General features: G+C 40.0%; 5 protein-coding genes, 1 long non-coding RNA gene and 1 other non-coding gene across 14 annotated transcripts; 3 read left to right on the top strand and 4 right to left on the bottom strand.

Annotated features, from left to right (window-relative positions):
* Positions 1-26,156: 26,156 nt before the first annotated feature.
* LOC134473803 (uncharacterized) lies at positions 26,157-29,630 on the bottom strand. Its single transcript, XR_010044231.1, has 2 exons — positions 29,335-29,630; positions 26,157-26,471 (listed from the first exon to the last, which is right to left on the bottom strand). It is a non-coding gene; the product is annotated as an uncharacterized LOC134473803 (long non-coding RNA).
* A 7,329-nt stretch (positions 29,631-36,959) lies between these two features.
* Positions 36,960-71,703, bottom strand: Lgi1 (leucine rich glioma inactivated 1). Of its 4 annotated transcripts, none has more exons than XM_003462409.5 (8): positions 71,128-71,701; positions 70,655-70,726; positions 57,689-57,760; positions 57,521-57,592; positions 46,406-46,477; positions 43,524-43,693; positions 43,072-43,236; positions 36,960-40,213 (listed from the first exon to the last, which is right to left on the bottom strand). In XM_003462409.5, exons 1-8 carry the CDS (start codon positions 71,316-71,318, stop codon positions 39,378-39,380), a joined length of 1,650 nt encoding a protein of 549 aa, XP_003462457.2. In that variant the 5' UTR covers positions 71,319-71,701; the 3' UTR covers positions 36,960-39,377. The 4 variants fall into 4 exon arrangements, with proteins under 4 accessions (XP_003462457.2, XP_005000240.1, XP_012999344.1 ...); XM_005000183.4 differs by having other exon boundaries at positions 36,960-39,432; XM_013143890.3 differs by lacking the exon at positions 70,655-70,726 and having other exon boundaries at positions 71,128-71,703.
* A 55,370-nt stretch (positions 71,704-127,073) lies between these two features.
* On the top strand, positions 127,074-172,411 carry LOC100726242 (protein FRA10AC1). Of its 3 annotated transcripts, none has more exons than XM_063239379.1 (14): positions 127,075-127,277; positions 129,179-129,255; positions 131,535-131,630; positions 131,763-131,808; positions 134,896-134,972; positions 135,994-136,077; positions 136,929-137,013; positions 138,947-138,992; positions 141,224-141,337; positions 143,013-143,055; positions 147,786-147,901; positions 162,588-162,626; positions 167,638-167,716; positions 172,256-172,411. In XM_063239379.1, the coding sequence occupies exons 2-14, from the start codon at positions 129,179-129,181 to the stop codon at positions 172,296-172,298; spliced, it is 945 nt and encodes a 314-aa protein (XP_063095449.1). In that variant the 5' UTR covers positions 127,075-127,277; the 3' UTR covers positions 172,299-172,411. The 3 variants fall into 3 exon arrangements, with proteins under 3 accessions (XP_063095450.1, XP_063095449.1, XP_063095448.1); XM_063239378.1 differs by having other exon boundaries at positions 127,075-127,297; XM_063239380.1 differs by lacking the exon at positions 141,224-141,337 and having other exon boundaries at positions 127,074-127,297.
* On the bottom strand, positions 168,384-226,729 carry Pde6c (phosphodiesterase 6C). 2 transcript variants are annotated; one of them, XM_063239376.1, is made up of 22 exons: positions 226,059-226,729; positions 220,065-220,217; positions 219,872-219,961; positions 218,685-218,825; positions 211,147-211,221; positions 209,506-209,570; positions 209,336-209,402; positions 207,629-207,676; positions 203,258-203,407; positions 202,547-202,690; positions 201,135-201,203; positions 196,906-197,052; positions 196,571-196,678; positions 196,103-196,212; positions 190,124-190,211; positions 181,798-181,898; positions 179,919-180,026; positions 179,766-179,833; positions 178,629-178,699; positions 178,444-178,527; positions 177,618-177,774; positions 168,384-175,650 (listed from the first exon to the last, which is right to left on the bottom strand). In XM_063239376.1, the coding sequence occupies exons 1-22, from the start codon at positions 226,536-226,538 to the stop codon at positions 175,586-175,588; spliced, it is 2,589 nt and encodes an 862-aa protein (XP_063095446.1). In that variant the 5' UTR covers positions 226,539-226,729; the 3' UTR covers positions 168,384-175,585. The 2 variants fall into 2 exon arrangements, with proteins under 2 accessions (XP_063095446.1, XP_063095447.1); XM_063239377.1 differs by lacking the exon at positions 226,059-226,729 and adding an exon at positions 225,162-225,983.
* A 12,201-nt stretch (positions 226,730-238,930) lies between these two features.
* Positions 238,931-246,043, top strand: Rbp4 (retinol binding protein 4). The gene is made up of 6 exons (XM_063239375.1): positions 238,931-239,064; positions 239,163-239,290; positions 239,389-239,525; positions 239,666-239,772; positions 244,169-244,381; positions 245,756-246,043. Exons 2-6 carry the CDS (start codon positions 239,180-239,182, stop codon positions 245,791-245,793), a joined length of 606 nt encoding a protein of 201 aa, XP_063095445.1. The 5' UTR covers positions 238,931-239,064; positions 239,163-239,179; the 3' UTR covers positions 245,794-246,043.
* Ffar4 (free fatty acid receptor 4) lies at positions 244,783-272,564 on the bottom strand. Of its 2 annotated transcripts, none has more exons than XM_013143868.3 (3): positions 271,848-272,564; positions 260,940-261,068; positions 244,783-249,536 (listed from the first exon to the last, which is right to left on the bottom strand). In XM_013143868.3, exons 1-3 carry the CDS (start codon positions 272,449-272,451, stop codon positions 249,169-249,171), a joined length of 1,101 nt encoding a protein of 366 aa, XP_012999322.1. In that variant the 5' UTR covers positions 272,452-272,564; the 3' UTR covers positions 244,783-249,168. The 2 variants fall into 2 exon arrangements, with proteins under 2 accessions (XP_012999322.1, XP_003462454.2); XM_003462406.5 differs by having other exon boundaries at positions 271,879-272,560.
* Positions 272,565-279,669: 7,105 nt separating this feature from the next.
* On the top strand, positions 279,670-279,771 carry LOC111754574 (small nucleolar RNA U13). The gene has a single exon (XR_002789247.1). It is a non-coding gene; the product is annotated as a small nucleolar RNA U13 (small nucleolar RNA).
* Positions 279,772-288,358: the final 8,587 nt, after the last annotated feature.

The raw sequence follows: 288,358 nt of genomic DNA, 5'->3' as shown, positions 1-288,358 counted from the left end.
TAGAGTGTGACCAGGACAGTTTACCTAATACTGTCTCAAGATTACCCTGTCTCAGCTTCTCCACTTATTTATGTAGCCAATAAATACTGACAGAATCCATTTAAATACCTGCTCTTATTCCCCTCACAGCAGGATTCTGAAGACTTCTTGTTGCGCAGCTTGAGTAAAGATAGAAAAACTGTTCTCATCACTTTATATGTTTAGGTTTCTCCACTTGTCCATGCTTGCAGCTCCTCATTTTCTGCTCCTTGAGACAGGCACAGCAGTCACTCTTTCTCCACTACATTAATAATTTCTTAAAAAGCTACTGGTTCCCATAGCAACCTCAAATGTTAACAGCTCATCTACACCAGAGGGATCTCAGAAAGTGTTTCTCACAAAATCACCAGGTCTCCTAAGGAAAACAAAAAGCTGCTGAAAACATTTAAAAGCTGAACACCTTGGGAGAGCACACACACACACACACACACACACACACACGTCACGCTGGTGCAATGCATTTTCTGCATTCTAGAACCTTATTATTGTGTAGGAATAAGGCAGAAATCCCTGAGAGATGTGGGCACAACACCACTCTACAGGGTGTGAAACTTGAGAAAAGGAGTGGGCCTCAACAACAGTGACAACAGTAAATATATATACATATTCTTCTTTCTTTCTTTCTTTCTTTCTTTCTTTCTTTCTTTCTTTCTTTCTCTCTCTTTCTCTTTCTTTCTCTCTCTCTCTCTCTCTCTCTCTCTCTCTTTCTTTCTTTCTTTGCAATAAAGGTTTGCGGGCCAGTTTGGTAACCAGGCTAAGTTTCTTTATCTTTGTTAGGGGCTGGAGCAGTGCTTAAGATTGAACGATTCTATCTCTGACTTTCTATCAAAGGATCATAAACTTAGTGAGAAATGATATTCAAGAGAGCAAAGGCTAGAATGGAAAGTAAAGGGATAAGAAGGAGACAAAGTAGGAAGGGACCTTTAACGAGAGCATGGGAAAGCTTTCTAGGGGTGCAGTGGCTGTCAACTAGAAGAAAGAAGTGGAAATACTTTTATCAGGTCTGGCTGGGGGAGGAGTTTGGGGGGTGGCCAAAATGACATATTAACAGTTGGTTTGAAGAAGCATCTGCCCGTGTAAAATAGAAGACAGAAAGATTTACTGGGGGCTGGGGCTGGAGGTTTGGCTGGTTGTGGAATCTCGGGATTGGAGAGGGCTCGGCGGGTGCAAAAAGGGAGCGGGAGGTTTATCTCTGGAATGAGAAGAGAACATAGAAGTTACTCTTGGAGAGAGAAGTTGTTTCTCTGGGTCTGGTTGGGCGGATGTGACGTTATAGATAGATGAGCCACAGGCTAGCAGAACCTGTCAGGACCACCATCAACGTCTACCTTCAGACTGCTTGCCGCAGCCACAAAAACAGCTTGAGGGCTCCAGTTTCTGCCCTCCATCCACTGCCACCCACACACTGAGGCTCGCCGCATGGGCTGTTCCTGGGCAGGGAAGCCCACTTCATCATGAGGCCCAGCTTTGGCCCGAGGCTTGTGCACCTCCTGGCGAGGCTGCATTCTCAGACTCTCCCCTGCACCCTCCCTCCCTCCCTCTTACTTTCCTTCTCTGGAGCCAGGCCTGCATCTTAGTCTGAAACCTTTCTAGCGTTCTTCTCCCTCTTTTGGTGCTTTTCTTGTGTGTGTTTCCTTTTAGCGTCCGCTTCTAATGGACCAATTAAAGGAGATGGAGTTTGAAATGGACCCAAAGCAGGGAAGAGTCAAGATGCATCTGGAATATGTTTACCAAAGTCATCATGCTGTTCAAAGGAGTGAAGTCAGTCTAATTAATGTTCAGAGACTTGAGCAGGCAACTTTGAAGTACATGTGCTCATGATTAAACTTAAAAACTGCTTCACTTTAAGTTCAATGATTTTTTTCTGTCAATCTGATGTATATACTATCAGAGATATTTATGGAGAAGAAAAGCAGAATGCCAATTATCTTAAAAACAGTTTGAGTATGTAATTCTTTTCATTGATCTCTGCATAATAGTACAGATTATATAATCTATAATTAGATGATGAAGCTGTGTTTTCTTCCAAAAAGTAACCCACCACGTCTTTATTCCAGCTCTTTGCTGGCCTCTCATTGTCACTAATCACCTCATCTCTTGGCATCTTTTACCAAGGCCACTTCAGCAGTTCCCGGCTGGTCTTTTAGCTTCCTTCCTACAAGCTTGTGGGGCAGGGGAGTTTATTTTTCTCAAATGTGGATCCAACTATATCAATCCTATTCTTAACACTTCTCCACAGCATGGTCCTACCTTTCAGGACAAAACGAAATTCTTTAATTTGGCTTATGAGACCATCCACAAGGCAGAAGACCCACCAGGAATCCCTCCTTTTGCTCCCCAGCTAGATAAAAGGGCTTCTTGGACTCTTCTACACACTTTCTTGACCTATCCTGAGTAAGTCCAGAGACAGCACCATGCCCCAGGGAGGACTGTGGGTGCCACTTTTGATACATGAAGTACATTAGAATCATAGAAGTAGAAACCTAACCTTCTTTCTGAATGAGCTGTTCCAATTTGCCAAATACTCTAGCAACCCTTCTTGTTGGCATATTCAGATCTTTTTCCTGGAAAATTTCCTTATATATTTTAAAATCAACTTTCTGAAATCCTATTTATAACTACAAAATGAACCAATTTTAAGAATACAGTTAAATGAATTTTCACACATATATGCACTCAAATTACCATCACCACATTCAAGATATGGATTTTATCAACTAAAAAATCTGTCGCCATTTTCCCTATCCAAACAGTCCCTGTAAATGTCTGGATGGCCCACATTAGATTTATCTTTTGTAGAATTTCATACAAACGGGATTATATAGTACATGTTTGTGCTTTGGCTGTTTGGCTCAGAATAACATTGTGAAGTTCACCCTTCCTGTAATTACAGGCAAGTTGTTCCCTGGGGTTCACTGCTCAGCAGATTCCTCCATCGGCTTATGCATTCACTCTTGACAGACGTTGGACTGCTTCTAGTTGTTGTTTTACTCTCAGGAGTAAACTGCTATAAGCAGATGTATACAAGCCTTTAGGTGGACGTGTTTCCATTTTTCTTGGATAAAATACATGCTTTAAGTGCTGTTCTTGTAGTCAGGGTTTACAAGGTAAACAATTTAATACAGGACACATAATTTACAGAAGTATTTTAGAATAGTCACCCAAAGATCAAATGCAAAAAGAGTTCAGGAAATCTGTCCACACACTAGAGACCCAAAGAATCAAGCTGTGGGCTTGGATTCCATGGTAATATCCTGCACAAGCCCAGCTGAAGACCTAGAGCCCGTGACAATGCCCATATGAGTCCAACTGGAGGCCCAGAGCCCACAACAATATCATGTAAGTCTGTTTAACAGATCTGCAGTGAGAAGGCCCAAAGATCAGTGGTGGAAGCTAGAAAGTCTGCGTCAGTGAGGTGAAAGATGTGTGCCAGGGAGCTGAGATTTCTGCACTGGAGCCAGAAAGTGACTCTCAGAGTAAGGACCAGTGCTCCCCCAAAAAGAACTGCAGCCATTCCTAGTGACAGTGAGGTCCTGAGCTCCTTGGATGACGATAACAGCCAAGTTTGTATCAGGAAAACTAGTGCAATAAGGTTCTCCAGGAGATTTGACAGTACATCATCTTTCCCTCTAGTGTTTCTTTTTTTTTTAAATACTGTTGGCAACAGTCCTAAAGTGGGCCTTCCACACTCACCAGTATGCTGATTCAGTTCAGCGGGGTGTTACAAACTGACTACCAGTTGTCAATCCACCACAGCTGCCTAGTATAGTAAGTATGCGTTCAACTTTCTAAGACATATTTTTTCAGTGTAAATTTCCTTACAGCAAGGATGCAATCCTTGCCAACTGTTAGTAACATGAATTTTACAAATTTTAAGTAAGGTATTACATTTTTTTATTTTATTTTCCATCTTTTTTTTGGTACTGGAGATTGAACTCACGACCTCACACTTGCCAGGCAGGCGCTTACACCACTGAACTACTTACCCCCGGCCCTACTTTCCATCTTCTTAATGGCTAACAATGTTAAGCATCTTTTCATGTACCTGTTGGGTATTTATATTCTTTTCTTGCAAAGTGCTGTGACATGTCAATTTTTAACATTGCGTAGTTTTACTTCTTAATTATTGAGTTATAAAAGTTCTCTCTATATTGTGCTAGATACAGATCATTAACCCTATGCACATGCTGTGCATATATGCTTCTATTAGGTAGCTTGACTATTCCTTTTCAATGGTGTATTTGAAAAAATGGCTTATAATTTTGAAATCCAACTTGCCTACATACATATGTGTTTGATAGGGCCTCAATATGTAGCCCAGGTGGCTCAAACTCGTAGCAATCTTCCTTCTTCAGCCTTCTGAGTCCTGGGATTATAGGTGTGTGCCACCATGCCTGCTCAGTTTGCTAATTCTTAATAAGTGCTTTTATTTTGTGCTTTTCGTGCCCAGTTCAAGAAACCTTTGCTTATCTCAGGCTCATAAATACTCATTGTGATGGTTTCCTACATGTTTTGTATCTTTAACAGTTTAGGTATATAACCTCTTTTAAATAAAAGTCATATGTTACATAAAATAAGACTTGGGGTCCATTCTTTTCATATGGACACTTAGTTGTTCCAGTATCTTATTGAAAGAAAAAACTTCAATTTCCTTGATAACATAAAAAATGACAAAGCATAAGTGGATCTACTCTACCTTGTTTCATTTATTGATCTTTATCTTTCTTTACACTCACATCAATCTTTTGTGGTTACTGTTGATTTCATAGTGGCTTTTTTTTTCGTACCAGGGATTGAACTCACGACCTCATGCTTGCCAGGCAGGTGCTTATGCCCCTGAGTTAAATCCCCAACCCTTTCATAGTAACTCTTAAATCAAATGGTGCAAATGTTCCTCTTTCTTTCTATCTATCTTTCTTTCCTTTTTTTGTACTGAGAACTGAACTCAGGGCCTTGCTCTTGCCAGGCAGGTACTTATGCCTCTGAACTATGTTTCCACCCTTCTTACTTTCTTTCAGTACCAGAGATAGAACTTAAGGCCTTGCACGTGTGAGGCAAGTGAGTCAATGCTGGGCCGTGTCCCTAGGTCTTTCATAATTTTCAAGTTTTGAGATTTAGATTCAAACTCATCATTCTCCTGCCTCAGCCTCCTCAGTAGCTGGAATAGTAAACATGTGCCACCACACTCAGCCTTTAATATCAGTCTTTTCTTCAGGTTCTTTGTATTTCAGTGCACTTTTTAGGAACAGCTTATCAATATCTATATAGTTAGTTATTGGGCTTTTGATTTGAATGAGTTAAATTTACAGTTTAATCTAGGCTGAATTGATATTTTAACAATTTTGAAGCTTCCAGGACTTAAAGAGAGTGTATCACTCCATTTTGGTTAATAAGTTTAAATTAGTTTCATTATTTTATGTCTTCTTTAAGGATTCTGGTGATTGGTATCTTGAATTTTCTTTGGTTATCTTTCATGTAGCCATTTTTTCTTAGAAACCTTTATGTCTTTAGTTCATTTTTATTCCCTGATTTCTTTTTGTTTGTTTGTTTGTACATACCAGGGACTGACCTTGCACTTGCCAGGCAGTCGCTTATGCCGCTGAGCTATATCCCCAGCCTTAGTGTCCAGACTTCGAGTCTATTTTCCACTGGGTGTTTGTCATACAGTCTTCATTCCTAAATTGATTTTATCCCTCACCCCCAGTTCAACCAGCCAGTCAGTCAATTAATTTCTTTATCTTTTGCTTTGTTTATTTCAATTCTTAGTTTTCAAATTTCTGTTTCAAGGTAATTTTCCATATTTCTAAAGCTTTATTTGAAAATATCAATTCCAACTCCAGGCAGCAAGCGGCGCCCAGAATCTAGTCCCAGGCCCTGATTGCATGTGAGAGTTGAAATCCAGCATACAGGAAAAATTTGGAACTTTGCTCCCTGGTGGTAAGATCATGACTTGTGTCTGAAATCACCCTAAAACAAGGAGGTACCGGCAGGCCTAACCGGGATGCCCCCAGCCACCTCCAAACAGTAAGCAGGGCCTAGAATCCAGGCCTGGGCCCTGACCGCTCATGAGTTGAATTCCAGTGCATGGGGAAGCCTTAGAACTTCACTCCCCGGCAGTAAGACTATGCCCTGCGTCTGAAATCACCACCTCTGGAGTCCCCGCGGGCTCAACTGGTCCACACCAAGAGATCTCCAAGTGACAAGCATTTGCCAGCAGTCTGCCCTGAGAGCCAAAAGTGGGCCGGGTGATTCCCAGTGCACAGAGGAAGCTTTGAAGCATCACTCAAAACCTGGAAATAGGTGTGACTCCAGCCAGCACTGAGGAACAGCATGCTGCCTGGGACCTTGGCCCGCACCCAGTGGATGCCCAGACCCAGGACATCTGCTGGCCCCTCAGGGACACTCCCACCTCTTGGACCTAATACTGCTGTTGATTTTCAACTCCCACCCTTTCTCCCAGAACTTGGAATACAGTGGATTAACTGTGCTAGCTTGAAGGGAGATTCAGTATCTGCCTCACCCAAACAGAAGATTTCAGCAAGACTACAGTAAATGTGGTGAGTATGCCCCTAAAAGTACGGTGGGTAAACAGGGCCAGTAGTAAAACTCCTTCCAACTAACTGCAAGATCTTGGTGAGTCTGGCAAGAGTGCGGGTGACTCCTTCCTACACACAGAAAACACCAGGCAGGGTGAGGAGTGTGCCAGTAAGGACTCCCCTAACTTGGAGAAAATCAAAAGGGCTTATGAGACACACAGGCACACAATGGGGACACAGTAGTTTCTCAGCAGACACAAACACTATAGACAGGGCGATTTGGTGACCTGGAATAACCTGAAGATAAAGTAATAGCAGGAACTAAAAGTTGATCTACATCAATACTACTAGGCTCATCATCCCCAGAATATAGGACTCACCCAAAAGGCCCTGCAGTGGGAAGTCAGGTGATTGGCCCACCTCTTCATTGAGGGACCCAGCGATTGGACAAACATCAACCTTACATTAGGACCCCAAGATACACACTACCAACAGTTGACACTAGTGGGACTGAAGGACGGAATATTAACTTGAAAGGGGAAAATGGCAAAATGAAAAAGCAAAATGCAACGTCAAACGTCCAGTCCACCAGAAGCAAGTACAGGAGACACTGAGATAGAGGACTGCAAAAGTAGCACACCGGAAATCTCTGAAAAAGTAGTGAGTGAAATAAAAAAACAACTCCACGAGGCTGTAGAGGAAACCAAATTAGAAGTACTCCCCCATGTAAAGAGAGAAATAACAACCTTAGTAAAGGAGTTGCTGAGCACAACTAAAGGAGAAATAGAGAAAAAAAGTACACAAGCATTGGAAACTGATTGAAACCTTGAATGAACAATATAGAAAAACACGTAGAATTCATGAAACACAAAGAGAAGTCCAAGAAACAAAAAATTCATTCAAAGCTGGCAAAACCGTTTAAATGAAGCTGAGGATAGGATTTTGGCCTTGAGGACAGGATTGCAATTAACAATCATGAAAGGCTGGAAAATTTAAAAATAACAAAGCAGCAGGAAATGACAATCCAGCAGCTTCAAGATGATGCCAAGAGCAACAATATAAGATTAATAGGTATCAGTGAAGATGCAGGAGTCCATGCAAATGACATAACTAAAATATTTACAGAAGCAATAGCAGAAAATTTCCCAAACATGGAGTAAAAATCTGATATACAGTTAAGTGAAGCATATAGAGTGCCAAACAGTCACAACCAACATAAATCTACACCCAGATGTATTATAATTAAGATCTCAGATGTACAGCCAAAAAAAGGAATACTAAAAGCTGTTAGAGAAAAGACACAACTCACCTATCAAGGAAAGCCTATTAGAATCATGGAAAACTTTTCAGCACAAAACTTCATGTTAAGATGAGCTTGGAGCGAAGTATTTCAAACCCTAAAAGAAAACAACTTTCAACACAGACTGATGTACCCACAAAACTTTCATTCAAATTTAATGGAGAAACAAGACACTTCCATGACAATGAACAACCGAAGAAATTTATGTCCAACAAACCAACCCTAGAAAGAGTATTGAAAGACATACTAGATAGAGATAAAAATGACCACAATCTCCAGAACAACAACAGAAAGAAACCACCAGGTAGGACAAGCAATTAAACAAGGGGGAAAAGCAGAAAACAAACAACTGGAACATAACATGGTAAAGTCAAGCCAGTACATATCATTGATATGTATAAAGGTAAATAGCCTCAATTCACCTATCAGAAGAAATGGGTTGACAGAATGGATCAAGAAACATTGATCCCACAATATGCTGTATACAAGAAACACATCTGACCCAAAAGGAAACTCATAGATTAAAAGTCAAAGGATGGAAAACAGTAGTCCATGCAATAGGACCCCCCAAAAAAGCAGGGGTAACTATTCTATCTGCAGACAATGTGAACTTCAAAGTTAAAATGATTAAAAGAGATAAAGGTCACTACATACTCATTAGTGGAAAAATTCAAGAGGAAGAACTAACAATTATACATATATATGCACCAAATACAGGAGCACCCAACTATATAAGACACATACAATGGACATGAAAAACCAAATATACAAGAACACAATTATAACAGGGGACCTGAACAGCTCATTGTCACAAAGAGACTGATAACTAGACAAAAACCCAGTAAAAAAAAAATAATAGAACTGAATTATAGGTATGAGCAAATTGGATTTAGTAGACGTTTACAGAGTATTCCACCCAACTACATCAGAATACACATTCTTCTCAGCTGTGCATGGGACACTCTCCAAAATAGACCATACGTTATCCCATAAAACATTCTTAAGTGGGGCTGGGGATTTAGCTCAGCGGCATAAGCACCTGCCTTTCAAGCAGGTGGTCATGAGTTCAATCCCTGGTACCGATTTAAAAAAAAAATTCTTAAGTGAATGCATATTTCATGCATAAATGTGACCATAGCACACTGAAATTAGAAATTAATGGCAAAAGAAATTGCAAAACCTGCATAAATACATGGAAATTAAATAACAACCTTTTGAACAAACAGTGGGCTACAGATGAAATTAAAGAAGTATTGCTTTATAGCAATACCTAAAATTCAATGAAAATGCAAAAACAACATACTGCAATCTGTGGGATGTAATGAAAGTGGTTTTAGGAGGAAAATATATAGCAATAAAGTGTCATATCAAGAAAACAGAATGAGCACAAATAAATAACCTAATGCTTCATCTCAAGCTTCTAGAAAAAGAAGAGCAAGTTAATTGCAAAGCTTGTAGAAGAGAGGAAATTGTAAAGATTAGAGTAGAAATCAATGCAATTGAAACTAAAAAAATACAAAGAATTAATGAATCAAAAAGCTGGCTTTTTGGGAGAATCAACAAAATTGACAAACCGCTAGCTAATCTTATAAAGAAAAAAACCCAAATTCATGCAATAAGGACTCAAAAGGGGGAAATTACTGGAGACCCAATGGAAAGAAAAGATCATAAATACCTACTTTGAAATCTCTACTCACATAGAGTGGAAAACACAAAGGAAACAGATTTCTAGAAACATATGAACTAACAAAGCTCAACCAAGAAGATACAGCAATTTGGAATAATCCAATACCAGCTATTGAAATTTAGAATGTAATTAAAAACTTACCAACAAAAAAAAAAAAGCCCAGGCCCTGATGGATTCACAGCTGAGTTCTACAAGAAATTTAGAGATGATTTGATGCCAATACTCCTTAAACTCTTGAGTTGAAAAGGAAGCAATCCTCCCTAAATCATTCCTGGAGGGAAGTATTACTTTGATACCAAACCCAGAGAAAGACCCAACCAAAAAGGAGAACTATAGGCTATTCTCACTAACGAACATTGATGCAAAGATTCTTGATAAAATACTGGCAAATAGAATGCAGCAAATCATCAAGAAGATTATACATCATGACCAAATAGGGTTCATTCCAGGAATGCAGGGATGGTTTAACACATGCAAATCAATAAATGTAATATACCACATCAACAGAGCCAAGAACAAAAACCACATGATCATCTTAATAGATGCAGAAAAAGCTTTTGATAAAGTCCAACACTTGTTCATGACAAAAACCCTTCAAAAACTCAGAATACACAGTATCTACCTCAATTTCATAAAGGCCATTTATGACAAACCAACAGCAAACATTATACTAAATGGGCAAAAACTGAAAGCTTTCACTCTAAAATCAAGGACAAGAATATCCACTATCACCACTGCTTTTCAATATAGTTCTGAAAATATTAGCCAGAGCAAACAGACAAGAGAGAGATATAAAAGGAATAAAAATAAGAAAAAAGGAGTTAAATTATCACTATTTGCAGATGATCTGATACTCTATATAGAAGACCCAAAAAACTCCATTAAACGACTACTAGAGGTAATAAACCAATTCAGCATTGTAGCTGGATACAAAGTCAATTCTCAAAAATCAATAGCATTCCAGTACACAAACACTGAGAGAGAAATTATGGAAATATCACCTTTCACAATAATGCTATTGTGCTATAATGCTAGAAACATATGAACTAACAAAGCTCAACCAAGAAGATACAGCAATTTGGAATAATCCAATACCAGCTATTGAAATTTAGAATGTAATTAAAAACTTACCAACAACAACAACAAAAAAAAGCCCAGGCCCTGATGGATTCACAGCTGAGTTCTAAAAAGATGAGATACTTAGGAATGAACCTATCCAAGAATGTGGAAGACCTATATGCTGAAAAAGACCTATGCTAAAAAAGGAGATTGAAGAGGATATTAGAAAATGGAAAGACATTCCTTGCTCTTGGCTAGGAAGAACCAACATTGTGAAAATGGCCATACTCCCAAATCTGTTATACAGATTTAATGCAATCCCAATCTACATACCATTAACATACCTTACAGATCTAGAGAAAACACTCCTAAAATTTATTTGGAAACAGAAGAAACCTAGAATAGCAAAGGTGATTCTGGGCAACAAAGGAACGGTAGGAGGCATCTCAATTCCTGACTTGAAACCATACTACAAAGCTACAGTGATAAAATCAGCATGGTACTGGCAAAGAGACAGACCTGAGGATCAATGGAACAGATTAGAAGATGTGAGAATAGCCTGTTTAATAAATGGTGTTGGAAAAATTGGCTCTCTACATGCCAAAGACAGAAACTATACCCATGCCTATTGCCATGTGCTAAAGTCTAAATGAATCAAAGATCTAAATACTAAAAAAGAAACACTAAATCTGCTGGAAGATAAGGTATGTAGAAATCTTGGAGACATAGGGGTAGGCAAAGAATTCACAAACAAAATGCAAACTGCATGGGAAACACTTCCAAGAATCAACAACTGGGACCTCATATTATTAAATGTTTTTGCACTTCAAAAAAATCACCAACAGAGTGAAAAGAAAACCCACAGAATGCAAAAGAATTTTAATCAGCAACCTCTCAGAAAAAAGACTTATGTCCAAAACATATAAAGAATTAAAAAATATCAGGCCCCCCCAAATTCAAAGACCTTCTCCCAAAATGGGCATCTGTGATGAACACACATTTCTCAGATGAAGATATACAAATGGCAAATAAACACATGAAGAAATGTTCACCATCACTCCTCATTTGAGAAATGTAAATTAAAACAGCATTGAGATTTCATCTCACTCCAGAAAGGATGGTTGCCATCAAGAAATCAACTGATAACAAGTTTGGGCAAGGCTGCTGGGGGAAAAAGGAACCCTGCTCCACTGTTGGTGGGAGTGTAGACTGGTACAGTCACTATAGAAATTAGTATGAAGATCCCTCTGAAGACTAGCACTGAAAGTTTCATTCAATCCAGCTATTCCCCTCCTGGGTATTTTCCCAGAAAAACCAAAAAGGTCATGTCACAGTGATTTATGTGCATACATGTTCATAGCAGCACAATTTGTAATAGCTAAATCTTGGAAATAACCAAGATGCACATCAACTGCCAAGTGGATGAAAAGATGTGGTATTTTAAGACAATGGAGTACTGCTCAGCTATAAAAAAGGATGACCTTGAGGCTTTTATAGGTAAATGGAGACGATCTTCATAAGTGAAATAAGTAAGAATCATATTTATATATATCGCATTGTCTGTCTGGTGTAAAAAGTAATAAAAACTGTAGGAGTAATAAGATCCAAAATGTGTAATACCTCTTGTAAATATAGAAAAGGAAAGAAAGTGCTAAAGGATATAACAGCATGTATGTTTAAGTAAGATAGATAACCATATTACTAAGTTTTTATTGGATTGTTGAACAGAACTGTCTGCAGTCTCACTGTTTGAATGTTCACTGTATGCTTTACTTTTGTAACCTGAACAACTATTTCTAAGAGGACAACATGTAATGAACAACTAGTGATTTCTTACTGTTTTTTTTTAAATTATGTATTTTCTTTTTTTAAAATTTTATTTAAGGAAAAAAACACAAAAAGGATACAAGTTATACAGAATTTCAAAAAAATAAACAGCAGGAAATCACTAGTTAATAGATTACATATTGTCATCTTGTTCAAGTTACAAAATTAAAGCATATAAAGTAGACATTCAAACAGTGAAACTGCAAACAGTTCTCTTCAATGATCCAACAAAAACTAAGTAATATGGTTATCTATCTATCACTTAAATATACATGCACTTATATCCTTTAGAGCACTTTTTCCCCTCTCTTTTTTACAATGACAATTACACATTTTGGGTTTTATGACTCCCACAGTTCTTATTACTTTTTTTTGAAGAGAATAAAACCAAATGTGATATAACAAAACAGAGTGAATCAAATCAAAAGGATGGACATAGTACATAATGTAAAAACAGAATGCAAGGTGATCAACAATGGTTACCATAATGCCTCTAGCTATCTTAAGAAGAATTGCCTATATCATCAGTTATAATAAAATTGAACAAAACAGTAAAGAACAGAACTAATAAAACCAAAACATTGGAGACATTACAAGTCTTCTAAAGAAGATAATAGTCAACCAGAATGGGCATCATAGTGAATCTTATTGTCTTCACAGTTGTTACCTATACTCTCAAACTTGGTACTATTAATCAAAACAGAATATAGTAAAATCAGTCAAAACAAAATGGTGAGAGCAATACAGGATTTTAAATCAAGTTAATAGGAAATCAAAATGGGTTACTATAATATATCCTGCTATTTTTTATTTATTTTTCCCTTAATTAAAAAGATAAAAATAAAAAATAAATAATAAAAAAGATTGATATAAAAGAGGGCATAACAACAAAACAGCACAGGTCAGAACATAACCATTTAAGCAAAATGTTTCACCACAATATATCCCAACATAAAAGTAGTTACCATAGTGTCTCTTTCCTTGGAATCTTTGAGTATAACTTTGTATACTGTAGCATCAAACATATCAAGACAATGTAAAACCATTCAAGAGAATGACAGTATTACAAGGTATTTAGAACCAACTAACAGAACATGAACAATGGTTTCTGTATTATCTCCTTGTCTATAAAAGTTTTTGTTTATATTATCACATATAATAAAATCCAATAAGATACAACATGTTAAGACAGATAGAGACAGAAGAACAAAAGCTTGATGGGACTTCAAAACAAGATGATATTGAATCAGCACTATCTATTACGATGTCTTGTTTTCTCCAAAATAGCTGTTCATACCGTCCAACTTTCTCTGCCTCATTTCTGTTGAGCTCTTTTTCTGTCATTAGTTGTCAGTTTGTCTTCTTCATTTCACTTTCTGCTCCATTCATTGTGGCCTCTGTGCCACTGTTTCTGGAATCTTGGTTTTTTTCTCTCTTAGAATGTCCTGCAGTATTCTCTGTAGAGTTGAATTGGTGGTTGCAAATTCCTCTAGTTCCTCTTTATCCTGGAAGCACCTTCTTTCTCCATTAATTTCTAGGGACAGTTGTGCAGGATATATCAATCTTGGCTGGAGGTTATTGTCTTTCAAAGCTTGAATTATTTCCCCCCATGCTCTTCATGATTTGATGGTTTGTGCCAAGAAGTCTGCTGTAATTCTGATGGGTGTTCCCTTGTAAGTGTTTCTTGTCTCTGACAGCTTTTAATATTCTGTTCTTATATTGGATTTCTGGAATTTTGATGATTATATGCCTGGTGTAGTTCTATTTGGGTTGTAGGTGGCTGGAGTCCTGTGTGCCTCACAGATCTGAGTATCTTTACCTTTTCCCATATTAGGGAAGTTCTCCTTGATTATTTCTGAGAATAGCCTTTGCAGTTCATTTGTTTGTATCCCTGCTTCTTCCTTTACATTCTTAATTCTTAAGTTTTAGATCTTCTTATCATTGTCTAGCCTTTTTATTGTTACTGCTTGTTTCCTGTTATTTTTAAGAAGTTTTTCCTTTCATGCTCACACATTAAAAATCTGTCCTCCAGTTCAGATAATCTATCCTTAGTTTCTTTCAAGCTGTTATGCCAGCTTTCAATAGAGTTTTTAGTTTCCTGGTAATCTTTTTGAACCTGCTTCACGTATTCTATGTTTTCTCTATTTTCTCCATCAAACAATTCTTCCCTTTTTTTCTGTTCTTCCATTCCACCATCTGTTTTTTCTTGGGAGTTGCTTAGCATTTCTTTAACTATTCTACTTATATCTTGCTTGACTTGGTTAAATAATTCACTTTTAAACTTGTCTATGAGGTCCTGGAGATATTGCTTTATGTCTATTGGTGCCGAGACTGATACTGCATGTTTTCTGTCCTCATTCTCCTTTGCATTTACCTTTCCTGGATCAGTGTTCTCAGGTTTGGTGGCTGAGGACCCTTTCTTGTTGCTCCCTCTTCCCATACTTTTTATTCGTTCCATACAAGCATATATAGGAGGCTCAGTTTCTTTCTTTGTCAGTTACAGTTTGTTTGAATCACACCAGCTAGGTGTTCCCACCCACTGCAGTGTACTAGAGAGACACAGACCTGGGCAGCCTATGCTGGGCCCACCCCTCCAGGTCAGTCAACCTGCTGAAGGCTTCACCGCATTAGGGTACACTGCCAGGTGCAGCGACCTCATTTGGGCTACCCTACTGGGTCTTGGTCTGCGGCATCACCCAGGTCAAGCATTCCTCACCAATCCCACTTGAGAGGGGAATATGTGGTGGAAGTCACTGCAGCGTCCTGTTCTGGCTAGTCTGCTTGGTCCCAGAATGTCCTCTATTGGAGCCTCCTTATCTATGGAAGGGTCCCTATTCTTCTCACTTACTGCAGGTTGATGCAGGGCTCCCCACCAGCTCTGCTCTCAGTTCAGTTTGCTGATTCCTGCTTTCAGAGCTTTTGTGCCTCTATCCCTGCTGTGCCGATTCAGATGAAGCAGCGGTGGCAGGAAATTCGAGCTGCAGTTTCCAGAGGCGCGGGTTCCAGCTTTGGCACTGAGACTTCAGCTGTTCCTGTCATAGCACCAGGATTGCATTTCCAGTTGGTTTCTCTCAGCTTAGTTCGTTCCTGGATCAGCAGGGTATATCTCCCCTTGCTTAGGATTCCCCACACTGCACCATTCCTGGAATCTAAGGTGGCTATCTCAGAGAGCCTCCATGGCTGCTGTTATCTATCCACCATGTTCTCCCCAAAATTATGTATTTTTCTACCCTTTTTCTGTTTTTTTCTTTAAATAAAAAAAAGACATATCAAGTCATTTTGGAACTTTTGGATTGTGGTTACCTTCTGGGAAGAATGTAGCAGCTGAAATGCTTTGATCCTCTCCATTCCAGTCTTCTCTCTGTCTCTCTCCCGCTCCTGACTGCCTCTTCCTTAAAGAAGCTTTGTATGAATTGAGGACGCTTCACAGCATTGCAGTGCATTCCATGGGTTTAGGGTAATTTGCCACTCCTAGTTCCAGATCACCGTCTTCTGTTGGTGTAGTGAAGGACAGTCTCTTAAGGAATTGTTTTTTTCTTCAAAAGCGAAGTGTGGGTGATAAATTTTTTGATGTTCTGTTTATTAATTACTTGGTATAGTTTCATAATATTCTGTTCTGGTCTTATTAATGTTATCTTGTTTTAGTTACTTGAAGATTTTAAACAGATTCATCTTAAAGTTGTTTTCAGATTCTTCTGTCACCTCAGGATACTGATCTTTCATTTGTGACCACTTTCATTGTGCTGTACTTTTTTTTAAACTCTGGTTTTTAAAATTTTTATGAATGTATGTATTTATTTATTTATTTATTTTATTGTACCGGGGATAGAACTCATCACCTTGTGCTTGCCAGTCAGGCACTTATGCTGCTGAGCTAAGTCTCTGGCAAGGTTTTTGTTTTTGTTTGTGTTTTGTACTGGCGATTGAACTCACAACTTTGTGTTTGCCAAGCAAGTGCTTGTGCTTGTTGACCTAAACTCCTGGCCCTTTTATTTTTTAAAACTCTTTCTTTAGAGTTTATATTGTATGGGACCTCTGCCCCCATACTCCTTATTCTTCCCTAGCCTGGGAGTTTCTTGGTTCTTGGTTGTAGCTTCTTAGCCTTGGTCTTATTGGTTAACTAGACTCAAGCTTACTTTCGTATCCCAACTCAGAGCTCCTCATTTCCAGATTGACAGGTCTCCAAAATCTACATGGTACAGGCCCATTTGCAGACTCTCTTGGTACCCTAGAGTTGATATAAAGATTACTGTAGTGGCCAGGGGTTTAGCTCAGCAGCATAAAGTGCCTGCATGGTAAGCACGAGGTTGTGAGCTCAATCCCTGGTACAATTAAAAAAAAATTACTGTAAGTCAAATATATCTATGAGTCAAGAAGCAAAGAGAAACCTCCTTAGAGTATTACTTCTCTGGCAAAAACAACAATTTTGTGGAAAAGAGACTGTCATAAATCTCCTATCCTGAGCAGTCACAGCTATGAAGAAGAGTCAAAGACCACCGGTGTTATGTTTGCATCTGGATGTCCCCCCAAAGCCTCATACTGCCATGGGGTCAGGCTTGTAGAGTTTGTGACTGATTCATGATCCAATGCTGGGACTGTGGATATGAGTACTACACCCACCCTAGGGTTGGTAGTCTACATACAGTTCAAGGCATGCAAAGCGTCTTCTCTTCATGCTCCTCTCTTTTTGCTCTTATTGATTTGCCTTCTACCACCATGAACTGTAACTCTCTGCCATTCTACCCTGATTACAGACTGAAACCTCTACAAACTGTGAGCTAAATAAATTTCTCTCTCTTTAATTTTGGGCATTGGATGTTTTGTGTCAGCAATAAGAGAAAAGTAACCAAGACAAGTTGCATCAGCACAATATGTACCAGATTATCGTACACTTTCTTATTTCCACTTTGTTCTCTGTCTGCCTGTTCTCCACACAGGATCTTCTTCTTGCTCTTCCTTCCTCTCGCTGTGTTCTATCCACCCCATTTGAGAGAGCACAGCCCTGAGTCCTCCTAAGAAAGCACACTGTAAGCTTAAGTAAACTTTTCTTTTGCTAATCTGACTTCTGTCATTTGAAACTCATAGACTCCCAGCTTCTGAATCTAAAAGGGTGAAGGAAAAGTTTCTTCTTTCCCAGAATAAGGATAGGACTCAGCTCTGGCTACTGGTTCTGAGCAGGAAATATATTTCTGCCACAATTCTAGATGTGTATATGCAGTGGTAAGGGCCATTTTTTTTTTTTTTTTTTTGTCTTTTTCCTTTTTATCGGTACCGGGGATTGAACTCACAACTGCCTGCTTGCAAGGCAGGCGCTTATGCCGCTGAGCTAAATCCCCAGGCCCAAGGGCCATTGTTTTGAGAGGAAAGTTTTAATTGCCAGAAGTACATTTCAGCCTACCCCCGGGGACCTACAGCCTTGTCTGCCTGGTTCTCATCCCACCATTTGTCCCTGTTGTTTTTATGCTTTGTTTATTAAGTCTTTTTTGAGCATCTGAAAATTTACATTTATCTTATATCTTGAGAGAAGCATAGAAATATGCTTAATACCTTATCTCCCATTCCTATGGATTTAGATCATAGGAAAAAGGATTATGGACGTATTTAATCTGAGACTTTTATCCTGAGGTCTTCAGCCCTTTTAAAAAGTAAGAATGACAATATTTATCTGAACTCAAATCATATTCTTTGATTCAGTAATTCTACTTTTGGAAATCTTACTTGAGAAAGAAATCCAAAACATGGGGAAAAAAGGCTTCATGATCAAAATGTTCACAGAAGTATTATTTTTGATTACAGAGGTCAGAATATATTATAAATATTTCCTAACAGTAGAAAAATATTGAATATAAAAATATATCCACTCAATTTAATATTATACAATTACAAAAAATAATAATTTACAAAGAATATATAATATTAAAAAGACTTGTTATAATGCAAGAAAGAAAATTGTTCAACTTTTTTTGGTTTGCTTGATTTTTGCAATGCTGGGGTTTGAATCTAGGGCCTTGTGCGTGCTAAACAAGTACTCTAACATTGAGCCGCATTCTAAGCTATTGGAGCTTTTTTAAAAATCAGTGTATTTTTTACAGTTTAACATATTTTAATAGCAAACTTACAGGAACAGCACAGAAAGACAGAGAACATTAAAAATTTACTAGCATGTAAGACAACTCAGAAAAGCACAGGGACTGAATGAGAGACTGAATGGAATTCACTGTATGATAAAAATGCTACAAACACCATTTAGTTGGTGTCAACAAGAAATTTACTTGTTTTCTAAAAATCCAAATGCTGACCTTGTCCTGAAAAATTTAACGGATTTTATTTATAATTGTTATAAAGTTGAAGTGCTGAAACTTATTTGCTGAAACTTGTTGACTTGCATTAATACTTTACATCCCCTCATGAATATTAAAAAATTACACACTAATGAAGATAGAAAAACTGCCAATAGCTGTCCCCTTTCCACTCACAGTTGTGTACTTAGGTACCTTTTAACCCCACTGAGGAAAAAAAAAATATCCAACATTTAGAACTACCAATAACAGGAAGAAGAGAAAAAAAATTTTGAGCATGAAATGTCTCCCACCATAGTGGACTCTTAAGCACGTTCTCCACGAAAGCGGCGTGCTAGCTGGGTGTCTTTTGGCATAATTGTTACATTTGGCATGAACAGTACACAGGTTGGTGTCTTCAAACGGGCCAACCAGGTAGGCCTCACTTACCTCCTGCAAAGCACAATAGCTGCTCTCTGGAAGTGCAGATCTGTTTTGATGTCCTGGTCAGTTTCATGAACGAGACACTGGAAAGGGAGTTTGCAAATCAGAAGTTCAGTAGATTACTGATAATGCCTGATTTCATAGAGGGCCACGGTTCCACACTTGTAACCATGAGGTTGCTCCATCTCTCCAGTAGGGGGCGCACTCTTCCGGCAGCTTTTGTAGCCAGTTCTTTCCAGGGAGCTTTACCACAGGTGAAGGTGCACACAGACCTTCTGGTAAGAGACATGGTACAAGCTGGGCGTGGTGGCTCATGCTTGTAATCCCAGCACTCAGGAGGCTGAGGCAAGATGACCGTTGCGAGTTCGAGACCATTCTGGGCTACAAAGTGAGCTCAAGGACAGCCTGAACTGCATGGTGACACCTTGTCTCAAAAAAAAAAAAAAAAAAAAAAAAAAAAAATCGTGGTACAAGACCTCCTTTACCTCCTTACCTCCGTCTCTGGCGAGTTAGAAGCAGTGCTGGCGTTAGAGCGGGGTGAACACAACTGAAAGATGGCTGACACGCTACAGTGAACTTTAAAATAAAAACATAGAAAGGAGAATAGAAATCGCACAATGTTAAAAATTTGGCTTAGTGACTTTTCTACTTTTTGAAAAGTAAATGTTTTACATTTTCAAAATTTTATGCAAGGGCCAGGGATTCAGCTCAACGGCTTAAGCGCCTGCCTAGCAAGCACAAGATCATGAGTTCAATCCCCAGCACACACACACACACACACACACACACACACACACCCCAAAGATAGTTACAAAATTTTATGCATGAGTCACTTATAACAAGAGATCTGAGTAAAGATGTTGACTAAAACTGAATGGTAGGAGAAGGAAATGACAAAGTTGGTATACTTTCATTGATCATAGAGAATGGGCAGGGATCCAGTCAAGGAACTGATTCTAAAGCATGGATGTCAGAGGCTGCAAATGCCAGAGGAAGTTTCTGGAACAGAGGGCTATTGGTTAGATAGGTTTTCAGTGTCCAGGCATATGTGGCCTCACTTGGGAGGTTCAGAGGAAGGCGGCAAGGTTAAAGGAGACGAGGGGACAGTGACCCAACCTGCAGGCAAATGTGTGGGCACCTAGACCAGGCAGAGCAGTACCATCAGGGATGAGGCCAGTCAAGACTGCTCCCCTGGCGTCCTTGGCAGACAGAGCCAGCATCTAGGGAGGGCTTGCTGAGTCTGTGCGAGCATGCCTGGAACCTGGAAAACACAGGTAGAGAAGAAGGACACAGCTCTTGTCCTTAGGAAACTTAGAATCCAAGGCAGAGGTCTCAAGGTTTTTGAGTAGGGTGAGGGTTTGTTCTGATTTAATTTTTTGAAAACATTGTAGGGTGTGGAGAGGAGGAGGAGGAGGAGGAGGAGGAGGAGGAGGAGGAGAAGAGAGAGAGAGAGAGAGAGAGAGAGAGAGAGAAAGAGAGGAATGGAATGGAATGGAATGGAATGTGGGTGGATAAACCGTTTGTGGCTTGGCCTATCCTTCCTCCCATCCTCTTTGTCCCTTCCTCCTTTCTTTTTTAAATATATGAGGGTTTGACAGTGCAAGAAGAAATTTAATGTGGGCCATCTTATGAGAGTTAGGCTGGAACAAACACACCCCAAAAAGAGTATTCACTGTTTATCTAACAATCAAATTTAACGGGTCGCCTTGCATTTCATTTGCTTAATCTGGGCAAGCCTTACCACTTCAGTGTCAGTAAGGAAATTGCCTCTTGCTAACTGGAGACAGCTACCACCAGGGGGCAGCCAGGCGCCATGGACACTGAGATGAGGACAGCCTCAGAGAATCTGCGCATCCCTGGTCACCCTCCTCCTACAACCCAGGGGACTCTTCCAGCCACAACTTCTCACTCCTAATTTTGTTTTATTAAAGTAGCTCAGCTCTAGAGAAACATGTAAAATCCTTTTTAAACGTAAAAAGCATCCATAATAGAACAAGCAGACTGCCTTCCTAATTAATTGCAGTTATAAATCAAGGCCTCTTCCTTTAAAGACCTAAGTTTAGCTTCAGCTACTCACAGCTCCTGTCCCTCACCCCTGGCCTCGTGCCCTGGCCTTCGCTGTTTGTTCCCACACCTGTATCTGCACAGTTCTTTGCTCTTCACTCTCCACCCCCACATGCTTCAGATCTGCACTATGGTTACAGGGGACCTGTTTCTGTGGTACTCTGTTCCACAGCGTGCTTCCGAGGTAATTTCCCCAGTGAATTCCAACTCCTTTCAGTTATCTCTGTCCTTATTCTTCTTCAATGGAGAAAAGGTGTGTGTGTGTGTGTGTGAGAGAGAGAGAGAGAGAGAGAGAGAGAGAAAGAGAGAGAATCTCCTAGCAACTCAGATATCAGACTTTCTCCAGTTAATTTTCTTCTTTCTGTTTTTGTACTTTATGAGGAAAAGCTGCTTCTGACCCTATCCTTTTCCGTGGTATAAACCTAACCTGTTTGCAACATTTATTAACACCTCTTGGATTTATGTCTGTAATAACAAGAAGTAATTGTTTTCTTTTTTAAGTACTTTAACTTCTAGAAGTTAGAAGAGTTCCTTTGGGACTGAAAAATGACCTGAACTAAAACCGGTTCCTGTCACTTGGGGGAGACAGTGATATAGAAAACACCAACCAAGCAAGTGTGGCACAGACATCCAGAGTAGTGTGGTGAAATGTTAAAGTAAAAGCCTACAGGATAAAGACCTCTCAGAGAGAGGAAGAGAGAATACCTTTAGTAATTTTTAAGCATCGAAGATGATTCTGCAAAACTTCTGGGCAATAGTGAAGACGTGAAGGTCAGAAAGCAGCAGTGTTTTGATGTTTACATTTCAGTTTGGTTTCTGATAACTTGAGAGTCTATAAGTTAGATAATTTTTCTTTTTTCTCTTGAGGTCTTGAGATAACCCATTCAGTTTTGCAGATGTTCATTCAAAGAAAGCATCAGAATTATTAGATCTTTCGATAACTGTTGAAATGATGACTCATAAGATCTTCATAAGACTTGCATCAAATGAACACAGTTCAGCAAGTTTTTAATATCATAAAAAGGCTGTAATTCTCTTCCTCCTCCTCCTTTTCGGTATCAGGAATCAAACTCAGGACCTTGCACTTGCCACACAGGCGCTTAAGCTGCTGAGTTATATCCCAGACAAAAAACACTTGTTAAAATATTCATGTCCTCCTTTGTCTTCGCTCTTTCAAACACATACTGACATTGTCCTCTAGCCTAATTTGTGCCTAACTTTACGTTAGTCTTGTCCCTCTTTCCCTGTTCTGCTCCATGGGAGACCCCAAACGGACTCTGCTGGGAGGATTAGGGAGAGGAAAACGTTGAGTGGGAAGAATCAGAAGTTTCTCTAACTCCTAGGGCCTCTGGAAGGGCTGGGACATGATTTGCCTGATTAGACTTCTGTTTTGGTAGCAAAGCTAATTATAGTTTCCTTGAAGCATCTGAGCACATCTCTCCAGGTCATTTGGGCCAATTATCCCCACTAGTGATAATGTTATAGTGCTAAGACAGTACATGTGAGGTTAAGAGTCTTGCTGTGTTTGTGGGTGGTAAATTCAATCACATTCAGTTTCTGCCGTTAACAAAGAAAGGGAGCAGCTTATGCTGTAATGAAGCTGGCTCTCTCACGATGAACCCGAGGTTCACTGTCGCCTGAGTCACATATGTACCCTTCCTGATAAGAGGATGGAAGGTGGAAGGCCTATAGGGAAGATGAAAGCAAACAGTAAAATTATATGTCATTGTACAAAAGAGAGGAAAAGAAAGTGCTCTAAAGGATGTAACTGCATGTATATCTAAGTGTGTAAGATAGAAACCATATTACTGAGTTTTGTTGGATCATTGAACAGAACTGTTTGCTGTCTCACTATTTGAATGTCCACTTTATAAGCTTTAATTTTGTAACTTGAACAACGATTTCTAAGATGACAGTAGGTAATCTATTAACTAGTGATTTCCTACTGTTTATTTTTTCTGAAATTCTGTATAACTTGTACCCTTTTTCTTTTTCTCCTTAAAAATTTTTTTAAAAAGTTAAAAAAATTTAGAACAACTTAAATTAACAGCTACACTAAAAAATAAAATAAAATAAAATTATATCCTTATTGTGGAGAGAATGGTGGTTAGTGATCCATGTAATGCCATGACAAATCAGGTATGGCACAGGAGAAAGGCCAGGTAGTTGTTTTAGACTGAATTGGATTAATTATGTTTTCAGTAAGTTGTGATGAGTCTGTTCCAGTCTTCAGTTTTTTATGATCTAAATTATCATTCTAATGCTTCCTCTGAGCATGACTAGGCTTTGAAAGACTAATCCAATCTCTCAAGAGACAGGCCAGTAAGCGGGTTTCCGGGAAGAACATAAACTTCTAGAGATACTGAACAAGGATGCTATATTCCCATCCAGGAAAGCTTATTTATAATAGGATATTCATTACATGTTTTGCTCCGGTTCATGCTCTTCTTTTGACCTCTACTCCTTTCCTTAACATCTAGTGGGCCTTCACAACCTTATTTAGCACAACTGATTATCATTCTAGTTCTTGGATCTGGTATCCCTAGACCCTCTTGGAGTCTCCAGAGCAACACCAGAGGCAACTCTTTGGGAAGGAAATCTCTGCCTTAACCCTCCTTGCCCATATTAGACAAGTCTTCTTGAGCCACTCTTTGTGGACAAATTTTTCTGGAGCATTGATGTTCAAGCGTGATCCCTTGGCCATCTGAAGTGGCAAGATGTTTCTGCTGTTCTGTGTGAACACAGGGAACTTGTCCTTCGCATTACTAAGTGCGTCACATTCCCATCACCCAGCAGCTGGGCCACATGCCCTCTGCTTCTCTCTCCTCAGCATTCTTTAACAGGTACCACATGCTCCTACTATTAAGAAGCGTGGCATGAAGCCATGTTGCAGTGTCTAGGTAGAGTTTATCTCACGTGCTGGGTGAGTGACTCTGGCATTTATCACGGGAAGGGCTCTGAAATATGGTCAGAAAATGTCAGGTCATCAACTGTGCCTGATTTCCATTTGTTCTGTTGTCAGATAGGGGTATTCCCTGATCTTGTCCCCACATATTGTGGTAGTTAAAATTTAGGAGTCTCTAAACATAAAATCATATGCTGAAGCATAATAGTAACTGTTCACCTATCAGCATACTTGAATTGATCACTGGGGATTTCAGAAATCTTTTTTTTTTTTTTTTTGTGGTACTGAGGATTGAACTCATGACCTTATGCTTGCCAGGCAGGTGCTTATGCCGCTGAGTGAAACCTCCAACAAACTGCAAACATCTTAACTATCAGATTAGGTTTACCTTTGAGCTGAAATAAAGGAAAAAGACTTTGAAAGATGCTAATGGAGTGGGGCATGAGATCAGGTATCCTGGAGAAAAAGGAGACAGGTTTTAGAGATCCCAGGGTGCTGGGTCATTAGGGATCAGTAATATATGCCAAATTTTCCTTCTGTGCTGTGAAAGAGCCTTTCAGCAGATGGACATAACTAGTCTGTTCTTATGCAATGTAGTTGCCTCAAAGAGTACAAATAGTATAAATGTGAACATCTGGTTTGTATCACTGAAGACTTTTGGGCATACAGCCCTATGTTTAGGAGAGTAGACATGAAGCACATCAAACAGTGGTATCTCCAAGAGACAGTGGGAATAGGATGGGGAGGGACCTGCGTTTCTTTTAATCTCCAAGAGGGGGAAATTTCCCTTAAAAAACTTAACCAAGTAATATGTGAAAATCATTTTTGGCCATTTGTGGACTGTGAGGAGCAAGAATCAGGCCTCACAAGGAGGTGATCCCCGCCTGGAAACCAGGACCATGTGCTGGCTGCGCTGCTGGAGTGGGGACAGCCACACCCGAGCCTCTCTCCCTGAGTCAGCACCATTCACAGCCTGCAGCGGGAGAGAACCAGGCCTCACCGGGAAGTAATCCCTGCCTGGAAGCCATATCATTTTCACTGTTTTGTTGGGTTGGATTTTATTTCCTTTTTTTTTGATTATGTTAAATTTGATGACATGAGCAGCTATTTAAAAGATAGCAAGACATATTATGGTAGCCATTTTGTATTTACTATTGGCTGGTTTTGAAGTCCTTTATTGCATTCATTGTTTTGTTTTTATTGTTTCTGTTCTATTTGATTTTTACCATGTCCGAAGGTATCTGCAGCTTTTTGAAGATATCAAAAGGCACTATGGTAACTATTGTTGATTTTTAAGGTTTTGAAATCCTGTATCACTTATAACGGTTTGCTTTAATTGGTTTTATTTTCCTTGGTTTTTATCCTCTTTAGAAAAAAGAGGAAAAAAAGAAAATCATTTTTAGAAACCAAACACAGGAGTTCCAGTAATGACAGTTGTCTCCTACCTTGGTCACCAGGACACTTTCAGTGCTTTTACTATTTCTCATGTATGTGTTTCTGCACTCTGAATGTAATAATATTATCAGCTAAAATCTCTCGCTTTATCTGTCCTAGATACGCATCTCTTAATTCATTAGAAGAGTAGATGAGGATTTAACTTTCTTTCATATAACCCCCAGCCTCTTCCAGTCTCAGGTTCTGCTCTCTTTCCAAGTAGCTAGAACTTGAGGTAGCCGAATGCTGTGAACAGCAGCTGCTCTGGATCCAGACTGCTTAGATTTGAATTTCAATTATGTGACCTTGAGTAAGGTACTTAAGCTCTGTGCTTCAGTATTTTTATCTTTAAAATAGTACTTGATGATAGTAGCACATAGATTGGTAGGATCATTGGAAAAATCAAGCCTTTGGGGAGCAGTTAAATTGGCATATAGTGTGCCATAAACGTTAGCTTCAATGAAAAACTTTTGGTTAAATCAAGTTTTCATGTTTAGATTACCAAAAATATACAAATATTAGTTTTTACTAATGCACAAATATTGGTAAAAATGCAATAAAAGACTTCAAAACTGTGCAAAACTTTTTCTACTTGTACAAATTTTATTTTCTTTGAATTAATAATTGTATTGTTTTTCTACTTGCTTAGTTGTTTGTAGGCCTATTATTAATTTCCAAATCTTCCAGAAACCTCTTTAAAAAGTCAAGTGGTCCATCAGCTCCGTTTCCCACATTGACCCTCTTCCAGGGACCCTCACAGCTGCACAAAAGTCATCTTAGAGCCACCATCCACCTCCAGCCTTGTAATTCTTCTGCTTCTCATCTGTGTTCAATCCCATATTCTTAATCCTGTGTCTTCCTTTTCCTTGCAGTAGTCCCTCATTTTGGTAGAGAAAGGCTGCAGAGAAAGGTGCATAGAAGGAAAAATTTATAAAACCCTGTGGGCCAGGGGCTGGGGATTTAGCTCAGCGGCATAAGCACCTGCCTTGCAAACAGGCAGTCGTGAGTCCCCCCCCCCCCCCCCCGCCCAGGTACCTGAAAAAAGAAAAGAAAAAAACAAAACAAAAAAACCCCTGTGGGCCTAAAGGTATCTATTTTCTACCCAGCAGTAGGATCTGAGGAGAGGATTTAGGATTCCACTCTTTGGTGCACAAAATTTTAAGTAGTCCTTTTGTTTTAAGATTTGTGCTTTGTTCTGGTTTCTTCTAGGCCTTTGTCCTTAAACCTGAAACTTTCTTTCGTTCTTTCTCTGGAAATAGGGATACTATTGCATTGTTGGAGGAATTAAATGACTAAACCCATGCAAAATATTTACCACATGTCCTGCACATAGTAAATTCTCAGAAAATTAGGATTATTATACTTTCTTTCAACATTAACATTTTTAACCTATTGAAGTAGGTACTCAGGCCACCTAAAGATGAGAGGAATATGTGTGAGCCAGAGTGTTACTGCATTAGATGGAATACTACCTTTGAGGAGATGCAGAAGAAAAGGATAAGTTATTCAAGCTTTGTGGTGAAAATAAGTGCTAATATGACTGTCTTGTGACTTGGAAGGGAAAAGAATTTTGTATTTGGTCTTTTAATATAATGTCTGCTTGTTCATACTCTGTTCAGAATACTAGTCTCTTTTTCCTTAACCTTGGTGAATTCTGTGCTAAAAATATTGCCTTCCCATTTGGTGCAGTGAAATGTCATACCCACTAAACACCAACATACCAAATGTTGCCTGCAGATCCTCCACCCAAAAAAACTCACGTCAACATTAAACTGTGATCTTCTTTGGCATCACACTGCACATCTCAACAGATTATTCTACAGCATTATCTGAATCTTACGTGTTACGTTAATTTCTTAGAATCATGAGAATAAAAACTCTTCTATTATAAAGAAAGTAGAACTGGGTCAAAATCTCCAAACTCCCAACTTGATATTTTTCCCTATTAGAAGAAAGAATTACAGAATTTTCAGATGATCTCATCTGGTTCCAGTATTTTATAGAAAACTAAGACCAAAGAAATGTTCTTTGCCAGGGTAATACTGTTCACTAATTGATATCCTGAGCTTGATGCTCTTAACAAACTACTGTGATCATTTATCCTTGAGGCAAAATACCAAATCCCAGTTAGTGCACTGATGATGGACTATTAACTATCATTCAGGGAATGTTTCTTTTTCTTTTTTTGGTACCAGGGATTGAATGCACAACATCATGATTGCCAGGCAGGTGCTTATGCCAGTGAGCTAATCCTCAGCCCAACGAATGTTTAAAAATAAGAACTCATGGATTGCATTTTCTGAAGATTCAGGTTTGTGGGGCCCTCAGAACCTATACATTTGTTTCATTATAGGGTGATTCTAGGGGGAGATATCAGATTGGAACAGATGTTACTGTTCTGTGTTTTACTCTTTACTAAGATTGGCTCATGATACTTTCTAACTAATGAATAGATAACTGCAGGAAAGCTGAGTCAGGAGAGGTTCTGCCCCACTTAAGAGCTTTTAACTGTAAACCAAACTCAGGGTGCTGAGAGAGAGCAGAGATGGCTACTGACGGTATCCTTGCCAGGTGGAGATGGATCTGAGATGGAAGCACGTCCAGGAAGAGAACAGAAAGTGATCTAGGAACACTGGGAAAACATACTTTTAAAACAAAATATGTTATTTTAAATATTTTAAAAATCATTTTGAGAGAACACAATTTAAAAATGTATATAGAAAATGTAACAGAATATCATGAATAACAGACAAAAATGGGAGAATGCATTTTGTGATTTTTTGCAAAATAAGAGATAGAAAGGATCTATGGAATCTTTTACTGAAGAGATTTTAGACACATTTGGGGATGGGATCTTTCCTGTAACTTCAGCTCTCTGATACAGGTTCTCCACATATACAGTAAGGCCGTGATTTATGAATGTTCGAGTTGTGAAGTTTCACTGATACAAACTAACCTCACATCATGAATATTCCTAGATGGAAACAAATTGTGGAAGCACCTTATATGTTTCCCGAACATTGTGTGACAGATGTGTTGTGTGCTTACATGCAGTGTGCAGTGTGATAATGTGCAGTACAGTACAGCTGGGGACTTTATTTTTTGTGTTTTTTAATGCTTTACATTGTATATTTGTGTCAAAGATATATAAGACTCATTTTGTCAGACTTCCAAATGAATACAACTTACTAATGTTCTCTTGGAACGCAGCTCATTCATAAGTTGGGGACTTACTGTACCAGGTCTCTTACATCTGTTGTTTTGCCTGTCCAGAATTCTTTCTTTTTTAAAATAACACTCTAATCTTACTTTAGGGAATCACTTTTACCTCACATTGTATCTACATGGTTCCCATTCATGGGTTCCAGGTTCTTGTAGTTAGGGGTTGTGCAGAGAACAATTAGGATCAGGGCATGGAATTTATAATATTGTTTTATGATGCTCACCCAGAGTTAACACAAGAAAATGCAGGAAATCTATCTACAACACTAAAAACATAGAATATTTAGCTAAGGGCCTGAATCCCACAGCAATGTCCCACATGAGTCCAGATGAAGACCCAGAGCTCATGACAATGCCTCCCATAAGTCTAACTGGAGGTCTAGAGCCCACGAGAAGGACCCACGCCAGTCTCTTTTACGGATCTGTGCTGGGAAGGCCCAAAGGTCAGCGGTGGAAGCTATAAAGTCCATGCCAGTGAGGTGAAGGAGCTGTGCTGGTAGGTTGAGGGGTCTATGCTGGAGCTGAAAAGTCACACTCACAACAAAGACCAGGGCTGTCCTGAAAAGCACCACAGCCATCCTCAGCGATATGGAGGCCCCGAGCTCCTCCTCTGACAAGCACAGTCGAGTACATGCCAGGAAGCCAGCATGACAAGTTCATCCTGGAGGCCAAGTAGCACACATCTTCCTCTCCAGAGCCAGGAAGCAGTGCTCGATGTGAGGACCAGAGCTTCTCCAGGAGGACCTAATGGGTCAAACAGCAACATGTAGAAGAACCTACAATGCCTCAGTACCTCAATGTGTTAACACACCTCAACGCATAGTTTCTCCTTCTCCATGTCTCTATTTGTGCTGGCAACCTTCCTCGCGTGAAACATCTACACTCAGCAGCACTGTGGTGGTGTAATCCAACTGGTGTTAAGTTGACCACCAGTTTTTAATCCATAACACAAGTGTAGCACATGGTCCATATTTGAGTTTTCTATCCTTAGCCACAATAGTTAATGTCAGACATAGGCACCAGGTCAATGAGTGTCAGTTCTGAACTTTTGCTAGATCTACCGGGAAAGAGTAGTTTCCAGTCTTTCTTCTGAGCTTGGCTAAACTGGCAACATTTATATTGGAGCTGCTGGTAGGTAGTTTTACAACATGGAAGGAAAAGCTGACTTAGGAGAAAGTCAACACAAAAGAAAATAGGCCAAGAGTTAGAGAACAACAGGTTTATGAAAATGTTGTATAAGTATCTGGTTCAAGTATCTCTGAAACACATAGCTTTATTTGCGTGCCTCAGTCTTGCATTTTAACCAGGTTAGTTGGGTTTCAAAGAGTTAAAACCAAAAGAAGAAGAAAGAGGAGGAGGAAGAGGAAAAGGAGGAGGAGGAGGAAGACGAGGAGGAGGAGGAGGAGGAAGGTGAGGAGGAGGAAGAGAAGAAGAAGAAGAAGAAGAAGAAGAAGAAGAAGAAGAAGAAGAAGAAGAAGAAGAAGAAGAAGAAGAAGGAAAATCCTGATCTTACTTCCGGGAGAACATGGCGGACAGATAACAGCAACTACCGGAGGCTCTCTGAAAGACTCGGCTCAGAAGCCAGGAATGGTGCGGACTAAGGAGACATAAGCAGGTGGAGATATGCTCTGCTGACTCAGGAACAAACTGGGCTGAGAGAAACCAACTTGGAATGCAGTCCTGGCACTAAAACAGGAACAGAAAAGCCTCGGTGTGGAGGCTGGACCCCGCGCCATTGTAAGCCGCGATTTGGGTTTCCCGCCGCCTGGTGGCTGGCTGCCTCTACAGTGGCTCGGCAAGGAGAGAGACGTGCAGAAGCTCTGAGAGCGGCAATCTGCGAACGGCAGGGAGGCGTGCACTGACTTGTGGTGAGGTGAGTGAGAGAAACTGACACTCTACCACAGTTTGACTCCAGCGGAAGACTTTCTGGGCCCGAGCAGTCCTGCGGGAGCAGGGCGCGGTGGCGACTCCAGCCACACATCCCCCTCTCGGGTGAAAAGTGCCTGGCCTGCGTGACGCTGCCGGCGGACCTGGTAGGCTGTCCCAACCCAGATCCCAGAGCCTGACGGTGGCCGGGAGGGGAGACGTATAGGCTGCCTGGTCCGTAACTCCCTGGTGCGCAGCGGTGAGCGGGAACACCTAACTGGCGCAATTCAATCAGGCTGTGGCTGACTGGGAGAGAAGCTGGGCCTCTTATATAAGCTTGCATATATAAGGAACAGAGAAGAAGAGGCAGCATGGGAAGAGGCAGCAACAAGAAAGGCTCCTCGGCCCCCAATTCTGAGAAACAGGCAATAGCAGACACCGCACCAATACACATAAGGCACCATATAGAGAGCCTCATAGACCAATTCAGGAATGAAGTTATCAATGACCTGAAGCTAGAAGTATGCAGAATAGTTAGAGAAATGCTAAGTACTACCCAGGAAAAAACAGGTGGTGGAATGGAAGAACAGAAAAAAAGGGGAGAATTGTTTGATGGAGAAAACAGAGAAAGCATAGAATACGTGAAGCAGGTTCAAAGGGACTACCAAGATACTAAGAAGTCTATAGAAGACTGGCATAACAGCTTGAAAGAAACTAAGGACAGACTATCTGAACTGGAGGGCAGACTTGTAATATGGGAGAATGAAATGAAAAACTTCTTAAAAATAACAAAGAAACAAACAGCAATAATACAAAGACAAGAAGATGATAAGAGGATCCATAACTTAAGGATTAAGAACATAAAAGAAGAAGTAGGGACACAAACAAGTGAACTACAAAAACTACTCACAGAAATAATCCAGGAGAATTTTCCTAATTTAGCAAAAGGTAAAGATACTCAGATGTATGAGGCATACAGGACCCCAGCTACCTACAACCCAAACAGAGCAACACCCAGGCATATAATAATAAAAATTCCAGAAATTCAATACAAGAACAGAATATTAAAAGCTGTAAGAGACAAGAAACAGACCACTTACAAGGGAACACCCATCAGAATTACAGCAGATTTCTCTGTACAAACCATCAAATCACGAAGAGCGTGGGGGGAAATAATTCAAGCTTTGAAAGATAATAATCTCCAGCCAAGATTGAGATATCCTGCACAACTGTCCCTGGAAATTGATGGAAAAACAAGGTGCTTCCAGGATAAAGAGGAACTGGGGGAATTTGCAACCACCAATTCAACTCTACAGAGAGTATTGCAGGATATTCTAAAAAAAGAAAAATACAAAGAATCCAGAAATAATGGCAGAGAGGCCACAACGAATGGAGCAGAGAACAAAATGAAGAAGACAAACTGACAGCTACTGACAGAAAAAGAGCTCAATAGAAATGAGGCAGAGAAGATTGGATGATAGGAACAGCTATTTTGGAGAAAATGACATCTTAATAGGTAATACTGATTTAGTATCATCTTGTTTTGAAGTCTCATCTAGCTTTTGTCCTTCTGTCTCCAATGGTCTAAATAGGCTGTATCTTATTGGATTTTATTATGTACGATAGTATAAGCAAAAACCTTTTAAAGACAAGGAGATTATACAGAAACCATTGTTCATTTTCTGTTAGTCGATTCTAAATACTCTGTAATGCTGTCATTCTCTTGAATGGTTTTACATTGTTTTGATATACTTAATGCTACAGTATACGAAGTTGTACTCAAGGATTTCAAAGAAAGAGACAATATGGTAACTACTTTTAGGTTAGAATTATCTGGTGGTGAAACACTATTCTGCTTAAATGGTTATGCTTTGATCTGCGCTGTTTCATTGTTATGCCCTCTTTTATCTCAATCTCCACTCCATTATTTACTTATCTTTATCCTTTTAATTAAAGGAAAAAAAATAGCAGGATATATTATAGTAACCCACTTTGACTTTTCATTACCTTGATTTAAAACCCTGTATTACTCTCACCATCTGATTTTTGACTGATGTTCCCCTATTCTGTTTTGCTGGATAGTATCAGGTTTGAAAGTTTAGGCATCAGCTGTGAAGATAATGAGATTCATTATGACCCCCATTCTTGTTGACTTTTATCTACTTTTGAAGACCTACAATGTCTCCAATGTTTTGGTTTTGTCAGTTTTATTCTTTACTGTTTTGTTCAATTGTATTATAACTAACGATATAGGCAATTCTATTAGAGATAGCGGGAGGCATTATGGTAACCATTGTTGATCACCTTGTATTATGTTTTTACATTATCTATTATGTCCACCCTTTTGACTTGACTGATTCTGTTCTGTTATGTCACATTTGGTTTTACTCTCTTCCAAAAAAGTAATAAGAACGGTGGGAGCAATGAAACCCAAAATGTGTAATAGTCATGGTACAAAAGAGAGGAAAAGAAAGTGCTCCAAACTATATAACTGCATGTATATTTAAGTGTATAAGATAGAAAATGATATCACAGAGTTTTATTGGATCAATGAACAGAACTGTTTGCAGTATCATTGATGGAATGTCTACTTTACAAGCTTTAATTTTGTGACTTGAACAATTATTTCTAAGATGACAATATGTAATCCATTAACTAGTGATTTCCTACTGTTCATTTTTTTCTGTAGATCTGTATAACTTGTACCCTTTCCCTGCTTTTTTTTCTTTTCTCCTTAAATAAAATTAAAAAAAAATTAAAAAAAAAAAAGAAAATCCTGATCTTTCTATTGCACGTGTTGTGTTGTTTAACTTCATACTGCAGGAATGTGATAAGAGTAGTTTAAAGGAGAAGAGGCTCACAGTTTCAGAGGGTTCAGTCCATGGTTAGCTGGCTGCAAAGCAGAAGTATTATGACAGAAGGACATTGAGCAGAAAGGCTGATAAACTCATGACATTTGGAACCAGAGCAGGGGAAAGGTGCCAGAAAGGAAAGGACTGGGACTCATACAGTCCTCAAGGTCATGTGTCTATGATTCATCCAGAGATACTCAGATGTGTGCTTTATCAGTCTCCTAGGCATCTCTCAAGCCAATTAATTCAACAATCAATATTAATCATCTCATCCATTGAGAGTTTACAGGGTTTGGGAACAGGAAATGGGAGTGATTTTTCTTCACCAGATCTCTCACATATGTTAGTCTAGGAAATTTGTCCAAAGTTACATGGCTAGAATATAGTAAATCTGAGTTCAATTCTTTTTTCATTAAAAAAATACAATATATTTTTTTAAAAAGTGGAGGCATACATTACTATGCTAACAGACAATATGGTAGGATTGCTTCATGTTTAAATTTTTTATTAGGACATATTGCTTATACAGATTATTGGGTTTCATTTTGGCAGAATTGTATATGCATGTAACATATTTAATCATTTTCACCACCTCCATTACCTCTTGTCCAACCCTCCTTCCTAGTCTCACATTTTTCATTTTAAATGAATATAATACATTTTGATCATGTCTGACCCCTCATAAGCTGTCCTTACACCCTCCTCTCCTCCCTCTTACATACTAATAGCTCCTCTTCTATTTTCTTGTCATATGTTTTAGATTCCACATATAATGGAAAATGTGATATTTGTCTTTCTGACTCTGGCTCATCCTACTCAGAATGATGATTCTAGCTCCATTTATTCAGAGTCATTTCATTTTATCATTCAAGGATATCTAACTTTTATTGACACAAAAGCCAGAATGAAATTTAGACTTATTTTCTATAGTGGTCTCTTCACTGCTAATAATATTAACTACATTTCAACAAAAACAAGTCTTATTTAAACACAAGTAATTTCCTTGAGATGAATGTCCCTCACTAAGAATGCATGCATGTCATAGACTGTTGTCTTCATGTTTGAGCATGAGAGTGCTGGTGGGTGGTCTTCTCACTTCACTCCACGGTCCCTCTCTTGGAATGGTTATCTGCATTCCATGGCATCATGCCCCAAATTTTTGTTTTACATATTTCTAGAATTCCACAGACACCCCCTGCTTTCACAGAGAAAGCTGTGATGTACCTGGGAATCTTCCTCCTAATCTGCTGGACAATTATAGTTCCTGTGTGACAGTGTACCACTGTGTGATTCATTCAAACTTAGGAACAGAGTGAGAGTTCTGAAAATCATCTTACAGGGGGAAAGATTTGTTTTGACTCATGGTTTGAGAGATTTCAACCGTATCTGGCTGGTTCTGAGGCAGAAATATCATAATGGGAGGGCGTAGTGGAGCAAAGCTGCTTACTGTGTGGCAGCCAGAAACATAAAAAACAAGGGAGAGGAAGAGAAAGAGGATAAGAATAGGAAGAAAGAGAGAGAGAAGGAGAGAGATGGAGTGAGAGGAGAGGGAAGGGAAAGAGGACACTAAGATATAGTGTCCTCACACACTAAGGTCATGCTTTAAGGGTTCATTCACTTCAGCTAGCCCTCCTCTCCTGTTTCCACTCTGTCTGTCTGTCTACCTTTCTGTCTTAATGATGATCAAACTTCCAACAGGTTTCTATGCTCAGGCTGTTCCATGTTGGTAGTTAGATAATTGAGGATTGGCAAATTGTGTAGGTAGAAGGTAGACAAAATAGAGAATGGTGGAGTATGAGGAAAAGTACCACTGTAGGTCTTCAAAAGGTGACATCTGTGAAGGTCCTACTACCCCTTGGTACACCCAAAACATTTCACTGTCCTTCCATGTCCGCCTGTTATGATGTAGATCTAGAATGTTTCCAAAAGTCTGTGATCAGAGATGGGGCTTTTGGACTGTGATTGGATCATGGCGTGCTAGACATCTGTGGATTAATCCACTGATATATTTGTGTGCTGCCAGGAGGTGGGAACTGGTCAGAGGGATGGGTTACAGGGGATGTGACCTAGAAGAGTGTATACTTCTCCTTGGTTTCACCCTGCATTTCCTACATGGCCCTTCTGCTGTGGTGTTTTTGTCTTAGTCCAACCAACCATGCACTAAAACCATGAGCCAAAATAAATCTCTTCTTCTTTAAGTTGCATGTGTTGTATAAGTTGTCCTGCAATGGGAAAGTATATAATATACTTCCTCTCTTTCTTATCCCTTCATTCTTTTTTTTTAAACTTTCTGTAGTTTCCCTCGGACTATGCAGTTTCATGCCTCTGCTTCTTTCTTAGCTTCTACTTCAGATTCCTCTGGATTTTCCCACAAGCTTGCCACTCTTCTGGTGCATAGGCCATTTGGTTACTCCAACATAGTAGCTTCCCAGTCATCATTCTCTCATGGCACCCCACTCAGACACCTCTTCAGTGCTGACACACTCATCCTGCACCCGCTGTAGGTATGATATGTAGGTTAATGATATCTTGAGTATACTCCTCTCTGTAGGGTTGTCATCAGCAAGCTGGAACTTCCTCTAGTGATGATCGGGTAAGGGGCTACACCAATCCATCCTTCATGTCTCAAGGCAAGACACATCTGAGCAACAGTTCAAGCTCATATTGGGATCAGGTTGTAAGTCTTCTCAAGTGTTTGCTCAGCATCTTCCTCTCCCCTATACATGTTTCTTTACAGCTGTGTTCCAAGAGCACTCCATCAACAAATCTCTCTGCTTCTAAGGAGCCTGATTTATGGTCACACTCTTGCAAATCTGGTGCTTATGGCTAATTGGCTCAGGAGAGAGAAATGTCTGGGCTCAGACCAGCTGAACTCAGCTTCTTTGTTGTACACCTAAACTGGGAGTTACTCCAGATCTGATCATCTGTGGCTGGAGAGGGGATAAAGTCTATTTATGACAGGGCAGATGCCCTCCCCCTCAATGTTTCTTAGATTTATTTTCCTTTCTTTCTCACTTCTTTCTCTTCCCATCGACAGTTCTGGGTTAGGGCTACACAGTAAGCTTTTGAATGAAGAGAAGACTAGTCTGAGTATTGGAAGGCCTGAGTAATATCCTAAATCAGGAAGCTTGTTTTGCAACTCTAGGCCTCAGGATTTTAGGGAAGCTAGAGAGTCAGTTTGTTAACTTAAATAGTCTATTGATCTCTGAGAATTAACAGGGCAGAATTTAGGCCTTTTTCTCCTTGAATGTAACACAATGCCTAGTACAGGATAAGAACAGATATCATACTGATAAAAAATGAAGTGAATTACATAAGATATGGAGTATGATTGAGGAGTGGACAGTATCCATCACTCAGTGAGTGCTCACAGGCACCAGTTCCTTGGGAAGCACTTTATGTTCTCTGACTACTGTTGCTTCATAACAAATCACTCTGAAATGCCATTTAAAGCAAACATTTTATTATGCTCTTAGAGTATAGGGGTTAAGAAGTTGGACAGGGCATCATGGGGATGGATTTTCTCTGCTCCATAATGTCTGTGGCTTCACTTGGGAAGGGCTGATGTCTGGTTGTAACTTGACAGCAGGAGATGGAACCACGGAAGCATCTTCACTTCCAGGACTAGAAGTTGGTGATGGCTGTTTGTGAGACTTGGCTAAAGCACCAACATGTGATTTCTTCATTGGCCCTGGGCTTCAGGACAGGATGGTAGCCCCAGGCTAGTATAACTTCCTACATAGCTGTTAAAAGGTCCATGTACAGTGTCCAAATTTATAAAGCAGATGCTTTACCATTTTTAAGACAGCCTCAGAATTCAAACTGCATGATTTCCATTACATTCTATGGGTTACAAGTGAGTAACAAACCACCTGGATAGAACAAGTGACTTAGGTGCCACCTCTTGATGAGGTGGGGCAAGAGTTACAGAGCACAGGGGATGGGGAGAAATGGAAGTGACCACATGTGGAAAATACAACGTGCGGCACATGTGCCTCCTCATTTACTCCTCCCCTTACTCTTGAATGCATTATTGCCCCGCTTTACAAATGAAGTACAGGCTCAGCTTAGTGAAGTCACTTGCTGATGGCAAAGCCAATGCATGGCACAGCTGGATTTAAATCCAGTCTGTACCAAATGGGTGTTCTCCAACAGCGTATGATTCTGTTCACAGAAACAGAGAACTGAGCCAACAGTAAGAGAAATTTCAAGGTTAGTTCTTCCTAGGTGTAGCTCAGCAGTGAGTAAGTGTTCTTTTCTTCTGTAACCCTGATGCCAAACCTCACAGCTTTTCTGTATGGATAAAGAAATCTGGTTCTTGTTCTCATAACTCCCCAGGGTGTGCTGCCAGGAGGCTGTGTAAATATTGTCTGTGCCTTTGATGATTTGGCCTGCCAGATCTGGGTTGGGCGGAGAGGCTGTGGCCTGCCTTCCTTTACCCAGAGTATCTGGCAAAACAGTCTGGTAGACGGTGAGTAGGAGCAAACTCTGATCCCCCTCCATAAAGTCAGCACATGCAACTCATTTCTGCCAGGAATATCTTCTCTGCCATGATCCTCTATAGAAATCATACTTTTCCTTTAAATTTCAGTGAAGATGACAATGTCCTGGAAGTTGTACTTGATACTCCCGTGTTACTTATAATCTGAAATGTTCACATGATTTCTGGCACTTGATGCTTACTCTGCTAGATTTTGTATTTTAATCCAGTTCTTCTCTTAAGACCTCAGAGGGCAAGGATCAGGCCCTGCCCTTCTTCAGTACTCCCCTTGTCATTCTTAATAAGTATCCAGTAAGTACTGACTGACAAGGCCTCACACGTTCAGTGTGAGAGAAGGGCTCATATGCTTCTTCTGAGAGCCTGATACAGCACAGGCATTGTGCCAGGTGCCAAGGACCCCACGATCTAGAAACAGAAATCCAGAAAACTCAAGATGAGCCTTCTGAATACTGTGCAGCAGTCAGTAAGATCAAAATCAGTATCTAAAAGTGCAGCACGCTTGATCAGACCAGAGGCCTTCGAATAGGTAGATTTGAGGCAGGTGCTGTAAAGTTACAATTTCTATATGCTGCCAGACGATGCTAGTCAGACATTTAGTCCCTGAATAGGGATTTTCAAATCCTAAATATTAATGTTTAATTTTTCTATACATTGTCTGAATGATGTAGTTAAGCCTGAGCTCTCAAACAAGAAAGGATGATCGATTTCCACATTTATTTCAAACTAGGCTTTCTGTAACAGGCAAAATTTCTGTACTCTTGTTTTTATTTGTCAAAATTTTACTTCAGAGTGTCCCTAAAATCTATGACCTCTGGAAATACCTCTGAATGTTCCAAATCAGCTGACACAGACATAGAAAATTAAGGGGTAATCAATCTCAGTGTTTTATCTTTACTCATTATTCACACCATAAATTCTTGATCCAAATATAATCTTATTTTATAAAACTATTTCCTTAACATACCATCAAGAAGAATAAACACCTCCTGTAAAATAATTACCTTTGGGATATGAAAGAAAATGTAAACATTTTATTTGGCAGTTGTTTCTGAACACATGAATAAATAAATGGAAAATTACATATTAATATTTCTTTTTGGAGTAACAGATACCATTAAACACTTATTTATACATCTTCACTGCAAAGAACAGTTACACAATTAAATCTGTCCTATAAAAGATAACTTCCCACATCACTGAATTAGACAGTTAGGGTTGGCGTACTGGTAGTGCTTGGTTCTAGCAGTCTCAATGTTTAAAAGGCATTCATTTGCAAATGTGATAAGAAGAGTCATCATGCATTGAGTTCATCCAGGTCATGTATTGTAGAAAGTTTCTGGTAGCAGCCACAGGATTTGGTGTCTCATGCGCTTAAGTCAACTATCACATGTTTGTAAATCTGTGTGTTTCCCTTAAAACTGGAAGCAAAAAGAAAATTACGCTTATTAATGGACACATGTGTGAATGATCTTGGTGCCTGAACATTTAATTCCTGAAATTTCACAAATTTGGCTTTCTCTGCATCCCAGTTATACACTTGAGTAAAGGAGTAATCACTTCCAAGAATTGCATATTGGTAATTATTTATCTGAAGTGGCTGGAACACCATAGATCCTCGCGATGGCATCCTCTGAATATCCTGGAATGAGGAGCCTCCCCATTTCATGACTTTGGAATCACCAATGAATCTTGTCAAGCAAATGTATACATCACCTTTCACTGAGAAGTGCTTTACTGCATAGACATCTTCCATGTTAGGAATATCAGTTTGGTTAGTGAATAATTGTGTTGCTTTGTTCCACTGGTAAATTACAGGACGCTGGGAACTACTGGACAGGATTAAATGAGGCGTTCTAAGTGTCAGAGGTGTTCTGGCTATTTCTAAATATTCCACATCAGTGTCCCTGTACCAGGCATGTAAGGATTGATGGGAGTAGAATCCATTTCCGTTCCATTTATAAATGGTAGTAAAACCAGCTTTTGAACTATCAGCAACAACAAAGTACCAGTTGTTTTCAATCTTGAATGTTTCTATGTCGTTGGGTTTTCGGATTTTGAGAATTTCAATATCCTGGATTTTTATGAATTTGTTTGCAAAACCATCTCGCTTATAGATATGAGAGCCACCAAACAGCTGGGCCACAATAACATACAGCTGAGTTTCAATGACTATAGGCTTGCACACTACAGTGGATGTGCCTGGGAAGAGACAAATGAGAGATTAGTTGTGTGAGTATCCTCTGTGGAACAGGTAAGCATGCTGGCTGAGGCCATATAACTGCTACCAAAAATCAGCCTGAGACAATAGGTTTCTTGGTTGATTAGACAAGGTCAAGCTCCAAGGCCAGTAGCAGTAGTATCTTGAAGTTCTGTGCCTTTTTACCTCACAAGGCCTTGTTATGAATAATAAATGTGTTACATCACACACAAACTGCTTTAGGTGCTCAGGACACATAGACATAGTCTGAATTTTCTCTGTTTGCTTCTTGCAGAAAGAAAAGCATTGCTTTCCCTGACACATAAATTAATCATAGTAATTCTAATTAAAAGCCACCAGTTATTGAGAATTTACTATGTGTTTCATCAAGTCATTTTTATTAAATGTTCCCAACAATTGTTAGAGATAAATATTATTATCTTCTGTTTTCCAGATGAACAAACTGGATCTCAGACAGGGTTAACTCCTGATGCCAGATGGGAGAGTTGGGATTCAAAGCCAGGCCTACCTACCAGCATCTTTAGGACATTAAATGAAGCAGAGGCAAGGTTAGCTATATCAGAGATGCAGTTTGGGCCAGGATCCCACAAAGTTCTAGAATCACCCTGTGAGGTCTAGAGTTATGGTTTGGACAATTTCTAGTTCTCACTGAAATTGGGTTGTTCTAAATGTGAGCTATTCCCAGCCATAGAAAAACTGCTACTCACTATAGAATTCCCTGACGAAGACAGCAGACACTACTTGTCACTTTTGTAGCACTTTAGGTTGCTTTTTGCAGGAAAGAATAGAGAGGAAGAGAGATCCTTGAGAAAAGTGAAAGAGGTACCATGTGGGGTGATGCTCCTGAAAGTTATTTTGGGAAATCTCAGTTAAGGATAAGGAATCTGTTGGTGGCCTTGGTTGGCGTCCTTTTTCTAAGAGTTTGACATTTATCAATAGTCTGTGATCTCTTAGAGGGAGGGTAGTTTTAGAAAATTGAAAGACAGCAGAGAAAGTTTAAACTCCAAGCTTTAACCAACTACAGCACTAGGGATTCTGAGGTAGAAAGTTCTACATTAGCTTTTTTTCTGTTAATTGGTTCCACCCACAGGCCAAATTGTTTTTATTTGTGACTCTTTTCAGAACTAAACTAATTATGTGACCTTGGAAGAATCATTTACTTCTCTGGGGTTCAGTTTTCTTGATCCTGTACAATGAGGGCTTAGAATAGATCAGGGATAGTCAGTTTCATCACATGTACCATCAGTGACTGACTGACTATGACTACCTGAGAGCTTGTGCTGAGAACCAGTCTGTCGCTGTCTGCACTGCAGAAGAAAGTTCTATGCTGAGTAGCAATGTCTATCTGCAGAGAACACAGTCACCTTACATCTTACATAAATTTGTCATCTGATACGGCTTGGATATTTATATACCTCCAAAATTCATGTTGAAATTTAACCTCAATGCAACACTATACAAATCTGAGGTCTTCAGAGGGTAATTACATTATAAGGATAGAGCTCTCATGAATAGGATTAAAGCCTTATAAAGAGCTCCAGGAAAGCGATTTAGCCCTTTTTTGTCCTCATTGTGGCGAGGGAGCAAAGAGAAGATATCATCTTTGAAGCAGAGAGTAAGTCTTTATAAAACACTGACTTTGATAAACACTGACTTTAATCTTGAACTTCTCACATTTCAGAACTGTGAGAAATACATTTCTATTGTTTACAGATTACTCACATAGTTCTTTGTTATAGCAGTAAGAATAAGCAAAGTCATCGTCCTAGGTGGGATAAACTTTGAGGTGCCTTCTGACAATTTGCAAATGTATGCTTTGTTTCCCCTTCAAGTGCTCATCTGAGGAGTCACCTAAAGCAACTGATGTACTGGACACAGGTCAGAAGAACCCGGTTTACATTACATGAAGCTCTGCTGCAGTCTGTTGGAAACCTTAAGGGAACTTCTTCCTTTAAAAAAAGGATTCTAAAAGGATCTTAGTTTGAAGGGGTTCCTCTATTTGGGTAACCTTAGTCTCAAATAAGTCCCAGACTATTTTGAGGATGACTGGGGATGGTGGTTACCAATAAAATCTAATTATGATCCTTTGTACCTTATATGATGAGTGACCTGTTATGGGGAGACTGGAGAACTCTTAGGAGCAGCTTGGAGGTTTACATGCTAAAGCTAATGTAAACATTTTAGAATTGTTCTAACATTTGTGACAATTTTAAAAACTGTTGAAGAGAGGAAGAAATTATGAGATCACCTGAGTAATAGTTTTCATGGAATAAATTGGATTCTATGACCAAGTTAAATGTGAAGAATACTGAAAATCAGTTTGTTCACTGCAAGACCTCTCAGAACCTATAATGTAGATGATACGAATCTCTAAGTGGGACATACGGTTTATAGATTTATTGAACTATAAAACTTTGCTGCAAGGTATACATTAATATTTTGTAAAAGAAATGTTCGTGTAACAGAACTTGAGATGTGTTTAAATGAAAAAACCTTATTTCATAGTTAAGAAAAAATGAGACCAGTGAGAATGAGTGGTTTGCACAGCTAGAGTATAAATCAATATTTTTTGAAAAAAAAAATCACCTTTTATTATGTATTTAGTGTTTTGGTACCCATATTCACATTATCTTATTAACGACTTCATGAGTTAGGTATTATTTGCAAGTAAAGAAATGAAAGCTTAGAGGACAATCCCGACTTACTTAGTAAATGGTAGACTTTTGATTCAAGTGATTTGTGAACTTACTCAGAGCACTCCATTCCACACATCTGGTCCTACTGCCCTTGACAAAAGCTGTTTAGTTTCCCACTCAAAACTTTATGAGGCTTTTCATACCTGTAATGTTGTCATAATTCCGGAAAGTCTTTTCTACATGGTCCCATTCAAGGAAAATGCATTTTCCAGTAAAAGGTTGAGCAATGACAACGTACTCATCGTTCATATAAGAAAAAGTATCTATGGATAGTGACTGGTAAGGCAGGTCTTGAGACTTTGCAAATTCTGCAAAAATAGAAAATGTTGATGAGCAATTTTGATGATGATGTGCTGATTTTTACACCTTTTTCTTTGGCTAGATCTTAAATACCCATAAGATATGTTTATTTTCAAGAAATAGTAAAATAACATTTTTATTTTGCTTTTAAACACATGACGTTTTAGGGGTTCATAATTTTTTAAATTAACTTGCTGAGTTGGTTTTTAAGATATTAAAAAAATCAGTTCCTACACATACAAAAAAGTACTTGTTATTTTAATTTCATGTTATAAATTGATTTTGAGGACATTACCTGTAATGATGCAATCAAAATCCTTGGAGGAAAGACTATTGATTTTGCGCTTCTTGTATTCTGGGGGGCCTTCACAGTAGATGTCTTCGACAGTTGCATTGGTATGGCTGAGCCATTCCACCAGCCATTTCAACTTACAGTCACAATTAAATGCATTTCCTCTCAGGTCCCTGAAAGACAAACCTTTGTTGCTTTTGCAGTACAAGGGCCCTGGCATGCTACAAGCATGATTTCTTCAGCAATTGGCCCTTGCAAAATTACCTTGCTGCATTTTTCATTGTCCTATGGTTTGCCTTGGATTTGACTGACCACTTAGTTTGAGCTCAGAGAGTGACCACAACGCACTTCTAAAGGCCACCCTAATCAATGGAGCCTCACAACTGACTCTCTTTTGGATTCAAAGGCAGTTTATTCTAGGGCAGTGCCATCTAATGAAATAGTATGGAAACTACATGTATAATTTAAATTTTTCTAGAGCTGCACTAAAAATGTTTTTTTAAAAGGTGTAATTAATAGCATGTTTTATTTAGTTTGATACATTCAAAGTATTATAATTTGGATGTAGTCAATATTAAAAAATTGAGATATTTTACACCCTCTTTTATACTGTCTTTGAAGTCCACTGTGTGTTTTACATTGACAATATATCCCAAGTCAGATGCTAAATTTTCATTGGAAATATGAGTTTTGATTTAATAAAATTTATAGTTAAAGCAGACTCACATGCTTAATTATTCCAAATGTACTTAAAAGTTTTTCAATAATTGAACTAAAGAGCAATTTTTAAATTTAAATTTTAAAAAGCTAAGGAGTGGAGGTGTAGCTCAGTGATACAGCATGTGTGAGCATCTGAGTCCTTGGGTTCACTCCTCTGGGCTGCCCTCCCACAGCAAAGTAAAGCTTATAATTCAGTTGCCTTCCTAGCACATTTTAAGAACTAAGAGACTGTAAGTGTCTTGAAGGACTAAAGGACAGAATATAGTGATTATTGTATCAATTTAATTAAATCAAGTGAGTTCTTTGCTTTTTTTTTCTTTCTCACAGGTATAATTCTGATCCTATTCTATGGTCTACAAATTTTTTTAATAGGAAATGACTTTGCCACAGTACGATTAATGTATGCAAATAACAGCTCATGCATGTATTAAATGATACAGCATAGTTCAAATTTTTCACAAATGACCCCAACTCACCAAGTTCTCTGGTTTTTGTTTTTTGTCATTGCTTCTGTTGAGGAATTTCATTTCCTTTTATGGTTGCACAGAATTCCTAAGATAGGTCCTGCCTACTCTGCATGCAGCACATAAATAATTTCTAAATACTCTAGCATTTAACGGTGTTTTTTAGGGGATACATTCAAGAAAACCAAGAAATCCACTAAAAGACAAACTGGCCTGGATCCTTACAGATTTAAGATAATTCTCTATTTGGGCACATTATAGTAAGCCAAGAAAAAGTCAAACCCTTTATGGGATTCTCTAGAGGGACTGAGCCAATTTGAAGTGTTAGACTGACACAAAGATGAGATAGAAGGTTCTCATGAACTATATCCCAAATTTCAAAACATTCCCTGAACAGCCTTCATATTCCAAGAGTACTCTGATCAAGAATAATGAATGTCGACTCTTCTGGGCCATTGGAAACCACAGTAGATAGCTCATTTGAGTGGGACTCTTTGAGAAGTGTCTTGATTCTTGTACTCTCTTGGAAACAAACCATCATTCAGGAATTGGGATTTCAAGCATTAAGGAGGGACTGAGGGACTACTGCAGAGAACAAAGAAAACTTTTCATTAGCTTCCTGAAGTTAAATAGTGGGCTTAGAAGCAAATACTTGACTTAGATTTCATTTGTTATTGGAGAAAAGCTGTTTTGAAATATATACTCTATAGCAGTGGTGGCAGGAATATAGCATGCATATTATTTTTTTAAGATAAAGGATATTAATGTATGAATTTTTTCTAAACTAAAACCCTCAGTTTTCAGGTTTAATTGCAGCATTGGCATTTTGCAATAAATAAGTCTGTTTGGGGTTACAGTTCAGGCATTTATTTCCAAAAGGTTCACCGTTACTGATCTATAGCAAAGTACCTGAAGATTAAAAAAAAAAACAAGGCTTTGTTTTCATATATTCTTTTATTTGTTCCTGTGTTCTACTTTACAGCATAGAATACCCTGTTAATGTTCTGAAAGGCCACTTAATGAAGCTAAATTGCTTTTGAGAGAGTTAGGCATATAGTGCTTGCTTTGATTACAGCAAAATATACAAATCCCTTGCAAAAATCTTTCACTCTGAGGCTTAAAAGTCAAAGTTTGAAAGCTCTTTTGTTTGAAAAAGGGTCAAAAATAATTAAGTTCATTCCCTTCCTGGGGTTTAAGCCAAATTCCTGGGGATTAAGTTTAGAGTTGTTGTTCAGTCTAATGAGAGAAAAGGCAAACTTTCCTCCCTTCCCCCATTTCCTGCCCTGGTTCTCGGCGGCCCGACCAGCCCATGGGTGTAACCTTTCATCTTACTCTGTCAGTTTCCCAGACTTCTGTATGTTTTTTCTTTGGAGCCCGATTTCCTGGACCCCATGAGAAAAAAAGGGTTCTTGAAATTTCTGACAGTCTCCTCTTCCCAGCCCTCTGAGACCCGTATGTCACCCTGCGCAGACAGACATATACTTTATCAAAGTAATGCATGGGTACCGTGTATTCAGAATTCCCAGAGGTAAATACATGGAAAATTTATATGTCTGTGTGAATTTAATAGTGAGGCTGATGTAAAATAAAAATTTCAAATTTCTGATCTAATTTTAAAGCCAATTAAAAATCCTAGTCATCAACACCAAATTTCCTTGTTAATTACTACCAATTAATTGACGATATCTTAGGTCCTCTTACACATTTGTTAAAGAATCCAGGCCTTTGAAAATATCTTTTGGGAGTGTCTGGAGATTGTTGTTTGCGAGGCTCCTGGAAAAAAAGAAGAATGATATGAACCATGATAAATTAAATAAATACATTCAATAAGAAAGCATAGTTATGAGTCTCTTGTAGTTTATGAAATTGCTTGCACTATGGTACTTTTCAGTCTTCCAAGATGCTACTTAGATTGTGGCTGTTACATTTGCAATTTCTGACCTCTTTGTTTCAATATCCATTCAATATTTATACAACACTTTTTACTGGTTAAAGGGAACAATAATGACAAAAACAACCAAACAAGATACTAGATACCACTCTGTCATTTAGAATAGAACAAGAGATTCACATCAGCTATCTGGTCTCCAGTGCAGCTCACTGAGCTAGGCCAGAGTCCTCTCTAATGTCCCTCGCCTGCCCTGGGTCTGTCTTCTCCCTTTCTGTCCCTCACTAGCTTCAGAGCACAGCTAAACTTCCAATCAATAACCAACAAGCAATGCCTTCTCCAACATGCACTTTCTTTTTTCTAAAATACATGTATTATCTCTTTTTCTAATTTTAGAAAAGCCTTTAGCCCTATTCATTTTACCTCAGAAAATAGTATTTTACAAACCCTATCAAATTCATCCTCTTGATCTTTTTCTCTTCCAGTTGGCTCTTACTTGTCACAGGAATTGTTTTCTCCTTTTTCTATTTGTTCCTCCACAATTCCTAGAATGATTCTAGTCAAGATTAACAAATAGGAAGCAATCTTAAGTACATACTAGAGAAACCCAGATAATAAAGTGCTGAGGCTGTGCAATTAAGAAGGTACTATGTACTAGAATTTTCTGTTTTTAGCAAGCACATATTACATATATTTCATAAGGATTTTTTCAACAATACAAATAAAAACTAAGGAGAAGAACTTATACTATTGGCCTCTAATGCCCTGATAAATCTTCTCAAAAGACCTCTCAAAAGTCTTTTATGTCTTCCAATTAAATATGAGATTTTTCAAGTACAAATATTCAAGACTTAGAACTTTTCTTCTTCTTCTTTTTTTTTTTTTTTTTTTTTTTTTTTTTGGTCTTTTTGAGACAGGATTTTGCTAGGTAGTTCAGGCTTGCCTTCAACTTACTTTGTAGCCCAGGCTGGCCTCAAACTAGCAATGATCCTCCTGTCTCAGCTGAGTTCTGGTATTACAGGTGTGAGCTACCACATCTGACCACTTATTTTTAGTTTATCATTTTGCTTGGAGTTTTTTTTAGAAATCATTACTGTGTGAACATGCATCATAAGAATGGGAATTGACTCAGAAAGTTCTAATCTCTGTGATGGCCAATTTTGTGATCAAAGGCATAGCTTTGGAATTATTCTGAGCTAGGTTTAAATCCTGACTACCACCTACTGGTTTTGTGACTTTGATTTTGCAACTTTTCTGAGACAGCGTTCTTCATTTTGGAGATAATAGTGCCTTTTTATATAAGATCATTGGAAAAAGAAAATAAGATAGTGCAGAACAGTACCTGGTACTCAAACTACTCTCCATAAAGACTACCTTCAAGGAAGAAGGGAAAGGAGGAGGGCTCCCCTGTGCACACTGTCCAGGAAACAACACTTAGAAAACTGACAGACAAGTGAGTGAATAAATGTACTAATAAAACACAGATGAGACTATTCAATAAAATATTTCCACAATTCACCTGACTATTTTTTAAAAAAACTTTTCCATGAAGTTGAGGATCAAATCAAGGGCCTTGTGCATGCTAGGCAGTCTCTGTCACTGAGCTATACTCTTTGTCATGACTGGTGTTTGAATGAAGAGGTTTCCTCATTCCTTGAACCAGTTCAGAGTCATGTTTCAATTTAGTTTCTGGCACAATATGTCTTAAAATTCTCATGCTAACTTCTGCTACCGTAGGTCCTCTGTCTCCCTCACCGGAAAATAAACTGCAACTGGCTGGAGGTTGGATTACAGGTCAACAGGCATAAAATATAACAGTAAAATCCTGAGTTACTTCCTCCCATGGGACTATACAAGAAGAGAAACCATGTTTGGGTTCCTGTCTAAGGGGAATAGTTTTAGTATATGTGCTACTGAAGTGAGCACTGAGGTGAATAGTTTTAAATAATGCCAAATTTGGAAGTTTTATTTTCTTCCCAAAGCAGTAGAGCTCCAGACCTCATATACCTAAAGTTGAAGATTAACCTCAGAAATATCTGTCAAGGTAGGGATAGAGACTTAGGGAGCTATGTGGCTCCTGGGATGAAGAACTGGGGTTATTGTATGACAAGATGGAAGACTGGGAGATGAGAAAAAAGCAGGCCAGCCTAGTTGTGGAATGAGGAATTACGTGTCTTGAGACCTTCTTGCTATAGAGAGGCTCTCAGCTGTGAGCTAGAGGGCTGTAGGGAGGGAGTAAGGCAGTGTAAGCTGTGCAAGAGAAATGGTTTTATGGATTTACTGCACTCAGTGCTAACCCTTTGCTGCTCAACTGCCCACAATTCAGTGAAATACTGATTCACAAAGCGTTGCTCTAAAGGGGATAGGATAGAGAGGTCCAGGCTTAGAGAGCAATAGTCCTGTGAGGGATGCCTGGATTTGTAAAAGAAGAGGAAAAAGGAAAGCAAGACCCAGAACTGGGAGGAAGGCTTCTAGATGCCAAAAGCCCAGGAAGTAAAGTTCACATAGCTTCGCTAAGTCTCTAAGGATCCAGTGACAGCGAGTCCCACGTGAATGAGCAGAAAGCGAGCAGAGGGTGTTGGACAGAGAATCATTTAGGGACACTGACAATGCCTGGAAATTATTCTGCAAAAAGTGTAGCAGGGTTCTGATATAAAGCTGCTTTCAAGTTCGGGCTGGTAGTGGTGGTTAAAGAATGCATCAGATATGGAAGGAGCTCAGTGGAATCTGCAAGCAATAGGAATTGTATGAAATGGGCCTCTGGTAATGAGCTGTTTCCTAGCTGTGGCCGATGAAGAGAATTTACCAAGTCACAAGTAAATGAAGAGAAACTGGAAATATTTGCAGCCCAAATGATAAGTTGGGAAAGTTATTTGATTCAGCATTGTCAATATCAGCAAAGGACTGAAATCAATATTCATGTCCATTTATAAGGGGCTATGTAAATAAATGACAATTTATACTTTATGTGAAGTATTTTGTCATTTTTCAAAGAATAGGGTAGTTCTTTATGATTTAACGTGAAATCATGTTCAAGTGAGCTGAAACATGGAGATTAGTATGTGGAATGTAATTCCCTGGAGGAGAAAAGACACATTTTTATAGGGACCTAATGAAAGCCCTATAAAGCAATATAAAACAAATGGTTGAGGTTACATTTTGAAATGAGTTTACTGTAATCATTCATTTTGCTCTGGAAGTGTCTGGATTGTACGATTTTTTAAATTAGTCAGCATACATTTTTATTTTATTATTGGAAGAAAAAAATAATAAACTTAATTTTTCAAAAAGGCCCTGTTGGGGCTGGGGATTTAGGTCAGCGGCATAAGCGCCTACCTTGCAAGTTCGATGCCCAGTACCAAAAAACAAAAACAAAAAAACCCCCCAAAGGCCCTGTTGCTTAATAAATACACGGTGCTGTCCAGTGAGGATTCAATCATTCTAAGTCAATCACTTAGTTGCATTCGTCAGGCTCCAAAGCTACACAGGTAGTATGGGAATCATGACCAGAACTCAGATGTCTAAGTGATCAGGGCAAGTGAACATTTTTCATGAGACTGCCTACAGATTGGAGCTACCTGTTTCCTCCAAAGTTTTCACATGCTTTCAGGCTTTCATTCTTTGAGGACCACAGGAAGACTTGGCTTGGAGCCTATCCTATGGATTCTATGCTTGGCTAAAGCCAAGGTGATGATGGACTGGTACCTCAGAAACTTCCATGGGCTTTGAGGCTTTCAGGGAGATTCTCAGAGCAGAATGATGCTAAGGGCACCAGGCCAGGGTCACTAGGAAGGAAAAGCTCTGCTATAGCTACACAGTATTTGGTTGTTACACATAAAGGGTAAAGAAAATGAAATTTGATAACATTTAGTTGACCCAACATCTAGAGATAACTGAGACAACACTATTCGGATTGAGATTAGAGTTATTTGGGGGGTTGATTGTTCGAGTTAATTGATGCTTCTGGTTTTACTTTTCCCTTAAGTTTTACAACCAGAAAGCAAAATAATTGGATTAAGTGTTGTGTTGTAATTTTGCCCTTCCTGCCATCTCACTTCCAGCCTCACAGAGCAATGACTTAATATTATTATTCCCTTTCTATTAAAGATATTTTATAAAACTAGTTGTAATTATAGTTCCCTACATCACTTACTTTATTAGTGCCTTTCTGGATTTCTGCTTTTGACACCTGAAAATATAAGTTTCACCGATTTGATAATTAACATGGGATGACCAAAGATAGTGAGAGGTTTGAGAAACATTTTACCACTGATAATTTTTTGAGGACGATTCTGCTGTGAGTATGGCATAGATGTTCCTCTTTCCACAGTATTCTCAAGACCTAGCATTGTGACTGGCTCAGTTAGCCTTGGTAGATCCCTTTAAACAAGTGAATGAAAGAGGCAGTCTACAGTGGATGAGAGGAGAAAGACCAACGCAGACAGAAGAAAGAGCAGTGGCTGTTCCTCTCAGGTTCCTGTACCAAGACACTGAGTACAGGAGAGAGTGCAAAGTCTTGCAAATTACCCTTGCCGGCCACCATCTCATGTGGGCCTGCTCTAACAGCAAGACAAGACCGCCCTTCCCTCAGCCTCACTGTGGTGATTATTCCGGGGTGACATAGTGGCTCTTGAAAGTGTGACTTCAATTCAGAGTCTGCTTGAGAACTATCCTTTAAAACACGCAAGATAATGTACAACTGAAACCAGTTGAGTAGGAGTGAGCATTCTCAAGTGCAGACTGCCATACTTTTCTGACAGAAATGACAACCATTCCCCACTTTGGTGTTCTGATGGTTTACCCGAGAGAACCTCTGATTATGGGTGTGGAACCTACTGGAAAGTCTCTTCTCTAAGACAGATCAGACTGGCTCAGCCAACACGTTTGTTTCAGTGCCATGGGGCTATGCTGCTAAGAAAGCAACGCCCACAGCCATCTGGGGTGCGGGCCAGCACCCCTGCAATGCAGATTCTCAGCTTGGGTTTGTGTCTCACTGAACCTCCAGCATTTGAAGTGCAGTTATTTTTATTTCATATGGAGTGTTTGCAGAGGATGAGTACACGGCAGCATTAGGAGTGTGACCCAGAAGCAGTGGAGGTTAGGTAATGAGTTCTGGTTTCTTCCTCCATAAGGGTGTTTACTGCATACCAGGCTCTGTTCTAAGCACTGTGCAGATATTAACTCATTGAACCTCAAACTAATTTTAGGAGGTGGATAGTCTTGCGTACCTTGCTGCCCCTAACTCTCATTTTCACAGGTTTGTCACTCCATTTTACACATAAGCAATCCAGGGCACAGTAGGACTAACGGACCTGATCAAGGTCCCCTAGGCTTTGAACCTAGGTATCTAGGAGCAGAGATCTCCCTCAGCTACTCAGCACACTAACTCTTTACACGTATCAGTGTGAAGGCTAAAATGAAGACATCTTTCCTGACTGATTGGGGCCACAGAACATTCTGAGTTTGGGGATTGTTACATACATTCTTCATATTCCTACAAGATTGCAGCCTGCAGCTCCTTTACAATGTGTATAAATTGATGACAGTTTCCCCTAAACATCTTTATATACTCATTCAAGTATCTCTGGCTCCTCCAGGCCATAACTAATACTTATGTGGCACTCAATGGAAAAAAATCTTGGCGCATATTAACAGAAATCAATAATAATGTTTAGAGATTTTCTTTTCATTGCCCATAAATTCATTAATTTTTTATAACTACAAAAATTAATATATCCTCATCAGAACAATTCATATCTTGCTGATGTGCACAAACTGTTCAGGTATTAAAATTAAACACTAACATGATTTGTCCCCTTGAATTCATTAACAAATTTAATTCCCAACATCATGTGTTAGAGGTAATAGAGAGTGAAATCTTAATCTTCCCAATGACGGTTAACAGTGGGGCCTTTAGAAGATGATTAGATTGAGAGGTCATTAGTGTTTGAATTGTGGTAGCTTTGTAAGAGGAGAGATATGACAAGACACAGGCATAGATGTGCATGCTCCCAGAGTCTTCCCACATGGTGCTAGATGCCACCTCAGGACTGTGCCAGCCAGAGGCCATCACCAGAACTGAGCCAGTACAAGTGCTGTGCTCTTGAAATTTCTAAAGTAGTGGGTAAATAAGCCTCTCTTCCTTATAAAGTTAGGATGATTCAGGTATTTCATGATAGAAATAAAAATCTGACTAATATGGATGCATAATATTAGGACAGTGATTCAGAAAAAGTAATTGAGATTTAGTCCCAGGAATTGTCAGGTTTTGTAGAGATCTACCTATAAGGAACTCACTGTCCCTTTTCTGAGAGCTAAATTGCAAAGAAGAGGATTTTGTCATATCTATTTCTCTGTCTCTGTCTCTTTGTCTCTATTCATCTACCATTGGTGGTGAATGTATGGCCCATGTGCTGCAGTGGATACTCAAAGCTCTCTCTTTTGGCACACAAGACAAGTTGAGTCAACCTAAAGAGTGTTAGACTGAAATGCAGGAGCTATAAGGATCATATTTATTCAATCAACAATTCCTCATCATTATTCCTCTTTACCTCTAGCACTGGCTTAGATAGGAAGGATTTCCTTTTTTTATTTCCTTTGATTCGTGTCTTTCTTCATGCCTCTTTGTTTTTCCTTGAGCTTGGAAGTTTCTAAATAGTAAACACATGCTGAACCATTTTTCTCTTCTTGTAGACTCTGTACCCTAAGGAAGGGCTTTCATTTTTCACCCAAATTTAAATTTCATTGTATTTGATGATTGTGCTCTAGTTAAGAAAAGTGTATGTTCTTCTGTGTGGTGTTATACAGCTGTATTCTGGTGCCTGACAATGAGTACACTAATAGTGCAGATTGAGGTTGACTGAATGACTATAACAGATCCTGAGCATCTTTTTCTAGCAGTAATGAAATATATATTCAACCCTTGAGAAATAGTCATAAGATGGTTGATTAGCCAGGGCAATTTGACTATTGAGTCAGTATTTTTACAATTCCATAAACTAAGGTCATTATTTATAGATTCATTTCAAGATTCTGTTTTCATGGATTGCCACAGAAGATGGTGGATCAATAAGGAGCAAGGTAAAGAGCCTCTCTGAGAGAAACATCTCAGATGCTAGAATTTACCACCATAAATAAGACTGGACAAAAGTAGAGGGATTCTCACAACCCAGGAAGAAACTAAGGAAAAAGAAAAAGAATAAGAAAAGAAAAACGTGGATGGAAGTCTGGAACCAGACATGCTCTCAACAGAGCCAGTTCCACACTGTGCTAGACACCCTGGAGTCAGATGACTCACAGTCACGCTGAAGTCAGGGGTTGGCAACAATGCAATGGAGAATGGAGCTGGCGTGGAGATCTGCACTAGCCCACAGTGAGTGCTTGGAGTTTGGTCCTCCTGCAGGATGAATGACATATTGGAATTGGGCAGGACGGGCCTGAATCCGGAACCATAGTGGCTTCAGTTGGCTGCTCCTGGTGCAGAGCAGATTGGTGAGAACTGCTGGGCTAGGTCATGCTCCTTGGCAGGACCTAATAGCCAGGGATGAAGTTGCCCCAGAATTATCCTGAACTGGTTTCATCTGTGTGGCACACACTAACCTGGTGAAGACCTCTGGTGATTGACTGGCTCAGAGGGTCTGCCCCTGTTTGTACCTCAGTGATCAACAGCAAACTGGAGAAGGCAGCAATCCCTAGCCAGCACACTTCAGAGTAACCATAACCAATACAGAAAGGACTTGGGATCTTCACCACACACCTGTCTGGAAGAAACCAGAAACATGACAAGAGAAAGAAACAAGAAAAAGTCTCCAGCCACAAACCGAACAATGTGGATCCAGAAGTAAACACAGAGAGATCAATGGCAGCAAACATGCAATATTGAAAATGGCATCAGCTGACATAAAGAAATATCTTTGTGACATTATAGAAGAACTCAAGGCAGAAATACTAATACAAGTAAAGAAAGATATAAGAAGATTAATAAAAAGAAATGCTAAGCACCTCTCAAGAGATGCTTAGCCTCTTGATGGAAGACACAGATGGAAGGATGGAGGAACATATAAAAAGGAAGGAAACCTTCAATGAAGAATATAAAAAATATAGAATACATGAGACAGATTCAAAGAGATTAAATTAAAATTAAAAACTCCATTGAAAGCTCACAAAATTGCTTTAAAAAAACTAAAGATAGACTATCAAAACTTGAAGGTAGGTTTGCAATGTGTGATCGCAAAAGGAAAGATCTCTTAAAAATAACAAGGAACCAGGAAGTAGCAATACAAAGGTTAGAAGACAACAAGAGGACTATTACTTAAGAATAAAAATGAGAGTGAAGAAGCAGGGATAAACACAAATGAAATACAAAGTCTATTCACAGAAATGATTAAGGGAAACTTCCCATACATGGATAAAGGAAATGATATTCAGATATATGAGGCATACAGGACTCCAGCCACCTACAATCAAGACAGATCTATACCAGACATATAATAATCAAGATCTCAGGAATTCATCACAAGAGCGGAATATTAAAGGCTGTCAGAGAAAAGAAACAGACCACCTATAAAGGAAAACTCACCAAAATCACGACAAACTTCTTGGCACTACCATCAAATCAAGAAGACTTGGAGCAAAGTATTCCAAGCCCTGAAAGAAAATAACCTGCAATCCAGATTGTTGTACCCTAAAAAACTCTCTCTCAAAATTAATGGAGAAACAACATGCTTCCATGACAAAGAGGAACTGGGGGAGTTCATGACCACCAATCCAACCCTACAAAAAACACTGAAGGACATTCTAGAGAGAGAAAAAAAACTCCAGGGTTTCAGGAACAGTGGCAGAAAGGCCTCAATGAATTGGGCAGACAGTGGAATGAAGGAGAAAAGTAAACAATCAATGACAGAAAAATAGCATGGCAGAAATGAGGCAGAGAAGGTTGGCTATAATCTCTATCATAGATGGCTTTGATACACTAACAAAAAGAAACACAGGCAGAGTAGATCAGGAGGTAAGGTCCATCAAGATCACTGTACTGGAAATATAATCAATCTGAAAGAGGGTTTATAGACTGAAAGTCAAAGATGAGAAAACAATGCTCTATGTGACAGGGAACCAGAGAGAAATAGGGGCTGCTTGTCCAGCAGCTGCAGGTAGATTGGAAAGACATATAACTCTTTTGTGCAGTGGAGAACTACACAGCTATAAGGAAGGAAAATCTTGAGGCTTTTGTAAGTCAAGGAATATAATTTAAGATCAAGCTCAGGGGTAAAAAGGTTCACAACCACTTAGGTAAATAGCAGATTCCCCCTCTAATGTAAAAACCAAAGCAGTTATTGGGACCCAAAATGTACAATGCCCTCTGTGAAAGTGAAAGGGGAAGAATTGTCTAAAAAAGGAAGGCAGAGGACATCGTTAATAGTGTATGAGAATTTAAAACCCACATTATTCTCATCACTCTGTTTAGTTTGGTTATATTCTGTTTCAGTCTGTCTACTTGTGCTAGATTTGAGGGCACAGACAGCTATTCCAAAAATAGCAGGCTATACCGTGGCAACCATCCTTAATTCCCTATTAACTTAATCTGAAGCCCTGTATTACTTACATTGTCTTATTATGACTGATCTTATTTGAATTTGGTTTGTTAGATCACTGTCTTGTCTTGACTGATTTTATTCGAATGTGTTATATTTGATAATATCAAGTCTGAGAGTACAGGCAACTACTCTGAAGATGATAAGATTCACTAGGATACCCATTCTGGTTTGACTATTACCTGCTTTTGAAGTCCTATAATGTCTCCAATGTTTTGTTTTCAGTAATATTTTTATGTACTGCTATGTTCAATTATACAATGCCTGATGATATGGGCAATTCTATTGAAGATAACAAGAGACATCATAGTAACCATTGTAGATCAGCTCGTATTGTGGTTTTAACCCTGTTTTGTTTTCTTTCTCATTTAGTTTTATTCTTTTCAAAATAAAATTTAAAAAAAGATTCTGTTTTCACATCTCTAACATGGGATTATTGTGTCTACTTGGCAAGATTATTGAGAGGATTAATGAAAACTGATGTAAAACATAATGGCAAACACAATAGATGTTAGTGTCTTTTCCTTACATGCTCTTCTAGTTTCCTTAACAATACAACTCTGTGTGTGCGTGTGTGTGTGTGTGTGTGTGTGTGTGTGTGTGTGTGTCTGTGTGTCTGTGTGTCTGTGTGTCTGTGTGTATAGAAGAGGGAAGGATCTAAAAGAAACAAGTTGTTTGGTTCATGTTGTCCAGTTTCTCACCCTCCCCCCATGTCATTTTAGGCTGGACAATTGTTAGCTGTGAGACACTGTCCTGTGCATTGTAGATTGCTTAGGAGCTCTGCCCTCCACCCACTAGATGCCATTTACATTCCCAAGTTGTGACAAGTAAGCATGTCCCTAGATATTACCTACCATTCCCTGCAAGGCAAAATTTCCCCTTGTTAAAAAAAAATCATCCATTGAATAAGTAAATATTTTACTTATAATTTGTTCAGGTACTAGGTAGACATTGCTTATGGCTATATTAGGTTTAAATGTATATAAAATTAAGGCTTATTCAGAAAAAAGCAAATATCAAATAAAGTATATAGCCAATCCATAATCATCCATGAAGTGAGTAATGATCTAAGTTATAAAAAAGTTATTTCAGTCATACAATTTCCCTGCTTTAGATTGCTTTTCTAATTATGGATGTTTTAGGCTAAAAATAGCAATAGTAATCAGTTTCCTGAATGCATGCTAACAGATGGCAGAGAGAAAAGGCGAGGGTATGTGAAGAGAAATCATCTGAGTTCTTAAATTTTCATGGGTCTTCATAAAATGGGTACTTTAACCACAGGTGCTCAACTTGCAATGCCTATTGGCAAACTTAAATAGTAGCAACCTTCATACTTACAGATGAATTAAAGACTTTAGTCCCCGGAAAGTATGTCTTGAAATGGACTTGATGTTGTTGTTTTCTATGAATCTGCAATAAGTCATAATACTTTGGTCAGACAGCTGCCTGGAACCTGAGAGTACTTGTCCTGAATCATCATGTGGAAAAAAAATGTGATTTACTTACAGATACTCTAGATGTGGAAGACCAATAAAGGCATCATCACTGATCACATCAAAGGAGTTTGATGTGAATAACCTGCCCAGAAAAAGTACACAATGAAAATTGTTAAACTGACAGACTGTCAATCTTTACTGCTGTTATCTTTCAGAGAAATGAGTGTAGACTGTACACAGAAAAATATCTGGAAATCTGCCTTCTACAGTTCTGTTTATGCAGATAATGTTGGCAGCTTTTCTTACTCCTCAATACTTTCTTATCAAATGTTCCTGTAAGGTGCTTTGTGCCCCACTCCTCTCCGTGACGCCTGCCACCTGCCTCGGGTAACATTTTGAGATACAAGCAAAGCAGGTATGACAGCAGGTGCACCCAAACCAACTTTTGCATGTTTCCTCAACAAAGACACTAACAACCTTTTCTACTTGCCGTGGAAAACTCTGGAATGTTCTCATGGATTAACCAATGGTGCTTTTGGATTTTAATCTTAGGAAACATACAAAAATTCAGCTGCATGCCCAGTTGTGCTGTATGATCTCAGACAGGTCACTGAGACCAACTTGATGAACATAACTGACCTTGAAAGTAAGACAAAATGAAGATGGGAAGCAATGAGGTTTAGGAAAATCTTAGACCATTTATTACTAAATAGTTGAAACAAACACTTTTACTTGAGCACATTTAGTCATAATTTCAGAATCCTCAGGGAGCTGGTTTTGAAATTTCTGATGAAAAAGGACATCAGCTGTCCCCATACCCTGCTAAAGTCTTCAGGGAACTTCCCAGTTTTCTGGATGAAAAGCTTGAAGAAGTACTGCTGGCTCAAATCATAGAATTGTATATTGTATAATAAAATAACATAATAATAATTCTGTTACTAAAAGCTTATTATTTTACTTTTAGCATTTAAGGATTAAAAATAATTGCCTGTAACTTTCTAAGTAACTTCATTTCTGAGCTTGGTTAGGGGATTAAAACTAGGGGATCTCAGTTTCTAACATTTATGAGTATTTGTTTTGACATCTGGGCTTGCTTCAGGGTAATCAGAGGAGGATGACAACAGGGCATTAGAGAAGAATTAGGCATGAATTAATCATTGTTGATGCTGAAATATGGGTACAAGAGAGTGAATGCTACTATTATCTCTACTTTTATATGTATTGAAATACTTTCCATAAAAATGGGGATGGAGAATGAACTAAACAAGCAAAATGAGATGATATCTTACAATGCTTCCTAAAGTAACATCCCTGGAATGGTGTTGGGTTCTCTTCTAGTTCCTTTTCTCTCTAAAGTCATGGCTTTTCCCTCAAGCAATTCACTAGATTCTGAAAAGTCAATACTACAATACTAATAAACTGGAGGTATATTAGAGCCTATAGTAATTAAAACACATTTAAAGGTTTATGACTTTTGTTACAACTTTGATAAATTGTTTCTTATCACTTTATGGTTCTGGAAAACAATAGGATGCTCAGCCTTACACCAAAGTAAGCTACTCAAAAGGCTTCTATGAGCCCTACATTCTCACTTCATTTAGCATAGATTCTGCATAGCCAGCACCACAGATGGACAGACTTCAATAAGGTTGAAACTGATACAGAGAAGTATCACCCATGCTCAAGGATTTACAGACTGTCCTATAGTTGACTGGAAATTTCATCATCACAGTCTTAAATTGCCAGAAGAAATAACTTTCATTGCTAGTTCTCTTCATGGTAAATCATGTGAACGATAAAGTGGGAAATGGTCATTAGTGGGCATAATCTGCCAATGCATGTCCAAGAAGTAAAAGAAAGAATTTCCACCAGAATTTTGTCTGCTTTTTCACTGCTTATCCCTAGCATATACCTGTCCTAGAGAGATACTGAATAAATATTTGCTGAACAAAGAGGAATACACTTTACATTAAATTCCCATTGTTACTAGCTTATTAGGCAGCATCCTATGGCCCAAGTAGCCTGACTCAAAACAGTGAGTTGGGCTAAGATGATACTCATTTTAGGCATGTAGGCAAATGGAGCCAGTCTGCAGAAGAGCTAACTGAGAGCTAAGTAGTGTCCATGTTAAGTAAGAAGTGTGTCTAGGGGATACATAGGAGAGAGATGGACATGGAGAAGCCAAGCTTAGAGAAATGTGTTAAGGCAGGCACGAAGGGAGATGCCTAGATCTGTGTTAGAGTCTAAGCCAGTGCCTCTCAGTCTTGCTTGCTCATGTGATCATCTGGGGAGTTTCAAGATACTGATACCTAAGTCCCGCTCTCAAGCATTCTAGTTCAATTCTATACCCCCCCCCCCGCCCCGTGTAACACATCTGCAGTGAAAGTGTATGTGGTAAGCTTTGCAGGTCAGTCAAAATACCCTCCTGTTCTTGTGGTAGCGTCTGTTCCTTACAAAGTCTGACTCCTGTGGGACGTGGAGGAACACTGGATTTCCTGCTCCCCATAACTACACATAGCAAGAGTCTGCACTAATCATTGGTTGAAAGTTATAGCTATCTTCACAACAGTGGTGTTACAGAGGGGTTCATGCAATCTCAATGATCTTGCCACTCTGAACAGAGCTCTGGGCTCAACGAACTTGCTAAAAGACATCCCATATTTGTGGAGAGGTCATGTGGAATTTGCCCTCTACCCCGACCCTATGGGAACAGCTGAGGGCTCTGCCACTTCCTCACAGGGGCAGGAAAAGCCAAGCATTTCCCCTAGAATTCAGAGATAGACACAAGAGTGTGCCTTGACCTGCTGCATCTTGAAATCTGTCTTTTTCAGTGCTGCTTATGCAGATACTACTCGCAGCCTTTCTTCCTCTAATTACTTTCTCAAGGGCCGTGCACTTGTGAATTCAGTAAGAAAGGAGACTATGGAGAACAGCAAGGAGAGCTTTTTCTTTTGCATCCTAAGGAGTGTGTATGCCCTCACCAGGAAGGAGAATTAAAGAGACTGTACACATCAACTATCAGCCAGTACCATTCATTTTCAAATGACAACTATCTTCATAAAACTTACATTTCAAAACATACTGCCTGGATTATCTCAGTTGGTCTTTGGAACAACTCTGTAAAACCTTAGAGAAAGAGCCGCTGTTTGGTGGGAGAAAACTGAGATCCCAGACTACTAAAGGACTTGCTCTAGGTTATAAGGCAAGACCCCCAAGTCCTGTACCCTTCCCACACACTAGTGCTGCTCATCATAGGGCCCAGGTCACACGTCCTGAGGTTCACATTCTGGTGAACAGCCATGATAACCTGACTCAGTTCACAGGGACTTAAGAGGTGTAATTAAACAAGAATTCTTTTTTGAAAATGATTAACCAGTATAAGTAGTCTCAAAGTCATGTCAAGATAATATCAACCTGTATTTTTAAAAGTAAGATGTTTTAAAATTTTGAATGTGATTTGGTGTGTTCTGTTTATGAATAATATAAAATCATTATAGAAATTTTGGAAAATTTAGAAAAGCTTAAAGAGTAAATAAAGCACATCATTATCGTACTACCCACAGACATGCCTGTACATAATACACATAAAGAGGGCCAGAAAAAAAAGATGGCAGAGGGGCATGGATATATTTCAGGGCACAGTGCCTGCCTGCAGCATGAGGTCCTGAGTTCAAGTTCCACACCAAAAAATAAGATACATGCATGTGTAAAGTTGAAATAATTTTTTATCATTTTCATTTGCTTATTTTATCATGAACAATTTTGATGAAAGTTTTTGGATAATATAATTTTTGTTTGTTTATTTTTTGAGCCAGACTCTTCCCTATATTGTACAGCCTGGCCTTGAATTCACTACATAGGTCAGGCTGGCCTGGAGTTTGCGGTGAGTGCTGGGATTACTGCCTCGGCCTCGAGAGCACTTGAATTAAAGGCGTGTGCCACCACACCAGGGATAATACAGTTTAAACAGATATAGTTTTAGCAAATTTGGAAAATATACAATGATTTGAATTTTTTATTGCTGATTCTAATATTTAGTATCAGAAACACTACCATAACTATCCTTATATATAAATGGTTTCCTCCAGGTCCTTATGATAGACAGGACAGATTTCTAATAGTATCACATTGGATTAGAGATTTTTTTAAACTGCTGATTTTACCAAATAATACAGCCAACTCTGAGTACATGTCTGTTTGAGACTGTCTGTCTGATTGCATTTTCACCAATATATAGTATTATTATTTTTTTCTTTTTCTATGAAATCATGAGTTCTTTAGTCCTAAGAGTTGGAACATGCTTTTAGGTACAATGTGAAGTGAAACCCCGCTTTGATTCTTTCCTAAATATTTACCTAAATTTGTCTCCAAATTTTTGTAAAATAATCACTGTCTGCTTGACTTGGGGGTGTTGCTCTCTCCTAGCAGGTGCTATTTCCTCGTTGTAGTTCCATTAGTTCTACCCAGAGTCTGCTGCAAACCCAGAACCGCCTCATCCAGTGCTTCCCAGAGCAACTTGCCTAAGGACTTCAAGGGGATGAGAGGTTCATATGCAGGAAAAAAAATGGCAGAGTTCTTAACTACACAAGTTTTTTCTGCTCTTAAATAAACAGACTCTTCAAAAGGGAATTAAATATGCAGCCCCCAGTCTTATGAAAATGGAATGATTTAATTATTGAGCTCTACACAAAACATTCAAGGGGACATAACCAGGCAAATGCTGGTTTAGACACTTGGGAAATAGCTGTGAGGAATCTAGCTTCAGATAAAAAGAGTGAGGCTATCCACTGACGTTTAGGAGCCTTTTCCTGATGAATGAACTGCAAGCAGTCCTCTATTTCTCCTAAAATATGTAGCATCTAGTGTCTAGTGAGCGATCCCTAAAGAAGAGGTGAACCAAGCTGCTTGATCAGGTGGATAGCCGGTGGGGGGCCTTCCTAGACACCACATCAGTGAAGGCACACTAGACGGTGTCAGGGTGTTTTATGCGGCAGCAGATGGCTAATTCTCCAGGAGGACAGGGCTCCTTCACTCACCTATGCTCTGCTGTCCAGCTTCTCTAGGACAAGATGAAGTGAAAACAATTAAGCTAATAAATAAAGCAAATATCACATATATTTCCAAAGTATGTTCCATAGAACCAATATTCTGCAAGAGGTTAAGAAAAATAAACCACTTTGATAATTTTAGAGATTTTTCCATGCCAAGGTACATTGTGAAGAGCCAAGCAGGAATATAACACATACTTTCCCTAATGTTTTTGAGCACAGAACTCTATTCTTCTGGAGTAAAGTTCTTCTGGACACACACTTTGAGAACTTTGGTGTAAGGTGCATCTTTAAACTAAATATGGCCTTTTTCTCTTTCCCATTCCTTTCTATCTGTCTGTCTCATTTTTAAGCAAGGCGATCAGAACTTACACATACAAATGAGAGCTGGAACCGGGAAACCGGATGTCATTGCCAACAATGCTACCACTTTTTCAAAGGGCTTTTGAAACTCCCTTTCAATTATTGTTTCTAAGAATCAGGGCACATTCCCCTGAATATCCTTGTTAATGGAAAAGGTGGGCTCTTTGAGAAGAAATTTGATTTTGGGAACAAAACTATGCAAAGTCAAGTCAGTGATCCACTTTCAGGAGGAAGTGGTGAAAAGTGAGAGTGTGGGTTTTACCCTCATCTTTGATCTTTATTAGGGATATGACATTAAGGATGTTCCTAACTCCTCCAGAACTCAGTGTTTCATCTGTAAAATGGAAATAATCATAAGTATCTCAAATAATGAAATAAAAAATGAGATGTATAAAGTGGTTAGCCTCAGGCAATGCAACAGTGACCAATGCCCCTAACCAAAACTTGCTTGTTATAATCATATGGTTCAGAAACCAGCAGTGAAGGTAGTTCTCAAAGAATGTTGCAGAAATCTTAGCCATGGAAGCATGGGAAGAATCTATAGCCCTTAGCAGAGAGTTGTCTTTTAATTTCGCAGTTATTTATATACATGCAATTAGGTTGTGTTTCTAATAAATTAATTGCTTGTTAATCTTATTTTATGTAGACAAAAACTTGCCATCTTGCTGTGTAAACAATTTCTTTCCAACCGTTGCTCTTGGGAGACATATTAAAATATTCTTTTATCATCAGTCACCACAGGAAGGGCCTGGTAAGCTCCTTTCCAAGACTGGAAACTACAGTTCTATTTTAATGACTTATTTATAACAGCTAATTTTGTATCAGTGTGCTTTTTCAATTAGTATCCTAATCTATTGGTCTGCAAAATTGATATAATAATTTCTGTCCATATCTTTAACAAGATGATTTTCTATATTACATTGAAGTAACTCTATAGAGTATAATAGAATTGTAAGGCAAGAAGAGGCCTTAGATAAAATTGAATATGATGATCTCAAGAGGCCAAATGACTTTTTATTTTTTGTCTATTGTAAGGCAAGAAGAGGCCTTAGATAAAATTGAATATGATGATCTCAAGAGGCCAAATGACTTTTTATTTTTTTGTCTATATCTTGTTTAAAAATTTGCTTCCAAATTTCTCCCTTCCCTTGAAAGTAAGGAAGATAAAGCCTCATAAGCATGAATCACATTCTTTTCTGCTCCTAGAACTGAGAGAGTCATTTTTAGGTAAGACATAGCTTCTCTGGTTTGCCTCAGTTGCACCCCTCTCCAATGTCTTAAACTCAAATGCTTCCTTTATGTTTTGCTTTATTTTATTTTTTCATGGTACTGATAGTCAAACTCATACATGCTAGGCAACACTCTATCACTAAGCTACATCCCCAGCCCTTTTTATTTTGAGTTAGAGTTGCTGAAACTGTCCTTACACTTGGCAGTCCTCCTGTCTCAGCTTCCTGCTGGGATACAGGTGTATACTATTGCTTTGGACATGTTCCTTTATTACCTTAATACCCCAATATCCATTATCACTTGGATCTGATAACCACATTTTATTCTATCTCTGGTATCTTATGCACATAAAAATTGAGGTCAGTGATATTTTGTGACATAACCAAGCTCACACAGTCTATTAGTGGACAAATGATTTTCACTTTTGTCTCTTGATTTCTAGTTCAGGTCTCTTTCTATCTTGCCATAGTGTCACTCATCTGAAGTCTGCCCACTACTAGTTATTTTAAGTAAAATCTAACATGTTTTACAAAATATAGTGTCAGTTAATTTACTCATGAAGAACAAGCTAGATGAATCAGATATATATATATATATATATATATATAAAATTTTGTTGTTTTTTTGAGACAAGTCTTGCTTTTCAATGCAGACTAGTCTTAAACTCACTACGTAGCACAAGCTTCAAACTCCCAGCAATCGTCTTGCTTGCATGCTATGATTACAAGTATGCACCATCAGGTTTGGCTTATTTTTTTTGAAGGTAAATAGCCCATGTTTCCTGTGAGAATATTTGAAGAGAAGATTTTCTCAGCAGGATCTGATAGAGGCCTCTGTGTAGGACCACAAAACTTAAAGCTGGGATTGTTGGCAAGCCCATATTTTGCAACCAGATACTAATCTGATGTTATGGTAGTAATTAAGGTAATTTTCAGTTACTATAATAAAAGCTAATATATACTAAGTTCAGGAACTGTGCCATTGTTTCCTTTAATCCTTACTGTAATTCTGTGAAATAGGCACCATGATTATTCCTCATTTTTTACATGCAGATGTTAAGGTGTGACTAATCTTACCCATAGTCACGCAACTAGTAAGCAGGAGAGTGACCACTAGAACTTTACCACAAAACGCGTACTCTTTATCATTTGTCACACGGTCTCTCATCAGGGAGAGCTGTACTGGTATCAAGCAAAAGTAGAAAGCCCGTACAATAATTCTATATCTTACTTTCACTACAGCATCAATAACCCAAAAGCATCACTCTCATCCCTGACCAACGGACTATCATTATGAACACAGGTTATGATGATTGCCTTACAAAATGTTCAAATACAGGCCAAATATATTTTACCATTTTTGGAACTGCCATATCACAGTGAGAAGTGACCATGTGTTCTTCACAACACCAGCCTTGTACCTCTGCACAGTAGAACTTCAAACCATGCAGATAAGGTAGGAGGCTTTGCTTTCACTTGTTACTGTGGGCAAGTATTTGGTAAATATTTGTCTAAACTAAACAGATACAGGTAAATTAACAAGGAAATCATCTCTGTGTGAATATTTTTCATTTTAATGAATATTTTCCATTAGGGAACTCTTCTTTCATAGGAGAGTCACAGACCAGTGAACCTCCAATCAGGAGGTTAAAGATGAAGTCAGGATGGCAGACTTAAGCAATGACTTCAGGAGAGACTTAGATGCTTCACTTTTGAAGTTCTGGAAAGTATGCTGAAGAAGTTTGGGGAGGAAACATCTCTTTGCATTTTCTCGGTTCAGTTCACTTTCCAGACAGTTCACTTTCCCTGCCACTTCAGATAAGTATACCAAATTAATAAAGTAGGTGGACATGACCACAATTTCTATGGGAAGTAAAATATTAGTCTTTAGAGGAAATTTATGCAAATATAGATTGGATTCATGAAATACGAAGCAACGTCTGGATTGTAACACCTAGACTTTTCCCCAGGACCATCATATTGGCAATTCTCCAGGATAAACATGGAATGGATAAAAGCATGAATAATTCCAGTAAAACTAGACATCAGTAAAGTACGTATAAGCTGAGAAATAGATCACCAAGTGAGCTGTGGATAGAGTTTGCATGTATAAGGGGTGGGTGTTTCAGGTCAATGTCAAGTGACACTCTTAACAAATAGGAAAAGGGCAAATGTTATTAGCACCAGCTTTGGTGTTCAGACTTTCTCTGTTCCTAGGAAACCATTAAGGGCTTTCCAAGCACACAAAATGCTGTGATGAGAGGTAATGCTGGCAGAGATGGCTGGGGAGAGAACTGAGAGCCCATTAGGTGGTGCGGAAACTGTACGCAGCCTTGGCCTAGGGGACAGAAGGACAAGTAGCTTCCCCTATTGATTAAGAGGGGACTTGACCAGCTGCAAATAGGTAGTAATAGGAAGGGTGGAGACTGTTGGGTTTCTTGTCATAAAAACTGGAAGAGTCCAACACAATTTCAGAGAAAAACATTTGTCATAGAGAGCCAGTTTCCCAATCATAAGAATTAATTTGGGCACACACGTGTAATCTCAGCACTCAAGAGGCTGAGGCAGGAGGACCATTGCAAGTTTGAGACTGGCCTGGGCTACAAAGTGAGTGCAAGGCCAGCCTGAATTGCATAGCAAGACTCTGTCTCAAAAAGACAAAAAAAAAAAAAAAAAAAAAAAAAAAAAGAATTAATTAAAAAATTAAAAAAATAGACCTATGAATCATTGAGCAAAATGGAAACTAAATAGCCTCAATGACTAAAATTTAATTGTGAATCCATCATTGTGAGACACCCACTGGGCACAAACCAAAACATACTCATCTATATATAACCAGCTAAACACTTCTCAAAATAACATCATAGCTGATAGGTCAGGCTTTAGTGGCTCTTGAGGACTGTAAAACTTTTCTTACACGTAATAAGATGAAAGAGGGCAATCATTTTAAATGGTGAGATAGACCATGCATATTTTTTTGGAACAAGTGGTATTTTGAAAGATCAAATGGTTAAAACTTTACTAACATAAGGCTTGTTATTTTTTCATTTATGTTGTTTGCTTTCCTATTTAGTTTTGGGTTTTAATTTCTCATGGACCATCTCCATATGTATCAACTGTGGGTTAATTTTTAAAAATGTTATTTTCCACCAGAAATGTCAACTCAGTGTTCCAAACAAATAAGATCAAATCTCATTGCAATAAACAGATCTTTTTCTAGCCATATTGAATTATTTTCTTTTTTTAATGAGTGATCCTAAAGCTACCTCTGGAATTCACTTCCTGCAGTGAATCCTCTTAGGAGTTTCAAGAACTTAGTTCATTAGTGAATGGCAGTATAGCCACATTTTACCGGTAATTTGAATCTTACTTCTGTCTTAAATCTGTATCACTGGGGATTTCAATCTGTAGTTGAGAAGAAACAGGGACGTAATGTGTGAAAACACATTTCTCTAAATTGTATTCACTAAAAGTATCACTTTCTATCACTAAGAGCAAACTAGAATATAAAATCATTCTCTTGGTTATATTTCAAACTGTCCCAGTGAAAAATATGAATTTCTTTGGTATATGTTTTTTCTTAATTTTTAAAGATTTTAAATGAGATTTCAAAAAAATTTTACAAGTAACCTGATACATTTTATGATATATTTTTAATGTTTTTCTCCATTGTACAAAGTATTTTTTTTCATCCAATGCAAACTGCAGCCATAACCCATCAGAATCTTTTCCCAAACACTGCATATAACTTGAGGTGCTATATCTGGACATTTTGCAAAATACTTCTCATCATGCTTTCTACAGAGGGCTGAAAAAAATATTTGGGGCCATAACAAAATTATCAGACTGTTAAGGTGAAGAGTATGATAGACATTTTTTTTTTTCTTTTCCGGTAACAGAGCAAGATATCAACTGCTTCTGAACATCAGTCAAACAGAATTGATTCAAAAGTTTATCTCTTCACATTTATGAAGCCTGTTTGTGGTCCACAGTTACAAAAGCATTGGAAACAGTTATATTCATTGCCAATGCCAAGAAACAACTTGTGGGATCTGGGCCTGATGATTTCTTGGTCTTTATGTTTCTATGGCAAAGTTGGCAGTGCATGGCAGGATTTCAGGGCTCTGGACAGCTCTATCCCACAGAAGAATCTGCGCTGCTTGTAATTCATGCATTCTCACAAATGTTATGATCATAGTACAGCTCAAAATAGCAGCTTTAGTTTTTAATTCTTACTCAGTGAAAATGAGCTTGTCAACCTTCTCTTGAAGACAAGGTGAAGCAGAGAACGTTGGGCAGGAAGAATGGAGAACAAAGTCCCAAGGAATAGGGTCCTAGAGATAGAAGCTCACTTTGACCCCTGAGAATTTTGTGTGAGATCATTGTAACATAAATCTCAAATGTGGAGGTTAGGGAATGTGAATCGACTGAGGACACACAGGGCAAGACTGTTGGGCCTTTTGTTATTTCTAAAACCTGAACTGCTTTTAGAAAGAAGGGCTGGAATGTTCCATAAGAACTTGGAGCATGGGATAGAGGGGTATGGTACACACTCAGTATGGGCTATTTAAAACCAGTCCCTTGGCTTCGTTCTGTGATTCTAAATGTGTGTAATCACATTGCCCTGCAGCAGCCGGTAACTATTTCTATAACACTGTCCAGCATCTGTGCTTGTTGTCATTGTGTCCACCCAACAAAAACAAAGTGGAGATGTGGTAACTGATTAGGTTGATCAATCCAGGCTAATGTTTATCTAATGTCAGGATATGAGCAGTTGTAAGACTGAGACTTTTAACTTTTATGGGCTGGTCTATTTAATTATCTTGTGAGGAGGGAGGAGGTACCTTTGTACATCAAAAATATGCTTTTCAGCTGTTTATTTGTTTAACAAATGAGCAACATAAGCACAATTCATCCTTTTTCCAGGCACCACAAATTCTCATCCTATGTAAAGTTCCCAGATTTAGAAACTTTACCCCTTGTTGTACTAAAAAAGGGCCATCTTTTTTGAATTTGTTTGATGTGCTAACACTTCCCCTAAGCACACTGTTGGTCATCAGTCAAACAGATAAACCCCTTAGGTATAATCCACTCAATTGTTAATCACTCAAAGATATTAGCCAGGAAAAGGACATTAGTCAACATCATTACATAATGTCAAAACACCTTGTCAAGTTTGGAAACTAAAATAAGATTTCACTCAGACAAAATGATCAACTGAATAACTTTTAGACTTATGTAAAAATTTTAAACTGCACCATTTACAAACCGAGTTTTATTTACTTATTCTTTTTTATCTCTGATAAAAACCTTTCAAAATATGTACTATCATCTCCATTTTACAGATAAGGAGACTGAGGCTGAGTAATACTCATAATCTGCAGACTACATATCTAAATTTTAGTGAGCAATGGGTGTTTGCCTGGGTATGTACAATCTTGTGTATACCTAACAGCCAAAATAGTCTAGACAAAAAGCAATACCCTACAAAACCCAAAAAATAGGGTCCTAAATTATGTAGTTAAGATACCCCAAACTCAGCATAAAATTGACTGACTTAACTTCTCTGCCACCAGTTAGGTACCAACCCAAGTCTGTTGCCTGATGCATGAACACCTTTCTTGACCCTCGTGTGATACCTCCCTAAGAACTAGAACTTTGATTGTCAAACATTACACATCAAAATAAATTATACACATCATGTTATGCCTGAGCAGATATTTGATTCCTTGGTCAAATATTATTTCTTTGACTATTTTCAGGCATCGACTGAATATGTGTTTCCCTTGTGGCCAACTCAAAATATATAGCAAAGAATAATCCTGTGTGAGAGGCTATTTAATATTTTCTTTCCCTCCTTGTGAGGAAACTAGTTATAAATTAGAGGAGATTAGAAATTAGTCTTTTGAGAGTTGATATTTTAAGGAATTACCTAGAAAGATCCATTTTTCCCTTTTTTATTTCCCACATGGTAAATCACACAGAGTAGCAGCCTGCCCAGATCCCTGGGAGACAACATCTTGAGCGCATATGTTATGCTGGACTCTGTATTGACAAATGCAAAACTCCAGGGCAAAATAATCAAAGTTCCCAAGTTAAAAATGAAAGTAAAATAGTGGAATAGAATTGAGATCCTGGTTGCAATATTCCAACAACTTCATAAATAGCCTTTAAAGTAGACAGCATTTCAGGTTAACAAATTTATCACTGCAAGAATCAACCTGCACTGTTGGTATAAAGTTGCAGACAAGCCCCATCTACCTCTCACTTTACTGATATCCTTTCTTTTCAGAAATATCACCACATTCAACAAAACTAAAACTGAGTTCATTTTACTAGAAGGCTCATCCGAATATATGCCATATTAAAAATAGTCATGATATAAATATTTCTCACAAGAGCTGCAGCGATGGTGTGAATAAAAAACTCCCTTCTGAGATTTCAGTAAAACCAGATCTCACAAAGGATCTGAAAGAAAACAAAACACAAAAAACAAACAGACACACAAAGAGACACACAGAACAAACCTTATGTTAATCTGGTTTAGCATAACAGTCACTATTTTGACACTATTTGATGAAGTACAATACAGCTCCTTCCCAGATGAAGTGAGAGGGATGGGTCTGCTACAGGTTTCTCATAATAATGTTCAGGGTGGAGGGTATCTAGGCATCAGGAGCCACTAATAAAAAATCCAAAATCCTAAATGCAGCAAAATGTTAGCACTGTCAAAGGGCCAGGCATGCAAAAGGAATCTCTCTCCCTCTCTCCCTCTCTCCGTGCCTTCTACCAATACATACAAAGCCCCACATACACTCACGGGAATTTTCAAATCATAAATTAGATATCAAAATGCTTACGGGCCTTACAGTGAGATAACATCAGGAGGAACGGTGCGTGGAATGGATCTGGCATTCTCACATAAAGCGTTATCTTTGGTACAAGTACACACAGCAGGGCATTTTGGCTTCGCTGGTTTCTTCCCCTCAGTCAGCACAAGCGCAGATAAGAGACACAGGCAATAAGCAATTCTTTTCAGGGGGATGCAGGCATTTCCCATCCTTTTGCTTCTTTTTGATTCTGTGTAGTCGAAAAAATATCCCCACACATGAACAGGGCTTCTGGAATTCGGATGGTGGTTGTCTTGCTTTCAGAAGAGGTCACATAGAAGTCCACCCTTTTCCTCTGCCTCTGTATCTCTGCTTTTCAAAACAGGGACCTGCAGCTGATTCGTGAGCGGCTCCTCGCTCCAGCAGTGCGCGGCTCCGAGGGAGAGACCTGTGAGGTGCTGTGAGATGGGAGCGATCCAACTGCTAGGGGAAGAGAGCTGACTTGCATCACCAGAAAACACTGAGCGCAGACCAGTCTTCGAAGGCAAAGTGAAGTGATGTAACAGAAAATAAACAGCTTTCTGCTTTCACCGGGAGGCCCTTTAATTGTTACCAAAAATAGGCCAGCATTATGTCTTATTAGTGGGTGGGTGGGCAGGTGGGAGGGAGCAGGCATCTTGCATAGGATCTCGGCAATCTGGGGAACCTCTGGGAATTTGCTTTTCATGTACAAACAACCTCGTAAGAAAAACTAGCTGCCACGCCAGCCCTGGCTGGAAAAATGAAGTTAATTGAAACTCTCCACAGCATTCGGCTAAAGCCTGGGTATTTCTTGCTGAGTCCACCTGGTTGATGCCTTTGGTGAAAGACAAATGTGAACACATGGAGAATCTGACTTTCAGGGGACAAATGTGGGTGAATACTTTTCTGACACTGATCAACTGCCATGAGTTATTGATTTTCATAATCCCTCCTCCCCGTACACATAACCCATGCCTCCTTCAAGGACCAGGAAGGGCAACAGAAGCACAGACTGTGCAAACGCTTCTCTGTGTAGAGTCAGTCCCCTGCTCATTTCTCACACCCTCCCTTTTTTGGCAGTAGCACCAGAAGCCTGGAAGGAACCCTTCACCAGCAGGAGGCAACCAACTTTGGCTTCCTGGGGCTTTGAAAAAGGCCTGGCTTAGCCCCGGAGCTGTGATATCGATATTGGGGAGAATGCTAGACAGGGAGTGTTAAACCTGGCTCTGGTATCCCAGTTCTGTTGGAAACTAGCTTGTTTTATGGATGACTACTCCTCTGTCTGCAAAATGGGGATGCTAGTATACATGCTGTGAAAATGAAAGGGAAGTGGAGGCTAGTTTACTGGAATACATACTGGAAAAGAGATGCACCCTTGGAAAAGAGATTCAGTTAGAGAAGCAAAAACCAAAGATGCTGGTCTTGGGGTAGGTGTTCCAGGATGAGAGGGTGGGAATACTCAGGGTGGAGGAAGAGAGGGAAAGATACAACCCTTGCTCCTCTGCTCATGCTGCAGGTAGCATCACCCGCACTGGCACCGCCAGCCTGGCACGTCAGGCTATGATCTTTTCTCCTCCTGCTTCTTAGACTGAAAAAGTGCTGAATGAATTGTTTGAACAAAGATGTGACTACGCCTTAAGCTCATCCTTTTGGGAGTTGGAAATATTGCCACTTGTGCTTCCCTCTCCAGGTTGACCTCGCACTAACTCCAATCACTTGTTTAACTCCCTGCATGCTCTGTAAGGGGAGGGAAGTGGCAGGTGTATTCATTCTCATATTTGACTATTGTCTGTTTACTCCAGGAGACTGAAGGTTACATGAAAGTGGAAGCCCTACATTGAAATCCATGTGCCTGGGAAGCATTGTGCATGCGGGGGCAGCCAGCATGTCTGTACGAGTGACAAGAGAACACATAGGCTGTTCATGATGACTTTGTGCTCAGACAAATAAACCTCACATTGCACATCAGGGTTATAGTTAAGGACTTATTCCAGGAAGTCAGAGGACAGTTCCTGAAGAGGCAGTGATTAGCTGACTTCCAGGAGAGCAAGAAAAAAGGGCAGTGCTGTTGACGGTGTTCCACATGGAGGGAACAGAATGTGCAAAGGCCCGTCCGTGCCCTAGAGAGTGTCAGGAGAGTTTGAGGCAGAGACGTGATATTATCTGGTGTGCTTATTTCAAAAAGTTATTATCACTAAGCCAGTTTTGGAAGATTTGTGAATATGTTCTTTTTTGTAAGGGACAAAAAACAATAGAAAGCCTTAGTCCAAGAGAAGTCAACTTTTAAAAACAGATTCTACTACTGCTTCCCTGTCAAGGACTGTGTGGAAGAGAATGTATGTGATAGTGTTTTTAGAAACTATGATCTATGGGAAAGCCTCACTTTATTTATTTATTTATTTTTATTTTATTTAAAAGGAAAAAGAAAAAACAAAACAAAACAAAGTGGTGTAAGGGTGCAAGTAATACAGAACTACAAAAAAAAAAAAAAAAAAGACAGTAAGAAATCACCAGTTAATAGATTACATATTATCATCTTAGAGATAGTTGCTTAAGTCACAGTATCAAAGCATACAAAGTGGACATTCAAACAGTGAGACTGCAAACAGTTGTGTTCAATGATCCAACCAAAAACATTAATATGGTCAGCTATTTAACACCCCTAAACACACTTGCTGTTGTATCCTTTAGAGCACTTTTTTTCCCCTCTCTTTTTTACAACAAAATTTACACATTTTGGGTTTTATTACTCCTTAGTTCTTATTACTTTTTTTTTGGGAGAGAATAAAGTCAAATATGGCAAAACAAAGCTGTCAGTCAAAACCAAGGATAGACATAGTACATGATGTAAGAACAGAGTACAAGGTTATCAACAATGGTTACCATAATGTCTCTTGTTTCCTTAAAAAGAATTGTCTATCTTATTAGGTATTATAAAGTTGAACAAAACAATAGAGAACAAGACCAATAAAACTTAAGCATTGTAAACATTACAGGACTTCCAAAGGAGACTATAGTCAAACCAGAATGGGCATCTTAGTGAATCTTATTGCCTTCAAAGTAGTTGCCTATACCCCAAACTTGATACTATCATACAGAATGGAACAGAGTCTAATCAGTCAAAACAAGATAGTGGGAGTATTACAGGACTTCAAAACAAGTTAATAGGAAATCAAAAAAAGTTACTATTATATATCCTGCTAATTTTTAAAATTTTCCCCCTTAATTAAAAAAAACCATAAAAAATAACTAATTTTTTTAATGAATAAGGGAGAGATTGAGATAAAAGAGGACATAACAATATAACAATACAGGTCAAAGCATGACTGTTTCAGCAACCTAGTGCTTCACCACCAAATAACCCGGCTTAATAGTAGTTACCATAGTGTCTGTCTTTTTCCTTGAAATATTTGAATAAAACTTCATATACTATAGCTTCAAATATTTCTATATCAAGAAGCCCAGAATAAAGCCTTTCTAATTAATAAGTGAAAACTTTATAAGGCCTCAAAGCCACATAATGGGGAATCATGATTACCACATATTTTTATATATTTGAATCATTACTTACATTAGGGAAACTATTCGGTATTCACACTGCGAGATTGATTTATTTCACTTATGAGTATGGTCTCAAGCTGCGCCCATTTATTGATAAATATCTCAATGTGATCCTTCTTTATAGCTGAATAATACTCCATTGTATAGAAATACCACAACTTTTTTATCCATTCCTCAGTTGATGGACACTTGGGTTGTTTCCAAGATCTGGCAATTACAAATTGTGCTGCTATAAACATAGGTGCACATGTATCACTGTGGTATGATGGAAAGCCTCACTTTAAACAATGAAAGTATCACTTAAAAGTTGGCCACAAGTCAGATTTTTTTTTTGTAAATTGAATCCCACTTTCAGTGCACAATAGACACTTCCTCCATAAAGTAATCATGTGGAAAAAAGTTTATGGAGGACTGTTTTTATTCACATAGTCTACCCTAAATTACCTGACCTGTAAGTGACATATTTTGTTACAAAACAAAGACACAGAGAACTTTCAGGCAACTCAGAGATCTTGGATATAATCCCTGTGTACATAATCCCTGGGGGAAACTGAGGTATCGAGATCACACAGATGCCTAGCGGCAGAACCACCACCTGTTGGGGGAAGTAATGGCACATACTTGGCTAAGATAGACAGTCTAGTCAAACAGGATAATTACCCTCCACATTTCACTTTCAAGTACATCAGATTGTCAGACTTGATCCGCCCTTTGCTTTACGCTAGGATAGACACTGTCAAGAAGCCTTGCTTTTTGACTTGGTAAAGCTGGGAGGGAAGGAAATCCTATGCATACTATTCATTTTGCATCTGTATTTATCTGGTTGTCCAGTTTGTCAGTTCAAGTGGAAAAAGGACCATGGAGGGGGAGCTCTAAGGACAAATCACAATGGGCACTCTGAAGAGACAGTAACTTTTTCTTTCTCTGTGGCATTTAAAGACCAGACTTGAATTCTTTATTCATTTAAAACACCCACCAAGATCAGGCATGGTTTTAACCATGTAATGTAGGGTGCTGACAGCCTTTCTGGGAACAGGCTGGGCTCTGAGACAGGGTGGATTGCTCCCTGGAGGTCTCGAGCAGGCCGGGCTTGGGGCAGAGGCTTCTCATGCTGACTCCCTCTCCCCAGAGAGCCCAGAGAGGTGGAAGAAGCAGGCTGGCTAAGACCGGAGGCTTCTACCAACTCAACACCCACCATCAGATAAGGTGGGCCGCACCTATGGACTGTGCAGGTGGCCCTGGGGAATGGCGCCTCGGGAGGATGAAAGCAGTCCTGGGAGCAGTCCCAGAAGCTGGGAGGCCTGCCTGAGGCCGGCTCAGTGCCCAGGCTGAGCTGTAGAAGAGCCGCTGAGCAGGGGCCAGGAAAGGAGCTGAACTTCGCCAGCCTTGTGATTGTGGACCTATTTAACCTTCCTAAGCTTTTGTTTTCTCCTCTGTACAATGAGGACAATGACAGAATGTATCACATGAGAGTTGAGAGGATTAAATAAGATAATATATCTAATGTGCTTAGTGTGGGGTCTGATTCATGGGAAAAATTTATCATCATCATCACTGTCGTTGTTGTTCTGAACATGTGACTTGGTATTTGGGAAGAAAACCTTTCAAAGAAAAGTGAGATTGGCTAAAATCTATAGTCAGTCTAAGAAGCAGGCAGTTCTGCGACAAGTGACAGACTGGCTGTATCAAGAGTCTACAAAAATGCCTCCTGGGAAAGAAAGCATCCACCACGTTAGGTGACAGTGACAGCACCTATGCTCTCCCCACAGATGAAGTTCAAAGTTGGAGAAAAAGAAAGTGGGTGAAGATGAGATGCAGGCTCTTTCCACTTGGTAGTGTGGCAGTTAGAGAGGAGGTACAAGGACTATACTTTGAGGGCCTTGCGACAAGGGAGCCTGTCTCTCATCATGGGCACTGCTGCGCTGCATGGCAGGCTACGGGGAACTCGCAGGCTGGCAGCCCCAGCAGCTGATGGAGAGATGTGAGACAAATGACAGTCTCCTCTGCGCCTGTGGCTCAGCCATCACCTGTAATTTTTCTCCCTGACAGCAGCACAGCCTCGGTGGCTCAAGCAGCATTGACAGCCCTGCAGACACCAGAGGAGCTGGCAAATGATCACAACGGGAACCAGAGGGGGAGAGTAGCAAAATGCAGGACGTGGAATCACGTTTGGGAGCACATGTGCAGTGTTCCTGGCCTGTCTCAGAAGACGGGAAGGGGTGCTGGGGGCGGCACTGCCTGCGGTTCTGGAAGAGCAATGAGAGCAGAGTGAGAGTGGAACAGCCTGTGCTGTGGGTATGATCCCAGTTTTCCCTTCAGGCTGGGGTGGCCTAGGAAACACACTCTGTGCGAGTAAACACATCGCTGTTAGGAGCCGTAAGAGACCAGGCTTGGCCCTGCCTCCTTTTACAAACTGTAGAGCAAGTAAACTGGTGTCATTTTAAGCAGCTTTCTCAACAGAAGAGTTTTTGAGACTGTGAGTCAGATGCAATAGTTGGTTGGGAAATTAATCTAAAGAGTATAAACAGAATTTTAAAAAAATGAAACAAAAAATGATGCAGATCTGGATACAAATTTAAAGTGCAATGTTCTAAAGGATAACGATAGCTTTGAAAAGCCCTTTTTGTGTGTGTGTACCTGGTAGTGATAGAAATTGTTTCCTACAGTTAATTTACAGCCAGAAAGGGGGAAAGAAGGCAGTAGAAGATGCTAAATATCTTCAGCTACCCGAGGGGCCAGTGAAATGGCAAAGGACACGTCTTTATTGCAAGACATTTCACTTACTGATTGAGGGGAACAATGAGATCTGTTGAGGTCTTGTTAGTTGGTTAGTAGTTTACTTTTCCTGTGTCTCATTTTCTACATTCATAAAATAGAAATAAATTGTCATTTTTGCATTATTGAATTAGAATTAATGATAGTGTGTGTGAGGGTACAGCCCAAAGGCACTCAGCTGCTCACGGTTCTACCAGAGTTACATACAAAGCGGGGAGGGTGAGGGCAGTGAACAGAGGGCCAGATCTGTAAGACTATTTAGAAGTAGTGTCATTTCAGACTTTCTCATAGCAAGGAACTGACACCAGTTCTGCCAACCTAAAAGTACCTGTTGCCATACCCATAGAGTAACTCCAGAATCCAAAGAAGGGCACCAAGCTGGCTTAGAAATGGAAAAACTTGGGAGAGTTTGGGGGTTTCCATGGCAGGAACTAATGGACATGTTTTCTGGTGAATCCAGCCCAACCAGTCACATCCTCACATTCCTCTCTGAAGGGCAAGGTTGATGGCAGAGCTTGGGTCAGGTTCCCATCCATTTGCCACAGGAAATCAGGGTGCCTTGGCTGGCAAGCCACATGATGGGAAAGTCTCCTGAAGGAAAGTCTAATGCTGTGGCCAAAAGCAGAGAGAATGGACACTGGGACGATAAAGGAGCACTCACTATGGTAGTTATGCTCGGATTTGTTAATTAATATTATTCTTCCCAAGCCCATTACCCCAAACCCAAATCCCTGACTTTAAAAAATGGCCAGAAGACAATTTAGATAAGTACTTATGGGTAATTTCTCAAAGAACAGCTGAGCACTGGTGTCCTAACTTTAGAATCAGGAGAGTTTTATGTATTCTGATCCAACTGCTCTGAGGCGGGGTTGAAACTGCAAGTAATAGTGAAAGTTAACACTTACATAGTGCCCGTTATGTGTCGGCTACTATTCTAAAGCTCTTTATGTATACTAACTCAGTAAATCATGACAATCTCATGGGCAATATTATTATTTCTTCTCCTGCTACAGAAAAAGACACAGAATCCCAGGAGGTTATGTAGCGTGCCCAGGGTCCTGCCGGTAGTGAGAGGCAGTGTCCTAGGTATTAGCCCTGCTGAACACTACCTCTGATGGGCTTGTGTGGAATGCCAGGTGCTGGGTGATGCTTTGGAGGCCAGTAGCACCACCTCTGTGGCGAGGCACTGCTATTATACTACAATTCCTGGCATGCAATGGGCTAGCTGTCATCTTAACCCCTTCTTCACCAAAAGCTCTCTACTGTCTTGAGTGAAATACTTTTTGATGGCATAAATTTGGTAACTCTGCAATTGAGGCATGAATGCTTATCTAAGTGGCAGAAAATGAAATTTTAAATTAACGCCTCCTCATTTTTCAGTGTTCAGAGGAAGATACTGGATATTACCATGGATATTACCATTTTTAATCTAGAAAGGTGTTAAGGTATTTCAAAGCATCTGTTCTCAAACTTGGCTGCACTTTTAATCAGCTGAAGAACTACCGACATCACATTCCTAGAGGTTCACATTCAATTGATCTGGGATGTGACTTTTTTTATTAAAAAAAGATTAAGATAAAAGAGGACAAAACAACAAAGGTCAGAACAGAACAAGTTAAGCAACATAGTGTTTCACCACAAGACAACCTGACATAACAGTAGCTACTATAGTGTCCCTTTCCTTGAAATATTTGAGTTGGGATTTTTAAAAGTTGGGACTTTTAAAGTGCCCAATGAAATTCTAAAGGGTTTCACAGGAGGCACAGCACACTATGCAGATCCACTTGGGGACCATAGCGGAGGCTGACAGAGAAAGAGGCAAATGTGGACAAGATCCTCTGTGAGAAATAGATTTAGGACTGATTGGAATAGATAATTTCGATGAACTTCAGGGCATACTTGTCTAGTACCTGGCCCTGGGGTTCCTAGGGCAGGTAAGTGGTGGCCCTGGACAGTGAGAGCCTGACTGGAGGATTTTAGGGGGACGGGCTGTGCACTGATCAGTTTGCCCTGGAAAAGGTATACTCACAGAAAGGATCAGCATGGCTTGAGATGTCAGAGCATCAGAATACAGAAAAGAAATAGAGGACCAGGGATATAGCTCAGTGGCATAAGTGCCAGCCTGGCAACTGCAAGGTCCTGAGTTTAATTCCTAGTACCAAGGGGGAGCAGGGAGCAAGAAAAAGAAAAGAAAGAGAGGTGCCTGATACTCTTTTCCAACCAAATTTCAGCAGGTAGTGGATGACCAGGATCTGAGAGAAGAGTCCTGGAGGCCAGCCAGTGAAAGTGGTGGTCTCTCAGGGGGGAGGAAGACAGTAAATCCAAGAGGACTCAGCTCTACTTTATATGTAGGTTGCCAAGATTCCAAACCCATTAGAGAATGAAATCCAGGCAAATGGGAAGAAAGGCAGCTAGCTCTACTGCTTTACAAAGTCTGTTTGCAGGCAAGAACCACAAATTATTTTTCTGTTTCCTTGACTCAGAGAATCAGTTAAAATGTTTTCTTAGAAGACAAAAAGGTAGTTTAGAGAAATGTGGTGTGGGACTTCTCTTCATTCTTAAGAAAAGTAAACTTTGCTTTGTTTAATCTTTGTAACCAAAGCTAAGTGCACTGAATTTATATATTTTTGTACCTATCGTCAAAATTGAGTAGAAAGTGAGTTAGCCATGGATTGGAGGTCATTGGCTATGTCTGTAAAAGAAGATCTCCTCTGGGTCATGCTAGTGGGAAAAACTGAACCACTTCTGCTTTCTTTTCCTGGTTCAAAGGAAAGGAAACACAAAGTAATTGATGATGGGGATGATGATAACAATAATTAACATTTAATTCATGCTTATAGTATATCAGGCATTGTTTCAGGTGCTTTAGAATTTATTATCCCCTTAATCATCATAACATAGATAGTTTGGTTATTTTGGGCCTCCACTTTCTAAATGAGGCAACTGAGTCACAGAGGGGCCGGGACAGTGTTGTTTATATCTGAATACCCGCACCCTAAAGCCTCATGAGCTCGTAGGTGGGGATTTGGGGAAATGATTAGATCATGGGGGCTTGATACTCCTCAGCTGATGATACTCAGTTGATGAGTTTATACCGAACTGTGATGTTGGGAGGTGAAGTCTTGTTGGAGGAGGTTGATCACCTGAGACATGGCCTGCAAGGGTCTATCTCTCTCCCTCCTCGATATATCTCTGCTTCCCTCTTGCCATGCCATAAGCAAGTCTCCTCTGCCATGGTACTCTGCTATGGTTCCCTGCCTTGGAGCCAAATATGAATGGGAGCCAAAATAAACCTTCCCTCCTCAGAAAAGTAACAAAGACAGGCTGCTTGCCCAACATAGGAGATGAAACTGGCTTAAAACTAAAGTACTTAGATATTAATGTTCTTCACCTCTCCACAGCACCATCTCCTTACATCAGAGTAGTTTCCTGGAACAAAGATGATCTCACCTTATTCACACAAGAATAGGCGACAATTGCATGAGTGGAGAACCCATATGGGTGCAAGGGCCCTTGTGCCAGTCTGTTGGCATACCCAGGTTCGACTCATGGAAAATCTATGGCATATGGAAAAATGATCTCTGAAAGGTAGAAAGATAATGGACTGAGGTCTGGTTCTATAATGAGTGAGCAGTGCACTCTTGGCCACAACTCTTAGCACCTACTGTTTGGTTTTCCAGGGAAACTCTCAGTTTGGATTCTCTTCAGGGATGTTGTCCAAGTAAATTGCCCCTCTTGGTGATCCTATCAGAGAGTGACTACTAAAAGGGCAAGGAAAATGCTGACTAGGTACTTGCACATCCAAAACGAAGCACCAAAGAGCTGTTGGGGGTAATAGAGAGTTCTAAACAACACTGGCTCTAGTTGCCTCCTGCTTCATGTTGTGGCATATGCCTGAAACGGTTAACGGTTAAACATAACTGGTGACTATTCTTGGAAGCTCAAGGAATTCTCAAAAGAAAGAAGTAATGATTATTTGGTGAGGAGAGTAGACTATTTGGTGAGGATAGAAGACTCTAGGGAAAACAAGGTATGAAGGAGGGTGAGGACTTTTCATTGTTTTGATAGTAGAACTTCCATTTGGTCTAAGGATATCAACTCAGAGCAGTAATGTCTTCTTAGAGATATTTTAAAGGTATTAATGGCACTTTGGTTGCCCCGTGGCTAGAAAGTGCTACTTGCACTTACTGACTTGGAAATGCTAACATCCTAGAACTTGTGGGACCATCACCCACAATGAAAGTTGACCTGTCCCAAGTGCTCTCAGAGCATCCACTGAGAAAGAACAAAAGAAGGTCTCATCGCTGACGACATAGCGAAACACATTGTGCACTTTTCTGAACATTAATCAATAATCCATTAACTTAGGGAAGCTGAATGCTCCTTATACAGAACCCGAAACAAATTGACAGATATTCTCTGGTGAGAACTATGTAGAGCCTGTGTGGCCTTGGACTAGGCCTTCCTTTCTGTGGGCCTCATATTTGTAGTACTAACACTATATGACTTCCTAATTTTTCTCCCCAGAACAGAGAAACAACTTGTTAAAATAGAAGGTGAAATTACTTTGCTTTTTTTCTCATTTTGTATATGGTACATAGATGTACTACCACTATCCAAAATACATATGGTGAAATCTAAAACAAAAGTATGCAGACTCAAATGATTCCAGGATATTTTTAGTAAAGTATAATTTTGACTGCTTGGTATCTTCTCTGGAAAAGTATTTGAATTTTATCAGCACTAAGTATAAAAATTCAAAGAAGGTAGGTCACTCTTCCTATGGGTTAGAAGTCTATTTTTTAAAAAAGAATATTGTTAGGGAATAAAACAGAGGTGATTTTAAGTCATAGGCAAGATGAAAATAATTTAGCTAAAAATATAATTTTGGGGGATGGTGCTAAAGAAAAGGTATTGTCCTACAGTGAGGTTTTGTTACTGAAATATAAAGTAAAAAATATGATTCTTCTCCTTTCTTCTTCTATTTTAAGTCTGGTTTACTCCCAAGATAGTTTTTAGAGGTTTTTTTTTAAAGATATACTCCTTATTCTTAAAAGAACATGAATTACTTTTTAAAAGTATTGCATTTGCTTTTGCTTTAAGTTTCTGAAATTAAAAAGAAAATCATGCAATTAGACTATTCATGCATTGGAACCGGAAGTTTATAATGTTGGATTTCAGACTTTGGCTTTAGTCTCACCTCTCTAGAAGTATTCTATTTTGTCTGTTGGGCTTTGCATTCTCATTCTGGAAGAACAAAAGCTTTCCATTGCTGACTGTGATTTGTGGCCCTAGTATGCCCATTAGTCTTAGTAGGAATGATGACCCAAGAAACTAGGAATTTGACCCCAGAAAATAGCAAGGGAATGACAGAACTGGTTATGACTGTAGGATTAGTGCCCTGTGGGTCCAGGGTAAGGATGGGTGTTAACAAAGGGCCATCCACACCCACTCTCTGCCTGGCCCCACAGACAGCCTTGCCTTTCAGCTCTCAGCAGTGGACCCAGGAGGATGGAGGGAGCCAGACTTGCTGGGCATTTCCGGGGGCAGACACTTCCCATGCTTTGTCTCAATTGATCATTTCATCTGCCTGCTAAGGAAAGCATTATGGTCAACACTGGACAGATGAGAAAACAGAAGCTTAGGGAAGTTAAGTGACAAGCCCAAGACTATATTTGGTCTTCAAATTGACTTTTCTTTTCAAAATGTTTATAATGTGATTGCCTATTTATGAAGTATGTGAAATTTGAACAGTTCTTAAGTTCTTGTCTATGCGAATTACGTGTCTGCACAATATTGTTTGCTTATATATTGTTTAGGGCGAGAAAATGACTGAGGCAGGTCCCATCTTCCTGGCTCCAGAGGCTTTCTAGGGATCTCTGGGGAACTCTTTAGGTCTTCCCGATTCAGTAGGGTACAGGCTAGTGTGGGGCTTATGACGAAAGTCCAGGTTTTGCCATTTAGCAGTGAAGTGATCTTGGGCAGATTTTTATCCTTTCTCATCCTCAGATTCCTCATGTATAACATGGAGATAATAGTAGTGCTCTTTCAGGATTAAATGATGAGAAAAACAGACAATGTAAGAAAGTGCTCAAAAAAAAAAACTGCTCAGCACTTACTTGACCATTATTATCCTGTTCCATCTCCCATTGTCCATGATCTCCTCCTGATAGCAGAGCCCTTCCTGAAGCTGCCAGCATGGCAGAAATGTGAGAAGAAACCAGGGCCAGGAGGTGGGGGAGAGTAGTCTAGAACGAGTGTTTTCCTAAACCCTTTGAGTCTCATGTTTATGTAATAGATCCTCTCATTCTAGGTTAAGGGTCAATCCCAGAACCCTGGAGAAACACAGGCCAGAGGTAGCATTTCCTTTGTTCCCTTTTCTGGAGCCTGAGTTCAGAAGGGCTCTCTCAAGTGAGAACCTCGGCATTCTGTGCTGTTGGTCAGTTTTACCAGGGAAACATCTTTTGTTAATCTCTGGGACAATGTTAAAGTGAGGTTCTATAGACACAGCCCTTGGTGAGTCATGTCTTTTGTGGGAGTTCTAGGGTGAGATCCCTGGTTCAGCCACCCATCCAAAGCATCAATCAAGGAGACGTGGTAAGAGCAGAAAAAGGAACTTTAATCATTGTGGTTAGTCTTGGGAAGGACAGATACAGAAGTTCACGATCTATCTTTGAGGAGCTGACAGAAACTATGAAATTTTATAGAAAAGAGGAACGTAGGCAAGACACAACTTCTATAGAATAACAACAAAAAAGAAAAAGAGTGCAGGAAGAAAGACTTCCTATCTCACTAAGTCTTGCATGAGTATTGAGTATTGTGCTCAGAATCTTTCTATGTATATTATACTGGGTCACTTATTTCTTGTGACAATTCTATAAGGTTGGATTTAATAATATTCCCATTTTTCTTATAAGGAAAGAGTTAAATAAATAGGTCTAAAAAACTAGCCAGTAGCATAACTAGGTTTCAAATTCAAAAAGTTATAACTGTTTCTTAACAAGGTCAATGTTTTCACAGTGACAGGAGTGGGGAGCTCCATTATTCCCAGAAAGGGACCTTTGAGTAGTACAAAGGAAAAGTGGCACTTGGCAAGAGCTGCAAATTCTCTAGTATTTGGTAGTGTGCACTGGCTCCAAGAACAACTCAGTGAAAATTTACAGTACAGTGAGAGGGAATATGAAGAAGGGCAGACGGATGAGCGAGGACCCACAGTCTCTCCTATCTCATCAGAACCTGTCCAGGTTTCTGTCCACTAATCCCAGTCACAGGCCTCTTCTTTTTCATCTTGCAGCTCACAGGAGTTTTAGCAGCATGGTGGCTGGTTCCTCTTCTCTTTCTGATCTCTGAAATCCTCATTCTTGCAAACCTGGCTGTGTGTGGATTCAGGCTCCATGGCTTCTCCAGAAGAAATTATAAGAAAGACAATCCCCTTGGACCTTTTCATTTTAAGAGTGAGAGGACTGGACTTCTGGGAGAACATGTCAGACAGATAACAGCAGCTATGGAGGCTCTCTGAGATTGCCAGCTTAGAATCCAGGAATGATGGGGTGTGAGGAGTCCCAAGCAAGGCGTGATATACCCTGCCGACCCAAGAACGAACTAAGCTGAGAGAAACCAACTGGAAAATGCAATCCCGGTGCTATAACAGAAACAGATAAAATCTCACTGTGGAAGCTGGAACCCACACCGCTGGAAGGCACGATTTGAATTTCCTGCCACCACCGCTGCTGTGTCTGAATCTACACAGCAGAGAGAGAGATATGTAAAAGCTCTGAGAGTGGGAATCAGTGAACTGAGTTGAGAGCAGGACTGGCAGGGACCCCTGCATCGACCTGCGGTGAGTGAGAGGAACAGGGACTCTTCCATAGACTAGGAGGCTTCAACAGAGGACATTCTGGGACCGGGCAGACTAGCTGGAACAGGATGCTGCAGTGACTTTAGTAGCATATTCCCCTCTCAAGCAGGATTTGTGGGGAACACTTGGCCTGGGTGACGCCACAGACCAAGACCCAGTAAACTAGCCCAAACCAGGTCCCAGCACTTGGTGTTGTACCCTAGCAGTGAAGCCTTCAGTAGGTTGACCTGGAGGGGCGAGACCAGCAGAGGCTGCCCAGGTCTGTGTCTCCCTAGTACACTGCAGTGGGTGGGAACACCTCGCTGGCAGATTCAAACAAACTGTAACTGACAAAGAAAAAAAAAATGGGCCTCCTATATATGCTTGTATGGAAGGAACAAAAAGTATGAGAAGAGGGAGCAACAAGAAAGGGTCCTCAGTCCCCAATCCTGAAAACACTGATCCAGGAAAGGTAAATGCAAAGGAGAATGAGGACAGAAAACATGCAGTATCAGACACGGCACCAATAGACATAAAGCAATATCCCCAGAGCCTCATGGACCAGTTCAAAAGTGAAGTATTTACTAAAATAAAGCAAGATATAAGTAGAATAGTTAGAGAAATGCTAAGCACCGCCCAAGAAAAAACAGATGGTAGAATGGAAGAACAGAAAAAAAGGGGAGAATTGTTTGTTGCAGAAAATAGAGAAAACATAGAATACGTGAAGCAGGTTCAAAGAGATTACTAGGAAACTAAAAACTCTATTGAAAGCTGGTATAACATCTTGAAAGAAACTAAGGATAGATTATCTGAACTGGAGGACAGATTTGTAATATGGGAGCATAAAATGAAAAACTTCTTAAAAATAACAAAGAAACAGCAATAATACAAAGGCTAGAAGATGATAAGAGGATCTATAACTTAAGAATTAAGAACATAGAGGCTGGGGATTTAGCTCAGCGGCATAAGTGCCTGCCTTGGAAGCAGGCGGTTGTGAGTTCGATCCCTGGTACCAGTAAAAAGGAAAAAGACAAAAAAAAAAAAAAAAAAAGAATTAAGAACATAAAAGAAGAAGTAGGGATACAAACAAATGAACTACAGAAGCTATTCACAGAAATAACCCAGGAGAATTTCCCTAATTTAGCAAAAGGTAAAGATACTCAGATGTATGAGGCATACAGGACCCCGCCACCTACATCCAGGCATTAAATAATCAAAATTCCAGAAATCCAATATAAGAACAGAATACTAAAAGCCATCAGAGACAAGAAACAGATCACTTACAAGGGAACACCCATCAGAATTACAGCAGACTTCCCGGCACAAAGCATCAAATCACGAAGAGCGTGGGGTGAAATAATTCAAGCTTTGAAAGATAATAACCTCCAGCCAAGATTGATATATTCTGCACAACTGTCCCTAGAAATTGATGGAAAAACAAGGTGCTTCCAGGATAAAGAGGAACTAGGGGAATTTGCAACCACCAGTTCAACTCTACAGAGAATACTGCAGGGTAGTCTAAAAAAGAAAAATACCAAGATTCCAGAAACAGTGGCAGAGAGGCCACAATGAATGGAGGAGCAGAAAGCGAAATGAAGAAGACAAACTGACAACTAATGACAGAAAAAGAGCTCAACAGAAATGAGGCAGAGAAAGTTGGATGGTAGGAACAGTTATTTTGGAGAAAACAAGACATCATAATAGCTAGTGCTGATTTATTATCATCTTGTTTTGAAATGCCATCAAGCTTTTGTTCTTCTGTCTCCATCGGTCTTAACATGTTGTATCTTATTGGATTTTATTATATGTGATAATATAAACAAAAACTTTTATAGACAAGGAGATTATACAGAAACCATTGTTCATTTTCTGTTAGTTGATTCTAAATACCCTGTAATACTGTCATTCCCTTGAACGGTTTTACATTGTCTTGATATGTTTGATGCTACAGTATACAAGTTATATTCAGAGATTTCAAGGAAAGAGACACTATGGTAACCACTTTTATGTCAGGATTATCTTGTGATGAAACACTATTTTGCTTAAATGGTTATGTTTTGACCTACACTGTTTTGTTGTTATGCCCCCTTTTATCTCAGTCTCCTTTTTTTATTATTTACTTTTTCATTTTTATTCTTTTTTCTTTTTTATTTAAGGAGAAAAAGAAAAAAACAGAAAAAGGGTACAAGTAATACAAAATTTAAAAAATAAACAGTAAGAAATTACTAGTTAATAGATTACAGATTCTCATCTTAGAAATAGTTGTTCAAGTTACAAAATTGAAGCATATAAAGTGGACTTTCACACAGTGAGAGTGCAAACAGTTTTGTTCAATGATCCAAAAAACACTCAGTAATATGGTTTTCTATCTTATACACTTAAACATATATGCAGTTATAACCTTTAGAGCACTTTCTTTTCTTTTCTTTTGTACAATGATAATTACACATTTTGGGTTTTATTACTCCCACAGTTCTTATTACTTTTTTTGAAGAGAGTAAAAACAAATGTGACATATCAGAACAGAGTCAGTCAAATCAAAAGGATGGTCATAATAGATAATGTAAAAACAAAATATAAGGTGATCAACAATGGTTACCATACTGTCTCTTGCTATTTTAAGAAGAATTGCCAGTTATAGTAAAATTGAACTAAACAGTAAAGAATAAAACCAAAGCATTAGAGACATTACAGGATTTTAAAAGAAAATAATAATCAACCGGAATGGGCGTCATAATGATTCTTATTGTCTTCACAGTTTTGCCTATACTTTCGAACTTGGTACTATCAAGCAAGGCAGAATAGAGGAAAATCAGTCAAAACAAGATGGTGAGGGCAATACAGTATTTCAAATCAAGTTAATAGGAAGTCAAAGTAGGTTACTATAACGTATCCTGCTATTTTTATTTATTTTTCCCTTAATTAAACAAAGAAAAAGAAAAAAGTAAATAATTTAAAAATAGGGGGATTGAGATAAAAGAGGGCATAACAACAGAACAGCACAGGTCAAAACATAACCATTTAAGCAAAATAGCATTTCACCATAAGATATCCTGACATAAAAATCATTACCATAGTGTCTCTTTCCTTGAAATCCTTGAGTATAACTTCGTATACTGTAGCACCAAACATATCAAGACAATGTAAAATCATTCAAGAGAATGACATTATTACAGGGTATTTAGAACCAATTAACAGAAAATAAACAATGGTTTCTGTATAATCTCCTTGTCTATAAATGTTTTTGCTTATATTATCACATATAATAAAATCCAATAAGATACAACATGTTAAGACCGATGGAGACAGAAGAATACAAGTTTGATGGGACTTCAAAACAAGATGATAGTAAATCAGCACTAGCTATTATGATGTCTTGTTTTCTCCAAAATAGCTGTTGCTACCATCCAGCCTTCTCTGCCTCATTTCTGTTGAGCTCGTTTTCTGTCGTTTGTTGTCAGTTTGTCTTCTTCATTTCGCTTTCTGCTCCATTCATTGTGGCCTCTCTGCCACTATTTCTGGAATCTTGGTATTTTCCTTTTTTAGACTATCCTGCAGTATTCTCTATAGAGTTGAACAGGTGGTTGCAAATTCCCCTAGTTCCTCTTTATCCTGGAAGCACCTTGTTTTTCCATCAATTTCTAGGGACAGTTGTGCAGGATATATCAATCTTGGCTGGAGGTTATTATCTTTCAAAGCTTGAATTATTTCACCCCACGCTCTTCATGATTTGATGGTTTGTGCCGGGAAGTCTGCTGTAATTCTGATGGGTGTTCCCTTGTAAGTGATCTGTTTCTTGTCTCTGATGGCTTTTAATATTCTGTTCTTATATTGGATTTCTGGAATTTTGATTGTTATATGCCTGGGTGTAGCTCTGTTTGGGTTGTAGGTGGCTGGGGTCCTGTATGTCTCAAATATCTGAGTATCTTTACCATTTGCTAAATTAGGGAAATTCTCTTGGATTATTTCTGTGAATAGCTTTTGTAGTCCATTTGTTTGTGTCCCCACTTCTTCTCTTATGTTCTTAATTCTTAAGTTATAGATCTTCTTATCATCTTCTAGCTTTTGTATTGTTGCTGTTTGTTTTTTTGTTATTTTTAAGTTTTTCATTTCATGCTCCCATATTACAAATCTGCCCTCCATTTCAGGTAATCTATCTTTAGTTTCTTTCAAGCTGTTATGCCAGTTTTTGATAGAGTTTTTAGTTTCCTGGTGATCTCTTTGAACCTGCTTCACATGTTCTATGTTTTCTCTATTTTCTCCATCAAACAATTCTCCTCTTTTTTCTGTTCTTCCATTCCACCATCTGTTTTTTCTTGGGCAGTGCTTAGCATTTCTCTAACTATTCTGCTTATGTCTTGCTTCAGGTCATTAATAACTTCATTCCTGAACTTGTGTACGAGGCTCTGGAGATAGCGCTTTATGTCTGCTATGTCTGCTGTGTCTTTATGTGCTGTGTCTGCTATTGCATGTTTCTCAGGATTCGGGGTCGAGGACCCTGTCTTGTTGCTGCCTCTTTCCATATTCTTTTTTCCTTATATATAAACATATATAGGAGGCCCAGCTTCCTTCTCTGTTGGCCACAGTCTGTTTGAAATGCACCAGCTAGGTGTTCCCACCCACCGCAGAGCACCAGGGAGATACAGACCCGGCAGTCTATGCCAGGCCCGCCCCTCCAAGTCAACCTACCGAATGCTTCACCACTAGGGTGCACCTCCAGGCGCTGGGACCTGGGTTTGACTAGCCTACTGGGTCTCAGCCAGCGGCATCATGCAGGCCAGGTACTCCTCACCAATCCCGCTTGAGAGGGGAATATGTGACTGAAGTCACTGCAGCATTTCGTTCCAGGTAGTCTGCCCGGTCCAGTATGTCCTTTGCTGAAGTCTCCTACTCTATGGGAGGGTCCCCGATCCGCTCACTCACCACAGGTCAATGTAGGGCACCCGGGAGCCAGCTCCCAGCTCCATTCAATGCTTCCCACTGTCAGAGCCTTCATGCCTCTCTCCCTGCTGTGCCAATCAGGACACAGTAGCGGCTGCAGGAAATTCAAATCGCAGCTTCCAGTGGTGCAGGGTCCAGCTTCCACGATGAGACCTTATCTGTTCCTGCTGTATCACCTGGTTTGCGTTTCCAGTTGGTTTCTCTTAATTTAGTTCATTCCTGGGTTGGCAAAGAATATCCCCCCTTGCCTAGGACTTCCTGCCCGGCACCATTCCTGGATTTCAAGTGCAGTTTCTCAGAGAGGCTCCGAAGCTGCTGCTATCTATCCGCCATGTTCTTCCAGAAGCCCATTTTTATCCTTTTAATTAAGGGGAAAATAAATAAAAAAATAGCAAGATATATTATAGTAACCCACTTTGATTTCCTATTAACTTGATCTGAAACCCTTTATTGCTCTCACCATCCTGTTTTGACTGATTTTACTCTATTCTGTTTTGATTGATAGTACCAAGTTCAAAAGTATAGGCAACAACTATGAAGACAATAAGATTCATTATGACACCCATTCTGGTTGACTATTATCTTCTTTTGAAGTCCTGTAATGTGCCCAGTGTTTTAGTTTTATTGGTATTATGTCCATCCTTTTGATTTGACTGACTCTGTTCTGTTATGTCACATTTGGTTTTACTCTTTAAAAAAAAAGAGTGAGAGGATTACAACAAACATCAAATAAAACAAAATTATAGAGGCTGTGGAAGCTTCCCAGTTGCCTCTACAAATAACTTAGTGTTGCCTTCTTCCTCCCTATGTCATGCTCTCCCCAGAGTCAGACTATAGTCTTGTCACTTGTGGGTAGTGACCACGGGCAGCTACCTAACCTCCCTGACCATGAGTGTAAGATACACAGTCTCCTTAGGTTGGTGTGAGCATTCAAGACTGTTGTGACTTTGGAAACTTTTAGCATAATAAAAATGGTAAATGACTACTGTCTCCTCAAATTCATTCAAATGACTAGTCTCACCCCCAAATTCATTTACTGAGGGTCTAACTTCCAACTGAGGTGAGTTTGTGAACAACAACATAGGAATCCAAGCAGCCAAATTGATAAATTTAAATCAACTGAGCTCAGGACCACTCATACACAGACTTCCCCATTTCAAAGTCCAAACAAGTGGCACCGAACTGGATAGTTCAGAGCTTTTAAAAGAGAGAATCACAAAAGACATCCTGTTGAAAACAATTTAGCCTTGCATTAATTTTTGGTTCACACCTGTATCCTTCTTTTGTTGAGCAGGTTAATTTTTCTCCTGTGGATACAAGATTCTGCTTTTCTCATAGGACTTATACCCTGAGTAATTTTCCATTTTCCTGGATCAAATACAGGGTACTAGTTAAATGTAGGGCTCAAGATGGCATCGGTTATGCCAAGCTACAATGCAACATGACAGTATTTGGAAAGAAAACTTTTAAAGAGGTGATTAATACTAAATAAGGGCATATGGGCAGGGCCCCGATGGAATAGAATTATTGTCCAAACAAACAAACAACCAAAAAAAAAAAAGCCAACAACAGAAGAGTCACCAGGTGCCTGAGCACAGAAGAAAGGCTATGTGAAGACCCAGGGCGAAAGCAATTGTCTGCCGGCCAAGGAAAGACCTCAGGAGAACTGATCTGCTGACACCTTGATCTGGAATTTCCAATTTCTAGAACTGTGGGAAAATAAATTTTGTTTAAGCTCTCTAGTTTGTGGTATTTTGTTATGGTAGCCCTAGGAACTAGAATAGATATTTATTCTTCTTCTATTTCTATTCTTGTTTGAGCACTCATACATCCAAAGGCAGCTGAAATTTGGATTAAATTTCTAATCTGAGTCCTATTTAAGCCACTGACACTCAAAACAGGAAGAAGGCAAAGGAATAGCAGCACACTCTTTTAGTGTCATAGAGGAACATTGTTTATAGACTGGCCCAAGGATCATCTAATTATTGAAGCAACAGAGTAGACCTTTGATTAGTGAGCAGAATATATCTCTGAACAGTTCCCTCTGTATTTGTATGAGAAATACAAACAAATACAAGTAAATCTAATGTTTTTGGAATATAAATATCACCTTTTAGGGAAAGAGAAGGCTTTATTGGACTGGGATTTGCTTTTTCAAAAACAATTCTAGATTTTCTCTGCTTCTGTATTATTGTAAACCCAAATATCAAGTTCAATCATCCAAGTATTGTAATCCTCTTTTTAGTTTTCCTCACAATCCAAAAAGTTATATTTGTAATCCCATTGAGATGTTATTGGAATCCTGGCAAGTTAATTCCATTCTACCACCACCAATGCAACCCACAGGAAGAGTAAAGACACTAAGACATATTCCAAGTTAAGGGCAGCCAAGGGGTCCTAAGTCCAATCCTCGCGAGGACATGTGGACAAAGTCCTCTGATCCTAGGCCTCTTCCAGCATTTATTATCTTATGAAGAAAGAGGGGTGGCTCAGGGATGAGTGATAGTGAGGATGTCGGGGATTACTGAGTAACTTGAGCTGGCTGGCCAGGTACAAAAATGACATCTCTGTAATTTGCAGAGATAAAGATATGCAAAAGAATCAATTTATATAACCCAATTAAGATAGCAGTGGAAATGTTTTGGGAGGCCATTGCTTCGGGTTCTGATATGCAAACTCTTGTGCCTTGGGAAGTCATAGCCTTTAATCTTGAGACTGGTACCCAGTTGACATTCCCAGAGCTATTTGCTCTAGCATTTCGCATGCTCAATCCTGTTTGTGGAGAACACTGTGCAAGGAAACAGGACTGTCTGATGGCTATAGACTTTGCACATTAGCACCTCGGCTAGCCTTATTTGCAAGGCTCAGAGCCAATTGAAGACAAAAGAAAATACTCTAGCCAGTCTTTTACATATCAGTATAAGGAAATGAGTCTCCAAGTAATCAAAGTCACAGCAATTGTTGTGGGTTCAAAGGGAATCACATGAGTTGTCTCCCACACTCTATTACCAATTTTAAAGCACCAACATTCAAGAAGCACAAAATCGCAGGGCAGAATGGTACATATCCCATTTACTCTGAAGTACTAGGCAATTAAATGAGACTGTTTCAAAGTGGAATTTAAGAAGGGATATAGCTCAGTGGTAGTGTGTTTGCCTGGCACATGTGATTCCCTGGGTTCAAACCCCAGAACCCCTAGCCCTCCGACCATCAGGATATAGTGTTACATACCTATGATTTCACTACTCCAAAGGGCTGTGGCAGGAGGATAGCAAGTTTGAGCCTGGCCTGGAAATTTAGCAACTTAGCAAGACCTTGTAAACATAAAAAATAAGAAGGCTTGAGAATATAGCCTTGGGTTTGAGCCTCAGTACTGAAGGAAAAAAAAAGGACAAATATACCAGCTACAAAATATTTTGATTCCTTTTACAAGTGGAGAAAATCTGAAGTAAAACATAAAGTTGGGCTTTATTCTCCCCTCTTTTCTTCCTTTCTATTTGATCATGCACTGGGCCATTTCACCTGGGCCTGTTATTCTAGCTCCATGTCTCAGATGGTGAAAAATGATCTGAGAAGACTCAAACTATGCATGACCACAATGGCTTCTCCCAGGCTACTTGAATTTAAGAAGAGGGCTGATGTTTTAACCTAATGGCTTTTAGACTGTGTTTCATGGACTTTGTCTTTACCTCCCCAAATCTCCTTTCTCCCTGCCCCTGTCTCTATAACATACTTTAGCCAGAACAACTTGTTATATATTAAAACCAGGTAAAACTTCATTGAGGTCTATTTCTTAGAAAACATTTAATCTAAGAGATGAAGATTTAATAGAGGCAATTGTTGTATAGTGGAAAGAAATTTGAAGTCTGGACATGTGGGCAAATTCTTGCTCTGTCCTGTCTTTACCACGTGTGAGATTATGTGAAAATCTCTTAATTTTATGGAGCTTTGTCACTTCTTAGCATTTTGGCTAAGATCAAGTGTAATTTCAAGGAGCCCCACTGAGACACCTGTTTTGTAAGAGAATTATGAATGTTACGGAAGATCATTTAAAGTGGCATGTGATCAGGAAGCGTTACTGTCAAGGGCTTCAGGCATTGCTGACTTACAATGGAAGAGACGTTTGAGGGTAACCAGGGGAGCCCTTCAGAACTCCTCTATTCATACTACCTGAACATTGAGTTACGGATTTTAACCTTACCATATGCGTGCTTGTTCCCTTGTTACCTTAAATTCCTTTTGCCATCCATCTGGTCCTCAAGTTTCTAATTAAAATTTGGAAATTGCATGAAAATTCAGCAGGAACAGTTTTTATGAAATGTTTTCTCCAGTGGAGCAGATTGTGCTGCTCATTGAGTCAGCTTTCAAACTAATTTAACTCTCAGCCCTGTAGCCTTCATACGGAAAGGCAGGGAAAGCAAAAAAGGAGCTGTGATGGATGGTGCCAGTTGGACGGCTTCATGCTTCTGACTCACTTCAGAAGCATTATCACATCAATAGAAACATTCTCTCTATCCCCCTCCTCTTATTTTTGCAAGGAGACACTGTTAAAAAAGCATAGTCCAAAAAGAAGCAATAACGTTATGGCCAGTCCTAAAGACAAAGCAGCGCTATGTATCCAGAGATTCCTTGGTCACCAGATCTAAGGGAAGAAAGCACTGGAAAAATGGGAAGGAAAGAGCCGTGTACCTGAAGCAGAGCAGACACATAACAATAAGCAGCTACTCTTTTCTAAGCATTAATATGTACCTGATAGTGAGCTTATCGAAGAATTATCTTATTTGATCCTTCAATTGCTACATTAGTGAGAGTGAGTTAACTGTTAGAACAAATACTACCAAATCTCAGTGGCTTACCACTTGAGTAGCTGATTTCTTACTCATGTCATAGTATGAGTAGGAGGAAGGGGACAGACTCAGGTTCCTTTTTGGGAAAACCCACCTCTAGAATCTTAGAGTTCTGTTTTAGGTCTTCTGCATCCTCTTGGCAGATGAGGGGAGAGGGAGAGAGTCACATGGCAAAGATCCTACAGAAGGTATCCGAAAATGTGGGTCTGGGTACAGCAGAAATTGCTTTTGCTCCATTGACCAAGATTCAGTTGCATGGCCTATTTACCTGCAGGATAGTCTGGAAATGTCCATTAGGGGTCATGATCAGTAGGAACAGGAAACACTTTGGTAAACACATAGTCTCTGCCATAACTCCTCATCGGTATCTCCTATCGCAGGTGGAACTGGGTTTTAGATAGGGAAAGTAACTTGCTCAGTATCACATAGCAAGTAAGTGGCAAAACCATGATAGACTCTTCCTGTGATAAGTTCTTAGTAGAGGCCAAGAACCTGCCTATAGGTCACTGGGCTTTGCAACTATAAAAGAAACTGTTATTCCTGAGTGCATTCCCTAAGCTTGACCTTTCTTGAAATTTGCAAGGAGGCATGTGGATGTCACAGTTTTGAAGAGTATGATGGAAAGATAGTAGTAGAAGAGGATGAGAACATGGTAGGAATACCAGCATGTGCCTCTCTGAGTTTCCCTAAAAGTGAAAGTTGGCTCCCTGCCTTTCTTCTCAGACATTAGATGATAGAATTGAGCTCATCTTGTACAGCTGCCAAGACTTCAACCTTAATCACTGCACACTTTCTCAAACATTTCCTAAAGACTGCCTCTTTTAACCTTTACCCATTAGGGAAATGCAAATCAAAACTACCTTGAGATTCCAACTCACTCCATTCAGTACTAAAAACCGTAAGTGCTGATAAGGATGCAGGGTGGGCGGTAAAACCCTTCTACACTGCTGTAGGGGTGAAATTAATGTAGGCCTTACAGGAATGAGCATGAAGGTTCCTAAAAAATGGAAAGCCATTTAATCTAGCTATATTGCTCTTTGGTGTATATCTGAAGGAATTAAAGTCAACATACTCTAGAGATCCTTGAATATCCATGTTTATTGTTGCAAAATACATATTAGCCAAGATATGGAACCTGCTTAGGTGCCCATCAACAGATCAATGGATAAAGAAAACATGTCATTTGTAGGAAAAGGCTGTGAACGAGAGATCATCATGCTAAGTGAAATAACCCAGACTAATAGTGTATAATCTTTTTTAAAAAGTTCCATGAAAGTAGAAGAGAAACGATAATAAAACAAGAGGAAGGTAATAATGGAGAGGTGAGAGAGGGGAATAAGAAGGCAGTGGGGTGTGGATGTGATCAAACTATGTTACATGCATATATGAAAACAGTACATTGAAACCTAATATTTTATAATATTAATATGCAAAATAAAAAATTTAAAATATTTCCTCACTTAACAGCATCTTCTATATTAGTGCTTCACGGGTACTACCGTATTTTAGAGTTGAAAACTAATTCCATCATGTTCCACAGAGTAGCAGTGAGTAAGGTAAGGCCCAAGGTGGTGGATTTATTATTTAATTGTGTGTTCTGACTACCTACTACTGTGAACATTCGCTTAAGATTACCCTGTTTTTTTTTTTTAAATGGGGCTGGGGATTTAGCTCAGCAGCATAAGCACCTGTCTTGCAAGTGCGTGGTTGTGAGTTCGATCCCTGGTATCAGTAAAAAAGAAAAAAAGAAAAAAAAAGATTATCCTGTTTTCTTTTTTTGTTTAATTTTATTTTAAAGTGGGTAAAACTAAACAGAACAAAACAGAACAAAGCAGATCAGAAAAAACAATGTAAGTGACACAGATTTCAAAGCAAGACAACAGGAGATCATCACTGGCTATCATATTGTCTCTTGTTTTCTTCTAAATAGTTGTCCATATCTTCACACACAATGAATTCATACAAAACAAAATAGTATTGAATTGATCAAAACAGAATGATGAATGTATTTTATACCTCCAAAACCAGACATAGGGAAATCAACAATGGCTGCCATAATGTCTCTCATTCTCTTCAAAATAGTTCTCCATAGCTTCATGTATGCTGAAATTAAACAACACAAAACAAACTAAAATCACTCTGAACAAAAAATAATAATATTGCTGGATTTCACAGAATGATGCTATGGACTCAGCGCTGGGTACCATAGTGTCTCTTTTTCTTCAAAGTAGCTGTTCATTTCATCATGCATTATATGATTGATTCTCATAAACTGTTTAGTAGAAGTTCTATACATGTATGAGTCTCTACATGTATACCTATCCTTTCTATATTAAAGGGAAAATGAAATAAAACAAAACAAATGCCTAGAAAAACTTGAAACAAGAGACAAATAAATAACAATAGCAAAGAGCCGGAAACATTGACAGCACAGGCTTTCAAAACAAGGTGGTAGGAGCATAACTAGGATTGGTATTTTACATGGTCATCTTCAAGAGTTCCTCAGCGCACCATACACTAATATGCACAGTTGTTCCAGTCCTATAATGTTAACTGTTTTGTTCCAAGAACTTACAGAATTTGTAATACAGTCATCTTAGCTACCCTAAGTGTGTTTATACAATTTTAGAAATTTTTTCTTTTCCTTTCCTTTTTATTTTTCCTGAGTTATTAAGCAGATTCTTATCCTTTTACTATATTTATTGAGTTTTTTGTATCTTATGTACTTCTACCATTTCTTACATTAGGGAGACTATATGGTATTTACATATGTGAGTTTGATTTCTTTCACATATGAATATGGTCTAAAGTTGCATCCATTTACTTATAAATATCTCAATGTGATCATTTTTTTATAGCTGAGTTAGTACTCCATTGTATAAAAATACCACAACTGTTTTCTCCATTCCTCAGTTGATGGGCATTCAGGTTGTTTCCAAGATCTGGCTATTCCAAATTGTGCTGCTATAGACATGGGTGTACACATGTCTGTGTGGTATGATGTTTTCAGTTCTTCTGGGAATATGCCTAGAAGTGGACTAGCTGGGTCGAATGGAACTTCCAATCCCAGATTTTTGAGGAACTTCAAGACTGACTTCCACAGTGGTTGCACCAGTCTACACTCCCATCAACAGTGCAGAAGAGTTTTTTTCCCCACAGCCTCTCCAGCATTTGTTGTTGGTAGCTTTTTTGATCCTGGCCATTCTTTCTGGAGTGAGATGAAATCTCAGTGTGGTTTTAATTTGCATTTCTCTAATGACCAATGATGCTGAACATTTTTTCATGTATTTATTTGCCATTTGGATTTCTTTATCTGAGAACTATGTATTCATCTCAGATGCCCATTTTTGGAATGGGTCTTTGAATTTTGGGGATCTGATTTTTAAAAATTCTTCATATTTTCTAGACAGAAGTTTTTTTGTCTGAGGGACAGTTGACTAGGATTTTTTCCAATTTGTGGGTTTTCTTTTCACTATGCTGGAGATTTGTTTTAGATCTTCTGCATCCTCTTGGCAGATGAGGGGAGAGGGAGAGAGTCACATGGCAAAGATCCTATAGAAGGTATCCGAACATGCAAAACCTCTTTAATAGGATGTGATCCCAATTATTAATTCTGTGAAATATTTCATGTGCGGTTTGATTCTTGTTTGTGAATTCTCTACCTACCCCTATGTCTTCAAGATTTTTACCTACTTTGTCTTCCAATATATTTAATGTTTCTGTTTTAATATTTAGATCTTTGATCCATTTAGACTTTAGTTTAGTACATGGTGATAGGCATGGGTCTTGTTTTAGTTTTCAGCATACTGAGAGCCAACTTTTCCAGCATCAATTATTAAAGAGACTATCATTCTTTCAGTGGACATGTTTGGCCCCTTTATCAAAGATAAGGTGGCTGAGTGTGTTTCTAGTTGTGGTTGTATCTTCTAATCTACTCCGTTGATCTTCAGGTCTGTTTTTATTCCAGTACCATGCTGATTTTATTGCAGTAGCTTTGTAGTATAATTTCACGTCAAAGATTGTGATGCCTCCTGCCTTGCCTTTGTTGCTTAGAATTGCCTTTGCTACTTTAGGTCTCTTCTGGTCCCTGAGGAATTTTAGGAGTGATTTCTCTAGATCTGTGAGGTATGCTAGTGATATTTTGATTGGGGCTGCATTAAATCTGTGCAACAATTTTGGGAGAATGGCCATTTTCACAATATTTGTTCTTCCTATCCATGAACAAGAGATATCTTTCCATTTTCTGAGGTCCTTTCAATTTCTTTTTCAGGGCATTATAATTTTCCCCATAGAGATCTTTTGCTTCTTTTGTTAGATTGATTCCTAAGTATTTCATTTTTTTGGGTGCTATTGTGAAGGGTGTGGCTTCTCTTATTTCTCTCAGTGATTTTGTTGTTAGTGTATAGGAATGCTATTGATTTTTGAGTGTTGACTTTATATCCAGCTACATTACTGAAATTATTTATTATACCTCGGAGTCTTTCAATGGAGTTTTGGGGGTCTTCTATGTAGAGTATCATGTCATCTTCAGATAATGATAATTTAACTTCTTCTTTTCCTATCCTTACTCTTTTTATTTCTCTTGTCTAATTGCTCTGGCTAGTATTTCCAGCACTACATTGAATAGCAATGGTGATAAGGGACATCCTTGTCTTGTTCCTGATTTTATAGTGAAAGCTTTCAGTTTTTGGCTGTTTAATATGATGCTGACTGCTGGTTTGTCATACATGGCTCTTATCATATTGAGGTAAAGACCACCTGTTCCAATTTTCTGTAAGGTTCTTATCATAAATAAGTGTTGAAACTTATCTAAAGCTTTTTCTGCAACTATAGAAATGATCATGTGGTTCGTTTTTTGGCTTTATTGATGTGGTGGATTACATTTATTTATTTGCACATGTTGAACCATCCCTGCAAGCCTGGGATGAATCCTACTTGGTCATCGGTATAATCCTCTTGATGATTTGCTGCATTCTGTTTGACCATATTTTATTGAGAATTTTTGCATTAATGTTCATTAGGGAAATTGTCCTGTGGTTCTCTTTTTTGGTTGGGTCTTTCTCAGGTTTTGGTATTAGAGTAATATTTGCTTCCAGGAACGAGTTAGGGAGAATTGCTTCCTTTTCAATTTCATTGAAGATCTTGAGGAGTATCAGCATTGAATCTTCTTTGATTTTCTTATAGAATTCTGCAGTGAACCCATCTAGACTTGGGCTTTTCTTTGTTTGTAAGAATTTAATTACATTTTCAATTTTGTTAATTGAAATTAGGTCATTCAGCAGTTTTACATCTTCTTGACCCAGCTTTGGCAATTCAGACGTTTCTCAGAATCTGTCAATTTCTTCTGTGTTATCAAGCCTTTGAGAGTAGAGGTTTTCAAAATAGGTATTGATGATCTTCTGTATTTCCACAGGATCTGTAGTGATTTCACCCTTTTCATTCCTTATTGCATGAATTTGAGTTTTTCTTTCTTTTTTAAAATAAGGTTGGCTCATCAATTTTATTTATTCTTTCAAAGAACCAACTCTTTGATTCATTGATTCTTTAGGTATTATTTTCTTAGTCTCTATTGCATTGATTTCTGCTCTGACCTTTATAATTTCCTCCCTTCTTTTGGCTTTGGGCTTGACTTGCTCTTCTTTTTCTAGATGTTTGAGGTGTAGCATCAGGTTGTTTATTTGTGTTCGTTCTGTTTTCCTGATGTGGGAATTCACTGCAATAAATTTTCCACTGAAGACTGCTTTCATTGCATTTCACAGGCTTTGGTAAGATGTATTTGTATTTTTGTTTGCTTGTAGGTATTATTTAATTTCTTCTTTAATTTCCTCTGTGACCCACTGATTGCTCAGGAGTCTATTATTCAATTTCCATGTGTTTGTGGGTTTTTTGCAGTTTCTTTTGTCATTAAGTTCTAGTTTCATGGTGCTGTGATCTGATAACATGCATAGGATAATGTCAATATTTTTGCATTTACTTAAGCATGTTTTGTGGGCTAGTGTATGATCTATTTTAGAGAATGTTCCATGTGCTGCTGAGAAGAATCTATATTCTCATGTTGTTGGGTAGACCACTCTGTATATGTCCACGAAGCCCATTTATTTACAAGTGTAATGCAGTTCTGTTATTTCTTTGCTGATTTTCTGTTTAGTTGTTCTGTCCCTTTGTGTCAATGATGTGTTAAGATCTCCTGTTATAGTTGTGTTATTGCTTATTTGAGTTTTCATTTCTTTTAATATTTGTTTTGTATCGCTGAGTGCTCTGAATTTGATGCATACATGTTTAAGATTGTTATCTCTTGAAGTTTTATTGTTATTTATTTTTATCCTCTTGACGTTTTCCCTTGACTAGTATATAGTGATCTTCTTTACCTCTTGAATCATTCTTGGTTTGAAGTTCACTTTGTCTGCAAACAGAGTAGCTACCCCTGCTTTTTGGGGGGATCCTGTTGCATGGAGTATTGTTTTCCATCCTTTGACTTTCAGTCTGAGTTTCCTTTTGGGTTAGATTAGATGGGTTTCTTGGATACTGCATATGGTTGGATGTTGTTTCTTGGTCCATTCTTCCAGTCTGTTTCTTTTAATTGGTGAATTGAGGCCATTTACATTAATAGTTATAATTGATATATACTGGTTTATTTTTGACATGTTATCTTTCTGCTGTTGATTCTTTACCTTTCCAATCTAATTGTCTGCCTTGCTTGGTAGTTTTTTCCAATGTCTATCTAGAATGTCTAGATAAGGTTGCAGGATTGGTTTGGTGATCATGAAGTTCTTCAGCTATTTTTTGTCATAGATGTATCTTGTTTCTCCATCCATTTTGAGGGACAGTTTCACAGGGTACATCAGTCTGGGTTGGAAATCATTTTCCTTTAGGATATGAAATACTTTCTGACCTTTGTACCATTTGGTTCCTTAACCTAGGCAAGACTAAAATCACTGATGTGAATTTGGACATCAATAATTTAGCTTTGGCTCCCTAGATTATTCTACTTTATGGCCAGAGGTGAGGTCCAAGTCAGGGTCAGTTTAAGCTAATAATGGCCAAACACATTCTTGGGAAGATCAGAAAATGAATGTATTTTTTCCTCATTAAAGTAGATGGAATTTGGAGGATTCCATTTTCATGATATCCATTGTTTTCCTTATTGTTCTGCACTGACCTGAGTATATTTTCAAGGGCTCCTGTAATACCATTAACATTTTCCTATCATAGAATTAAGCCATGTTATAAAATAGAGCAGCCTTAGAGGTGCTATGCTAACAATGTGTAAGACTATCTACTCCCTTGTGATTAGTAGGCCACGGTGGTGCCACCACTGACCTGCAGACACCAAAGTGGTGCCTTCAGTTTTCTGCCCCAGGTCTCCAATGTGGTATAAGTGGCGTTTTGGTCATAGTGTGAGGCAATGATGACTACTTTGTTAAATCTATACCCTCCATATGCTTCTCCGCTTCCTACCATTTGGACCTTCAGTGGTCCTGTCTTCTACGCCTTCAAGCTCCCACCTCTGCCTGCACTCCATGTCCAGCCAAATGAAGGTTTTGTGGCCCTGGTCTCCTGCTATTCGGTATTTGGACATGCCATTTGCCTTCCTATAAGGCTAATCTTTTTCCCTTCCAATGTTTTAAGGTTTTACTTAAATGTAATCACTTGACCTCAAGTTCAGAGTTCTCAGATTGCCAGGGTATAGAAAAAATCAAGAAAAGTTCTGAATATAGTGCAGAGTGGATGTTGTACCTGCTGACCCAGCCCCTAGGCACCCTGTACAAATACTAGGGGCAAAGCAGGTTCTCTCTCTCTCTCTCTCTCTCTCTCTCTCTCTCTCAAATTCTGTATCATGCAGGTGACATAATACCAAAAGTTTATGTCTCTTTATCCCAGGGCTTCCTGGGTAGGCATGGTGGGAGAAAGAATTTCCTGCCACTCTGACTGTCAGAGGAATCTATTGTGCACTGAGGTAATATGTAATACAAATATATTTAATATATTTTCATTCTAGACAAGCAAACCTCACATTTTTTGCTTTGATATAGTGTACTTTATTTTTATTTTTTTTATCATTACCAGGGATCGAACTGACGACTGCCTGCTTGCAAGGCAGGCACTTATGCTGCTGAGCTAAATCCCCAGCCCTGATACAGTGTGCTTTAAACAGTAAACAGCAGGATCCTTCTTCTGTGAGGCAATATTAACTAAATAACAATTAATACACAACATTTTTACTTCCTTGGTCTTATTCACAGGACAAGTACCCAGCAGAGTGGGATGGACTATCTTGAGCGACAAAATGTGACTTTGACTCATTGCCAGTTGAATACTAAAACAAGTATGACTCTGTTTCACACTAAAGACAGATGAAGCAGGAACTAAATTGATGGATTAAAGCACCCTTGCTTGACTAGCTTATTCCTCATAGTACTAATGTGCTGAAATCATTCAATAAATGCCTGCTGATTGCTTGTTGTGTGCAGGGCACTCTGGTAAGTGCCGGGACATGGCAGGGAGCCAGGCAAGGTGGTCCCTGTCCTCAAGGGGCCTTCAGACCATAACGGGAAGCCCTGGCTCCTTTCTCAGAACCACTCTTTGCAGGTGCCCAGCTGTACTAGAGGGAATTAAAAGCGGCTTTAAAATGCTTTCCCCAGAACAGAGCAATAGTCATCAGAATGGGAAGGAAGGAACTGCCAATCTGACATCCGAGACTGCAGGATGGATGCCTTCATTTCTTGCTTTGTCCATGAGAGACGCTAGTTTCTCTGATTTTGCATTGTTGGTGGTGAACTTTCCATTTATCTCTCTTGAAAACCTGTAATTTAATATGAAGTGTCTATTGGTGGACTATAAATATGAAGAATTTCCAGGATAATGAATTTGATTTTCTCCTTTGAAATGCAATTCGTATTTATTAAGTGTCTAATATATAGGTGGTCAGAACAAGGTGTTTCCCATACATTGTCTCATTTGAGCCTCACAATTGCCTCTGATGTATGCATCATTAGCCAGCTTTTCGGGCCTGCTGCGGGAAGGCCCTTTCCTCGGCACACCCAGCACAGGCCAAAGGAGACAGACAGATCCACCTCTGCCTGCTGTGCACCTCCAAAAGGCCATGTCTACAGGCAGCCAGTGTGGGCAGGTATTATTATTAAAAGCACTTATCAAAATCTATCTAAGAGGAAACAAGAGAGTAAGCCTCTTCATCCACTGGAAGTGAATTTGGGCTTTTCAGAGCCCTGAGCTGCCATTTTCTAGTTCCCCTTTTATTCTGTCTGTAAAAGCTGGTCACCAAAAGGCCACAGGCATCCCAGTGTGGGCAGAGAGAACCAGCAGATCCACCTTCACCTTCAGGGAGCTGCCACCAGAAAGCTCCTTACTGCAGGCAGCCAGCAGGAGCAGGGACACACAGCCAGGTAAGCCCTGTGCATCCATAGGCCAGTACTGGAGGCCCTTTTTCCCCTCAGGCAGCCATCAACCACTAGCAGAACCAGGCAAACACACCCCTGTGTCTGCCACCATCATTGGAGTCCCAGTGTAGACACATAGGCTGAGAGAAGCAGCCCCACTTACATGTTCCCCTGATCATCAGCAAACCTCAGTGTAGCTGCATAGCTCTGGAGAAGCCCACTCCACACCCTGCCACTGTCCTGCAAATCTGGAATAGAGGAACCCAGGTGCCTGTCCCTTTCCCCTGTACTGCTTAGGGGCAGTCAACGTGGGAAGTGCTTGGGACCCCACAACCAGCTTGTTGGGAGGAACCCAGGAGCATGTCAAGATGAAGGAGCAAAAGGCAATCTCAGACTTCTAGCCACTCCTAGTAAGTCTGGGAGATACAGTCATGGAAGAAAACGGAAGTCACACACCTGAAATCTCTGAGAGGATAGCAAGTGAAGTAAGGAAACAGTTTCATGAGACTGTAAAAGCAATCAAATCAGAAATAATGTCTCAGTAAAAGAATAAATCACAAACATACTGAAAGAATTGTTCGGCAGGTCTAAAGAAGACAGAGACAATAAAGAGGAACATAGGAAAGTGAGAGAAACCTTGAATGAATGTAGAAAGGAATTACAATGTATGTAACAGATTCAAAGAGAGATGGAGGGAATTAAAAATTCAATCAAACGCTGGCAAAACTGCTTGAAAGATACTGAAGATAGACTTTTAAACCTTGAAGACAAGATTGCAGCTAGTGACTGTCAAAGGAAAGATCTCTTAAAAATAACACAGAATCAGGAAATAACAACCCAACGGTTGCAGGATGATGCAAAGAAGCATAACTTAATAGTGATAGGTGTAGTTGAAGAAGCAGGGGTAACACAAATCAAATTGAAAGGATATTCACAGAAGTAATAGATCCCACAAACATGAGAAATGGATCTGGCATACAAGTAATTGGGGCATATAGAACTCCAATTAGGCATAACCAAAATAAATCTACACCCAGACATATAATAATTAAGATCCCAGAAATTCAGCACAAGAATAAAATATTAAAAGCTGTCAGAGAAAAGAGGCAAATCACCTATAAAGGAAAAACAATGAGAATCACAGCAGACTTATCAACACAAACCATCAAGTCAAGAAGACTTTGGAGTGAAGTGTTTCAAACCCTGAAAGAAAACAGCTTCCAATCCAAATTGATCTACCCTGCAAAACTATCTTTCAAAATTGATGGAAAAATAAGATACTTCCATTGAAATGAACAACTGAAGGAATTCATGACTACCAAACACACCCTACAGAGAATGCTAAGAAATATTGTAGAGAGAGATAAAGATGACCAGGGTTTCAGGAACAACAGTAGAGGAGGATCACCAAACAAACAGGCAACTGAATGAAGGGGAAAAGTGGAGGGTCTACAACAGTAGGATAGTAGGGCAGAGAGAAACCAGTGTATCCCGGTTATAACCTTTGATATAGACGGCCTCAGGTCAGCAATAAAAAGAAACATGGGGAAAGTGGATCAATAAACAAGATCCATCCATACCCTGTACACAAGCAGCACATTTAACTGGAAAGGAAATTGATCGACTGAAAATCAAAGGAGAGAAAACAATTGTTTGATGTGACAGGAGACCAAAAACAAAAACAAAACAAAACAAAAAAGAGCAAGAGTAACTTGCCCATCAACCACGGCATGGATAAGAAAGATAAGGTATTTTCATGCAGTGGAAAGCTACCCAGATATAAAGTAGAATAATCTCAAGGCTCTGGTAGGTAAATGGAATGCAACTGGAGATCATGTTCATGGCCGAAACTATTCAAACTCATAAGTGTGAACCCTAACATGAAAAACAGAAGGAATAATGGGATCCAAAAGCAAATAGTTAATGTAAGAGCAAAGGGGAGGAAACACCTGGGAGGGAAAGGTGGAAACTGTCAATTTCTTATTGTCTTATCTTGAACTCTTGCATTGTTTACACAATTTTGTTAGGTTTGGCTTTGTTCTGTTTTGTTTTGTTAGATTTTATGTGTCAGATGGTAGGGGCAGCTGTTTTGAATATAATGGGATATACTATGGTAATCATATTTTCCTATTGCTTTGAAATCTTACCATGCTTTTATTCATTGGTTTGATTGATTTTATTCTGTTTTGTTTGATTTTATCATGTATGATGGTATGAACAGCTGTTTTGAAGAAAACAAGACATTATGGCAGTCGTTGCTGATTTCTATCATCTTATTTTGAAGTCCTACCATGCTTTTGTTCTTGTGTTTTGATTGGTTCTATCCTTGTTGTGGTTTATTTGATTTTATTATGTGTGACGGCATAGACAAATTTTTTGAGGAAAATGAGATATTACAGTAGCCATTGTTCATTTCCTATTATTTGGTTTTGAAGTCCTATAATGCATTCATTCTTTTAAATGGTTTTATAGTATTTTGTTATGTTTGATATTATTGTGTGTGAAGGTATGCTCAACTATGTCAAAGAAAAGAGACATTATGGTAGCTACTGTTGATGACCGGTTGTCTTGTTGTGAAGTGCTGTGTTGCTTGCGTTGTTCTGTCCTGATTTGCTTTGTTCTGTTCTCTTTTGTTTTATTCTTTTTAAAATAAAAAAATTTAAAAAATAATAATGCCTGCCTTACGGTTGCATAATTCAAGTTTTCAAAGCATGGTCCTCTTGTTCATTATCCCATCACATGCTCATGTTAGCTCTGTACTGGTAACAGTCTAGACCTGTTTAGTGGTGTCTCTTTGTAACCCTGACTCTCTGCAGTTGAACTTGTTTTTGTTGCATTGCTAAGATTCAGGACTAAGTGAATAGCAATCTTGCTGCCTGCACTCTAACTTACATCTTCATTTGTAGAGTCTCTCTGGGATGGTGTAAACTGCTGCTCAGTTAGGGAAGGGGAGATCATTACTCTCTTATCAGAGATGATTACTATGGTTACAAAGGCCTTGATGTTCTCAGAAACTCTAGATTATAAAAATGTAGGTGTATTTCCATGCTGTTTTTGTCTGAGTCTTTCTGCCACTCACTTTCCCACAGAAAAAAGAAAAAGAAGGAAAAAGACAGTTCTGTGTGTTTGTGCAGTGAAGTTCATTTATTCTCAAAAAGCCCAGAAACCAGCCTAAATGAAGCAGGGAGGCGGTGACAGCAGATGAAGTACAAAGCAGGTGCTTACTTAATTGCTGCAGCTGGTGCCAAGTGTCTGGCATAATTTTTCTCCTCATTTTCAATTATTGGCATGAGTGTTTGTTTCACTTTTTAACTGAAGCTTCTAGGAGTCTAGAACTTTTTTCTCCTCTCATTTTTATAGGAAAGCAAGCAGGCAGTTTTTCTTATAAACACTCTAAACATAATCTTAAGGTTGCTTGCTTCTTTCTTTCTTTCTCTCTCTCTCTCTTTCTTTTTTTCCTCCTTCCTTTCTGCCTCAAAATAATTCATTGACTATAGAAAAAGAAATTGCCTTAAATGCAACTTGATTTTGATAAAGTTGCTGTGGTTTTTAAATATTTGAGTTGACTGAACTGTTGATCGATCTGTGAAATTTTGATTTCAGAATTGTACATCTGAGCCCATAACTTCCTAAGCTGTTTTCTTTCAAAAAGCAGGTTGTTAGATTCTCCCACTGATGAAGCACCTTCATTTTGTCATTTAATTTTCCTCCCTTAAATAGTAAAAGTAAACTTTGCAAAAGTACTGGTTCCAAGTTATTTTATGTTTTGTTATTCCACAAATGTTAGGAAAAGTAAACACCATGCCAAAACTTTGTGAAGAACAACCAGCCAAGAAATCTAGGGGACTAGGAAGACATCAAAAATAAGTAAGGTGTGGCCTCCTCTTTCAGCAGAGGAAAGTAAATAAATACAAGGAGTACCATGAGTAGTTCTGAGGAAAGTAAGAGTGATGGATGTCAGTTACTTCTGATGGCAGTCCTCACACTATGAAAATAAAAATTCTCTTTTTCCCTTAATGACCTTGCACTTGCCAGGCAAGCGCATGTGTCATTGAGCTAAATCCCCAGCCCCTTTTTTGGTCTCTTTGAGACAAGGTTTCACTGTGTAGTTCTGGCTGGCCTCTAACTCACGTTGTAGTCCAGGCTGGCCTTGAACTTGCAGCAATCCTCCTGTCTCAGCCCCTAAGTGTTGGAGTTACAGACATGAGCCATCATGCCTGACCTTCTTTTTGTTAAGTAATTCTGCTTAGAGAATGCTATTCAGTTACTGCAGTTAAGGCGATTTTTGAATTCTGATGCTTTCCCAACACTTTTATCTATTATTGGCTATTTTACATATAAATTTCTTCCTATCTATCTGGCATTTATCATCTATCTACCCATGCACATTCTTTTAAACTTGCACAATTATTTTTAGTTTGGATTTTATTTCAAATTACACTTCAGGAAGAGGGAAAGAGAGAAAGATTATATTCATAGAGGGCATCAGGAGAGCTGGATCTGGTCTTGTTTCTACCTTCAGTCTCTGTGTTTTGGATTGTTTAGCTGCCTGGGTGATACACAAGGTTCCTTTCAGTCTAAATGGTTCCAGGAGGTTGCCTCACATCTTGACCTGGATGACATCCAGCACTGCACGATAGGGAGCAAATGATATTGGGAAGTGACCTGGGCAGCAGAAAAAGAGAAGAAAGAATGAAGTTTGGAGCCAAGGATGGTGGTGTATGCCTGTGATCTCAGCATTTTGGAAGAATGAGGCAGAAGGATCACAAGTTTGAACCTAATGAGGGCAATTCAGTAATAACAGAGACCCTGTCTGTAAATAAATAAACAGATCTGGGAATGCAGCTCGGTGGGAATGTCCTGGGTTCAGCCCAAGATATTGTGCCCCACTACCACGAAATTCAGGTGACCCGCTCTTGGCCTCTGCTTTCTGAGCTTCCTATTTAAGTTCATAAGATTTGCAGAAAGCTCCCGGTTCAGAGCTACTCACAGTGTGCAGTATCTGATTCTTCTCATTCTCAGTGAGGGTTGCTCTTGATCTTAATAGTACTGAATCATGGCAAAACATATACAGCTATGGAAAAGATCCACCACAAGCTGGTTCACTTTGGGCTGAGCTGTGTCTACAAGTAAGCCTTACATGTGAATGAAGAGAATTTCAAGGACCTGAAGCACAGAATGGGAGCACAGAATGAAGAATGGTTCTTTCCGTGTAATTTCACAGCCAGCGCTCTGATCTGGATTCTGACAGCCACATGCCCATAGGTTGCTGCTGGTTCCCTGAGATTCGCTCTCTGCAGATTCTCTCTCCTGTCCAGGTCTCACACTGATTCTTTTTTCTTAAACACTTACCTTGTTGCTTCCCTAGGTGTTGATTTATAAGATATCCTGTTATTTGTCACATTTCATCTCTATTTGTTTATTTATTTACTTCTTTGTTCTTATTGTGTAGATTTAAGGTGTGCGGCATGATGTTTTGAGACATGTGATAAAATAACTATTATAGTCAAGCAAATTAACATATCCACCAGCTTGCATTAGCTTGTGTGTATATAATGAAAGCACTTAATGTTTATTCTTATGTACTATAAACATTATATTATTATGTACTATAAACTAATAAAACATTTTAAAAACTTACTAGTAAATTTGTAGTATACAATATTCCTAACTATAATCAATGTGCTGCACATTAAATCTCTATATTTATCCTATACAGGTCACAAAGATTCCTGCCTCTATTACTATTCCCTAATTTAGTAGTTCTCAAAACTTCTGGTAAGCGGAATCACCTAAATGACTTGTAATGTACAGAGCATATCTTGAGGGAAGGACTTGTGTTAGACCTCTTCTCCAGAGGAGAGGAGAGCTTCTTGTGCAGCAGGACTAGAGCAAAGTCCTAATTTACACTTCTAACAAGTTGCAATGCAGTGAAAACACAGTTCCTGAACTACTGCTCTAATGCCCTCCTCTGAGCCTACATAAAACAGTTTAGCTTCTCTAACCTATATCTGTCCCACTATATTCATCCTTGGAATCCTTTCCAATCTTCTTGACACCTAAACTCCTATTCATAATCTTCATTTTTTTGTGTGTGTGTGGCAACAGTATCTCTTCCTAGGTCCTTTTAATATGCTTTTATTACTGCTGTTTTTTAACTGACATTTTTCTTACCACTATAATCCAGCTCTATCAACCCAACTATTTTTCCTCCTGCTGCAAATTTTCCTGAGCTTGAACTTGAAATCTTCACCTGCTATTTTAAGTCATGATTCATGTATTTCTTTTTCATTTTCCAGAAATTTCCGAAGTTGCTGTTCGTATGTAACTGCAAAAGTTAAAAATTACTCCTTTTTTCTCATCTCCAGTGAATCTCCTTAGTATGTAATAATGGCAGCCAATATTCTCTGACTTCTCATTGTATTTCAGGCGTGTACTAAACATTATATATAGAAATAGCTCATGTGAAGATTATTTGTCTTATGAAGTAGGTATCACTTTACTGATTAAACATAAATTAAGGCTCAAAAAAGTTAAATACTTCATCCAACAGCTCAGATGAAGAAGCCACGATTGGAGCTAAGTCTTCATCCAAAGGGTTTAAATGTTTCTGTTGTCCCCCTTTGTCTATGGAGGACATGCGCCAAGTCCCCTGTGCATGCCTAAAGCCACAGACAGAACAGAGCCCAAATGTCCCTTTTCACCCACTATACCTACATGGCTGTATTCAGTGATAAAAGTTATGTGAATGTGATCTTTAAAAAAAAATCTTATTGTGGATGCAATTATTTTTTCCTTTCATTATTGAGAACTTTTATTTTTTCACTTGATATGCTTGACATATTTGAATTGCTAGCATCACTATTACTGCACTTTGGAAATTTCATTATGCAGCATAAAGATTTCTTTTATTCTGTTATACTATGACAGTCCATCTGTCAGGTAGCCTGGTCGGTAGGTTCCAAGTGCCGAACAGGCAAGTGGCATATATGATGGGGATACACTGGACAAAGGAATAGTTTATAAACCAAGCTGAAGAGAGCGGTACACTGGGTGAGATTTTATCATGTTATTCAGACTGATACACAATTTAGAATTTATAAAATGTTTATTTCTGGAATTTTTCATTTAACATTTTTGACCACATTTGATTGCAAGTAACTGAAATCACAAACAATGAAACTGCACACCCTGATCAGCATCAGAATCACTGAGCACTTATTTAATTGCTTCTGCCTTCAGTGCCCCATTCTGAACAGGGTTTGGCCAGGATCTCAAATAGTCCCCCGCCCCCAGGTGTTCTGAGAACAGCACACATTTTGAGAAACAGTCCTCTGTATTGACAAAATTGGCCATGTCCTCTCTTTAAATATTTCCTTCTGTTGCTATGATATAACTTTTTTTTTGATTCTGTGGGCTCTCTCACTCTGTTGTTTTCTATCTCCTATTTGTTCCTCTGCCCATATCTCTGCCCCCAGACTGCCCTCCACCTGCTCTTCTCCCTGCTTTCTGTCCCCAGGAGTAGTGCTCCAATGCGGGCAGATGGTTCCCAACCTTGTCCTTCTAGTGCCAACCTCCCGGCAAGAGCTACAGAGCAGTATGAAATGATTTGGAACAGAGATGAGATTCAGCCCAGGTCCTGGATGAAACTGAGAGGCAGGGGACGTTGGTCTTGATGTGATGCCCATCACATCTCTCTACCCTTGATCTTTCCTCTTGCCCATGAGAAGCCAAGGCTTTCCTCAACCTTAACCCAGCAATAAGGTTAACAAACAAACTGCTTTGCGGTTTTCTCATCCAATTAGCTCAGCAAAACAGCTGATCATTTTACTCTGCCACACTAAAGTGTTAATTCTCCTAGTAATTTGCATTTTTAAAGCCCTTTATCTCTCTTTGTGGGTTTGTATTGCAGACATTTCAAGCTCCCCATCTTAGCAGACAGGGAGGAATTTAGAAGGAAATCTTGACTGAGGAGACAGGAAGGACAGCAGGTTAGGGAGAAGGGTTCGCTTTCCCTTGACAGTTTTTTGGAGCTTTGACACAATAGCAGCCAGTAACACTGCTGGGAGGGCAGGATTTGGCCTTTCTGGTCTCCTGCAAACCCCAGGGCCCTGGGCAAGAGACAAACAGTAACTGCAGCTGCCTCAGGCCTGTCCCTAGAATCACAGAGGATGAGGACAGATTCTATATTGGCCATTTTGCTGGCTTCCTGCCACCCCAACCCTCCATGCTCAGAATGCTTGATTCCCCTTCATCCCAACGCTCAGTTTAAATGTTTTCCTTTAAGTGCAGCTAATCCTGGCCACTAGCATACAGAGGCGCCTCTTGATGATTTTCTGTGTCAGCAACTATTTCCCTTCATTGTCTTGACCACATTTTTAATTATTTTATTTACATATTCTTCCTGTCCCTTAATCAGAGAATAAAACACAAGAAGGCTGCCTTTCTCCCAGCTATGTTCATAGCATAATTCTGATTCATAGTAGATAGTAAGACTTCATAGCAGGAATGGCTGTGAAGTTATTAACCAGCCCCCCCCCCACCCCCCGCACTTACACAGTCCTGGAGATCAGTGTAGTATTGCTCTAAGTAGTTAGCATGGTGTTAAAAAACTAAAGAGGCAAGAGAAAGCAGCATGTTTGTTAACCTTATTGCTGGGTTAAGGTTGAGGAAAGCCTTGGAAGTGACACCAGGAAAAATTGCTGAAAGACTTGGAAGGCAAAATAGATTACTATCTTGTGTAGCACACCACTGTGTTGTCCAGATTTTCAATGTTTTTGAGTTGTTGGACAACTCTGTAGAAAACTGGTAATAAGTGATTCTTTTTTTTTTAAATACAAGGTCCCACTATGTAGTTCAGGCTGGTCTTGAACTCACTGTGTATCCCAGGCTGACCTCAAACTTGTAGCTATCCTTATGCTTCAGCCTCCCGAGAGCTGGGAATACAGCCATATGACACCACGCCTGACTGCAAGTGATTCTTGACCCTAAAGATGCTAATTAACTTTGTCTGGTGCAATTGCTAAGTCTTGGCTGGACACATAAACTGGGATACATCAGTGTGTTGATGATCCTTGGAGTCATAGGAATGGCTGATAGATTAAGGTAGGAAGACTACTTTGTGCTAGCCCACCCCACAGTAAAAGCCCCAGAGGACACAGCCTCTGAAAAGAGGGAAAAGTAAGCGTGATGTCCTGGAAGGGAGAAAAATGACCTCACTCTTGACCTCTAGCAACTCCCTTGTGAGTTACCTGGGGTCCATTTGGTGGCTTTTTAATTCTTGTCAGCATCCAATAGGTAGGACTTCTGCTCTTTAACAGAGCATTTTCAACAGCACACTTCTTTGTCAGCAATTATGCTACTGAGGATAGGATGCATATAGATGTCAAATGAAAAGCAAATTTGACCTTAATAAGAAGAGACTTTTTTATTTTTAAAAAAATGATTATTGCACTGGAGGAGCAAAGATGGTGGATACATAACAGCAGGCTACAGAGGCTCCCTGAGATAGTCAACTTAGAATTCAACATAATACAGTGTGGGCAGTCCCAAACAGAGGGAGATGAATTCTCTTGTCTCAAGAAGAAACTGAAGTGAGAAGAACCAATCAAACATACAGTCCCGGTGCTACTATTGGAACAGGTAAAGGTTCAGTGCTCCTGTTGCAGTGCCCGAACTCGAACAGTGGCAACTTATCAAGCCCTCTGAAATCCTACTGCTTTGAATCACTGTAAACACAGTCACTCTGAGGTTGGGGATTGGCGAGCCGAACAGAGAGCTGAGCTGGCGGGGAACCTGCATCGACCTGTGGTGAGTGCTGGGAATAAAACCATCCCACAGAGAAGGGGGCTCCAACAGATGACATTCTGGAACTGGGCGGATCTGGCAGGAACAAGGGGCAGCAGTGACTTCGGTCAGTTGTTCCCTTCCCGAACAGGATTGGTAGAGTGAGCTTGGCCTGGGTCATGCGACCTGGCTGAGACCCAATAGGTTATCCAAAATCAATTCCCTATGGCAGCGACACACACTAACTCAGTGAAGGCCTCAGCAGGTTGACTGACCCAGAGGGGAGGGGCCAGCATACTCTGTCCCTGCTTGCAACTCACTAGCACACTGCCGTGGGAAGGGTCACCTAGTCAGCGTGCTTCAGAAGAATTGTAACCAACAAAGAAAGAAACTGGGGCTTCCTGAAAGAAACAAAAAAGATGGGATGAGAAAGCAACAAGAAAAAGTCCCCAGGTCCCAACCCTGAGAACATTGACCCAGGACAGGTAAATACAAAGGAGAATGAGGACAGCAAACATGCCATATCAAACATGGCACCAGTGGACATAAAGAGATATCTTCGGGACCTGATAGACAAGTTTAAAAGGGAAATATTTAGCCAAGTAAAGCAAGATATAGGAAGATTAATAAAAGAGATGCTAAGCACCCCTCAAGAAGACACAGTCAGAAGAATGGAGGAACTCAAAGGAGAGAATCATTTGATGAAGAATATAAAGAAAATATAGAATACATGAAGTAGATTCAAAGAGATTACCAGGAAATTAAAAACTCATTGGCAAATCTGCTTGAAAGAAACTAAGGACAGATTATCCAAACTTAGAACTGGAGGACAGTTTTGCAATGTGGGATTATGAAAGGAAAAACTTTTTTAAAAATAACAAGGAAACAAGTAGTAACAATACAAAGGCTAGAAGATGACAAGAGGATCTATAACTTGAGAATAAAGAATGTGAATGAAGAAGCAGGGGTACAAACAAAGGAACCACAAAGCCTATTCACAGAAATAATTAAGGAAAACTTCCCAAACATAGGAGGAAATGATATGCAGATGTATGAGGCATACAGAACTCCAGCCACCTACAAACAAAACAGAGCTACACCCAGGCATATAATAATCAAGATCCCAGAAATTCAATATAAGAACAGAATATTAAAAGCTGTTAGAGACAAGAAACAGATCACCTATAAAGGAAGGCCCATCAGAATAACAGCAGACTTCTCAACGCCAACCATCAAGTCAAGAAGAGCCTGGAGTGAAATATTCCAAGCCCTGAAAGAAAATAACCTCCAGCCATATTGATATACCCTGCAAAGCTGTCTGTAGAAATTAATGGAGAAACAAGATGCTTTCAAGACAAAGAGGAACTTGGGAAATTCGCAACCACCAATCCAACTCTACAGAGACTACTTCAGGGCATTCTAGAGAGAGAGAAAAGTACTAGGATTCCAGGAACAGTGGCAGAGAGGCCTCAATGAATGGAGCAGAAAACAGAATGAAGACGATAAGCAGACAACTGATGGCAAACAAAGAGCATAACAGAAATGAGGCAGAGAAGGTTGGTTATAATCTGTAATATAGATGGCCTTGATACACTAAATTTAAAAAAAAGAATCACATGCAGAGTAGATCAGGAGGTAGGGTCCACCGAGATGCTATTTATAGGAAATATAATTAACATGAAAAAGAGTCCATGAACTAAAACTCAAATATGAGAAAACAATGCTCTATGTGACAGAGAACCAGAGAGCAATAGGGGCAACTAGATCAGTATTTGTGGATAGGTTGGAAAGACAGGTAAGGAATACAATTAGAGATCAAGTTCAGGAGAGAGAAGGATCAGAACCACTTAGGTAAATAGCAGGCTGCCCACTCCCCAATTTAAAACCAAGGGTCTTGGTGAGACCCCAAAATGCACAGTGTACCCTCAAGAAGTGAAAGGGGAGGGAGAGTCTTAAAAAAGATGACAGAAGATATTGTTAATAGTGTATCAGTATTTAAAACCCACATTATTTGCACCACACTGCCTAGATAGATTTTATTCTGTCCCAGTTTGTCTACTTGCATTAGATTTGAGGGCACAGATAGCTATCCCAAAAACATGAGGATATAACACAGTAATCATCTTTAATTTCCTATTAACTTAATCTGGAGCCCTGTATGACTTATAGTGTTTTATCATGACTACTCTTAGTTAAATCTGCTTTGTTTGATTGCTGTTTGGTATCAACAGATTTTATTCAAAACTGATATGATTGATAGTATCAAGTCTGAGAGTATAGGCAACTACACTGAAGATGACAAGACTCACTACGATACACATTCTGGTTTGATTACTGCCTGTTTTTGAAGTTTTATACTATACACAAAGTTGTGTTTTTATTAATACTGTTATGTACTGATATGTTGAATTATACTATGTCTTATGATGTAGCCAGTTTTATTGAAGGTAACAAGAGACAACACAGGAACTATGGTAGAACTCCTTGTACAATGGTCTTTTATGTCTTTTTTTTTTCATGTGTTTATGGGAATATGTTTTGTTTTATCTTGCTTTGTTTTGTTTCTCCCACTAATATAGAAAGGATAGAAATACATGTTAAGACTCATGCATGCATAGAACCTATAAACAGTTTATGAGAACTTAGCTTATGACACATCATGAAATGAACAAATACTTTGAAGAAAAAGAGACACTAAAGTACCCAGTGCTGATCCTGAAGTGTCATAATGTGACACCCAGCAATAGTATTATTGTTTGTTCAGAGTGATATTAGCCTGCTTAGGTTTGTTCAGTCTCAACATAATTGAGAATATGAATAACTGCGTGTATGTTTAAGTGTATAGGATTGGTAACCATATTTCTAAGTTTATTGGATAGTTGAACAGAACTGGTTGCAGTCTCACTGTTTGAATCCCCACTTTATATGCTCCACTTTAGTATCTTGAATAACTATTTGTAAAAGGACAATCTGTAATCATCAGCTAGTGATTTCTTATTATTTATTTTTTCTTTGAAATTATGTAGTATTTCTACCCATTTTCTGTTTTGTTTAGTCTCTCTTTAAATAAAATTTTTTAAAAAGATACTACAGTACCCAGTGCTGATCCCAGAGTAACATAATGTGAAATCTAGCAATACTATTATTCTTTGTTCAGAATGCTTTTAGCCTGCTTTAATTTGTTTAATCTCAACATAAATGAAGGTATGGATAACTGCATGAATGTTTAAGTGTATAGGATTGATAACTATATTACTAAGTTTTTGTTGGATAGTTGAACAGAACTGGTTGCAGTCTCGCTGTTTGAATTCCCACTTTATATTTCTACTTTTGTATCTTGAACAACTATTTTTAAAAAGACAGTATGTAAACATCATCTAGTGATTTCTTACTGCTTATTTTTTCTTTGAGCATATGTATTATTTCTACTTATTTTCTGTTTTATTTAGTCTTTCTTTAAATAAAAATTTAAAAAATGATTATCACTGTGCCTATAAGATCTATAAGATCTCAAGCATTAGACACAGGGAATCTCATTTTTGTATTTCCTTCCTTCTTTCTTATATTAAAATCAGGATGTTAAATCTAAAAATCAAGATTTGTAACTTCTTTAGAAAAGAGTATTGGTTCAGCAGTTCTGGCCCATATTTCTATTATATGCCTTGTATGCTACTTAACAAAATTCCTGACCATAATGTATGTAATCTTAAAAGTTCTTTTTATGAATACAAGCATTACTTTAGGTGTCATTCTTTTAAAAACACAGCCAAAGCAAAGATATGCATAGAATTTCCATCTCATAGTTACTAGTGTTCACGTGAACCTATTTAGTCATTTCTGTTTTCTGATGCATTGAAGTTTTTCTATTTCCTATAACCAGTTGTCATCTCTGTTACCAGGACAACTAGCAGGAGAGATTTCACTGTCAGAGACTTTATTAATCAAGGCATTACTGAGAGAAACTGCTTACTAGCTCATGTAGTGAGTGGTACAGTCCTTTAATCCCAGCACTCAGGAGGTTAAGGCAGGAGAATTTCCATGAACTCAAGACCAGCCTGGGCTAGGAGTTCAAGGCAAGCTGAATTATATAGCAAGAGCCTTTCTCAAAAGAATCTAAAAAATTGCTTACTGTTTATATTGCCTCACCTGACTGCCTAATAATGATTAACGACTGATGACGTGTCGTTAAATGCATGCCTTGCTTCATTGGACACTTACGTTGATCATACAAGCACACTCTTCATATTGGCAAATTAGTGTTCATCAACGATCATCTCATTTAATATTCTTTTCCTTACATCTGTTTATATCTTATAGACAGAGGTTGCCATGGAGTTTATTGGTGAATGTAGGGAGCCTGGAGGACATTCTCATACTCATTTTCCTTTGGATACAAAGTCAGTACACTTTGCATTATAGAGTTGAACTCTGTGGTTTAAGCATTTTGAACCCAAACAAGTTCTCTATACCTGAAGCATATTTGATGTTCCATCCTTCAGTGTTAGGGCTTTTTACCTCGTATTCCTACACCCCTTCAGGCCTGTTCCTACTGCTACTTATTCCTAGTGTATTGTAGCTATCTGTCCTGTGCCTGAATCTGATCTAAAGGAGAGTATTGATGGTGGGGCTTACATCTTTCCCATTGTTATAGCTCCAGGCCCAGCCAGCTCTTTGGGAAAGATCCAGAGACACAGCACTTATCAACCTTCAATATTACACTAGATCTCTCCCCCTTGCAGTTTCTGGGTGAGGCATAACATCTTCACAGCTGTAGATATTCTGTGACAAAAAATCAGCACATCAGTATTTTGGTGACATTTAGCGTTCCTGTTATGCCTCACATTTTATATGTCCCAGTAAGTGCCTCCCTATCAGATGCTCCTTATCCAGGACTGCCTCAGAGAAGAGTTTCTAGACATCCTATCTCTGTCCTTGCCTCCTGGGAGCAGGCTTAAAAATGACAATCAATTCATTTGGCTAATTGGTATACTGCTGTCTCTACATTTTACTTTTTGATATTCATTCCAACCACAGTATTTGTTCAGTACAGGCTCTTTGGCAGCCTCTTCCAGGCTTTTACACAAGCAAGTGACTGACCTTTGATCAGCTTGCAACAGGTAACTATTGAATGGCGTATTTAGTCAAGGATCAAGCTTTACTATGGAGATTTTGGTACCGTCTTTTTCAAGATCTATCCTGACAAATGGCAGGAAATATAGGCTGACCTTGCTCAGCCCAAGGCCTGGGCACTTTCAGTCCTTTGAATACAGGCCAGTCTCTCTTAGCATTTACAGAACCTCATCAGTCTTGGAAATTTCTCTTTAATGGAATGGTTTCTGAGATTCCAGGAAATTCCAGCCTATCCACACTCCTACCTACTCTTTCATGCCTGATTGCTTTAACTGACAAAATTTCACCAATTTAAAGCCAGAATTTTTAAAACTCCTAGGAACAATGAAAAATTTTATATATATATTTTATTGAATGCAACTATATATACATATATGTATCACCATACACACACACACACACATACACAGATATCATAGGTGCAAATGAACAGTTTATACAATGAATACCAGGATCAGAAACAGAATATTGTTATTTTCCTGGACTTCGATTTTTCCTGCTTTGTCCTAGCTACATTTCTATCCCCACCAGGAAAACTACTTCCTGGCTTAGAATTATATAGATTACATTTATTACATTTATTTTGAAAGTAGATGACTAAACCCAACATGGTTCCATATGCCCATAAACTCAGAAATTGGGGAGGCTGAGGGAGAAAAATGGCAATTCCAAGGCTAGCCTGAGCAACTTAGTGAGAGCTTGCCTCAAAATAAAAATAAAAAGGGGTGGGGATGCCACTCAGGGGGCAGCAATCCAGTAACACAAATACAAAAGAGAACAATACTCCAAAAATCGATAGATAACATTTGATGTGTTTGTTGTGTGCAACATATTATTTAAAAGTATATGTACAATGTTGAATGAATAAGTTTAGCTAATTAATATTTGTATCACATCATACATTTATCACATTTGCTTTCTTGCTTTCTTTTGCTTTTTACAATTTTAAAGAGAATAAAACCAAACAAAGTAAATAAAAATAAAGTCAATCAAAACAGCAGTGAAAATGATACAGAACTTCAACACGATAACGAGAAATCAACAATGGCAACCATAATGCCTTTTGTTGTCTTCAAAATTGCTGCCCACACCATCAGACATAATGAAATCAAACAAAATGGAACAAAATAAAACCAATCAAAACATAACATTGAATAAAACAAAACCACAAAATGGAACAAAACAAAACAATGAGAACAATATTGGATTCCAGAAACAAGACAGAAGGAAATCCCCCATTATTAGGGGCTGGGGATTTAGCTCAGCGGCATAAGCACCTGCCTTGCAAGCAGGCGGTCGTGAGTTCGATCCCTGGTACCGGTAAAAATGAAAAAGACAAAAAAAAAAAAAAGAAATCCCCCATTATTGCTTTTGTTTTTATATAAATGAGATCATATATGCATTCTTTTACCTATGCAATATTTCTTACTCAGCATTATGTCTTTGAGATTCATTCCTACTGCTGTGCACAGACTTATAGGTTGTTCACTTTTATTGCTATACAGATTTCCACTATGCAAATAGATTACAATGTACCATGCTAAACCATTTTTCTAGGGCCAATGGACATTTGGGTTGCCAGGAGTTTTTTCCTTACAGAGTTGTTATTACCATTCTTTCAATCACCACATGTATAGTTCTCTGCTGAAAATATACTGAGTGGAATATATGACACATAGGATATATATATATATATATATATATATATATATATATATATCTGTATGTATTTAGAATTAGTAGTTACTAATTAACACTTTTTTCCAGGTGGTTGTGCCCTTTACATGCCCACCACCAGTATGTAAAATTTAAAATTATGTCATACCTTTATCAATTCTACATCTGTCTCGTTCATCAAGCCATTCTGGTTGGTGTTAGTGGTATGCATGTGTTCTTAACTTTCACTCCGTGGGTTTCTGGCATTCACATAATTTATATGTATATACTTATTTGTATAGAATCTATATGATTTATATGATTGTTAAAATCCATTTTGATAATTTGTTAGATATACATTTTCTTCCTCTCTGTGACTTTTTATTTTCTTAAAAAAGTCTTTTGAGTGAACAGAAGTCCTTAATTATTTATTTTTTTCCTTTTATGGTGTATCCTACATAAGGAAGCTTTCTAGCTTTGAGAAAGATATCATAATACTGTATGCAGTGGCACACACCTGTAACCCCAGCTATTCTGGAGACTGAGACAGGAAGACTGCAAGTTTGAGGAAAGCCTGAGTAACCACTGAATCTCTATCTTAAATGAAAAATAAAATGTCTGAAGATATAGCGAGCATGAAGCCTTGGTTTCAATCCTATTCTTACAAAAAAATTTTTAAAGAAATAAATTATGGTATTTTTCTGTTTTCTTTTGTATACTGTTAGGTAGAAATCAGAAGTTTTAAAAACCATATTATTCAGTCAACATAGAACTGCTTATTTAAAAAAACACAATTAACCATAGGCGTTGATTATGGATTATATATGTATAAATCTGTTTCTGGACCAAATTTGCAGAGGAGTAAACTGCTAAACTTATTCTCTGAAAAGAATGCCTGTAATTTGATTCTTTCCTGATGTAACAGTTTTTACACACTTACTCAGATATCATTTTACTTGTATTATTTAATATTAACAGATCTCCATCTTGTAATGATGTTTTAATGGTTTTTTATATGTTTACAGGATTTGTCTACATGGTTTAATCTTAAAATTCATCAATACTTATGATACAGATGCTATTATTATCCTACTTTATAAATGAGAGTATCAAGACTTAGAAAAATAACTTGCCCAAGTCTCCTAGTTAGCAAGTGACAAGATCAAATTCCAGTGCAGGGGTGGTTGACTCTAAAGTGAGAGAAGTTTTGATGTAGGGAGAGCAATAATGTTGTATTTAAGGGGTGGTGAATGGAGACGAATGGGGGCCACAAAAAGATGGAACACGTAAGCAATGAAAAGGTGGAGATGGAAGAAAGTACACAACCTATCATTTGGCACAGAAGAAGTATTTTAATCTTTTTCTTTCTTTTTGATACAGGGTTTATGCAGTTCAAGCTGATTTTGAGCTCCTTTATAGTGCAGGCTGGACTTGAACTCACAAGATCCTCCTGCCTCAGCCTCCTGAGTGCTGGGATTACAGGCATGGACCTCCATACCCAGTAGTATTTTAACCTTTTATGTATTATATTATAGTTCATATTCCTGTGCAATGTGATTTTTTCATTTACCTTCTTTATTGTAATCCCAATATTGGATGTTATAATCCAGATATTGTAATCCCTTTTAATATTGTAATCTTATTGCTGTGACCTTCTGTTTCATGTTCCTCAAGGCTTGAGAAGTCTTATATGTGTAAATGAAACATGATTGAACCTCAGTGAGTTAATTTCAATCTGCCACCTACAGTGCAACCCATTGCGAGAATAAAGACACTAAGACATGTGCAAAGTTACAGGCAGCCAAGGGATTGTGAGTCCAGTCCAGATGAAAATACATGAACAAAGGCCTCGATCCCAAACCTCATCCAGAATTTATTATCTCTTGAGGAAGGGAATGGTTCAAGGATGAGTGACAGTCAGTAAGGCAGGAAATTCATCAGTACTGTGAGCTGGGCTAGCCGGGTAATGAGAAAAGCACCTCTGCAATATGTAGGGAGAGAGTTATGCAGAAAGACCAACCTGCATAACTTGATTGAGGTAGAATATAAATGAATTTAGGAGGCTGTTGCTTCAGTTTCTGATATGTAAACTTTTGTATCCTGGGATGTCATAGCCTCTTATTTTGTACCAGTTGACATTCCTGGAGCTATTTGGCTCTGCCATCCTGCTGTGCTCAACCATTTACAGAGAACATGATGTGAGGAAACAGGAAATTATCAGCTGGTGTTAAGGGTTACATGTCAGTTCCTCAGCTAGCCTTATTTGCACTGCATACAGCCAACTGAAGACAGGAGGAACTGGCATAGCCAGCTCTGTACACAGCAGTACATAGACGTAGGGCTCACTTAACTAACGTGGAAGTCACTGTCCTGCATTCAAGAAGAGGTACCCCGGTTGTCTTGTACACTTCTCTACATTCGTCAGGATATTTAACTTCTTTCAGGTCTTTTCAGCTTTGAAAGCATTTTAACTTCTGTGTCCTTCATCCCTTATACCCAATGAGTCACAACTTCTACCATTTATTTCTTTAACTCCCTCTTAAATTAAATTCTTCATTTCCATTGCCAGCATCTCTGGCCATCTGTTCTGATAAACCTCTTAACTGCCCCTCCTACCTCCAGCCATTATTTCCTTTCTGTATTTCATTAATAGGATAATAGGTTATATGCAACATATTAACATATTACCTCCTCATTAAACAGCAGTAAACATTTATGAAGACTTACTGTGTGTCAAAAACTAGGCTAAACCCTTTAAATGCAACATCTAAATTGATTTTTACAATAATACATTGAAATAGTTACTACTATTATTTCCATTTTACAAAAGATATCAACTAAAAGTTGAAGGACATTAAGTAACCCTTAAGATCACATGGCCAGTAAGTAGCCAAACCAGGATTCAAGCATAAATTTATCTGATTCCAAACTACCTATGCAAACTACCACCCTATTCTCTTTTTTTTTTTTTTTACCATCCTATTCTTTACAACCCTTCATTAGCTCTAAATCAAACACTGAGGGTAGCATTCAAGAGCATTCAAAATTCACTTCCAAATTCATTCTCTGACATAACCTTCACTATACTTTTTCAAAATGTTTTGTCTAGTTAAACTGATCTACTGATATTTCCCTAAAAAGTTCATGGATATTTCTACCTCTAATCTTTTATGAAGACTCTACTGCCTCAAGGTCTCATATTCCCTCTCCTTTCCTCTTATTTAAGGTCTACATTAAAACATTGCTTAAGTCTCATTTCCTCTTCAAAAACTTTCTCACCTGTTACTAATCCATCTGTCTCACTTTATCTGGTAGTTTTTCTTCATGAAAAGTAATCTTCTAGGGGTCAAAAATTTCAATAGTCTTTATTGAAAGGAAACAAAGTGCTCAATAACATGAACTTTGGAGTCAGTTATACTTGTGTCCCTATTTACTTGCTTATGATTTGTGGGAGAATTAATTTCCTTGAATCTACATTCTTATATGTAAAATGGGGATAATAGCCCCTAAAATTTTGACCCATTATGCATGTCACATTGTACTGAGCACTGAGGACTAAAACAGCAGAGGAAGATCTGTCTTCCTCCTGACTACTAAATCATCTACATGTATTTGTGCAGTTAGTTGCTGCAGAAAATAATGTGTCTGTCAGGGTAATCCTACTGGTAAATAGCAAGCCACTCCAAAACATTTAATTTGCTTATGAATCTGCACTCTGGGTGGGTTTAACAGAGGCGGCTTATTTCTATTTTGTTTCATGTCAGCTGCAAAAGAAGACAGACGAGCCAGGCTCTACCATATTTGGCAGTTTAGCCTTAGATTTCTCCAGGCATTAGTTGTCCTATACTCACTGACATACCTAGCCAACCAAGGCAGAGTTCACAAGTACCAGTTTGTCATGGAACAGTGTCATAAGAAAACACATGTAATGGGAAATAAGGCTGTGATCATTTTTGAAAAATGAAATCACAAAGATATACCATAGAGGTAGAATAAACATTTATAGTGTGTATTAGAAAAATGACCTGATGTTATTGTCACCATCACTACCCGATTTCCCTCACCAGTACCACACAGCTACCATTTTGTTGCTTCACTGGAATTCGATAACAACACTGATGCATGATTACATATTCTAGTTCATTAAAATAATACACGTTGTAGATTGGGAACCACAGGTTCATGACTTTTCTATGCACTGGCATCCAAAAGAAAATATTGTGGTTACTATTCCCATAGTCTGTTTTCTTATTAATCTTCAAGGTTAAGGAGTGGCTTTCAAATGTCTATAGCCCTGATAACTATTCTAGAGCTTTGCACACAGCAGGCACTTAATATTTTTATCTAAAAGATAATAGTAAAACTATTGTTGAACTATAATTACTAATTTGAGATTTTCTTATCAGATAGATTTTGTATCCTGCATTCATTGTTTTAAATTCAGATCACGCGATCTATCCCTAACATATATTTTCACTTTACTCCCTTTCAGTGGCTGCTTAAGGCAAAAAAATAGAAACCTTTGCTTGAATGGACTGTAGTGACAGAAATGAAATTTTTAGAAATGTTGGAACCAGAAGCTACTTCCCACACAATCCACTCATTGGGGGTGGGGCTCTGGGTAGCTCAGCAAGACAAGTACCACTCAGTTCTAAAGGCAGTTTGTGGCTTAAGGTTCTATGCCTCTCTTCCTAATCTGTTTAAAAATGAGGATAATAGCAGCACAGGGTTGTTGAGTAAAATGAAGCAACAGTCAAGAAAATGCCAAAAATGGAAGAAAAACGCTAAAAAATGTCAAATGTTGGTTGAAAGGAAATTTGGATACAAAGTACAAATGTATTTAATTTTATTAGTAATAAATAAACGAACAAAGTATATTTTCAAGATAGTTGCTGAAAAAGGGTTACTTGACAAAACATTTCAATACAGAATAACATTAAACTCTGAAGTTTTGTATTTTGCTTTAAATTTTTAAGCAAATGTTTCTATTAAAGTATTATCCAAAACTGCATTTGAAATAATTGCATTTGCAATTATTTAAGTTACAGCTTTTCAAGATCACATTCATTGTGCTGTGTAAAGCAAGATGTAGCTATAATTTATAGTCAAGGATAGAAGGAGCCTTGAACTGATAAGACATTATCTGCTGCTGTTTAGGGTAAAAGATTGACAATGAATGTATATTAAGCACTAAGGTTTTCAATAAGAAGGGCCCATTGCAAACGCCAGAGGCATGTCAGTTCAATTCAACAAATAGCGTCTCTAGTTTCCAAGGCAGAGGGTTGGGTACTGATGAGGAAGCAAAGATAAATAACTGCAGATGCCGGAGGGAAGACAAAACCTGAACTTGGTAACCAGAGTGGAGAGCTCAGTGGGCGTCTTGATGCGGGAAAGGCACAATTCAAGGAGAACCTGGTGGAGCTTAAAATAATTTAATTTTCCCTGCCTGGATTTTTTTTTTTATAAGATTCTATTTTGGATCTCTTTTCACAAGTGCCAGGTCCCTTGTTGGCAGAGAATCTGCGACCCTGTAAAATTTCTCCTGTTTCTTCAGAAATTCGATGAGTTCTTCTACCACCGACACAGCATTTCAGTGTCTATTGTGTGGGTGGTGGAACGATGGAAAGTTATTTTTGTTCTAATTATGAGAACCGTTTTACTGGGAAGGGAGGAGAAAGGGAGAGACTGATCTGAGGCTGAGATGCCTGAGGATGATCGGAGAAGGCGTTTTTAAGGTTACTACACAGAAAGGCCGGCGTTAGGCAGGCGGACTTTTTCTTCTAAAACAAAATATACTTTTAAATGATGGGTGTAGGTTGAGCTGCGGGCAGTGTTAGACGATACTACATGATGGATTACTTAGAGGAAAATGAAAGGAGCCCCAGATAAAACGTAGAGGCAGCACTTCATGAAAAGTGCCCGGTTTCTGCTCTTCTTCCGGCCCTTTTCTCCTGCCTCCCTTGTTTCCGTAGGTGTGCTGATTGTAGTACAAAAATCTACGCACCCGGGACGGTGCCTTTTAAGTGTGACACCCGGCTGAGTCGGACCGGAAGCAGCTTCCGGTCGGGAACCGAAGGGCGATAGAGGAGTGAGCGCGTCCTTAACGGCGGCGAAAGGCTGCCCGGCCCTGGCCAGCGGGTCGGCGTGTAGCGGCTCTCGCAGGCAGTCGGTGGTCGCTGCAGCTACCACAGCTCACAGGGCGAACTTGGCAGAACAGAGAGGCACCGAAGGAAAGGGGTGTGTAAGGAAGGCCGCAGGTATACGTGGTGGCGGGGAAGGAAGACTTCCTCCTGCTTGTGGATTGTGAATTGTTATCATTATTATTTTTTCCGATGACAGCTACTCGGCGTCTCCGTTTTCGAGATTTTCTGGTGCTTGTCAGTTAATTTCGTAATTTGGAGTGGAAGCTTTTTAGGCTACAAGCACTGAGCTAACAGTAGAGGACGCGGGAAGCCGCTAGAGAAACAAGAAATGGGGTGTGGGAGCGAGGGGAGGAGAGGTCCGGAGGTGATGAGGGTGCCCACAGTTAACATTTACAGGGGTTACTGTACCAGCCACTGTTGTACAACTCTGTAGATGTGGTAAGTCATTTAATTCTATGAGGCCTGTCATTTTATTAACATTATTTTATGAATGGGCAAACGGGCCCAAAGAAGATAGGACCATGGTCTAAGAAAGACAAGCGAGAAGTGCAGAGCGGTGATTTGAATTGTAGTAGACTGAGTTTAGAACATGCTCCACACTATGGTTTTTCACCAACAAGATAGTGAAGGTGTAGGACCATTTCATCTTTGAAGGTTGTAAACCAGGGTGTCTGCCATTAGCGTGTGTCCCAAATTCAGTGTAATCTAGGATCCAGGAGTTCTTCCAACGCAATTGATAACTGAGGTCTTTCAGCATTTCTAAGAATGCTACCCTTTTTTTTTTTTTTTTTGTACTGGGGATTGAACTCAGGACCTTGTACTTGCCAAGCACGTGCTTATGCTGCTGAGCTATATCTCCAGCCAAGAATGCTACTTTTAAAATGAATTGAAACAACATAAAATTGACTAAGACAAAGGATAAGATAGTTTATCTTGAATATATTTAAAAGAAAGCAAAAATCTTGACATGTTGAAAAACGTAGCAGGACAAATTTCACAAATTGATAGTGTATCATTCACAAATACTGTAATTCCCACAGGATATAGCAGACCATATTCAAGAGGGGCAATTTGGAGTAGTTAAAATTGTGGCATAAGAATCAAGTAGATCGGCTGAGCTGCTTTTGCTTTGTAAAACTTATTTACTTAATTCGTATATCGTTTATCTTTCTCATCACTAGAATTGAGCTAAAAGCTCCAAATTTTAGAATCAGAGGCATTGTTTGTAAAGTACTTAGTACAAAGTCTGGGACAGTATTGGTGATAAATGCAGTTTTGCATGTCTTAGTGATAGGGATACATTCCCAGAAGTGTGTCATTTGTTTCATCGTTGTGAAAAAGCCATTTCAGAAAGAAAAACATGGAAAGGTGACCAGAGTATACTTACATAGACTTAGATGGTACAATCTACTACATATCAAGGCTCTACAGGATAGTCTATTACTTTGTAGGCTATAAATGTGTACAACATGTACTTAACACTGTAGATAATTGTAATAAATGGTATGTGTGTACCTAAACATAGTAAAAGATATAATAAAAAATAAGCAATACGAATTTTTCAGTGCCATTATAATCTTATGTGACCAAAGATATAGATATAGATATATACATATCTATATAATTTGCCATTGACTGAAACATCTTTGTGGGATACATAACTGTACATAGTAACATTAATCTGAGTTAAATAAAAGTGAAGCATTGCTGAACCTCATGTAGTCACCTTGCAGCTTTGGGCCTGGTTTTCAGTGGAAAGGCCAAAGAATAACCTCCCTTTTTCTTCTAAAGATAATTAAAGGTGATGCATTTTCTGAAGGGTAAGTTTATTTCAAAGTAAATGAAAGTTTTAGATGGCTGGATAATCCATGAACTACCTGCCTACCATGTTCCTTTAAAACAATTGTGGCTTTTAAAGGTGTATTTCTTAAGTGTTTTGTTTCTCTAATGATTGGCAATTTAGATTCTAAACTTAGGCATTATACTCCTTTGCAGATGCATGGGCACGGAGGCTATGACTCTGATTTTAGTGACGATGAACATGGTGGAGAGTCTAGCAGAAAGAAAAAAAGGTAAGTAGCTTTATTGATCTATCTTTTGCGTCCTTTCTAGATTGTTCTATGGTATAAATAAATAATATTGAAGTTTTTGGATTCTGTTTATAGGTATGTAAAGGTAATTTCCATAGTGAAATAATTTTTGTTAACTTATATTAAATTGATTCAAAATTAGAGAATAGTTGTGGGAAAAAATAAAGTTGGTGCTGGCTAGGGATTTATTGAACGGGAAGGAGGAAAAGGGAGAGAAATTACAGATTTCAGATTTCTCTATATGATTTTTCATCGATCCGTTAAGGACTGTGTACTCGGAAATGTTATACCTCAGAAGGGGCTTGGGTGGTACTCTTGCTAGTACTTGCTTTCAAGTTGAAGTTTGTGGAGGATGAGATTGTAATGCAAGGTGGTTCTTATGTTACATGGATGAGTAAGTGAAAGGAAGAAGCTCATGGAAGGTTTTATTGAATTGGAAGGAATAACAACTGGCAGCACATAAGCCTGGGTATCATAAAGAGGCTCATCTTGGTTGAGTTGTTTTGCTTAGGGTAGAAATTTGATTTTATCCATCAAGAGTAGTTGATATTCATACTAACCAAAATTACAGAAACAGTTTTATTATTTTACAATGCGAGCGATGTCTTGGAGATGCTAACTGGACTGAACATTTTTAATATACTCTGTTTTCATGGATGACCAAAGTGCTTTATATTTTTTAGATTTTCAATCTAGAAATACTAGATTTTAATCTAGAAATACTAATTTGTAACAATAGAATATGAACAAATCCAGTTAGATATTCTGCTCTAGAGTTATGTTTATCTATATAACCAAGGCTGATCATCTGTGGTCTACATATTCTGTAATCAGCCCCTTTTCCAAAAAATTCCTTATCCTTAATTTACAAACAGAAAAGTAAAGTAACTTAATTATATTAAGATGAGGATTAAAGTGATAAATGACCAAATCAGGATTTGAGCTAGGAACTTGGGAGATATGACATCCAAACTCATGCATTTGATTCTTTATCTTCTGTGGTTTATATTTTTGTTTTATGTTTTTGTTCTTTGGTAATGGGTATTGAACCTAAGGCCTTTGCACTGAGCTACATCTCCAGCTCTTTCTGTTTCTTAGTTTGAGTCTTGCTAAGTGGCCCAGTTGAGACTTAAATTTGTAATCCTCCTGTTTTAGCTTCCCAAGTAATGGGATTAGAGGTGTGTACCACTCATGCCTGGCTCTGTCTTCTCCATTTTTTTTTAAGTACTTAAAAAATATTTATTTTTTTTTTCCTTGGAAGGTTTTATTAAGTATTTTTTTTCTTTCAAAGAGGATAAAACCAATCAAAACAAACCAGTGTAAGCGATACAGGTCTAAAAACATGAAATCAACAATAGTTTCCACAATGCCTTTTGATGTCTTCAAAATAGCTGCAGATAACTACAGAGATAGTAAAAATCAAACAGAATACAATAGAAACAATAAAAACTAGACAGGGAATGCAATAAAGGACTTCAAAACATGCTAAATAGTAAATAGAATTGCTACTATAATATATCTTGCTATCTTTGAAGCAGCTGCTCCTGCCATCAGAGTTGACATAATCAAACAAAATAAAAGACAATAAAACCCAACCCAACAAAACAATGGAAACAATATAGCACTTGCAATACAATACCATAGGGAATCAACAATGGCTACAACTCTCAGAAAAAGTTGCCCCCAGATGCCACACTGCTACCACTATCTCTTGAACCTGTGATCAGACCACTGGCCCTAGACCTGCAATGTTAGTGAAACACCAGAGCACTACAGGCATCCACTTGCATTTCACCTCCATAGCCATCATCTCAGCCTGTGTTTCTCTGGATGAGTCAGTTGCTTATGTTGCAGGGGACTTGGGGGTGGCAATGTGAGATGGTGCTTCTCATTCGCCAGCCTGCGTGCTGGAAGGAGCCAGGGCTGGCTGTTCCAGTCCAGCGGGAGTCTGCACATAGCACTGGTTTCCAGGCTGGGTTTGCTCACTGAGGTGTCCTTTGTTTTCTGTACCCCTAGTTTCTTGTGAATGGCCTGTATTCTCCATTCGATAGATACTAAATAAAATTAAAGAGATATAAAATGTCTCATTAAAGATCAGTGTGTCTTTTCTAAGTTAAGATTTCTATGAGCTGGAGATGTAGCTCAGTAGTGGAATGCTTGCTTAATTCTTTAAAACATGATCAATAATGAAAATATAAAGAATTAGGAAGCAACCTTTAAGAAAAATTAACTCTTAATAATTTTTCTTTTTAATATACCAGAAAAATTGAAGATGACTTATTGTTCCAAAAGCCATTTCAGAAAGAAAAGCATGGAAAGGTGGCCAGTAAGCAAGTTGCTGCAGAGCTGCTGGACAGGTATGATATTTCCATGTCAATCGCTTTCTTTGGTTTAAGATGTTTTATAAACTCCACGACTACGAGGTTTGATGATATGAATTCAAATATAGACATTTGAATTTGCTTAAGTTAAACTTTGTTTTTAAACAGGGAAGAAGCAAGAAATAGAAGGTTTCATCTCATAGCAATGGACGCTGTATCCTTTTTATATTTCTAGATATTTTAAAATCTGCTTTGTTATCCTAATTTATACTTCTTTGATAAAGTCTTACACATTTTCTTTTATTAATACATAGTAAAGGTTTAGAGACAAAAGTAATAAAATGTATTACTAGTATTCTATAAATAAGCTTATAGAGTCCATGAACCTGGGAAGTATTTTTTCCAACTTTTTGTCAAATTTATTTCCTTTTTTACACTAATCTTTAATCTCATCCTATCTGAATCTTGAAAAAGTTAATTTCTCTGTAAAATTTATATTTAAAATTACATGTTTGTGGACTATTCCCAGGCCTGCTTTGGTTTTAATTCTCAGGTATGACTAGAAGTGATTTATAATCTGATTCTCTGTAGAAGCCGTATCTCAACTCAAGTTTTGAATGAGACTGACTTGTGACACTGCTACTGAACTGGGCATCCATATTGCTGCTGGCAATAGTGGAAAATGAAAGAAAGGCCAAGCAAGACCTGATATATTTCTTAGTATTTATTGCTATGGTGAGAACTGCAAGGAGACAATATCAGTTTCACCCCTGGGAATACTCATCTGTTTCATTTTGTTGCATTCTAATTCTTTTAAGTTACAGAAGTACCACTGTGCCCATAATTATTCTTTTTGTTGTTGTTTGTTTTGTTTTTGTTAACTTAGTAGCTTAGCTCCCCCATGGGCTTCATATGCTCTTTGTTCCTTTAGCATTTGAACATCTACTTCCCCTTCTCTGACACCCCTAGGGACATGGGGCATGTAGTTATTACCCAATCAAGACCAAAGTCTAGGCATTTCTTTTCCAGTGTGGGGTCAGCAGTTTTTTCTGGGATGTTTGGCTGAAGTAGAAGAGTTGTCTCAAAGTTACTGGTTTTGCTAGGTTGGCCATTGGTCGTTTGATTAGGCAGAAAACAGGCTTTTTGTTGAGACTGTGTTAATCTGTACCTATTAGCATTTACAGGTTGCCAATTTCATCTCCTACTCTGAAGTCCCTGTCTGTTGGTATGCCTACTTCTTTCCAACTTTCTGAATCTTATTATATTTGTTTTACATGTAATGTCCAAGGTTATTAGTTGTGGGAGAAGTATACCTTCCACCTGCTTTTAGACATGCAAAATTATGTTGGAACACAGCTGTGCTTACTTACATGTTGCCTGTGGTTGCTTTCATGCTAAAATGATACAACTGAACAGTGGCAAGAGACTGTATCTCCTACATACTCCACACTGTTTCCTCTCTGACTCTTTACAGAAAAAGTTTTCTGACTTTGCTCTAGTAGGATAAATGACTTACCATGGTCAGTTGGTGGTGGTTCAGGAGGAGTCCAGATCTCTTCTCTTCTCTTCTCTTCTCTTCTCTTCTCTTCTCTTCTCTTCTCTTCTCTTCTCTTCTCTTCTCTTCTCTTCTCTTCTCCCCTTCCCTCCCCTCCTCTCTCCCCTCCCCTCCCCTCTCCTCCTCTCCCCTCCCCTCTCCTCTCCCCTGTCCTCCCCTCCCCTCCCCTGTCCTCTCCCCTCCCCGCCCCTCCCCTCTCTTCCCCTCCCCTCTCCTCCTCTCCCCTCCCCTCCCCTCTTCTCCTCTCCCCTCCCCTCCCCTTTCCTCCTCTCCTCTCCTCTCCCCTCTCCTCTCCCCTCTCCCCTCCCCTCTCCTCTCCCCTCCCCTCTCCTCCTCTCCTCTCCCCTCCCCTCTCCTCTCCCCTCCCCTCTCCTCTCTCCTCTTCCCCCTCTCCCCTCTCCCCTCTCCTCTCCTCTCCTCTCCTCTCCTCTCTTCTCTCTCCTCTCTTCTCTTCTTTTCCTTTTCTGCCACTCTTTCCCCCTTTCTCTCAATGTTATTCTGATTATTTGAGAAGGTTAGAATAGCAGAACAACCTGGGGCACTTTACCACTAAGCCACATTCCCATATCTTTTAAAAATGTTTTTGTTTTTCAATTTTAACAAGATCTCCCTAAGTTGCTCAGATAGGACTTTTATGGTACAGATCTAAGATTCCCCCGAGTCTTGTGTGGGCTGAGTTGGAAGAGGCAAGTCACTTGGGATAAGACTTCCCTGGGACGGTGGATTCTTGCCCTGGTTCCTCCCTTCTTTCTTTGCTTCTTAGCTGTCATGGTTAAGCATCTTTCCTTTGTAGTGCCCTTATACCATAATGTTTTTGCCCTGGAGCTAGTCAGTCATGGACTTAATTCTCTAAAACCAGTAGCCAAAATAAACCTTTCTGTTGGGATATTATATCCCAGTGATGGGAAGGTAATTAGCATGTGGCTTGAATTTGTGATCCTCTTGCCTTATCCTCCCTTCGTGCCGGGATTAGTTGTGTGCCACCACTTCCACCTCTGTATTTTTAATATAATAGTTATAGTCACAGACACAGTTATAAAAGGTGAGGTCAGCTTTGTTATGTGCATGTTCAGTTCTAGAGTTTAGCCATTAAGCTTTCTAAAACAAAACGCTCATATATCTTGTTATATTGTATTCATATAAACATGCATGGATTCTTTAAGTATTAAAAGAAACTATAAAAAGTAACATCTGATTACTTATGTTTGGTTTTTTAAAAAACAATGTTAGGATTAAATATTATAGAAGTATACCTGCTTTTAGAGGCTTTATCTTTACTGAAATAGCAAAATTATATTTTAAAATAAGAAAGATAAATCTTATTCCTAACCTTTAACTTTAGAAACCAAAATTTCTTTTCCTTCCTTTGATCATTAGAGCCAATGATGGGATAAAGTTGTTGGCTGTCCAGCAGTAGAATAAGATGCTCTTTCTCTCTTGATGGTAATGTATTATATCACAAGAGTAATAAATACATGGTTGAAGAATATTTCAAACATTACATTTCACATATGTTTGCAAAACTGTTCAGCAGAAAGTGGAATCTCTTCTGCTTTACAATTTTTACTCTTCATGACCTAATATACACTGTCCTAGATTTTTTGAATCTATAAACAAATGTAGTACACATTTGCATATCTAGAAAAGTTGATATAAACTCATACTATGGTTTTGTCTTACTCAGTAAAGTATCATAGCACCAAACAACTTCTAAACAAATAAAATCCTTAATTTCTTGCATTTCAGTATCAAAGGCATACAAAGCTTGTAAATGACTATATTTTATACTATGGTGGTAAAAAAGAAGACTTCAGGCGTTTGGGGTAAGTATCATGAAATTTACTTTGAATAGGAAGGGAAATATAGAATACCTTCAAGTTCTATGGCTGCTGTGTCTTTGGATTCTGTCACTGATCTGATACTTTGTGTTCCATTGTCCTTGTATCACAAGATAGAAAAAGCCTCAAGAGTTTCTAGTTAAGCGTTTCATCATAAATCCCATTTCTTTGGCAGTAAGCCTCAGGTAGCCTCCTCACCTCCTGAGCTGGGTAGGGCCCTGGAAATTAACAGATAATGTGAGGAATATTCACATGTGTTATTGGCAAGGATCTTTGGAACAAAGATGTTTTTAGACCTTAGAGTTTGTTACTTTTTAAAAGGGAGGGCAAAAAAACCACAAAAAAAAAACCCTCACTCTAGAATTTTATATACATAGAAGTCCTTTCTGTATTTGAGGTTCTTCTGTTTGAGCTTTTTGTCTTTTATGGCCTTCTCTATTTTTTAATTTTATGAACTGATAGGGCTTTATAAAACTTCAGTGCTCTCTCAGCTTTCCAAATTTATCTTCCCTATCAATTTAGCTGTGTACCTCAAGAATCATTTATTCCAGCTCCAAACTATTAGCGTTTTATCTCGACAGGTAATCTTCAACACTTTTCCTCCCTTGCTCAGTTTAACTAGGACACTAGTAAAATGGGGTAACTTTCCATGTTTTTAAAAATTGGATCTCAGAGTGATGTTACTCTCTTTTAGTTAGATTCTGAAACTTAAGTGCTTAGTCAACTTTTTCATCCCAGTTTTGATAACTTAGCACCTTTTATATAATTGAAGCCACTACTTAGGATGGATAGATTCTTTAATCCATTTAACTTGCTTCTGTAGTAGAACATTTTATAATTACCTTCTGAAAATATTGAAATATTTTATAAATATATGTACATATATATTCACATATAAAACTATTAATTTTATATATTTTAAAAATCTCACAGTATTGAAAGTATTAACCTCCTCAATTTGACTCATTTTGATTTTATATTAAATGGAGCTTTTTTTATTTTCCAGGGAAAATGACAAGACAGACTTAGATGTTATACGAGAAAATCATAGATTTCTATGGAATGAAGAGGATGAAATGGAGATGACTTGGTAATTTTAGCTATCAAGAGTTGTAATACATCAGATGCTTTAGTCCTGTCTCTTCTTCTTTTTTTGTATATGTCACTTATTCGAGGCATTCAGCCCATTCATAGGATGGTGTAGAATTAAAGACATAAAACCATGTTTAGCATTCTTGTTTGGTTCATCTCATAATTTTTGGCAGTTTAAAGATGTCATGGCTTGACTTAGTCTTAAAAAAAAACTATTTTTATGACATTGTATACTGTAATATGGTACTATATACTTCTTTTAAAATTTTGAAAATAATTTGGGAAAAGTTAATACTTGAAAATGATTTTCAAATCATAGATACAAAAGGTAAGAAATGAATAATTCTTCTCAGTTCTGATTTAGCCCTTTGCTTCCTTGAGAGAGCCATTATTAATAGTTAATATGTAGGGGCTGGGGATTTAGCTCAGCGGCATAAGCACCTGCCTTGCAAGCAGGCGGTCGTGAGTTCGATCCCTGGTACCGGTAAAAATGAAAAAGACCAAAAAAAAAAAAAAAAAAAAAAAAATAGTTAATATGTAGATATTTGATGTACATGTAAGTAACAGATCTTTTAAAATATTGATGTTGGGCTACCTCCTTGGCCCGTTTCTGTCCCTCTTAGACAAAAGTTTTTCTTTAGAGTTAGGGATTTAGCTCAGTGACATAAGTGCCTGCTTGGCAAATGCAAGGTCGTGAGTTCAAAATCCAGTACCAAAAAAAAAAAAAAACAGGCTTCCCCAAAACATTGATGTTTATATTATAGAAGTTATTTATCTGACATCACTTCCAAGTAGCAAACTGTGGTTGGATTTCTAAATATAATAATACTTATTTTTTTATGGATCTAGGGAGAAAAGACTTGCAAAGAAATACTATGATAAATTGTTCAAGGAATATTGCATAGCAGATCTCAGTAGATACAAAGAAAATAAGGTATGCCCACTAAATATTTATAGAAGAAAACTTTTATTCACATACAGTATTTTTATTGTTGTGACCCACATTGTCCTTTTAAAGATAGTAGTACTAGGCTAAGTTGTCCTACACCTATAAAGTATCATTTTGACCATTTAACCTGTGCAGCCATGGAATTTTAAAGGCCAAGGGTGTTTTCTATGTGAGCTAAGGCATAAAAAGTCTAAATTTGAACGTAAGTGGCTGCTGGGTCCTGTTTGCCCTGACTGAGGTCTAGAGCTCTAGATTCTTGTTTCACAGATGATGTTTGAAATTGACAGAAACTTTTAATACATTTAAGAGGCAGATGCACATGTTACCTGACTGTATTCTAATAATATTAACTTTTCAACCAGTACTAATTAGTAATGGCAGATTTCCATTTCCACTTTGTCTTATTTTAGTTAATATTAAAGTTATTTTTATCTCTAGCTCAAACTTCAGATTTTTAGCTAAGAAGATCACCTAAGAATAAACAGTCTGAGTTGGAAAGGTGAGAGGAGGGAGTGTTGCATAAATAATGTATGTTATGGGTAGTTTATATTTGTAGTATAGTAAGAAAGGCAACCTATCTTAAATTTATGTCATAGGGTTTCTTTTTCATGTAAATAGTTTAATCTCCTTAGAACCAGGGTTGGTATAATTTTCTTTGTAGGGCTTTTAATATGCATGTTGCTCCTCAGTTTCTTAGACACAATAGTAATATTCATGATTGTGTAACTGTTTACAAACTCATGCACTTGCTATCCTGAAAAGTCTCAGCTGCTTGTGCACTCTAGTAGACAGTTTTCATCGCTGTGCCAACTAGTTACCACATCTAATCCAGAAAGCACCACAATAGTTGGGAGTTACTTGAGATTACTATTTTGTAAATTAAGTGTAAAGTATTGGCTTTATAAGGGTATGGAATAGAACTTTTTCAGCCCTTCTCATTTATGGTTTGTTCTTTAATGTTTATTAAATCTGTACTGGATACTGTGGATTCATACATGGTGATTGCCCTTCAGAAAAATCTATAATTAGCTGAGGGGGAAAAAATACGTAAATAAAATTTAAATATTTGAATTTTTGCATTAAAAACACCTACTCTACTGTCATAGAGGTATATACACATAAATGAATGGATGTGGTTGTTACTATAAACCTTTACTTAAAAAAACAGGAAACAGGCCTCTGTACCACTGTTTGTTAAACTTAAAACTACAGTGTGCTAGTCTCTATTCTGAATGCTTCATTATCACTTTTAAACCTCTTCATCCAAAGAAGTAGGTACTCATATTTCTGTTTTACAGATATGAAACCAAGAAATAAAGAGATTGAGTAACTTGCCTAGTGTTATACAGCTTTAAGTGGTGGAACTAAAACAACCTACACAATCCGACTTTAAGTGTTGTACTTCTTTTCATTATAACATATTGGCTCTTTGCTGTATCATAATCTCTTTTTCTTGTCAGTACTGTCAAACAGGATATATTAGTTTTTGAAGGAGATACCTTGTGACCTGACCTTTGTAACTTTTAGGACATTTTAAAAATGGAAGAAGGCTGTTCTTAATAGCTAGATTGGTAATTATTCAAATATATTTTCAAGTATCTGTAATGCTCTAATAAGAGAAAAGTGCTATCATGATGAGAATTAAGTTTTTTTAAGGATAGTAAAGGTCATTATGATTGACAGCATGCTTAAATTTATGTATCATTTAAATTTAATGTTTTATGTTGGTTGTGGTGGTATATGCCTGTAATACCAGCACCTCAGGAGGCTGAGACAGGAAGATCACCACAATGTCAAGGCCAACCTGGGATACTGGGATAATGAGCTCAAGGCCAGCCTAAACAATATAGCAAGACTTTGTCTCAAAAAACAAAACAAAAAGTTTAAATGTACTTTGACAAGAACTTTTTCTTCTTAGTTTGGATTTAGGTGGCGAATAGAAAAAGAAGTAATTTCAGGAAAAGGTAATTCTTTATTAAAATTTTGCTTCTACATAGGATGGAGCTTATTTTGTTATAATATTGAATCAAAGACATTGGCTAAGATTATTCCTCCCATATACAACAAAGTAGCAAAGTTCAAAATACAGTACTTTAATGATTATTACCTCTAGAGTATTGCTTTTAGAACATTCAGTAGAGGGTATGTAGAAAATGTTTAAAGATTTATCCAGGAATGTGGGACTTCCTGGTAAGCCCAAAATTCCAAGAGGCTGACATGACACAAAAATATCACAAGCTCAAGTCCAGTTTGGGCAATTTAGTGACTTAGACCATAATTGTTGGGAATGTAGCTTGGTGTAAAGGAACTGAATTCAGTGTCTACTAACTGGGATGTTTAAAAATAAGAAAGAAAAGAATTCTTGATTCTTTCATTTTCTTTAGTACTTTTTAGAATAATAAATTTGCATTACTGTATTTGAGCAAAATTCATATTTTAAAAATATAATATTGCTTCAAATTTAATAGAATTTTTGTTTCAGGCTGGTTCTCATTTTAGGGAATATCTGAGATTGAGCCCATATGTTTAGTCCAATAGCAGAGACTTGTATTTGGTTGGCAGTCAGTACGTACTTTGTCTATGCATTGTTGTAATCTAGTCTTAAAGTTTTTCTGAAAACCCTGCTGCTCTACCATCTGTTCCATCAAATTAATTCTTTATAAAATAGTTACATCGTGAGTGTAATATTTTTGAATACCACATAGTGGCATTTAGGAATAATTTTAAGCTTTAAAATCTAAATTAAACTGAGAATAAAGATTACATTTTTAAATGATTAAACATTTATGGTAGCAGACATCTTCCATAAACTGGATGTTCTTTATGTCAGATGTAAAATTAGATATGCAAACTGAAGAACAAAGTTAAGCCGCTGTAGTATTTTTTTCTGTTAATAATAAAAGCTCAACCCTGAAGGCACTTTAGAGAAGGAAAAAGAACACACTTAAAGCCATTTTTAGCTTTTCTTAGGATTATGGTTTAGTTTGTGTTTTTACATATAATAATGAGAGATCCTGAAATGTCTCACAATTTTAAAATTTTGTACTTCTGTTGAATGGGATTTTCAGGCAGATGCAGAGTGGAACCTTTTCCGAAATCTGGGCATTCTCCAGATTCCTGTAACTGAACAAAGGATCCTCTGGAGGGGAAGAAGAAGGCTGCTGCCATTTCATTGACTACAACTTGTTTGTGTTTTGCAGCCAATTCCAAAGGAGTAGATTTAATGGAGTATTCATTTGTCATAAGTAAAAAGATACTGACTTAGAAATAGGCAGTTTGGATGATAATATTCTAAATACATTTTGCTAATTTCTTACATTTTATAAAAAGGCATTAACTGGCATCAGATTTGCTCCTATTGGTGCAAATAATTATGATGTAAGTTATTGGGTTTTTGTTTGTGCAAGTAGAAGTTTGATGTTGACTTTTTCTGTCAAGCTAAGTAATTATTGAATGGTTTCTTCTTTTTTCCCTTCTTGGATTATCAGTCAGTCCTTTTGTTGGAGGTTTTAATATATAGTGGACATGATGTGATGTCATGTTAATACTAGAAACAAGGCCAGAGATTTAGCTCAGTGGCACAAGCACCTGCCTGGCAAGCGCAAGGTCATGAGTTTGATCCCCAGGTGCAAAAAAAAAAGCCAATTCTGAAACAAGCAATTCTGAAATTTAAGAGTATCAAGTTTGATTATTTATTGATATTTTATCGAAGTATTCAAATTTTTGTATTCTGGTGCTCCTTTATACTAGTACTTTTAAATAAATGCCATTATGTTAATACTTAAAAATATTAATTTTAATATTACAATTAAATATTGAAAGGATTCACCTAATGTGCATGTACTTTGGAAAATACTTTCTTATTTCAGGGTTTTAGTGCATACACTCAATACTCTCACTTTCTAAAGTATAAAATTTCTTAGTAAGGAGTCACTAAAACTGTATCTAAATATAAATAGTGAATGTACCAATTAAGAATTATGACAGACTTTTTTGGTAATTTTCAGCTCTTTGCTTTGGTATTTATATACATATTTATTGAACATTCTATAATTGCTGTAATCAGTTACTTTTTAATACTATTGACTTTATATAGCCAATATTTTACATATTTTAAAAAAATTTAGAGATAATAATAGGTTATATTGATAAATACTGTCAATTATAATAGTTAATATCCCTCTCCTTCTTGCAGGTCAGTTTTTTTGTGGAAACAAATGTTGTGATACAAAAGAAGGCTTAAAGAGTTGGGAAGTTAATTTTGGTTATATTGAGCATGGTGAAAAGAGAAATGCACTTGTTAAATTAAGTAAGTTGACTTTAAAGGGCATAAGATTGATTTCTTCATTAATCCCAGCACTCAGGAGGCTGAGGCAGGAGGATTACTGCAAGGTTTAAGGCCAGGCTGGGCTACAAAGTGAGTTCAAAACCAGAGATCCTGTCTAAAAAAGAAATAAAAATAAAATAATTTTTGATTTCTTCCAACTTTATCTTTAATTTAGAATTGAAAATACATGAAACATTTAGAACTCAATATAAAAAAATGTCAGTATATCTTCCTGGTAGTGTACTTACAGCTTTCTACACTCAGAGATTTTTGAAGTTTTTATATTCTTAGCATTATAGTGTTATTTTGACAACAGAATTATAATGTTAAATGCAAACTGGTAATTGGAGAGTGAAAATTTTTTTCCATTAACTTGAGTATGTTACTAAGCTGTATACCTAAGAGTCAGAGTATTACAAAAAGCAGTGTATTATTGCCTAACTTTCTAGCCATAATGTTGGAGTATGGATAATAAATAAATCTACTCTCTTTGGAAGTCAGTAAGGACACCTTTTAGGAAATTATAACTGTTTTCAGTGTCTGTCTTAACAACTGATGGATAGTACTCCATAATGTATCAGTTTGTTTTACTATGCATGCTGTAGAATCTGTCTTTTTTAAAAAAATTTTTTGAAGAAACTGAAACAAAGCAAATCAGAAGAGAACAGTGCAAGCAACACAGCATTTCACAGCGAGACAACCAGACATCAACAGTGGCTACCGTAATGTCTCTTGTTTTCTTCGAAATAGTTGACCATACCTTCATACACAAGAATATGAAACATAGCAAAATAGTATGAATCCATAGAATCTGTCCTTTTGTCATATTTTTAAAAATTAGTCTTTACTTGTCAGCTGTTCTTATTCCTCCTGTGTAAATGGTCTTTAGTGTACTCTGGGTCCCAAGTAAATGTGGCTTTCAGAGTTTTCTACCCAGCCCTTATGGAGTCTCCAGTTTACCCCCATGACGTCAACACAGACTGGTCCTGAATTCTGCTGGAGATGCTTATTAGTGAACAATGTGGACAAATTAGAGCAGAAGACGAGACAACAATTTTCTGTCCTTTTGAGAGCTCTCAGGGCAATTCAGAAGAAATGACTGTACCCAAATTATTACTTTATATAATATTGTTACATGGTGTTAGACATCTTTAATTTGCCATACTGATGTTCACATTAAATAGACCACAGTTAAGTTGACAGCACCATTTGTTGTTTAGACAGGATTTTGCTACGTAGCTCAGGCTAGCTTTAAACTCTTTAACTAGCTTTAAACTCTTTAAACTCTTTGTAACGCAGGCTGCCCTTGAATTTGTTGAGACCTCCTGCCTCAAACCCAAGTGCTGGGATTACCAACATGCACCACTACACACCTGCCCGACAACACCGTTTTAAAAATGATGTCATATTAAAATATTTTTGATTCCTTAAGCATTCTGTCATCATTTTTATTATGTATGTAGTATACATGACCTTTTTTGTTGTTTTTTGAGACAGTCTTACTCTATAGTTCAGACTGCCTTTGAACTTGCTGTGATAGTTTTTTCCTTGTAGTAAGGAAACACATAGAAAATAAAGATTTATGATATTAGAAGTACAGTTGCAACATAGGTATTTAAATTCAGCAATTTAGTGGTATCTTTTTTTTTCTTTTTAGGGTTATGCCAAGAATGTTCCTTTAAATTAAATTTTCACCACAGGTAAGAATATCTTTATTCATTTATTTTTAAATATCATTTTTTCCTCCTCCTTTTTTTGTCTTCTTTTAATGTTAAGAGTAACAACATTGCAACTGGATGTGTGGGTTTACATCTATAACCCCAGCCCTCAGAAGACTAAGGCAGGATTGTATTAAATTCAGTGCCAACCTGGGCTATACAGGGAACCCAAGGGATGCCTGAGCCACATATTGATACCCTGTCTCAAAAGAAAAAGCAAAAAGCATCATTGTTACTCCATGAATAATTTATTATCCAGCTCTTTTTTACTCTTAACAGAAGTTTGCCTAAACTCCACAATTAAGAAATCAAGTGGAATCAACCAACAATTATCCTAATGTAGATAAAAATAAAAACTGTGAATCTGTCCTCAGGAGTCATTATTCATAAGGATAAATTGGGATCAGAATCTAGTTGGATTCAGCTAGGAGCACTTTGTCTCCTATGGTGAAAGTTTAGGACTTTTTTTTTTTTTTTTTTTTTATTTTTTGAGGCAGGATCTCACTGTGTAGCCCAGGCTGGCCTCCAACTCATGGCGATCCACCGTCTCAAGGACGTTTCTTCAGTGGATCTTTTAATCATGTACTTTACTCTTTCTATACTTTAAAACAAAAAAGTTTCTTTGATTATTCTAAATATTTCCTCTTTTATTGAAATTCTTGTTTTGAAGTTTTGTTTTGTTTGAGACAAGGTCTCATAATATAGTTCAGGGTGGCCTTAAACTCACTTTGTAGCCCAGGCTGGCCTGAGCTCATGGTGATACCCCTGCCTCAGCCTCTCAAATGCTGGGACCACAGGCTTGCACCACAATGCCTGACCTTACTTATTTTTTAAAGAGAATAAAACCAAGCAAAGCAACAAAACGAAACAAAGCAAAATAATGAAAACACTCTTGGATTTCAAAAACAAGACTGTGGGAAATCAGTAATAATTACTGTTTTGCACATTGTTATCCTACAGATAGATGCTCAGACTGCTAGGTACAGGCATGTAGTTAAACAGTATAAGCCCTAAGTTGTTTCTTTACTTCAGTTGCTATTATTTCAGAAATTTCAGGTGTGTGGCTTCTAACTTCTGTTTCTGTCTCCTGGACTTGTTCTGGGTGAGGTATAGCCGTGCAGAATTAAGCCATATAAGTACTAAGTATTTCTTTACTTCAGTTGCTATCATTGCAGAAATTTCAGATGGTGACTTCCAATTTCTTTTGTGTCTTGTGCCTGTTGAATTTGTTTGGGGTAGGGCTCACCGTGGGGTGTGGTTTTTTTCTCCTTGCCTGCAGCAAGGGGCCTGGTTTTCTTATTTTTGCTGGATTCCTGGATTATTTCTCTCCATGGCTTTCAGGTCTCATTTTAGATCTTTCCCGGTTCCAGGGGACCCATTACCCTCCTTTTTTCCTCCTTCATGTTGCTATATTCCTGTGTCTGCACACCAAATCTTGGAGAGGCTCTTTCTCTGCTGTTCATCACTCCACCATCTTCCCAAAAGTCTAAAATACCATTGTTTATTAATGTTGGGGATAGTCATTTACCTACACTAAGTTTCTTAATGTAGACAGGTAGTTGTTGCTTGAATTGTTGATTGTATAGAAAAGTAAGCATTATTGTGTGACTACATAAAAGAGGGAAATGGGAATTTACCATGCTGTGTTCTAGAAGAGCAATTTTATTTTAATATTTTTTAAAAACTATCAGTACGTGTTAGCAATATACAGTGATAACGTTCATCAAATGGAATTTGTACCTGTACGTTATCGACCTTAATTTTTTTTCTCCTTCCCTTCCCCTCCCTTTAAACCCTTTCTCTCTTCATGTACAAAGCTTTATGAACTCATAATCATTAATCTTCCTTTGTAACTGATGATCTCACTCTGCTAGCTAATCAAAAGTACTGCCAGTCTATAGTGGGTCACCTTTGTACCTCCTTTGTGCATATATAAAAGCCCAGGCCTTCAGAAATCAGGGTATGATATTCTGGGAATGATCCTGATTAGTATCTTTTGACACAAATATATCTGCTTCCAAATTGTGGGTGTTGTTTTGGGTTTCTGCTTGCCATTGCAGTTGTACCAGTCTACACTCCCACCAACAATAGAGCGGAGTTCCTTTTTCCCTGTAGCCCTGCCATTGTTTGTTATTGGTTATTTCTTGATAATAGCCATGCTTTCTGGAGTGAGATGGCGTGTCAGTGTTGTTTTAATTTGCATCTCTTGAATGACCAGTAATGTTGAATATTTTTTCATATATTTATTTGCCATTTGTACTTCTTTATCTGAGAAGAGTCTATCCATTTCAGATACCTATTTCTGAATCATGTCTTTAAATTTGAGGGGTCTGATTTCTTTGAGATTTTATTTATTTATTTATTTTTGGCTCACTGTCACTGTACAGTTCAGGCTGGTCTTGAGCTTACTTTATAGGGTAGGCTGGTCTCGAACTTATAACGATCCTTCTGCCTCAGCCTCCTGAGTGCTGATATTACAGTCATGTGCCACCACGCCTGGCTTTTTGAGTTCTTTATATAATCTAGATAGTAGCTCTTTACCTGAGAAACAACTGGAAATTTTTTTTTCCCACACTGTGAGTTGTCTCTTCATTCTCTTGGGGGTTTTCTTATGCAAAAGTTTTTAATACGTTTAAATCCCAGTTGTTGATTCTTTGTGATATTTCCTGTATCATTGAGGTTTTGTTCATTAAATCTTTGCCTACACCAGTATCTTCAAGAGTTGTACCTATTCTATCTTTCAGTAGATTTAGTGTTTCTGTTTGAATATGTAGATCTTTGGTTCATTTGAGTTTTAGTTCAGTGCGCAGTGAGAGATATGTAACTAGTTTTAGTCTTTGTTACATGGAAAGCACCAATTTTTTAAAGAGGCCATCCTTATCCCAGCAAAAGTATTCGGCTCCTTTGCCAAACATAAGGTGGCTGAGTGTGTTTGGAATTGTTTCTGCATCTTGTAGTCTGTATCCTTGATCCTCAGGTCTGTTTTTTTGTTTGTTTGGTTGGGTTTTTTTGACAGTACCATGCCAGTTTCATTACAGGAGCTTTGTAGTATAATTTCAAGTTAAGGATGGTGTTGCCTTGTGCAATTTTAAATGCAAAGGCCTATGATGGTAGATATATGTTAGAATTTTTAGTTTGGAGCCAACATGGTAATATTCTTAGAAACTATGTTGTAAAGTAGGCTTCAAAGTGATTCTTGTGACTCATTTAAATGGTATTTTTATCTAGAGTTTATCACTGTTGCAGAAACTGATTCTCATTTCAAATGTTAAAATTAGGCTCATGTTGAATGAACTCTGCTATATCTGCCATTTTGAGTGGGTGAGAGTACCATGGCCTTTATCTTATAACACATATGCAGTAATTGGTTTGAAATTAGACGAGTATTCTTCTTACCTCCATTTAGAAGGCTGCTTGTTGGGCAAGCCGCTTAACCTCTCTAAGACCCAGTTTTATCATCTGTAAAGCTAGGGATACTAAAGGAGTAGTGGAGAGGAAATTAAAGTATGTAAAGTACTTGGCATATGATAAATTTTAATCCCTTGGCATTACTAATAATTAGACAGAATTTGTATGACTTGCCATTATTATTCTTGTCAAGTTTCCCAAGTAACAATTGGTAGTCTAACAGTGAGATTGTATGTGTTGATAAACATTTTAAAATCAGTTTTGGGCATGATGATGCATGCCTGCTAGTCCATTCAAGAGGACTGTGAAAATCAAGGTAATTTGGGCAACTTAGCAAGACCCTATCTCAGAAGATTTAAGAAGGGGCTTGGAGTGTAACTGAGTGGTACAGTGCAGGTAACTAGTTAAGTAGATAGGTAGGCAGGTAGGTAGGTAGATAGACAGATTGATTGATCTTAAAATTAGCAGAATTTTTTCAGATTACTTGAATAGCTTAAACCTTCATTTTTCTTTTTTATCAGTGACACTAAAAGAAACTAGAAATTTCTTTGACCTTAATATTGAGCCTTATTTCCAAATTGAAATGACTTTGATGCAAGAGAAAAAAATGGTTATTGTTGCAAATATATTAAAACATTTGGTATAGTTATCTTGAATTAGAAGTTCTGTCAATTTTTTTTAACTAAACCTATCATCTTTTTATCCTCATGAGTCCCAGTATCATCATTTCCTAAAGTCAGTTGCTTACCAACCATGATACTGACTGGCTTATGACACTGGCCAAGAAGAGATGAAACTACAGCAGTCAGAGGATAAATTATAGGGAGTCTGAAATTGGCTTAAGGGGTTACCAAACACCTTTCATCTTCATTCCTTTATACTTTGATTGTGTTCCTGTATTTTAGGAGTTTCCTATATACTAGTGGTTTAGTGGTTTCTTACTGTTTATGTTTTTTTCCCCTGTGTATATGAATATGAATTATGTGATGAGAAATGAAATTTGTTAATTTTTTTTAAATGGCTAAATGATAGAACATAGAAAAGATTAATTAAAGCTGATTTATATTTACTAGAGGCATATTTGGAACTTGTAAAAATTCTTTCTTTTATAGTTTAGGCTTTATTATATTCCAAAATTGTCTTAATATATTAACTTAAAATATTTACAGTCATTTACGGTCCCTTATAATGTAAGTTACATTTTTTAAAAAATGCTTTAACTGATACACTTTGTTCCCTAGTTTTTATTTTTTGTAAGGTCAGTTGAAAAGATTAACCTTAATTTCATATTGCTTAATGTAAAGGAGAAAAGAAATCAAGTCTGGCAAAAGAAAGGCCAAAACCAAAAAAGGCTGTGAAGAGTCATCACATAGAAAATCCAGATTGTCTCCTGAAGAAACTTCCAAGAAGAAAGATAAAGGTAAAGAATATTAAGATACAGTATCTACTTATATTTCTGAATATAAATTATAATCTGCCATGTCTCATGTGAAGAATTCAATTGCTGAATGCATTTAGGATTTTGTTTTAGATGTGGTTGAGAATTTAGATATGAATCTATAAGGGATTTGCAGGAGTTTTAATAACAGGGTTGGTGTTGGTTCATTTTTGGCAGATAGCATATTGTATAATATTATGAACAGTGTTATATTTCCTAGCTTTACCTAAGACTTGTTACCCTAGACAAAGCACTATGTATTTTGGAGTAATATGAATACTTGGCCTTTGTGCCAGTCTAGCATATTTTGGAGAATCAAATAATGAGAAAGGTGATGCTTGTAGGCTGGGAAGAGAACTAAGAAATCAGCCCACCCTTCTTGTGAGCCAGCTGGCACACAGGCTGGGAGACAAGAGTCCTTACCCCCACCGCCACCCCCGCCTTGTAGGCAACTAGCTGATTTGGAGAAACACAGGCTAGGATGATAACAACTAGGGTACAAAAACAACTTAATGCTTGTATTAATTGATGGACTTTGCAGGCCTAAAGCTAGTAGTCTGAGCATCTGTTTAGAGGATAATGCAATATTGCATGTGGAGGATTTCCTTCTGTCTTGTTTTTGAAATCCAATATTGTTCTGTTTTGTTTTGTTGTGTTTTACTGTTTTATTTCCTTCAAAATAAAAAAATAAAGTAAAATTTAAAAAAAGAATGTGAAAGGCACTTTGAATACTAAAAGTTTTATGGCCATAAGAAAGTATAAAATTACAGTGCTACGATTTGCATTAAAATGATCTGTGTGGATTTTTTTTCCATTAGTTTATAAGTTTTTTGAATAAGACACTGATGTAAAGCTGAGTCCTTAGAACTTAGCATGTTTTTGCACATGTATACTTAGTTAATAATTATCAAATTCAAATCTGCCAGTCAGCTGCTTACTTTTTGCCTAGCAATCTTTGGTCTCTCTAAACCTCATTTTCTTTTTTCATGTAATGTTTAAAAACATTTGTGATATATAATGAATACATTCATTGTGAGCAATTGGTTCATATCCTTTGTGTAAAGTCAATTTAAGTTTATGATTTGTGATCTTTTTAATGATTTCTTGTATTTTGTTTGCCAATATCTGGGATATTTTTGCATCTGGGTTCATTAAAGAGATTAGCCTTTTATTTTTCTTTCCTTGTCTAGTTTTGGAATCAGGATAATGCTAGCTTCCAGGAATAAGTTTGATACTATGCTTTCCCTTTCAGTTTTATTGACGAATTTGAGGAGGGTTGGTACCAGGTCTTCCCTGAAGTTCTGCTAGAATTCAGTGGTGAATCCAGTTTGTGGGCTTTTTCTTGTTAATTTTATTACTGTTTCCATTTTGTTGCCTCTTAACTCAGTTTATTCATTGGATTTAGAGTTCTTAGAGCATCTTGGTTTACTTTTGGTAATTCATATATATCTAGGAATTTTTGCATTTCTTCTAAGTTACCCAATTTATTGAGTATAATTTTCAAAGTAGTTTTTTTTATGACCCTCTGGATTTTGGTATGATTTCCATTTTTTTAAAAATTACTAATTGAATTGATAGGATTTTTTTCTTTCTTCTTTAATATGTCTATCTAAAGATTTATAACTGTTACTCATCCTTTTAAAGAACTAACTCTTTTGATTCATTGATCTTTGTATTGTTTTTTAAGTCTCCATTTCATTAGTTTCTACTCTGAGCTTTGTTTTTCCTTCTGTTAATTTCAGATTTGAATTCGCTTATTATTCTAGGAAGGTGATGGTGAACCCTTTGAGATGAGAGATGAGTGCCACAAACTGCTTCCCCAAATCCACTTGTTTATCACAAAGTGTGAACACTGCAATTAAATCTGAATTCTGAGATTTTAGTTTAGAAAAACCAACTCATGTTAACATCTTTCATCTTAAAAGAAAAACACAGTAACACATACCATAGCTTTGCCACTGCTGCCCTAGGATCTTTTTTTTTCCCCCTGTCTTTTGAGGCAGAGCTTCACTATGCAGTTCAGGGTGGCCTTGAACTCACTTTGTAGCCTAGGCTGACCTCGAACTTGTAGTGATCTTCTCTGTATCAGCCCACCTGAGTGCTAGAATGAAAGATGTGTGCCACCACACCTGGCTTGACCTAGGACCTTGAGATGCATTATTAGGTTATTTATTTGGCGTTGCTCGATTCTTTTAATGTGTGCATTCACAGCTATACACATCCCTTTTAGAACTGCTTTCATTGTATCCTGTAGGTTTTGGCATGTGTGCTTCCTTGGTCAATTTGATTCTAGAAACTTTTTTATTTCTTCCCTGACTTCTGTGATCCATTGATTATTCAGTAATATATTATCTATTGTCACTTTGTTCAGTGGTATGGTTTAGCTCTAATATTTGTTAATTTTTGTCTGGTTGATCTAATTGTGAAAGTGGGGTGTTGGAGTCCCCTGCTATGATTGTACTGATGTCTGCCTTTGTTTTTTTTTTTGAGACAAGGGCTCACTATGTAGTTCAGGCTGGCCTGGCCTTATATTCACGATGTAGCTGAGGCTGGCCTTAAACTCTTGGAAATAGACCACCACAACTGATGTATCTGTCCTTTTATGTCCAGTAGTTTGGGTTGTGCAAACATTTAGTGCATAGATATTTATAATTGTTACCTCTTCCTGTTAAACTGTTATCTTTACCAGAATGTAGTGCCCATTTTTATCTCTTCTGACCAGTTTCTGCTTGAAATCTGGTGTGTCTAAAAATAAGATAGCTATTTCAGCTTACTTTCAGGCTTCATTTGCATAGAGTATAATTTTCTATTCTTTCACCTTTAGTGTATAAGCTTCCTTTTAGATGAGGCATGTCTCCTGTATGCAACATATGGTTGCAATTTTTTTTGATCCACTCAGCCAGTCTGTCTTTTGATTGGGGAGTTAAGGTTATTGGCATTGGGTGTTATTACTGTAAGGTGTGTACTGCATTATTTTTCCAGTGCTGATTCCTTTGATAATTTTCTTTTGTTTACTTTCCCATTGACATGTACTTAACTTTCTTTTGAGCTCTTGGATGTTGGTCTGGGGTTCCTTGAGTATTTTCTGCAGTGCTGATTTAGTGGTCATGTATTTCATTAGAATTTATTTTTCATGCAAAGTCTTTACTTCCGCATCAAATTTGAAGGCCAGTTTTGCAGGATATGGAAGTCTGCATTGGCAGTTGTTTTGTGGCTTGAAAACTTTTGTTCTAAATTGGCCTTTAAGTTTGTGCTTTTATTTCTTAGAGGCTTGCCTTTACAAGTTACTTGCTTGTTTTCTTAATAGCTTTTAATGTTGTCTCCTTTTGTTGAATTTTTGGAATTTTGATTATGATATACTTGGAGAAGTATTTTTTCTGTTCATGGCTATTTGGAGTTGTGTATGCCTCTTATATTTGAATATTAAATTCTTGTTTTAGGAATTGGTTGCTATGATTTCAATAAAATTTTTACACTTTTTGATTGTCTTCTGGTTTTTCTTTTATTTCTATAGTTCTGATTTTTTTTTTTTTTTTTGAGTCACCTAACATTTGGATCCAGCTTGAATAGTGTTTTGTCAGTTTTTGTGTATCACTGAATTTTGGATACAATCACCCACCTTGTCTTCAGCTTCTGACACCGTGACCTCATATTGGTTGAATCTAAACGTGCTTTGTATTGAGTTTTTTGTTTCTTATATTTCTACTTGCTTTCTTTTTGTAATTTTTATAACTAGTTGTTCTTGTTTCATATTGTCTTAACTGAATTAGTTTGTTCTTTAAGTTTGTCAGTTTATTAGTAAAATCATTTACCTGTTTAATAAAACCTCTTAAAACTTATGAAACATCTTATGAAATTGCTGAACTGTTTTTTCTTTGAGCTCTTCAAATATGGGGACTAATTGGTTTTTTATTTCTCTGTCTGTAACTTCCTCCACTTCAGGATTTAGGAGGTTAGCTTTTGAGGGGCTGAGGAGTTTTCAGCAGTATCTCATTATCCTTGATTTCTCATGTTTCTATTGTTTTTGTACTAAAGGTTAAAGATCAATTAGAAATACCGTGTCTATAATTATCTCTTTAGCTAGAGTTTGTCTTTCTGTGATGTATTCTCCTGTTCAGTTATGTTTTGGCGTTCATACCCCTCTTCAACGTACACAAGTATAATCTCTGAGGGTCTGTTAGTGGCCAGCCTTCTGGAGGCTTGGTCACAAGCCCCGCCCAGAAAGGAGAAAAGGAACCACAGTAATGATGATGATACAGAGACTGACTGAATGTTAGCATACAGCAAAACAGTTAACAGCAGCAACTATGCCACCATAGTTCATATTTCTATGCAATAGCAAAGAACTCTTAAGGTATAGACATACCATAAGAACCAATAAAAGCTACAATAGGAAAGAGACCTGCAGCAATATGGACACAAAGACAAATCAGTGTTGTAGTATATGTGCTGCCAAAGTGAGCACAACAAATCTATACTATCACTAGAAAAGAATTCAACAGCTCTTAGTCAACTAAATATCAAAAAAATTTAATAATTCTTAGTCATAATAATAATAATGAAAGGAACAGAAAACGGGAAAAATGAAAGAAGTAAAATTTTAAAAAGAAAAGAAAGATGAGGAAGAAAGAAAAGTGAGATAAGCAATTCAACTAAAGAGGAGTTCATAGAATTAGGTAAAAGTAATAAAGAAAAAAATAAAATAAAGAGCAAAAGAAAGAAGAAAAAAAGAAAAGAAAAGCCCCAAATCAAACAAAAAAAGTGAATGCAGTGTGTGTTTGGATGAATGGTTTCTTTCCAAGACCTGTAATAGTGGAATCCACTGGTTATAAGGGAAGGATAGTGGATCACAGCTAAGGTGTGTGTGTGTGTGTGTGTGTGTGTGTGTGTGTGTGTGTGTGTGTACTAAATCCTGTCCCAACTTTCCTGCTGATAGGATGTCTTCCTTAGGGCTCTTACTGTTTGCTCTCTATTACAGCAACCTCTCTGTTGCTGCTCTCTCCATCTAGCTTCACAGCCTGTGGAATTATGAGGTGCCTCTGGGATACGGTAACCAACAGAGCCAAGACTTATCCTTGGTCGTGTTGGCAGATGGGGAAATCAAATAGGCCACTGAGCTTGGTGCTGGATATAGGCAGTAGGGCTGGAGTAAGAGTGTCAAGTAGTCTACTGAACCTAATGCCCAGCCCCAGAGAAAACCACATGTACCTCTTGACCTTTTACCACAGAGGACAAAAAAATATGTCTTAAACTGAGCTCACCACTGCTTAAACTTCACAGGGAATCTATGTCTAGCCAATATATTCTCCAAGACTTACTTGTGTCCATCTCCCACCCAGATACTGGTAGGTCGACCCCAGAAACTTTAAAGTACAGTTGACCTGTGGCTTCTGATTCTTGGAGTAGCACAGTCTTAAACTGAACCCCTCCCTAAAATGGCTCCTGAAGAATCACTCCCAAGTATGCCAGGTACTGCAGTGGATTTCTGCTCCAGCTCTACCTTTTCATGCAGAGGGAATTACTTTCAGACTGAAATCCCACACTGTATTTGCATTTTACAGTAATCATGAGTTTTATTGGGGGGCTTGTCTGTTTTTTTATTCTGGGTTCGCCAGCCCTCTTTCCTTTGTGTTTGCTAAAACAGATCTATTCCCTGGGAGCCAGAATTAGCTTTCCAAACTGCTTTGTTATTTTATTTTACTTTATTTTATTTTATAGAGAATAAAACCAAATGAAACAAAACAGACTAGAGTCAATCAAAACAAAAGGATGAACATGGTACATGACTTAAAACAAAATTCAAGGAGATCTACAATGGCTACCATAATGGCTCTTGTTATCTTCAAAAGAATTACCCATATCATCAGGCATAATAAAATTGAACAAAACAGTACAGAACAAAGCCAATAAAAAACAATGGAAATAGTATAGGACTTCAAAAGAGGATAATAGTAAAACCATAGTGGGTATCATAATGTATCTTATTGTCTTCAAAGTAGATGCCTATATCATCAGACATGATACAATCAAACAACACACAGTAGAATAAAATCAGTCAAAACAAAACAATGAAAGGGGACTTCTGAGAGAACATGGCAGATAGATAGCAGCTACAGTGGCTCTCTGAGATAACCAGCTTAGATTTGAGGAATGGTGTGGGGTGGGGAGCCCTAAGCTGGGGGAGATATACCCTGCCAACCCAGGAATGAACTAAGCTAAGAGAAACAAACTAGAAATGCAATCCTGGTGCTATGACTGGAACAGCTAAACTCTCAGTGCTGAAGCTGGAACCCGCATCTCTGGAAACCGCGGCTTAAATTTCCTGCTGCATCTGAATCGGCACAGCAGGGACAGAGACGTAAAAGCTCTGAGAGTGGGAATCAGTGAACCGAATTGAGAACAGAGCTGGTGGGGAGCCCTGCATCAACCTGTGGTGAGTGAGAGGAACAGGGACCCTTCCATAGACTAGGAGGCTCCAACAGAGGATATTCTGGCACCGGGCAGACTAGCTGGAACAGGACACTGCCGTGACTGAAGTCACATATTCCTCTCTCAAGTGGGATTGGTGGGGAGCGCTTGACCTGGGTGACACCATGGACTAAGACCCAATAGGCTAGCCCAAACCAGGTCCCCTGTGCCTGGCAGTGCACCCTAATGCAGTGAAGCTTTCAACAGGTTGACTGACCTGGAGAGGTAGGCCCAGCATAGGCTGCCAAGGTCTATGTCTCCCTAGTACACTGCAGTGGGCGGGAACACCTAGTCGGCGCGATTCATACAAACTGTAACTGACAAAGAAAGAAACTAGGCCTCCTATATACGCTTGTGTGGAAGGAACAAAAAGTATGGGAAAAGGGAGCAATGAGAAAGGGTCCTCAGTCCCCAATCCTGAGAACACTGATCCAGGAAAGGTAAATGCAAAGGAGAATGAGGACAGAAATATCAGGCACAGCACCAATAGACATAAAGCGATATCTCTGGGACCTCATAGATGAGTTCAAAAGTGAAGTATTTAACCAAGTAAAGCAAGATATAAGTAGAATAGTTAAAGAAATGCTAAGCACCTCCCAAGAAAAAACAGATGGTGGAATGGAAGAACAGAAAAAAAGGGAGAATTGTTTGATGGAGAAAATAGAGAAAACATAGAATACATGAAGCAGGTTCAAAGAGATTACCAGGAAACTAAAAACTCTATTGAAAGCTGGCATAACAGTTTGAAAGAAACTAAGGATAGATTATCTGAACTGGAGGACAGATTTATAATGTGGGAGCATGAAAGGAAAAACTTAAAAATAACAAGGAATCAAGCAGTATCAATACAAAGGCTAGAAGATGTTAAGAGGATCTATAACTTAAGAATTAAGAATGTAAAGGAAGAAGCAGGGATACAAACAAATGAACTGCAAAGGCTATTCTCAGAAATAATCAAGGAGAACTTCCCTAATATGGGAAAAGGTAAAGATACTCATATCTATGAGGCATACAGGACTCCAGCCACCTACAACCCAAACAGAACTACACCTAGGCATATAATAATCTAAATTCCAGAAATCCGATATAAGAACAGAATATTAAAAGCTGTCAGAGACAAGAAACAGATCACTTACAAGGGAACACCCATCAGAATTACAGCAGACTTCTTGGCACAAACCGTCAAATCACGAAGAGCATGGGGCGAAATAATTCAAGCTTTGAAAGACAATGACCTCCAGCCAAGATTGATATATTCTGCACAACTGTCCCTAGAAATTAATGGAGAAACAAGGTGCTTCCAGGATTCACCTCTACAGAGAATATTGAAGGACATTCTAAAAGATAAAAAAACCAAGATTCCAGAAACAGTGGCAGAGAGGCCACAATGAATGGAGCAGAAAGTGAAATGAAGAAGACAAACTGACAACTAATGACAGAAAAAGAGCTCAGCAGAAATGAGGCAAAGAAGGTTGGATGGTCTGAATAGCTATTTTGGAGAAAACAAGACATCATAATAGGTAGTGCTGATTTGATATCATCTTGTTTTGAAGTCCCATCAAGCTTTTGTTCTTCGGTCTCCGTCGGTCTTAACGTGTTGTATCTTATTGGATTTTATTATATGTGATAATATAAACAAAAACTTTTATAGACAAGGAGATAATACAGAAACCATTGTTCATTTTCTGTTAGTTGGTTCTAAATACCGTGTTGATCCAGCCTGCAGATCAACAAGTTCAGAACTCCTGGAGGGGAAACGGGGATTAAATAAAAGACATAGGGGAGACAAAAGAGATGAAGGCAAGTTGATGTAATCCAATCAAGCCTCCGGTTTATTCAGAAAATGATCACACCTTTTATAGGCTAAGGGCGGGAGCTGGGACAGGAAGAGGTTAAACAGATGAATACAACAGGATCACTGTCACATCCGTATACGTGACGTAAGCAGGAGAGGATTATGGTTAATGTAGGCAGACGCAGTGCCCATAGGAGAGAGAGGCATCGAGGCAGCAATGCCTGTCACTCGGCTCCCTACACCTTGTAATACTGTCATTCTCTTGAACAGTTTTACATTGTCTTGATATGTTTGATGCTACAGTATACAAAGTTATACTCAAAGATTCCAAGGAAAGAGACACTATGGTAACTACTTTTATGTCTGGATATCTTGTGGTGAAACACTGTTTTGCTTAAATGGTTATGTTTTGACCTGTGTAGTTTGGTTGTTATGTCCTCTTTTATCTCAATCTCCTTTTTTTATTATTTATTCTTATTTTTTTAATTAAGGTTAAAATAAATAAAAAATAGCAGGATATATTATAGTAACCCACTTTGGTTTCCTATTAACTTGATTTGAAACTCTGTATTGCTCTCACCATTGTGTTTTGACTGATTGTTTTGCTTGATAGTACCAAGTCTGAGAGTATAGGCAACAACTGTGAAGACAATAAGATTCACTATGATGCCCGTTCTGGCTTGACTATTATCTTCTTTTGAAGTCCTCTAATGTCTCCAATGTTTTGGTTTTATTGGTTTTGTTGTTTACTGTTTTGTTCAATTTTATTATAACTGATGATGTAGGCAATTCTTTTTAAGATAGCAAGAGGCATTATGGTAACCATTGTTGATCACCTTGTATTCTATTTTTACATTATGTCCATTTTTTTGATTTGACTGACCCTGTTTTGTTATGTCATATTTGGTTTTATTCTCTTTTAAAAAAAAGTAATAAGAACTGTGGGAGTAATAAAACCCAAAATGTGTAATTGTCATTGTAAAAAAGAGAGGAAAAGAAAATGCTCTAAAGGATATAACGGCATGTATACCTTAAGCATATAAGATAGATAACCATATTACTTAGTTTTTGTTGGATCATGGAACAGAACTGTTTGCAATCTCACTATTTGAATGTCCAGTTTATATGCTTTAATTTTGTAACTTGAACAACTATTTCTAAGATGACAATATGTAATCTATTAACTAGTGATTTCCTGCTGTTTATTTTTTTGAAATTCTGTATATCTTATACCCTTTTTCTGTTTTTTTTTTCTTTTTCTCCTTAAATAAAATTAAAAAAAAAAGCAATACAAGGCTTCACATCAAGCTAATAGGAAATAAAAAATGGTTACTGTAATATATTTTGTTATCTTTGAAATAGCTGTCCATGCCATCGAATATATCAATTAAACAAATTGAAACAGAATAAAACCAAACTAAATAGAACAATGAAAACAATATGGGGTTCAAATCATAATAGATTATCAGTGGCCACTGCCTTCTCTTTTTGGACAATTTCTCCCCTTTAACAGGATGTATTGTACATTTTGGGTCCCACTAACTCCTTTAGCTTTTATACGAGGGAAACAATCCACTATTTACCTGTGTGTCTGTGAACCTTTTTACCCCTGAGCATGATCTCAAGTTGTATCCATTTACCTACAAGAGCCTCAAGGTTATCTTTCTTTATAGCTGAGTCGTTTTCCATTGTATAAAAGTGTCAATGCTTTCTAACCAGTCTACAGCTGATGGGCAAGCTACCCACACTTTTTTCTGGTTCCTTGTCACATAGAGCATTATTTTCTCATCTTTGACTTTCAGTCCATAAACATTCTTGCAGGTAAAATATATTTCTTGTATAGAGCATCTTAATGGACGGTATCTCCTGATCCACTCTGCCTGTGTTTCTTTTTATTGGTGAATTGAGGTCACCTATATTAGTGATTATGGCCAACTTTCTCTCCTCATCTCTACTGTGCTATTTTCCTGTCGTTGGTTGCCTGCTTTTCGTCTTCATTCCATTGTCTGCCCTGCACAATGAGCCCCCTCTGCCACTCTTCCTGAAACCATGGTCTTTTTTTTTTTTTTTTTTATGTCTCTCTAGAATGTCCTTCAGTGTTTTTTTGTAAGGTTGATTTGGTGGTCATGAATTCCTTCAATTCTTTGTCATGGAAGTATCTTGTTTCTCAATTAATTTTATAAGCTAGTTTTGCAGGGTACATCAATCTGGGTTGGAAGTTGCTTTCTTTCAGGACTTGAAATACTTCACTCCATGCTCTTCTTGATTTGATGGTTTGTGTCAAGAAGTCGTGATTCTGATGAGTTTTCCTTTATAGGTTATCTGTTTCTTTGACAGCTTTTAATAGTCTGTTCTTGTGTTGAATTTCTGGGATCTTGATTATTATATGTTTGGGTGTAGATCTATTTTGGTTATAGCTGGCTGGAGTTCTGTATGCCTCACTTATCTGAACGTCATTTCCTTTTCCTATATTTAGGATGTTTTCTGTAATTATTTCTGTAAATAGCCTTTGTATTTCATTTGTGTTGACCCCTAATTTTTCACTCACATTTGTTATTCTTAAGTTATGCTTCTTCTTGTCATCTTGTAGCCTTGGTATTGTTACTTCCTGATTCCTTGTTATTTTTAAGTGATCATTTCTTTCAAAATTGCAAGCTGCAGACCTGTCTTCAAGGTTTGAAAGTCTGTCTTTAGTTTCTTTCAAGCAAACTGCTTTGTTCTTTTCTATGCATTATCATTAGTTTCTCCAGTTGCTCTGTGGTTTTTAGTTTTTAGGTTGGCTCTTTCTTGTTTTCTGGACCTTTTCCCTTTCTTTTCAATAGTTGTTGTCTCCCAGGGATCTGGATTTCAGGTCCTGGAGAGGTTGTGATATGCCTTTTACTTGTAGTTGCTTTTTCATCCTATATAAAGTGAGTCAAACTTACAGTGAATCACACTTAAAAGTAGGCAGCTAACATTCAGGCCAGTGTAATATAATATTTGAACAGGAGAGGGCTCCCTTGCTCCAGCTGTGAACATCATTAGCTATGTTGCATGCACATGAATTTTTTTCTTGCATATTATGACATTTTCATTGTGTAGGTGTAGTTAAAATAAATTGAAATATATGTTACAAAGTTTTAGACGTAGTAAAATTCATAGATGATAATGTTTTGTTACTCTTGTTTATTGAGAGTTAGCGTTTGAAACAGAAAGCCTTTTTGTTTCTATCATAATCATTTTCCAACTCTAAAGTAAATTTTTTTTTTTGTCTTTTTCGTTTTTATTGGTACCAGGGATCAAACTCACAACTGCCTGCTTGCAAGGCAGGTGCTTATGCCGCTGAGCTAAATCCCCAGCCTCTAAAGTAAATTTTAACTGATAAATGTAAACATCTCACTTGAGTTTTAGAATTTTTTAGTCTGACATGCTAATAAAAATCTAATGTACAATTTGCAAATTTTCCTGCATTATATAATAGTGTTACATTTATATCATACCTGTGATACCATAGTTATATGATATTATTGATATGATACCATTTATGTCATTACTATGATAACATACCACTACATATTCCAAATTAGAGTTAATCTCTTATTTTGTAAAGGGATATTTGGTACCTTCAGAACAGAAAATTAGGTAGCTGGATACTCAGCATCAGGGATGAAGTTTGGCTTTGAAGATTATATATGTGCATGTAATCTTTTATTTATTTATTTTTCTTTTGTGGTAATTGAAATCAAATTCAGGGACACTTTTAACACTGAATGTATCTCAAGTCATTTTTAATTTTCTTTGAGAGGGACTCATTAAGTTGCCCAGACTATATTTGAACTGGGAATCTTTCTGCCTTTAGTCTCCTAAGTAACTGGGATTACTAGCATGAGTCCAAGTTTGATGCCAGTTTGTGTAATTTAGTGATACCTTGTCTCAAAATTTTAAAAAGGGCTGGGCGGTATACAGCTCAGTGCTAGAGTGCTTATTTAGCAAGGCCTTGGATTTACTCAGTATCGTAATAACAAAAACAAAAATGAGAGAGACAGAAAGATAGACAAAAAAGAAAAATTAGTAAACTTTTAGGAAAAACAATGTGGAACATTTTAGTATCATCCTATCTGAGATCAGATGGAACTGACTTCATATGATGCTTTCTTGTTAGATTGTCTGAATCTGGCCCACACTTAACACACTAACCAGGAGATGCCTAGACCATTGATATTCCTCCTCAAATAAACTTACTGTCTTGGTTTTTTCCTTTTTTCTGGCTTCTCAGCTTTTGCCAACTGCTCCTCAGCTTTATGTGCAAGTGTTAGAGTTCCTTAGAGCTCTTACTATCTTGTCTCTTTTTTTTCTCTCTCTCTCTCTCTGTTTAATCCATCTACTTGTAAGTGTTTAGGTTGCTGTTACTGAAAATATTAAATAAGTGAACAGGTGGTAGATAGCTGGTTGTTAGATAGCTGAATAAATGGATAGAGAGGAGAAAAATAAGACACATCAGTAGCTTCCCATGAAGACCTGTCTGTATGGGCAGAAAGTCTACAATCTCACCCTTCTCACTGTCACCCTTTTCCCAAAGGCCACTTCATCCTTCAGGAGTCATTTTATCTCAGTTTCTCTGGGAGGCGCTTCCTGACACTCTTCATCCTGCTTCCTCAAGATTGAATCCCTCTTACCCATTCATTTTTTTTCCTATTATACATTATAATAGTACCCTATACTTCTTCATCAGAAATACATATAACTTTGAAATTATTTTCTGTATGGGAAGGAACTTTGTGACTTGTTTAATTTTTTATCTCCGATTCCAAAGAACTGTTTCCTCCACAAAGAAGACAGTCAGGTGAGTGAGTGAATCAGTGAGTTCAGTCTGACTCAAAGTTGAAAGGAACTTCACAGATGAGACCTAGAATCATGGCTTAATGGATATTCTATAGTTTTTCTTTTCAAAGTACAGTCCTCTGACCAGAGCATTGTCATTAGTTGAGAAGTTATTTAAAAAAAAAAAAAAAAATACAGCCTTAGACTCCTTCAGATCTACTGACAAGTTCCCAGGATGATTTGGAGGCACAGTAAAGTTTTCAAGAAGCATTGCTATCTGTTACCTGGTTGTTCTGCTTTTGCTTTGGTACTGTCAGTGAAAGGAGTCTGCTACTATCCAGAATAATCCTTTATATTTTCAAGTACTTGTTTTTCCTGGCAGATTTCTCTTAACCTGTAGCCCAAACTTAGAACCGCCTCCCTTTGGTCCCACTTGTGTTCTTTAGCCTCCAGAATAAGCCTAATCTACTTTTGTTGTTGTTTTTTTTTTAACCTGTAGACTTTGAGTATTTGGAAGCAGGTATCATGTTCATCACATTAGAGGACGGCAGGGAAGAACATTTTTTGCTTTCCTTGTTGTTCTTGGATTCATGTTGATCTTTAAATGGCCATTACCTTTTGGCTTATGAGATCTCCTTTGGTATATTGGAAGAATTGTTTGTCTTCATTTGTTACCTTTCCTTTTTTACTTATTAGCCTTCAGAACCTTCAGAAACATTTCCCTGAAGTCGTATTACAGAACTCTATATATAGTGGTGATTTTCAAACATTTATACTAATTATCTTTGGTGTTTTTCTCTATCTCCCTTAATAACTAATGTAGAATTGAAAATTTGTGTTTTATGACATAGCAATGTGTCTTATCCGTTGATAACTGGAAAAGGTCATGATGTCACCTATACATGACTTTGGAAAAAATATTGTGGAAAATGAATATTACTCCTTTTTTTTTTTTTTTGTCTTTTTTCATTTTTATCGGTACCGAGGATCGAACTCACGACTGCCTGTTTCCAAGGCAGGCACTTATGCCGCTGAGCTAAACCTCCAGCCCCGTGGAAAATGAATATTAGTAAACTGTTTTCATGTGTTATCTCTGCAAGTAAAAGAAGTTACTGCTTAAAGCTGGGTGTGGTGGTACACAGCTACAATCTCAGCACTTGGAAGGTTAATCCAGAAGAAACACTGCAAGTTTGAAGTCAACCTAGGCTACATAGTTCAAAACCATCCTGGACTGTATAGTGAGACTGTGTCTCACAAAGAACAGGAAAAAAAAGGAAAAAGAAATTATTGCTTATACTGCAATCTATGAGAGTTTTGTTTTATTTTGTTTTGGTCAGTATGAGTTTTCTTTATATAGGTGCCATTTTTAAGTTTTATGCCACCTATTCCGGTCTATAGGAAAGCATAAGATACAACTTTTTCCCAAAAGGCCTAACATTTTAATTGTAGAGATATGATTAAGGAACCTGTAAGATTGGAAAACAGTGAGATGTTTATCTGCAAGACTATAAACAAACTACATTATTGGGAAGAATTATGCTTGTAACTACAATGGTCATACAACTTAAGACAATCCTTAATAAAATAGTGCTGTTTCTTTTTCAGGACATTCATCCTCAAAGAAACCAGAAGATTTTATAAACAGTAAGTAGAAGTGTGTTTTTATTGAGATTCAAGATATTTGCAATTTGGGTTTCTTATAAATCATATCTTAATCTGATGTGAATTATATTTGTTTTTGTACTCCATGAGAAAAATCATAGACAAAATGCCAAAGCTGGATATTTGTTGCCCAAGAACAATTGAAAGTCTTTTAACAATAGATAGCATTAAAAGTTTTTTTCAGTAAATGTATTTTTTTGGTAAATACAATCCATGCTTTAAAATGTGAAGGAAGTGAAATAGAGAGGTAAGGTTGGAATGGAAAATGAATGGAGATGGGTTCATACTGACGGGGAGTTGCTTATGTTGCATGAGTCTTGAGTGATAGTTTGGCAGTTTTCATTGTTTGCATAAGTGTCTGGTTTGTGCACAGAAAGGAGAAATTGTGGTACTGATTGCTGCTGATTAGTATTATAATTAGACTTAAAGTTTTCACCAGCTTGTATCAAAACAGATTGGATTTCACGCAATATAGTGGTACTTTGGTTTATGAGTTTAATTTGTTTTATGATTTTGGGGAAGGTGGCTGTGTTTGGTGTTTGTAGGGGGAAGATGACCCTGGTTATGTTTGTCACCTGATACAGAGTTCACAAATGGAAACAAAATTTTGCCAAGTGGTTTTGTTTGCAAACAGGAACATTTTTGAACTGAAGTATTGTCATATTTGCTATTAATTCTATTTTCCCCTGCAGTATCACAAAAATAATTCACAATGAATTTAAAAATGTATATAAGATTTTTAAGGTAAATATCAAAATAATAGCAATAAAGTAGAATAACAATGTAAAGCTACAGGTAAAATTGATACATACAGCTGGGCGTGGTGGCTCACTCCTGTAATCCCAGCACTCGGGAGGCTGAGGTGGGAGGATCATTGCGATTCGAGACCAGCCTGGGCTATGAAGTGAGCTAGCTCAAGGCCAGCCTGAACTGCATAGGGAGACCCCATCTCAAAAAAAAAATGATACATATAAATGCATGCCAAAAAGTTTTGTATGATTGTAAAGATACACCACAGGCTTGTCACTGTGGTAACAAATAGGTGCTGTCACGACTGATAGGGTCTTTCTGTCAGCCAAACCAAATAGCAATGCCATAAGTAGAAATATTCATAGTTTCCATAAGATAACATAGAACTCAGAAATCTGAGGTTTTTTTCTGGAAGTTTTTTTTTTTTTTTTCTTTTCTTTTCTTTTCTTTTTTAGACAGGGTCTCACTCTGCAGGTCAGGCTGGTCTTGAGCACATTTTCCTGCCTCAGCCTCCCGAAAGCTGGAATTACAGATATGCATCACCATGCCCCGCTATCTGGCAGTTTTTAGAGGAGAATCTCCTGTGGATTTATGAAATGAGACATTCATTTGTGGTGACTTACAGGCACCATCATATATATATAATCTTCTGAGAGCTAGAGAATTTAATTGTCCAAAGTCAAAGAGTTAATAGAAAGTTAGGTTTAAACACAAGTTTATAATTCCAAAATCTGTGCCCTACATCATCAACTGTGCCTTAGTAAAGCAAAGCAAATGTAGGTCCACTCCTTATGCCTTGATTTTGGCAGATACATTAAATAGTTCCACATTAAATGATTCGATCTGTTTGTGTCTCAGTTCTACTATGAGATGGGCATAAAGAGACCTGTTTAGCTGGATTGTTAGTTATCAGAATCACGAGATTCTGTGATACACAGATATAAAGTACTGTATTTATGAGTATAAATACTCATAAAGCATATGCCTGACACAAAGGGAGTTCTTGATCATCTGTACCTATTATTAATGTTGTGTCACAGCAAAAGGCCAAACATTAAACAGATTCTGTGTTCGTTTTCTAGAACTGATGAGATTTAAATTTCTAAACATCTGACTTATCCACTTGTTATGGTTATTGGGGACATTCTGCATTTTCATGAGTGAGTTTCTAGGAATAGTGGCCACAAAAACCAAGATGATAGGCCTACTTTCATTATTTAAAGCACTTGAAAAAAATTATACACAGTTATAGGTCCTCCACTCTATAGAAAATGTTATAGAATATAGAATTGAAGTAGGTCAAGAAGAGAACAACCAGATTCTTGAAGATACTTGCAGTGTTGCTGTTAGGAAGAGGGTGGGCTGAACTGCAGGTGTTTAGAGAAAAGTTAAAGGATAAGGTAAGAGGTAGGAGGTATGCATGGAAACTATAGATATTTGGAAGGCACCACTATACAGAAGGCTTGTTTTTGTGCTTCAGGTTGGCAGACTTAGATTCTATTAATTAAAACTTTTGAAACAGATGATTGCCTCACTTTAAGGGAAAATTGAACAGTCTATTAAAAGGAATGGAAGCATGGGTTCCTTCATGAGTAATGTGCTCAAGCACAGATTGGACAACTAACTGCTTGCTTATTGGGTATATTGCAATGAAAAGTTTATTCTTCAGATAAGGGTTGAACTAAAGGACTTCTAAGTTTGTCTTCTAACTCACAGAATTAGTGACTTAATTTCTGATTCCCACTTGCCAGTAATCACTGCAAGACCTGACTGTAATGCTGTAAGCACATCACTTGGCACTAATCTTTTTCCTGTTACTTCCTTAGCAGTGCCTTACACACCGGGGGAAGTAGGGCATTAATTTGTAGTGACTGCTACCCTTTGACAACCAGGGTGATTTAGGGTCAGAATTATAAAGTTGTAAGGGTATTTGACCACTTTTTCAGTGGATACTTTTGCAGAAGTAATTATCTACTAAAGTTGTTCTCCACTGATTATGATTTTTTTTTTTTTTAGTAAATTGGATTATCTGGTATAAAAAGTTTGTATATGAAAGCTGGGACATGGGAAATTCTGTCAAGGGAACAAAAAAGAGGTAGTAGGAAGGCTTTTTAAAATCAGCTGCCTGCTTTGTTCTCAGACTCTTAACATAGTGCCAGACCAGTAGCGTTCTCTGTGGCGTGCTAGTGAATTTTCATAAAACACACAGAGGACTTTTATTCTTCTCACATCGGTTTAAGACACTGACAGGTCCAGTCATTGTGTGAGAGTCTTCTTCCCAGGATGCTATGATTTTATCATCATTTGTATATAGATCAGAGAAATACAACACATACCTCCCACTTCTCTCCTATTTTTGTTAAAATCAGTGCCGCAACAGATTCATGGAGGACTAAAGTTCAGGCACAAATATTGATTCAGAGGTCAGTGACTGGCAGGGCAAAGGCTGGAACAGCTGGGGAAATCAATGCTGTTTCACTTTTGTGTTGCGTTGAACTAAGGGACATTCTGTTCTGACAGCCCAAGGTAATAACTGCAATACTAACTTTTGGACTTGCCACTTGCAGTATCTTTAATTCTTTTTGGTCCTACAACAGATATACAACTTAAGATTTTTGTAGAGTGCATATTTCTGTTAGAACCAGTACCTTAAAAACGGTTCTTTCTTTAGACATGGAGTTATTATTGAAGAGGAATTATTTGCTAATACACTTTGTGGAACATGGTTTCATTACCAAATAATATATTTTCCATTATTTAATAATTTTTAGTTGACTAATATAGTTCATTACAAACATAATCTGTTTTTAAAATTTTCAAGATGAAAGTATTTTGTTATTTTTAATGATTTTAAAGTCAGTACATACTCATTGTCTTAGTAGAAGCAATTTAGAAATGTTTAAAGTAAGGGGCTGGGGATTTAGCTCAGCGGCATAAGCACCTGCCTTGCAAGCAGGCAGTCATGAGTTTGATCCCCGGTATCGATAAAAAGGAAAAAGACCCCCCCCCCAAAAAAAGTTTAAAGTATAAAGTGAAAGTATTCAAGGTGCACAGGTAATATAATCACTGTTAAATTTAGTTGGTCTTTGCAATTCTATGATGCATTATATAAATTTGCATACACAAAAATATAAAATATTTTAATGTAAATTGGATTATACCAGCAAACGTTCTGTAGCTTTTAAAAAATTTGATATAGCATGAATATTTTCCCCCAGTAATACCTATTAGATAGGTGAAAATTTTTAAAAACAGTTGTTAGGTATTCATTCAATCAATTCTTAATCACAGATTAGTGAGAAATTTGGTTATTTTCTTTTGTTATACAGTCTGAGTTCTTTGTACATATATATCTGAGTTACTTATGTAATAAACAAATTCTTAAAAGTGGCATTGCCAGTCATAGCACCTATGCCATAAACTGATCTATATTGCCAGATTTTCCTCAAGAAAAAAAGGTTATAGAATTTTTGACTTTGAATAGTGTATGAAAATGGCTATTTCTTCAGTGAAACAGATTTATTCTAATTACTTTAGAATATATTATTTTTACAAAATGTCTGATGTATGTTTTCACAATTCGATTGGCAAGTCTTACATAGTTGCTCAGTTCTTGAAGCAATGATTCTAACATAAATATGCTGTTTTTGTTTTTGTTTTTTTATTACCAGGGATTGAACTCACCACCTTGCATTTGCCAGGCAGGTGCTTATGCTGCTGAGCCAAATCCCCGGCTCCCCATAAATATGCTCTGTACAAAAATCTTAGCTTACACGTCTGTTGTATGACCAAGAAAAAAATAGCCAAATCAAGGAAAACTTTATAGCAGAAGATAATCTTTTTTTTTTTAACTTTTTATCGGTACCGGGGATCGAACTCACGACCACCTGCTTGCAAGGCAGGCGCTTATGCCGCTGAGCTAAATCCCCAGCCCCGAAGATAATCCTTTTATAAGAATTAATATTGGAATTGCTACTTTAAATTAGCTTAGACAAGCTTTTTGTGAGACATTAAATTCCTGGTCTTTTGCTGAGACACTGGTATTTCTCCAAGTACATTTATTTTTAAAAGAATTTACTATATCTGGAAGACTGAATTAAATTTCCAGAGCACCATAAAAGTTGAAGCTGAATTAAATCCAAAGTTAATTACATTGGCGAGTAGTTTAAAGTGTTGATAATAGATAAATGTTGTTTACAATTTATAGATAAATGTTGTTTACAGTTTTCCTTTAAATGAACAGAAACCTCTGATGAAGAAGAAAGTGCTTCAGAGTCTGAGATTTGGAAGGGCCCAGTGCCAGAAACAGATGAAAAGTCACAGTAAGTGCTGCTACTAGAAGACAAACCAAACCCATTTAATCAGTTTAGATAGATATACCAACAGTGCTTCTTGATAACAATTAATGAAAAAATTTAACATCATGAATGTCTTTAATGCAAGGACTGCCATGCCTGGTAAGATGAGAGTTTATTTCTAGCCATTATTGGTAGCCATAAACAGCTAATGTGTCCAACTTCTTCAAGGTGAACAAACCTTTCATTAGCTGACCTTAACAAATGAGCCTCTGGTACTTGTTTGGATTACTGGCTTCCAGGGCAGTCTGCCCTATCATAACTGTGATTCCCATATACCTGTACTGTGGAGCCCCTTGACAGTTTATACAGGCATATAAGATGCCAATACCCACCTTAGGGCCTAAAATATGTAAGTCAGTGCATAGTTCTCTCTACTATGATTTGGAAAAGGAAATACCACTCTGGGTGTGGACCAGAATGTTATCAGTTCTTGTCATATGCTGAGTGTTTACTTCTTGAACCTTATCTATTAGAAAGGAATGAAATACCTACCAAACAGAGTTTATTGTAAAGATTAAATGAAATGAGAAGGTAAATCATCTGCTATCATATCTACAAATACAGTAAGTGCACAATACATTTTAGCCCCATTTTTGTCAGTCAATAATCATATTAGTTCACAATAAAAAGAGACTTTGTGAATCAGTTTTATTTTGGTAATTATATGGTATGATCTCAGTGCAGTAGAACCAGGTTTTTTAAAATAGTTAACATCTTTAATGGTGATCAAAGAAAACCAGTTTAATTTCAAAATGGTACTGACACTTGTCTTCTAGCTTTTCTACCCCCTTCATTTTTTTTATTAATTAAGTTTATTGGAACATTTTAGGTATATATAATGATCACACTTATTACAGGGAATCTGTACCTGTACACAATATATCTTGACCCTTTTTCTTTCCATTCCTCTAATCTTCTCTTCAACCCCTCTTACTCCTGTGGTTTTTTTGGAGGGCGAGTACTGGCAGTTGAACTCAGGACCTTGTGTTTGCCAAGCAGGCACTTATCCCCGGCCTCTACTTTTCACAAGAGCTTTGTTTCTATTTTTCCTTCTTTCTCATTTTTTTTCTTTTCTCTTCTTTTTCTATCCCCTCCCCGCTTGGTAGTCACCCTTCCCATTTGAACATTTTCTTCCTATTTCACAATATCTATTATACATTTTTAATCCTTATTTACTTTTTAATTTTCTCACATCAGAAAAACAATGCTATATTTACACACTTCTCATTTATTTCACTTAGGAGTATAGTCTCAAGGTGCATCCATTTAGCTAGAAATGTTTTTCTTTACGACTGAGTAGTGCTCCGTTGTAGAAAAAAAATTGCCACATCTTCTCTATCCGTGCATCAGAGGCTGTTTCCAAGATTTAACTGTTACAAGCTGTGCAGCTGTAATCAAGGATGTGCATACATCGCTGTCTTATGATTCTTTTAACTCTTCCTGAAATATGGCAAGAAGGGTGAAATGTAACATCTAGTCCTAGTTTTTTGGGGGGAATCTCCACACTGATTTCTTCAGTGGTTGCACCAGTTTGTATTTCTACCAACACTGGATAAAGGTTCCTTTTTCTCTACAGCTCTGACAGCATTCATTATTGGTTGATTTCTTGATAGTAGTTATTTCTGGAGTGAGGTGGAATCTCAGCTTTGTGTTAATTTGTATCTTGCAAGTGACAGGTGATGTTGAACATTTTTTCACATATTCATTTGCTGTTTCTACTTCTTCACCTGAGAAGTGTCTATCCATTTCAGATGCCCATTTTTGGATTGTGTCTTTAAAGTTGAGGGGTTTGATTTTTTTTTTTTTGAGTTCTTTATATATTCTAGGTAATATTCCTTTGTCTGAGAAACAGCTGGCAAAATTTTTTCCTACACTATGGGTTGTCTCTTTACTCTCTTGGTAGTTTCTCTTGCTGTGCAAAAACTTTTTAATGAGATCTTGGTTGTTGAATCTTTGTGACATTTCCTATGTGGCTGGGTTTTGTTCATAGTCTTTGCCATCTTTGGCATGTGTAGAGCCAGTTTTTCCCAGCACCATTTATTAAAGAGACTGTCTTTCTTCCCATGAAGGTGTTTGATTTTTATGTCAAAGATAAGGTGGCTGAGCATGTCCAGAGTTGTTTCTCGATAGTCTAATCTGTTCCCTTGATTCTTAGGTCTGTTTGCTTGTTTTTGTTTTTCACTAGTACCGTACTGTTTTATCACTGTGGTTTTTAGTATAATGTCAAGTCAGGGGCTGTGGTGTTCCCTGCTGTGCCTTTGTTGCCTAGGATTGCCTTTGCTATTCCAGGCCTCTTCTGGTTGCAAATGAGTTTTGGGATTGTTTTCTCTAATTCTGTGAGATATGCTGTTGAAATTTTGATTAGGATTGTATTGAATCTGTGTAATAATTTTGGAAGTATGTCCATTTTCACTATGTTGGTTCTTCCTACCCAAGAGCAAGGAATATCTATTTTCTGATATTCTCTTAGATCTTTTCCAGAGTACTGTAGTTTTCAGTATAGAGGTCTTTACTTCCTTTGTTAGATTGATTCCTAGGTATTTCTTTTTTTTCTTCTTTTTTTTGGATACCATTGTGAAAGGTGTTGTTTCCCTAATTTTTCTCTAGGTGAGTCATTTGTACAAGAAAGCTATTGATTTTTGAGTGTTGACTTGTATTCAACTAAACTACTGAATTTGGTTATTACATGAAGTTTTTTGGTGGAGTTTTTGGAGTCTCCTGGAGTGTATCATGTCATCTGCAAATAATGATAATTTAACTTTCTTTCCTATCATTATTCCTTTTACTTCTTTATCTTATGTAATTGCTCTGGCTAATATTTCCAGAACTGTATTGACTGAGAGTGAGGACAGTGGACATCTTTGTCTTGTTTCTGATTTTAGAGTAAAAGTTTTTAGTTTTTGTTCATGTAGTATGATGTTGGCTATTGGTTTATCATAGAGGGTTTTTATCAGATTGAGATGAAGACCATCTATTCCAATTTTCTGTTGGGTTTTTATATAAATGGGTGTTGGACTTTGTCAAACACCTTTTCTTCATTTATTGACATGATCACATGACTTTTGTCCTTGGTCCCATCATTGTGGTATATTACATTTATTGATTTGCATATGTTGAACCATCCTTGCATCCAAATCTGATGTTTTTGTAAAAATCTCTCTGTCTCTGTCTCTGTCTCTGTCTCTGTCTCTTTCTCTCTTTAGTAATCCTAACCAAATTTAGCCAAATAAAGAATGCACAAAAGTGTGGTTATTATAGAAAAGATTATTTTAAAAGCTGTTTCTTTAAATAAAATATTGATGTCCAATTTAAAGTAGTCATTTACTGAGCATTGAAGAGCCGACTGAGAATGGCTGAAGAGGTCTTAGACTTAACTTACCTTTTTAGAGAATAAAGATTCAGGAGTAAATCCAATGATAAGATTTTCATAGTGCAAAACTCTGTGTGTTTTAACTCTTTTGATATTGATTGAGTACTGAGTATCTTAAGTCTATCTAGCTAATCTACCAATTTCATTTAGATACATTCTTAATACTGTTTGTTAAGTTCTAGTGCATTTTGCTGTTATGCTAATGAAAAATTAGCCTATGGATAATACCAAGTTGCATATAGGTCCTTAATCATTGTATTTGATTTTGTAATTTTTCTTTAAATTTGAACATCATGATGTGTTCTTAGATATTTAAAACAAATGATGGAGTAAGGAGAGTGGTAGGTTAATTTTTATCATCCATCTTGATTCTCTTTCCCAGAAGAAAAATAATTGTGTATTCATTTAATCCTCACAACTATTCTACGAAAGAATGTAAATTATCTTCATTTTACAGATGAGGAAACATATAGAGAAGTTCAGTAACTTGCTCGTACAGCTAATATGTATCAGAGCTGGGCTTTCCCCTTACTTCAAACCCTCTGTTATTCCCAGGCTATTGCTGGCTCCCAGCACTAACACTTATTTGATAGTTTACACTTTTCACGTTGGTACATTAGAATCTAATTAATACCTCCTCTCAGAGTTCGTCTTTATTTTAGATGTTTACTACTAAAATGTGCAGTGAATTTACCATTTACAGAAAAGTAAAATACTGATATCTAAGCAGATTTTCCCTATTCTTAGGAGTAAAACTTGTTTTTGTTTTATTTTGTTTTGTTTTGCTTATAGTTTATTTTTTGTTCATTTCTTGACTGGACTGTAGTTTGAAAAGAGAAAGTATAAAGAAAACCCCAAATAAAGAGAAGTAATATTTTACTTCAAAGCAAATAGGGAATACATTTTGGGAGAGGTGCCTACATGTAAAATATTTTAATTTTAATCAATCTGAATATAGTTATGGTTATCCTAGAAACTAAGAATTATTTAATGGCAAAATTGTAGAAATGTATATATTGTTATGTGATAATCAGCCAGTATGTTGAATTAAAATATTTTTATTAACTTCATAATGTTTCCTAATAACTTTTTACTTTACTGATTTTAATTTATATATTTTTTCTTTTAAATAGGGAAGAAGAATTTGATGAATATTTTCAAGATTTGTTTCTATGAGACAGAAAAATCTGCATTCTTTAATGTGAAAACTCACTTTTAAATTTCATAAACATTTTATCTACAAGTTACAGTTTGAGTGGTTGGTCTTTGGAAATAAAAATGCTACCACATTTTTCAGAAGTTTATTATATTAGGGACACGGTTTCCTGTCCCTTATGTAACTTCTCAAGTGCTTATCTGTAAGTGTTTTATCTGTAGCCTTTAACATGTGGTGTACTATTTTTAACAACATTTAAACTATAAAATAAGTAGCTATCTTGTGTTAAAACACAGCAATATCTCAGTTGACAAATGCTTTCACATGTAAATAATTCAGTTTGCAAACAGAAGCATTTGGCAAAATTTTGCTTCTGTTTGAGAACTTTGTTCTGGGTGATGAGCACAACTCCAGCCATCTTCCTTGCATGAACACAAACATGGCCTTCTTCCCCTGGACTGTGGAGTGAATTAAGTTTGTGGTCCAAGGTGACCACTGTATTACTATCAGAGGATTTCCCTCCGTTAGAGTCACTATTCACTCTACATATATTTATCAGGCTTCTGTTACTTATAAAGCCCTGTGCTGGGCATTGATGCAAGGGAATTATCTAGGAAATAATAATAATAATTTCCAAGCTTTTATCAACAACAGTAAGAGTTTATTAATGGTAAACATCACGTGGAAGTCCCCTCATTTCCTGAAGGTTTTTTTTTTTTTTTTTTTTATCTTTTAGAGTGAATAAAGAAAATCTTATGTTTCTCAGGAAAACTGTTTTAAGTATCCAAACAAAATTCATATTAGTCGTGGAATCTATATAAGCATGATTAATTTAAACATGCATTCTTCTACATACATTTCTCACATTTTTTCTTGGCATATTCAGTGGTGATCAGTGGACCCTTGGTCTAGGGGATTTAGACTTCTTATACCTTCTCTGAAGCAAAGTTCCTACCGTGGGCAGACTGGCAGGGGTGACACCTTGCTACCCTCCATTCAGTTTTGGTGACTGGGGAAGGGAGGTTTTTTGAGTTGATCTTAGGGTCAGAAACTATATAAAGCTAATAGAATAATTTCTCATGTGGTTCACAGTGATCCTAGAAGTAGAGTCTCAAAATTATTTGAAATAATAGAAATAAAGTGCTGTGTCACTAACCCAAGATAATGACTTAGTCATTCATAGTTTATGTTTGTTTAAAACATTTATTCAAAATATTATTCATTTATATTTACTGAGTACTTATCTTGTAGCACTCATTACTCTGAATGCCAAGATAAAGTTATGAACAAGACAGACAAAAAAATCCCTTCTCTTGAACTTTACATTCTAATATGAGGGAAAAGTAACTTGTAAAAGTACTAACAAATGGTGATTTATGTCTTGGCTGTTCAAAATTGATCATTATGTTGTATATAACAAGAATACTTGCAGTCCATAATCTTAAATTTATTATAATTTAGGTATTTTTGATAAAACACTAGCAAAATACATTTATTTACTTTTGTTTATCTGTTTTCTAATTTTGTCTGTGATTATAGATAAGTAAAAGAAACATAAATTTCTCTAGCGCTCTGTTTTGAAGTAGAAGTCACTGACTGTTCTCCCTGGCATTCTCTCCTGGGGGGTAAACCTAGATGCAGTGATAAAGGAACCGTTTAGAGCTGTCAGTGATAGCAAACAGCCTGCTGTGGTGCGAGTGCTATAGGGTTACCACACTAATCCTAGAGCCTAAGTGATCTCTTAGTAAGCTATAGCCCCAGTCCTGTTTTGTTTGTTTTTTGAGACAGGTTCTTACTAAATTGCCTAGGCAGGTCTCAATTTTATGATCCTCTTGTGTAACTCTCTGCAGTGGCTGAGATTATAGGTGTATACCACCATACTTAGTTTTTAGTTTTTCCTCACAATTTAATATTTAGAATGTCTGCTTGATACTTCTGTTAATAATTTTTAAAAAGTAGTCTTGAGTTGAAGTTCTTGCAGGCTGCTTTTGATAAGAATTTTCTGCCTCGTCAAATCATACTTCTAATGAAGTAGAATATTTATGAGCAAATCTAGCTTGCATTGGGATTATCCAGTAGTTTTATAAACTGAAAATTCTATGAGAAAAATAGTTCTTAGTGTTAAATTGTGCAAAATGGTCTTTATGCATAACAAAATACTTGATTTGGGACTTTGAAGGGGGAGCATAAGACTATGATATAGTTTTACAAACTGCCTAAATATGTGTTCTCCACATTCCATTATCAAGAGCAAAACGTAAAGAAATAATATGCAGTTCAGGAGGGATAAGATTTGATATCCTTTTTTCTTTTGATTTTTGTACTGTATTTATATACCTTAGTATATTGTATAACGTGTTTACTGTAACACTGACATGTGGATGAGAGAGTTTTAGTTCAGGAAATGGCTTGTGGTATGAATCACAAAGGTGAATGTTGCCGACTAAATACCCACCTCCCCTTGAAACCATACGTTGGGGGGGGTGTTGTTGGGGTTTTTTGTTGTTTTTCTGTCTTTTTGAGACAGGATCTCTCTATGCAGTTCAGGCTGGTCCTGAGCTCACTTTGTAGCCCAGGCTGGTCTCGAGTTTGCAGTGATCCTCCTGCCTCAACCTCTAGAGTGCTGGGATTACAGACATGTATGTTCACACCCAGTGTCCAATCATATGTTGAACTCCTAATCCACAAAGGCCCTATAGATACCACAAAGGGCCATTGATGAGGTATTTAAGATTAAAATGAGGTTGTATAAGTGGGCCCTAGTCTAGTAGGATTGATGTTCGTATAAGAATGAATAGCACACAGACACAGGGACAGCCATGTGAGGACACAGGAAAAATGGCCATTTATAAACCAAATAAAGCTTCACAAACAAACCAACCCTGCCAACACCTTAATCTTGAAATTCTGGGTACTAGCCTCCACAGTTCTGAGAAAATAAATTTCTGTTGTTTTTAATCTGCTCAGTCTGTGGTACTTTTCTATAGCCTTAGCCAAGCAAATAAATACAATTAGTAACTTTTTAAAATCTGTGACTAGTTTTGGGTTAATACATTTTTTAAATTTAAAATAAGTTGGCACCAAAAACACCTATTATTGTCTTATTTTGCACTTCTGTTGAGCTTTATTTTACCCTCAGGGTATTTGGGCCAGCCCTTTTATTCTCTGTGGTAGTCATGGTAATTTTTCTAAAGATTTTCTCTTTTTTTTTTTTATTCAGTTTGCTGAATGAAATTTGCTGAAGTTCTTTTGAATGTTTTCTATTTCTCTTCAAAGCTAAGATGATGTTTAGACCAGTTGGATTATATTACAATATTAAACATGTTTTGGACTTTTTGTCATCACCACCACCATCTCCTGAATCTTGGACAGCTAGTTTAAAAAAAAAAAAAAAAGAAAGAAAAAGAAAAATGTGATATTATTAGGATTCAGTGTAAAGACAATGTTTTTATTCTAGTACTATGTCACCTTTTAGCCTAATTAGTAAATTAACCTATAGGAAGTACTAAGGGTTTTACCACTGAAAAGCAAAATTTTATTTTTAAAAATGTAATCTGTTAAGTGGCTAGAAAAGTGAACAACTCACTGTCTCACTGAGACCGTGGAACCTGGAAATTCCAGCTAGATGGACAAAGATGGTGCCTGGGAACACAATACAATATTCTTAGTTCACAGAGAATTCTCTGTGTAGTAGGGGAAAATTCAGAAGTAAATTTTTATGCAAATGAAAGGTGGATGAGCTCTATGCTAGGAAATTAAAATATCAGGAGCCACTTAACAGATAGTATCCTCATTGGGGGGGGGGGGTCCTTGGGACCTCGTGACCTCACACTTAACCAGGCAAGCATTTGAGCAGCTGAGCTAAATCCCTGGCCCCAGATAGTATCTTCATTATAAATTTGTGATAGAAGTAAAGTTCAGTAGTACTTTAGTAGTGGTAGTATGCTTGCCTTTCATGTGCACAGTAAAAGTCACTGCCTACATGTATGTACGTCCTACACTTTCCTGTTGGAGGCCCTGTACTAACTTTGGAAGACAGATTTTTTAGGTGGGCCTCAGATAATGCACTATCTGGCAGCTGCTTACACTACCAGCTTCATGTGGTCTTACCTCATTGCTCCCCAGACTCAAGTTTTATCAGTTTTAAAATTCTTTAGTTGCACCAAGCTTGTTCTCACTTCAATAACATTTTTGCATATTCTATTTTTTCCTTCCTCCCCCACGCCTACTGCTTCTGTGTGACTCAAAGTTTACTATCCCTCAGGAAAGCTCTTTGCGTGCCCCACAAACACACCGTGCTTCAGTGCTTTTTCTGTCACTCACAGATCGTCAGTTATGCACTGACTGTTTAATATCTAACTCCCTGATCCAGATGTCGAGCTCGTGGAGGTAAGGTACCCTCTTTCCCCAGAGATGCCCAGCATGGCATTTTACAGAACTTACACCCATTGGAATACATCAGCAAAGGCATGGCCAGGGAGGCATCCTTAACTTTGTTAAGGAAATATCCTTATTGTCTATGAATTAACTTGAAGGCCACCAAACACTATAGAATCATCTAAAAGAAACATACCCTATTTTAAGGCCTTCCCACACAGAAATGATTTCTTTGTCAATAAGAATTCCTTACAAAACCTTCAGTGTGCTAAAAATGAAAAAACTAGCATTTCTTTCTCTTTTTCTTTCTTTTTGGAGACAGGGTCTTGCCATGTAGTTCAGGATGATCTTGAACTTGCTTTGCTGCTCAGACTGGCCTCAAACTCAGTGTGATCCACCTGCCTCAGCCTCCCAAGTGCCGGGATCACAGACATGTGCCACTTCGTCTGGCTAGCATTCCACTTTCAAGATCACATTTCAGTCATTTAATGAACACACAGTTAATCCGGAGGTATTTTAACAGGACTCTTGAGAACAGTTTTAAATGTGATGCATGACTGAAGTTGAAATTTTAGGCCAGGAAAAATAGTACCATTTGGAGACATTCGGGGGACAAGCAAAATCTTGGAGTATCCTTCTTGACACCCCAATTAGCTAACCAGCTTTACTGTACTACTTCCTTAACTGGGAAGTGTGTAAAGACTTTCTTATAGAGAGAATATTAGGCTCTGCTTAAGCAGGTTGTCCAGAATCCTACAGCTAATGCAGAAGGTCAGGCTGAAGCTGTATTCTCACACATTTCTGAGCCTCCAGATAGTGACTTCATACCATGAGGTCACTTTTATAGTTAACATTCTGCAGCAGGAAAAGGAGGCTTCCTGTTGCATATGACTCTGCTTTGTCATGCCCAGTTTATCCATGCCTGCTTGGGGATGCTTCACACAGAGTGAGGCTCACCTCACCTTTTCCTTCTGTGTCTGCTCCTTCCTGCTGCTTCACCTCCTCCTCCATCGTCTTCACCTTTGCATCATACTCATCAGCTAGGGATTTCCACTCCACTCGGTTATTCTGAAGGCCATTCAGCATCGGTGTGATTTCTTTGTGAAACCGTGAGAACTCCTAGAGAGAGTTTTAGGTCAGAAACTACTAAATCATACGGTTGCTACTCAGTGTTTTTCATGTGCAGAAAAGGAACTACAAGGTGTGGTGTAGTCTCAGTACTGCTAGGATGAGCAGAGCTCGGTGTCTCCACAGCTTGGGAAACAAGTGTTGTCTCTTGTCTGCCTAGTTAGGTCTGTTTGAGTGGCTCACCTCTGAAGTCTCAGACCTTTTATTCTACCCAGAATGAGATTAGATCAAGCCTCAAAGTACTATGGAAGAACAGTGAGACCTCTACAGGTTTTCCTGATGGTTGCAGTTGAAAGAAACATTCTAAATGATTATATAGTTGATGTGTTGAAGTGCAGCAGTGTGGAGCGAGGAACACCTTTGGGTGATTCAGTCATGAGAATTCTGACCTCATGGTGGATTAATTTCATTGATGGATTCATGACTATAGGGAGGTGCTAGAAACTTTAGGATGAGGACTCTGGTTGGAGGAAGTAGGCCATGAGGGGTGTCCTTGAAGGGTGTGTTTTCTCCCCACCCTTCCCTCCCTCTTCCTTCTTGCACTATGAAATGAGAAGTTACACTATCAGTGAGCTCCCTGCCGTGAAGTTCTGACTCACTGCAGCCCAAGTTTATTTTCTCAGATACTTTGTCACAGCAGTGGACATCTAGCACACTTACCTTGTATACAAAAGTACAAACAAAATCAATAAATCCAACTTGAAGTTTAGGTAGTTCATCTTTTTTGTTTCTGTCCATCATGGGCTAGAAATAAAAACAAATCTCTTAAGGATGCTTTTCCAAGATTTAAGTGAATGAAATACACTGATAATTTTTAATAAATAGTCATTCTGTGTTAACTTTACAATAGGTTGTTGCTGCAGCACTGTTCGTTCCAGATCTCCTTGTTCCCAAAATTCATTTGCAACCAGAAGTGCTACCTGCAAAGAAGAAACATTTGGTTCACTAGAAAACTTGCATTTTCTTAGCATGAATGACATTTAAGGGTAGAGTTTACAGTCAATGCTGGAGTGGCATCATACCATATATTCAAAGATCAAATTGAAATGGGAAAAGGGGACTCTTTAGTGTTCTAATTCTGTGATTTTTGTATTGCTACCGATTGTCAGCCATAGAGAGGGGAAATTGAAGGATGCTTAGTGCTTCAAGCTCAAGTCTTTCTCAAGTCCATCTTTGCCATGTACATCTAACTTGTATAAGTATCCAGCATGTACAAGGATTGGTATATATCTTTACTTGATTACAGGGTGAGGATATTCAAAGTTAATTTCTATCATTTAAAAAACAATCACATTCAGTACCTTACATTGACATGAACCAGACTTGGCAAGAAGGGTAAGACAAAACTAACCTTTTCTTTTCAAATGCTCCCAGGGCTGTGGGCAGTCAGGAGTCAATGTGGTAAGTGCCACAGACAGGGCAGAGGAGGAAAGGTAAGTTTCACAAAGCACGTAGGATACATTTATGCTGTATTATCAAGAGTGAGTGGCCATTTGCCAGATAAGGGGAGAGTGAGGTGTAAATAGATGCCCAGAGCTTGTGTGACTAGGGTTAGGGTGTGCAGTGGTGACACAGAGGAGTGATGGCAGTGTCCCTGGGAAGGTGAGGTACACACAGGTAGTGGTAGCCCTGTATACTGTGCTGGGAATTTGAATTCAGTTGTCCAGGCCACAGGCAAGTGGCCTGGAAAAAGCATTTTACTTCCAGTATCCAATGTTTTGCCTTATTCTAGGACCTGATCAAGTGACTTCTCCCTAATTTTTGTTTGCTTGTTTTTGTCGGTACCAGGGATCAAACTCACAACTGCCTGCTTGCAAGGCAGGTGCTTATGCCGCTGAGCTAAATCCCCAGCCCTGATCAAGTGACTTCTTGTCTTACTGACACTTATGATTTGTCAGAATATGGTTCTGAGGTCACTGGAGATTTTTACATGGGGTTTAGGCAGCATCTCAGAGTATGGCAGAAAAGAAAATGCATTAGACTTGCCTGGCTCTGTACCTCCCAGGGTTTGGTTATAGCAGATAGGTCACATGCAGTCATCATCATTGCCCTCAGGAAGAAAAGAAGAATTGTTAATATAGAAATACAAAAGATGCTGTTTCTGCCAAAAGAGCAATACAATTCGGAGTGCTCACATGATAACCTCTTTTTTGACTGGATCAATGGTCACGTATTTGATGGCCGCCTCTTCAGTTTGCATTTGTTCACAAGCATCAACGATTTTTTGAAACATGGTTCTCTTCCTAGAAAAGATAAAAGCCATGTTACAATTTTCTCATAAAAGCAGAGGGAAAATATCTTAATTATGTGCCCTTCATATTTTATGTTCCTATTTTGCTTTGGGGCATTCACATAGCAATTGAGGCTGGAGATAAAGGGACAGCCAATGACTAGCTTCTGGATTGAGAAAGGCAAGAGACAAAAAAAAAGTACAAAGGAGCAAGCACAAATAAGTTTTAATACATTAAAACTAAAAGCTAAAAATGAGAGAAGAGACCATAATATAAATATAATTAAGATCACTGAAAATAACCAACAAAAAGTAAGAAGTATATAGATGCTTGGTCTCACTGATAAGAAAATACAAATTTGAACAATGAGATTCCATCTCATAGTCAATAGATTTACAAAATAAGCTTTAAATGTGTAAATATTACAGATGTGGGATTGCAAGAACTTTATTCCTGGTGGAAGATAAGTTGGTAAAACATCAAAAGGGTACAGTTTTGCAAAATGATACAGTGTTAAACAAATGCAAATCATACGGCATTCTTATCTACATTTGTATACCTTAGAGAAACTCTTGTATTCACAAGTGTATATAATGTAGCACTGATGAAAAAGTGGAAACAATCTAAACATCCATGCCTAAAAGAATAGGTAAGTTAATTTTGATATATTTAACTTTGAGTAGTCCATACAGTTGAAACACATGAATTAGTTTTCCACTCCTTCCAAGGGTAAATCTTTCAAACATAGCGTTGCATGCAAAAAGCAAGTTCAAAAAGGTATATATGGATGGTATGATATAACATATGAAAGTTTTAAAACAACAGTGCCATATAAAAAAATGAGTGGAAAAGATGAATACAATCAACATCAGATGGTCATATCTTTGGGAGCAGGGAAAGAAATTCCATGGGATAGAGTATCTTAGTCTCATCCCTCATTTTTTTCCACCTTAAAAGATGAGATCAGAGACAAATGCAGCAAAATTGAACATTGGTGGAACCTGAGTTATGGATATTTGTTTTCATATTTGAACTATTTAACAGCAATTTGTTAAAGCTCAAAAAAGCATCATTTGGCAGTGCTCAAATAATCTAATACTTGGATTCTATTCATTATCTCATCTTGTTTAATCTTTATTCACCAAGCAACTTTATACTTTATTTACAAGAAAATACATGAATACTTGGAGTATCTCCTTGGTAATAAGCTCTCTCTCTCTCTCTCTCTTTTTTTTTTTTTTTTTTTTTTTTTTTTTTTTTTTGGTACCAGGGATCAACTCACAACGTCGTGCTTGCCAAGCAGGTACTTATGCTGCTGAGCTAAATCCCTAGCCCCTCTCCTTGGTAATATAATTAAGCAGGCACATAACTTAGTTCTGAGTTTAACCCATACGTGTCAGGATCACCAAGCAGATTTAGCTTCCAGGTTCTGGTAGGAACAAATTTCTAAGCGTAAAACACCACATACACATTTCAGATAAGGGTGTACTTACCAAGAGAAAAAGGCACAATATGACTCTTCTGACAATGCACAAATGAATTTCTTAATTCAGATTTCTTCTGATGCTAAGCTATGCAACATAAGGGGCTTAAATTTTTAAATGTTTCCTGATGGCTAGTAAACTCACTGCCACCTTGATATTCTTACTGATATTCATAAAGGAAGACAAACTGATGTGCATGTGTGTGAATAAATGCCTTTTAACCTTAATGCAGTAGATAATTCACGGAAGCAAAAGCACAGAGAGTATGAGGGCCTCCTAATACACAGTTATGTACTTACTTGAAATATAAAGCCAGGTCAGTTGCTATTATTGCAACCTCAAACAGATGAATAACTGTTTCAAACTGCCGCTTACTTAGGTTCTGAAAGATGTTTAAACTCTGTAAGATGAAAATAAAGCCACAAGAAAATACAATAATTAATTTGCCTTTGGTTCAAAAAACAAACCAACCAAACTATCCTGTAGGCCTTGTACCACTGATTTGTTTTCAGTTTTTATGCCATAGGTTGAGTAAACACCTCTACTTAGCAAGGTAATTTAAACTATAAAAATAGAATTAGCAAATATTAAGGTAATCGGTGTCTAAGAGTAAATAGCATGTTTTGAAATAATGTTAGTGTTTTCTACTAGAACTATTCAAAATTTGCTTGTATTAATTGAAGCAATTTAAGAAAAAATCTCTGACAATCCCAGCGTTCAGGAGGCTGAGGTAGAAGGATCATTGTGAGTTTGAGACCAGGCTGGGCTACAATGTGAGCTCAAGTCCAGCCTAAACTGCATAGGGGGACCCTGTCTCAAAAAAAAAAAAAAAAGGAAAGAATTTCTGGGAGATGTCCGAATATTAGACATCTTGAATTACCTACTAGATAATTTTAGAGTGATCATAGAAAACATTAATCTTTCAGAAACTGCAAATTACTAGTACTTCTATACAGTAGAAAATAATGCAGCTCTTCCATGTGGCCTTTTAAACATGTTCTTGCAAAAGTATTTTCAAAGGCTTACCTAGACCTTTTTTCAAAGAGTTTATTAATAATTAATAGGTTCCTCCTATGTGTATCAGTTTCATTTCTTAGTGTTCTGAGAAACCAGAGTACAAACTGGGAGTGGTTGTTAGAAGCCCTGCTATTCCAGATGGACCATTTTAGTCGTAAGGGTCAAAGAAGAGAGGTAATGAAATTGAGCGTACCAAAACAAAGCAAAATTTCACTGGGAGAAAGAGTAGATAGTTTGTTAACCTATCTAAAAACATAGAAATAGCACAGTGTAGAAAAGAATACTGGACCAAACAGTTCTTGTTACTGACCAGATTTAGTGCTTTATGAACACTTAATGTCCTTGCAATAATCCACAGCATAGACAGGTTAACGGGAAGGGCAGAACTAGGATCTAAGTGGACGCAGTGTGACGACTACAGACTCTGTGCTTAGTCTCCATACTACACTACCTCACAAGGAGCCCAGGCTCAGTTTCTGGCTTTGCCACTTGAGAGCTGTATATGCCTGGACACTGCCCTTAACCCCTGTGTTTTGTTTTCTCAAGTGGGCTGATAACAGCTGCCCTGCCTAACTACCCAGCACTAATTCAATGCTTAATAAACATAGACCTGTAAAGCACTGCATCAAATGAGGTAACTGGGAATGCGTTTCAAAAGTCCAAATTGCTATAAAATTGAGTTATTTCCCTGTCATTATTATAGTTTTATAAAGTATTGAGACTACACTAGGTTAGAATTTGAAACCCCAAAACCAAACATGTTTATAAGTCTTTGCAGGAAATTAAAATATTAACAATAACTATACAAAAACTTGTTATATACAATAACTACAAGAACTTGTTTATATACTTGTATGTATACTATACTAGGCAAAATACAAATCTTCACTTACATCATTTTTTTTTTTTTTTTAGTACCGGGGATTGAACTCACAACCTAATGCTTGCCATGCAGGCATTATGCCACTGAGCTATAGCCCTGGTTTACATCATCTTTTTTAATAATACCTTCTATAACAATAGCAAATGGTATTTTATGAAGCATATATAAATAAAAGAAAGGAAATCTGTGATTTGCTCTGTTAGTACAACAAGTTAATGACAGCAACTACAGTTAGCCTTAAGATCAAAGCCAAATTACAAAAAAAGGATACATTGTCGGGATTAAATCAGTTTCTTACTTGGAACAGTTCAGAACAATCCCATGGAGCTTATCGTTCCAGAATCTCTGAACCAAATCTTCTGAATCAAGTTATTTTCATCCTGATCTGTATTGGCCAGGAAGCAAAAGGAAGCGGGGGTCGTTTAATCCCTTTACCTGCCTGGGCTTACAGTCAGTCTTAGCCCCAAGGCCAAGAAGTGATCGCCCTGTCTTTAGATGGACGGTGGCTTTCCCTTGGGACTGGTGGTAGTCTAGTGGCAAATTCACATAAGTGAGTCACCACCTTTATGTGTTCACTGTTGTACATTGCCATGCCCCCAAATAATGTGTATCATGGGATTATTCAGCCACATATTTTGCAGATTTGTAACTTTTTCGGTACTGGGGATTGAACTCATTGCCTCACAGGTGCTAAGCAAATATGCTACCACTGAGCTATGTCCTTGGCCTTTCAATAATATTTAAAATCAATCTTGATTTCTGTACCAAGAAAGAAAAATTAGAGTGAGAGAAGCTGGGAATGCATGAACCTGGGTTAAATTTTTGGGCAAATCAGTAGTTATAGCACATAAAATCCTTTTTAAAAACCACATAGACTGATGAATACAAAGAAACAATCTCCTAGCATACAATCGTCCTTGCCTCTACCAAATGTCATTTGTACAGAGCGCATGATTTTCAACCATTGAACAAACCGATCGATATTTATTATGTAACAGTTTATTCTAGTGCATATCGCTTATATTTGTAAACATGGACACCTGTTGCTACTTGGTAAATGTCCATGTGTATGAAAGGTAAAGCTATCTAGAGAGGTAAGAAGTAAGACCAACATTGTTGCACTCCACTGAAGTCATACCTTTTGCCAATACAAAGCAACAGGACAGCTAGTTTATGGCACACGCAGATGGTCTGTGTTCTACTTCTCACGGCCGCTGCCTTCCTGTGTCGCATAAGGCGCCCGAATTTCACCATATCTTTTTCTCTCACTCATTTTCACTCATGTTCATGTTAAAATATGAACAAGTCTTCACATTTAAAAATCGTTTCTCAATTTTACCTTCTTTTATATCTTCTCTTTGTTTAAACCTGTGGTTCTCAAAAGCTTCTAATTACTTTTAAGTTTGTGGGTATAAATTCATGTAAAAAGATATTGTTTCTGTTTTTGGATTGGTTGCTCTTGGCCAAATCGTGGCTGATACCTAATAAATGTCTGTGTATCACTGCCTACATTTTGGGTATATATGGGCTTTACCTAATTTTTCTTATTTCTCCATTAGCTTTTATTTTCTTTTTCTTTCATATTGTATGTATTTTGGGGAAATTAATTAAAGTCTTTTGGAACAAATTTGGGACTAAACATACGCTGGGGTTTTTGTGGATTGTTGGTTGAAAGTGAGAAAAATACCCCTTGATTCTTTAATTAGAACAAGAGATCTCAGGGTGTGCTCCACACAGCCAAGGGAAGGCTGTCCTTCCCGGAGTGCGGAGTGCGGAGTGCGGGACACCAGGACAGCACAGCGGGAGGTGGAAGCCGTGCTGAGGGCAGTTGTCTGTGCTGCCCCCCACTACGGGGTCCCCTGCGCCACAGAGAATCCCAAAAGGAAGCAGACCTGACCCCAAAGCACAGATGCCTGAGGCTCACAGGCTTTGCACATGTGAGCATTTCCTACCTCTGAAAAACCAGAATCAAAGACGTGTGTTCCCCAGACCCCCCCCCCCCCAATAGCATTGGTGAGAGATTATTTAAGACAGTGACGAGGAAGCTAAGAACTGTTCTTCTCATTCGCCTTTCTCCCGTGGTGTCCCGTCTGGCTCCATTCAAGGATGCATAATTTCCAAAAGGAACAAGCATGTAACCACTTGTATAAACACCAAAAAACTGAAATTTATAGATTTGGAGCAATTCCAACCAAAACTACCAACGAATCAGAGAATATGTGCTTGTAAATTGACAAATTGGTTCTAAAATTCATTTGAACAAGCGTAAGGTCATGAGTTCAATCCTTGGTACCAAAATAGAATAAATAAATAAAATTCACACGGAAACAAAAAGGTCAAAAAAGTACTGAACTCATAAAGTTGAATTAAGAATCAACAATAGAAAATTATAAAATACAAATTTTATAAAGACATGATAACAAATACCTTACAAAGCAGGTGAAAATGTGGGAAAAGTATAAATACTCTATTTGCTTTGTATTTCACAGCAGGTGGTTAAAAGATGGCATAAAGTTAAAAGTATAGTGTAAAAATAAATGCTTAAACCGTATAGATTTTCATAAGTTTCATAATCATTTTTGAGGACTCTTTGAGAATTAACAATTCATGATGACACAATGATGTAAAATTCTGCAAGTCCTTCCATTTTTTTTTTTTTAATCTGTACCGGGGATCAAACTCATGACCGCACACTTGCGAGGCAGGCACTTATGCCCGAGAGTAAATCCCCAGCCCCTGAGTCCTCCCATTTCAAAATGTTTTCTGTTAAACTCAAGTAAATGATTTAATGCTTTTGATACTCATTCATTCATTTTGCAGTTTTAGACACTGAACCCAAGCCCCGACCCTAGGCAACTGCTCTACTACTGAGCCATATCCTCAGCTATTGACTCTATTTAATTGAAGGTAATCGGAGTTTTACTGAGCAATGAAAAGGAACGAATCACTGACATGCGCAAATCTCAAAATTACTCTTCTATATGAATGAAGCAAGCACAAAAGAATGCTTCCAGGATAGTTGCACTCAGCAGGATCTGGGAAATGCAAACTGATTTATGGGAACAGAACGTTTCGGTGGCTGTCGGGCTGGGAGGAGAGAAATGCTCCAGCCCCAAGGGATTTAGTCAGCGGCATAAGCACCTGCCTGCAAGCAGGCGGTCGTGAGTTCGATCCCCGGTACCGATAAAAAAAAATGAAAAAGAAATGCTCCGCAAGGGGCGCGGGCGACTGCCCTTAGGGCGCGACAGAAACGTCTGGTTATGGTGGAGGTGCTGGTGCTTGCCCAGGTGTATAAAATGATGAAAACCCACGAACTGTGCACTTTAAAAGGGTGCACCCAGGCGTCGTGGTGCACTTGGGAGGCTGAGGCAGAAGGGCCGCTGCAAATTCAAGGTCAGACTGGGGTACACAGTGAGTTCAAATTCAGCCGGACTGTATGGTTCAAAAACCAGCCCCCCCCCCCCCCAAATAGATACATGAATAGATGCTACACAGATGTGACTCTAAGTGACTGGAAGACAGCTCTGAATCCAAAGACAGCTTATTCTGTGATCTCATTTTTCAAAACGCCTTTTGTCTCCACGCTGTCTGCCGAGATCCTCAGGGTGACCGAGGGAAGCTCTCCAGATGTGAATGAAGCGCTATTTTGGGGGGTAGGATTTGAAACCTTATTCTTCCTTTATTTGTCTTTGAAATTTCCCCGTTACTTGAATTTGTTAGTGGGTAAATGTAATTCTTATAACAATCTTAACTCACTAATTTAAAAAATATGTATGTGTGCAGCGTCCCATTTTTCACGCTGAGCTTTGTGTTGAAAATGAAACAGACGCACCCCAACAAGGCAGGGGCCTGGTCCCCAGGCCTTTCCAGTCCAGCCAGCCCTTGCGTGGTCAGCTGGTCTCCAGAGCTCAACAGACACAGAGAGTCTATTTTTGTTCCTCTCTCTTAAAACGGTAATAAAATATTAATTCTTTGTAGCACACCAGAACAGGTGGAGATGGTTTTTAATTTATTCTGCCTGGGAACTGCGGGTGAGTGGAGACAGAAAAGCACAGGCCGTTCTCCTGGCCAGCGCAGGGCCCCCAACGCCCACGGGAAGAGCGAGCTCCTGTTCCCTAGGGCTGGACACAAGGCTTCCATTTTTCTTTGCTGTTTCTTTGAATAACATGAGACAGGCTGATACAGTATGTTGGAAAAGCACAAATATAATGATATGATTTGCAAATAGATGTCTTAAAGAACAACAGTATTCTATTGTTTATGCTGAGCAATTTATTTAACATTATAATATTAAAATTAAAATGTTTGAAGAATGCTCACAAATTCCAAAATTACTGGGGAAATCCCACGGATTTCCCTTATTTAAAAAATTTTAGCAAGTACATTTTCTTTATGGAATAAAAGAACTACACTGTCCCCTCAAAATGTAGAAACCATATCTGATGGCTAAAAATGTCTTTTTTAATGTTCAGTTTGCTCATAAACAAACTGTGACTGCATCACCTAGCAACTCTATTGACAAGGCTTTAAATGTCTGCAATTAGCAGGCAAACAGTATTGCAGAGAAGTCCTTGAAAAGGCAGTATGGATTACTGAGAAGCAATATTCCTTTTTAGAAAGGATAACAAATCTTTGTATAACCATCAAAACCAGTTTAGACTGTAATATAAATAAAAAAATTAAGATGGAAAACTGCCCCTCTGTGGTAAACTGTCAAAGTCCAGAAGGGAAAACATAGATACAGGAGCCTTCCCAAGTTAAACATTTAGTTATTTTGCTGCAGTTTTTAATTGTATTTTGTTTCCATAAGTATGTATATAATTAAGTGGTAGATTTTATTTGATGCTCACTGCAGTGTTACAGAAACTGTAGCATGTAAAAAAAAAAAACAAAACAAAAAAAACCTTACTCAGAAACCTGAGGTTGCAATGACAACAAAGTAGACAATAACAGTTTTTTTCTATCCTTCCTGAATTACTTGTGGTTCTCCTTTTCATTGTCCTAAAGCAGATTATATCTATGTTATGAATCTCTTTTTGGAAGAGATGTCTGTCTGCATCAGAATGGAGGCTTGGTTCAAATGCAGATTTCCCTAACTCTAAGGCACCTGCCCAGTAAATGGGAAATGAAGCCCTGGATCTGCGCTTGTAAGAGTTCTCTTTTCCCTGATAAATCAATGGCTGTGAAGAAGTTGGTCCAGGAACCCATGTCTGAGGACCACTGCTTAGGAGTCCCACAGATTCCATGGCTTGAATATGGTTTGCCACCTCTGAAATTCGTGTTGAAATATGATTCTTAGAGTGAGGGCTTCAAGTGGTGGTTAGGTCTTTAAGAAGGGATTAGATAGATCATTAAGAGGGAGTCTATCTGAAAGGGGGTTCATTCTCACAAGCAGGTCGTTAAAAAGCAAAACAGACTTTTGTTTATTTTGAGGGAAGAAGGTACTAGAAATTGAACTCAGGACCTCACACTTGTCAGGCAGGTGCTACACCACTGAGCTATATTCCCAGCCTCAAGACAGACTCCTGTATTTTGTGTCTTCTACACGCACATCCCTAATTTCCACGTTAGGCCCCCACCAGAAGCAGAGCAGATGTCACTGCTGGATACTGGGCTTCCTGGCCTCCAGGTATTTTGTTATGGTAAAAGAAAGCAGACTAAGACTCAAGGTTAGTGCTTTGCCAAGAGCATTACAGATTGAGAAATGCTACATTAGGGTTAGCATGAACGCGGTGTTGGTGCTCCTCAACTGAACATTACTAAAACTGCTTGAGTTATTTTCTTCTATTTCTTCCTCTGCCTTATAAGATGTTCCCACTTGACTGTGTGGACTGTCTTGACTTTTTGTTAATTAGAAAAATTTAATGTTATCCATAATAGTGAGCATATTTCCTTATATTACCCCTCTGAGATGCTAATGTAAGATTATTGCTGACGGTGAGGAAAGCTTCACCTTCCAGAAAATGTGTTTATCCTAATTAACATGTAATTCTAAACAAATTCTCTGCTTGTGACAAGACAATATTCTCCTCAGTCCTGGTTTGGAATTTTCTTAAATGTAACTTTCTTAAAATGTAACTAGATTACATTCATGATTTATTCATGATCTATTCACATGCCTCTATCCACTCCCCAAATAAAACTGATGAAGAATGACCACTTCCCAGAAGTACACAATATTTTACAATCATAATGAATTCTACAAGTTTAAAGCCACTTCCTGCCTAAAGCCATCTCTGATCTCCCTTTGGGACTCCAGAGTGTGACTCAGTGTCTCTTGGATGGCAGGAGTCTGCCTACGTCTTACACCTTGACCCCTCCCCCTTTCCACTACTAAAGCCTGACTTTCTCTGAGGTGCACGTCATTCTCTACAATGCATTATCCTCCATGATGAAGAAGAAAGTCAGTGGTTACATAGCCTCTTTTCCCGGCTACATTTATTTATATAACCTTCAAAGTTCACCTTGACCTTTCACAGCCACTGTATGTTTTTTATTCTTTTCTCCATGGACTCACACAAGTTCAGCTTTCTGTGGTCCCATTTTTCCAAGCTACTTCCTGCTTGGTAGTTCAAAAACACTTCAATCTAGTAACTTCTGTTAATCAATTCAGGTAACAGCACACACGTCCAGTGCCGCCATGCAGGACTGCTCCCCTCTCAGCATTTTCTCTGAGTTAAGCTCTCATGTGAACCGCAAGGTACCTGAGAGCCAGGCTCGCATACCTCGTCCTGCAGGAGCGTCTTGCTGTACTCCAGGTGGTGCCTCTCCAAAATGGAAGTGCCATGCAGCTTGGCCAGTGGAGATGTGGACCTAGCAGGAAAAGGTTGCACTGTGACTTCAGCTGTGTGAAGATTACATGTAGTCTGTACAACACAGAATCTCTGTTATCTCAGGATTCTTCTTTTATGTCCCCTCTCACTCCCATCAAGGTCTTTGAAATTATCAAGAACTATATATTAAAAATGTTTTTTAGATTTAAAAGTGAGAATATACTATTTTTAGGATAAAAATACAATTTGTTTAATGCATGAACAATTGTTTACACAAGGAAGTTTGATTCATCCTTAGGTTCCCTGAGGTTTTTTATGGTGAGGAAATGACTTACAAAAGATGTAGCAAACTTATGAAAGTCCATAGATTATCTGCCTAAGAAATATTCATGAAGAATTCCCAGGAACCAAGAAGAAAATGACTGTAAGTAACTCTTCATTCCTCCCCAAGATAGTGAATGAATGTAAATTTCCCCATATGTGAAGGGTTAAGTTATAGCCTTATGTGAGGGGGGACCTCACGCAGTGGTGCTCTGATTCCCTTCAAAGCCTCCTCCCAGAAAGCAGAAGCCACATTGAAGATGTAAAGGAAATAAAATGTAGAATGGGAGTAGGGCCACAAGGGAAGAATTACCATGGAGACAAGGAATAAATAATTCTGAGGAAAGAGGAACTCAGAAGCATAGATGACAGCCTTAGAAAAGTTTCACTTTATTTTATAGAGGGCAGACCTTTAACAAATGGGAGATCCATTGGCGGGGGTGCAAAAGCCAACACACAGGCTGAGAAACATTAAACCATGTGTGATGAATATAATAATGGATGATTAATACATATATGAATGTCTATTATGTATCGGCATTGGATGTTTTTAAAAATGAATCAAATTTCAGTTAGAGAATGTAATACTTAATTCCTTTAGGTTTAAAACAACGCTTGATCATCATTTTAACAGGTTTTTGAATACTTACCCTGCACTAACACTGGATGTTTTTAAAAACTGAGTCAAGTTCAATTCTAGTTACAAGGGAGTGAAATGCTTCATTCCTTTAAGTCCATCAGTCAGATATGTAATTGGGAAGCTAGATATTCACTCAGTCTCAAAATAATGCTTCACATGTTACTTATTATTCACACAGGAAAAAACATTCCTTTACTTGAAGGGATTTTATGACGTCTTCCCTTAATAGTTTAACATCACTTTATAGCTAATGCACAAAATGATATCACGACCTCCTGGTGGAATGTGTGGAGAAAGATACAAGATGGTCTACGGAGAATTTTTGCCAACACTGTTTACCTGCATTTAGTAATCAAGAAATACTGGATAAATCCAAATAGAGGGACATTCTACAGAATAAATGGCTTAGACTCTTCAAAAACATTGGCACTCTGAATGATAAAAGAAGCTTGAGGAACTACTCCATATTAAAGGACTCAAAAAATCCTTGACAGCAAAATGCAATGTGTGATCCTAGATTAGATGCTGAATCAAAGGGGAAAATAGATCTAAAAGACATTATTGGGTTAATGGGAAAAGTTTAAGAAAACATTCTGTGTAAGATAATATTATTATGTCAGTGTGAAATTTCCTGAAGGTAGTCATTAAATTGTGTTTGTGTGGATGTGCATCCCCTTATTCTATGGAATGAATATTATGAATGAAATGTCATGATATCTGCAACTGACTCACAAATAATTCCATAAAAAGAGTTACACACACACTCATTCATACGTTTGTGTGTAGGGAGAATTTGGCAAGGATTTCCTAGAAAAAGTAATTTTCAAAGAAATTATTAAAGATTTCAGCATGATCTGGAGAAAAAAGAAAAGCACAAGAATCATAAATAATGTTCCATATTTTGAATTCTGGCAACAGTAAGCTTGAAGGTTTAAACATAGTTTAGATGACACTGCTGAAGCATTCAGCAGGGAAATAACTGGATGAAAGAACCTCAAGCAACAGAGGTGATGGTGTGATCTGATTGTTTAACCTACCAGGTTTCCCTGGCTTTCCAAGAATAACGTCTTGAGCAAGGGGTGGGGGTAGTGTAAAAACACTCAGCGGTCTTTTAATCCAGGCGAATAACATCCCTGTTTTCTGCTGGAACTTGAGATTGTGCGTGTCACGGGGAGTCACAAGGAAAAGATGGTAGAAGGCTTCGTATAAGCAAATTTTATCTTAAAACTTTAGTGGAAAATGGATGGAAAACACAGAGATTCATTTCAATCTCTGAAATCTTTTAGCTGATAACTTCTGAGTACTTCCAGAATAATCACCAGGAACACTGGGAGAGGTATGGAAGAGCAAATACCAGGACTGTGTTCTGAGCACCTCTGTGACAGCCTCCTGGGCCACCTGTGTGTGGGCTTCACCAGGCATCTGACGGGCGCTTTCTCTCCCTTCTCTGGGACTTGGGATGTTAGATATATCTACTTAGGATTCTCTCAGAGAGCTGGAAAGCAGAGCCCAAAGAGTGTTGCTTTGTTGATTAACAGTCCCATGCCCCAGAGCTCAGCCCTTGCACACTTTTATCAACCACTAGAATAAACATCGACAGAAACAATGACTATCTAATTTTTATATGATTTAAAAACCTGTATGAAAAAAACCTTAATTATACATTGGCTGACAGAATATAATTTAAAGATTTTGACTAAGAGTAGAATAAAGGATAAAAACTGTGAAGATGAAATTTAATTAGGATTAGGTATAAAGTACTTTAAGCCATGTCTGGATTATTGTGCTAAATTCCAAGACCCATATTTAAAGAATGACACAAAAACGCTACAGTGGGTTCAGAGAAGAATGACAAAATCATGTGAAAGAAGTGGTTATTTAAAAGTAGTTTAAAACCACTTCAACTTGAAAAAGAATATTTTAAGAAGACAAGCATGATTATTCTGTTTAAAATATGAAGGGATATCCTGTCTGAGAGAAATTACCCCTATTCTAGGCGATCCAGAGAGCTGAACTATGAGAAACAGGAAGTGAAGAGACCAATTCCAGTTTAGTATCATCCGGAAAACGTAGAGTGCTCTGCCTTGGAAGAAAGTGGATTCTGCACTGTGGAAAATAATCAGATATAGACTAGTGAACAGAGGAAGGTGTTCCTGGGAAGAGAGGCTTGCACTGGTGGAGAGTGACATGAATTCTAAAATTTCTAATAGTTTCTTTTTCTGATAACTGTATTTCTCTAGTGATTAGACAAAGAAGACAAAATACCAGAGAACTAAAACTAAACAGAGAAATGGGGATGCAAGGAATAAAGAAATCCAAAAACATAAAAGCAGGATATGGACAACAAACTAGATAGAGAAATAAAGAGAAGAGAAAAATTGGAAGGCATTATACAAATTTGAAATTAGCAAAGGTTCTAGGGTATTGTCAGAGCGCAGAGTCTAAGGCGGGGAGGTGAGGGTGGACACCAGAACCAAGGAGGCTGGACATTTGGAGACAGGAATCTGACCAAGGCCATGAGGTTAGGCCAGGGATCAAGGTCATTTGGGTCCCGAGCTGCTCTGGGTCACTTTACGGATGACCTCGTTAGTACAATGTGTATGAGAATAATTCAGTATTATTCATCTTTTTATTAACCACATTTTCCAACATACCATCTTAATATATTTGAGGATTTCTGAGCAATTCTTCCAACCAATTATGGAGACAGAGAGAGGCTCAGCAAGGATCATTTTTGAAGGACAGTGTGGTTGAAGGACAGAAGCTTGGTGGACCAGGCTAAGGCTGAAGCAGCCAGGAAGCCTTCCCATCACCTTTACATGCATGATCTTATTTAATCTTAACATTGTTCCCCATGGGCGGTTTATAAAAAAAACACTGGCTTACGAACATTACTGCCTCCACGGTACCCAGGCAGGGCAAGGGTGTGGGATGTGGCTCATGCTTCTTGCAACCCCGGAGGTGAGACCTCACACCTGATTCGCCTTCCTCCTGTCAGTGAGATCAAGTTTGAGTTTGTTTCCTCAGTGGTAAAAGAGAGGGCTATAGTGCCGTGAAGTTTAAACAAGGCAGTGTTATTAATGCGGTCTTCACCATACAGGAGATGCTCAATACGTGTTACTTTCTTCGGAGCTGAACTGGCTGACGTGCTGCTGATTGGGAGGAAGGGGGAGAACTCCGGTGACTGCCAAGAGACTTGGGGCCCAGCAGGCGGAGTGGCCAGTGCAGGCCGTGCTTCAGATGAAGTCAGCCCCTGCCCAGGCCTCAGTGGGGCTACTGTTGTTAAGGTGAAAGCAATCAGGTAATTGTTGAAGACAAGAAGTCACTGTGTAAAGGACTCTTAATTCATTGAATACATTTTTCTTGAGCAATTGCTATGTAGGTTTTACATCTCTAATTTCATTTGCTTCTTATCATAATCTTTTAGAGATAGTATTATAGCCAGTTCATAGCAAAGAAACTTAATTTTAAATGGAGATTAAAAGATCAGTTGGACTCCACAAATGCCACAGTCAAAAAGAAGTATTTCATGTTCAGAACACCTTCCTTGCCTCTGGAGAGGGGTAAGCCAGGGTCAGCAGTGAGGCCGAAGTGTGGCTGAGACAGAAGGAGCATCTCAAAAAACACTCTCGAGAGTGGACGGACCATGGGCACGCTGATGAATTTTGAGAAACACCAGTGACATCATAATAGATATAATAATACCTAATGTAATTAACAGCTAAGAGTCTACCATGAACAAAGGCTTTATATACATTCATCCAATTTAATCTTTGTAACGGACTTACCGGTTAGATTCTGTTATTACAGTTCCTATATTTCAGGTAAAATTGAGCCTTAGAAAGTTTAAATAAGTTGTGATCCCAAATTTCTCCGACCTTGATCAGACACCCTTATTTTTTTCTTACTGGTATTAGGATGAAAAAGCGTGAAAGGAGGTTTGGGCAGGTGCCAGAGGACTGAAAAGGGAGGGTAGTGAGCCCTGGAAGAAGTGCCCTCTAGCTGGAGCGGGAGGGTGAACCCAGGGGACACAAGTGTCAGCCCAGGAGGAATATACCTGAACAAGAGGCCAACTAGCTAGCCTTTCTGGTGAGCCGCACAAGCTGCACGGGTCCAGGAAGAGAAAAGTCAGACAGCACCTCCTGTGAGCCTACCCGTGCAGGCTGGGAGCCAACACCCCCACCCGCTTAGCAACTGGCAGGTGTGGAGGACAGGCTGAGCTGATAGCAACCAAAGAGCATAAAGCCACTAAATGCTTGCACTGTTTAGTTAATTTTTCAGGCCTGGGGCCAGCAGTCTAAGCATCTCTTGGGAGGATGACAGTATGCAATATAGCAAACATGGGGGATTTCCTTCTAGCTGATCTTTGAAATCCAATATTGTTCTCACTGTATTGCTTTGTTCTGATTAATTGGTTTTGCTTTATTTAATAATCTGTTTTGATTGATTTTATTCTGTTTTGTTTTTGGTTTGATTTTGCAATACCTGATGGAATGGATAACTATTGTGACTATAAGGAGACATGCGATGGCAGCTTCTGTTGTTTTCCTGGTATCCTGCTTTGAAGTTCTGTACCAATTTTGCTGCTTTGTTTACATTGGCTTTGTTCTGTTTTGATTTGTTGGATTTTACTATCTTAAAAAAAAAAAAAAAAACCACCCAGAAAGGATGAGTGCACCTTAGCATTTGAATCCAATTGCCTGAATAAGCAAAGCTGTAAGAAGAAACAGTGAAGCTATAAACAAATGGAGACAAAAAGGAGAAAGGAACCCAGCCGCGTGCGGAGAAAGAGCAGGTGTTGGCTAAAGGGCTGATGCTTGCCCTGGAGGGAACACACTGTGGCCATGGAATCCCCAAACATGGTGAAGAAGCATTGATTACATTAAGGGACAGGAAAAAGTCTTCTTCTGCTGCTGGGAATTTCCAAACATTGACCAGAACTTATCAGCATTGCTTTTATGTACACTTACTTCATTTGGTACAAATTATTGGTGCCTCGGTGGTCAATGTCATGGCAGAAAGCAGCAGCAACCATGGCAAAGGCTTCAAGATCTGTGTAGTATTTCTTTAGTCTTCCTGTCTAAAAAAATATAGAGTGATACATATTAACGTGGATTAATAAACATCCATTTCGAGTGCAGCACACCTGCCTGCAGTGGAGGAGACCTGTCAGGTTTTTACAGCAAGTGGGCTTTATTTCTTGAGAATTTTGTAGTATTTTGTGCAATTCTAAAACCTTACAAGTGATGACATTTTTCTTTAAGAGGTAAATAAGCGAATGTCTCAGTGATAATCCAAGTGCCTAGGGACACCCATGCTCTGAGCATCATCTTTGGGGGTGGGGTGGGTGGGGATCTGAAGTGATAGCAGTGTGTCTGTCACCACGCTCAAGTGGGACATGTGCGGGGTTTTGGCGATTTCCAGCACATCGTACTTACCATCAGCAGGGTGAACATGGTCTGCCCCACGTTGAATCCATGCCGCCAGTTGTGGTAGGTGACTGCGCGGTACCCTTTCCTCACTGTGTACATCCATCTGGTAAGAACCTGTTTCCCAAAGACAACACCATTCGGACTTTGGAACAGAGCTCTAAAGGTCAGGAGTCTGTGACAATCTTATCTGAAAAGAGGCGCTGGCCTTTGTGGATGGAGTTAAAGCTGATGTGTTTACAAAGTTAATTTAAAATCCAAACTGAGTTAGTCTTTTGAACCACAAAAGCCCTTGGTGAAGCACAAGGAAGGCAAACAGTGTTTTAAATGAAATCACATCTGACCTCTACAGGTACTTTGAATTTCTCCACCACATTTATTTCAAAAAACAGTCGTAGTCCACATTTAATCAGCTCGTGCTCAGTAATGGGAAAGTCGCTGAAGCGGAATTCATACAGGTCCACTGCCTTTGGGTCCGGCAAGTCCTCTTTCTGTTGGAAAGACAGATTGTCACAGATTATGTTCATTTTTCCCCTTCACGCTCACATACCCAACACTGAAGTAAAAATTACAATGAAAGAATACCACAGGCAAGTTTCTGAGCCAATATATGCCAGATCCTGGGTTATTCAGTTTGAATAGATTATCCTCAAAACAAAATACAAAATGATCCCCATTTTTAAGTGGTACAGCTAAGATTCAGCAGTACTAAAAAAGCTTTCTCAATGATCAAATTCAATCCCAAATCCAGTGCCAGTGGCTTTATTCTATAGTGCAAAATAAAATGGTCAGTGACAGCACTTTGCCACTTTTCACACCCAACTTCTTTTTTTTCCTGACCAAGAAATATTCAGCAAATGGTCGATGAGTGCTTAATTCCCCGGTATTCCCTCCATTTGCTCCGTGATGGTTTCCTATACTTTTCACTAGGCTGTGAGGTCCATAAGGGCAGGGATCATGCTTTCATTTGCTATGATAGCTCATAACCTGCATTGCCTGCCCCATAAATGTGTTCTGCAAATGTTTGTTGAATGAATGAATGAATGCCCCACAATATATAGGAATACTTGCAGACATTTATTTCAGCTCACAACTCATTAAGATTTAGGAGTTTGTGAAAAACTAGTGAATCAAGGCACATGAGCATTGATGTGACTTGGTAGGTATTCTTATGGATATGGATTTTGCTGTTAAAAAGCTTAAGTTATTGAAATTATTATAAAGTGCAGACGAGTGAAAGGTGAGTGCTCAGAATCATCAGAGAGCACAGCATCAAGTGCTGAGCGCTGTGAGGGGAAGAGCAGGGCTGAAGACGCACCGCACCGCGAATTAAAGGAGGAGGCTCCCCCGGACGTGGGTTAGGTTGAGCTGGTTGAAGGAAGAAAGGAGAGGTTTCATGGGGAAAGAAGGCACCGAGAGCCAAGAGTAAGCAACGGCTTTGGGTCTGCCACACAGATCCTCAGGGCAGCTCCGTCCAGTGACTGCTGGCAGATGCCGCGTGCGTCCTTGACACAAAAGCAGGAGAGTAAGCCACTTCCCTCAGTAAGCTTGCAGCCTCCTGGGAAGCAGCTCAGCCTTCCACACGAGGTGCAGCACCCAATGGGACAACTGCCGGCTCCTGGCCCCTTGGTGTCCGCGCCTGGATGGGACCCTCACACTCTGGCCCCCTCCCCGGGAGGCTCCTGCCCACCACAGCAGTCCCTCAAATGTGCACTCCCATGTGGAGAAACACACAGTATGACAAGCACAACTCTTCAAACTTGCTTAACTTTTGGGGTGAAAGCATTGTGAAATGGGGACACCCTGTGTCAGAGCCTCCCTGTGGATACATCGGAGGGTTACTTAAAGATAAAGGTGAAATTACTTTGGCTGCATGACAGGATCAGTAATGCTGAAGTATAAATGTGCATTTTAACAGCAACAAAGTATGAATTTCTCAGAATGATGTCATCCTGTCCCATTTACAGCCACAGGAAAGCCAGTGCAACACCACTGTTATTACACACAGGTTTAACTGTTATTAAACCACAGGTTTCGAAGAACCACAGCTTTTCAGATTATGATACAGAGAGACTCATAGAGACTTCTTGGTCTATTACTTCGGCACTCTGTCTCCCAGGGCAGGGTTTTCCTCCTCGTAGGAATGCACAGCGGAGGGCTGGTGGCGTGGAGGAAGCTGCAGCAGCCCACGTGGCCGTGAGGAGCCTGCACTCCAGCCTGGCCGGCCACATCTGCTCCCAGAGGAGTTGCATGACTCTGACCAGGTCATTTTCCAGGGCCTGGAAGCCAGGCTGGTCATAGTTTTGTTCAGCACCTGTCCTGGGCCTCTGCGGTGGCTTTTGTCACTTCTCATTGCTACTCCAGCCCCTTTCGGCCACTCAGGTTTCCGTAAGACAGCGCGCTGTCCCGTGTCACATGGCTAGTCTGCGCTGTGCTCCAACCTGCACTGCCCCCCACGAGGCGCGGCCTGGAAGCTGCTGCTCCCTTCAGGCCTCTGTTGTCTTCCTGTGACTCCATAAGCTTCCGAGCGTACATCAGGTTTGGCCCTCCGGGGCCGGTGCACATCTCCTGTGAGTACCTCCAAGCCGGGCGGTGGCTGTGCCTCTGTTTTCCTCTCCCTCATCCACAGGGGCTTTTTGAGCCAGATTGTATCTTTTGCCCTCTGCACCTGACGCTGTCTCTTGTAGTCTGCTATGTTTCAATAATTATGAAGCTGAATAAAGAATGAGTGAGTGAAGTGCTTCACTGAGGGTTCCTCTGCAAGTCTCCCATGGGGCCTCCGTGAGTGCCCAAGTGGCCTCTAGAGCAGGAAGGCATCAGTCACCTTCTGTGTCTGAGTCACAGCACTGCTATTCTGGTCCTTCCCCGTACAGACACATGAAACCCTTGTCACGCCTAGAAAAAAAGGCTGAGCCTCCCCTAGGCTGAGCCTGTGGGTAAAAGACACCCTGGAGAAAGGTCAGGGTGAGCAGACAGGGGCAAATAGGTGTATTTTTGAGAAGAAATGGCAATATAATTCTAGGTAATTCTTCTGATGGGCTTGTTTGTTTAAATTTCTAAATGTTATGCAAAAATGATTTAAAATTAGCTCAGAATATATTTTACACTCACAATACACTATTTTTGGTAAGTCTATGATACTTTGCCCAATTTATTGTTTCTGTCACATAAGCACCATCCTGCTCTACACAGGGAGCTGGGGAATTTCCAGTGTCACACTCATCAGCTCAGTTTTATTTCTCAAGAAGATGCATATCTGAAGAGAGCTGATGAGGAAGCGTCCTCTTCCAGGCCAGGTGACAGAGACAGCACTCAGAGGCTAACCCCAGGAAAGGAGAGAAAGAGAAAAGATTTCAGGTGATACAAAACATGGAAAGAGGGAGAACCGGATCCCTCAGCAAGGGCCAGGCCCTGTTGTCAGGAGAGCAAAGAGCCAGTATGGGAGGGCAGAGCGCATAAAAATGGAAGGGGGCATTGTGACTTTACTTGGAAAGAACTCTTGTTTCATGAACTGGATAGGAGCTGTGGCAAAGATGATTAAGTGGAAAACAAGAAATTAACTGTGATGTTATTCAGTTTCAATCATACAGAATTAGGTCTCTGAAATCTTGGCGAATATCCCCAGAGTCCATGAGATCACGGAACTCCAATCCAGAAACAGGGGCTCTATCCCAACAACAAGGGCAGAGACCATCCCCTCAAAGTCTTAAACCCACCTTCTTTATCTACCAGAAGAAATTCTAATCCTCTCTGTGGAAAGAAAATAGCACTCGGAACTTTCACAGGGTTTTATTCATAAACTTAAAAATTATGAACAGATTTTAAGATGGGATCAAATGAGTGACACCAATAATGTAAAAATGAACAGTAAAACCCAGCTACGAGGTGATTCAGGTATCAAGAGGAGTACTTTAAAATAATTATGATCAACAAATTTTTTTAAAACAGAAAGAAAAATCAGTAAAATGATGGGAAGATTAAGCATGAAGCTCGAACTTTGAAAAAAAATCAAATCATTCTAGAACAGAAAGAGACAATCTTTTAGACACCTATTGTGTTAACTGTAGAGTGAATACAACAAAGAAAAGACCAGCAAAGAGAAAGAGAAGTTCATTTCAACTAGAAAGAATTGAAGTGACCTCATGACCACAAGCAGAAAAAATGAGCAGTCTCCAAACTCCAGAAAAGAAGCCTGCGATGGCAGGTGGTCGTTGTGTCTTTCAGTGCTCTGTGTTCTCGTGTGACTGTGGCATGTGCTGGGGCAGCCATGCACAATCTAAGCTACTAACACACACGAAGCTATGATGACATTCCTCGATTCTGTGCCTGAGATTCCTCATGCAGGAGCCTAGTTTAGCTATGATTCTAAATTATATGTTAAAACTTAATTGCAGGGATCACAGAAGAAAGAAAAGCAGGAAACCAACAGATCAGTCTTTAGCAAAAATCTCTTGTCTTTTTGGCCCTGAAAAGTGTCAAGATAAAGGATACTCTACATTTTCTTGAAAACTGAGAAAGCATGTTCTAATATATCTCATTTAAAAGGCACTACAGATAGAAGGAAAACACTTACCAGAATTGTGATGAGTTGTTTTTCTTCACAGTCTTCAATCACATCTATATTTAACTTTTCTTTAAATTTCTAAAACATAAAGCAATTGAGGTATGAAATGCCTATGAAGATTTATGACTCTTCTACCATTAAACAAATTAAGATATATTTAAAATGTGATGCAAAAACTTCCACGACAAATACACATTCGGTATACAAAGACCTTATTATGAACAGTTGTATAGAAGAAATAATATAACATTATTGATTTCTTTGGTCTCCCAAATTGTAACAGGAGTGGGAGGAGAAGGAGAAAGGAGGAGGAGGAAGAGGAATTTCCTGGTATCTTGCTTTGAAGTTCTGTACCAATTTTGCTGCATCGTTTTGATTGCCTTTGTTCTGTTTTGTTTTGTTGGATTTTACTATCTTTAAAATTAAAAAAGAGAAGGAGAAGAAAAAGAAGAGAAGAAGGAAGAGAAAGTAGATTATACATATGTAGGTAAGAAAGAGAAAAAACCAAGCGGCTTCCATCCATTTTGCTAATACCTGATAGCAATTTCCCATGAAACCTCCGCACATTCTCATCCTTAACCTCTCAAACACTCACACCAAGTGTCTTTTACCACCCAATCTTCTCACTTAGCAAAACCAAAACTGATCAAAACAAAAATCTTCCACACACACATTTTAAAAGTTGGGACTTTCAAGGAATAGGTACAGGGGGGATGTGATAATTTTCCTTCTTTTGTGGTGGTTGGAACACTTAGCAAAAACCCATGGGTGAAACCCCCCCTTCACCCATGATCTTGGTCTTGATCAAGTGATATCCTTTGATAAATGATAATTTCAGTGACGGTGATGTGAGTAAAGATCAGAAGTACATTTGCACAGTTTGTTTTCTTTTCTGCACTTCTCTCATCAGTGTGAGAAGAGCATTTATCAGGCAGGGATTAACCCGGCCACAAAAGATAACAGGCACACCGAGAAATCCAGATTCATAGCTTAGAGCCACACTCAGGCAAGGTAAAAGAAAGCCTGGTCAACCCCCCAACAATGCACTGAGAGAGAGTTTATTGCTGTGCATCATTGAGATATTATGATTGTTATGCACCATTGTACTATAATAGCTGACTGATTGCTATATTGCTCTTCCTGGTAATATTTTTGCCTTGCTGATACTTTTAAATTTAGATGTCACTGCATCAGCTCTTATGGATCCAGGAACTATTTTTAACCCTAGTGCCATTTCAATCAAGCAATTTAGACGCCATAAGGGGTCCATAAACACCAAGCCATCACGCTTGTCTTCCAACCTCACCTTCTCTGTCTTCCCCTCCTTATCACAGGCTAAACCTCCTCTTATTTGTCAGATTCCTAGGTAGTTAGGTGGTTTCCAGAAGCCCAATGACCAAAGGACTGAATTCTCCACTTACCAAAATAGACTTAATTTCATCAGCAGTTGCCTTGGTCTGGCTCATAAGCATTTCCTGAGCAATGTCTTTTCTGTTTTCCAGTTTATTCATTTTCTCATAGGTGTCAGTATTTAGGAGAGACCATCCAAGAAATTGTGTGAGAGTCTGAAATGTACGCAGGTGATTTAGATTCTGCACTGTTGGAGGGAAATTGATTTGGAGGCACAGTCTGCATACATTCCTATCTGTCAGCCTCTCTCTATCACCAAGATGCCAGTTTTTTATTTCAATATAAGAAAAACTGTTTGAGCGTATTACCCTAGACAATAAACTCTGCTAAGCCCTTGGTTTTCAAGGTGCCATGCATCATGAATCTTCTACTTCCGGGGAAAAATTAGAAACATTCGTAAAATAAAGCAGGTCCTAAACATTAGACAGATGAGTAAATGAGCTGAGAATGAGGGAATAGTGAGGAGGAAGGAAAAAGACAGAAACATTCTTTCCTATTTTTCTAGGATTAGAAAAATATTTGGGTTAGGCAAATTTCAAACTAATATAAATATTGCCATTTAAAGAAATTAGGAAATAAAAATGACATCATTTTGGTTATAACCGTGTGTGACTCATGTCTTAATTGCTCTTTAAAATATCATTTTAGAATAACAAATAATTATGCATCCTTCATTATTCCATGAATTTCACTTACCCCCGTTATTTTATCATCGTGTTTACCTCAGTAATGTGTTCATCATGCTCATCAAAAGGTTTTCCATCCTTTCTGTTGTAAAATGTAGCCACTCCCACAATTTCTTCTTTCTTGTTGACAATAGGCAGGGACAAGACGTTTTTAATGACCCAACCAGTTTCATCTACAGGTCCTTTCTACAACAGTAAGGAAATAACTTAGTTTATTTCATTTTTTTACTTTTTAATTTGAAATAGTTACAGATTCATAGGGTGTTGGAAAAAATGTATGGAAAAGCTCCATGTTCTCAGTTTCTGCCAGGGGTCATGTCTTGGGTAACTGTCGTACAAAGTCCAAACTAGGAAACAGTATACAGTCTACAGAGCTTATTTAAATTTCTCCAACTTTATATATACTTACTTCTATGTGCATGTGCACATGTGTGTTTATAGTTCTACACAAGCTTATCCCACATGCGGCTCTTCAACCACTATTAGCATCAAGAATACAGAACATGCTGGGGGTTAGCTCAGTTGTGTAAGCAAGCGCTTGTCTGGCAAGTGCAAGGTAGTGCGTATATGTATATATATAAAAAAAAGAATACAGAACTTTTCCTTTCCTGCAAGACATCCTTGACACCCCACAACCCACTATTTAGTTTAAGTAAATATTTGAGTGCTATGTGTACAATTTCCACTTTTTGTCAGAACAAACTAAGACTGTACAGACATTATAAATGCTCTATGGCATCTAATCAGGTACAGTAGAACTAAAACCTTAACCTTTGTTCCCCAGCTTTCAGTGTTCGAAGGGCAAGCATTACTGCTTAATTTACTAAATTTCACATAAGGGGTGGTGGAATGGTGCTAAGATATAATAGTTGTCAATAAATAATTTGTTTTCAATAAAAATAAATAAATAACAGTGTTCTCAAAATCTTCATGACTGAAAAACTCTGAGAATTCTTTATATACTTATACCATGGTATGGATCATGGATAAAATCATTAATGGAAAATATACCCTGCATACATGCAAAATAACTTCACAGTCTTAAGTATGTATTTGTATTTCTTAAAACTTTCAAAATAAAATAAGCTTCATTGACTGCTTTGTGATGATTTTTGTTTTGCTTTTATTTTCAAAATTTGATTCTCACCCAGTGCCCAAGCCAGTCTTGAAACTGTGGTGGACTCAAGTGATCCTCCTCCCTCAGAGTGCCCAGGCTAGAGGGATGCGCCATCATACCTGGCATTCTTGATGTTTTAGCAAATATTTACTTGTCATCTGTTTTATTCATGTGTTTTGCCATTAATTAGAGTTTTTGACAGCAAAGTGATAGAAGGAAATTAAGGTTTAAGGAAAAATAGTAGGATTAAAAACTTAAACCTAAGAAAATTCTATGAACTTTCCCCCCATGAAATGGGGTTATTATAACTAATTTTAAAGGAACATGTCAAGGAATAGTGTGGTAGATAGAAAACTAATCTCCTGTAGATATCCACATCTTACTCCGTGGAACTTGTAGATGTGATATCTTGACATGGCAAAAGGGAATTAAAGCAGCAATTAGAATTAAACTAATTCTAAGATAGATTATCCTGGGCTTTCCAGGTGAGCCCAAAGTAATGAAAAAGATCCTTAAAAGTCACAAGGGAGAATGAAGTCAAAATCAGAGAGAGAGATCATGACCCACATGGACAGAATGGTCTGATTGCTGGATTTGAGGACAAAGTGGCCATAAGCCAAAGAACAAAGGTGGCTTCTAGGAGTGGGGGAAGCGGAGAGGCGGGTTGTCCCCTAGAGCCTGCTAAGGGGACACAGCCCTGCCAGTACCTTGGTTTTGGCTCAATGTGACCCACTTTGGATTTCCTATTTATTTGGGTTGTTTTAAGACACTGAGTGGTAATGTCACACCAGCAATAACATCAAATATAATATGCCCCAAAAGCACTGTTTGAGAACCACTGCCTTTGCAGGTTTGCCCTGACGGTAGCTCATTTTAGATTATTGGCTTTTTTTTTTCTTTCTTTTTTATTGGTACTGAGGATCGAACTCACGACTGTGCGCTTGCAAGGCAGACGCTTATGCTGCTGAGCTAAATCCCCAGCCTTGATTATTGACTTTTCTATCAAACTTATCCGGTGTAAAAAGGAACAGTGAAAACTGAGGTATGGTGTGAGCAGGTAGAGAAAAAATGGGAAAAGGAGGTGGTGGTTTAGGGAGAGAGGCCCCCCCTCACCCGGGGTCTGCTCTGGCAAACAATGGACAGGTGATGCCAGTAAGGGAAAAGAAGAAGGAGACTCAGCGGACGGAGAAGGCTGCTACACATGGCTGCAGTTTGGGTCTGGGCTCAGGGGAAAGGGCAGATACGGTAGGCGTTGGAAGCACCTTGAGCACAGCACAGTTCTAGAATAGTCTGCAGGGCTGTCAGAGGTTCCTGGCCGATGCTGCCTGTCAGAAGAGCCTGGTTACACCCTGGGGCGGGCCTGCATTGTCATCGACTGTGCTCAGGTACTGGCTGGGAGCAGCCCAGGGAGGGCCAGCCTTAGCACAAGCATGAGGCGGGCTGTGAGTGCCGCAGCAGCGGATGGCTGGGGCTCCGAGATGAGGCGCCCGCCCGTGGGCGCCACACCAGGAGAACTGGAGAACTGAGGAACGCCCATGGACTAGAAGACTGTCACCCCACGGGGAACCCCTCAGCCTCCTCTCAGCTTGGTCAGGGAGGCTGCCGCAGGAGCAGCACAGTGCAGCGTGAGAGAAAGAACAGCTCCCCAGGCATTAATAAGCACCTGATTCTCCTGGGCCAGATTCGTCTCTGCTGCCTGTGCAGACAACACTGCTCAGGCTCCAGACACATTAGGAAGCCACTGTCCCCTTTTATTAGCTATGCACTCTGCTCTGGAAACCACTTTCCACAGATATAAGGCTCAGGGTGGGCCCACTGTAGTCACAAGTGGGTTTCAGTTACAGGGAGAAGTGAGAGCCACTACAACCATCCGGTATTTACGTCTTTCCATGTCAGTAAGTAGAGGGAGTGCAGGAAGATCTGGGGACCCGTCCCCATCACCACGCAGGTATGACTGACTCCTGGAGATGCACCACTCACATGGCAAGGAGGCAGGGCAGAGATGGAGCTGGGGGTTCAGGGTGGGGACCAGAGACATAGAAAGACACACAAAGGAAACAGGAAGATGCCGAGCATGGTGCTTACCAGGGAGCACAGCCTCTGGGCCTCCCTGGCCTGAGGACTCTTCACTAAATGTTTGTTAACTGCAGGACGCAGAGCAACCAGTGCCAGCAGGCAAAAGCAAGGAGCTGGGGACTTTATCTGCCATAGTCCGAGAGGGATGTGGCAGGAAACAGGTGGAGGCTGGGAGGGGTGGCACGTGGAAGAAAGGATGGGGTGGGGCGGAACAAGGCCGTGGCCTGGGCCTTTCAGTGAATTACATGAAGTTGGAAAGGGGAAAGAGAGCCCTCAAGTCCTACAGCCAAACCCAAGCAAAAAGCCACTGTCTTAGTCCATTTTCTGCTGCTATAATAGAAGAGACTGGTGAATATGAAGAAGAGAAATTTACAGTTCTCATAGTTCTGGAGACTGAGAAGTCCAAGATCAGGGCTCCGCCTCCTGGAGAAGGCCTTGCTCCCCACAGTATGGTGAAGAGTATCACCGGGTGAGACGGCAGACATAAGCTTGAGACTCACTGGTTTCCTACCACTAATGCCATCTTGGGGACATCACTCCCATGCCCTTATCTAATCGCAAAGACCCATCAGCTAGAAGCTGGGGATTCAGTTTCCCACACATGAACTTTAGGGGACACATTCAAACAACAGCAGCGTGATGGTAGGGAGGACGGGGTCAGCCAGGCCGGCAAACACAGGGCAGTTGGTTTGGGAGTTGTCTGTGGTCAGCAGAGCTGATTCTTCAGGAACCGGCCTCTAAATGTTAGAGGAGAAAGATAAAAGGCAGGAACCCAATGAAAATAATTTCTTTTGCTCTCAGAGTTGCAATAAGAGGCAGGGAAGGGTTGTAGAGAATCCAGCATCAGGGCTGGATTCAGGTCACAGGATGTATCCAGCCAACTGCTCATGCAAAGAACATTTATGGAACATCGGTGGTGTTTCAGGCTCTATGGTTGCCACCAGAAGACTAAAAGCGGGAGAGAAAGGGGGAGTGGTAGTGGTCACTGTCTCCTCCCGTCCTTCCTTCCAGCTCCTTTTTCTTCATTGAAGAATCTGCTACGTGGTGGCCACTGGTCCAGCCCGGTGAATGGAGCACAGGCCCTGAGTCTGCCTGCTGGCCGTATCTGACCACGTGGCAGTCTCCGGGAAAGAGGGAAGAGAAAGCATCTGCTTCCCCCTGCAGCCCTGAGAGATGTGGCGTGCCGGTAGGCAGAGGGCACAGGGCACAGTTACCTGGAAAGTGAAGTATTCGTCTGCAGGGGCATTCAGCATGTTACATATCTGTAAGGAAGAGGGGACAAGAATCCTTCTGAAACATCTTGTGGCAGAGTCACTTAAACCCACAACGGAGAAAAAGAGAGACTGTGTCAGGAATGCTTATGGTAAAGTCACCCTCCTGGACTTTGGTTTGGCCTGCTTACTGACCACCCGTTGAAGTAGCTTCTCTTGTGCTTACTTGCTGGGTGGCAGTTCACACCCTCTTTATCCTCCCCAATCTTTCAGCTATCAGCCAACCCCTTTTGAATTCAAAACTACTAGCTGTTCAGGCCCAGGGGAGAAGGCTGAACAGAAGGGTTATGCTTCTGGGGCAGGCGTGAGCTGTGACACTACGATTGGTCTTTTGGTTTTTTCCTCTCCTAAAGTGGGATCCAACTAAGAAGGTATCTTAGAGGAAAAAGGAGAAAGCCACCCAGTCTTTCAGTTGCACCAAAGTAAAGATTCCCTGGAGAGAGGATCACTTTAACTGCAGAAATTCGGAAGCTACTGTTCACATCCATAAAGATAAGCTGTCATTCCATTGTTGCTCAGTCTAATTTATTTGTAGTTTGGGTCATTTCCACAAATGGGTCTTAATAAAAGAATGTCTTTCTTCCCATCAATGTTACAGTAGATACTTAAAATCATAGAATTTTAAGACTAAAAAAAATTAATGATTAAATTGAAGCTTCTTCATTTAAAGATGAAGAAATGAAGGTCCAAAAAGGCTAAATTAAATGATTTGTTCAAATTCATGGGGACAAATCACTGCAAGAAGAATTGGTGGAACTGGCCCTCCTGGGTAGGGGTTGGGAGAGCCTTAGTTTGTGTTTGTTGACCACTTGCATAGTGTAAATATTCCTACCATGGAGTATTAAAATGCCAACAGTTTGATGACTTAAAAAATCCCTGAATATCTAATAGTCCTGTGAGTTCATCTGAGTGGGCCCCTTACCTATCACAGCAAACCCTCCTAACCCGGTGGTCTCAAGATAAATGCTTTCTAAAATGTTTGAACCACATCAGCTACTTTTGTACTAGTCTTACAAAGAAAATGCAAAAATATTTCAAAGTTTTTATGAGCATTTATAACCTAAGAATTTAAAGAATAATTTGTGCCATCCATTATTTTTGTGAACTAACTTGAATATATGACATCATTTTATGGGCAGGGCATCCTTCAAATGTGCTTTAAAGAGGCCAAAAAAAAGATTATTTCCTATTTCTGACTTTTTTGTCAGCAAAATATGCCTCACGTTATGTTTGGGTCTCCAGAGAACATCTGGAATTGGATCAAGATCTTAGAAACCCAAACTTACAGAAGTGCTCACCCTCTCAGACTGGCCATTTCTTTCTTTCTTACATATTTCAAAAATTAATCAGCATACTAGAGATAAAATTAAACGTAGAATGAATCATAGTTGCAGACTTTAAAAACTTTGTGTGGCTTCAGAACAAGCTGAAGGATGGATGAATCTTTCTCACGTTGACTAAATGTTTTTATATAGAGTTTCAAAGTCTCTGGTTAACCTGTATTCCGCTGTCAAACCTCTTCTCTCTTGTGTCCTGTTCTAAAGGAAGTGATCATCTCACCTTTTGTAGTGCATTCCTCTTTGACAATGGTATCTATTTCTTAGTTAATAAAAGTTTCATGCCATATATCATATTTGTCCAATAACTTACAAATCCATTTTCAGCAACATACGTCGGCAGTCCACTAACGAGAGTCCAGTGGTCTGCAGGAGGTGTCCTTGAAGAAGATGAGAAGAAAGAAAATTACTGCTGTAAAGAGAAATGAATAGTGTGCAGAAACAAAATAGCAATTCCTGGGCCTACTTGGTAGCAATACTCACGGAATCACTTTGATTTCTTCTTTTCCATGTAAAATGTAATCAATTATTTTATAAAAGATTATTTCCTAAGAGACAAAATTATGAACATAGTGTTATTTTCCAAAGAAAACACTTTTCCTTGAAGGATCCATACTTTAAAAATCATGCAGTACCTGATTTCCTAGTCACATTTTTCTGCATAACAAAAATTACTCCTACTCACAACCTAGCTAAAAGTTGGTGACAAAATCTGAAATACTGAGTATTTATGTTCATTTAGGCTGAACTGAATTTCATTTTTAAGATGTTAAATCACCCAAACAGCTTTTGGAGAAATCTTAGACTACCAAATCACCAGCTTGTCTGTTTTTATTCTTAACGGATCCCTTGTGCTTCTGCAGAAATATCTGATGTTACACAGTTTCATTAGGACACAGCAAGCCGTTTCTCATTGCCATCCACTGTGCATCACGCACAACGAGCACCCAGCCTTTTCCAGTCGTGGCTCATCTGGACAGGCACCTGAGAAGCCAGGTTCAGTGGACCCGCTGTCCGCACCAGAAGGGACAAGGAGCACTAATCTCCCTGCTTCATGGGCAGATGGAGAGCCCGAGGGGGGACACACTCCTGCTCCTGCCCAGTCAAGTCTCCTTCCTGTGCGCTGAGAAGATAGTGGCAGGTAAGCAGAGGTGGGTCCAGCCCCATGAAACTTTCACTCAAGGTGAGAATGCAGTCAGTCATGCCTGGCACTCATGATGAGACCACTGAGTACCAAATTTTCCCAAGAGAATTATGTATTTATTTCCATTTTCCCTCAATTCTCTCTTTTCTCGAGGAAGGATTTGGAGGGAGCAGGGAGAAGATAAGCAGGGAAGGGGACAAAAAGAAGTAAGATGTATTATGTACAAGTACAAATATCTCACAATAAATATAATCATGCACTGTAAGCATATACTATTAATACTAGTAATAAAAATACATAACTTAAGAAGAAATAATGTATTTAAAAATAACTCATGAAAGCTTCCCAGAACATTCACATTTTACTGAGTAAATATTAACCTTTTATTAAAAGGCTGATACAAGCCTTTAAGGCTCAGTAGTATCATTTTAACCTTTTTTCAACTCCTGAATAACACTTAAAATGCACAAAAGTGTAAAACAATAGCAACCAATGTGTGGCAGTTCTATGCTGTCGAGGACTCTGTGAGCCGACACCGCTGGGCGCTGGAACTTGTTTTGTAAAAATGCATTGAATACGGGGTTGATGAGTTCTGATCCCGAGGAGCACTGAGGTGCGACGCTAACTCTAACCCAGTCCCTCCCTGGAGATACCGCTCCAGGCTAACTGAGAAGGGCCTGCGCTCTTCTTTAAAAAGTTGTGCAGTTGGCACAACTGTTGAGAATCACTGCTCTGCCACACCTTGGTTTTATGCAAAGGAAAACAGAGCTTAAACAATAAATTAAAGAGAGATTCCTCCAGCTGGCTGGAGCAGAGTTAAGACTTGATCCTCAAACTCTTTGTTCATTGCTGTTTTTGTTGCTTTAAGCCTCCATAGAAATTTATAGGAAGAAAACCCAGAGCTTTCCAGGCCTATGACCTTTTAATTTTAGCAGTCAATAACATGCACAGACAGCATCAAGGATAGTTTTTGCATTTACCCTGCCATCTGGTGTCTTTGGACCTTTGTAGGGCTCCACTTCTCCAAGCTTGATAGGCCATTCATCATAGAATTCCTGGAGGCAATCATATTAAATGTTATTAAACAAACAGTTGATGACTCATTGTGTTTTATTTGAATTGTATGTGCTTGTATAGTTTATGGTGATTGATATAGTTACAGAATTTTAGAACTGTGACCTGTATTCTCAGTAACAATGCTCATGAACTTTGTCAGTATGAATAAGAAGTTTAACTTTTGCCACTGTAAAAAGAATTAACATGAGTGGACTGTTGTGAGGATTAAATGAAAAATACATGTGAAATACCTACCCTGGCATAAAAAGTACTCAATGTATAGCAGCTTTTTCAATGACAACAAAACTAGATCCAGGTAAGTTAAGAGACTGGGCCAAGGTCACTCAGAACAGCTAAAAATATCAATTTCCTTACCCAGCATCCATTCTCCCTTCATTTGGCTAGCAGAACCTGATTTTATATGGGTACCAAGTGGTAATCTGTTCATGGAAGATGGGTCCTTTGTAGCCCATAAGTAGTCTGATTGAGGAGCCTGGATTAAATGGAAGGGAGGTATGTGGCCCATTCTGCCTAGTGAAGAAGCAAAAATCTCCTGAGGATGATTGGAGAAAGGTATTCCTCATGTGAAAGGTGATAAAAGTGACATTTTCCATGTCTGTGTACCACCCTTTAAGCTGCATCTTGTTCCCATAAGAAAACACCTCACAATATACTACAGGTAGCAAAAACCTTGCTAAGAAAAAATGGAAGGCATCTGAGACTTTGGTGACTGTACTAAGCTCTAAATGAGCCATTCCTAGAACATCCCTGTCTTGGGACTCCTGTTATTTTGTTAAAGATGCTTTTAGCTGGATCTGATATCCTTTGTAGTCAAAACCATCCTGACCAATATAGTTGACTAGAAAGTCCCAGAGCCAGAATCAGAACCCACCTCTCCTGATGTCTGCTCCTAAGTTTGTCCACTTAGAACAATTACTCTGGAAAAATAACTGCCAATCACGTGGATAGCAAAAAATATAAATGATGCAATATCAGTCACGTTCACCTGCCAGACCACCAACAGAATTACAGATGAAGAATGAGTATTACATTGTGAATAATAGTAACTGTTTCATTATTTCTACTTTTAAATAGTTTAAAACTTTTCAGAATACAAAAATGTCAAAGTATAATGATATGTATCTACTGTAATGCTGGACACTTTATGCATGTTATCTGAAATCTTCACAGCTGATAAAAAAAATACCCTCATTTTCAGATAAGAAAACCGAGAATCAGGGAAAACCAAGAAAAACTTGCTGAAAAGAAGAAAACATTGAGAAAACTGACACTACTTGACTTCAAGACTTTCTATAAAGCTATAGTGATCAAGACAGTGTGGTAATGAGAAACAAATGGACACATGGGTCAGTGGAGGAGAGGAGAGAACCAGAAATAGGCCTACACAAAGATAATCAACTGACCTTTGGCAAGGAACAAGGGCCATCAGGAAGGGCTAGTTAGTCATTTCAAGAAATTTTGTTGCTATAGTTGAACATCTACATGCAAAAAAGAAAAGAAAAAAATTCTACAGAAAAACCTTATATCTTTCATTAAAAATAAGTCAAATCATGGCCCCAAATGTAAAACACAAAATTATAAGTATTCTAGAGGATGATATAGAAGAAAAATCTAGACAAAAGATATTCTAGATATAACATCAAAAGCATAATCCGTAAAAGAAAAAGTTTGAAAAATTGGACATTTTTAAAATTAAAACCCTATGCTTTGCAAAAGTTTCTGGTAAAAGAACAATTGAGAGAAAATATTTGCAAAATCCACGTTCAATAAAAAACCTTGTATCCAAAATATGTTAAGAACTTCCCCTGCTTGGGCAGGGGGATATGAGATCCTGTTCTATTGCCCTGATCTTGAACGCCTGAGTCCAAGCGACCCTCCAGCCTCAGTTTTCCAAGTGCTGGGATTACAGTTGGTTGCCACCATACATCATTGCACCCTGCTGCAAAGAACTCTTAAAACTGAATGATAAGGAAACAAACTCTTAATTAAAACGGGCAAAAGAAGCAATTCAAATGGCAAGTAATCCTGTGAAAAGGTTCTCAACATCATGTGTTACTGGGAAATTATAAATAAAAAAAATATCTATTACCATCTCCACTAGCATGTCTAAACCCCAACATGCTGATGCCACCAGCTGCCGATGAGGTAAAACAAGAACCCTCGCATTACTGGGGCTTAAACAAAATGGTAGTCACTTGAGAAGACACACCAGCAGTGCTTACAAAGATGAACATAGTCTTACCATACGATCCAGCAATTTTCCTCTTTGGTATTCGGCCAAGTAAGTTGAAAACTAGTGCATACACAAAAACCTACATAAGCTTTATTAACTTAAGTTTATCAACTACTTTAAAGGACACTCTGATGCAGTTCTCTAGATTTGAATGTTTCTGGAAAATTGCCTCAAATTAGAATCAACCAAGATGTGCTTTAATAAGTAAAGAAAGAAATAAACTGCCTTACAGTAGGATGTTATCAGTGATAAATAAGTGAGCTGCACCCAAGCTATGTAATCAACCTACATACCTATCAATGGATGAATGGACAAAGAAAATGTAAAATATATATATATTAAATTACACATTATGTGCATATATGTATGCGTACAATTCAACCTTTAAAAACAGGCAAATCCTGTCAATTGTGACAACATGAATGAACCTGGAAAATACTGTTCTAAGAGCTACAGGTACAAAAGACACTGCATGACTTCACTTACATGTGGAATGTTAAAAGAGTCAAACTGATTGAAGTAGAGAGGAGAATGGGGGTTAGCAGAGGCTGGTGGAGGCTGGTGAAAACAGAGGAGTAGAGGGATGTAACAATGTTCCAGCTAAGTAGGAAGAATATGTTCCCAAGATTTATTGTATAAAAAGGTGAATAATGTAAATTTTAAAACTTCCAGTCTATCTGCCAAGTGCAAGGTCGTGAGTTTGATTCCCAGTACAAAAAACAAACTTCTGAAAGAAGTTTTAAATATTTTCACTATAAAAAACAACAATATGAGATGATACAAATCATCTCATAATGTATACATATATCAAAATATCACACGACTATCTACAATTAGTTGTCAATCATAATTTCCTAATTTTTAAGAAAAAATTTTCAAGCCAGGCATGGTGATGCACCCCTGTAATCCCAGCACTCGGGAGACTGAGGCAGGATTGTTGTGAGTTTGAGACCAGCCTGAGCTATAAAGTAAGCTCAAGGCCAGCCTGAACTGCATAGAGAGATCCTGTCTCAAAAAGTCAAAAAAATTTTTTTTTCAAAAGTGAGTTATTGTTGAGAGCCTGGAGCTGAACACACCTCTACACTCTGAGACTTCTTACTGAGGGCTGCAAAAGATCCTCGGACAACCTCAAGCATTGCAATGGTAATACAGGAAATTAAAACACTAATATTGACTTCCGGGAGAACATGGCAGACAGACAACAGCAGCCACGGAGGCTCTCTGAGGTTGCCAGCCTAGAAACCAGGAATGATGGGGTGTGAGGAGTCCTACACGAGGGAGATGTACCCTGCCAACCCAAGAACGAACTAAGCTGAGAGAAACCAACTGGAAATGCAATCCCGGTGCTATAACAGGAACAGATAAAATCTCAGCACGGAAGGTGGAATCGGTGCCTCTGGAAGCCACAATTTGAATTTCCTGCTGCTGCAGCTGTGTCTAAATCAGCACAGCAGGGAAAGAGATGTTGGAAAGCTCTGAGAGCGGAAATCAGCGAACCAAACGGAGTTGAGAGCGGGACTGGCAAGGAGCCCTGCATTGACCTGCAGTGAGTGAGAGGAATGAGGCTAGCCTAGGAGCCTCCATAGCCTAGGAGCCTCCATAGCCTAGGAGGCTCCAACAGAGGACATTCTGGGACAGGGCAGACTAGCCAGAACAGGACACTGCAGTGACTTTAGTTGTATATTCCCCTCTCAAGCGGGATTGGTGGGGAGTGCTTGGCCTTGGTGACACTGCAGACTAAGATTCAGTAGGCTAGCCCAAACCAGGTCCCAGTGCCTGGCAGTGCACCCTAGCAGTGAAGCATTCAGTAGGTTGACCTGGAGGGGTGTGCCCAGCAGAGGCTGCCCAGGTCTGTGTCTCCCTAGAACACTGCAGTGGGCGGGAACACTTAGCCAGCGGATTCAAACAAACTGTAACAGACAAAGAAAAAAAAAAAACTGAGTCTCCTATATATGTTTGTATGGAAGGAACAAAAAGTATGGGAAGAGGGAGCAACAAGAAAGGGTCCTCAGGCCCCAATCCTGAGAACACTGATCCAGGAAAGGTAAATGCAAAGGAGATTGAGAACAGAAAACATGCAGTATCAGACACGGCACCAATAGACATAAAGCGATACTTCCAGAGCCTCATAGACGAGTTCAAAAGTGAAGTTTTTAATGAAATAAAGCAAGATATAAGTAGAATAGTTAAGAAATGCTAAGCACCACACACGAAAAAAATAGATTGTGGAATGAAAGAACAGAAAAAAAGGAGAGAATTGTTTGATGGAGAAAATAGAGAAACATAGAATATGTGAAGCAGCTTCTAAGAGATTACCAGGAAACTAAAAACTCTATTGAAAGCTGGCATAACAGCTTGAAAGAAACTAAGGATAGATTATCTGAACTGGAGGGCAGATTTGTAATATGGGAACATGAAATGAAAAACTTCTTAAAAATAATAAAGAAACAAACAGCAATAATACAAAGACTAGAAGATGATGAGAGGATCTATAACTTAAGAATTAAGAACATAAAAGAAGAAGTAGGGACACAAACAAATGAACTACAAAACTATTCACAGAAGTAATCCAGGAGAATTTCCCTAATTTAGCAAACGGTAAAGATACTCAGATATATGAGGCATACAGGACCCCAGCCAACTACAACCCAAACAGAGCTACACCCAAGCATATAATAATCAAAATTTCAGAAGTCTAATATAAGAAAAGAATATTAAAAGCTGTCAGAGACAAGAAACAGATCACTTACAAGGGAACACCCATCAGAATTACAGCAGACTTCTCGGCACAAACCATCAATTCACAAAGAGCGTGGGGGGAAATAATTCAAGCTTTGAAAGATAATAACCTCCAGCCAAGATTGATATATCCTGCACAACTGTCCCTAGAAATTGATGGAAAACAAGGTGCTTCCAGGATAAAGAGGAACTAGGGGAATTTGCAAACACCAATTCAACTCCACAGAGAATACTGCAGGATATTCTAAAAAAGAAAAATACCAAGATTCCAAAAACAGTGGCAGAGAGACCACAATGAATGGAGCAGAAACAGAAATGAAGAAGACAAACTGACAACTAATGACAGAAAAAGAGCTCAACAGAAATGAGGCACAGAATGTTGGATGGTAGGAACAGTTATTTTGGAGAAAACAAGACATCATAATAGGTAGTGCTGATTTAATATCATCTTGTTTTGAAGTCCCATCAAGCTTTTGTTCTTCTGCTCCATCGGTCTTAACACATTGGATTTTATTATATGTGATAATATAAACAAAAACTTTTATAGACAAGGAGATTATACAGAAACCATTGTTCATTTTCTGTTAGTTGATTCTAAATACCCTGTAATACTGTCATTCTTTTGAACGGTTTTACATTGTCTTGATATGTTTGATGCTACAGTATATGAAGTTATACTCAAAGATTTCAAGGAAAGAGACGCTATGGTAACTACTTTTATGTCGGGATATCTTGTGGTGAAACACTATTTTACTTAAATGGTTATGTTTTGACCTGCGCTGTTTTGTTGTTATGTCTTCTTTTATCTCAATCTCCTTTTTTTATTATTTACTTTTTCATTTTTATCCTTTTAATTAAGGGGAAAATAAATTTAAAATAGCAGGATATATTATAGTAACCCACTTTGATTTCCTATTAACTTGATTTGAAGCCCTGTATTGCTCTCACCATCTTGTTTTGACTGATTTCACTCTATTCTGTTTTGCTTGATAGTACCAAGCTCGAAAGTATAGGCAACAACTGTGAAGACAATAAGATTCATTATGATGCCCATTCTGGTTGACTATTATCTACTTTTGAAGACCTGTAATGTCTCCAATGTTTTGGTTTTATTGGCTTTGTTGTTTACTGTTTTGTTCAATTTTATTATAACTGATGATGTAGGCAATTCTTTTTAAGATAGCAAGAGGCAATTATGGTAACCAATGTTGATCACCTTGCATTTTGTTTTTACATTATGTATTATGTCCATCTTTTTGCTTTGACTGACTCTGTTTTGTTATGTCACATTTGGTTTTAATCTCCTCAAAAGAAAGTAGTAAGAACTGTGGGAGTAATAAAACCCAAAATGTGTGATTGTCATTGTAAAAAAGAGAGGAAAAGAAAGTGCTCTAAAGGATATAACTGCATGTACATTTAAGTGTATAAGATAGATTACCATATTACTGAGTTTTGTTGGATCATTGAACAGAACTGTTTACAGTCTCACTGTTTGAATGTCCACTTTATATGCTTTAATTTTGTAACTTGAACTACTATTTCTAAGATGACAATATGTAATCTATTAACTAGTGATTTCCTACTATTTATTTTTTCTGAAATTCTGTATATCTTGTACCCTTTTTCTGTTTTTTTTTTCATTTTCTCCTTAAATAAAATTTTAAAAAACCACTTTAAAAAAGTGAGTTATTGAGACATGAAAAGATGCAGAGAAAACGTAAATGCATATTGTTAAGAGAAAGAAACTAGTCTGAAAAGTTACACACTGTATGTTTCCAGTTGCATAGTATTCTAGAAAAGGCAGAAATATATAAGAAGCTTTAAAAAAGCATGGGTGCCAAGGGTTTGGAGAAGGAGCAAGAGTGTTAAATACATGGAATTTGGGATCTGAAGAGATCAGAACTGGGATCAGAACTATTCTGTTGGTATTTTCATAGCAGATATATGACATTATGTATTTTTCAAATCTAAAGAACTGTAGCAAACAGAGTACTATTACACAAACAGTAAACATTAGTCAATAATAATCTATCAACGTTGAGTCATGAGCTATGATAAATTTACTACCTTAGAGCAAATGCTAACAAATGTACCACAATAAGACAAGATGCTAACAAGAGTAAACTGATGGCAGGAATGTGGCGGGGGCAAGTATATTTATGGGATCTTTGTACTTTCTGCTCAATTTCTGTTTATAAAACTAAAACTAATCTAAAGTTTAAGTATCATTAATTAAATTTTAAAACAAAAATGACTTGATGAAGATAGAAATAAGGTGTGGAAACGCCAAAGTTCAAACCTACACCACTTTCACCCCCAAATCACAATGTTACCTCTGTATCAACCTTTTTGACTTTACTATTGTGACTCATTATTTACACAGAGTATTTGTTTCTCAGTGGATAAGTTGCGTTTGACAGTACTTTACAGGTGATTCTGAGTGAGACAGGATGTTTAAAACAGTGAGACCTTCTCTTTGGTCATGTCCAGCAGTCCAATGGAGTATCGTTCACAGTTCAGATATGTTCTCACTGTGTATAGTGCTTTATGAAACTGTCTCTCAACATCTGTGAGCTCTTCAAATACTTTATTGGCTGACCACATAAGGATCTGAAAGTAAGTATTAAAAAGAAAAGTTAGAACCAAACACTATAGAGAGGTAAGCATTTGCTCAAAAAAAAGAGGTATATCAAACAAACTAAATACACATGTGAATCAAATAAACTGAACACATATCATTAGACAATGCAGTGCTATTTGAGCATCCATATATCCAACTACTACTCTGATTCTTTAATTAGGATTTTGAGCAGAATTTTGCAAATTCTTGCATTTATGGAGGAAGCAAAGCCATAGTTAATCTCCAAATGTTTTGGATTCAAAGGATGAATGCTCCCAAGGCGGGCACAGAGACAGCCCTTGGGCGAAGGGTCCGGTATTCGATACCCTTTGGCTCTTGCTGGTTCCTGTGGAAAGCCACATGACTCTTTCATATATCCAGAGCTGCTCAGAGGTAGCCTGGCCTGGAGTGATGGGATGGGAAGGACTGCAGAAGCTCTCCACCCTAATACCTACTCCTACATTGTAAAGATGAGGAAACTGAGGCTCCAGCTCAAGTACCCGCGCTACAAATATTTCTCTTCACCCTCTGCCTCATGGAGATAATGCATCTCAAAGCAGCAATTTGTTCCTAAAACTAATAGCTTTATTATGACCCAGGAACTGCCAAGAGAGCGCTTCACGTGAGCACTAATGCCTGCTTAGCAGTCTCACCAGTCACATGAAGTAGGCATTAAAATTATCATCACCAGACCAGGAATTTAGCTTAGTGGCACAAGTGCCTGCCTAGAAAGTGCAAGGTCGTGAGTTTGATCCCTAGTTACCACCAAAAAAAATTACCATCACTGTCTCATAGGTGGAGAAGGCGAGGCCACCCGGGATTCGGACTGGAAAAAGCCCGGCCGGTTGTACATACCGATGGAAGGCTGAGGGGGAGGGGGAGGAGACCGTGAGAGGACACCGAGGTTTGCAGTTTGGGGATCTGCTCCCTGTAGCTTCGACCCCCAAGAGGAATGAGCAGAGTCCCGGGCTCGTGGCTCTGGGTCAGTTTGTCAGAACAGGTCAGCATGGAGTGACCGACGCCACTTTGCCTTTACCTGACTTCTTCTGGACTCAACGCTGTACAGGTAGTTAGTGTGCTGCAGCCTTAGGACTACAGAAACAAAGTGCAGGTATTTGGAAAAGACCTACAAGTGACAGATAAGAAGAAACTATGGCTTTAACACCTTTTCTCCTGTTGTACCACAAAATGTCCTGCCCCCCTGACAGGGTGCCCAAGGCCACCATTACCTCTTCATCCTGTCTGGAGAATTCTGATGCATTTGTTTTGTTTATTGCCATAACCACAGCAAGAACTTCCTTGCCCATCACGATTGGGGTTGCCAGCAAGTTCCTCGTGACATAACCAGTCTGTTTGTCCATAAAATCAGAAAAATGGTTGTTCTGAAAAACATATTCACGTGTTTACCAAAACAGCTCGGAAGCATGGAGCAGCAAATCTAAGACATTCCTTCTGATCCACAGTGTACCAATATGTAACTGAGGACCTCCCATGAGGGCGCCAAATGGGTACTGCTGCCCACACACCTCATCCCATGGCTGTGTGGGATGAAATTGCTCATTTCGGAATAAGCGGTCCCTGTGAGCTGCGGCTTGTCCAAGTTAGGCTGAGGCCGGGCCAGGGGGAAGCAGTGGTGTCACTGTCAGGTGGAAAGTGAGCGCCCCGGAGAAGGGAGGGGAGTGGGCAGCCCCGTAAAGAAAATGTGCAAAGGAGCACAAGCTGGGGTCACACACCGTAAAACTACAGCATGCGCTTGAAAGCCGTCCACCCATGTGCTGTGGTATATAAAAAATTAGTAATTTCTCCATCTTCCAGCTCACCCACTTAGGACAGTCAGTGTTAACTATGTGGTATGTCTCTTTCTATGTTTTTTGTTATGCTTAGACAAAGATAGTCTTTCCTGCTTTTTGTAAAATTCGTTTTTCTAATTTTATATGACAGTTTCATGCTGTACAATCATCTTATAGACTTCACTTCCGACTGGCCCAGGTGGCAGTGAGCTCATTTCTTGGGGTCTCACACAGCATCCCACATTATGCCCACTCAGAGCTTTCAGGTGTCTTCTACTGACTCAGGATTCATAGTTTTCCTGCCACAGACAATGAAAACTGACTAATCAATCTTGATTTTGTTTTTATGTTATAGACTGTCACCAGAAACCCTTTAGCCAGACCAATAATTTATATGCAATTTTATTTAGAACAAATCATTTTTATGAAAACTTGACATCTTGCTTCCACTGTGAGAGAAGACCACCCTCCTGCCAGCATCAGACACTTACCCATTTCCAATTATTTCCTTCCTGCCTCCCTCCCTCCCTCCCTCCCTCCCTTCCTTCCTTCTTTCAGACAGAGAATCTTCCCAGATACAGACCTTCTACAGTATATGCAGGAGATGGTTCTAGTGCCCTGGCTGTGGTATGAGCTGAGTGACAAATGCGAGGAATCTGCAGTTTCCCGTTAGCTGCAATGTCAAAGAATCTCACTCTAGATGGAAGAAGACCCATCCTTCCTTGAGCTCTGATATTCTCTTTGAGCCTGAGTCTTTTTCAATTAGCACTGAACTTTCAGCCTCTGAGACTCACTGATTAAAATTAAAATGGCATTCTTTTCTTTAGTTATGTTTTCATTGTTGATAATACTTATAAAAGCGTACAACTCTTGGGATGCTGGATTCTGTTACATTTCCCAAGGTAAAAATGAGTTCACTGTTCTGTGATTTCCAGGCAGAATTTCTAAGGAAAGTGTGGTTTGGTTACTAGCCATAGTCCTAGCTCTGCTCCAAAATTCCTAGCAGATAAATAAGGTTCCAAGACCTCACAGAAGACCCACAAAACCCTAAACCCCTAAGGTGGAATCTATATCCTAACATGTTTTTAAAGTTTCCAGGAATTTGTATTTCAATACAGATATTCAACTTCGCACATGAAATACTATCGTGGAAGACACCTGAAGACGGGACCATCCACGAGGCAAAAGAATGATGGTCAAGGAATCAAATGCAGCTCTTTACCCCAGATCTCTTCCAATCCCTTCTCAAAGCAGGTGCACCTGTTTTGGGGGAGGCAGAAATGCATATTGGAGAAGAAGGTTCTGGAGTCAGACTTCCAAGGCTGAGACCAGGCCTCAATACTGAACGCATCACTTGCCCTCTGTGCCCTGCTTCCTAATGTAAAAATGGAGAGAACAATCTTGTTTACTAACTAGAGCTATGATGTAATTACAGAACAACAGACCTGTGGGTAGGGCACTCGAAAAATTGTTTGACACATAGGAGATATTTGCTAAATACTAGAAAAATAAACTTAGGTCTCTTTTGGACTACCTTTCTTCCCTGTGAGAACTGTGAGAAACAGTTCACTTTTCAGGTACCATTTTGCTTCTGGCCCTAGATTTTTAAACCAATTCTAGTCACTGAAGAAATTAGATGCCCTTATCAAGGTGTAGACCTCCTGTGCCCAGAAGCACCTGCCTTTTGAGGGCCCAAGATCTACCTGCATTGCTGCATTTGTTTCCTGATTTATCTGCTGCTTCTCTCTCTGTGTCTTGAAGCATCTTCACCCTTTGGCCAGGTGTCCCCAGATGTTTTTAGATTTTTTTTTCTCTAATCCACTGCTAGCCTGTGCAAATTTGCATATTGTTTTCCTCTTATTATCCATTACAGATTGTGGTTACCTTCATTCAGGCAGCAGCTCTAGGCACTAAAGTATTAAATGAAATACTACAGAAATATATTACAGAATGAAATTAGGCAGCACTTCATACACATTTTACTCTCCTGCTTCAAAAGTTGTTGCTATCCTACTACGGACTCTAAGCAAAAGGATATGTTCTTAAATTCCACTGGATTTTTTGAGAAAATGACTTATAAGTTTCAAAATTTAATGCTTGGCTATTATTGAACCTGAAACTCTTGAATAGACCACCAATCAGATTACTGGGTAAGGAGGATTCCTAGTGTTTATTTTCCCAGCACAAACAGTCCTCAAGTTGCCTTGAGTAAATCCTGTGTTTCTGATGCCCGGATTCTCTAGATGATCTTTCCTCCAAAGAATTTCCCACAGGTAACCAAAAAACATTGTTTAGAGCAGCAGAATGCTGATCACTCCAGATCTCAGTGCAGCCTAAATCCTGAGTAAACATCTTTAACCCTGAAGATCAAAAAGCAGAAAGAGAGGAGGGAAGGAGAAGAGAGGGGAAGGAAAGAGAACTGCAAACACTTGGCTAATTATTAAAAACATCAACCTTCTCTTATGGCTTTCTTTTAAGCTATGGCCAGATTCAGGATCACCCATACTGTTAACGAATGGATTTTCCAATAAAGAAAAGAAACAATTAGCTTGAAGAGGATATTTCTGTTTCCTATTATTAAGCTTTCCCACCTTTCATCTGTTTTAAAACAAACAATAATAATCAGATTTTTTAAAAATCATCTATACCAAGCTCCCAAACTCCTACAGCATATCATGGTCACCATTATATAGAGCATCTATTATAGTCAGGCACTTTATCTGTATTTAATCTGTACCTTTGGTTATCTTCATTAATCGGGGGGAAATTCAATCCACACAGAGTTACTGAGCCTTAAACTTGGTTCTGCACCCAATTCTTTCTGATGCTAAAAAACTTGTGCTGCATCAAGTAGTTTCCCTTTATCGCCTTCATGGACCATCAAGGTTGGGAGCATCTGGTGTCTTTGTGGAATATTCTTGTCAGCTGTCTTTCTCTCACCTGCACCCACACTGCGAGCCAAAGTAAAATTATGAGGGGTTGGCAGTGTGGGGGGAAGAGGGAGGCACTGAAGAGCCAGGCTGTTGCTCCAGACCTGACCCGAAGTCTATCCTCACTACATAGATGGAAATACAAATAATGATCCTTGTCTCCTGCAAAGTCTTCATCAGAATCAAATAAGGTTACGAATACGAAGATATTTTATAAATTGTCGAGTGCTGCAGGGTAAGTGACGAATGAATCCAAAATTTCACTGAAAGCACTAGTTGCCACGTCTTTCTGGTTGCAGATTTTCCCTCAGTGCCTAAAACGCGGCGAAACTGGGCATGTGGGGCAAGTGAAAAGGCGGCGGCCGGAGTGGCCAGATGTCTCCATTCCACTGCCGTCCCCTCACTCACACGTACCACAGACTGTGGGAGAGATACAACCACGTGACCTCAGTTTCCCAACTGCTACATGAGAGTTGGGTTAAGGCACATCACACCCTGCCCGTCTCTAATATTCTACAGTACACTCAAAGGCTGCCTGTTCCTCCTGTGTCTGCACCCAATAGATCTGTTTCTTTCAACCATGGTCACACATCAGAATCACCTAAGGAACTTTAAAAATAATAACACACATGTCCCAGCCTACACTCTGATCTGTTGAGAGTCTTAAATGTTGATATTTTTTAAAAGGCCACCAATTTGACTTTAAAGTACAGAGTTGAAAAGCACCATTCTAGTGGGATAAAATGCCTAGAAGCTCCCTCTCCCAGCTCAGACGGCATCTGTCTCCAACACTCTCTTCTCTCCAGAACAGCAAGAATCCTCAGAATCGAGAGCTCCCCACACCACCAACTGCTTTCTGAGAAGCAGTTTGGACAGCAACTGGCCAAAACTGCCTCATCTTTTAAGCCACTTCAGACTAATTTTTTCCTCTCAAAATGGAGAACTGAGTATGCTAATGCTTTATAGCAGAAATCATCTTACCCATGTCTCCTAAAAGTTCTTAGAAACAATTTGTTTGAATGTCAATTTCTTAAGTTTGATATCCTAGTCATTTTGGAGGTGGACTCAGTTGGAGACTAAAGAAGCATATTCCCAGGAGAAAAATCTCAGCCCATGGGGACATAGTCTACAGCTAGGGCCAAGAGAAGGTTTTTGAGGTAAGGACTTGCTAAATTACTAAGTCCCCCCAGCAGGGCTTGAATATGTGATCTTCCTGCTTCAATCTCCTAGAGTGATTGAAAGGCAGGTGCATGCCACTATACCCAGGTAAATAAGTTTGTTTTTAAGAACCTCCATTTGTTTAGCTACTTGAGCATCTGCACATACCTCAAAGAGCAAGTTTAAACTGGTTCAAACTCTTGGAAGGGAGTGGTTTTAAAGAACCAAGACGCACAGGGCCTGCCTCAACCCTTGCACCTGAGAGGTGTCCTGAAGTTGCCTGCCCAGCGGTGCTAATGTTTGACAAACCGCTCCTCCCAGGTCTGTGCATCCTTCTCCTGTAATCAGCTTTAAGAGACATTGAAGAGATTATCCTCTTCCCTGTCTGGCTGCCCTCATCATGTAGAAACCATAGATCTTGCACCAAAAACATTTAAGGGTTGCTCACTTCCATTCAATTCTGCTCTGTCACAATCTTTCTGTTGACAGTAAGTCATAATTATAGGACTTGGGTGAGCAGGTGTTGTCAGAAGGAAATTCCAGGCTGGTATCCATGATTGTTGCTGAGAGAAGGAATTACAAATTATTAGCATTTTTTCCTAAAATGAGTATATTGCAGTAGTAAGAAAAGTGATTTTTTTGTTTGTTTGTTTCTGTAAGGGATGTAACAATGCCTTGTATTAGTACAGTGTGCACTTTTGGCCTTCGGGGGGATCCACATGTCCATTGACATGGCTGCGAATCATCCCTGAGAGATCCGAGTTATAGAGCGTGGGTCAGCTGTACTCAACTGTCATTAGGTTCACATTTACAATCTGAGTAAAATATCTGGACTTTCAAACAGTGTAAGAGTTTCCTTTGTGCATATCTGGTCTATGGATGGAGAAAATCAGCTTATGAGGCAGTTCACCCCGAAGAGCTGCACCCTGTGAATGAGAGGGATGAGCGCAGCTGCCCGGCTCGGCCTTGGGCTGATCTCCAGCTGCAGTGAGCAGCTTGACTGGTGGCTCGAAAGGAAAATACCCAAAACAATGGAGGAGTTAGGGGAGGGGTCGTGGAACACACCCAGCCCGGTAAAAACGCCTGATCAAATGTCAGACATCACACAGGGCGTACTTATCTCGAGAAACAGCATTCATGGCTCATCTGAGATTCAAGTTCAACCGGGCAACTTGCACTTTTACTTGGTAAGTCCGGCCTGGCAACGCCTGGGTGCTCTTCTTCCACTACTTCCTCCTCTCGCATTTTAGCCAAATCAATGCCCATGAACGGTGCCATCTTTTTCTCACTGGTTCCCTCCTAGACTCCACCAAGATCTATGTCCCACTAGCAGAGGGCCACCTACCTTTTTCACATCAGGGACATTAAGGGCCTTCTTTGTGTGAGCAACCCAACCCACTATGCCAATGTCCAGAGGAAACACAACTTCTTTGTCAGGGACCACCAGGTTGTCCTCAAACTTGGAGGTTGTTGTGATGTCCAGCAGCCTGGAGGCCACCTCTGGAGTGCCGTTGCGGGAGCGGCACACGAACATGCTGCAGCGGTCAGCCTGCAGGAGCTGGGCCAGCCGCTGCAGGGCCCTGTGCGCCACCAGCTCGGCACTGCTTCCCTCCTCCTGCACAGACCACAGCAGCTCCAGGCACAGGGCCGACTCCTCCACCTGTGTCAGCTCGGGGAGGGACACGCTGCTCTTGACCACGGCCTGGCTGTTCTTGAAGATTTCCCCTACTGCCTCCACATGAAGCTTCTTGTAGAAGTACTCCTTGGCAAACTGAGGGTTCTTCTCCAGGTATTTCTCCACTGCCTCTTGGCTGATCTCACCCATGCTGTGGCTTGCTTTGCTGTTCAGAAAGGAAGATCCCCAGAGTGCTCCCTCAGGCAGAGACCAGAAAGGAAATTCATGATGGTCAAAATTACCAAGGAAAGCCTACGTGGTACTTTGTAAGACCACCAAAGGCAGAACAGAAAGGTTGTTCTGGCAGAGCTCTCAAACTGCCTGTAGCTCCTGGATGTGACAGAAGGCTCTGGCATATGGTGGAATTCAGAAAGCAGGGGATTAAAGAGTTCTTCGGGACACTAAGACCCTGAACATTATTAGCCCCTAAGTCCTCAGGGAATCCTCAGAGCATCCTAGATCAGCCAAGCAGTTGTCAGGTTGAACCATCTACCCAGAAAAATAACTGGACTGCTGCTAGCCACAACAAGAATCATCACTGACACATTCCCTTAATTACAGCAGCATTGACTGACAATTTGAGTTGTTCTTTTACCATAAATATAGGAAATGCTTGGGTTTAGGCAGTGGGGGTGCTTAGGTTTTTTTGTTTGTTTATATGGGAACTTAATGAACTTTGTGGGGAGATAAAAGAGCTTAGTATTAACACAGCATAAAGTGAATCTTTTTCTTAAAAGTCCTTTGGTCACCCAGATTACTTGGTCTACTCTTTTTGTAAATCCTTCTTCTCAATCATTCTTGTTGTAGACTTCCAAAGTGTTTTAGAGAAGGAAACCTTAGTCTTATTGTGTAACAGAGAATTGCATAGAGCAAAATCCTGGCCTACAAGCCAAGCCTCATCAAGTCATAGACTGAACGATAACTCTTGTCAAAAGACTCGATGACAAAAAGTGAGCCATGTAGTTCTTAACTGTGCTCTCCTGATAAGCAGATCGGTTTGAATTTGAATGTTAATATTAGTAACTGGACATTATGTGTTTTGCTACAAGGTACAGTCTATTAAATTCACCGGACAATAGCTATGTCATCTGTTGCTAGGATTCTTAACATCTCCAAGGCTACTGGCATAGAAAGAACACTTATACTGCTATTTAGTTTTGTTTAATTTTCACTTTATTAAGCTTTTACATCTATTAAGTACATTTGCCAAAGTATTTAAACATTATCATGCATCTAACAAGTCAAAATACACATTTTGTGAGCCAATTGTTTTGAATATTTAAATGCTAGTTTTAAACTTACTGAAAGTATTTTTAAATATTTCTTTTTTTTTTTTTTTTTTTTTTGTCTTTTTCGTTTTTATCAGTACCAAGGATTGAACCCACGACTGCCTGCTTGCAAGGCAGGCGCTTATGCCGCTGAGCTAAATCCCCAGCCCCTAAATATTTCAATTACAAATATAATAAGACAAAATAGGAAAAACACAATATATTACAGTGACTCTAAAAATTATTATTACATTTCCATTTAAATTTGCTTCAAAAAGAGCAACATGTGGATTTAATTCTCTAAACTTGAAGTTTCATTTTGCTAGAATAGTAATTTTAATAGCTATAAAAGAAAAAGTTGAGGTTGCAGGTTCTAGGTCCTGAACTGAGAGATTCTTAGATGGGAATATAATTTTCAACGAAGAATAAAATTCAAGTTGAATTACCCTACTTCTTATAAGTGACAGTCACTTTCTCCTTCAAAGTATCTTCTGAAGTGCCAACTAATGTCACATTCAAGTCTAGTCAGGAGAGTCTTCAACAGAAGGTTTTTACTACCTTACAACATCCTTTTAGCATCTTATCATAATTAGAATAATGAAATTGTGTATTTCCCAGGGGAAAGGGTTGAATCAACCAAGTCACCACCCCTTTGAGACTATTATCATCTTATAACATGGAGAACTCTTTTCTACCTACTTAGTATAACTATTAGACAGTTTCTACTTCTTCCAAAAGTATGTGGTATACTCCCAGTTCTCTGGTTCCTTCCTTTCCTGCTTAAATAGAGGAAGAAACATGTTGAGAATTGGTTTGGATTAATAATTTGCTTCCTTATAGGAAAAAGTATGTTAATATTATCCCTAATTATAAAAATGAAAATCAAGTTGAAAAAGAAACATTCTATTATAGTCACTATTATTTTGCTTTTAGAACTGCTTGTATCAACCATATACTCAATGTTATAACATATGTCTTGATTCTCCCATTATAAGCAAGTCACCATAGTAACTACTGAAATAGAGATCTGTGTTACAAGATCACTCTTCCTTCCTAGTTACGTTGGAAGATTCCTCTTCTCCGCACGCCTTTCTCTAGGAGAACCACGTGGTTAATTTTGCCAATGGGCTATGGGCAGAAATATCACTTCCAGGTAGGAATAACAAATTGCTACTGTGAGACCCCTTACCTCTGTTCCCCACGCTGCCACGTTAGTTTCACCTGGAGTTTCAAATGGATTCACCGCTGTAACCCAGAGTGAAGACATCCCAGAGGTCCCTGCGGATCCGAGCTGGACAGGTAGCGTGAGTAAGAAATAAACCTGACTTCTTTTCAGAGGGCTGACCGTTACTACATAGTCAAGAATTCTGATGGCTTCTCTTTAACTTTAGGGGCACCAGGGGAGTGACAAGGCTTGGCCCTTGTTTCACAACTGGCACAGCAAGGGAGGGAGACTGGTACACAAAGGCAGTGAACCAGAGGACAAGCCATGACACACGCAGAAGGGAGGAGCACACACGTGGCTCCACAAGCTCCCCCAGCGCGTCACATCTGGATGGGTACAGACAGGGTGGCCTGCTCGTTCCAGGTGATGCCAACAAAGCAGAGTGTGGAGTGTAAGGCTCCAGGACGAACAGTGAGAGGCGTGCCGGGAAGCCAGGGTGGGCCTCAAAGAGTCGAATGAAGATTTTGAATCCTGTACAGTTTTTGAGGCAGGAAGTGATATTACTGACATTTTCCTTTACAAAGTTAATATAGTAGTACTGGGAAAGATAAGTTGTAAACAATAAACATTGCATGTTGTGATACAGATGAAGAAGGTATTCATGATTTTACATTCCAAGGTATCGTTACCTGCAGTCAACCTTATGCCAATGATATTAAATGAAAAATTCCAGAAATAAATAACATTATGTTTAAATAACTTTCAAGATAACTTTTGGCACACTATGCTGCTATGACTATTCTATTTTATTTCTGGTTGTTATTGTAGTATAGGAACTATATTTATTTATTTATAGGTTTGGTATTGTCGTTTCAGGCATTCAAAGACCATTTTAAAAACATCCTTTGCTAGTAAGGGATGATTATTGCATTGAATTTGGTTCATTGTCTCAAACATTCTAAAAAATGTATGTAACCATTTACCCTATAATTCTGGTATATCATTAATTTGTCTTATAAAATAATTGAGTGTGTATTATTCTTATATGTGCAGTTTCAAGGATATTTACCAAAAGTATGTTTATAAAACATTAAAAATAGACTAGATATTCAATAATAAGCAGCTGAGTAAATAAATAGTATCATATCCATAGGAAGAAAACTATATAACTAATGATAACAGTAGTGTTACAGCTTATTTATTCACATGAACAAATATTTATGATATGCCATTAATTATGAACTAGCATAGCAGTATGATTTCATTAACACACACACAGTGGTATATGAACCAAAATGTAATTATAATTATTCCAAAATTATGAAATTTAAGACATGTGATTTTGTATTTTCTCTCTCTATTTTGCTTACTTGATTTTTCTAAAGCATCACAATGAGCATATATAATTTATGTAATGAATAAATTCATAAACAGAGTTTTAGGGCTATTTCTGTCACTTATGGCTGAGTTACTTGGTCATGAAAAAGGAACGGACAAGTGTGAGGCACAATCCAGTCCAGCAATTGATAGGACTGGCCATTGATTAGTTAGAAAAACAAGCCAGAAAGAGGATAATCCTGTGTCTCCCCTATATCCCCGACGAAATTCTGAACCCAGTGATGGTACGAGGAGGTAAGACCTTTGCGAGGTGATGGAGGTGGAGTCTTTATGAGTGGGATTAATGCTATTTTAAGTGGGGCCCCACTTAAAGAGACGATGCAAGGAGAAAATGCAATTTACAGCCAGGAAGAGGCAGAGGGACCTCACTAGGACTCAACCATCCTGGCAGCCTGACGTCAGATTGCTGGCCTCCAGAAGAGCCAGGAATGAATTTCCGTTGTTTACAGGCCACCCGGTTCCAGTTTCTCATTGCTTCTTGAACTAAGACAAGTGATATTTTATCAAGCGAAAACTGTAAATGAGGTGCACTGGAACCCTGCCTTTTAGTACACAAGAAGCATTCTTCCCTTTCTCCTTGTCCTTGACTGTATCCCAGTACTTCACTGCCCTTTCTCCTCTGGGGAGTTCTTTGCAAAGCTTCTGGCAGGAACTTTGGGTCTTTTGTTGGCTGTTTACACCCAGACACTAAAAAACAAAACCAAGTTAGGAAAATATCATCTCTTAAAGTTTAAAATTATCAAACAGATAATTTAAATAGATTCTAATATACAAAATAATTTTTGACTTCACAAAATTTCCCTGCTTAATTTTTATGTCAGCACTTCTAACTGACTAAAGCACAGATTTTTGTTTTGTTTTAAAAACAGTATTAAGTAGTAGGGAGAATGAGGGGTAAAAAAGCAAGATCTTAAATGTTATAGACTCTGTCTATCAATTCATTTAGATAAAACATCTCTGAAATGGTAACTAAGTCAAAAAACTCCATTCCATTTACATAGGTAGCTTTTTCTTAAAAATAGAAGCTGCATGGTAATGATAATAAGACTGACAATATGAATAGTTACTATGAATCATATACACTTTAGGCTAGTCACTCTCCTATGACCCTGACATGGACAAGCCCTTTGAATTCTGACAATAATCTTATGAAATGGACATAATTTTCAAAGTTTACAAAGAAGAAATTGAAGCACAGAGGGATTAAGAAACTTTTGTAAGGTCACACAGCTAATGATCATAATCACCTAAAACAACCATCTTAACATGACAAAGTTTAAATGCACACTCCATGCAAACTGTGTATGACAATATACAAAGATCTGTTCTTTTTTTGGGGGAATTGAACTCAGGATCTTGTGCTTGTCAGGCAGGCGCTTATGCCAGTAAGCTATATGCTTGGCCAAAGATCTATTCTTAAGGAATTTAAAATGTCAAAAAATATCGAGATTTCTGAGAGAACATGGTGGACAGATAGCAGCAGCTACACAGGCTCTCTGCGAGACCCAGCTTAGAATCCAGAAATGGTGCAGAGTGAGGAATCCTAAGCAAGAGGAGATATACCCTGCTGACCCAAGAACGAACTGGGCTGAGAGAAACCAACTGGGTATGCAATCCTGGTGTTATAACAGGAACAGAAAAGCCTCAGTGTGGAAGCTGGAGCCTGAGCCATTGGAAGCTGTGATTTGGGTTTCCTGCCGCCGCTGCTGCAGGGAGAGAGATGCGTGAAAGCTCTGAGAACAGGAATTGGTGAATGAAGTTGAGAGCTGGACAGGCGGGGAGCCGTGCATCAACCTGCGGTGAGTGAGGGAAACTGGGACTCTTTCATGGTCTAGGAGGCTCCAACAGAGGACATTCTGGGACTGGGCAGACTTGCCAGAACAGGGCGCTGTAGTGAGTTCAGTCACATATCCCCCTCTCAAGCAAGATTGGTGAGCAGTGCCTAGCATACATGACACTGCTGGCTGAGACCCAGTAGGCTAGCACAACCCAGGTCCCAGTGCCTGGAGGTGCACCCTAGCGGTGAAGCCTTAGGTAGGTTGACCTGGAGGGGCGGGCCCTGCATAGGCTACCCAGTCCGTAACTCCCTGGTGCGCTGTGGTGGGCGGGAACACCTAGCTAGCACAATTCAATCAGACTGTGGCCGACAGGGAAGGAAGCTGGGCCTCCTATATATGCTTGCATATATAAGGAACAAAGAATATGGGAAGAGGGAGCAACAAGAAAGGCTCCTTGGCCCCCAAATCCTGAGAAACAGGCAATAGCAGACACAGCACCAATAGACATAAAGTGCTATCTCCAGAGCCTCATAGACGAGTTCAGGAATGAAGTTATTAATGGCCTGAAGCAAGATGTAAGCAGAATAGTTAGAGATTGCTAAGCACCACCCAAGAAAAAGCAGATGGTGGAATGGAAGAACAGAAAAAGAGGGGAGAATTGTTTGATGGAGAAAATGGAGAAAACATAGAATATGTGAAGCAGCTTCTAAGAGATTACCAGGAAACTAAAAACTCTATTGAAAGCTGGCATAACAGCTTGAAAGAAACTAAGGATAGATTATCTGAACTGGAGGGCAGATTTGTAATATGGGAGCATGAAATGAAAAACTTCTTAAAAATAACAAAGAAACAAACAGCAGTAATGCAAAGACTAGAAGACGATAAGAGGATCTGTAACTAAAGAATTAAGAACATAAAAGAAGAGGTAGGGGCACAAACAAATGGACTACAAAAGCTACTCGCAGAAATAATACAGGAGAATTTTCCTAATTTAGCAAAAGGTAAAGATACTCAGATGTATGAAATATACAGGACCGCAGCCACCTACAACCCAAACAGAGCTACACCCAGGCATATAATAATCAAAATACGAGAAATCCAATATAAGAACAGAATATTAAAAGCCGTCAGAGACAAGAAACAGATCACTTATGAGGGAACACCCATCAGAATTACAGCAGACTTCTCAGCACAAACCATCAAATCACGAAGAGCGTGGGGGGAAATAATTCAAGCTTTGAAAGATAATAACCTCCAGCCAAGATTGATATATCCTGCACAACTATCCCTGGAAATTGATGGAAAAACAAGGTGCTTTCAGGATAAAGAGGAACTAGGGGAATTTGCAACTACCAATTCAACTCTACAGAGAATACTGCAGGATATTCTAAAAAAAGAAAAATACGAAGAATTCAGTAATAGTGGCAGAGAGGCCACAATGAATGGAGCAGAAAGCGAAATGAAGAAGACAAACTGACAACTAATGACAGAAAAAGAGCTGAACAGAAATGAGGCAGAGAAAATTGGATGATAGGAACAGCTATTTTGGAGAAAATGACGTCATAATTGGTAAGGCTGATTTAGTATCATCTTGTTTTGAAGTCCCATCAAGCTTTTGTTCTTCTGTCTCCATAGGTTTAACATGTTGCATCTTATTGGATTTTATTATATGTGATAATATAAACGAAAACTTTTATAGACAAGGAGATTATACAGAAACCATTGTTCATTTTCTGTTAGTTGATTCTAAATACGCTGTAATACTGTCATCCTCTTGAATGGTTTTACATTGTTTTGATATATTTGATGCTACAGTATACCAAGTTATACTCAAAGATTTCAAGTAAAGAGACAATATGGTAACTACTTTTATGTCGGGATTATCTTGTGGTAAAACACTATTTTGCTTAAATGGTTATGTTTTGATCTGCGCTGTTTTGTTGTTATGCCCTCTTTTATCTCAATCTTCATTTTATTATTTACTTTTTTATTTTTATCCTTTTAATTAAGGGCAAAATAAATTAAAAATAGCAGGATATATTATAGTAACCCACTTTGATTTTCTATTAACTTGATTTGAAGCCGTGTATTGCTCTCACCATCTTGTTTTGACTGATTTCACTTTATTCTGTTTTGCTTGATAGTACCAGGTTTGAAAGTTTAGGCAACAGCTGTGAAGATAGTGGGATTCATTATGACGCCCATTCTGGTTGACTATTATCTACTTTTGAAGACCTGTAATGTCTCCAATGTTTTGGTTTTGTTGGTTTCGTTCTTTACTGTTTTGTTCAATTTTATTATAACTGATGATATAGGCGATTCTATTGCAGACAGTGGGAGGCATTATGGTAACCATTGTTGATCACCTTGTATTATGTTTTTGCATTATCTATTATGTCCACCCTTTTGATTTAACTGACTCTGTTCTGTTATGTCACATTTGGTTTTACTCTCTTCCAAAAAAAGTAATAAGAACTGTGGGAGCAATAAAACCCCAAATGTGTAATAGTCATCGTAGAGAGGAAAAGAAACTGCTCTAAAGGATATAACTGCATGTATATTTAAGTGTATAAGATAGACAATGATATTACTGAGTTTTGTTGGATCACTGAACAGAACTGTTTGCAGTCTCACTGTTTGAATGTCCACTTTATATGCTTTAATTTTGTAACTTGAACAAATATTTCTAAGATGACAATATGTAATCCATTAACTAGTGATTTCCTACTGTTTATTTTTTTTCTGAAATTCTGTATAACTTGTACCCTTTTTCTGCTTTTTTTTCTTTTTCTCCTTAAATAAAATTTTTAAAAAATGATAAGATGTTACATACTAAAAATAAAAGTTAAATAAAAACCTAGGAAACACTTCTAAAAATCTAGAGATGTACCAAAGAATGGCTTAAGTTTCTTAAACTTCTTTTTAAGACTTTGACATTTTTTAAGAAATAAGCACAGGTAATATTTAATTTCATCATTGGTACAACTTTCCAGTACAGATAATTATTTCTGCAGAAAGCTATGTTTATAAAACAACCAAAAATACATGCCAGGAAGATGAAGGACCAACATGAAGCCAGTGGCAATGTCTAGGGTTAACTGATCATCACTTTTCCGCATGGCCGCAGCCAGCTCTCGCGTCCTGCCAGTATCCACCATGGAAAAGCACTCCTGGAGGCAGGGATCTCAGGCACATCCTGCCAGGCTCTCATCTGCACATGGCTCTCAAACAGCTGTCTGCCTGCACCCACTTGATAGGTATGACAAACACATCAGAAATGAGTCAGCGGATGAGACCTATATTATACTCAACTAAATAGATGCGATTAACTGATGGCTTCATGACCACTACAAAAACCTTATTGAAAAAATTACTTTGATTCTTTATACCAGAAAACATTGACTAACCAATCTTTGCATTTTCAACCAATCGTATTGCTATCATTTAAGTGTAGGTGGAAGACAAATGTTGCCTAGTTTTCTTGTTCTCATTTTTCTTATTCTCTTAGTCAGGATGTGTGTGTAAAATGGAGTGGTTGGAAATGCTTAATTTGTTGGAGGGTAATAACCTAAATAAATATAGTATGTTGGCTCTTCTTTTAATGATGGTAAAACATTTTTCAATATTTCCTGTTTGCTGCTAGTGGTATTAATAAATCTTCTGATACATATAATTGTTCAAATCTCAATAGTTTAACCCAATGGAAGTTTATTTCTCATTCACATAAATTCAGTCAGCAATGTGGCCCAGACTGTTAGAGAATCTGCCAGCAGCAGTGAGAGAAGAAAAGAGAGAATGGACGATTGGATAGGCAACTTCGGGGAGTGACATAATGTACAGCACATCCCATAATGAGCATCTAAGCTTGTGGCCTTCTCAAGCTTTGGGGGTCACAGAGGAGAAAAAGACTGGCAGATGTAGATCCCGATTTTACACCATGGAAAAGGAATGCAAATTTTTTGGCAAAAGAACAAGTAGACACTTCTACAAGTGCTAGATCCTGAGAAAGCATATACTAGGAAGGGCAACACTCGACAGGTCTTTTTAAATAAATGTTTTAAGGACAACACACAAAGTAAATTTCAGAAAAGTATTAAATTAATATCTTTTTTTGAACATCTTCAATGTACAAGTTCCTCGAGGCACCCCCCTGGAACAGTTGAGGGGATCCAGAAAAATGATCTCTCCCTGAAGCAAGGCAAGGAAATAAATTTTGTGTGCATTACAAGACATCCATTTGGGGTAACTTAAAATCTCATTTTATTTATACAAAAAAGCAAGGAAAACATTTGGAAAGAAAATATTTATTTTCTGATTAAGCATTTTCCCTGTAGAAAAATTGAAAAATACAACAAGGTACAAAGAAAAACAAACTTTAAATGTACCACATAAAGTTAACCACTGTGAACATTTTTCTTTACAATATTTCATAATATATGTGCTCATTTGAAAAGTTATTTTATGAGATGAATTTCAAAGCACCAATTCAAAACATCGGTTGACCTAAATTCACTTTATTTGTAATCATGAAGAAATCTGAGAGAGAATGCCAAAATAAATTGTTTTTCTTAGCTGGTATCTGAAACAAGATTCCTGATACTCCACTAAGAGAGAAAAGAGGAGAGCAGAAGGAAGGGGAGAGGAAGGCAAGAAGAGAGGAAATCGGAGGAGAGAGAGGGAGGGCAGTTATACCCGCCTCCTTAAACACCTAGCAAATACAAGAATACGTGCTGCTGCAAAAGCCACCAGCACCAAACTACAGGGAAATCCCTTGCATTTACCCATCACACGGCACGCACAAGGACCACCAGAATATGCTCTGGAGGGCTGGTTCACAGGGCCGGGGAATATTAGGAGAACTTTTCTACCCAAAGGTCATTGAGCAGGAGTTAGAGCGAAACAGGAAGACTTCTATTCTGGAATGTTAAAGAAGCATTCCAAACACTAGATGGGAGGACCCAGGAGCCTGGAAGCCCTTCCCCACCCAGGGAGCACAGGAACATGTGGCACATGTGGCCAAACACACATTCTTGCAGGAGGGACTCTGGAGTGCACCCTCTTTGAGTTGTTTGGGACTGCAGTCAGCCTTTCTTATTCATAGGTTCTATTTCCACGGACTTAACCAATATTGGATAGGAAATACTGGAAGGAAAAAATTCAGAAAGAGTCAAAAAGCAAAGCTTGAACTTTCTGCATCCCAAGCGCAAGTTTGATTCTGTGTGAATGAAAGAATGTGAAGTGTAGACCACTCTGCAGTAGCCTCCCAGCGTTCCACCGTGCTCTACTCTCCAGACAGCATGGTCATTCAAATAGTTTTGCCTTGATGCAGTTACACCTCTGGTGGTGCCACCTTTACTGACCTTTTTCTTGTCATTTCCTAAGCAATACTGTTCACAAGGCACAATTGTGTATGCACTGAACATGAAGAGACTTTTGCTTTTGTGATCATTCCTTAAACAATACAGTTTAACAACTATTTATATGGCAATGTGTGAGGTCAGTCGCCTAGAGATGAGCTGAAGTACACAGAAAGGTGTGATCAAGTTGTATGTAAATATTACACCATCTTTCATAGAGACTTGAGTATCTATGGAATTTTGTACCCTCGGGAGGCTGGGCACCAAGCTCCTGTGGATACTGAGGAACAACCAGAAACATTTTCTGGTAAAACTAGCCCCACAAGAAGACCTGGTGAGCTCGGTGGTCAGAAACAGGCTTCCCTAACTCTGGGAAGACAGCTGGGACTCACAGGAGCAGAGAGGAAGTGGAAAGCTGAAGCTGAGAACAAGGCAGATAACGTCCAAAGTCGAGTAAAGTGCAGGAAGCAACAGAGAGCGTTTTTGTTTTGTTTTGTGTGTATGTGTGTGGCGGGGGTGACGGAGCTGTGAGGCTGCTGTGGAAACCAAAAACTCCTTATTTATTTGGCATCTCCTTTTCTTAATACGAGTAATACTCGTATTTCAGGTGTAGCAAAATGTTCCAGATTCATTTGTTTTTCCCAGTTTGAGACATGGAGACACAATTAATACTGTACGCAAGGAGTAGTTAAGGAAAAATTTCTTTGCCGTACCGTTAATTCTCAGTCGGGCAAAATCTTGACTGCCTTGACACTGGTGGAACTCTAACTTTGGAAACAGGAAGACACACGGTAAATTGTGTCACGATGTAGGGAAACACTAGTTAAGAGCTTTTTGACTTACTGACCACCGTGGTTATAGATTATTGGTCACTATCCTTTGTCCATTCCTCTACCAATCCATTTGACTGCTTTGAAAACAAAATAAAGCGTTTTCAGTGTGGCTTGGAAATAAAAATGTGTCATAAACAATCGGTAGAGGTGCTTCACAGTGATTTCAGGGACCTGCGGCAAAGTGAGTAGGCAACCAGCCACACAAGCACCCAGCTGCTAAAATACTTCTCTGTGGACCTGAGTTGCGTTTCTAGAGAATATTTAACAGGGGGCGTTTTAACGCTTCCAAATGTCGAAACTAAAGAACAAATATTGACGCAAAGGGCACCTCAACTCTCCCCAAGAGTAAAATACATCCTTTATGAAAAGGAAAAACCATTTGGCCAAAACCCTCCAAAACCCCTGCATAACTGGCCCTTAGACAGCGGAGGGCTAACCTGGCACGGCCAGGTCTTGGCACTAGTGCACCAGGCGACATCACAGGCTCCCGCTAGCTATGCGAGACCAGGGTTTTCTCCAGGCCCACTCGAGCCTCCAGCCGGGAAGCTGGGCCGGAGGCCGCCAGCGGCTGGCACCAGCGCCGGGTAGGCGGCCGGCCCGGCCCGCAGCTCCTCGCGGCGGGGGAGTTGGGCCACCGTGCGCGGCGGCCCCCAGTGCGCGGCCCGAGGGACGCCCCCTGCGCGCGGCGCGTGAGTCCGGGCGTTGTGCAAGCGCCCGCGCCTCCCCTCGGCCTTTCACCCCGCGCGGTTACGAAAGCGCGACCCCCGCCCCGGAGCTATAAAGCGCGGGCCGGCCGGCGGGCGGGCGCTCGCCTCGCTGCTTCTCGCGCGCCCGGACGCGGACGCGGACGCGGCGGCCCGGCTAGCGCGTCTCCGTGGTGAGCGGCGGCGGGCGGGCCGGGGCGGCGGGCGGGCGGGCGGGGGCTCGGCGGCGGGCGCGGCCCGGCGCTCACGCTCTCCGCGGCGCTCTCCGCAGGGCGGACTCCCGGCGACATGCGGTGGGTGTGGGCGCTCGTGCTGCTGGCGGCCGCGGGCGGCGGGCGCGCGGAGCGCGACTGCAGGGTGAGCAGCTTCCGAGTCAAGGAGAACTTCGACAAGGCTCGGGTAGGTACCGCCCGGGCGGCCCAGGTGCCCGCCGGCCCTCGTTCCCGGAGGCCGGCCGGCCCCGGACGCCAAACCCCCGCTCTTAATCCTTCGCGCAGTTCGCCGGCACCTGGTACGCTATAGCCAAGAAGGACCCCGAGGGTCTCTTTCTGCAAGACAACATCGTCGCAGAGTTCTCGGTGGACGAGAAAGGCCACATGAGCGCCACGGCCCTTGGCCGAGTGCGGCTGCTGAGGTCAGTGGGCCAGAAGGCCGTGCCCTGTGTTCCCATCGCCCCGCACTGGCAGAGTGAACACTCTGGGGAGGGGGAGACCCAGGGTGAAATGGAGCTGGGAAGCACTTCTGCTTTGGCTCAGAATCTCTCGCCTTTTCCAGTAACTGGGAGGTGTGCGCAGACATGGTGGGCACCTTCACAGACACCGAAGACCCGGCCAAGTTCAAGATGAAGTACTGGGGCGTAGCCTCCTTCCTGCAGAAAGGAAGTAAGGAGTCAGCCAGCGGGACCTTTTCGAGGCTGGGAGGCGTTTTTTGGCCACATCACTGGGTTTCTTCTCCAGTGGCAACCTTGGGAGGAACAGCTGTGGGAAGGTCTGTAAGTGGCCAAAGCCCTCAGCCCAGCTAAAGTTAGGGTATTGGGAACAGGAGCAGCAACTCTCCCACCCCAATCCCATGACAAGAAACTTGGCCCAAACTCAGGAGGACCCATGGGCTTGCCAAGTGCCACTCTGCCATGCAGCTCCTGTGCCAGTAGCGTAAGCTGCTTCATACTTTTTTCTCTCCCCGCATCACCATGGGCTGAATCTGCATTTCTTCCACCTGTTTGGGCTGAATCCCTGAGACAGCGGCCTTGCATGGGTCCCCAGCAGCGGCTGCCACCTCCAAACCCCCATCCAGAGGTGGAGGGGGCATGTGCAGAGTGGCTTGTTACCAAGTGCCTGCCAGTACTGAGATTCTGAGCTGGGGTCCGTGTTCTGCGTGCCAGTGGCCTCTTCCCTGAGTACTGAAATTCAAGTCAGGGTGGGATTTGAAAACTCAGTACAACATCCTGAAACTTGGCCTGATCCTGAGAAATGTGCTGTCTCTACCTTCTTTCTCGCCACCAGTCCCATTTGTCATAAGTTTCAAAGCTAGAGTCTTCCTCAGGTAGCTGGAGAGTAATGCAGGTCTGGGAAAACAACATCATGGAGTCTTTGAGAGGCAGGGAGGGGTGGTCAGTATACAGATGCACAAGCTGAGGCCAGAGAAGCCAGTGCTTTGTCCACGGTCATACTCTCTGACATCCAGTGTCAGAAGCCACGGTTCCAAGGCCCAGGCCTGGATGTGTGGCCCTGAACTGCTGTCTCCAAATACAGACCCCTTCTAGCCAAGTATTGTTTGCACTGTCCTGTGAGATAGAACCCAGGGCTGTGCAAAGGAGCGTTCTTTAGATATGATCCAGGACATAAATATTTATGTACCTTACTGCTTTACATGAGTCACACTGCTTGACTTACTCTAAAGTCATATACTGGATGAAATTGCATTTTTAAAAATTACACTTTTAGTATTGCTTTACTCTCTACAGAGGAACTGCTATATCAGTAGAAATAATCGAAATTATTTCAAATAAGGTGGCAAAATTTCCCAAAAATTTCATTTAGAGTAAAAGATACATTTTTCTGATAATGGGTTATAAAAACTAATACTAGGGGCACAGAGTTGCTAACTTTTAGGAAATACATAACATTCTTCAGTATTTTGAGATGTACTTTTTAGAGGAACAGAATTCTGTCTACAAAGCTTTTAGGAATAGGATGAGGTAGGCCCAGTGAAGAGGGACTGTTTTGTCTTCTTCCTTCTCCTGTCTCTTCCAAACAGATTAACTCTGTTTTCATCTCTTGAATACTGAGATTTTCTCTAGGATTTCTGGTGGTATAGGTGGTGGTGGGTAATTGGAATCTTGAAAGTGATAAGATACAGGTGTTAAGCGAGATAATTACGGTGCAGAAGGCTTAGAGGCAGATTCCTTGCAAGGTTGCCTTTCAGCTGTGCAGTGTCCTGAGTAAGCATGCCTGTTCAGATTAAATGGTGCGAGTTCATATTCCAAGGCAGCCATCACCTGGGGGACCTTGGGTTTTCCCTTAGCCTTTCTTCGCCTCAGTTTCCTCCCCTGCAAAGTGAGGGTGACCATAGTACCTTCCGTGCAGAACTGTTTTATAAGGATCCGGTGAGTCGACACATGGAAAGCAACCGGATATTACTGTGTCTTAGTTGTCCTGACACAGTGCACGTAGGAAGCCCTCGACTACATAGTGCTTACTCAGCTCTTGAGGCCTCTCACTCCACTTGCCCAGCAGGGCCATTTGGCTTCTTCTGATGAGTAGTTAGGAGCAGTGCAAATGTTTCACCCCACTGGCTCAGTTGGACCGCTACTCCTGAGAACCATAGGGAGCTTCTCACCTGGTCCTTGTCATTTTGGACAATTGGAGGGCACAGGTCTAAGAAGACAAAAGGGCATGGTCTAGGTCCATAGTGGTGAGCAACAGCTTTTCAACGGAACCAGCTCACTGAGACAGTTCCCCTTACCAAGTATTTTTCTTTTTGTTTGAGGATTGGGATAGTCCAAACCTCTAAACCAGTCTGTGAAGGTACAGTGTAGACTGGGCTGAACTGTAGGCCCACTTTGTGGTGTGGTGGAGGGGAGTCAGGGGCTCCTGGCCATACAGTATTGCCTTCCGTCCTCTCCTGCCCTGTCTGACGGTGCAGTTGGCTGCTGTCTGATTCTCCACTGGCCCAGCTGCTGGACGTCAGGAGAAGGACTGGGCTCATTCTTTATAGCAGTGATCAATGGATCCTCTTTTGTGAAGTCTTTTAGAAGGGAGAATCTGGTCCAACTTGTTATGATGTAAATGCTTTGTCTTTGAAGTGTTGCCCCAAAAGGACCCTGAAAACAAATCAAACCAGTGTAGGCTTTCTTTTAAGGTCTAGAACAGTCTTTGATTTTACCAAAGCCATGCATTGACAGTTACTTAGTTCCCACATTGGAATTCACATCCTGGCAATAATTTTTTGAAGAAAAAAAATGTAAAGTTGCAGACTTTTTTTAAAAAAGCTATACTAGCTAGCTGCTTGGACCATAAATGGAAGTAACAGTTTCACAGGCTGTCCGAGGGACAGGATCCTGGGATGCTCCTGGTAACACAGTGGTCCCATAACCAAAGCAGAGATGACCCCTTTCAGGGATGAAAAGACTGCCCAGATACTCAGGAGTCCATGATTAGGGCAACAGACCTGTGGCTTCCATTCCTGGCCCATCTGCTGAGTTACTTTGTGGTCACTGCTGAGCAGTCATTGGTCTGGGCGGTCTGCAAGCCTGGGAAAGCCTGCAAGGTGCAGAGGTGGCTCATCCCTCCTCCTAGGAGATCCGGGCTGAGCTGCAGATCCCTCCTCCTAGGAGATCCGGGCTGAGCTGCAGAAGGCAGATCCACACGCTCATCTGTGACAGACCTCCTGCAGGGCCTGGGTTTGGGCTGAATTACATTCTCAGTAGACAGTCTGGGGATTCTAAGAGAGTCACACATAGAAGCCACTTGGGTGAGTGACAGAGAGGGCCTCACAGACCGGGATGCTGTGGCATCCGGGCCCCTGCCTCCTCCAACAAGGAGTGAGCACTGCAGCAGCAGAGCGTCCTTGTTCCACCACCAAGGTTGTGATGGAGACACAGAACCTGTCTGTCGCTTGTCTCCTGTCCCCCCGTTCACCTTGTGTTTTGAGACACTGTGGTGTGGAAGTTACTCTTATAGACTCTGGAGTCAGGTTCCCCTGCCCAAATCTCACTTCTGCCCTGCTCTTTAGGTTGCTGGCGAATTACTTAGTTTTTGTGTACCTCAGTTTCCTTATCTGTAAAGGAGAGTAACAGTGTGCACTTTGGATCAGTGTGAGAAATAACTGAGAAAACATACAAATCCATACAGTGACCAATTTAGTGCTCATGAGGTCCCAGCCACAGTTGTGTTACCAAGCAGGTTAAATTAAGTATAAATGTGGCACTTTGATTTGAACATAAGATATATGGTTAAATTTGCACACTTCTTGTTCTCTGAGGCACATCACCCACCTCCCTCCCTAGTAACACATTATTTCCCATCCCGCCTTTGCTAATAACTTTTACCACCTTCACTTTTACTTACTGTTCATTGCTTGCTCTTGGCCTCGAGGGATAGATATGATTTGCCTTCTTGGAGGCTTGGGCTCTGCCTCTGCCAAGAGTTGCGAAGAGGATAAAAAAAAGAGAGTGGGTGATACCACATAGTGGTTTCCTGTGCCCCACCCCTCCCAAAGCAAGAGCTGCCCCCCACTCTGAGAAGTGGGTGGCACCCTAAGGACTAGGGTGGATCAGAAGTTGTGTTGTCAGTGGCTTCCTCCAGCACATCTGGATAGGACACCAGTGGGGTTAATGAGACAGATGGGAACCGGCAGCTGGCTACATATTATCAAAAAAGACTGTCCTGGTGTTGGGCTAAAGTAACAAAGTGACAATCAGCTGTTAGACCTGTACCAGAGAGTGAATGATCATGATTGGAGCAGACAGGTTTGTTCTAGGGTTTTGATGGGGTCATGTCTTCAATGGTCTTTTGGAAAGAGGCCCTGCAATCTATTGTTAGAGAGAGAGGAAGTCATTGAAGTGAATGAGGGGTCCTCCAGCCAGGACTGTTTTCTGTAAAGAAGATTGAAGTCTTTTCTCATTTGCCCAGTTTTACAAAAGCTGTCACAAGTTTCTGTAGGAACCTGCTTCCTGAGAAAATACAGCCAGTTCTGAGTCCACAGATAGTGAGGTGCCCAAACCTCTGGGTCCCTGAGAGGGGACACTGGTTGACACTATGACTTTCTGGTTCACAGATGATGACCACTGGATCATCGACACGGATTATGACACATTTGCTCTGCAGTACTCCTGCCGCCTGCTCAATCTCGATGGCACCTGTGCAGACAGCTACTCCTTTGTGTTCTCCCGTGACCCTAACGGCCTGACCCCGGAAGCTCGGAAGCTGGTGCGCCAGCGGCAGGAGGAGCTGTGCCTGGACAGGCAGTACCGGAGGATCGAACACAATGGTGAGTGTCAGCACCAGGGGCTCTGGATGTGGGGACAGCTGCCAGTGAAGGTGTACAGCTGCACACCACACCACAGGAATCGGGGAGTCTGAGGAGCCGCCCTTCTGAGCCTGTGTCTTAGTCCTTGGCTACGTCTTTTCCTGGGCTGGTTCTGGGCAGCGTAGAGGAGTGACCAAAGGCCTTTTTCCAAACCCTGACAATGAAGTGAAATGCCCAGGGATACTCTTGTCTTTTTATCTTGGTACCTCAGGCTGGTTTACTCTTGGCTCCACTGTCCCCCCCAAAACCATCTTGACAGACTAACACTTAGAGGAATTAAGCGTCGTCTGTGAAGAACAGGGCAGCAAGTGTGGTCCCCGATGTAAAACCACAGACATGAACGTAGTGAGCTCAGTAGAGAATGGTAGTAACAAATGTTTATTCTCTTTGACACCAAATAATGGTTCAAATTATTTATTTTTGGGAGATCCCTTGGGACAATCATAGGATTTTTTATGTTATCTTTATTGTATCTTGATTTAAGAACCAGGAACATGGTGAAGAAAAGTGTATTATTTTGAACTGACACTCACTCATCCCTATGGTAAATTGGGTTTTGAAACCAAATGTGGTCACGTGCTGCAGTATACAAAAACAGGGGGAACAAAACTGAACATTCCCAGTTTTGAGGACACCTGACCGACCCTCTACATCAAACAAATATGAAGTCAGACCGCAAACAGGGATGAAGGTGTCACCCGGGTGGGTGGGCGCATGCTAGGAGAGGATGCTGTTCCATCCTGGGCATCCCTCTAAGGCCTTCACCTGCGTTACCTCAGTCAGGCCTCAGAAACACCGTGAGAAGTACACACTCTTACCATCTGCGTTCACAGATGAGAACGTGGAGGCTCAGAAAGATTAGAAATGTTGCCCAAGATCTCCGACAGGTAGCTGTGTTGAGTGCAAACCCAGATTTCTGTGACTCTGCAGTCCCTTCTCACAGCATGTGGTGATGTGGGGCAGAGTGAACACTGTACAGTCACCAGGCGCAGGCCGAGGTGGGGCTGACTCAGCCCTGCTGTCCTAACGTAGAAGGAGGAACTCCACCACTGCGACATGCAGTGAGGTGCACTTGGCTAAGGAAAGGAGCTCCACGCATGCAGCAGGTCCTGGGCCATCAGCCACTGCCCCCAGGATTTGAAAGGGTATCAGAAATAGCCTTAAGGGCGTTTTATGAATTATAGCTGCACCTAACTGAGGGTTTGCATTTGCTGTGAATTTGAATGAACAAATATATGAATAAAGCCAAACTCTAAGGCCACCATGGTATTCATTACTGGTACAATCCCTGGGTCCATCTTCTGGTCATTAATGGCTTTGCTTTTTGTATTTCAGGATACTGTCAAAGCACATCAGGAAGAAACTTTTTGTAGCACCATCAAGCATGTAAAGTTTCATTAGAAAAACTTCCACCTAACTCTCAGTCTTCATCTCTATTTATCTCAAGAATTTAGTGCCCCACCCCCGCTCCAGGTGAACATAAAACCCTCAGTACACATTAAATGTATGTGGGAAGCAGAGAATCTGTTCACATCAAAGGTGTGATTTCTGAAGTTTTCAGAGAGATCATTTGAGGGTTGGAATTCCAAACTTTGATTTATTAAAATATACTCACCAGCTTTCTATGATTTGAATTTTATTTGTATTCATTGGCTGCAGGTGGGAGTGTCCTTTTGTGTGTACCAGGAGGGCATTTTTCCCTCCTGAATGACCTCTGGCCAACTCTTAATGCCTCATCTCCATTATTAAAAACTCCAGTTTCTCCTAACTTTCCAAAAAATGGGTTTTCTCATTAACTCAGAAAACCTTAACTACCAGCTTAGCCAAGAGAGTGTGGCTAGGCCACACCAGCAAGCCCGAGGCTGTGAGCCCTGGGCCTTGAGATAGGCAGTGCAGTGGGCTCAGCCCTTGCTGAGTGTGAGTGGCTGTGATGCTTGGGTCAGGATGAGCCCTAGGAAATAGGCCCATCCTTCACCGGCTCTAGTGTGTGGGCAGCCTCGGGTTTCTCTGGGAGAGTTAGGATATGGAGCTCTAGAAGCCAGGTCTGTAGGAAAGAACACAGTCCCCCTACTTGGGGTGTCCAAGGAGGAGCTAGTTGGGACTGCAGGCAGGCCTGGTGCAGACAGCCTGTGTCCTCCACCATAAGCCAAACTTGCCAATTCTAGCATGTAACTACATATAAAGGTTCAGTTTCATGGGGTTCCCGGGATCCTGTTTCTCATTTTTAAAACAGCAGCAAACGGTACCAGCAAATCTTGAATTTAAGTCTAAATCCAGCTCACATGTTAGCTATGTGATGGGAGCTGGATATGTGACTTCTCTGAGCCCCACACTTCTCTCTTGAAAGGTAGAAAGTGAGTTCTGCCTGAGGAGATTCAGTGGGAGAGTTGTTAGTGGGTGTCGGAGCAGGAAGGCCCCACCCTGTGTGCCCTGTTCTCCACCAAAGGTGGAGGAGACGGTTGGGAAGCTGCCTTTTGTGCTCGTGGAAAAGCAGGCACAGAGCTTGGCTCTTCAGCCTCAGTATGACGATCCCAAAGACACACAAAATATCCACACAAGAGCTGTAATTTACCGTGTCAGTTAGGTAAGAGAGAAAAAAGCCTTCCTGACCCTTTGCCCCTGAACTTATGGTCATCATAAATCTTACTTCAGAAGCAAGCTGCTCCAGAAACTTCATGAATGATGCCAGCTACCAGGACTAGCTGATTTGTTGAATACCTACTATGTGACAGGAGCTATGTGTTTTAGTCATTGGCCCAAAATCCGAGGGCTGGCATTGTCTCTTTGCTCAGTCTTTGATTGTCTTCCTTCTTTCCGTTCTTTCCTAAGGCATTTCATAGACCATAGGTCTGGAAGCACCATCTGTGCCTGCCAACAGTGTTGCCTTTTCCTGCCCCTCCTCCACATCTCCTCACTCATGTGCCCTTTCCACTTGGCTGTTGCACTGGGATTTAAACTAACTTTCTCTAAATGAAATTCTTGGCTTCCTCAGCCCGACTTTTCTCCAGTCTTCCCCTCCAACCATGTCAGCATAAAAATCCAGGAACCGCCCTGGAATCCTCTCCCTCAGTGCTACAGCCTTTCTATCACCACCTTCCCAAAGCGTATCCCAGGATCTTTTCTCAGAGTCCTGTAGTAATGTCTTTCATTCCAAGAACTCTACTAGCTTTTTCTGTCAGTGGCTACCTACCTTGCTCCTCAGGGTAGATCCTTGCATAGTAGCCAGAATGTTTAAACTCACTCATCAGGCCTCATAGTCTGTAGCTGCAAATTTCCAGTGGTGCCATGTTCCCTGGCATGCCCTGATGGGCTCTAGCAGGGCACCCCTCCATCCCAGCATCAAGGAGAGTGTCCAGGCTCAGTCAGTACTTAGCTGTGCTTGAGTCACACCACACTTCATTCTTTCTCACAAGCAAGAAGCCCCTCTGCACCAACACTGTCTCTTCTGCTGTTCATGGATCCATACGGCTGACTGGATCTCCCTTGAAATTTACCTTTGAACACATGTCACCCCTCAGAGAGGTCTTCCTGTATCCTCCCCACCCCATCAAAATGGCCATTGCTCCCACCGCATCCTACCCTCCTTTGGGGCAGTGCTTTTTCACCCTGTTCAGTATGTCTCCCATCTCTGCAAGAACGTAAGTTCCCTTGAGTGCAGGACCATTGCTGTCTGCTTCATCATAAGCATTCCAACTCCAGCGACAGTGTCACAGCTGGTGCTTCGCAGTCCTTTGATGAATGTATCCATGATGGACAGTGAAAGAGTTGCTGGCCCAGACTGGACACTTTAACCAGGAAAAGCCGCAGCCGCTGCCTCCCCCGCCCCTATAGACTTGCCTGTAACCTATACCCCCATCCCTGTAACCCTGGCGCCAAAACGTGTGCCAATGAAATACCTGTGCATCTCTAATGGCCTTAGGGCACTGCCCTAACCTTAGGCTATTTATATTTCCCCACGCCACGTGTCCAAGAGAGAGATCGCTAGATTCCAGCGGCCAGTGCGCCAGTCTCCTCTCCCCGTGTTCCCGGAATAAAGGCCTCTTTTGTCTTATACTCCTCAACTTTTGGAAGCATCTTTTATCCTTTGAAGACAGTCCTATCAGACAGCTCATTAAACTTGGAGTCCTCCTGCCTTCTTTCTGCTTCCGTGACATCGCTTCTCCTAAGAATCCATGGCATTTTTAATAAATGGAAAAAAATCATCCTTAATTGTTCTTGGGAAATACCTCAAACTCAAAGCATGAGTAGTCATGACCCTTTAAAGGAGAAATCTGTGCCAGGCATGGTGGTGCACACTTGTAATCCCAGCACTTCAGGAGGACTGCCTTGAGTTCAAGCCCAACCCGAATAGTGAGATCCTGTATCCAAAAAAATAAAAATAATCGCAAAATCTGAGTCTGGAATCTGTTTCAAGACTCAATTTAAAAACCATAAGATTTTATATATAGGAGATGTGACTGCTAAGCAGTTATAAATAACAGTTTATTAACTTAAAACATATTACAAATACTTAAAAGTTCATATCTAAAAGGAATCCCTAGTAGATCCTTTTATAAAAAAATATTTTTGTACTGAATAATCATCTCTTAATTTACTGTGCCATATATGTGTATTTGCATAGGTCAGATTTTCCTAAAGATGTGCTGGTGGATGGTTCTGGAAATGAATTCCTTTTAAATATACACTGGGGCCCACCAGAGAGAAACTACCTAGAAAAAAACCTTAACTAGCTGGAGATAACAGACAGATCATTTCTTCTGACAGACGCGTCTGTAGAGATGGCTCCCTTTTCGGGGAGCGAGAAGCAACAGAAGATTTTCCTCCATTCGTTCCTGAAGAGTGACATGTTGTAGAGGATGGGGTTTAGGGCTGAGTTGGCGAATGTGAAGGCCATCACCCAGAAGAAGAGGGACGGCCAGATGACCAGGCCTTGCCTGAAGTTCTGGATCAAGATGAGCAGGATGGTGATGATGATAGGGCTCCACATGATGAAGAAGGAGACCATGAGCAGGAAGAGGGTGCGGAAGAGCCGGAAGTCCTGCTGCGACACGCGGATCTGGTGGGTCTCCGAGTACGCCAGGCTCATGGTGAGCCTCTTCCGTGACGCCTTCGTGATCTGCAGGGAATGCAAGCAAAACAAGGCCACAGATTACTGCCTGCAGCGGGGAGCTTTGTGCTGTGTGCCTGGGAGTGGGAATCTGCCACCTTACACATGGAGGGGGCCTACTTTTGGAACTTTATGTGGAAGGAGCCGCCTCCTCAGAGCCTGGTGGACGGTCCACACTTGGAATGTGCTGGAAAAAGAGGTGTCATGGGCAGAGAAATGACCTCATTGTAAGGAGAATGAGGAAGGTGAAAAGCCTGAACTGGATGGTCTAGAGGAGGGTCGTGTGCTCAAAAGCACTTCTTCCTTGTTACTGTTTTTTAAAAAGGCAAGTGATTGTAAAAAGCAATATGTATATACTCCATGTACAAACTCAAATGGTATGACCCCAAGGAGAGGCGGGTCAAATGAAAAATATATAGTTTCTTCTCTAGCCTTCTGTATCCCCATTTCTGTTCCCTAGAGGTGACCAAAGTGAATGGTTTCCTGGGAGACCCTCTAAAAACATGCTACCTCCACACATACAGGAGAAATTGTGACTGTGGGACTGTGGGCCTCTCTACTTGTGCTCTGGATCCAAATGGGACCATATGCACGCTACCTCCTTTTCACACAGCAGTCTACTATGGTGCGCATGGTTTGCTGGCACAGAGCAGACACCTTGTTCATACGACCTTGTTAGTGTTGGCAGTTTCTTCATACTGTGGCTATGCTGCAGCTCGTCCAGGCTCCCATTGATGGGTACTGTATTTGCTTACCCCTGTCCATTTGCTTCGCTGAAGTGGTTGTACCCATGCCCGTCCCCTCCCTCTTTTACAGGTTGCTGAGAGGGGGAGAGGTCAAGGGGGATGGCAGAGTGATATGACAAGGTCAGGCAGAAGGGAAGCCTCAGACCCCCATGACATGGGCAATCTTGTCCTTGAGAGAAAGCAGGGACGTAGATATTATAGTCTGCCTGTCTCCTCCATCTCTTCCCAGCCCTGGCACAAAAGTGTTTCTACTTCAGGCAGGGGAAACTTGAAGTGACTTGAGACTGATGTTTTAAAATAAACAAGCACAATCAAAAAGTGACTGGAATGTTCTGGAGTCAGAAATAAGTGTTATTGAATGTGTCCCTTCTCAGCAAGAAAGACAATCTGGTTAGAGCAATTCTGGTGGTATTTGTTGAAAAATCCCAACCATTTGGTGTGCCCCTGTTGAAAGGTGGTGATTGTGGAAGAAACATCCCCATGCATATCTTTGCACACCCAGCAGAGTGTGTCCACCAAATAACTTCCTCCCAGTGGGACTGCTGCAGTTGCTAACATTTTGCATTAATGATCATTTAGAAGAGGTATTACCAGAAATATTGACAATCTTAGTCACATGGATTTAGGAGGGAGTTCTGGACTCTTCTTTCAGGGTCTCCTGTAGGTATCACTCCCTTGTTCTCCTGTTCAACCTGGTCAGATAGAAAAATCTTGCTCTGTGTCAGAGAGGGTTTTAGTTGGCAACGGGCAGCTTTGGACACAGAAGTGACCCATTCACTGATGTAGGCTGACCAGATTAAAATAGAACCTTGTGTGTACTCTCCTCCCACTCACACCTCACATCAAAACAGCGTATGTGAGCCATAGAACAGCTTCACCACATCTTAGAACCCGAACGCTACAGCAAGGTGGGGGCCTGTGCTGTGTTACTATGCCCGCAGGCCACTGGCACAACCTTATTTTGAGGTAGATTGTATACCAGCAGAGTAGCACAAACCTATAATCCCTGCACCAGTCTGAGAGGCTAAGCCAGAAGGATCCCAGTTCCAACCCCTACCTCGGCACCTTGGTGAGTGAAAGAGTTTTGACCCAGACAGGACACTGTAGCCGCTAAAGCCCAGGAGCTTCTATCTCCCCCACCCTTAGGAATCTACCTCTGGCGCCAAAAGAATACCAATGGGCTACTTGTGCATCCCTAATGCCCCTCAGGCACCACCCCTACCTAAGCTACATGTATGCCCCCACTCCACGTGCTCCACAGAGAGATCGCCGACTCCAGGGTGGGGTGGGGGGAGATGCTGCGCCCCAGGGGATCGGGGTGTCTGTCCCCGCATTCTCAAAATAAAGGTAATTTATATTTCATACTTCTTATCTTTTCAGCTGCCGCCGGTCCCCCACAGTTGTGTCAGTGAGTTAATGAAATTGTGCCATGAAAGGAAACAAAATGAAATAAAAATAAGGATTATCTCAGTGTAAAAGCCCTAAGTTCCAACTCCAGTATACTACACAAAAGACTCTGACTGCAGATTGGGGCTGGCCTGAGATTCTGCATCTCTAACAAGCTCGGATACTATATCCCACTGCTTCTGCTGCTGCAGTGACTAGTTTACCCCTTTACTGAACCAGTCAGGAAATAGCCCTCTAAGAGACTGCTAGTTGAGGCAAAACACTTTGAGAACAGGAGCCTTGCAAATGTGCAGTGTTCCCTGAGCAAAAAGCCCCAGGAGACCGTGGCTGTGAGAGAGAAGGAGGGCTGCCATTTACGTGTGACTCCGCAGCGTAGGGTGACGAGTGGCTGAGTCTGTGACCCCCAGGGCGGCTAGAAAGGGTCCAGTGCTCAGGCTCTGGAAGTCCTGGGAGATACTGGTGTCCTGCTAGATGCAGCATTCTAATCCTCTGGGCACAGCATGGTGGCCTCCATCATTTTCAGTGTTGCCAAGAGGTGGGTGGTGTGGGTTGCTGATGGTGGGTGGAACCTGGCTGGGTACAGATGCTGTATCTAGGAGCCTGGCATGCCTCTGTGACCTCTGTCCTAGGGAAAAGCAAATTTGAAACATTTGGACCATGCTACTAGTGAGTGGTAACTACTATTTGCTGAATACTTGTGTCCTGCCTGCTCTTCCTGCAGGAAGAGTCTGTTGGCCACACAGAGATGCTTCATCATCTGGGGATTGGTCACATTGTTCTCTCTGGGCTGGCGCCAGGGCCCATTCTCCTAGGAGTTCAGAATCTCAAGAGGAAAATTAACTGACAGTTAATTAGTATCATTCACAATATGGACAAGTTAACTCCAAGATCAGAATGACTTAAAATGCTCTTAGAACTCATCTAATTCTTTAATTAAAGATAGCTATTTATTGTTGTACTCTAAGAAAGTAGCTTCATCATTTTGTGTATTATAGCAAACCTGTACCGCGGCTTACTAAATGTTTTCTTTTCTTAACTGATATGTTAAGTGACCCAATTGATATGTTGAGCAATACTCTCCCCTGTAAAAAATTGCAAAAATTTCACTTAATTGAGATGTTAATCACGGAGCGGCCCTCTACAAACAAGAAGAGTGGTGCTAAAACAAGCTAACAAGGGCTGTTAATCACGGGTAGGCGCCTCTAGTCTTCGCTAAAGAACTAAAAAAGACAAAAAGGCCCACTAATTTACACATTGTTTAAAGTAGTGTGTTTATATGCAGGGAGATTTGCCCATGAGTTTAACCTTTTTACCTAACCTTAGTTACTCTTCCCACAAGATAGATACTCGCCGTTTTCCTGTTCTATAGCGCGCCTTATTGCCTCCCCCCACCCACCTATCTGGGCCATAAAGAATTTGGGTTTCTGGTGACCTCTCCCCGACCTGGTGATGATCTGTCATAAACTGAGCCTGCCCCAATTTTAAGAACTGTTTAGCTTCAAAGAAATTACCGGGAAATACTGTGGCCCAAACCCCGATCGGTGCTTTCCTTTTGTTCTGTATGTATCAATGGGTTAGATATCAGATCTTTGTAAAACTTAAGTTCCAGCATCTCATAACTCGTGACCCCTTCGCACTCACTGGCGAAGACAAGCTGTCCTGAGATAATTAACTCTCCACTTTCTTCTCCAAATATTGCTGCAGACGTGCCACTCTGAGATAATGTCAGTCTGCAGGATGGGAGTAATTTGAGCAACACCAAGAACTCCCGGGACGGTCAGAGCTAAGTAGACAGCAATACAGTTTCCAGATGCGGGTCAACAGGTTTAATGGCCTTACAGGTTTCCTCCCCACTTTCCCTTACTTTTAAAAACCCCTTTCCCCAGTCTTGGGCGCGCAGTCTTTGGGTTGATCCAGGAGAGACTGTGCCGCCAGGACTGGCTCAATAAAGCCTTTGCCACTTAAGTTTTAGACTCTTGTTTCCGTGGACTTTATACCGGGCCCACGTTATAACATTTATCCCATGATTACACACATGTTTGCTCTCTTGTATGAGTGTTTAGGTTTGCCTGTTGTTGATGGAAACTAGGACAGCAGGTCCTGATTATGAGCGACAATTCCAGTGACTCCCTCAGAATCCAAAACAATTACTGTGACTTTGATTATGTGGAGACTCATTTCCTGACACTGTAAAAGGCTGGCTAGGGTATTTCCTTCTCTCTTCAACTGGCTCTAAGCATTGCAAATAAGGCTAGCAGAGGTGCTAATATGCAAAATCTATAGCCATCAGACAGTCCTGTTTCCTCGCGTAGAGTTCTGTACAATACAGATATGTACAGGGTTGAGCACACAAGATTTTAGAGTCAATAGCTCCAGGAATGTCAACTGGCTGGAGCCTCAAGATAGGAGGCCATGACTCCACTGGGCACAAGAGTTTGCATATCAAAAACCAAAGCAACAGCCCCCAAGCAGTTCCTCTGCTACCTTAATTGGATTATGTAAACTGATTCTTCTGCATATCTTTACCTCTGTAATTTACAGAGATGCCATTCTTCACCTGGTCAGCCAGCTCAAGTTACTCACATAATTCCTGCCATCCTCACTATCACTCATCCCTGAGCCACCACCCTTCTTCACAAGATAATAATTTCTGGGAGAGGCCTAGGATCTCGGCCTTTGTCTGCCTGTCCTCATGAGGATTGGATTCAGGACCCCTTGGCTGCCCTTAACTTGGAACATGTCTTGGTGTCTTTACTCTTGCTGTTGTTTACATTGGTGGTGGTAGATTGGAATTAACTTGCTGGGATTCTAATAACGTCTCAATGGGGTTATAAATATAACCTTCTGGATTGTGAGAAAAACTACAAAGAGGATTACAATACTTGGATGACTGAACTCGATATTTGGGTTTACAATACCCACCATCAGAAATCAGGGCCCCGAGGCTCCCCTGAGGGTTCCCCTCTCCCCGGGCATCAAACTACATGTTGTTTCATCAGTTCACACATAAATCTTCTCGACTCCTCTTCAGTTCTACCATGATTACTCCTGCTTAACAGATGAGCAAACTGATTCTCAGGAAATTTCAGTTGCTTGTGGAAGGTCACTCCCTGGGTGACAGGCCCATGGGTAAAAATTCAGTATGACATGTTAATAATTAGCCATTCATAAAAGGTTTAAAGGGGGTTGCCTGCTCTGGCTGCCCCGCTCTGGAGATGGGGGATGTGCAGCAGGCATCCACCATTCTGAACTTCAGTGTGGGTCAGTCCAAAGCTGCTGTGGCATCCAAGTGAGAACCTGTGTTCTGGTAGAAGCTGGTTACCCTAGGGGCCCTACATTGGTTGACAGGTTTGGCGGACAGCACTGCCTCTGAGTGGATGTCCTAGGCCTGAGTGCAGCCTGGTGGGCACATGAGGGCTAGTGCCAAGAGCAGCCTCATCCCTCAGGCCTCTTACATTATGCAGCCAAGGGAAACGGCAAAGCTTCTAGACTGCCTGGTGTAATGTGTCATAAATATTTTTAATAAATGAGGTTGATCAGCACGCACATTTACTAAGCACTTACTATGTGCCAGGCTCTTACCTATAATTTGATTTACCTTTCTGTACCCTCTCAGTGGTCTGCGACACAGGTCCTGGAGCTTTCCAGTTTAGAAGAGGACATTGATATTCTAAGAGTCGAGGAGTTTGCCCTACAAGACCCTGCTGAAAAGTTGCAGAGCTGAGCTTTAAGCTTGGCAGAGTCCTGCCCATGCTCTTAATCTTGAACTATTTCCTTCCCACACGTGAGTATCTCCATCAGTGAGAATCCTTCTGTCCAGCCTTTAACTCTAAGCTGTAGTGAAGACAGTGCCGGGAGCCCTGTGGGTTCATCTCCCACCTGGCATCCTGCAGTGTGCCGTTTCAGGATCCACGCAGCACCTGCCATGCGCACCGTGTGGTCCATGCATCACTGTTACTTCCAACCTGAACGGCCTGTGGCCCAGGGCTCTAGCAGTTGTCTGACAATGACTGTAGTAGATAGAGCAGGCTGTCTCACTGCCAAGCACGTAAGAGGCTTGGTCTACTTAGCACCGGCAGGTGCCACTATTTCCTTCTCTCCAGAGTTCCTACCTGCAGAGTGAGGAGGAAAATGGGGCATATCATCAAACATGGCTCTTTGCTCGCTCACTTTCTCATACTAGATGTCAAGGCTGGTCAACATGTACGCATTTTAAATGTCTCTACGGTTGGGTGGAAGGCTTACTGTGCTTTTAAACTAATGCTTGACTAACTCCTGAGAGTTAGCTCTAATCCTCCAAACAACCCTGTGGACTTACCTCAGTTTTTGAACATTTTATGGAGGCTCTGAGAGGTGAAGGGACTTGCTCTAGTCTTCTGGGCTAGTCTTTCCGAAACTTTCCCCAGTGATTTATGGTCACTAGAATGTAAGAGTTTATTTAGGACAACAGGCTTTGTTTGGAGCTTTCTCCCAGGTCTTTGAAAGGATCCCTTTAAAACTGTCCTGTTAGGAATGCTGGCTTTACATCCCCATGAGCATCTGAAGTCCAGGAAGGAAACTGCTCCCACCCGTGCCCTGTTTACCGTGCTTACACCAGGCCAGGGATGCTACCAGGTGGAAGCAGGTGGAGGGGACTCCCACAGATAGAGGTCAGGCTTCTGAAGCCTGGGCCAGTCAGCAGTCTCTTGGTTAGAATCATCAGACTCCATCTTTCCAGAAGGTCCACCTCCCTTCCCTGGACTGGCACACAGTCCCTCAGAGCTGGAGAATGAAGGTGCGGTAAGGAAAAATGGCTTAGTGTTCACAGCCAAGTGCCTTTGTATTCAACCAATTTTGTTTTTCGGTTAAGCTCTGAGATAGGCTGAGGGTTTTCTAACTGCAGGCCATACCCTCACTGGCTCATCAACAAACACTGAGCCCTAAGTACATGCTAAGCATTCTCATAGGGTGTGAACACTCAGTAATAAGCAACAGAGCCTTGCACACGTTGCACTTCCATTGCGGTGTGTACAGGGTGATACCAGGGGAAATGTAAACATATGTGGCTACAAAGGGTTGAGGCCTCTCGGCTGGTCATGGCAACGATTGTTAGGGGACGATGCAAATCAGACTTCAAACAGCAAGTGCTGAGAGCCTGATTGACAAAGTAGGAGTCATCCGGACACATTCTGTTGGGAAAACTGTCACTTGGAAAAAGCCACTGGAAATGTATGGTATGTCTGAGTCACAAAGAAAGAGGAAGCTGGGAAGGCAGATGGCAAATATGGCCATTATCCAGAGCACACGAAGCCGCTCCTGAAGGGCAGCAGGAGAGAACCGTCTCAGACAAAGCCTGCTCTGTATCTTCGCCTAGGTCAGAGCCAGCAGTGAAGTTTAGAGCGAGGCCTCCCAAAAGGATGTTCCATGAAGCACCGTCCAAAGAGACACTCTGTGAGAATCAGGGAGCTACGTGGGCAGGTTCAGCAGTGTGCCTGCTTGGTCTATTCCTGTGTGGAGGGTTTCCAAGGTGTGCCAAAGGCTCTGAAGTCCTCTAGCAAAACTCCAGGTGTCTCCTAGGCTCCTACACCAGAATCCCGCCTGACACCCACCACTCTGCAGAGCTCTGCTGAGCACAGGAGAGACTGCTTTCTTAGAACAACAGATGCTCCTCGAGTGTAAGAGGGGGCTTTCGGGCCCACAGACAATGGGACCCGGGTTAGGGGCGGTGGAGGCAGGTGAGAGGCCGGGCTGCGGGGAGTGGGGCTGTAGCTCTGTGTCCTGTGCACATGGCTAAGGAACAGGGCGGCCAATGGCTTTGCCATGCTCTTGACAGGAAAGGTGTGGGCAGAAAGCGGGTTCAGTGCCTCTGCGTTATGTCTCCCTTTAGGAGGGAAGAGAGGAAAGCTCCGAGGCCTTGCCCAGGTGCCACGTTCACCTGGAGGCAGCTTGCCCACTCCCAAGTGGCCCACCTGGCAAACTCAGTGGTAGAAAGTCATTTTTCAGTAGCCTCCTATTTGCTTTTTAAAACATCACGTTTTTCTCTTTCATTTGATTGCAGTAAGCAGTTCACCAAGGCGGATTCAGTGCCAATGGAAACTGAAGGCTGAAGTAGTCAAGTCACTTCACATGGTAATAAAGCTTGGTCTGGGACCCCAGTGTGTTTGTCAGTGATAGCCTCCACTGCCCAAGAAAAGAAGGCCCTGCAGCCCCTGGAGATGTGACAATTTAACAAATGTTGAGCGCCTCGATGAGTGAGCCAACCTGCATTCCAGGCATGGGGACACAGCAATGGAAGAAACAAAGTCTCGACCCTCCTGGAGCTTGCATCTGGCGGGCAAAATAGGATGAATGCACCTCAATGGAATATGCGAGGGGTTACATATGCTGCAGGGAGAAATCAGTCATATAATGACTCAGACAAAGACAAGGAGTATTTCTGAGGAAGTCTTTTTGAGTAAGGACCTAAAACAAGTGGGACATGGGCATGCAGCAATTGAGGAAGAGAGTGCAGGAGAAGAAATGGCGGGTGCAAAGGCTCTGAGGCACCAATGTGTTGGCAAGTGTGCGGAGGTCCCAGGCCAGCCCGGACCTGGTGGGGAGATGAGGTTATGGCATCAGGTAGGGCCAGATCATGTAGGACTTTTGGAGTCTTATTTTACTGCCCATGTGAAGGAAGTCACAGGATCTAAATTCTCTTTGATCCATTAGTCTGTGCACCATTTTACAAAAGTGAGCCACGGCAGACTTTCTGTTTCCTCCAGGAGCCATCCGGAGGTCTGTGTGTAGGGGAGGTGGGGTGGCAGGAACAGGAGTCTGTGGGTTTAGGGCCACAGTGCTTGGAGCACGGTGCGCTGCAGTCAGCAGCAGGGGGAGAAAAGGAGCCTGACCCAACCGTGGGTCTCCTCAGGTTGTTCCCAAGGCTTGAGTACGAGGGAGGAGTGGGTGCGAAATCATTCCTTCCTTGACCAGAGGTTTACAAGTGTGGGGCACCACAGAAAAGAGGTCCGCCAGATGCTCTGTGCCTCCGTGGGACTCAGGAGTGACCCCATAAACGGGAGGCCAGGTGCTGCCACCCCTCCAGCCAGCCCTGGTCCAGTGTTGCTCCTTGTTCCTGCTGCCTCCAAGCCCTGGCCTGCTGTTTCTTCTCTTAGAAATGTCAAGGACACTATTTCCCAGCATGCTCAGAGAGACTGGGCAGTCTCCGGTAGCCTGGCCTACCAAGTAACAGGAGCAGACTTTCTCATCTGCAGCTGTGGCCAGGCAGACGCTAAATGTCCCCACTGCTCCCCAGCAACCTCATACTCCTAGAAGTAGGATTGCCCTTTTGCTCAGAGAGTGCAAGTAATTTACCCAAGATCACACAGCAAGTGTGACTCAAAGCCAGGTTTTTCACGTCGCCCTGTCAAGTCTCCACGTCTGCCTCCGAGGCCTTTGCTCTCATCCTCTACCCTGCATGCACGTGCGGTGTGTCATGGTGGGCAGTGTTTTCCCGGTTTCTGCACTGCTCTCGCCTTGGTGCCACAGTTTCTTCCTTTAAGTGGCAGCAGCCTTGTCCGTCTCCCCACTTAGAGAACGCCCACACCCATGGCCCTCTCCCACTCCCTGCTGGCCCTTGCCAGGAGTAGACTCTTCACCAATGTTTGACGAATTAAAGTGTTGAAATTCTGGGGCCAGACTGCTTGATTTCAGCTGCCACTTATGAACTGTATGACCTTGGGTAAATTACATCACTTCTCAGTGCCTGGGTTTTCTCATCTGTAATTCTTTTAGGACAAAATGAGTTCATCCCTTGTACATGTTAAACACTATACAAAGGTTTCTGAAGTGAATTTTATTCATTCTGCATTTCTTTTTCCTCATGTCTTTCCTTTTAATAATAGTTAACATTTTTATAATATTAAAATATACCAGACCCTTCCCGCAAGCACTTTCCAGGCCTTAGCTCCAGACTTGATCTGTCTACCACCCTCGAGCAAGACCCAGGCTGGGGTCCTTTTGGGGTTCAAGTGATCTGGTCGGGGGATTCTAAGGAGGGCCTGGGGGCCATCTCCCACAGAAGCAGGGATTAGCGGTCCTGGATGACCCTGGCCTTGCTTTGAGCTCTGAACATCTAAGAGGGTTACGGATCCTCAGCTACAAAGAAAGGGCCATGAAAGGGACCAGATGCTGAGCAAGATCTTTCCACGTCAATAAGCTTATTCACCAGATAATCCACACGTAATGTGCCATGAAACCACAATTCAACAGCTGCACACCTCCAAGAGACGCTGGGGCTTGGCAGTAGTGACCCTTTATCAGGCGCCTAGGTTCAGGTGCATGGTGTTTGTCGGGTCACCTCCTTTCCTGCAGATGGGCTGAGACAAGAGTGGGAAGCAGAGGCAGACTGTCTTTTTCCTGTGCAGCATGTGGTTGTTTGAGAACAGACATCATTGCCTAGGCCACGGGACACTTGAAAAGCGCATTCCGGGGCGGGAAGAAGGGAGAAGGCGCTGAGCAAGGGGCTTGTGGCGACGCTGTCTTTCTGGATCCCAAAGCTGCCTTTATCAGTGTGTTCAGTTCGTGAGCAGGATGAATAAGCGGGGTGTGTTTTGCTGTTGGTACACTTACATTATTTACATTTACGGTACGTGTACCTTCTTGATTACTGGTGTGTTTGTGTTGGAGAGACAGTGGACACAGCCCAAAAGTCCACACAGCAAATCATACGGCTTTCAAATGACGGACAGCAATGCAGCCCTGACAAGTGACGAGGTCAGTTACAGGAACGAGCATGGAAAGACGCTGGCTATGGTGTGAAGGGAAAAGAGGGACTTACGGAGCAGACAGCAAGTTACGGATGCAGGTAACGTCTGAAAAGAACAATGAGCAGTGCTAATGGCTCTTTGGCCAATTTAACCTGCAATTTCACATGGTTCATCAAATACACGTACACAGTATATTGTGATCATGTGTAAACATACAGGAAGAACACTTGCAAAAATGTACCTGAGCTGTTAAATGCAGGTAGAGTAGAGTTTAGTTTCTCTGCTTTACAGTTCTGTGTCTGTTTTCAATTTATTTCTTTATAATGAGCTTGTATTACTTTAGTAGTGAGCAAAAAACTCCATAACCACATTATTTAGAAAAAAATAGTTACTCTGAGTACTGCAGACAAGGTAGCACTGGTCAGTGAATCAAGATTAGACAGGTGTGATGCTAAGGTGTCTTTTGATCTGGAAATTTTCAGTGGAAGTGCCTGAGTCCTTAGTGAAGTTCAGCACTGCACTTGAGTCAAACATACCTGCAAAATTTTGGAGTAACTGATGACAATGAGCAGCCCCGGCACCAGGAAGTTCAGAGTAACAAAAGACACATCCCATGAAATCTCTCCGGCGATGCTGGGCCAGACCAGCGTGCAAATCGGGATCTCCTAGTTAGAGAAAAGAGAAGAACCTTATTAAACACTGGCTGATTCTTGGCCTACAGCTCAGTTCTAGCTGGGGGTCGCCTGGCACCGATATGCTGACGTATGGCACAAATGGCATGAATCCCAGTCCTGCCTGTCCCAGCTCCTCACAGAGCTCTTGCTGCTGGCCCTCAGAGGAGCCGTAATTGTTATTTCCACTCTCCCGGGGAGCGCTGAGCCTCAGAGCCACGGCTAGTAAGGCTGGAGGCTGGTCCTGGGGGCAGGCCCTGTCCATCTCCCCAGGGTGACAGTAAGTGAAGTAAATGGACACACATGCTTCAATTTCACATTGCTGAAAAGTATAAATAAGGACCACAATGGATGATAGATACTGTTCAACTAGAAAGATGTTCAAATAGGAAGGAGAACAAGGCGGGGAGAGAGGAAGGGAATGAAAGGAAAAAGAAACCGAGACTAGAAAGAACAAAACAAAAAGCTTTTGTAGATGGAGAGGGGAAGAAAGGTTGAGAGGAGGGCAGGGAATGGGGAAGGAAAGAAGAATCAAGATACGTTGTGTACAGGTTCAAACTCCTTACGATGAACGTGACCATTGTGTATATCAAAAGAGTACTGATAAAGTTAGTTTTTAAAAAAGGGAGTACTGACCCAAGATAGAGTGGATGGATTGGAAATGATTTGCTGTCTATAACAGTATAACAACAGGCTCAAGATTTTAGTCCAGCCAGATAGTACTTTGTATGCGGAAGGCAACAGGGTCTGTGGTAAGACATTAAGTGTTTATTTGGGAAGGGAGGGCATCAAAGCCTCTAAGTGTGTCAAAGCCAGGCACAGTGGTATGCACGTGTAGTCTCAGGCACTTGGGAGACTGAGGCAGGAAGATCACCTGGCCCAGGAATTTGGGGTCAACCTCAGCAACAAAGTAAAACTCCATCTCAAAAAAAAAAAAAAAACCAAAACAAACCAAGTGTGTCAAACTGTGTCAAAGAACCTGGCGATCCCTCATTCCACGGAGGTCTGATGCCTAGACTCAGGTCGTTTGACTATTGTTATGATTTGTGTCTGCATGTCTCCCAAAGCCTCATGTAGTCATGAGAGGGGACGATTTTTCAGAGGCAGCTGGATCTAGAGTTTGTGTCTGGTTCATTGTCTAGTCCTGGTTTGGAGGTGTGACCGCCACCCCCTGGGTTAACCCGTGTACAGTATGAGGGAGGAAAAGACGTTTGTTCTGTCTCTCTTCCTTGTTTGTTCTTACTGCTTTTGCTGTCCTCTGCTGCCGTGAACAGCTGCTTCTCTGCACGCCACCCTGCCCAGGAACCAGCTGGTCAAGAACTGAGACCTCCATGAACTGTGAGCTAAATAAGCCTTTCCTTCTTTCATTTTGGACATTGCATATTTTGTCTCAGCAACAAGAGAAAAGTAACCAAGACAACCTTGCATGCCTCCTGCTCAGAGGAACCTAGAAGAATCCCAAAGCAAACATCAGCCACGGCTCTCTGCTCCAGATGAAAACCACTGGAATGCTGCAGAAGAACATGAAGGTCTGTAATCTTACAGCGACACTCGGGTGTGCGGATTTAAATGTTCAGCACTAACGACAGACCAGCAATACCAGGTGGGGGTTTAATTGGAAAGTTGCCAAGAGTCGCTGCAAGTTTCTTCCAACAAATAAATGTCAGCAAAAACAAACATAATGTATCTCTCTGTGTAACAGTCCCCTCCCCAGACTTCCTGTGTGCACTTGACCATAGGAACAAAGATACTTGGAAAACAAGTTGTCCTGAACGTTTGCGGATACATGGGACAGATTTTTAAGAACATGCACTAGTTAAAACATCACATTATGGCTGGGTACCTCTGTGCACACCTGTAATCCTAGCCACTGGAGAAGTTGAGGCAGGAGAATCATAAATTCAAGGCCAGCCTAGGAAACTCAGCAAGACCTTGTGTAAAATAAATTTAAACAGGGATTAATGGCACATGCCTGTAATCCCAGTACTCAGGAGACTGAGGAAGGAGACGTGCCATGAGTCTGAGGCCATTTTGGGCTACATAGTGAGTTTAAGGCCAATCTGAATTAGATAGTGAGATCCTGTCTCATAAACACAAAACAAAAGCAGTTTAAAGAGGTGAGCACAGTGCTCCCTAGTTCTAATCTCCAGCACCATGAAGAGTAAAACAAATACCACATCATTATGTTTGGTGGGCAATGAGCCGAGCAAGTGCCATGGCATTCATTCATGTATTCATCTACCAGTTTATACATAGCAGGCAGAAACAAAGGATTTTAACATTTACCAACATATATCGTAGTTCGCTGTTCAACCTTAAATTCAATCAGTTGTTCATTTTTGTCAATAATATTAACAGGAAATAATAGCATTTCATAGCCATAAAACATTGATTAAGCATTAGGAATTGCTCTGCATATATTATCTCATTTAACACTCACAACAATCTTATTGAAATGCACGTTATTATCTTTCCCGTTTCAGAGAGGAAGAAACTAAGGCTTAGAAACGCTCCTAGAACAACAGCCTAAAGTAAAAGTGTTTTTAATCACAATATTTTCCAGAGTTACACAGTTACAAAGGACGTCAGGGACCTACCAAGAAAACGCTTCCGAAAGCAAGACAAATCGAAAAGAGTATTTGGATCACATGTGTATTTTTAAAAGGGAAATGAGAACGTTGTTTCCATTTCTTGTTTGCCAAAAAGCCTGCAAAGGACTAGGCTTGCTTGCTCATTTATTTATTGAAGTATAGACACTGCTGGCTTAACAACCGAGTTACGTTCCTGTCTTCCTTGGTTGCCAAATGAGGAATTATATATAGTATGTAGGTTATAATATTCAGAACAAAGAAACAATACACTTCAGTTGTCAGCCCGCGCCGTCGTTAAACAAGTTGGTCATTGAATGGGATTATCTGTACTGGTGACTGAACTCAGGGGCTTTATACTGAGCTCCCCAGCACTTTTTATTTTCTTAGTTTGAGACAGGGTCTCGCGAAGTTGCTCAGCTGCACAGGCTGGGTTTGAATTTGTGATCCTCTGCCTCAGACTTCCAGAGTGCTGGGATTATGAGTACACAGCTAGATGTTCTAAAAATTTGTTCTTCCACCTCACCATCCAGGTTTATTACATATTTAAGAAAAGGTTTATTACATATTTCTACTTTTTGGTGTTTGGAAAGACACTTGTGTCTTTGGAGGATCTTTTGAATACTGGCAGCAAGTTCACTGCTGTTCTTCAGAAAACCCATGCGGCTCCACTGTGGCCCAGACCTCTGCACATCACAGACCTTGTATCCCAGAACCCTGGGAACAGCAGATATGGGCAGATGTGCCGAGGCACCCATTGGAAGAAAAGGATTCCAGTCTTAAGTGCGACTTAGTCTCTAATTCCTATACTAATGATGGATAGGGAGAATAGAAATCAACGACCGCAAAACTATCTCTTAAAACTCCTTATCTAGGGAGCCTAAATATTTCTAAAATTCTTTTTCAGAGTATCTGCCAGGTTGAATAAGATTTTGTAGAATAATATGTAATGATAGAGTAAAGCAAAATGTTAGCCCTATAAAGAAAATGAAAAAATAAAAAGCAGGTCCCTAAACGATGGAAGTTGATAGAATCAACTTATGTCAACCCCAACGAAAATACATACCTAAAGAAAACGGAAACATAATGAAGGAGAGCATCTCCTAAATGCCTCCTGCCTGCCTGATAACAAGAACTACTGTAAGGACTCCGCCAGAAGCACAGCCTTGCACAAAGGCCAGCAGGATCTTACACAAAAGAACTTCTGAGAGGTCACTGGCCCAGCAACTGCCTATCTAACCTTGGCAGAGACCACACTTGTTAAGGCTTCTTGTAGTGAAGGATTATTATTTCAAAATAACTTATGCAATTCTCATCATTTTGCCTATAAAAACTTTCCTTTGCCTCAAGCTCCAGATCCACATAGTTTAACATGACATGCATGTTCTCCTTGCCAAGTGCATTCCCAGTGATCCCGCATGTCAAAGACATATGTATGTGCAAATGAATATGCACACACATAGAAAAAGACTGCAAGTGTTTGCAAGAGAAAGCTAATGACATCTGCTTTAAGAGGGGCTCTATTCTTTCCATTTATCTGAATTTTCTAAATTTTCAGTGGAGTTCCTATGGTTTTTTTTTAATAAAAGAAAAAGAGAGTGACAAAAGTTTGCTTTTAGGAAAATGAACACCACTCAGATCACCACGACACTCACCACAACAGCTGAACACACCTACGTGTATGTTTTCAATACACACATGGCACTTGTCCCAGGAAGCTCCTCAAGTTCCATTGCCGCAGACACCCTTCCCCGTTTTCTTTGTGGTGCCCGCTGCAGGTAGGCAGTGAGATAGAACTCTGTTCAGCCCCTGTCAAGAACTAGGAGGCAGTGAAAGTAGCCTGGGCATCCCAGTGACGGATCTGCATGCTCTTTAAATGCTTTATATATGCTCTTTACACGGTACTTGGGATTAAATGCAGTGTCTGTGCTTTAGAAAAAATAAAACAGGCCCTAAGACCACAGTCAGAGAGGTGGGTTAATATGCTGTTTGGATTCTAGGTTTTCTCTTGGAGGCTCTGACTTGTCGAGAAGCAGGACAGCATGTCAAACCCTCAAGCTGGGGTCAGAGCGGTTTCATATCCTCTGTACTTGCTCTGCACATCTGAAACATTTCCTCATTTCTAAAAGATAAATTTGAAGAACAGCGGTGCTAGGCTTTCCCAGTCACCCAGACACCAACATGGGAATGGCACTGTCAGCAGGGGTTCTTTAGCTCTGACTGCAGGCACAGTGGCTTGGCCAGCGTGAGGCCAGCATGGGCGAGCAAGGCCCTGGTCTGCTCTGCAGAAAGCCAGGATCCTGTTGGCGAGGGCCGCAGAGACACTCTAGGAGACGTCTTCCTGGGACAGGAAAGCAGACCTACCCAGAGAGCTTCAGAGCCCGCGAGGCAGCAGCCAGAGGGCAGGGTGGCTTCAGGCTTCAACCAGGGGATGGACAGGAGGGGGAGCTCTGGGCTCAAGACGGAAGGGACAAGGGCGGTGGCCTGTCCAGGGAGAGGCTAAGTGTCCTTTCACCTGCCTCACCCCAGTCTCTGCCTCTCCCTTGCCAGCTCATCCATTTCCAAGGTGTTTTTGTTTTTGTCTTTTTTCAGAAGATGACTCTGCTTACTTTTCCCCTCCCAGCACCCTCAGGAGGACCTCTCTGTGGGAGACATGGTAGGTTGTGACTGCCTCACTTTCGTGGCTCATACTCACCACATCAGGGCACGCAGCCGCAGGGTTCTGCACCTCTAGGAACCTGTGGACTGGCCTCTGCGCTCCCCGCCAGAAGAAACCCGAGGTCCCCACAATCGCTATCCAACCATCCAGAGGGAGCTCTGCGCTGCTGCCTCTTCCAGGGGCCATCTCCTCATCCGGCGAGCTCACACGCCCTAAAGGGGAGCCACCTCTGCCGGCCGTGCCACAGGCAGCACGAGCCCGGCCCACAGCCCACTGCGGGGCTCAGGGTGGCAGCCGCACCCCTTCCTGCCTCTACGTGGCTCCTTCCCTGACTGTCTGAGGACATAAGCACAGTTTTCTCGTCTTCGTTAATAAATGTTAGAGAACACTTTTCAAATATAACAAAGTAAGTCCGTCTCATGTGATATTTTCTCTTTTTGGTCTCAAAGTCGATAGAGGAATAGATCTCTAAGGAGAATTCCTCATTCCTTAAAATGACCTTGCAGGCTTCTGTTTTGTATGAACAGGTAGGGAAGGGAAAACAATTTACCAAAGAGTATTGGGAAATTGCAGGAAGAATCATGAGAGAATTTTAAGAAAACAAAAGTTGGAACCAGGCAGCATGTGCAAATACTTTGGCCAGTGTGGGGAGGGCTCAGCACTGGGGCGGTGCCTGTTAATGGATGTCCTAGTCCTCAGCAAATTCCTTCACTACGCAGTTTTGTACTGAGCATCTAATGTGTGCCAGGTGTAAATATAGGTGTTGGGTACTTGCCTTAAATAAGACAAGCTTTTCTTCTGCCTGACTTTGGTAGCGTATTGAGAAAAGGTGACCTCCTGACTGAAGACTGCTGATTGCACGCGTTCAGAGAGCTGTGGAAGGGACTCTTTGGGTGTTGGGAATTCACCAAGGCTACCAGAGTATAATATGTCTTCACTGGGTATATCGGTCAGTAAGCAAGCCAAGGGCATGGAGGCCTGGAAGGGCATCCCAGCCAGGCAAGGAGCCATGTAGAGGCAGGAAGGGGTGTGGCTGCGCGCCCTGATGTGGTGAGTATGAGCCAGGAAGTGAGGCAGTCACAACCTACCATGTCTCAGTGGAGACACAATCACAACAGAAACCTGTGTGAAATCAGGAAAGGGTAGAGCTGAGAAAGTGTGACTTTGTGGGAGATGACACCCATCGGAACCAGAGTTGGGCCACATTCTGGAATACCCTTTGTCTTGTGACTTTGAGCATTTCATCTTTCAGAAAATAAACATAAGAACACACACTCGTGGGATAACCATGGGCTACAGTGTTAGGCCAACGTCTGGGACTATCTGTATGCTTAGGAGGTGCATTTCTGTGGCTTGCAGGGTGAGAGGGGAGCGGTGCTCAGTAAATGTTTGTACAATGAATGGGTGGCACATGCTGGCCAAGGTGGGTCACCAGTATGGGTCACCAGCTGGCCAGGGCCATAGCGTACATAGGCAGGCATCTGGTTAGAGCAAGTTGAGCTGGTTTGGCCAAGATGTCAGTGTTGCTAAGATGTATCTATCCTCTTGAAACAGCAGCCTATTATTTTATAGCAGTCAGAATAATTACATTGTTTGAAGAATGTTTAAAATGTTTATATCCAAAGATAAGGAAAACTAACAATAGCTAGCAGTTCTTGAGCACTTAACTGTCTCATGCCAGGTTTCCTGAACAAGAATTCCCCATGGCAATATTATTTGGTTGATACTGTTCTTGAGCCCATTTTGCAAGCAAGGAGAGTGAGGTATAGTGAACTGGGACAGATTGTCTTCTGTCATACAACTCCTGGGTGATCAGAGATGAGCTTAGAATATTTGATTCCAAAGCCCACAATACCAAAGGGTCTAGCATTTCAGCTACCATCACGTGCTCCCTTCAGTTTAGAGTCCAAATGAATGTCACTGTGTCCCTGTTTCAGGACAGTCTCAGGCAAGCAGAAATCTCTGAGGAGGGGTGTTTTCTTTATCAGCACTCCTTGAGGGGAAGGAGCCCCTACGTGTTTGGGGTAAGTTGGGCCCTCCATGTGTGATCTGGAAAGAAAAATGTCCCCCATCCAAAACCTTCACATTTAGTGTCCAGTAGAAAGGACAGACAGGATCCATGAGGACTGAGAAAATACGCCCTGGTTAACTTTAAATGTGAGACTCAGTTCAATCTAAACCAGATCCTTCTCCTTTTTTTTTAAACTGTCGTTCTTCCCAGTACCTCTCCATGCCCAACCTCTTTCATTTGTTTCCATGGATTTATTAACTCATGAGCCCATAAAGCCAGATGCTTCCGATACACTCAGACAACCCTTAAGGACCTGTAGAGTTTGTTTGCTGACTTCCTTAGTAAGGATAGAGAAAATATAGTGGTCCCCCTCACCCTTTCTCAGGGACCTCTGAGACCTTGGGAGATCTGTGAGCCACAGGGAGCACACATGCAGTGTGATTCAAAATTATGAGGAACGTTTAAATCTTAAAAACATTTCAGTAAAACACACAGTGTGGTTAACACCCTCAAAGTATTGCCCCTCCCTTTGAACATACTCATCCCGTCATGCTTGCCACCCTCTGAAGCAGTTCTGGAAGGCCTCTTTTGTGATGTTTTGAGTTGTACAGTTGTGGCTGCCTCAAGGTCCTGAATCAGTTCAAAACATCTCCCTTGCATGGGTGTTGTGACTTTGGGGAAGAGCTGTATGTCACAGGGTGCTGGATCCAGTGAATGAGGTGGTTGAGGACACACTAATGTTTTTATGGGCCTGACTTTCTCTTGGAAGGCGTTTAGCAACAGCGTTCCAAGTATTTCTGAAGACACTTAAAGGGAAGTTGACGGCAATGTGTAAATGTAAAGAAGAATTAATAGCAATGTGTCTTTCACTGTAATAAATAATTTTTAAATATTCACCACCGATTTTGATCATACCTCATATATGCTGTTTTTCCTTTATGGTCATCTTTGTGATGAAGTTTAATTTATAAATCAAGCACAGTAAGTGAATAACGATACATTAATAATAAAATAGAATAACTACAACAATATACTGTAATAAAACTATTGAAAGTCAGAATTTTGGGGGGGCTGGGGATTTAGCTCAGCGGCATAAGCGCCTGCTTTGCAAACAGGCAGTCGTGAGTTCGATCCCCGGTACCGATAAAAAGGAAAAAGACCAAAAAAAAAAAAAAAGAATTTCTTATTTCTGGAATTTTCCATTCAATATTATCAGAGCTTGACTGTCTATAAGTAATGAAACTGCTGATAACTCAAACTGTAGAAAGTAAAACTCATATAAAAAGGAGCATCGTACACTGCAATTCAAACAGAGAGTGATTTGGTGAGAGAGAAAGAGAGCAGGAGTGGGACGGGTCTGAGAGAAGTCAAGGAAGATGGAGAGCCAGAAGAGAGTCTCATTTCCTCACTACAAGCTCCCCAACCACCTGTACTGATTTCAGTAAATAGGGCTCCTGCAGGTAACTGCTCTGGCCCCCTTTGATGCATCCTTCCAGCCATTTGCTCCCAGTGCTTTGCCCAAAACCCTCCCTCAAAACTCTTAAAACCAAGAAGTTGCTTCTTCATTAAAGCAAGAGACCCGTGCGCGCCCAGCAGGGCAGAGCTCCTTAGAGACACCCTACAGTATAGCTGGCCCATCTTGGTAGGGCCCATATTGACACTCATGTGTGTCTGGACTAAGGATAGTCTGTCAGGTGAACTGGAGTCATTGGTCTCTAAAGGCCACCAGTACCGACAGCCCAGCTAACCCTGGCTCTCCTCCCCCTCTGAGGGGACATGGCCACAGGTTTATGTGGTTTTTGATCAAGTGCTACAGGGCTGATTCAGTTTCTCTTTGTCAGTCATTCAAATCCCTAACCAAACAGACACCCCTAAAATATATTCCACACAAGAAATAAACTATTATAAACTGATTTTTGGGTTTGATTTATGTTCAGTTAAAAAAAAAGAAACTGCTGGGGCCAGGGATTTAGTTCAGTGGCATGAGCGCCTGCCTGAATCCCTGGTACCAGAAAGAAAGAAAGAAAGAAAGAAAGAAAGAAAGAAAGAAAGAAAGAAAGAAAGAAAGAAAGAAAGAAAGGAAGGAAGGAAGGAAGAAAGAAAGACCACTTGCTCAGGATGCAGTTTCCATCCATCCTACCCCAAAGCAAAAGGCCTGTGTGTGATTGGTCCAGGGAAGTGCTCTGCCCACCTCCTCACGGTGTGTGCAGCCCTGGAGAGTCACACGACCAGAGCATTCCTAGTCCAGCTGTGTGTCTCCATCTGGAACCTTCCCAGGTGATGCTCTTCCACCTCCACCTTCCAGGCCTCTCCTGGGACAGCAGTTCTTCTTTATGCTCTGGATGGGACTACTCCCCTTACTAGGACCTGGGGTGGGAGTTCATGACCCAGACCAAAAAACCCAGTGTGTCTGTTTAGCAAGTGTGAGATCCTGAGTTCGATTCCCCATACCAAAAAAAAAAAAAAAGAGCGGGGAGAAGGATGAGAAGCCAGCCTCTGGCAGACCCTCCAAAAGGCAGCGCCAGGAGCCAAGACTTCACCACACCATCGCTATCAAGCACACAGCCCTGACTTGGTCCTTCCCCTCTGTGTGCCCAGCAGAGAATGAAACACCCAGGTAGACAGTGGAACCTGCCAGCTGCTGTGCGCCACAGCAACCTGGCCTCCAGCTCTGGCGTTTCGAGTGGATCTGAGGGAGGGAACTCTGCAGCTGAGGGGTGGGCAGCAAGGCAAACACACCTTCCCCTGGGACTTCCAAACTGTGGGTCTCTAGGTGACCACAGCGAGTTACACCTTCTTAGAACGTAGCCCCTCCATGGTCCTCGATGCCAATGATAACCGAGGGCCCACTGACCAAAACGACTCTCTGGCCCAACCTCTGGGATCTACACAGCAGTTAGGGGGTGTGGATACCTGAAAATCCAAGACTCCCCGGGTAAGCGCTCATGGTCTAGCGAAATCCTCCCCTTTAGTCTTGCAGTCTTGCAGTTGGAAACAGAGGACCCCCGAGAAGACAGGAGGTCTCCAGCCTGTGTGAGCAGCACTGGGTCTGGGATCCCTGGTCCTCCAATGCTTCTCCAGCCACCTGCCTTCAGGGTTTCAAAGCGCAGTCCTCACCCTTCCCAGCAGGAACCCAGCTTCTCCTAGATCTAAGGATGAGGTCGTCTGGACTCATCATTCCGTGTGCCTCAGCTTCCTCATTTGTAAAGTGAGTGTGATAACACCGGAGAGAAAGCAAAATTCAGCACTATGTCTCGAGCCATCTCACAGTCCCACAGAAGTTGGATCCCGCTCCCAAACTCCCGGTTATTTAAACGCATAATCGCCATTGCATTTTGCAACAACTGGGGGCGACTCCACTTACAGCGTTTGGGAGGAGAGTTAGGTACCTGCATTACAGGGTGGTCATTTGGATTTAAGAAACGAAACTTCCCAGCGCTTGGGCACAGGGTCCGACGCAACCGTTAACCGCAGCAAATGGTTTATTGTCCTTAAGCATTATCAACCCAACTCACCGCTTCCATCAGAACTGCCGGGGGCGCTCACCTGGTCCGCACCGAGAAACCGCTGTGGGACGACTTGGAAGAAGACGCAGAGGGGCAGCGCGGTGAGCGCCGAGTAGCCCCAGATGAGCGCCAGCAGCGCCGCCTGCGCCCACCGCCCCGGGCCGCGCACCCCGCTCTGCAAGCGCAGGATGCACACCATGCGCTCCAGGCTGAGCGCGGCCAGCGTGAGGATGGTGACGCTGCCGCTCAGGCTCATCAGGTAGAAAAGCAGGTGGCACGCGACGCGGCCCAGCAGCCAGGCCTCGGTCCAGCGCACGACCAGCACCAGCGGGATGGCACTGGTGAAGAGCAGGTCCGCGCAGAAGAGGTTGAGCACCAGGCTCACCGTGGCGCCGCGACGCCGTCGGCGCGCCAGCAGCACCAAGGAGCACGCGTTGCTCAGCAGCGACACGGCGAAGATCAGCGCCAGCACGGCGGTCTCCACGCCGGTCAGCAGCAGCCGGTGGTCGCTCTTGACGTCGGAGAAGAAGGGGAAGCGCGTGCGGTTGGCTGGCTCCGGGCCGCGCGGGGGGCTGCGGGTGCTCGCCGCCGTGTGCGCGCGCTCGGGGGACATGCCGGGCGCAGGACTGCCAGCACCGGTCTACGCGCGCTCCTCTGGGCGGTGAGCGAGTGCCCAGGCGGGGAAAGAGGAGGGCGGCGGTTGCGACGTCTCCTCCTGCCCGCCCCCCCAGCAGCGCCAGCGCTGGGCTGGGTCTGGGCTGGGTCTGAAGCCCTGGGGAAATAGGAAGTGCCGCCAGCGCCGGCTGGCAAACACGCTGACAGAGCTGAGGCCGCGGGAGCGGAAACCTCCAGCATTTGGACAGTTCAGGAGCTCCCAGGGGCCCCCAAAGATCCCCCAAAGATCCACCTGGAGGACCCCCACCTGCCTCAGGGAGCCTCCACAGCCTTCCCCATCCTCCAGGAACACTGGGTGTGGGGAGCTCCTTTATCCACCAATTCAGCTAAAATTGATTTAAGGGAGCTAAACTTCGGGGATTGTTTCGCCTCTGGCGTTCAGACTTCATGAAGAACAAAGGCACCAGATTGGGGGTAAATGCCTAAGTAGCTGGCAACGACCCAGATTTATGGCGGAGTTGGGGGGGGCGGTGTCATTACTTAGAAACATGCAACTTTGAGTGAATTAATCTCTGTGCTCCAGGATTTTTGTTATAAAACGGAAATAACAATACAACCTCATTAGGTTATTGTGAAGATCACAAAGGTTTAGTATAGCACTCAGCCTACGGTAATTACTCATTGAATGTTACCAAGTGTTAGCTTCTGCAGTTAAAATGCATGTAAATTCTGCATTATGAACAATGATATAAAGTGGCTTCTTGTACAAAGGGTGGCCCGCCATTATTTTTAATATACTTGACATCAGGCTGTAGGTACACAGCCAACTGTGCATGTGTCCCTGGCACCTGGAGCACTGGAGAAATGAGTCCTATTGCAGAGCGGAAACTGAGGTACAGCAAAAGTGACTCATCGAAGGTGGCCCTGGTTAGTGACACAAGCCATATCACATGTGTCTGCTTCCACCACAGCACTGCTGTCTGGTTTGCTGTTCTTGGAAATGTGACAGGGAGAGAAGGGAAAGTGTACCGTGACCCAAGCCAGTGACCACTTGCCCTCCCCGCAGCCTCCTGCTGCCAGGCCCTCACCTGCCTCCTTTCTGTCATCCTCCCACTGCCTGTTCTGTCTCCTCATTGTCTCTGAGTATTTTCAGGGGCCAGGTGTGCCAACCGGAGGTGCTGGCCGGAGGAGCAGTACGTTAGTGTGGATGGTTAGCACTGCATCTGGGGTCTGAGCTGACAATGTGACCTGTGACCTGAGGAGGAGATGGCACGTTGGAGGAAGATGCTCAGATTAAACCTTGACTAGGTTTAAAGATGACTGGGCTCAAACCAACATACACTGTTGGTTTCCTGATCAGTAAAAAAGGGCAAAAGACTGAAATGAAGACGAATAGGATTTTGGGCAACTGTCTCTGATTGAAGTGAAGGGATCTTTGGGGTTTTGGAGGAGTTGATCTTATTTTTTGTTTTTTGTTTTTGTTTTTGTTTTTGTTTTTTTTGGTGGGGGGAATTGGGACAGTAGGGGGAGAGAGAAAAAAGGAGAAAGAGAAGGGGAAGGGGAAGGAGAGAAAGACAGACAGAGAAGAAGCACTTCTGTTATTCTATTGTGGATGTAACATGGTAACAGAAACAAGACCTCCCCTATCATTACTCTCCAGGGTTCCACCAGTGGCGAAATGACTGTGCAGAGACACTTTCAGCATTCACATCACTTCCTTACATGAATGTCATGACAGTTCCTCCTTTTGAATGGCTGGATCTAAATGACTTACTAAGACTTATCATCTTAGTAGCCATCTTGGAAAATAATATGTATTAGTAGTCGTCCTGGTAACCACCTTGGAAAATAGTACACATATACTAGAGAATATTTGGTTAGTTTTTAAATAACCACAATGATCCTGAACGACTTTTCAAAATTGGGAGTCAGACTGGTCACATTTCCTGCCCCACCATGATTTTTGTGTGCCACTTGCTTTATTTTTTTATCACAATAATTCATCCAGCTTACTAATACTATGATGCCATGAGTCTAATGCTGAAACTGTGGCTTGGCTGGAGCTAGCAGAAATCGGACAAAAGGCGAGCAGCTCGGTCTCCCTTGGACACCTGCACACACAGGGTTGTGATAGTTGAGCACACAGATTTAGAAACTAGTGGGCCTCCTGGCTGTACAGCTCACTTAGTGATCTGGGGCTTCCTTGATGACAGCACTGTCACACAGGGTTCAAGAGGTTCAATGAAGTTTGCACATGTGGACCACTTAGCAGAACAGTCCCAGGTAGACATTTGGACACTGTGAGTCCAGCTGTGTGTCCAGCATTGGCTGTGCACTGGCGCACACCCCGGTTGGGTCACTAATTACTGTTACCGTGCTCCTTTGCCTCTTTCATTCTCAAAGACCAGGACCCGCCAAGGGTAAGCATGGGCAGCCTGGTTCCTGGAAGGGCAGTGGAGTGGGATGGATTCTGTTGCTCTTTATATTTTTAAACAAATGAAGGTATCTAGGAAGGTCTTTTTCTGTGCATGATTTTCTTCTGGAAAATTTTTATATGATGTTTGTAATAACACTCCCTGGCTCATTACTTCCTTTCCGTGAGAGATCTGTCTGGTCTTCCCTTGGCTCTTTGGTTCCTGCCCACCGTGGTGTGAGCAGCTTTCTTCTTCCAGACCCACCGTGTCTTTCCATCTTAGAATCAGACAATTCAGGACAGACTGAATCCTGTAAAAAAATAAATAAATAAACATGAACCAAAATAAACCTCATCCTTTAAGTTGTGAGTGTCAGGTATTTTGTTCCAGCAAGGAGAAAGTGACTAAGACAGTGGCGGCCGACCACAGGAAGAGCAACAGCAGACAGCACGTCCAGGAAAAGGATGTGCCGTGTGTGCATCCACTTGTAACATCTCCAGGATGCATGTCATTCACACCTAACAGCCAAACAAGGACATCCAGGTAGAAAGTGGAAAATGAAAAGGCTAAACCTGAGCAGAACAAGGGATCAGGTGCTTGTCTGTGAATCATTCAAACACCAGGGGCCCAGGCTAGGAATCTGTCTTGGTTACTTCTGTCACTGAGACAAAAGACCAGATGCCCAAAATTGGGAAAGGAAAGGTTTATTTCTTACAGTTTTTGGAGGTTTCAGCCCGTACTCAGTTGGCTCCAAGGCAATGTGGCATGGCAGGGCCACAGTTCAGGGGGGCTGCAAACAGCAAGGCAGAAACCAGCAACAGAGCTAGATACGCCTTCTTCCTGCCATTAGATCACATCCTGGCTCCACCTCTAGGCTGGTGTAGCAGTCACTCCCCCCATCCAAGCGCTAGACAGTGAACCAATCACAAATGCACAATGCAAACGCATGAGGCCTGGGGGCCACCGACATAAACAATCACAGAATCACACAGTGTTTGCTTTAAACAAGATCTGATGACTGGAAGACAGGTAGCACATGCAACACTTTCTAGCAGACAGGAAAAGGACTCATGCTAAGCACACTGGTGGTGAGCAGCTGCTCCTTCCTCAGGGCTGGAATAGCCACTGTGATGGGTGGAGCACGCAGCGTCTAGAGAAATTGAAGACTATGTACCTGGCCCGCAGGCCTTTGGTATCCTTGGAAGGGTGCACCCTGCACCGTGGTGCCAGATAGCTCTGCCTCTGGTTTGGGGGCTCACAGGCAGCAGCTGCTCTTCTAGGTGCCTCTCACCTCTTGCTGGTGATTTCTTGCTCAAGATCTCAAATCTCACCTCCTGCCCCATCATAACAGGAGCACCAAAGGGACAAAGGCCTCTGTGTGCGGCCTGCGGAACTTGCCTGGGAATTTCCTCAAGCTCATTGTTGGGCATCTTGTGCCTGAGCAGATGAAGAAAGCGGATCAAGGGCCAAGCTTATAGCAACTGTGAAGACAGACTCCACTTGGGACAGCCAGCTGTGGCCACTGCTGGTGGAATCCTGCTGGGGCTGGACAGCTCTGTCCAGACACTTACAGGGGCAGGGCTAATCTGGAAGGGCCACTGACGCCCAGAGGAGATGTTAGGAGTCAGGAAGTCAAGGAGGAGTCAATCTTCAGGTCTCAGGTGACTCTAGGAAGGAAAGCGTAAGCAGCCACAGTAGTGGATGATGGCACTGACAGCAATCAACCACCTACGGTCATGACTGCATTCCAGGCAGATTGAAGCACTTACTTGAATTAACTGATTCAATCTTTAGTGAAATGCTAACGGTAGTGGGGTGGTTATATGGTATGGGTGCTGACTTTTCAGATATGCCTCCCTTCAAAAGTTGGAGCTTAATCTAAAAAGGAATGGCATGTATTTGTATGTCCATGAGTAGAAATTATCAATTATAGCATAAACTTAAGAGAACGGACTTCTAAGTGAGAGACATGAAGTAAAAAATCTGTGTTTGAAAAACCACATTTCTTTTGTGCTATCATTTTCTTGAAGGATAGGAAACTTCAGTGTCATGAGAATACCGAAGCAGCCCACCTGCGGAGAAGCTGATCAACTTCCCAGACACATCGAAAATTGTCTTGGGAACAGATCTTCCAGCTCAGTGAAACCTTCAGACACCACCAAATCTCACTGAAAAACTCATTGTTTAGCTAAGCCACTCCTGAACACTTGGCTCAAAAAATTGAGATAATAAATGTGTATTATTGGATTAAGTCACTAAGATTCAGGGAGATTTGTTTCACAGAAGTAGGTAACTATAGCAAGTTGAAATCTTTGCTTTTGTTGTTTGAGACAGAGTCTCACCATGTAGTTCAGGCTGCCCCTGAACTCACCAGCCAGCACAGGCTGGCCTCAAACTTGCAGCAATCCTCCTTCCTCAGCCTTTTGAGTGCTGAGATTGCAGGTGTGCTCCACCACAACTGGCACATAAACTGAAATCTTATCCTCATTTCACAGATGTGCAGAGGAGTTAGGAAATTTGTTTAAGGGTCTTGATAAGTATGACTTGAAGCCAAACAGTCTGGCTCCAAAATCGTGCTCTTAACTACCACAGGGAACTTGTCGAGACTCAGAATCATAAGACAACTGTACTGGTGAGGAAGTAAGACTCGGAGACTGGAGCAAAGGTTCCTGTGGCTTGACCGCCCCTGAGTCCTGCCTGCTTTGTGACTGGGGCTTCCTGACTAAGCCAGGCTTTCCAAGCCACTCATTCCCCGTTGAATTGATCAGGATTAATTAGTTCCTATTGCTTGTTACCAAGAAGCCAAATCAATAGAATTCCTAACAGCCCCCTCCCTTCATGTTTTAAAGACAGTCAGTGTTTTCATGAGGCCAGTGTGGCTCAGGCAGGAGCTCTTTCTTTCTCTGTTATTCTTATGATTACCTTCTACTCTTCCAAGGAAAGAGGCAATCAAAGCTCCAGATACAAACTTTTAAACTCAGAAGGGAAAGTAACTCAGGGATGGTCCAGCTCCCTGTCATGGCAGTTTTCCTCTGTGGACCCTTCGTGGCCACGATCTACACCAGGTGCCCAGTAAGGAACGTGGTTTGTTGGACATATGCCACTTAAGCATGCTGAACACCAGATCCAGCCCCAAAAATGGGAAAATGAAAAGTGAATGACATCAGCATAAGCCCAGAAGAGCCTCCTGCAGGCCAGTGGGTGGCTTCACTGAAATTCTTCAGGTTCCAAGGAGATTGTCAGCTGCAGTCACACACAGAATCATGCAAATCTACTTGCGCTATAGTTTCTTTGTTTGTTTGTTTCCTTCTTTATTCATTCTATTTCTGGTTGTAGGGTACAAGAGGTAACTCAGAAAAAATAAATGTATCCATCAATCTACCATGCAGAAACAACCTTATGGAATTTTTCTGTATAATATTCCACTTCTTTTTCTCTGTATCTAGGACTGCCTACATGCACACAGGTATTTTGAAAGTGGGTGTTGGAGTGCACACACTATTTTTTTTAATATGCTGCTATGGCCAAAATGTAACTCCCAGAAATTCATATTTTGGATGAATTTTTGGTCCATTTCTCCAAATTTATATGTTGATGATATCTTGTTAGGGGCCTCAAATTATAAATTGAGTCCAGAGGATATCTGAGGCCGTCTTTGTTTTGTCCTTTTAGCCTGCTTTCTTCCGGTCACAGCTGAAGCCCTGTGGCTGGTGGGCTCCTGGTGCTGTGGTGCTCACAGGGCACGGCAAGACCTGCCGAGGACCACGAAGAGCTCCAAAGCAATGTGGCGTAGTAAACAGTTTCCCCTGGGGAACCCTGTGTCCTGATTGCCCCTTGTCTCATCCCCACAAGGGCGCTTTGTTCCTCTGACCAGCCCGCAGCCATTGCTCACTACCCCTCCCCCACAGTGACTAATAAACAGTGGCTCTCTGGACAGTCCTGGTCTCTGCCCCTGAGGCACGATCTCCAGCCTCCCTTTATGCATTCCTAAATTGTCACTGCACCTTATTTCATCCTTTTGCTGTGCCATTAGACAGTTAGTTGGAGAGCTTGGTCAAGTGCTCAAAAAAAGTAGGGTGACTAGAATTAGATGGGATTCTAAAATCAGCCCTACAATGGCTGTGGTGGATTTATAAGAGGAAGACTCAAGTTCAGGGCTAGTTCTGTCTCATCCTGTGGTGCCCTCCGCCATGGCCTGAGCCCGCAAGGTTGTCCTTCCTGATCACAGATGGCACCAGAACTGAGAGCTAAATAAACTCACATTCACTTAAATTTACCTGGTTTCAAGTATTTTGTTATAGCAACAGAAAGTGGATTAAAATGTGTACATTTAAAAGGTTACTTTCCACAATGGAATATTATTTTTCTGTTCTGTCCTCCAGCTCCCGTGATGCACACTAACTGTCTCATGACATATTTAATCTGTCTCTTGCTGCTCAGGGCTTGGCTGCAAGGTGAAGGACGCAGCCGCACACCTTGCAGATCTTCCACTGGTAGCTCCATGGCCAGTTTGCGCTCACTGTACTTTCTTCCGGTCTCAAATAAAATAAGAAAAATGCACATCTTGTTGTTTGCTGGATTTTAAAAACTTGTTTTTCTTTTAGGATAGAGCATTTTTAGCAGTCATTAACGGAAAAAGAAAGAAAGGAAAAAAGGAAGAAAAGGGATGGAAAAAGAGAGAGCTGGTGCAAGCCTATATGATCCTCGCATCCAGGCTGTGAAACAGAAAGATCACAAATTTGAGTCCAGCCAGGAGAAATGATCAACTTAGTGAAACCCTGTCTCAGAAATGAAAATTTAAGATCCCCAGGTTCATAAGCGTGATGACTGGGTGTTCATGCTCCATGTATGACATGTGCCTCCTTTGAACCTTATTACGACATTGGCACATTATCCATCTGATGTAAAAAAAGAAAATTTAAAAAGTCCTGGAAGTGGAGCTTAGTGTGGAGGCCTCGGATTCAATCTTCAGTAACACACACACACACACACACACACACACACACACACACACACACGTGTGCGCATTTGTAAACAAATTAATACCTCTATATGAGTCACTGAGATTTATATTCCAAAACACTCACACTGACGTGTGTATTCCTCAAAGTCGGGACAATGGCTGAGGCCTTCTGCAAAAGTCAGTCAAGGCACACTAGCCTCACACATGGTAATCATAAGGACATACATATCTACAAGAGACATCAGAATTTTAAATCCTCCCCCCCCCCTTTTTGGTACCAAGGATTGAACTCAGGACCTTGTGCTTACAAGGCAGGCGCTGAGCTAAATCCCCAGCCCATTAAATCCCCTTCATACCCGTGTCCTCCTTTTGAGGACAGCTCTCAGGGCATGTGTGATAGGCCCTCATTTTACAGGTGGAGTGGCAGAAGGGCTTAGTGTGACGAGTGGTGGTGGCACAACTCACACGGCTTGCCAGGCCCAAAGCAAGCAGACTCGGGCTCCAGTCAACCCAGTGACCTGAGAGTGGCTCCTCTCTGAGCTTGACTTTGTGGAGATGCTGGGTCTCACAGAGGGAGTAGATGTACAGCTGCAGAACTGCACCTGATAGGACACTGTGGATTTCTCCTCTAGAAATCACAGAGCTCTAACACATTTCAGCAGACAGAGACCCAGACCTGAGCATCTCTGTATTTCTGCTCATCCAAACCCTCAGAGTTATGTGCTCAATCGCTCTGTCACTGCCAGTGGAAGTGCAGCTGAGGGGAAGCATCCTGAGCCACGAGCTAGCAATGAGCACTTGCAGAAAGTGCCAGGTCATTTGCCTCCTTAGTGTAACCTCTGGGTCAGGAGCTTCCTGGTTCTGCTGCCCTAGGCAACGCACAATCATCTCTCTAGACCTCTGTTTTTTCATTTGTAAAGTGGGAACAACAATACCTTCTTTACAGCCTCATGTGAAGATAATATAACGAATGTCAAGTCTCTAACATCAGAAGGGCTTTAGAAATGCAAGGTTGTGATATTTTTCATACATCTGACACATGGCAAATGTTTTAAAATATTTTAACAGTTGAAAAGATGAAAAGGAAAACTGGGAGCTTTTCTGTGCCTTCTGTGTCTCTCTCTGCCATCTACAGCATGAGTCTCAGGAAGTATGAGGGGAGAAGTCCAGGAGCAAGGAGGAGACAGGAAGAGCCTCCCCGAGCCTGCTACTCTCCCTGCCCCACCCCTACTTGCCAAAAAAGACAGTGAAACTTAAAGAGCGGAACTCGAAGGAATGGTACACAGGAGAAGCAAATTTTGAGGAGAAAGATAATTTGTTTTAGGATGTGTTTCCAGCGTGGAGTCCTCCCTCTCCCAGGAAATATGAGTCCAAATGATAGAGGTGCCAAAGAGGGGGGAAAAGACATGTCAGGAGAAAGGGGAGTCCACCGAGGACCGTGGCTAGTTGAGAAACTAAGCAAGGCTGGACCTGCGGAGGGCTGGAGAAGCCCAGGGATTCGGCTGGGCGGCCTCCTGGACGGTCCCGGGCGCTCCTGGCAGCTGCTGGGCTGGCAGCGCGGGCCGCCGGCGCCTAGCAATGTGGGGTACTGTGCAGCCAGGAGCTGCTGCCTGAGCACAGCCCTTACCCCCTTGGGCTCAGCTCTCTCCCTCACAAACGAGTATTCAGAACCAGATGAGCGCCAAGGATCTGTCTACGCTGCCCCCTGGTGGCCTCCGATTGCGGTGACTGTAGTCACTCAACTCAGGCGTCCTCCCTCGCGCTTCCTCATCTGTCCAGCCAGTCTTCTGTCCATCCTTCTTTCTTCTGAAAACACTAATAGGCGCCGTGTTGTGACCAAAGGAAAACTCACAAAGCAGGTAAATATGAGATTAGCGAGCAAAGACTCCAAAGTGTGCGGGGGGGGGGGGGGGCGGCTGAGCCTCCCGGCTGACCAGGGCAGACTGCAAGAGGGCCTGGTGGTGCAGCAGACAAGCGGAAATGAGATCGGGGATTCCGATCTCCTGGGCCAGGCAGGGGCCAACACGAGCAGTGTTTCTTAGGCGTGAATCCCGCAGAAGAGACAGTTAGGGCTGGGAACGCTGAGGAAGAGGAGACGCACCTCCACCTACAGCTTTACCTCTTCTGGGTTTGAGGAGCTGCTGACCACCGTGGCCACCTGGTTATCATCCTCCTTCTTGCATTTTTGGAAGGAATTAGCCCATTGGGGGCAGTTTCTCAACTTTCTCTTCCGAACAAGATTTCACCTGAGATACGACCAAAACACAAAGCTTTTTTAAAAAAACCACTCTGCCCTTGCGTTTTAGGTTTGATAGTTGAGTTCATCTTTGAGAAACTAAAAAACCAGGATAAAACAATAATATTCTGTGTGTGGGGGGGGGGGATCTTTTAAATGTACACATTTTAGTCCATTTTCTGTTGCTGTGACAAAATAACTGAAACCAGATAACTTTTATTTATTTTTTTATTTTAAAGAGTAAAACTAAACATAACGAAGCAGAACAAAACAAATCATAAGAAAACAATTTTTAAAACACAGATTTCAAAGCAAGACCACAGGAGATCTTCACTGTCTATCATATAGTCTCTTGTTTTCTTCCAAATAATTGTCCATATTTTCACACATAGTGAATACATACCATACAAAACAAAAACAACAACAAAAAAAACCTAAACTGATCAGAACAGGATGGATGAAGGCATTGGAGGTCTCCAAGACCATGTAATAGGAAGTCAACAATGGCCGCCAGAGTGTCTTCCTTGTCTTCGAAATAGCTGTCCATGTCTTTACATATGTTGAAACTAAACAAAAGAAAATAGACTACTATCACTCTGGACAGAGAACAATAATATTGTTAGATTTTATATCATAACACTATGGAATTAGCACTGCGTATCTTAGTGTCTCTTTTTCTTCAGAGTATCTGTTCAATACATCATGCATTATATAATCAATTCTCATAAACTGTTTAGAAGTTCTACACATGCATGAATCTCTACACGTATACTTATTCTGTCTGTATTAGAGTGAAAAACAGATCAAAAAAAGACAACAAAACAAATTCCTAGAAAAACATGAAACAAAAAAGACATATAAAACACTATCCTAGGTGATCTACAGTAGTTACTATGATGTCTCTTGTTATTTTCAAGAGAATTGTCTATATCATCAGGCATAATATAGTTGAACATAGCACTACATAGCAATATTGATAAAAACACAACATTGGAGACATTATAGGACTTCAAAAGCAGTTAATAATCAAACCAGAATGGGTATCTTATTGCATCTTGTCATTTTCAGAGTAGTTGCCTCTACTCTTAGGCTTGCTACCATCAAGCATACCAAATTCGAATAAAATCAGTCAAGACAAAACAGTGATCTAACAAACCAGAGTCAAATAAGATCAGTCATAGCAAGACAGTGTAAGTAATACAGGACTTCAGTTTAAGATAATAAGAAACTAAGCATAGTTGCCACAGTATAGCCTGCTATTTTGGGGGTAGCTGCCTGTGCCCTCAATTCTAGTACGAGTAGACAGACTGGAACAGAATAAAATCAAACTAAACAGAGCACTAAGACTACTGTGGCTTTTAAATCCTGATACACTATTAACAACGTCCTCTGCCTTCCTTTTTTAGACAATTCCTCTTCTTTCCCTTTCTCGGGGTGCTTTGTACATTTTGGGTCCCACCAACTCCCGTTTTTAGATTAGGGGAGTAACCCATTATCTACCCAAGTGGAACCAGATAACTTTTAGTGAATGTTTATTTAGCTCACAGTTGTGGGTGCCAACCTTTGATCAGCAGGGACCACCTTGCTGGCTCAGAACATAGTGGAGGGCATCAGGTGATGAGACAGAGTAAGCATTGAACTTGGGTCTTCCTCTTATAAATCCACCACAGCCATTATGGTAGCTGATTTTAGAATCTCATCCAATCCTAGTCACCTCCCAAACTCCTACTTCAAAATACCATCATCATATAAATTTGGGGAAATGGACCAAAAGTTCATCCAACACAAGGGTCTTTAAATTTAGGGGTGGGGGAAGTTGATTTTTTAAAAGTTCTTTCTTTATTTCAGATGTTAGTCTTTTTAGGAATATCTGGTAAATGTTTTTTCCCATTCTGTGCTTTGTCTCTTCATTCTGTTGGTGACTTCTTTTGCTGTGCAAAAGCTTTTTCATTTGATATGATCCCAGATGTTGATTCTTTGTGTGATTTCTTGTGCAGTTGGCTCTTTGTTCATAAAGTCTTTGCCTACACCTATGTCTTCAAGAGTTCACCTATCCTGTTTTCTAGCAGATTGTTTCTGTTTTCATATTTAGATCTTTGATCCATTTTTATTTACTTTAGTGCATGGTGAGAGAAATGGGTCTAGATTCAGTCTTCAGCATGTAGAAGGCCTGTTTTCCCAGCACATTTAGTAAAGTGACTGTCTTTCTTACAGGGGAGGTGTTTTGCCCCTTTGTCAGTGATAAGGTGGCTAAGTGTGCTTGTAATTGTTTCTGCGCCTCCTATTCTGTTCCATCAATCCTCAGGTCTGTTTCTTGGCCAGTACTGTGCTATTTTAATCACAGTAGTTTTGCAGTCTAGCTTTGAACAGACCTTTCTGCTCAGAATTGCATTCGCTAGTCTAGGTCTCCACTTGTTCCATATATGTTTTAGAATTGTTTTCTCTAATTGTGTGCGGTATACTATTGGTGCTTTGATTGAGATTGCATTAAGTTTGTATAGCAGTTTTGAAACTATGGCTGTTTTCACTACACTGGTTCTGCCTGTCCACAAACAGCAAATGTCCTTCCACTGTGTGACATCCTCTTTGATCTTTAAAAAAGTAGTGTTCAGTTTTCTATGTAAACATCTTTCACTTCGTTTGTTAGATCAGTTCCTAAATATTTTACTGTTCTTGATGCTATTGTAAAAGATGTGATCGCCCTGATTTCTGTCTCAGTGAGTTTGTTATTGGTGTGGAGGAATGCTATTGACTTTTGGCTATTGCCTTTGTATCCTGCTACCAAATTTGATTATTAATTCAAGGAATCTTTTGGTGGAGTTTTGGTGTTTTCTATGTAAAGTACCAGGCCATCCCTAAATAATGATAATTTAACTTCTTCTTTTCCTATCCTTGTTCCTTCAATTTCTTTCTCTCGTCTAATTTCTCTGGATAATGTTTCTAGAAGTACATTCTAGAAGGAATAGTAAGAGTGGGCATCCTTGTCTTGTTCCTGATTTTGGAGCGAAAGCTTTCCATTTTTGACCACATAGTGTAATGTTAGCTGTTAGTTTGCCATAGATGGCTTTTATTAGATTGAGATAAAGGCCTTCAATTCTAATTTTCTTTAAGATTTTATTTTTTTATCATGAATGGGTGTTGTCAAATGCTTTTTCTGCATCTATTAAGATGGTCCTGTGGTTTTGTCTTGGTTCTGTTAATGTGCTGTATTACATTTACTGATTTGCACATGTTGAACCATTCTAGCATCCTTGAATCTTACTTGGTGCATTATCTGCACTCTCTTTGCCAGTATCTTGCTGAGGACTTTTGCATCTATGCTTATTAAGGAGATTGGACCAATAGTTCTCTTTTTTGGTTGAATCTTTCTCTAGTTTTTTGGTATTATGGTAATGCTTGCTTCTAGGAATGACTTTGGAAAAAATTGCTTTCCAATTTTTTTAGAAAGTTTGAGGAGTACTGGCATTAGAGCTTCTGTTAATTTCTTGTCAAATCAAGCAGTGAATCCATCAGCACCTGGGCTTTTCTATGTTGGTAGCTTTTAAAGAATTACTTCTTTAATTTCATTGATGGACACTGGGTTATTTAGAATTTTTATCCTCTTGATCATCTTGAGGAGTTCATGTATCTTGGAATCTCTCCATTTCTTCTGAGTTTTCCCTCTGATTAGAGCACAGGTTCTCAAAGTAGGTACGATGATCTTCTAGATTTCTACATGATCCGTTGTGATTTCACCATTTTCATTCTTAATGCATATATTCAGGTCTCTTTTCTTTTCTTTTTTATTTTTTTGATAAGGTTGGCCTTTGCCTATTTTATTTAATCTTTCCTGGGCCAACTCTTCAATTCATCAAATGTATGATTTTCTTGATCTTAATTGCATTAATTTCTGTTCTCATCTTTATCATACAAGGAGCTTTGGATGTAACTTGCACTTTATTTTTCTAGAAACTTGAGGTTCAACATTAGTTTATTTGAGCTTGCTTTATTTTTGTGATGTGGGAATTTACTGCTATAAGTTTCCTTTGTAAGACTATTTTCTTTTTTTTAATAAAAAAATTGTATTTACTTAGAAGCATTCAGAATGTCAACAAAACAGCTGCAACTTTTTTTTGCAATTACAGAGTGGTATTCGGTTAACAGAACAACTGTTTTCACTGAGCCCCATATAACTTTATATACGTTCTGGTACAGTCTATCAGCATTACTGTCTAGTTGTAGAAACTGTCTAATTTCCTCTATGATCCAGCAGCTTTTTAGAGAGGTGTTAATTTCCATATGTTTGTGTAGTTGTGGTTTCTTTTGCCAGTGATATCCAATTTAATTGCACTATGAGCTTGTAAATTGTTTCTGGTAGGTGGCTTTATTACTAGTATCAAGAGCTTTTAAGGAAATGATTATTTTTCAGAAATGTCTTGTACGTGTAGCTGGTTTTTGGTCTTTGAGTCTGTCCCAGGATCCTGCCTCTTCTGTTTATTTGGTATTAAAGGTCTCAGCTTGTTCAGCCTAGAACCCAGGTCTTTGGTACTGGACTATAGTACTACTTATGGCAGCTAGATTTTCTAGCTATTAGCTTGCAAGGAGGATCAATTGTTCACAACAGCTAGGTCACTTTGGCTAAAGTAGTGCCATCAGTAATAACAATAGCATCAAACACAGACTGGAAAATGATAAAGTATGATACCTTAAAATTTGCCACATTTAACCCTACATACAGGATTTATACTTATATAACAAAATCTAAGACAAATGAGAAAATTATCCACTCTGTGGAGTGCTTTTACTCTAAGGAGAAAAAGTTTAAAAGAGAGAAGAAAAAAAATAAAAGCAAAAGGGATAATAGGTAATGTAAAAATGAAAGGGAAGGAAAGTGCTCTAACGGATATAGCTGCATGTATGTTTAAGTGTGTAAGATAAAAGTTGTTATTGGATCATTGAGCAGAATGATTTGCACTGCCACTGTCTGTCTCCTTGTTACACTTTGATTCTATAACTCGAACACTATTTCTAAAATGACAATATGTGTTAACATTTTTCTTCAAGTTCTGTATTGTCTCCACCCTTTTATCTGTTTTGCTTTTTTTTCTGTAAAAAGAATACAGATGCAAAAGAAGAAAAAGAGATTAGAAGCAGAGCTGAAGCGCAGAGATTCCTGCGCCTCAGGAAGCTTATGAAGAGGGCAGAGGGCACGAAAGGAAAAAGCAAAATCCAGACCAAAACAAAACAAAACCAGGAACAATGTTTTTACTCACAAACATTAAAAAACAAAAAGACCAAAAGCAAAGAAAAAACTCTCTGTGATTTCAAGTACATGGTTAGTTTCTTGGGTCTGCAGTGTTGCTGTAGTGTCCAGCTCAAGGCCTGACTCTTCCTTTTAATGGTAGACGTGGGAGGCCGGTAGGCCCCGATCTGCGCTGGGTAATCAGTGCCAGCAAGCCTCAAGCAGGACTAGGGTGTGACACTGGCTCTCAGACATCCAGCCCCACACAAGTTCCGGCCGAACCTGGGCTCTGACTGTGGCAGTGGGGGCTGAGTCATGTTTGCCAGCCCGACCACGGACGTCTCCTGTGGTGTCACCTGGCCAGTCACTGTGCGAGCTTAACACTAGAAGCCCTGAGACAAAGGTCACCTACAGCCTCTCTGAGTCCCAGGTTCCTTTGACCCCACCTTAAGATGGCCTCCGACCGAGTACCCTTTCCAAGGGTCGGAGCAGACACTGGGACTGAAGTCATTCACCACCTCTTGTGGGGCACAGCATCCACTGTTCGGTCCACTGGCACATTTCTTCCTGAAGGCCTCTGTGGTCACTGCTTTCCCTGTATCTCTCTAGATTCCATCCTCCTTTCTCTTGCCAGGATCCAGGAGCTGGGGAAAAAGTGCAATTACCCCTTCTTTTTTCTGCACTGTGGTCTGTCTCTTCAGTTTCTCTGTAGGGTCCAGTTTTCCCTTCAATCCTTCCTGGGTTACAAGGATCCTCTTCTCTCCTTTTCTTCCCCAAGTTGTCATTTTCCAGTGTCTGGATTCCAAATACCGGAGAAGCTGATCTATTGTTGCTTACCACGGCATCAAGAGAGGTTTATTTTGGCTCATGGTTTTTGGCGGCTTGAATCTGTTGGTGTGTGTGTGCAGGGCCTGGGTGAAGGAAAGCTGCTCACGTCGTGGCAGCCGAGACCTGAGAGAAAAAGGAGGAGCCAGGGGAGAGACTATGTCTTTCCAAGTCACGCCTCAGTGACCCACCTCTTCCAACCAGGTGCTGCCTCCAAACGTGAGATTTTGGGGGAACATTTTGGAT

The sequence above is a fragment of the Cavia porcellus genome, unplaced genomic scaffold, assembly GCF_034190915.1.
Source record: "Cavia porcellus strain 051 isolate PalLab524CR breed Dunkin Hartley unplaced genomic scaffold, mCavPor4.1 scaffold_28, whole genome shotgun sequence".
NCBI lineage: Eukaryota > Metazoa > Chordata > Mammalia > Rodentia > Caviidae > Cavia > Cavia porcellus.
The sequence above is the reverse complement of the archived record's forward strand: the minus strand, read 5'-3'. Positions and strand labels throughout refer to the sequence as shown.

Bases quoted from the DNA above. Each gene is read 5' to 3' on its own strand.
- Lgi1 (XM_003462409.5), bottom strand. From the start codon at position 71,318: ATGGGAAATGCCTGCATCCCCCTGAAAAGAATTGCTTATTGCCTGTGT. The intron at 46,478-57,520 runs GTAAGTATGAAG...CTTTTTTTCCAG, and splicing joins CTAAAGTCTTTAATTCATCT to GAGCCTCGCAAACAACAATC. The intron at 43,237-43,523 runs GTAATGTCCTCA...CTATTTTTGCAG, and splicing joins TTTTGATTGCATCATTACAG to AATTTGCAAAGTCTCAAGAC.
- LOC100726242 (XM_063239379.1), top strand. From the start codon at position 129,179: ATGCATGGGCACGGAGGCTATGACTCTGATTTTAGTGACGATGAACAT. The intron at 131,809-134,895 runs GTATCCTTTTTA...CTTGCATTTCAG, and splicing joins ATCTCATAGCAATGGACGCT to TATCAAAGGCATACAAAGCT. The intron at 143,056-147,785 runs GTAAGAATATCT...CTTAATGTAAAG, and splicing joins AAATTAAATTTTCACCACAG to GAGAAAAGAAATCAAGTCTG.
- Pde6c (XM_063239376.1), bottom strand. From the start codon at position 226,538: ATGGGTGAGATCAGCCAAGAGGCAGTGGAGAAATACCTGGAGAAGAAC. The intron at 197,053-201,134 runs GTAAGTGTTTTC...TCTTTCCAACAG, and splicing joins AACAACTCATCACAATTCTG to AAAGAGGACTTGCCGGACCC. The intron at 177,775-178,443 runs GTAAGTGTGCTA...AACTCTCTCTAG, and splicing joins TTTGTACTTTTGTATACAAG to GAGTTCTCACGGTTTCACAA.
- Rbp4 (XM_063239375.1), top strand. From the start codon at position 239,180: ATGCGGTGGGTGTGGGCGCTCGTGCTGCTGGCGGCCGCGGGCGGCGGG. The intron at 239,526-239,665 runs GTCAGTGGGCCA...CGCCTTTTCCAG, and splicing joins GGCCGAGTGCGGCTGCTGAG to TAACTGGGAGGTGTGCGCAG. The intron at 244,382-245,755 runs GTGAGTGTCAGC...TTTGTATTTCAG, and splicing joins CCGGAGGATCGAACACAATG to GATACTGTCAAAGCACATCA.
- Ffar4 (XM_013143868.3), bottom strand. From the start codon at position 272,451: ATGTCCCCCGAGCGCGCGCACACGGCGGCGAGCACCCGCAGCCCCCCG. The intron at 261,069-271,847 runs GTGAGTTGGGTT...TTCTCTAACTAG, and splicing joins CGGCAGTTCTGATGGAAGCG to GAGATCCCGATTTGCACGCT. The intron at 249,537-260,939 runs GTATGTTTGACT...CATTCCCTGCAG, and splicing joins GTTACTCCAAAATTTTGCAG to ATCACGAAGGCGTCACGGAA.